This window comes from Gorilla gorilla, chromosome 6, assembly GCF_029281585.2.
Source record: "Gorilla gorilla gorilla isolate KB3781 chromosome 6, NHGRI_mGorGor1-v2.1_pri, whole genome shotgun sequence".
In the NCBI taxonomy this organism is placed as follows: domain Eukaryota; kingdom Metazoa; phylum Chordata; class Mammalia; order Primates; family Hominidae; genus Gorilla; species Gorilla gorilla.
Genome location: NC_073230.2, coordinates 157,646,438 through 157,934,795, shown reverse-complemented (window position 1 = coordinate 157,934,795; position 288,358 = coordinate 157,646,438). Strand labels below are relative to the sequence as shown.

Below are 288,358 nucleotides of genomic sequence, written 5' to 3'. Positions count from 1 at the left end.
CTAGTGCTGTTTTATGAAGAAGGTGCTTGCTGCTTCTTCCGCCGTGATTATAAATTTCCTGAGGCCTCCTCAGCCATGAGAACTGTGAGTCAATTAAACCTCTTTCCTCTATAAATTACCCAGTTTTGGGACAGAGTTTTTTTGCTTTTGTTGCCCAGGCTGGAGTGCAATGGAGCGATCTCGGCTCACTGCAACCTCTGCCTCCCAGGTTCAAGCGATTCTCCTGCCTCAGCTTCCCAAGTAGCTGGGATTACAGGCATGCACCACCACGACCAGCTAATTTTTGTATTTTTAGTAGAGATGGGTTTTCACCACGTTGGTCAGGAAGTCCTGACCTCCAGTGATCTGCTTGCCTCAGCCTCCCAAAGTGCTGGGATTACAGGCATGAGCCACAGTGCCTGGTCTCTTTTTTTTTTTGAGATGGAGTTTTGCTCTTGTTGCCCAAGCTAGAGTGCAATGGCACAGTCTCGGCTCACTGCAACCTCTGCCTCCCAAGTTCAAACGATTCTCCTGCCTCAACCTCCAAAGTAGCTGGGATTACAGGTGCCTGCCGCCACACCCGGCTAATTTTTTGTAATTTTTAGTAGAGATGGGGTTTCACCGTGTTGGCCAGTTTGGTCTTGAACTCCTGACCTCAGGTGATCTGCCCTCCTTGGCCTCCCAAAGAGCTGTGATTACAGGCTTGAGCCACTGCACCTGGTGGGGAAATTCATTATAGCAGTGTGAGAACGGACTAATACAAGTTTATTGTTTAACCCTCAAATATTTGGGGATTTTCCAGATATTGTTCTGTTATTGATTTCTAGTTTAATTCCATGTGGTCTGAGAGCAGATGTTGTATGATTTCTATTTTTTTAGACTTGTTGAGGCATAAACGTACCTTTTATTGCCCAGAATATCATCTGTCTTGGTGAGTGTTCCATGTGAACTTGAGAAGAAAGTATATTCTGCTGTTGTTGGATGAAGTAGTCTACAGATGTCAAATGGTAGTTTATTATTAACCATGTGAGTCCTGGGGAACCTAAAGGAACTCACTCTTCAAACAAATGTTTTAACTGAGTCTGCACGTCGTGTTGGCTTGAGAGTTCTCCAAATTAACTCTCATGTAGTCATATGATGCGTAGTAAAGGGAAGACTTAAAATGTGCTCATTCCAATCCTACATGTATATGACTGAAATCCAGGGGCAACTGCAGCAACATTTTAGAATTTAGACCAATAGAGGCTTTGGGGGAGGAGCCTTTTCTTGTTGGCATTGTTTAAAATTGCCAGGGCATCGCCATGAAAATCATGAAAAGCCAGCCACCTTCTAGTTGGTTTCTGATTGTTTTAGGTCTTCTCTGACAGCTCCCTGCCCTGTGCGGGGTGATAAGCCCGACACCCCAGCAAGTTCCCTCCTGGCATGATTATTATTACTCTCTCCTGGGATTCCCAGGCCCCAGGGAGAGCCGTTTGTTCTGTTGTTTTTCAGTCTGAGCCTGGGGTCTGAATGATGCTGCTCACAGCCACCTGGGCCCTGATGTGGGGACAAGTCCCTCTCCCTTCCTCAGGTGGCTGTTAATGGGACACTTCATCTTATCCCCTTTCTGCTGTCCGATCCCAGTAGATCCCAAGCAGCTGCAAGGCTGCCCTTCCCCGCCTCTCCACATCCTCTAATGTCCGATTTTCCGGCAATTCCCTGAAGTTCCCCTCCCGCGGAAGCGCACGTCTTCATTCCTCAGCTGTGCCGTACCCACCTCCTGTAACTCCATTGGAGGACATATTTCACTCCTCTGTCCTGCCTGTATGGAGTAGGCTCCTGAATTGGCCCAGAATTTGGGGAGGAATGTTGGGTATTTCTTCCCATACTCATCATCAACAACTCATATGTTTTTGTACCCACTACTCAAATGATGATGATGGGTTTGACATGAGCTACTGAGGGTCTTAGCGATACTGGTAAAAGGATCTCCTTTCTGAAGAAAAAAAAATTTTTAGTTAACATATTATGTATAATAATAATAATAGCAACAGGTATAAAATCATTCTATATAAATATAAAATTATTGAACATAAAATGATAGAAATATGAGTTTGAAATCACTATAAATTAAAAACTCAAAATCACCAAAACACGATAATTTTTATTTGTATTATTTATTTTTTTATTTTATTGAGACGGAGTCTCACTCTGTTACCCAGGCTGGAGTGCGGTGGCGCTATCTCGGCTCACTGCTACCTCTGCTGCCCAGGTTCAAGAGATTCTTGTGCCTCAGCCCCCGAGTAGCTGGGACTACAGGCATGCGCCGCCATGCCTGGCTAATTTTTTTGTATTTTTAGTAGAGATGGGGTTTCACCATGTTGGCCAGGCCGGTCTTGAACTCCTGACCTCAGATGATCCGCCCACCTCAGCCTCCCAAGGTGCTGGGATTACAGGCATAAGCCACTGCACCCAGCCTAAGACACAATAATTTTCTATAAAATAGTCTTGCATTCAAAGAAAGGAAATGGCATTACAATGCTTATTTGCATTACATTATAGCACTTAATTTTTTTTTTTTTTGAGATGGAGTCTTGCTCTGTCACCCAGGCTGGAATACAGTGGTATGATCTTGGCTCACTGCAACCTCCGCCTCCCGGGTTCAAGCGATTTTCCTTCCTCAGCCTCCCAAGTAGCTGGGACTACAGGCATGTGCCACCACGCTGGGCTAATTTTTGTATTTTTAGTAGAGACGGGGTTTCACCATGTTGGTCAAGCTGGTCTCGAACTCCTGACTTCGTCATCCACCCACCTTGGCCTCCCAAAGTGCTGGGATTACAAGCGTGAGCCACCGTGCCTGGCCAATTTTTTTTTTTTTTTTAATTTATTGAGACTGAGTCTCGCTCTGTCGCCCAGGCTGGAGTGCAGTGGCATGATCTCGGCTCACTGCAACATCCACCTCCTGGGTTCAAGTGATTCTCCTGCCTCAGCTTTCTGAGTAGCTGGGATTACAGGCATGTGCCACCACACCCGGCTGATTTTTGTATTTTTAGTAGGGATGGTGTTTCACCATGTTGGCCTGGCTGGTCTCGAACTCCTGACCTCAGGTGATCCACCTGTCTTGGCCTCCCAAAGTGCTGGGATTACAGTCGTGAGCCACCACACCCAGCCAGGTTCTCTAGTTTGAATGGCCCCTTCCACAAACAGGGTAGTCTGAGTGAAGGCTTACATTTTGAAAATAAGTCCTCCACTGCCTCTGCTCCAATACACACAGCCCTTCAGTTTGAAATAGACAGATGTCCAGACAACCCAAGAACAACTTTGGCAGAGCCTGAGGAGGTCCATGTTGTAACTAACTGCGTTGTTTGCAGAGTCTTGGAGGCTTTAGATAATTTACTGTATAACTACTGAGCTTCTTGGGGTTTTTTTTTTTTTTTTTTGAGATGGAGTCTCCCTCTGTCACCCAGGCTGGAGTGCAATGGCACGATCTCAGCTCACTGCAAGCTCTGCCTCCTGGGTTCAAGCGACTCTCCTGCTTCAGCTTCCCAAGTAGCTGGGACTACAGGCACGCATCGCCACACCAAGCTAATTTTTGTATTTTTAGTAGAGACAGGGTTTCACCATGTTGGCCAGGATGGTTTCGATCTCTTGACCTTGTGATCAAAGTGCTGGGATTACAGGCCTGAGCCAGCAGGGGTTTCGTTTTTCACCTGGATAAATGCAACTTCCCTTTTTCTGCATCTCAATGCCTGGCCCTCCGCACTGCAGACACTCCTCCTGGAGCCTCTCCACACTGCAGGGCCATGAGAAAGGCAGGGAGGCAGTCCCTCTGCTCAAGTACCAGAGGCTGAACCCGTCCCATGGCAAGGCCCATGCTTCTCCAGGACAATGCGCTCTAGTTAGAGATGAGAGGCGTGACCTCCCAGCCTCTAGACCTGGTCCTTGGAGGGGCTTAGAAGATCCTGGCACTCCTTGTATTTTATAAAAAATCTTCTGTCTCCTCCTCATGTGCATGTGTTTTCCTGGAGAGAAGATCCACAGCTGTCATCAGATTCCCAAAGGAGCCTCTGAGTTGGTCATGAACTTCACTCTAGCTAATATAAGCAGAAGGGATCAACACTGCCCAAAGCCTGGCGCAGGTCTGGGCCTTTGACAGAGCTCATGCCCCTGCCCAGCTTCAGGAGATCCTCGGCTGCCAGGAGGCGGTTATGGCCATGAATCCCTGCTCTCTGCTCCAGTCTGTCCCAGCAAAATGTAAGCCTCATCCTGCCAGCCCCCACCCCATCTGATTAGAAATTCAAGTCTTGCAGTGAGTTAGTGCATCTAAGAGGCTGAACCTACATCACCTTCAGACCCAGCTGCAGGGCCTTCTGGGAAATGTGGTTTTTAGCTTTGTCCACCTCCTTGGTACTGAAAAGAAAGCTGGATGCTGAAAAGCATAACCATGGCATCTGTCACCTGCCATCAGTCATAATTTTACACCACTTAAAAATTAACCCCGGTCAGGCACCATGGCTCACGCCTGTAATCCCAACACTTTGGGAGGCCAAGGCAGGCAGATCACCTGAGGTCAGGAGTTCGAGACCAGCTTGACCAACATGGTGAAATCCCATATCTACTAAAAATACAAAAATTTTCCGGGCTTGATGGCTCATGCCTGTAATTCCAGCTACTTGGGAGGCTGAAGCAGGAGAATCGCTTGAACCCGGGAGGCGGAGGTTGCAGTGAGCTGAGATTGCGCCACTGTGCTCCAGTGTGGAGTGAGACTCTGTCTCAAAAAATAATAATAAATAATAATTTTAAAACCCCACTGTTCCCTGATATCTATTGCAATCCCTTTCTAATGGTAGAGCTGCTACATTACTGACTTTTACAGTGATTGTTTCACTGACACCTCCATTCAGTGATCCTGCAAATCTGGGATGTGGCGTGAAGGATTCCATGGCTGAGCTAGGATCAAACCCAGGTCTGTCCAATTCCAAAAAGCCTGTGCTAAGCCCACTAGAGCTTCCTTGTGTGCTGCAGAGAATGTGCCCAAAATACCTTCTCCACTTCATCCTGACCCCTCAAATCAGCCATGCCCTGCCACCCCCACTTTGGCATGAAATAAACATTCTAGCTTGCTACAAATCCATTACTCGAGCAGTAGTTGGCCAGCAAAGACCAGAGGGAGTGCCCATAGCTTCTGCCAGCCTCTTCTCTAGGCACAGAAATTGCCACCTAAGTTGTCCTTAAACAAACAAGAATGCATTTTAACTAAGCATAAAGAATATGTATGTAGAGTGAGACTCTGTCTAAAAAAAAAAAAAAAAGTTTTTTCCAGCTTGTATTTTGAATTTGAATCCAAAGTAAGACCCATCCACTGTAATTGGTTAATGTGTTTCCTTTTTTTTGTTTGTTTGAGACATAGTCTCACTCTGTCACCCAGGCTGGAGTGCAGTGGTGCAATCTTAGCTCACTGCAACCTCCGCCTCCTAGGTTCAAGTGATTCTTGTGCCTCAGCCTCCCTAATAGCTGGGACTACAGGTGCATGCCACCACACCCGGGTAATTTTTGTGTTTTTAATGGAGACAGAGTTTCACCACGTTGCCCACGCTGGTCTTGAACTCCTGGGCTCAAGTGATCCAACCACCTTGGCCTCCCAGACTTTGGGATTACAGGCGTGAACCACCGCGCCCGGCCCAGTTAATGTATTTCTTAAAACCTTTTTTTAGTTAAGATAAAACTCACATATAAAAGTCACCCTTAAAAGTATACAATTCAGCCAGCCACAGTGGCTCATGCCTGTAATCCCAGCGCTTTGGGAGGCCGAGGCGGGTACATCACCTGAGGTTTGGAGTTTGAGACCAGCCTGGCCAACATGGTGAAACCCCATCTCTACTGAAAATACAAAAATTTTCTGGGCATGGTGGCTCATGCCTGTAATCTCAGCTACTCGGGAGGCTGAGGCAGGAGAATCACTTGAACCCAGGTGGCAGAGGCTGCAGTGAGATCACGCCACTGCACTTATGTTTAGCATATTCAGAAGATTCTGCAACCATCACCCACTATCTAATTCCAGAACGTTTTCATCACCCCAGAATGAAATCTCTGTATTCATTAGCAGTCACTCCCATTTCCCTCTCCTGCCCCCTAGCCCCTGGCAACCACTAATCTACTTCCTGACTCTTAATTCTCTTCTAACGTACAGGTTTCTCCCTCTCTCTCTTGCAATTTGCTTGTTGAGGAAACCTGTGACGTTTTCACAGGTTCGCTTCATGACTGCCCTCAGTGGTGGTGTTTAAAGGGCTCCCTTCCTCGGCGTCTCCTGTAAGTGGGTGTTTGGGTCTGGAGTCTTGATCAGATTCCAGTTGTATCTTTTTTGGCCTTACTTTATAAATGGTATTTTGAACTTCGATGAAGAGGTACATAACGTCAGATTACCTCTTTTTGTGGTACTAACAGCTGTTAATAATTGTTGCCTAACTTTGTTAATTCATCAGGGGTTGCAAAACGGTGATGTTTTAATTCTATTTCTTCTTCATTTCGTAGGTGACATATTCTATAAACAGAAACTTTCCTTCAGCGACTATTAAGTTACTGAGGTGCATGCAGTATGTTTAATAAAGGCAGAAAGGTTTGACTCTTTTGGTTTATTTACACTTATACAAATAATGAGTTGCTTGGGTTCCAAGCATTCCCCAAAACCGATCTGTGAGGGCTTTTGAGGGGGGCGGAGGGGGACAAAAATCAGATTTTTATAAACCACTCATTGTAAAACTCACTGTACAAGCAGGAAAGGTAGAGTGGGTCCAGATTCTGGGGTCCTTTGCCCCTGGCAGGGCATCTGCATTGCAGCAGTAGGGGAGCCTGATTCATTCCTAATTGAGGCGTTGTTTGGTGAAAATGGTATTGAAGGAGGCGTGGAAAAGGCAGGCAAATGGGAGAGCAGACTTGGGTGGGGCAGGGTTAATACTCACAGCTCATGGAGCTCAGCCAGGTCAGTCAGGAACTGTCCTGTGATTTCTTTTTTTTTTTCCCCTTTCATGAGCTATGTGCAGGAATACCTTTTCTTTTTTTTTTTTTCTTTTTTGGAGACGGGTTTCCCTATGTTAGCCAGGCTGGTATCGAACTCCTGACCTCAAGTGATCCGCCCACCTTAGCCTCCCAAAGTGCTGGGATTACAGGCATGAGCCACCGTGCCTGGCCAGGAACACCTTTTTAAAAATTATTTTCATTATTATTTATTTATTTTGAGACGGAGTCTCACTCTGTCTCCCAGGCTGGAGTGCAGTGGCGTGATCTCGGCTCACTGCAACCTCCACTTCCCAGGTTCAAGCGATTCTCCTGCCTCAGCCTCCCAAGTAGCTGGGATCACAGGCGCCCGCTACCACGCCCAGCTAATTTTTGTATTTTTAGTAGAGGCAGGGTTTCGCAATGTTGGCCAGGCTGGTCTTGAACTCCTGACCTCAGGTGATCTGCCTGCCTCGACCTCCCAAAGTGCTAGGATTACAGGCGTAAACCACTGTGTCTGGCCACCTTTTTTTTTTTTTTTAACTTTTTTTTTTTTAAATGTTGCTATAATTTAGAGACAAGCAGCTGGACAAGAATGGAAATGAAAGCAAAGAATACAAGAGAGGAATCATTTTGAAGAACAATTCAGACAAAAGCAAGTGATTGACAGTGGATGGGAAACCTCGGAGAAGCCTCCTAAGGTTTCCGGCGAGGGGCAGAGGCGATGATCATTCCGTGAATCAAAACAGGGAAGTTGGGTGAGGGAGGCAGTTCTGAAAAAGAGAAGGAAAGGATGACAAGCTTGGTATTGAAGAGGTTGCTTGAAGTTCCAGTGAGATACTCATGTGGAACTAGCTGGCTGAAACCGTGGGGTAGAAGATGTGTCAAGGACAGGCACATTTGTGTAGGCCAAGGGCTGGAGAAGGCAGAGAAAGGGAAGCAGAGTCAGGTAGAAGGGAGGAGCTTCATGTTACAGTTGGGTTAAGGAGAAGAAGGACTCAACAGCCACTGGGTTTGTCAAGACAGAACTGGTGACCCGAGAAAGCAGGGGGATTCAAAAAAACATTTTAAAGGGAACATCTACTGGATGTGCCCAGTGGCATTCGGAACCCATTTGTATCCACCTCCCGGATACAGAATAGGAGGCTGGCAGTGAGTGGAAGGCAAAGAGAGGGCCACGGTGTTGGGAGGAATCACAGGTTTTCTTTTCTTTTTTTAAGATGAAATCTTGCTCTGTTGCCCAGGCTGGAGCGCAGTGGCGAGATCTCAGCTCACTGCAGCCTCCGCCTCCCGGGTTCAAGCAATTCTCCTGCCTCAGCCTCCCGAGTAGCTGTGACTACAGGCATGCACCACTATGAGTGGCTAATTTTTGTATTTTTAGCAGAGACGCGGTTTCACTACGTTGGCCAGGCTGGTCTCAAACTCCTGACCTCAAGCAATCCGCCCACCTTAGCCTCCCATAGCGCCGCGATTAAAGGCATGAGCCACCGCGCCAGGCTGGAATCGTCGTTTTTCAAGACGGTTAAGATGGGTGCATGTTTTCAGATGGTGGGGGAAATTGATATAGAATAGGTGAGGGGTTAAGTGTTGGGGGGCCACTGGAGTCAGGGACCACCAAGTTACACAATGCAATCAAAATTAACTTGAGGGCCAGGCGCAGTGGCTCACGCCTATAATCCCAGCACTTTGGGAGGCCTGAGGCAGGAGGATCACTTGAGCCCAGGAGTCTGAGACCAACCCAGGCAACATGGCAAGAACTTATCTCCACAAAAACATAAAAAAAAATTAGCTGATTGTGGAGGCACACGCTTGTTGTCCCAGCTATTTGGAAGGTGAGGTGGGAGAATTGTTTGAGCCCAGGAGGTCGAGGCTGCAGTGAGCCATAATCACACCACTCCACTGCACCCCCAGCCTGGGAGCAAGACACTGTCTCAGAAAACAAAACAAAACAAAACAAAAAAATCAAAAAACACACTGTGGCTCATGCCTGTAATCCTAGCACTTTCAGAGGCCAAGGCTGGAGGATCACATGGGGCCAGGAGCTGGAGACCAGCCTGGCCAACATGGTGAAACCCCATCTCTACTAAAAATACAAAAATTAGCCAGGTGTGGTGGCACGCGCCTGTAATCCCAGCTACTCAGGAAGCTGAAGCAGGAGCATCGCTTGAACCTGGGAGGCGGAGGTTGCAGACAGCGGAGATCGCACCACTGCACTCCAGCCTGGGCCACACAGAGAGATTCAGTCTTGAAAAAATAAAAAATAAAAATACAAAAAAAAATTAAATTAACCGGGCGTGGTGGTGCGCATGTAATCCCAGCTACTTGGGAGGCTGAGGCAGGAGAATTGCTTGAACCGGGGAGGTGGAGGTTGCAGTGAGTCGAGATTGTGCTACTGCACTCCAGCCTGGGCGGCACAGACAGAATCTGGATATATATTACCAACATGAGTTATCCCTGGTAATGTAAACCTTGTTCCCCTGGCTGAGGTGTGTTTGTCAGCTTTCTCTGCTGTAAAGTGGCTCTTTTTACTTACTCTCTCTCCCCATACTGTACTTTTTGGTGGAAGTTTGACCAGGACAGTTTTTCAATGGTATTTATCTTCCACAGGCATGACTTTTCCTTTGTCACGACAACACTCACATCTGTGAATATACCCACATCCTACGTTTGCCGCCACGAATACTTCTTTCCTTTATTATCTTATTTTCCTCTATCATCTTCTTTTTTTTTCCTTGTGTACAGCTTTCTCTTGAGTCTTGCCAGTTGGTCTGCATTAGATGGTGAATAAATATCCATATGAAGCAAAAACTTGGCAAGTGGGTGTTGCTGGAGCATGGGAGACTAACAGTTCCCGTGACCTCAGGTGATGAGGCTGTGAGCTGCAAAGGGAGTTGTTTTAATTGTAATGCTATCAGCAGTGACACATGTAGCAGTTAATCACCACATCAATCCATCTATAGCATAATTATCATCTCAGTTAAAACATCAGAGCCTGCTGGCAAGTATCATTAAGTCTAAATTGGATGCCTGGGCAATGTTCTAATTACAATATTTGAATTTTTAAAGTGAACTTATGGAAAGATTAGCTTCATGCTGTAATTATTGATTTCCTCCTATTGGACAGGAATATGCACAATGTACTCTTGAAGTAAATGATCACTCTCTCCTTATAGCACTAAGGTGGGTTTATTTATATGATTAATTAAAGTAATTACATCTTGCTTCTTATAATAAAATATATATTAGAATATATTCAATTCTAATTACATCGTACATTATATTATAGAAAATATTTTGTTTGAGCTCAGGAGTTCAAGACCAGCCTGATCAACATGGTGAAGCCCCGTCTCTACTAAAAATACAAAACTTAGGCTGGGCACAGTGGCTCACGCCTGTAATCCTAGCTCTTTGGGAGGCCGAGACAGGCGGTCAGGAGATCGAGACCATCCTGGCTAACATGGTGAGACCCCATCTCTATTAAAAATACAAAAAATTAGCTGGGCATTGGTGGTGGGCGCCTGTAGTACCAGCTACTCGGGAGGCTGAGGCAGGAGAATGGCGTGAACCCAGGAGGCGGAGCTTGCAGTGAGCCAAGATCGCACCACTGCACTCCAGCCTGGCGGACAGAGCGAGACTCCGTCTCAAAAAAAAAAAAAAAGAAATACTGGAGACTGGGTAATTTATAAGAAAAGAGGTTTAAGTGGTTCACAGTTCTGCAGGCTGTAGAGTAAGCGTAGCACTGCATCTGCTTCTGGGGAGGCCTCAGGAAGCTTCCAATCATGGCAGCAGGTGAAAGAGAAACAGATGTGTCGCATGACAGGAGCGGGAGGAAGAGTGGGGGGGGGGAGGTGCCATACTGTTAAACAACCAGATTTCGAGTACTCACTCACTATCCTGAGGGCAGCAGCGAGCCATGAGGGATCTGCCTCCATGATCCAATCACCGCCCCACCAGGCCCCACCTCCAACATTGGTGATTACAATTCAACATGAGATTTGGAGCAGACATCCAAACGATATCAGGCCTCTATCCTAAGGGCCACAGTGCCACCGTGGATGACCAAGTGGGCTGTGCCCTGCATGACTCTCGGAGCCACCATTCCTGCAGAGTCTAGAATGTAGACTGGACTGAGACTCATGCCCTGGAGTTGTACTAGGTGGCTGTGGACCGCCCATAAATTATGTAGGTGAGGGCAGGTGCTGTGGCTCATGCCCGTAATCCCAGCACTTTGGGAGGCTGAGGCAGGCGGATCACTTGAGGTCAGAAGTTCTAGCACAGCCTGGCCAACATGACGAAACCCCATCTCTGCTAAAAAAGACAAAAATTAGCTGGGTGTGGTGGCACATGCCTGTAATCACAGCTATCAGGAGGCTGAGGCATGAGAATTGCTTGAACCCAGGAGGTGGAGGCTGCAGTGAGCCAAGGTTGCACCACTACACTCCAGCCAGGGTGACAGAATTGAGACTCTGTCAAAAAAAAAAAAAAAAAAAAAAAAGGCCGGGTGTGGTGGCTCACGCTTGTAATCCCAGCACTTTGGGAGGCCGAGTTGCGCGGGTCATGAGATCAGGAGATCAAGACCATCCTGGCTAACACGGTGAAACCGCATCTCTACTAAAAATACAAAAAATTAGCCGGGCGTGGTGGCGGGCGCCTGTAGTCCCAGCTACTCGGGAGGCTGAGGCGGGAGAATGGCGTGAAAAAAACAAAGCTCATTTTAACGTCTTAGCCATTTTAAGTGTACCGTACATTCAGTGTTAAGTGCATTCACATTGTACATAATCAATCTCCAGAATGTTTTCATCTTGCAAAAACTGAAACTCCATACTCAAAAATAACAACTTCCCATTCTAAGCTCCTCTCCCCCACAATCCAGCTCCATGGTCACCACCATTCTGCTCCCTGTGTGTATGAATTTGAGAACTCCAGTATTCTAATGTGGAAACACGCCACATCTGGTTTATCCATTCATCCTTAGAGGAGCATTTGGGGTTTCCACCCTGTGGCTGTTGTGGATACTGGTGCTAGGAACATCAGTGTAACAAATGTCTGCTCGATTATTCTCCTTGAAAAAACTTTCAAAAAACTAGTTTGAGTCCAATAGGCCTGATTTGCTCTAACGCTGGGTCCTGGATCGCTGGTTGTTGGATCTGAATCATACTGCAGTTTGCTTTCTCCAGACTGGGTAAGGACCCACTCTTGTTCTCCCTGCAGCCCACTTTTCTGTCACAGGTATTGATATTGATCAATATCTTGCATCCCGGCGGGGCGCAGTGGCTCACGCCTGTAATCCCAGCACTTTCGGAGGCCGAGGTGGGCGGATCACCTGAGGTTAGGAGTTCCAGACCAGCCTGGCCAACATGGTGAAACTCCATCTCTACTTAAAATACAAAAATTAGCCGGGCTTGGTGGCGCACGTGCCTGTAATCCCACACACTAGGGAGGCCGAGGCAGAATTGCTTGAACTTGGGAGGCGGAGGTTGCAGTGAGCTGAGACGGCGCCACTGCACTCCAGCCTAGGCAACACAGCAAGACATATATATATATATCTCATTTCAACTGCTTTGGAAATGCCCCAGCCCCTACGTGTCTTTGCCTCTCTGTGCGCCCCCCACACTTACCCTGATGCTCCTTATGTGAGGAGCGGGAACACCGGGCTTTCTTTTGTTCTCCTGCGTGAAGGCTCCCAGGGAACCTCACCTTCTCTGGGACTTGCCTGGAGCCTCTGCGAGAGGCGAGTATCAGGCCTCCACCAGGCCAGCCCCGAGCAGCATCTCCCATGGGCTGTCCAGGTTCGAGCCAGCGCTTGTCACCCTGTCCGCGTCCTGCAGGGGGCGCCAGAGGCCCAGCGGTCGTTCGGCCCTATGTCAGCTGGTTGACACCGAGGGCCAGGATTGCGCTCGTTTTTAAGTGTAATATTTTAGGAACGCCGTGACCCCACCGACCTTGGCTGACTGACTTGTGAGATATGACCAAAAACAATGAATCGACATGGAGAAATTGGAACGCTTGCACTCTGCTGGTGGGAACAGAAAATGGTGCAGCTGCTGTGGAAAACAGTCTGGCAGTTCCTCAAAAAATTAAAAATAGCATTGCCGGCTGGGCGCGGTGGCTCACGCCTGTAATGCCAGCACTTTGGGAGGCCGAGGTGGGCGGATCACGAGGTCAGGAGATTGAGACCATCCTGGCTAACACGGTGAAACCCCGTTTTTACTAAAAATACAAAAATCAGCCAGGCGTGGTGGCGGGCGCCTGTAGTCTCAGCTACTCGGGAGGCTGAGGCAGGAGAATGGCGTGAACCCAGGAGGCGGAGCTTGCAGTGAGCCGAGATCGCGCCACTGCACTCCAGCCTGGGCGACAGAGCAAGACTCCGTCTCAAACAAACAAAAAATTAGCATTACCTTATTTATGATTCACCAATTCCACTTCTGGGTGTGAACCTGAAAGAATCTGGCCGGGCACGGTGGCTCACGCCTGTAGTCTCAGTGCTTTGGGAGACTGAGGTGGGAACATAGCTTGAGCCCAGGAGTTCGAGACCAGCCTGGGCAACATAGTGAGACCCCCGTGTCTGCAAATAATTTTAAAACTTGGCTGGGCACGGTGGCTCATGCCTGTAATCCCAGCACTTTGGGAGGCCGAAGCGGGTGGATCACTTGAGGTCAGGATTTCGAGACCAGCCTGGCCAACATGGTGAAACCTCAAATCTACTAAAAATACAAAAATTAGCTGGGCATGGTGGCACATGCCTGTAGTTCCAGCTACTTCGGAGGCTGAGACAGGAGAATCACTTGAACCCGGGAGGCGGAGGTTGCAGTGAGCCATGATAGCACCGTTGCATTCTAGTCTGGGTGAGAGAGCAAGACCTTATCTCAAAAAAAAAAAAAAAAAAAAGAAAAAAGAAAAAAAGACTTGAAAGCAGGGACTAGAAGGGAAGATATGTGTACACCTGTGTTCATAGCAGCATGGTTCACAATTAGCCATAAGGTAGAAGCAACCAAGTACCCATCGAGGGACATGAATGGGTAAACACAATGTGGTATGTACAGTCATCTACAGTCGTCCCTCGGCACCTGTGGGGAGTGGTTCCAGGACCCCTGCTGGATCCCAAAATCCGTGGTTGCTTAAGCCCCTCATAAGATGGTTTAGAATTGCCGGGCGTGGTGGCTCATGCCTGTAATCCCAGCACTTTGGGAGCCTGAAGTGGGTGGATCACGTAAGGTCGGGAGTTCGAGACCAGCCTGGCCAACATGGTGAAACCGTTTCTACTAAAAATACAAAAATTAGCCGGGTGTGGTGGTGGGTGCCTGTAATCCCAGCTACTCAGGAGGCTGAGGCAGGAGAATCACTTGAATCCAGGAGGTGGAGGTTGCGGTGAGCCGCGATCACACCATTGTACTCCCAGCCTGGGTGACAAGAGCAAAACCTCCGTCTCAAAAAGAAAAAAAGATGTAGAATCCACATATAACCTATGCACATCCTCCCATATACTTATAAATCATCTCTAGATTACAAGTACAGATGTAGATAATACCTAATACGATGTACATGATATAGAAATAGTTATTATGCTGTATTCTTTAATGAATAATGACCCTGAAAAAGTCTATGTTCAGAACAGACAAAACTATCTATTTTTTCCCCCTAATATTTTCGGTCAGCGGTTGGTTGAATCCATGAATGTGGAACCTGCAGATGCGGAGGGCCAACTATCTTTTTTTTTTTTTGAGATGGAGTCTCATTCTGTCACCTAGGCTGGAGTGCAATGGCACAATCTGGGCTCGTCGCAACCTCCGCCTTCCAGGTTCAAGCGAGTCTCCTGCCTCAGCCTCCAGAGCAGCTGGGATTACAGGCACCCACCACCATGCCTGAAAATTTTTTTCTATTTTTAGTAGAGACAGGGTTTCACCATTGGCAGGCTAGTCTCGAACTCCTGACCTCAAGTTATCCACCTGCTTCGACCTCCCGAAGTGCTGGGATTACAGACGTGAGCCACCGCATCTGGCTCTAACTATCATTTTAAAGGCACACTTGTCCCCCTCTCTGTTTCCTCCTAAAACAGCCAGCCGGCATCCCTGCCTCCTCCTAGGCGTTCTTATTTGGTGTAGGATGGTGATAAAGCCACCCCATTCCTTTCCTTACACAGAATCCCTCCCCTTTTGGGGTCGGCATTTTCTTGGACAATCAAATGTTCTTGGAGCTGCTGACTGCCTCAGGATCTTTTTTTACAAGAAATAGTGGTGATCATGATTGGGCTACAACAGCTGCTGGGGTGGTCCTGACCCCTGGGGCCAGGACTGGGAAGATTGAGAAATGTGGCCAAGGCATCAAGGCTCAGGGGTCGCACCCTCAGCCATTCTTGAGACCCTCTCACCAGCAGCACAAGGCGATGCTGCCTCTCAGGCCCAGGGCGGCTGCCCAGGAATCAGCTTTCTGTGGCCGCTTTTCTTCCTTTTCCAGGAGGCCTCTGTTGTTAACCCTTTGGTGCATCAGGAAGTTGATCATTCCATTCCGTAGAGACGGAAGCAAACAAGGAAAGGAAAAAAATAACTCTGATGCTGAAACAATGTTGATGAAAGCTTAATTGAGAAGTTTCTTGGAGAGACTCCACCGAACAGAATCGGTTGAGCAGAAAATTGAAACAGACACAAACACTGTATTTTGGATCGGACTGGTTTTTATTCTGGAGATAAAGTGCAGCAAGGATTGTGAATAAATATGAGGGCTGGGGGACACACGCTGTCAAGTTAACCCTTCTGTGCAAACGCAAAGCTGGCGGACAGGGGCCTCCTTGTTTGAGGACAACGGCCCCGACTGAGGCTCTGGGCTGACAGGAAACGCACCTGTAGTCCCAGCTACTTGGGAGGCTGAAGCAGGAAAATTGCTTAAACCTGGGAAGTGGAGGTTGCAGTGAACCGAGATCGCACCACTGCACTCCAGCCTGGGCAACAGAGTGAGATTCTGGCTCAAAAAAAAAAAAAAAAGTACATTCAGGCTGGGCACAGCGGCTAACGCCTGTAATGCCAGCACTTTGGGAGGCCAAGGCAGCAGGATAACTTGAGCCAAAGGAGTTGGAGACCAGCCTGGGCAATATAGTGAGACCCTGTCTCTACAAAAAAGAAAAAAAAATTAACTGGATATGGTGGCATGTGTCTGTAGTCCCAGCTACTCAAGAGGCTAAGGTAGGAGGATTGCTTGAGCCCAGGAGTTTAGAGCTACAGTGAGCTATGATTGTACTGTACTCCAACCTGGACAACACAGTAAGACCCTAAAAAGAAAAGGAGGGGGACATTCATGTAAGAATGCTTTCCCCCCAACATGAATATTTTGTAAAGTTAGCTTGTTTGATTGAAATACAAAATCAAATGGTAAAAAGCCAGTCAAATTTAGCAGTGGGGGGTTGTATACCAACTTTAGTGACACTAATGTTAATAAGTTCTGATAACCCACTACCATCGGACCAGCCAGAAAAATTGCTTTCACTTTCATTATATAAATCTCTGAAGTGGCTACTCTAAATAAGTTAGGATGAGTTATTTTAAGAATTCTCCAAAAAGTCTGATATTATATGACCCCTACAAAATAATACTGCAAAAAGCCATACATTATCTGATTATCTTCCTTTAATTTTAAATAGCTTAATGCAAACTGATATTCAAAATAAATGTAGTTGCATGATGGGAAATAGACGTAAATTACCAAATGGAAGCCTCTTGTCCTTTGCAAATACCTGAAGACATTCATGAATCAAAGAAAAGTAAATGAACATATTTGTGTCAAATGCCCAGCAATAGAAATGTTAAAGATTTAATGTCAACAAAATGAGCTTTGGTGTTTTTTGTTGTTGTTGTCTCCCTGCCTGTGATCTGCAAAATGCCTTCCTGAATCAAGGCAGCAGCAGATGGCAGCAGTGCCCAGAGCACGTACTTTCCATCCACTTTCCCATGGAGCCTGGACCAGAGAACTCCTCACCCACGAACACACTGTGTTCACATCACCCACAAACACGCTGTGTTCACACTGGTTGTTTCCTGGGACTTTTCCTGATAATCCTTAATAGTTCCTATAAATCATGGGTACGCCAGGTTGAATATGCTCAGATCTCTCACCTGTCAGACAGGTTGCTGCTGGCATTGAGAGGTTGCCATAATCCTGAAAACAGCCTTTTACCAATGGTTTTATCAATGAAAGCCAAATCCCTCTCAATGATTAGATATAAGCACTCTCACCGAGTTCAGTAAGAAATCCCACATTAACCAGAAAAAAAAGGAATGAAAAGGATTAGAAAGTGATCAATAAACCTTAACTATTATTATCTTTGCCTATCAAATCTCAATTTTCCTGTTTTAAGTCATTCATATTTTAACATACCAAATGTTAAAGTATTAGGTTGGTGCAAAGGTAATTGTGGTTTTTGCCATTAGTTTTAATAATAATTGGAAGGTTTCAACTGACAGAAGAAAATGTATGTTCAAGATTATGATTAACTTGAATGCTTAGGAAATGTCACTTTCTTTCTTTCTTTTCTTTTTTTTTTTTTTTGAGATGGAGTCTTGCCCTGTTGCCCAGGCTGGAGTGCAGTGGCCTGATCTTGGCTCACTGCAACCTCCTCCTGGGTTCAAACCATTCTCCTGCCTCAGTCTCTCAAATAGCTGGGACTACAGGCACATGTCACCATGCCCGGCTAATTTTTGTATTTTTAGTAGAGACGGGGTTTCACCATGTTTTCCAGGCAGATCTCGAACTCCTGACCTCAAATGATCCACTCTCCTCGGCCTCCCAAAGTGCTGGGATTACAGGCATGAGCCACCGCGCCTGGCCGGAAATGTTACTTTCTAAGGCATAACATTCCCCACCTTCATATGTATTGAGCTCAGCTAATCCCAGGAATTTTTTTAAAGTAATTGGAATGAGAATTATAATTGTTCTGGGACCTGGGCTTAGAGATGTGAAGGGCTGAGGCTTCCGGAGAGAGAGTGAAGAATACAGAAAAGACACAGTCCCTACCCTCAACTTGGTGATTGCTCCAGCAGTGATTAGGACAACTTTCCAAAGTAGACTAGCTGAAATTTCCTGGAGGGCTGGCCAGCTGCTCTGCCTCCCGGGTTCACGCCATTCTCCTGCCTCAGCCGCTGGAGTAGCTGGGACTACAGGCATCTGCCACCACGCCCGGCTAATTTTTTGTTTTTAGTAGAGATGGGGTTTCACCATGTTAGCCAGGATGGTCTCAATCTCCTGACCTCATGATCTGCCCACCTCAGCCTCCCAAAGTGCTGGGATTACAGGCGTGAGCCACTGCACCCAGCCACATCTCTTGTTAAAACATAAATCATCAACTTCTGTTTAACATGGTAGGCTGCCCACCAGCAATTGCCTCAATTCCTTTTGGAACCATTAAAATTAGACTGAAATAATAAAAAAAGGAGCAGAGAAGAGAAAGAAGACACACTTGCATTCCTTCCTCTGCCCTGGAATGAGGTTTGGGGGTGTGGGGCTGGAGAGCCATCCTGAGACCACGAGAACAAAAGCCCTCACTTACGAAGGCCTAAGAGAAAGAAAAAAAAGTCTTGGTGCATTGATGACAGGTGGGGCACTGCTCCAGTTCTGGACACGGCCCACCTCCATACTTTCTGCAACATGAGGACACTAAATCTGCATGAGTTTAAGCCACTGTTACTGGGTTTCCTATGACACACAGTTCAACACATTCCGAGCCATTAGAGAGAGTATAGAAAGTGTGAGATATGGATGGCTGGATCACTGGTGGGGTATGAGGAATTTTAGCTAGCACTGGATGTAAAGTTAGTAAAGTTCTTCAAGGAAGAACAATCTTAGTTTGACGATAATATGTCTTTAACACCTCCCATTTGTTAAGCTGCTTTTTTTTTTTTTTTTTTTTTTTGAGACGGAGTCTTGCTCTTGCTCTGTCTCCCAGGCTGGAGTACAGTGGCATGATCTTGGCTCACTGCAACCTCCGCCTCCCAGGTTCAAGCAATTCTCATGCCTCAGGCTCCCAAGTAGCTGGGATTACAGGTGGGCACCACCACGCCCATCTAATTTTTGTAATTTTTAGTAGAGACAGGGTTTCACCATATTGTCCAGGCTGGTCTCAAACCCCTGACCTCAGGTGATCTGCCCACCTCAGCCTCCCAAAGTGCTGGGATTACAGGCATGAGCCACCGTGCCTGGCCAAAAAAGTTGATTGTGGTTTCATGTGCATATACATTTGCCAAAAGTCACTGAACTGAATAATTAAAATGGGTACATTTTATTGTATACAAATTAAACTTCAATATGGATAAGAAGAAATAAATCTCTACTCAGGGGTGAAGAAAAAAAAAGAAATGAAAAAGAAGTAACTAATTAAAACAAGTTTATTTAAAGGAAATATTGTGTGAATAACTATTAAAGTCATCCTTGGATTTCACTAAGCGTCTCAAATGGCCGAGGTGGAGAACTGAGTTCAGTGAGGGGTTGAACAGACACTGAGCTCAAGGTCCTAGAGGCGCATCCAGGAGAGGCCTTGGGGCTGGAGCTGGGTGCTGCTGAGAACCTGAGGGCAGACAGAAAGGAAGTGAATGCAAAGACCTCACAGTCTTGCTTTGGTCTACCTGGAAAAATCATCATTTTTTTAAGGAATTTGGGCCATTTGGCCATAGGGGTCATAGGTAAATACTTTCCATAAGTTAACTTGTACTTTTCTTCAAAACATGCTGGAAAACATTTCATGGCTGCCTGCTGCCTTCAAAGGACGTTAAAGTTCCTCGTTTCTCCGGCTCCTGTCTTCCACAGGCTCAGCTGTGCAGCCTGCCTCCACCCAGGCCTCTGTCATGACCCTCTGCCCTCCAGCCGGACCCCAGAACTGTCTGTAGTTCCCCAGTGAGTTACTCTCTTTGGCCCAGAGGCCTCTGTCCATGCTGCTGTCTCTCCCATCCATACCGATTATAACTAGAGCCCCTGTTGGCAAGGAAGGGAAGGGAAATGATTATTTTAGGGGAACCTGTCTGTGGACACAACAGGTCCACAAAATGCACAAAAGCATTTTCAGTCAGCTCTGCTAAGCAGCTCTCTGACATGATATCTCCCTTTACAAACCTCTGTGCATGGGATATAAACATGTTTCCTCTAAAAAGCATAAGGAGGCCAGGCACAGTGGCTCACACTTACAATCCCAGCACTTTGGGAGGCCGAGGTAGGAGGATCACTTGAGCCCAGGAGTTCCAGACCAGCCTGGTACACGCCTGTAGTCCCAGATATTCATGCCCATCATGCCCGGCTAATTTTTGTATTTTTAGTAGAGACGGTATTTCACCATGTTGCCCAGGCTGGTCTTGAACTCCTGACCTCAGGTGATCCACCTGCCTTGGCCTCCCAAAGTGTTGGGATTATAGGCATGAGCCACCATACCCAGCACTCTTGGGTTTTTATGGAAGCCTCCTGATGTCAGCATGCCTTCCCTCAGTCGAATGAGAGAGTCTTATGACCCACAGTCATAAAGCTGAGGGAATGGGAGGGAGCAAAGGAAAAAAAGTACCAGAAAAAAAAACAGGAAAGGTGAGGGAAGATCGGAGTCCTGCCTTGGGGCAGGCGAAAGGAGGGCAGAAGGCCAGAGAAATTCTGTTTTCTGAGGCCTGCCCTTGAGGCCTGACGCTCCAGAAAGTGATAACGAAAGGCGGTCACAGGGCTCTGGGAGGTACTACCAGGTCGCACAGGGGATACAGCTGCACGGGGCTTGGGGATCATGGGCAGGCCCATCCCTGGCCCTCAGATCTCTGACTGAAACCAGGACAACAGGGGAAAAGAGTCACCTGTGTCCACCTGAGTAACCCAGGAGGGGACCGAGGCTCCAGGTGAACCAAGGAAGGCAGCGTTTTTTGTTTGTTTGTTTTTTGAGGTGAAGTCTCACTCTGTCACCCAGGCTGGAGTTCAGTGGTGTAATCTCGGCTCACTGCAGCCTCTGCCTCCCAGGTTTAAGCGGTTCTCCTGCCTCAGCTTCCCAAGTAGCTGGGATTACAGGCGCCCACCACCATGCCTGGCTAATTCTTGCATTTTTAGTAGACTCAGGGTTTCACCATGTTGGCCAGGCTGGTCTTCAACTCCTGACCTCAAGTGCCTGCCCTCTTCAGCCTCCCGAAGTGCTGGGAGTACAGGCGTCAGCCACTGTGCCCGGCTTTTTTTTTTTTTTTTTTTGAGACTGAGTCTTTCTCTATGCCCCAGGCTGGAGTGCAGTGGTGTGATCTTGGCTCACTGCAACCTCCGCCTCCCAGGTTCAAGCGATTCTCCTACCTAAGCCTCCCAAGCAGCTGGGACTACAGGCACCCAGAAGGCAGCGGTTTTGTTCATCAAGGTTGTGGTTCTAAACGATGCATCTTTAAGCCGCCTAGGCCCACGACCTTCCCTCTTGACTTCACACCACATCTTTCTACAGCCTCAGCCAAACCCTATCCGGGTTCCCTAAAGGTCTCTGAGCTTTCATCTCTCCCAAGAAGAGGCCCCAGGGCACACGCCAGCATGAGGTTCCCAAAAGCTGTCTATCGGATGTATCTCGTAGCATAGAGACTATAGGGGCTTCGCCCTTTGACATTTTTCTCTCAAAACCAGTAGTTTAAAAAATATTTTTAAAATCGTTAAACTCACAGCCATAAAAAAAAAAACAAGATCATGTCTTTTGCAGGAACACAGATGGAGCTGGAGTCTATTATCCTTAGCAAACTCACACAGGAACAGAAAACCAAATACCGCATACTCTCACTTATAATTGGGAGCTAAATGATGAGAACTCATGAACACAAAGAAAGGAACAGCAGACACTGGGATCTGCTTGAGGGTGGAGGGGGAGGCAGGAGGAGCAGAAAAGACAACTGTTAGGTACTGGGCTTAATACCTGGGTGATGAAATAATCCATACCACAAGCCCCTGTGACATGAGTTCATCTGTGTAACAAACCTTCACATGTACCCCCGAATCTAAAATAAAAGTTTAAAACAACAACAAAATAAATCATCACAAACTTAAAAACATCATTAAACTCTTTGGGATTCTGACGAAAGTTTTGTGTCTATGTGTACAAAATCATACACATTCACATATGTACAGACATCTTGTGTGTGGTTTTAGGGTGTGGTTCATGGACCACCTCCCCCAAACCTGACCATAAACCCCAGATAAAGAAAATCTGGTGTACCAGCCTGGGCAACATATTAAGACCCCATCTCTATACAAAATTTAAAAATTAGCCTGGCCTGGTGTGTGCCTGGGGTCCCAGCTACTCCAGACGCTGAAGTGGGAGAATCACCTGAGCCCAGGGAGGTCAAGGCTGCAGTGAGCTATGATTGCACCTCTACACTCCAGCCTGGGTGACATAGCAAGATCTGTCTCACACACACACACACACACAAACACACATGATTAAAAAAAAATCTGGTGTGGCTAACTGCAAAATACCATAAGTTTGTTGTCTTCTTTCATCCTTTTCTCTCTCTCTTTTTTTTTTTTTTTTTTTTTTTTTGAGACAGAGCCTCCCTCTTTTGCCCAGGCTGGAATGCAGTGGTGCAATCTCAGCTCACTGCAACCTCCACCACCCAGATTCGAGCAATTCTGCTGTCTCAGCCTCCCGAGTAGCTGGGATTACAGGCACTCGCCACCACACCCTGCTAATTTTTTTGTATTTTTAGTAGATGGGGTTTCACCATGTTGATCAGGCTGGTCTCAAACTCCTGACCTCAAATGATCTGCCTACCTCGGCCTTCCAAAGTGCTGGGATTACAGGCGTGAGCTACTGGGCCCGGCCCTTTCATCCTTTTCTCTACCCTTTGGGAAGCAGTACTCCTGCCTCCAAAATTACCCCTCACCCCAGTCATTGAAATCCATAGTCTCCCAGATTAAATAGCCAACAATAGGAGATGTATGAAGTATATTTTTGCCTAGCTATTTGAGAGATAGAAAGTTATATAGATTTAAAATTAAGGACTAAGAGTAGCACAATGGGGAGGCCAAGGTGGGCGGATCACCTGAGGTCGGGAGTTTGAGACCAGCCTGACCAATATGGTGAAACCTCGTCTCTACTAAAAATACAAAAATTAGCCAGGCGTGGTTGCACACACCTGTAGTCCCAGCTACTCAGGAGGTTGAGACAGGAGAATTGCTTGAACCCGGGTGGCAGAGGTTGCAGTGAGCCAAGATCTCACCATTGCATTCCAGCCTGGATGACAGAGCGAAACTCCATCTCAAAAAAAAGAGTAGCATAACAGAAAATTCATAAAATAGCCTAATGGAAAAAGTTCAGTGAGAAAACAAAAACAAAACAAGACCATACTGTGCTTGAAACTGTGGGAAAACTACACGGGAATAAGAGCAAAGAAAACTGAAAATCGGGCTGGGCACAGTGGCTCACGCCTGTAATCCCAGCACTTTGGGAGGCCAAGGCGCGTGGCTCTGTGCTCCCCGCCTGCCGCCTTCTTCACCTGGGCCCCTGCGGCTGCCTGGAGCTGTTTCCATAGCTGCACCGCAGGTTCCAGGGGGAGCCTCTGGGAAGGGAACCCCACGTGCTCATCTTCCTGGAGAAGGGGGTGGTGTAAGCCCACAGATTCATCTGTGAATGAAACCCCATCTCTACTAAAAATACAAAAATTAGCCTGGCGTGGTGATAGGCGCCTGCAATCCCAGCTACTCGGGAGGCTGAGGCAGGAGAATCGCTTGAACTCAGGAGGTGGAGGTTGCAATGAGCTGAGATCATGCCACTGCACTCCAGCCTGGGTGACAAGAGCGAGACTCCGTCTCAAACAAACAAACAAACAAAAAACAAAGAACCGGGCGCGGTGGCTCATGCCTGTAATCCCAGCACTTTGGGAGGCCGAGGCGGGCGGATCCTGAGGTCAGGAGATCGAGACCGAGGTGAAACACCCTCTCTACTAAAAATACAAAAAAATTAGCTGGGCGTGGTGGCGGGCACCTGTATTCCCAGCTACTCGGGAGGCTGAGGCAGGAGACTGGCATGAACTCGGGAGGCGGAGCTTGCAGTGAGCTGAGGTCGCACCACTGCACTCCAACCTGGGCAACAGAGCAAGACTCCATCTCAAAACAACAACAACAACAACAAAGAAACCCCTGAAAATCAGAAGTTTGATGTTTAAGATAGTGTCTGCTTTCTCTTTGTGTATATATCCTCCAATACCAGATTGTGTTGTGGTGCAATTTGTGTCAGAAAACTCAATTTCCTCATTGCAGCCAACTCAGCCAATTAGAATAAAAGCAGCAGAGTGGACACCTTCCCATAGAGCGTAAATAACGTTGTGTAAACACCTACATCTGATTGGAATAAAATTTCCAAACCGTAAAGGAACCTGAAGAGGGGCTTTGTTTAAGCACCCAGAGCATCTCAGGCCTCTCCTGCAAAGCTGAACCCGGGTGGTTCTTAACATGGCTTTCCAACTGGAAAAGGGGGAAAATTGACTTAAACACTTTCCCAATGTTCCTTCCAAGTTAATGAACCCTCCTCTTGGCACAGCTTGGCTTTTGAAGATGGCACTTGTTATTCACAGACAAGGATGCTAAGGCAGTTGGACACTGGGGCCATCAGCCTGGGACGTGGCACCAGAAGAGCAGCCTTGTGCCCAAGGTGGGTGATGGGACGCGGCCGCGTCCCACAGCTGGGAAGGGCCTGGCAGAATCTGTGGGCTTACACCACCCCCTTCTCCAGGAAGATGAGCACGTGGGGTTCCCTTCCCAGAGGCTCCCCCTGGAACTTGCCATGCAGCTATGGAAACAGCCCCAGGCAGCCACAGGGGCCCAGGTGAAGAAGGCAGCAGGCAGGGAGCACAGAGCCATAAACCACATGGGAACAGGCGGCCTTTCTGTCTGGTCTTTGGATCAGGCCCTGAGGGAGGGGATAGGCTGTGCCCACCGCTCCCCACAGCCCTGTGGCATTCTGCAAGGTGGCCACTCCAAACCCTGCAACAAGAAGGCTTTGTGTGTTTTGGTTTTGGCAGGTTGACCCGGCAGCGACTTCTTTCTTTTTAAAAATCTTATTTCTTTCTCTTCTGTACTTGTCTCTTTCTTTCTGCTCAGACCTGCTGCTTCACGCCTGACACACCAGCTCCTCTGGTCTGGCTCCCAGCTTGCAGGCAGCAGCCGCGGTGAGGGCCACAGGCAGGGAAGGGCCTGGGCCTGGCTTCCAGGGGCTGGTTTTGGTCGCTAAGCTGCCACTGCTCACTGTGCATGAGCCAATTCTCCTCTTTGGGTCTCATTTTCCTCCTCTGTAGAACAGGAATAAGAGTCCCACATAGGCCCAAGTGAGCCTGGAGAGGGAACACACACGGGGCCCAGCAGGTTATAAGTTGATGCCCATTGCAGTGCCCACTATTCCAACTCTTGGCTTGGCTACAACATGTATTTCTCTTTCTCTGTTACTCTTCAAAGCTTGCTGCAAAAGCACCTTGTTTGAAGGCTGTCAGTGAGTTTGTTCTCGGTCTCTGTCTCTCTCTATATATATATACATATTATATATATATATAATTATTATTATTTTGAGATGGAGTCTCACTACGTTCCCCAGGCTGGCCTTGAACTCCTGGGCGCAAATGATCCTCTCGCCTTGGCCTCCAAAACTGTTGGGATTAGAGGCGGGAGCCACGGTGCCCAGCCAGTGAGTACTATATTATTAAGAGTCTTCACTTGAAGTTTTATTGCCTTTTTTTCTTTATGTAAAAACTGAGTTCCAAGAGCAATCCTTTATTGCTCTCTCAGGACATTCACGGGGTAGGTGAAGAGCAAGGCCTCAGGGCTGCAAGTGGAAGCATGAGAGTAGGTCCTAATCTCAGGCAAGAGAGGTAAGGAAGTCAGGTGCGCAGAGCCTGGTGCAGTGGAGCAGAGTTGGTAGATGAGATGCCCCGATTGGCCAGGGCTGGAGAAACTGACTTGAGAATAGATTCAGCAGCAGGCAGAGGTCTAAGGCCACCCTGCCTGGTACCTTGGGCTCTTGAATTGGGTACAAGGTCCTTATCTTTTCCTAAAATCCTCACAAGCAGAGTCAAATGATATTATTTAAAAACATTTTGTTTATACCAGAATAATTTACAATATAGAAAATATCATGCCTATGAAATAAAGAGCAAACAATAATAATAATCATTGTAATAGATAGCATTAATTTTAGCTACCACTGATCTGGGACTGTACCAAGTTCAGCCTCCTAATCATTCTATGAGGTAATACTATTATTACATCTATTTTAATAATGAGAAAACCAAGCCTCAAAAGAGTGACTTGGGCATGATCATGGTGCTAATAAGTGGTAGACATGGAATCTGATGAGCTGTGGCTTGGTCAGTTGCAGCTGCTGTAACAAATAATCATTGACTGGGTGGCTTAGACAACAAACATTTATTTCTCACAGTTCTGAAGGCTGGCAAGTCCAAGTTCAAGGCACTGACTGATGTGGATCCTGGTGAGGACTCTATTCCTGGTTTGCTGACAGCCACCTCCTCACTGTGTCCTCACACGGCAGAGAGATCATCTCTTTGTGCCTGTTCATAAAAGGGCACGATCTTCATTATGTGAGCGTCCACCCTCATGACCTAATCATCTCCCAAGGACCTCATCTCCAAATGCCATCACACTGGGCGTTAGGGTTTCAACATACACATTTGGGGAGGACACAAACATTCGGTCCATAGGAAGGTGGCAGCAGGCTTTTGGTTTCAGCGTGTCAATCTTCCCTTGGCACTTAGGATTTTTCTCCTCTATCTACACATGTGGCATTTGGACCAAGACACCTGCAGTTAAGTCATTGAATCCTGACAGCATCTATGAAATGTATTTCTCATTTAGTCAAGAATATCCATGGGGTCGGGGGAAGTGGGGGATGGTTAATGGGTACAAAAATATAGTTAGATAGAATGAGTAAGATCTAGTATTTGATAGCACAGCAGGGTGACTACAGTCAACAATATAATTTATTGTACATTTAAAATAACTAAAAGTATAATTGGCTCGTTTGTAGCATAAAGGAAAATGCTTGAGGTGGTAGATACCCTGTTTACCCTGATGTAATTTTTATGCAGTGTATGCCTGCATCAAGGTATCTCGGCTGGGCACAGTGGCTCATGCCTGTAATCCCAGCATTTTGGGAGGCCGAGGTGGACGGATCATCTGAGGTCAGGAGTTCGAAACCAGCCTGGTCAACATGGCAAAACCCCGTCTCTACTAAATATGCAAAAAATTAGCCAGGCATGGTGGCGGGTGCCTATAATCCCAGCAACTCGGGAGGCTGAGGCAGGAGAGTCACTTGAACCCAACCAAAAGGCAGAGATTGCAGTAAGCTGAGATCACATCATTGTACTATGTACCCCATAAATATATACACAGAGTATACAGTAATTTGTATCCACAAAATTTTTGTATCCACAAAAATTAAAAATTAAAAAAAGGAATCTCCATTGTATCTTCCTGCTGTGCTCAGGAAGCTGCGACATTGTGGCCTCACCCCTGCCTGGATTGTTCTGTTTCTTACTCTCCTAGAGGAGGGAAATGGCTATGACACATTGCTCCAAGGAAAGAAATGCTAAAGCGGGTAATGTTGCCAGATCAGCTCTCTACCGCTTGATGAAGTGACTATTTGTGGCCTTACAGAGACCATGGCTCCCTGCTATGCGAGTCTCTCTATCCTCCTCACCTCCTCCAGTCTTCTGCTAACCAACCTGCCAGGGATGAGCACATCCTGCAGAGCCTGAGACCAGCATAAGCCAGTGACATGGATTTCCTATCAGCAACTGACACCCCAAAATTGCATATGTTCTTTTCTTAGAAACATTCTTGGCTGGGCATGGTAGCTCATAGCTATAACTCCAGCACTTTGGGAGGCTGAGGAGGGGGTAGTCCCAGCTACTCGGGAGGTTGAGGGAGGAGAATCACTTGAACCCGGGAGGTGGAGGCTGCAATGAGCTGAGATCGTGCCACTGCACTCCAGCCTGGGTGACAGAGCGACTCCATCTCAAAAAAAAAAAAAAGATAATATACGTATTATAGGCCAGGCACAGTGGCTCACATCTGTAATCCCAGCACTTTGGGAGGCTGAGATGGAAGAATCTCTTGAGGCTAGGAGTTCAAGACCAGGCTGGTCAACATAGAGAGACCCCCATCTCTTAAAAAAAAACAAAAAATAAAAAACAAAAAACTGATAATATATAAACAGTGAGCAGTGGCTCACGCCTGTAGTCCCAACACTTTGCGAGGCCGAGGTGGGTGGATCACGAGGTCAGGAGTTTGAGACCAGCCTGGCCAACATAGTGAAACTCCATCTTTACTAAAAAAATACAAAAATTAGCTGGGTGTGGTGGAGGGCGCCTATAATCCCAGCTGCTTGGGAGGCTGAGGCAGGAGAATTGATTGAGCCCAGGAGGTGGAGGTTGCAGTGAGCCAAGATTGCACCATTGCACTCCAGCCTGGGCGAGAGTGCAAGACTCCGTCTCAAAAAAAAAAAAAAAAAGATATTTTAAAATTCCTTAAATCGATTTATTATCTCAATTTTATCCAACCTTCTGTATGTTGTTTTGAAGAAAACAATTTTTTTCAATGTGATTTTACAGCATACTTTGGTGTTACTTTGTGGTTCTTTAGAGAGAAACACAGTGGCAGGAAAATCGCATTATTTACTAGGCTACTTGAGGACAGAGGCTGTTTCTCTTGTGTTTTCCTTGCTAGTGTGCTTTGCCAATAGCGGCGGCCAGTAAATATTTGTTGACAATCTTCTTGTGAAAGTGACTGGTGTTTTGCTTCCATGTAAAGGATAGAAAGGGGATGAGAACCCAAGTGTTAGGACATGGATACCTGGAACCCTTTTTGAATTCAGATTCTTAGGGATTAAAAGATCTGCATTTGAGTCAAACAAGTCCCTGAGTGCAATTATTTATATTGTGAAGTAACACACAAATATATAGATACAAAATCAAATAACCATTTTTTAATCTGTGTTCAGTAAGTAGTTTGAAAACTCATCAAAATGGTCAAGGTCACTACCAATCCTCAATCCTGCTGAGTTTCATCAGTATTCCTAGTAGTTTGGAATCTTTTGGAGGTTGGATACAGCAACTCGGAGATAAAGAGATCGAGCATCTTCTGGTGTTCACTTGATTCCTGAAGTCAACCTAGATCTTGCATATAGTTAACATGGGTCCTTGTTTTTATTTTATTTTAATTTTTTATGGTTTTGTTTTGACTTGAGACAGACTCTTGCTCTGTTGCCCAGAGTGGAGAGCAGTGGCATTGTGTCCGGAATTGGTGGGTTCTTGGTCTCACTGACTCCAAAAATGAAGCCGCGGACCCTCGCGGTGAGTGTTAAGCTCTTAACGTGGCGCGTCTGGAGTCTGTCCCTTCTGATGTTCAGATGTGTTTGGAGTTTCTTCCTTCTGGTGGGTTCGTGGTCTCGCTGGGTCAGGAGTGAAGCTGCAGACCTTCACGGTGAGTGTTACAGCTCTTAAGGCAGCTTGTCTGGAGTTGTTCGTTTCTCCCGGTTGGCTTGTGGTCTCGCTGCGCTCAGAAGTGAAGCTGCAGATCTTCAGGGTGAGTGTTACAGCTCATAAAAACAGCGTGGACCCACAGAGTGAGCAGTAGCAAGATTTATTGCAAACAGCAAAAGAACAAAGCTTCCACAGGGTGGAACGGGACCCAAGCGGGTTGCCAATGCTGGCTCGGGCAGCCTGCTTTTATTCTCTTATCTGGCCCCCCCCACCCACATCCTGCTGATTGGTTGAGCCCAGTGGCCTGTTTTGTCAGGGCACTGATTGGTGCCTTTACAATCCCTGAGCTAGATACAAAGGTTTTCCAAGTCCCCATCAGATTAGTTAGATACAGAATTTCGACACACAGGTTCTCCAAGGCCCCACCAGAGCAGCTAGATACAGAGTGTCAATTGGTGCATTTACAAACCTTGAGCTAAACACAGGGTGCTGATTGCTGTGTTTACAAACCTTGAGCTAGATACAGAGTGCCGATTGGTGTATTTACAATCCCTGAGCTAGACATAAAAGTTCTCCACGTCCTCACCAGAGCAGCTAGATACAGAGTGTCGATTGGTGCACTCACAAACCTTGAGCTAAACACAGGGTACTGATTGGTGTATTTACAATCCCTGAGCTAGATATAAAGACTCTCCACGTCCCCACCAGACTCAGGAGCCCAGCTGGCTTCACCTAGTGGATCCCGCACTGGGGCTGCAGGTGGAGCTGCCTGCCAGTCCTGCGCCCTGCGCTCGCATTCCTCAGCCCTTGGGTGGTCGATGGGACTGGGCACTGTGGAGCAGGGGGTGGTGCTCGTCGGGGAGGCTCGGGCCGCACAGGAGCCCATGCAGTGGGTGGGAGGCTCAGGCATGGCGGGCTGCAGCTCCGGAGCCCTGCCCCGAGGGAAGGCAGCTAAGGCCCATCGAGAAATCGAGCACAGCGCCGGTGGGCCGGCACTGCTGGGGGACTCAGTACACCCTCCGCAGCCACTGGCCCGGGTGCTAAGTCCCCCATTGCCTGGGGCCAGCAGGGCTGGCTGGCTGCTCCGAGTGCGGGGCCCACCAAGCCCACGCTCACTCGGAACTCCAGCTGGCCCACAAGCGCCGCACGCAGCCCCGGTTCCCGCTCGTGCCTCTCCCTCCACACCTCCCTGCAAGCTGAGGGAGTGGGCTCCGGCCTTGGCCAGCCCAGAAAGGGGCTCCCACAGTGCAGTGGGGGACTGAAGGGCTCCACAAATGCCACCAAAGTGGGAGCCCAGGCAGGGGAGGTGCCGAGAGCAAGCGAGGGCTCTGAGGACTGCCAGCATGCTGTCACCTCTCAGCATGATCTCGGCTCACTGCAACCTCCGCCTCCTGATTTCAAGCGATTCTCCTGCCTCAGCCTCCCGAGTAGCTGGGATTACAGATGTGTACCACCACACCCGGCTAATTTTTTGTATTTTTAGTAGAGACGGGGTTTCACCATGTTGGTCAGGCTGGTCTCGAACTCCTGACCTCAAGTGGTCCACCCACCTTGGCCTCCCAAAGTGCTGGCATTACAGGCGTGAGCTACCACACCCAGCTTAATTTTTATGGTTTTTTTTTTTATTGTTGTTGTTGTTGTTGTTGTTTGAGATGGAGTCTAGCTCTGTCACCCAGGCTGGAGTGCAGTGGCGTGAATTTGGCTCACTGCAACTTCTGCCTCCAAGGTTCAAGCAATTCTCCTGCCTCAGCCTTCCGAGTAGCTGGGACTACAGGTGTGTGCCACCACATCCAGCTAATTTCTTAGTAGAGACAGGGTTTCACCATCTTGGCCAGGCTAGTCTCAAACTCCTGATTTCAGGTGATCCATCTGCCTTGGCCTGGGTGTCCTTATTTGTTTGTTTGTTTGTTTTTTGAGATGGAGTCTCACTCTGTCACCCAGGCTGGAGTGCAGTGGTGCAATCTCGGTTCACTGTAACCTCCGTCTCCTGGGTGCAAGCAATTCTCCTGCATTAGCCTCCCTAGTAGCTGGGACTACAGTTGCCCGCCACCATACCCAGCTAATTTTTGTATTTTTAGTAAAGACAGGGTTTCATCATGTTGGCCAGGCTGGTCTTGAACTCCTGACCTCTAGTGATCCTCCCACCTCAGCCTCCCAAAGTGCTAGGATTACAGGCGTGAGCCACCACCCCAGCCTAGGTCCTTGTTTTTAAAACAAGCAACTCCTATGTAGAAGGCATTGAGGCTAATGAAACGAATACAATTGCATACCCACTACTAAAGAAGTTATTATCTATTTGGGGATATAAGACACATTTGCAAATTATTAGGAAACAGCAAAGGATATGCTAAATGGCAACACACAAAAAAGGAATAAACAAGACTCTTTCGTGGTTTCCAGAACAGAGAGCAGACCCAAGGGAGGGGGTCCAGTCCCATGAAACTGTGGAACAGCAAGGATCTGTCTATTGGTTAGAGCCAGAAGGGATAGACTCAGCTGGACACCCTTACAAGCAGCAGAAGAAAGTCAAACGAGGTTTAGCAGTCAAGGAACCCTCTAAAGTAACTCAGTAGTTCTCTTGAGGTCTCTGGCAGGGTAACAAAGGCAGTGGCTTCCATAAGGGCCAGCCTTCAAATCTGGCATGGGCTCTGATCGAATTGCCCTTGGGCATAGCAGCAGCAGGGGTTAGCTGAAGGAGTGGAAAGTTCTAGTCGAAGTCTGATATATTACTAACTAAAAAAAAAAAAAAAAAAAAAAAGTCAGGCTTTACATGAACAGCAAATTCTTAATTTGCTCCTTCGAGCTTGTGCCTTTCCTAGATCTGGCCAAAGATAGTTGCTCTGATTAATTTTTCCTTCTCTTACAGGAGAATGTATGAACAAACAATATCAACTTCATGTTTCACACACTTTCCTAACCCATCTATTTGAAATATTATCTGAGTAGAGGTGAAATTTTATTACAATGAATATTAAGGAACTGTTTGTTATTGTCTTGAACTTATTATTGTATGAGATATATAACTAGAAAACAAAGTGAACAAACACAGAAGCAAGTTAGTTTTGTAGTAAAGTGCAAAGTCCCAGAAGCCAGACTGCCTGGATTAGAATCCTACTGTGCCACGTACTTGCTGTGTGCCCGTGGGCCACTCCTCTACCTCAGTTTCCTCAGCTATAAAACAGGCATAATGGCACCTACCACATAGAGTTATCATCAGTAGGAAGTGTTATACTTTTGTTAGATACTAAATAAATAAACACAGCACAACTCATTCATTGAGGAATTGGTGCATTCAATATCCAAAGTAAATACTCTATTATCCATTTCAAAATAATCACTTGGAAAAATTATTCCAAGGATACAGCCATTGATCAAAATGTATTCAAAATCTTGGGATACAAAGCTAACCAGGCGGCCTGCGCTGTAGTCCCAACTACTCTGAAGGTTGAGGTGGGAGGATCACTTGAACCCAGAAGTTCGAGGCTGCAGTGAGCCGAGATCGCATCACTGCACTCCAGCCTGGGTGACAGAACGAGACCCTGTCTCAAAACAAAGCAAAATAAAAACTTGGAGCCCAAGGCAGGAGGATCAATTGAGGCCAGAATTTTGAGATCCCAATATATATACATATTTTTTTGAGACAGAGTCTCACTCTGTCACCCAGGGTGGAGTGCAATGGTGTGATCTCAGCTCGCTGCCACCTCCACCTCCTCGGTTCAAGCAATTCTCCTGCCTCAGTCTCCTGAGTAGCTGGGATTACAAGTGCGCGCCACCACGTCCAGCTAATTTTTGTATTTTTAGTAGAGGAGGGGTTTCACGTATTGTCCAGGCTGGTCTCGAACTCCTGACCTCATGATCCGCCCACCTTGGCCTCCCAACATGTTGGGATTACAGGCGTAAGCCACTGTGCCCAGCCACAAAAATATTTTTATTTTCTTTTTTTCCCCAGATACTTCAGAGATGGATACGAAAAATTTTTGTTTGTTTTTTGAGACAAGGTCTCGCTCTGTTGCCCAGGCTGGAGTGCAGTGGCACGATCTCGGCTCATGGCAACCTCCGCCTCCCAGGTTCAAGTGATTCTTCTGCCTCAGCCTCTCGAGTAGCTGGGACTACAGATGCGCACCACCACGCCCTGCTAATTTTTGTATTTTTAGTAGAGATGAGGTTTCACCATATTGGCCAGGCTGGTCTCAAACTCCTGACCTCGTGATGCGCCCTCCTCGGCCTCTTTCCAAAGTGCTGGGGTTTACAGGCTTGAGCCACGTGCCTGGCCTTGAAAATATTTTTTAAAAATTAGCCAGGCATGGTGGCACGTGCCTGTAGTCCCAGTGACTTGGAAGGCTGAGGTGGGAGGATCATTTGAGCCCAGGAGTTCAAGGCTGCAGTGAGCCATGAGTGCATGCCACTGCACTCCAGGCTGGGTGACAGAGTGAGATTGCAACTCAAAGGTAAATAAAATAAAATAATACATAAAACCAAATGAGTTTGTCTTCAGAAGCTGTGGAATATTCTTTTTGGTATCTCTGGGGCAGCAAATTTTCCTCTTTTGAAGATAGATTTGCTTTTTAAAACGGTCCAGAGTCCATCAAAGTCAAGGACATTGAATATGATAACGCAATGGGAAGCACTGTCTTGGCAAAAATGAAGTGATGTGAAATAACACGACCCATTTTCTTGCATGGGTCACACTTCAACTTTGAAGGAGACTTTCAAAACAGAAGGGTTCCAAATATGCTTCAGCAATGGCAGCACTTCTTGGTAAAGTGCATGTATTAGTTATTGATGGCTGCATAACAAACAAACCCAACACTTAACAACTAACATTGATTTCCTCACACTAGCTGTGGGTCAGGAATCTGGCCACAGTTAGCTGGGTGCTCAGGCTCAGGGTCTCCCACAGGCTTGAAATGAAGGTGTGGTCCACGGTTGTGGTCATCTCAAGGCTCAGTTGGGGAGAGATTGCCCGCAAGCCCTCTCACAGTGCTCAGGGCCTCCCTGGCTGTTGGCTGCATATATATCTCCTTGCCTCTGTAAGGCTGTTCAGTACGTGACAGCTGGCTTTCCCCGGCAAAGGAGAGAGACACTTTACTTTTGTCTTATTCTATTCCTTAGAAATGAGTCAGTAAGTTCGGATTACACTAAGGAAGAGGGAATTACACAAGGGCACAAAAAAATTAGTGCCAGGAGGCAGGATCCTTGCATAGTTCCCTGAAATGCACTCATTTCAACAAGATATCTTTCTCTCTCTCTCTCTGTCTATGGTTGTTTTTACGTTTTTCATGTTCTGTAAGGATGCTACTATTTTCCTTATATTATATACACAATATATAATATATATCATATCATATACACAATATATAATATATATCATACCATATACACAAAATATAATACATCATATCATATACACAATATATAATACATCATATCATATACACAATATATAATATATCATATCATATACACAATATATAATATATATCACATATATACTATATAATATATATCACATCATATACACAATATATAATATATATCATATCATATACACTATATGTAATGTATCATATCATATACACTATATGTAATATATCATATCATATACACTATATAATATCTATCATATACATTATATATACTATCTAACATATACATTATATATCTATCATATACATTATATAATCTATCATATACATTATATACTCTATCATATACATTATATAATCTATCATATACATTATACATATCTATCATATACATTATACATAATATCTATCATATACATTATACATAATATCTATTATATACATTATACATAATATCTATATTATACTATATACATAATATATGTTATATTATATACATAATATATACATAATATATATTATATATTTTTGAGGTGGAGTCTTATTCTGTTGCCCAGGTTGGAGTGCAGTGGCGCAATCTTGGCTCACTGCAACCTGCGCCTCCCAGGTTGAAGCAATTCTCCTGCCTCAGCCTCCCAAGTAGCTGGGATTGCAGGTGCCTGTCACCACTCCCAGGTAATTTTTGTATTTTTAGTAGAGACGGGGTTTCGCTATGTTGGCCGGGCTGGTCTAGAACTCCTGACCTCGTGATCCGCCCACCTTGGCCTTCCAAAGTGCTGGGATTACAGGCTTGAGCCACCGCACCCGGCCGAATTTTTGTATTTTTAGTAGAGACCAGGGTTTTACCATGTTGGCCAGGCTGGTCTCAAACTTCTGACCTCAAGTGATCCGCCCACCTCAGCATCCCAAAGTGCTGGGATTACAGGTATGAGCCACCGCACTCAGCGATATATATTTTTTCATAAAAAATTATTTCACTCTAAAACCTGATCTTACTCATTGTCACTCTTGGGTTTGAGTCATAGGTTGAAATTATATATGCAAAAGCTAAGTTCTGGTCCATTTCCTTCACGGTGGACCTCATTTCTGATTATTTGTCACCTGAAGTGGATATTGAAGTGCCTATCACATTTAGCACATTGAACAAGATTGTGGTATTCTAACTTTGTAGACTACCAGCCATTCTAGAATTTGGGGGCTTTGTATGTCAAGGCTTTTACATTCAGGACTCAGGTATTAATAGTTTAAGAAGGCTGACAGACACAAAGTGCCCGTTTTCAGCAAGCTCTCAGCAGCTTGTGAATGCTCCTCAGGTCCTTATTAACAAATGATGCCCTTTTCTTCTGTCGAGATTTAGTAATGATAGGGCCCTTTTGCCAATTTTTTCAAGGGCATTTTTTTTTGGAGCAAATTTACAATAGAGGGTGCATATTTTTCAATAGTGCGGCCAAGTTTATTTGCTAATGAAGAAAGCCAGTGTGTTGGACTTTTTTGATTGAATCTGAGTGTCAACTCTAACCAACTGCTGGCTGAGAACTGCAGACAGAAAGGCTGGATGAATGCCAGCGAGGAAGCCTTGCCAGGGAGGTGAAACCGATGAACACCTCCATTCTTACCTGGTTATAAATTGGGTATTGATCCGAATCTGTGAACCTATATATTCTTAAATTTTTTTTCTTATAGCTCTCAGATTGTAAAACCTATATATTTTATATGTGAAACAAACGAACAAGCTTATGCAAAAAATGTACATTATCTGCTCACTCACACCTACACAATTATTGAATTTATAGCAACAAACTGTTTATGTCTTTTTTATTTTTCATTTTTGAGACAGGTGTTTCGCCATGCTGCCCAAGCTGGTCTCAAACTCCTGGACTCAAGCGATCCCCTCCCACTCCCACCTCGCCCTCCCAAAGTACTGGGATTACAGGCGTGAGCCACCAGGAGGTGGAGGTTTCAGTGAGCCGAAATCGCGCCATTGCACTCCAGCCTGGCGACAAAGCAAGACTCTGTCTCGGGGTGGTGGGGGGGAAAGTATACATACATATATGTATGTGTGTGTATATGTGTATGTATGCGTGTATATATATATATACATACACACATATAGAAAATTAACCTTGATTATAAGGTTTATTAAAAACCGAATACAATATTTAATACATTCAAAGGTAATTAAAACAAAATTATTCCTTTCGTGTAAATTTTCTTCTCAGGCATTTTGAAGGTTAATACTTCAACGCTGCTGGGAAGTTAATCTTACTAAAAGAAGCTTATAACCAATAGGCTTCCTTGAAAGTTTTTCAACTCAACTAAAAGCTACTCTTTCGTTCAAACCGTCAACTAAACGTTACTTTTATATGCATTTTTACTGATTTATGTGAACGTTGTCTACTACTATTACTAGTGCAAAACAGCAAGCTAGTCAAGCGCGGTTGTGGGGGGAGACAATGTTAAATCAACTTAACAATAACCCACAACACTCGGACCAACTGCATCAGTTTGTGAGTCTCTTATTATTTAAAGTGCCTACTTGCGGTCTTTTCTAGGTAAGGAGACTTTTCAGAGCCTATGCCATGATCGTAAAAAATAAAATGTGTAAAACTTTTTGATTAAACACAATGAAAACAAAACAAAATGCTCTCTCTTAAGAGAGTTTGTAAGAATTATGTTAATCAACCAAGGTTTTTCTGCATTTCATTTCTACAAATGCATTGTGGGTAGCGCCTAGCTAAATATGAAAGTAAACCCGGCGCGTGGTTCGCAGCCACGCGGGCTCCGGGCAATTGCGCTTTAGTCTGGGTGGACAGCTTCGCCGGAGCTGAGAGCGCACGACCTGCCGGACCGGGGCCGGGCCGCGGGTCAATGATCCAGGAAATCCCGTCACTCGCGTGCCCGTGGCTGAAGCGCGGCAGCTTGTCTTGTCCGTTTCGTGTCAGTTTCAGGGCTGAGTGGCAGCGTCTGGACTTTGCGGACGCCGAGGGTTCAGATGCTGGGCTCTGGGGAGGGAGAGGGCGCCGGCCGGCCTGTCCCTCTCCGGGGATTTGCAGGTACCACCTGTCGGCTTTGTTTCATCATCAGGAGCCCCTTTGCCCAGAAATCCCGATCGTCTACACCCAGGTCTCTACCGATCAGAGATTGAGAGTGAGTCAACAGGAGTCCAACACGTGACCCCCATAAGTCTACCCTCTTTCCCGCCAGTACTTGTAAATACCACCCAGTAACACCCGTGTGTGCTAAAAATCCTATTCTGGGAGTTCTTCGGCAGTTTAAATCACCCATGAATTACTCATATTTTCTCAATCCACCGTGAGCCTGGCACATTTCTTTTCAGTAATTGATTGGGAAAGTGCAAGCCATTGGTGACCTTTAGAAGTTTTAAATGTTTATAATGAAAGGGCTAAGGACAGAGGAGATTACCCACACTTAAGTATTTTGCACCTTAAAAATGCTAGCAAAAATATGAATTTATATTCCTTCAGGGAGAAGATTTCGTCTGAGGACGTAGGCCGAACCTTGTGCTTTATACGTCATATGAATTACGCTCTGAAACTAAAATATGAAATAGATTCCATAATTAAGCCCTTTGGAATATCAGCCTCATCTGAATTATTTCTAACGATATTTTTGCCTTTTTTGGTTTATTAAAAACTTCCTTTTGGGGAAACTTGTATAGATTTTCTGCACTTAGGCAAAATAAAGCATTTTATTTGAAGTATTTCTTAGGGTTTTCCTAGAACTTACTCTTCTTTCTTCCTGTAAAGACAAACCTAGGAAATTGTTCAGAAAAAGGCCCAAGGTGATTTCCTAATAACCTATAGTGATTAGTGAGAAAAACTTTGGATATTGGGGATTTCGGGGTTGATTTGATAATTTCAGGAAAATGAAGAAAACCTCAAATTTAAGATATTAAAATGTTTAAAAATTGTCCTAGAGAAAACGATGGTACTAAAAGCTTAAAAATTTCTAAAGATTAAGAGAGCTGACAGTGATTTTAAAAATACATTTAATCTAGGAAAAGCAGTAGATTAAGAAAGATATTAGGAATGTTGTCAAATGCTGTCTTTTAAAGGTGGATAATTGCTTTAGTGACACTTATACTTTTGGGATTTTTGTCTTATGATTAAAGTGGCAATTGCATAATAGTCATCATTCTAGATTGTATAAATTATACTTTTTACATTATTTCATTATATTATATTACCGGTATCTTTTTCTTTAGAATTGATAGAATGCATCAGCTTTTAATCTCCCTTTGTAATAGTTATTTAACCTAAGGGAGATCAGAATATGCCATGCCAAAATGTGACACTTTGTCATCAGGATTATTTTGAGCCGAAGGCAATTGAGAATGAACATATAGAAAGAAACTTTCTCAGAGCTTCCTTTATCTGACTAAAAGCAGTGACTTCTGAGAAAGGAGGCTGCTATAAATTCCCCCTTTGGGTTAGGTCTACTCATAAATGCATTCATCAGGGAAGTTTTATGGCCCTGAAGGAGACCACCCATACCTGTCTAGACAAACAGTCTTACAAACTTTCTTATCTCCTGTTTCTTCTCCTGAAAACTCCTATTTGTCTTTCCTAAGGAAACCCATTTTTTTTCCCATAATAGCCTTTCTCTCACGTCTTTTTCGTCAACTAAGGTATATAAGCCCCAAATGCGAACCACCTCTTTGAGTTGCTCATCACTGAGCACTCCTGTGTGTATGTGTATTACACACATAAACTGCTTTTTTCCTTTTGTCAAACGTACCTGTCTTTTGCAGCTTAATTTGCAAGCCCCCAGTTATTGAACATGAGAGTGTAGAGGAAAAGCATTTTCCCTTCCCTACAGGCCTAAAGGAAACTACATGAAATATTAAAACAAGTACTGATTAAAGGCCGGGCGCGGTGGCTCAAGTCCGTAATCCCAGCACTTTGGGAGGCCGAGGCGGGCGGATCACGAGGTCAGGAGATCGAGATCATCCTGGCTAACACGGTGAAACCCCGTCTCTACTAAAAATACAAAAAAATTAGCCGGGCGTGGTGGCGGACGCATGTAGTCCCAGCTACTTGGGAGGCTGAGGCAGGAGAATGGCGTGAACCCCGGAGGCGGAGCTTGCAGTGAGCCGAGATGGCGCCACTGAACTCCAGCCTGGGCGACAGAGCGAGACTTTGTCTCAAAGAAAAAAAAAAAAAAAAGAACAAGTACTGATTGAAAAGGCTAAGGGGTTATGTGAGGGGAGGGGAGTTTTGTGGCCCAGGCTGGTCTCGAACTCATGAGTTCAAGGGATCTGTCCGCCTCCGCCTCCCAAAAGTGCCGGGATTACAGGCATGGGCTACCGTGCCCTGCCTCTTTACTGTTTTATTGGGATGTACCTCCATGGATCTTCACTAGTATTATATCATTTCATCCTCAAAACAGCTCTATCAGGTAGTTAAATCAGATAAAGTAAATATCTTCCCAGTTTATGCCTATTATGGGCATGGTGGCTCACACCTATAATTCCAGCACTTTGGGAGACCAAGGTGGGAGAATCACTTGCGGCTAGGAGTTGGAGACCAGCCTGGGCAACATAGGGAGACACCCCCATCTCTAAAAAAATAATAAACAATATTAGCTGAGCGTGTTGGTGCATGTCTGTGTGTGCCTATGGCTTCAGCTACGTGGGAGGCTGAGGTGGGAGGATGCCTGAGCCGGGAGGTCGAGGCTGTGTCAGTCATGATTGCACCACTGCATGCCAGCCTGGGTGACAGAGCGAGAACGCTGTCTCAAAAATAAAAAATAAAAATAAAAGCAAAAGAAATATCTTCCTCTAGGACCACAGCTGTAAAAAGCAGAGCAGTTTCCCTCTCAGCTTAAAAGGCTAAATGCTGATGTGCCTGCACGCTAGTGCTTGGCCCATGCATCTTTCTCTACCTCAGAGGTATTATTGTAGGGGTCAAAGGTACCTAATCTAATGCCTGGGATATAGTACCTATGTTCACTAAGGTTCATTTGAATTTATTTATTTTAATAATTAATTAATTAATTAACTTTTTGAGATGGAGTCTCGCTCTGTCGCCTAGCTTGGAGTGCAGTGGCATAATCTCAGCCCACTGCAACCTCTGCTTCCCAGGTTCAAGCAATTCTCCTACCTCAGCCTCCCAAGTAGCTGGGATTACAGGCATGTGCCAACATGCCTGGCTAATTTTTTTTTTTTTTTTTTCCTGAGACAGTGTCTTGCTCTGTCACCCAGGTTGGAGTGCAGTGGCACAATCTTGGCTCCCTGCAAGTTCCGACTCCCGGGTTCACACCATTCTTTTGCCTCAGCCTCCTGAGTAGCTGGGACTACAGGCGCCCGCCACCACGCCCGGCTAATGTTTTGTATTTTTAGTAGAGACGAGGTTTCACCATGTTGGCCAGGCTGGTCTCAAACTCCTGACCTCAGGTGATCCACCCAGCTCAGCCGCTGAAAGTGCTGGGATCACAGGCGTGAGCCACCGCGCCCAGCCCATTTGAACTTATTAAGTAATGACCACTGAATTTGATTTTTCTGAGTTTTAGTTGTTTTGTTTTGTTTTGTTTTGAGAAGGAGTCTTGCTCTGTTGCCCAGGCTGCAGTGCACTGGCGGGATCTCGGCTCACTGCAACTTCTGCCTCCCAGGTTCAAGTGATTGTCCTGCCTCAGACTCTCGAGTAGCTGGGATTACAGGTGCCCGCCACTACGGCCAGCTAATTTTTTCGTATTTTTAGTAGAGATGGGGTTTCACCATGTTGGCCAGGCTGGTCTCGAACTCCTGACTTCGTGATTTGCCCACCTCGTCCTTCCAAAGTGCTGGGATTACAGTCGTGAGCTGCAGCGCCTGGCCTGAGTTTTAGTTTTAAAACTGACCAACACTACATTTGTGTCCTCTTTCCAACTCCTGTTATCCAAAGCATTTATGCTATAAGTAATACCTTCTTTTTCTTTTGGCTATTTAGTTGAATATAACCAGCTTTGTTCACGCAGGTAGAGAAAGACCTACAGTTAGCCCTCTGTTTCCGTATCCGTGGGTTCTGCATTCATGGATTCTTTTTTATTATTATTTTGAGACAGAGTCTTGCTCTGTCCCCCAGGCTGGAGTGCAGTGGTGTGATCATGGCTTACTGCAGCCTTGACCTCCTGGGCTGCAGCAATCCTCCCACCTCAGCCTCCTGAGAAGCTGGGACTACAGGCACATGCCACCATGCCCAGCTTGCTTATTTATTTATTTAGAGACGCAGTCTTGTTCTGTTGCCCAGGCTGGAGTGCAGTGGCACCATCTTGGCTCACTGCAAGCTCCGCCTCCCAGGTTCATGCCATTCTCCTGCCTCAGCCTCCCAAGTAGTTGGGACTACAGGTGCACGCCACCACACCTGGCTGTTTTTGTATTTTTAGTAGAGACGGGGTTTCACCGTGTTAGCCAGGATGGTCTTGATCTCCTGACCTCGTGATCCGCCCGCCTCGGCCTCCCAAAGTGCTGGGATTACAGGGGTGAGCCACCTCACCTGGCTGGTTTTTTTTTTTTTTTTTTAACTGAGGCTCGCTATATTGCCCAGGCTGGAGTGCGGTAGTGCAGTCTTGGCTTACTGAAATCTCCACCTCCCAGGTTCAAGCAATTCTCATGCCTCAGCCTCCTGAGTAGCTGGGATTATAGGCACTTACCACCACGCCCGGTTAATTTTTGTATTATTAGTAGAGACAGGGTTTCACCATGTTGGTCAGGCTGGTCTCGAACTCCTGACCTCAAGTGGTCTGCCCACCTAGGTCTCCCAAAGTGCTGGGATTACACGAGTGAGCCACTGCTTCCGGCCTAATTTTTGTACCTTTTTTATAGAGACAGGGTTTTGCCAGGTTGCCCAGGCTGGTCTCAAACTCCTGAGCTCAAGCAATTTACTCACTTCGGCCTCCCAAAGTGCTGGGATTACAGGTGTGAGCCACTGTGCCCAGCCTAATTTTTTTTTTTTTTTTAAGAGACATGAGTTTCCCTGTGTTGCCCAGGCTGGTCTCAAATTCCTGGGCTCAAGGGATCCTCCTGCCTCAGCCTCCCGAAGTGCTGAGATTACAGGCATGAGCCGCTGTTCTGGGCCATTCGTGGGTTCTCCATCCGTGGATTCAACCAAATGCCCATCAAAAATATTTGGAAAAAATATTTTCCAAATGTTTACAATATTTACATTGTATTAGGTATTATAAGTAATCTAGAGATGATTTAATGTATACAGGAAGATGTGCATAGGTTATATGCAAATATTACACCAATTTATATAAAGGACTTGAACATCCATGGGTTTTGGTGTCTGAGAGGGTCCTGGAACCAATCCCTTGAAGATACAGAGGAATAACTGTATTGTACTGGCCAGGTGGGTCACATGTAGGAATGAGACAACTCAGGTGTGTACACATAGTGGCGCTGGGAAGAAGGCAGCCTGTTTCGGCCCTGCTGTGGCTGTTCTGCCTCTGGCACCATCTTTCACACCAATGCATGGTGGCTGCAATTTAAATCCGATGTGGAAAATTCAAGTAGGTAATAAGAGCCAAGTGGTGCCTTGTAGGCCTGGAGGGCCTCAGGCTCAGTGTTGGCTCAGTGTTTATTGTCTGCCCTTCTGTTGCTGGGCATCCCAGGGCCCACATGCCAGGGTACACAGGCATTCTGAAAAAGGTGCAATTGCTGTTTCTGATTAGAAGAGCAATATATGATTATCGATAAAATTTGAACATGCAGAAAAATAGCAAGAGGAAAATAAAAATTACTTGATACGCTCATTACTCAGAGTAGTTATTTTCTTCCAGTTCATTGTCTTTGCATTTTTCTTTAGTTGCAGTCACACTTAATAAAATTTTCTTACTTTGTTACATTTGCTTGAAATATATATAAGTTAGCTGGGTGTGGTGGCTCACGCCTATAATCCCAGCACTTTGGGAGGCTGAGGCAGGTGGATCACCTGAGGTCAGGAGTTCGACACCAGCCTGGTCAACATGGTGAAACACCATCTCTACTAAAAATACAAAAATTGGCACGCCTGTAATCCCAGCTACTCGGGAGGCTGAGGCAGGAGAATCGCTTGAACCCAGGAGGTGGAGGTTGCAGTGAGATGAGATCATGCCATTGCACTCCAGCCTGGGCAACAAGAGCGAAACTCCATCTCAAAAACAAAAACAAACGTTAAAGGCCAGGCACAGTGGCTCACGCCTGTAATCCCAGCACTTTGGGAGGCCGAGGTGAGTGGATCACTTGAGGTCAGGAGTTCCAGACCAGCCTGGCCAACATGGTGAAACCCTGTCTCTATTAAAAATACAAAAATTAGCTGGGCATGGTGGCGGGCACCTGTAGTCCCAGCTATTTGGGAGGCTGAGGCAGAAGAATTGCTCGAACCCAGGAGGCAGAGGTCACAGTAAGCCGAGATTGTGCCATTGCACTCCAACCTGGGCGTCAGAGCAAGACTCCATCTCAAAAAAAATAAATACATAAAGTTAAAGCGGGCACGCATGGTGGCTCATGCCTATAATGGTGGCTCACACCTGTAATCCCAGCACTCTGAGATGCTGAGGTGGGAGGGTTGCTTGAGTTTAGGAGGTCAAGGCCAGCCTGTGTGAGACCCTGTCTAAGTTAAAGCACTTCCCCATACGTTTAAAATCTCTTCATGGGCATCATTTTCCTTGCTGTGGCCAGCCTGCCTTTTACTCAGTCATACCCCCACTGGTGAACATGCCAGTGACTTCCAGTTTTCACTGTTTTACATAATGCCAACATGTACATCTGAGTTCATGACTGTCAACTGGGTTATTTCCTTAGTATTTTTGGAAGTGAAATCACCAGGTCTCAGCATACTCTTCAGGTTATCGTAACATCTTGCCAAGGACTTCTCAGAAAGACTATGAGCATGAATAGAGGGTTCTTGACTAGTGCCTCACCTTAGTGAGGTTTTTGGGAATGACCATTTTTCTTTTTTTTTTTTGAGACAGAGTTTCGCTTTTGTTGCACAGGCTGGAGTGCAGTGGCATGACCTTGGTTCACTGCAACCTCTGCCTCTAGGGTTCAAGTGATTCTCCTGCCTCAGCCTCCTGAGTAGCTGGGACTACAGGCATCTGCCACCATGCCCAGCTACGTTTTTGTATTTTTAGTAGAGATTGGGTTTCACTATGTTGGCCAGGCTGGTCTCGAACTCCCAACCTCAGGTGATCCACCCGCCTCGGCCTCCCAAAGTGCTGGGATTACAGGCGTGAGCCACTGTGCCCAGCCATGACGATTTTTCTTTTTCTTAATCTTTGAACATTTGAATGGTGGCAGTGGTTTCTTGTGGCTTTAATTTGCATTTTTAATTTAATGTAATTTAATTTTTTGAGGCAGGGTCTCGCTCTGTCACCCAGGCTGGAGTGCAGTGGCATGATCACAGCTCAATGCAGCCTCAACCTCCCGGGTTCAAGCGATCCTTCCACCACAGTCTCCGGAGTAGCTGGGACTACAGGTGTATGCCAGCATGCCCAGCTCATTTAATTTGCATTTGTTTGATTTGCAGTCAGCATGAACTTTTTCCATGTTTACTAAACATTTACCCTTGAATGCTTTCCTTATTATTTGCATATGCTCTAATATATATATATATATTTTCTTGAGATGGAGTCTCACTCTGTCACCCAGGCTGGAGTGCGGTGGCACGATCTCAGCTCGCTGCAACCTCCACCTCCCAGCTTCAAGCGATTCTCATGCCTCAGCCTCTAGAGTGGGATTACAAGCTCGCACCACCACACCCAGCTATTTTTTGGTATTTTTAGTAGGGGTTTCATCGTGTTTGTGAGGCTGGTCTCAAACTCCTGACTTCAAATGATCCGCCTGCCTCAGCCTCCCAAAGTGCTGAGATTACAAGCATGAGCCACCCGCCCCCGGCCTCTCTAGTATAAATTTTTGAATAATTAGCTGAATCTGTAGCATAGGCTGAAAACCTTTCCCTTGTTTGTTGCTTGCCTTTAATTGTATGATGTTTTAATACACAAACATTTTAGTTTTTAGCAGTCACGTCATTCACTCTATGGTTTCTTCCATTGTTTTTAAGTGTAGAACGTTCTTCCCATTGATAATTCAGTTAAATATTCCCTTACCTTTTTTTTCTAGATTTTGCTCTTATTTCCACTTAACTGTTCAATAATTTAATTTTATTTCAATGTGAGTGATAAGAAACCAGCTTCTTATCTTTGTTGCCTAGCCCTTTCCTCTTATCTTAATTGAGATTTCTAATTTCTACGGTATTTCTTAGCTTCAAAACATCTCCAAGTAGTGTTAAAAATAGTTAAATTTTACTACACTGTACGTTATTTTCTGAGAACAAATTATAGTCTTTCAAGAACTAACGGGCTAAATGACTTCAGTCAGTTCTTTTCACCTCTCTGGGCCTCAGAATCTGTAAAATGAGACTTGGAACAGATCCGCTTTTCTACCAAGTATTCCAAAGAGCACAAGTTTTTTAGGGTTAAATGAGAAAAGAATTTTGTGGTCAACTCTGTTTGGGAAATTCTCAGTTATATTAAGTGTAAGAGGAATTTTCTTTTCATTTTATTTTACATTCAGTATTATCATTTATTCAAAAGCATTTATTGAATGCCTCCTAGGCCAGGCATTGCTGGAGGTAGAGCCCTGAGCGACAACATAGTCCTTGTCCATTGAGCAGGCCATGGATTTCAAGGATATTATGAAAGAGGAAATCTGGGACCGGGTGTGGTGGCTCACACCTGTAATCCTAGCATTTTGGGAGGCCAACGTGGGTGGATCACCTGAGGTCATGAGTTCAAGACCAGCCTGGCCAACATGGTGAAACCTGGACGAAAAATACAAAAATTTTCTGGGCGTGGTGGCGGATGCCTGTAATCCCAGCTACTGGGGAGGCTGAGGCAGGAGAATCACTTGAACCCAGGGGGCAGAGGTTGCAGTGAGGTGAGATCGCACCATTGCACTCCAGCCTGGGCAAAAAGAGCGAAACTCCATCTCAAAAAAAAAAAAAAAGGAAAATGGGAGTGCATGGCAGGGGGCATCCTCAAAGAAGTGCTGAGCCCCGCAGGATGAGGAGGAGTTGCCCAGGTTATGATCGAGAGTGGCAGAGAACAAGAGCAAATGCCCCTATTGAGAGAGCGTGGAACATTGGAGACACTGGGGAAGTCCAGCCTGAAGCCAGATGGATAGGGAGCTCAGAGGCCTTTTTAGGGATTTTGAAGTTTATTCTCAGGGAGACATGAAACTATTGAAGATTTTCATCAGGGGAGTGATATATCTGTTTTTCTGGGAGCTTCTGGCTGCTTTGTAGAGAAGAGGGAGAGGGAGGCAGAACCATTAGGAGGCCCAAGGTGTTTTAGGGGAGAGACGTCATGCTGGCGGTTCTGAGTAATGGAGTGAAAATGGGGCAAAAGTGGACAGATTTCAGAACAGTTTTGGAGATGTAATTGCAAGAAGTAAGAGAAAGCGAAAAATCAGAAACGACTCCCAGATTTCTGGCTTGTGCCATTGGGTGGATACCATTTCCTGGAGTATGGAAAAAGTGATATTGACATGGAGACTATGAGGTGGAGGGCGGGATTTGTGGAGACCGATGAGCTCTCTTTTGGAGCTGATATTGTGAATCCCTAAAACGAATAGTATGTAGCATCTGTCACGTTTATTTGACCCATATGCATTTCTGTTTTTCAGACAATCTCTTGGGGCCAAGGTTCCACGGAACACATGTTGGTAAAGGCTAGTCTAGCTACTCTCAGGGGTCCTTCCCAGCTCAAATATTCTCTTTTCCCATAATGCTAATGAGAACCAGAAAGTGAACTGTATTGGCTGATGTTTTAAATAAACTTTTTAATTGAGTTGTGAAAAAGACGTAGAAGATGCTCACATCCTAAGTGCAGAGCTTGATGAATTTTTACATAGTGTGCATACCCGTGTAACCACTGCCTAGAGCAACACAGCATACATTATTGCAGATGCCTCCCAGAGTGCTTGATTTTTAAGTATGAAAAGCTTTGGAGGAGTGGGCCATTTGGCTGAACCATCACTTCCATTCTGTCTTCCAGGACAAGTTTGAGGATACAGTGGTACAGAGCAGCTCAGACTCTGAGTGCAGCAGGAGTCTGGTGCACTTGGCCTCTTTTTCTTGGAAAGGGCATTAAAAACTAATGGATGAAGTGAAGGATGTTCATCCGGAGTTGGCCTCACCTGCCAAGTGGCCTTTGTGTGAAGATCTCAGGAAGGAAGGGAAGGTCCCTCATCCACTTGTCAAATAAGCCCCAGCAACCCTTGTTGCCTGAGGTTAACAATGACACAGTTTAGGGTCGACAGATATTGATAGGGTTAATGAGTGAATGACTGCCAGAATCTCTGCTTCCTGCCCAGGTTCTAGTCTGCAGATGCCAATGCCTCTGAGAAAGCAGCGTTCACTGGCAGCTCAGTATCAAACTCCAAATGAGAGAGTGAATGAACACATGAATGAATTCATTTCCTGGACGGAAACGTTCCTCCCCTACCTCTTTCTCTGATGACTCTTCTATCTGCCTGGCCCTAATTTAATTGTCTCCCCACTCCAAGAAGCTATCCCTGAGCCCAGATGGTGTCAGGTCCTCTCCTCATATACTCTCCCAGCACCTTATACTTCCTAATGCTTGCACCACTGCTGTTATCAACGGTTCACTGCCCTATGTGCACAGAAGCCAACAGCTAGGTAGGAAAGGCATTTTTTTTCTTTTGTTTTTGTTTTAATTAATTAATTTTTTTTTTTTTTAGATGGAGTTTCACTCTTGTCGCCCAGGCTGAAGTGCAGTAGAGCGATCTCGGCTCACTGCAACCTTTGCCTCCCAGGTTCAAGAGATTCTCCTGCCTCAGCCTCCTGAATAGCTGAGATTACAGGCATGTGCCACCACACCCAGCTGATTTTTGTATTTTTAGTAGAGGAGGAGTTTCTCCATGTTGGCCGGGCTGATCTGGAACTCCTGACCTCAGGTAATCAACTCGCCTTGGCCTTCCAAAGTTCTGGGATTACAGGCATGAGCCACTGCGCCCGGCTGGCTTTTTTTTTTTTTTTTTTTTTTTTTTTTTTGAGATGGGGGTCTTACTATATTGACCAAGCTGGTCTCCAACTTCTTGCCTCAAGCGATCCTCCCATCTAGGCCTCCCAGAGTGCTGGGATTACAGGCGTGAGGCACGGTGCCTGGCTGAGACAGGAAAGGCTTTATTGCAAAACCTGCCAGCAAGGAGATGGGAATTGGGCTTAAATCTGTCTCCCTGACTTGGGGTCTGGGGCAAGTTTATGGGCTCGGAGGGAGAGGGAAAGGATTTGGGAATGTTGGCTGGACAGGGTCCAATTGGAAGGCTTCAAATTTGGCCATTTATGGTAAGGTATGTGCAGGCCAATTTTAGTCCCGGATCTTCCGGCCACTGGACCCCTCGCTTCTGGAAGAGTTCCGGAGTTCGGGTTCCGGTCATGTCTCAGTCTTCTTGGTTCCGAAGCGAGGAATCGTAGGTTCCGGGTGTTGTTAGAGGGTCCAGCGTTTTCTATTGCGCCTGCCTGGGCTCCATGACGTGAGAGCTTTTTGGCTGTGTTGTACCTTCAAGGTAACTGACAATTTTGTTATCAACAGAGTAGGCCCAGTGTGGGCTGGTCTCAAGGTAACACAACCATCAGCAAATAGAAGGCCCCTAGAGGTTGTCCCATGCCTGAGAGGAGGCCTAATGAGGAAGCCGCCCAGAGCAGGGCCACTGACCTTGGACTTCCCGGGCTCAGGTCTTGGCTTCCTCTGTTGCTCACCAGCTTGTGCCTTTAGGCAGGTTACTTACTTTCTCTGTGCCTCGGTTCCTTTGTCAGCTGAATGAGGGCGAGTACAGTACCTACCTGAGTCATGCCATGGATATTAAAGGAGAGGATATTTATGAAAAGTGCTCAGTGCAGTGTCTGGGGCATGGGAGGTGCTCAAAACACACTTGCTGTGTGAGTGAACGTTGAGTTACTGTTAGACTGAGGGGAGGTGGAAGGTCCTATGGGGTCTGAAAAAGGAGAGAGGTGGAAAAAGCAGGGGGTTGGGGGTGGGAAGGAGGGTGACAATGAAGGAGAGCATGGGATAATGCCACAGAAGGAGACTGCGACTTTTTTTTTTTTTTTTTTTTTTTTTTTTTTTTTTGAGACGGAGTCTCGCTCTGTCGCCCTGGCTGGAGTGCAGTGGCGCCATCTCGGCTCACTGCAAGCTCCACCTCCCGGGTTCACGCCATTCTCCTGCCTCAGCCTCCCAAGTAGCTGGGACTACAGCCGCCCACCACCACACCCGGCTAATTTTTTTCTTTTTAGTAGAGACGGGGTTTCACCGTGTTAGCCAGGATGGTCTCCATCTCCTGACCTCGTGATCCACCCGCCTCGGCCTCCCAAAGTGCTGGGATTACAGGCGTGAGCCACCGTGCCTAGCCAGGAGACTGCGACTTCTAATACACACTTTCATTTTAGGATAGGGCCTGACTTGCTTTTACCCATAAAAAAAATGCTTCTTAGCATTTGCCCAAGTTAGAATGAATCTGGCCTTGGAGATAAAGAAGCCATTGTTTTCATGTAGATGTCATGAAGTCTGTCTCTTCTTACTGCTAGTTCCTGCCTTGGGAATTTGGGCAGGGGGATCACCTAGGTTGGACTAGGCTTGGCTGCTGGTGCCTACCCTGTTGGATAACCTGGCGATAAGGAGAGAAGAAAGGGTGGGGCCCATCCCAGAGTGTTTACCTGTGATCCCTGCAGATGTTCCCAGTGGGGGAAGTACTCATGGACCATCACACCTTCTTCTCCAATTCCCTTTATATTTTTATTCATTTATTTATTTTTGAGACGGAGTCTCGCTCTGTCGCCCAGGCTGAAGTGCAGTGGCGCGGTCTCAGCTCACTGCACCCTCTGCCTCCCAGGTTCAAGCGGTTCTCCTGCCTCAGTTTCCCGAGTAGCTGGGATTACAGTTGTGCGCCACCTTGCCCGGCTAGTTTTTTGAATTTTTAGTAGAGATGGGGTTTCACTGTGTTAGCCAGGCTCAGGTGATCTGCCCGCCTTGGCCTCCCAAAGTGCTGGGATTATAGGCATGAGCCACTATGCCCGGCCCAATTCCCTTTTTAAATTTAGATGTTTATGGACTTGATCTCATTGTACCTGAAAATATTTTTAAGGGTGGGAGGTGGAAGCAGAAAGGGATTTACAGAAAAGATACATTTGGTCATTTATTTTCTGGCCTACTTAAGATGTGGTTTTGAAGACAGCAGAGGCCTATGATCTGTTGGCTCTCTAGATGGCTTCCAGCCCTGTGACTCTATGATCTAATAGAATTTATAGCATTAAATATTCCAGTAGTGACTTGCAAAGATTGCTTTGAAGGGATTACAGACGGTTCTGTAAGTATATACTTTTAGAAGAACATAATGCAATTTGCTTTCTAGCTCAAAGCCCTAAAAATAATTAGGTAGGAGTTCAGACAAGTGTTAAAAGACAGTTGTTTCTGGTGAATCCAAGTGGCTTTTAAAAAAATCAATTTCACTTCTCATCAGAGGAGGGCTTGCATTTTAGATTTCTCATGGTTTGTTGAATAGCGACGCCCAACGAGCACACTGGCATTAAAAAAAAGTAAGCAATGAGAAAAATTAGTGTGATATTCCAAGCTCAAATTAAGTATAATAGAGTGAGGAAAAGAATTTCAGAATGCTGGAGTGAGTAATGTAACTGAGACCTAAGCACTCGCCTTTAGGGATTCTTACTTGGTCCAATTGTGACTTTAACATATGTCTTCCATCTGTCTCTGTCTGTTGCCCCTCATACCTTGGAATAGTTCTGGCTCATCTGGTTTCCTTTCATGGGATCCGAGGGAGACTTTCTCAGTGAAGTGCGGGTCAGAGTTCAGTTTTGGCTGCACATAGAGAGGTGGAGATCACTCAAGGAGGAAGAGAAGGAACTAAGGACATGCCAGCAGTGAGGGTCCGGCTGCCAAGGGCTCTCGGGGGTGGGCCCCCGAAGATATTTGGCAGGCTAGAGGGAACCATTCAGGAGCTTTCTTTTCCATAACTTTTTATAATAAAAAGAGCAAAACGTTAACATAGAAAAACTAGAAAAAACAGAATAGTATAAAGAGGGAGACAAACATCCCTTGTAATCTTATCTCTCATTGTGGGGTTTTCTGTTTTTCTTTTTGGTTAGGGAGAGATGTGAAAGTGATACTCTTAGAACAGTAACTTGTTAGATGGTAGTAGGTGTTATGGGGCAGGGGGAAATTCAGTAAGGAGGCAGACTGGGAGTGTAGCAGGGCCCAGGGTGAAGTGGGTGATCAGGGAAAAGCCCACAGACTGGGGATTTTTAACTAAAGAACTGAGGCTGACTGGCCACAGTGGCTCACGCTTGTAATCCCAGCACTTTGGGAGGCTGAGGCGGGCAGATCACTTGAGGCCAGGAGTTCAAGACCAGCCTGGCCAACATGGCAAAACCCTGTCTCTACTAAAATTACAAAAGTTTGCTGGGTGTGGTGGCACACACCTGTAATTCTAGCTACTTGGGAGGCTGAGGCACAAGAATCACTTGAACCCAGGAGGTGGAGGTTGCAGCGAGCCAAGATTGCGCCACTGCACTCCAGCCTGGGCAACAGGAGTGAGACTGTCTCAAAAAGGAACTGAGGCTGTGGCTCACGCCTGTAATTCCAGCACTTGGGGAGGCTGAGGCAGGGGGATCCCTTGAGCCCAGGAGTTAGAGATCAGCCTGGGCAACATAGGGAGACCCTGTCTCTACAAAAAATAATAATAATAAAAAAAATTAGCCAGACATGGTGGTACTTGCCTGTGGTCCTGGCTACTTGAAAAGCTGAGGTGGGAGGATTGCTTGATCTGGGAAGTCAAAGTTGCAGTGAGCTGAGATTGCACTACTGCACCCCAGCCCGAGTAACAGAGTGAGACCCTGTCTCAAAAAAAAAAAAAAAAAAAAAAAAAGAATAAAGCAAGACTAATGGGGTTGAGGAAATGAGCACTGGTTACCTGGAGGTGGGAGTGTGCCCTTCAAAGGAGGAGGGCGTAATGGGGAGGAGGGAAGCCCTCAGCTGGCTGCTGTAAGCTGTCGTCTGACTCGGAGAGGGGTGAGGGTGGAAGTGAGCAGAAAAATGGCACGTCCACAGAAACAGGGAGGTCCGTTCATTTCCTGGCGCACATTAGCACCACCTGAGTGGCTTAAAAAAACAGAAGTTTACTTTGGGAGGCCGAGGTGGGTGGATCACCTGAGGTCGGGAGTTCGAGATCAGCCTGACCAACGTGGAGAAACCCTGTCTCTAATAAAAATACAAAATTAGCCAGGCATGATGGCGCGCGCCTGTAGTCCCAGCTACTCGAGATGCTGAGGCAGGAGAATCGCTTGAACTCAGGAGGTGGAGGTTGCAGTGAGCCGAGATTGCACCATTGCACTCCAGGCTGGGCAACAAGAGCAAAACTCCGTCTCAAAAAAACAAAAAACAAAACAAAACAAAACAAAAAAACAGAAGTTTACTTTCTCACAGTTCTGGAGACTGGAAGTCTGAAATCAAGGTGTCAGTAGGGCGGCTTCCTTCTGGGTTCTTGCAGGCAGGACCTGTCCTGAGCCTCTCTCTCAGCTTCTGGGAGTGGTCAGCAGCCCTTGGCTTGTGGACGCATTGCTCCACTCTCTGCCCCTGTCCTCACATTGCCTCTCCTCTCTTATTAGAATCCTTGTCATTGGATTTTGGGATCATCCTAAACCAGGGTGATCTCATTTTGAGATCCTGAATTGTATCTGTAAAGACCCTTTTTCCAAGTAAGGTCACACCCACAGGCTTTGAGCAAATATATCTTTTTGGGAGCTCCCCATTCAACCCATTTTAGAAGGTCACCAGGAGGAACCAGTTTCTGGAGGAACGTGATATGTGGTGATTCTCTACAGTTTCACAGCGCACGTGCCGTCTCATTCTCCTCAAAATCTATGAGTTAGTTTTGCTTCTCTCAGCAACATCATCCTGAAAATGACCTGGCCATAAAGAGCCAAGTTCATAACCTTGAACCTTTCCAAGACATTTCCTCAAAAAGCCACAGCTCTACTGGTGTGTTCCCATCTTGTGATCTGCCCTGATAAATGACTGATCCTGGAGGACAGTGCGTGGCCCTGTCACTGTTCTAAGATAGCCTTTATTTGAGTGAATGAAGGGATAAATGAATGGCCAATTAAATCTGACCTCTGGCCAGTGTTGAAATTCAGTGATCTTCTGATACATAATGTCAGTGGTTCTTATGCTTTTTTGTGGAGTCAAGGGTGTCCTTGGGAATATGATGGAAAATAATGGATCACTCTTCCCATACAATTGTACTTATTCTCACCCGGGCATGGTGGCTCACAACTGTAATCCCAGCACTTTGGGAGGCCGAGGCGGGTGGATCACCTGAGGTCAGGAGTTTGAGACCAGCGTGGCCAACATGGTGAAACCCTATCTCTACTAAAAGTACAAAAAAATTAGCCAGACGTGATGGTGCACGCCTGTAATCCCAGCTACTCAGGAGACTGGGGTAGGAGAATCACTGGAACCTGGGAGGCGGAGGTTGCAATGAGCTGAGATCGTGCCACTGCACTCCAACCTGGGCAACAGAGTGAGACTCCATCTCAAAAAGAAAAAAAAAAGTACTTATTATATACAATTCCTAGGAATTCCCTGATAGAGAGTCAACCAGCCCATGAGAAGGTGGCCACAGAGCATCTGAAAGTCATGGCCACATTTTTCTTATGAGAACTAGATGGACCTGAAATCTTTACCCAGTAAAACTTCCCACCCTATTTCATCTCATGTGGCGTGGCAAAGAAGATTGGACCTGGAAGTTTTCTAGGGCCCAGTGTGCCAGAGGGCTTAGAGGAGAAAAGAGACTAAACAGAGGGCCTGGTCAGGAGATGGCAGATATAATCCAGAGGAGAGGCCACGAGGGCTCTGCCACTGGCTCTGGGAAGGTCAAAGCCCACACTCCTTTCTGGAGCTCACTGGGTAATAAGCTGCCTGCAGCGAGCAAAGGAAAGAGGACTTAAAAATGACTCCAGGCATGCAAGCCTCAGAGTCAGGCAAGACCCGCACGGTAACCTATAGGAAGAAGGGAACTATTTTTATAAGTTCAATCTGTAGCTTGTTGAATCTTTATGAAGTCCGTATTTAGTTTGCAGTCTTTAAATTCTAATCACGGAGCTTATAGAAATGATAGAAATGAGTAGCATTTGTAAGCATCTTGGACTTCCTTCTCATAGCAAAAATGGACTTTAATTGCTGTCAGCTTCAGGTTACTGCTTACCTTTTTCTCTGACAGCCATTTTTATTTGTCTTAGGATCTGCATTATATTATATATAATTGCAAAATGAAAGTGTCCTAAAGTTAAATAAAATAGCTTTTAAATGGCACTTACAAACAGTTTCTATTGAACCCCCAACCTAAATCATAAAAGCTTACAACTCTTAAGAGCACTGTGTGAAGATAGTATATTGTGAAACATTTCAGATTGTACAGGATGTGTTTAAGAGGAAAAGGAAGCCCTATGGGCTTACAGAGGCTTAGGAATAGAAAGAGAATGATATTTATGTTTTAAAATTCTCTCTGTGTGCTTGTGTACATGTCTATATACAGAAATGCATAGAAGAAGGGAGGAGGCCCCACGGTGGGAGAGGAGGGAACATTCCCTTTTCTCCTGTATGTTCCTGTGTTGTTTGAATCTTTAAAATGGAATATACTCAGGAATTACTTGTGAATCAAAATTAAAGGAAGATGGAGGCAAATCATCAAGGCCAACACAGCTGGCACAAACAGCCTGATCCGGGATGGACAGACACCCACACGTTTTGGAAAACGATATAGGTCAGCTCATCTTCTTAGGAACACCATGGATAGCCTTTGCTTTTTTTGTTATCTTTTTTTTTTTTTTTTGAGATGGAGTTTTGCTATTGTTGTCCAGGCTGGAGTGCAATGGCACGATCTCGGCTCACCGCAACCTCCACCTCCCAGGTTCAAGCGATTCTCCTGCCTCAGCCTCCCTAGTAGCTGGGATTACAGGCATGGGCCACCACGCCCAGCTAATTTTGTATTTTTGGTAGAGATGGGGCTTCTCCATGTTGGTCAGGCTGGTCTCGAACTCCTGACCTCAGGTGATCCACCTTCCTCAGCCTCCCAAAGTGCTGGGATTACAGGTGTGAGCCACCGCGCCTGGCCGCTTTTTTTTTTTTTTTTTTATCTTAAGTAAACTTTGTCTTTCTTCTTCTTTTTTTTTTTTTGAGATGGAGTCTTGCTCTGTCGCCCAGGCTAGAGTGCAGTGGCACAATCTCGGCTCACTGCACCCTCTGCCTCCCAGGTTCAAGCAATTCTCCCTGCCTTAGCCTCCAGTAGCTGGGATTACCAGCACCCACCACCATGCCTGGCTAATTTTTGTATATTTAATAGAGACGGGGTTTCACCATGTTGGCTAGGCTGGTCTTGAACTCCTGACCTCAGGTGATCCACCTGCCTCGGCCTCCCAAAGTGCTGGGATTACAGGCATGAGACACTGTGCCTGGCCTGTCTTTATTTCGTTTGGCATTTTGAGGAGTAAAATCAGTGCTTCCTTCAAAGCTTCTCTGCAAGAACATAGCTGGGTGGTGCCAGGCTGTGCCAGGGTAGTGCTGGGTGAGCCGGCTGGGCTTTCCCACAGGCAGTGCAGTGTGTGGTGGGTGCTTCTGTTTGCTGCTGTCCTCAGAGTGTAAGAACACGTCCAGAGAGCGAGATACTAAACACCCAATGACACGGCGAATGAGCACCCTGCTCTTCCTAAGCTTTTTTGATAACAAAATTGAATAGACCCAAATATAACCTGGGTTTGATGGGTTTTTCCTGCCCCAGTTGTCTCATCAGCCCTCCCCACGGTCCCGTGATGCCTGCCCTGCTGCTCATTTGATGCAGTTGGAAAAGTCTCAGAGAGGTGATGGGGGGACACCTCTTGTGTCACCAGGCTTCCATAGGTACATTCGTCACCTGGCGCTGCATAACAAAGTACCACAAACTGGATGGCTTCAAACGACAGAAATGTGTTGTCTTACAGTTTTGGAGGCCAGAAGTCCGAAATCAAGGTGTCAGCAGAGCCATGTTCCCAGCACTCCTTGATGTTCCTTGGCCAGCAGCCGCAGCGTTTGGATCTCTGCCACCCTTGCCACGTGGCCTGCTCCCTGTATTGGCCTCACACAGCTCCTTTCCTCTTCCAATAAGGACATCTATCACATTAGATTAGGGGCACATTATCCTGTGATATGATCCCATCTTAACTCTTTGCATCTGCCAAGACCCTGTCTCTAAACATGCCACATTCATAGGTCCTGGGCATTAGGACTTCAACTTATCTTTTCTGGGGGACACAATTCAACCCATAACAACAGGCCATGGCTGGAATTTGAGTTTTCATCTTTCCCTCCCAACAAACCAAACTTATGTGATTCACTTTCTCTCCTTACTCCATTTAAAAAATATCATAGGTAGCCCTTGGTAAATAACAGCATTAGGTGTGCCAGAAACTTTCTGAGAAGGGATGATCTAGTGGGAGGACCTGGTACTCTGCTGGGGAGCAATCCTGGATAGTTACAGGAGAGAGAGATGCTCCTGCGGATTTACCACGGGGTGACGTCCCGGCAGGAAGTGGTAGTACCACCCTACTGGCTGCTGTTAAAACAACTTGCTATTCTTCATCTGCAGATTTTGCCAGCCCATGAAATTACAGTAACCATGGCTGATGTCATTCAAAATTCCACAGGCTTGAAACCTCATAAATGTAGTGACTCTGTGTGTGTGTGTATGTTTGTGTGTGTGTACGTGTGTGAGTGTGTGTGCTGTGTGTGGGCAGAGTGTATGCATGTGAGGCTGAGATTTAGGTGTGCTGATGACATGAGTTGACTGTCTTTTTCAGGATTGAAACCAAACCAAAGTTTCTACAGATGTCCCTTGATAAGGGACACCTTGTAACCTAAAGCCTGAACATTTGAAGATTTAGCTAATTCTAGCTAGGGGTTTTATGGAAGTGGTTTAAGTGAGTTTCTTCTTTTAGGGAGTAGTAGAACTAGGACTTGTTGTTTCACAGGCCTCTAATATGCCCACTGGACACAGGCTTTTTGGCTGTAAACTCTGAGTGCAGAAAGAAAGACAGAAAAAGCTAGATAAATGCCAAGCTATCACTGCCATCAGGAGCTTGGAGGGAGGTGGAAAAGGCTTACAGAGAGGAGGGATGGAGAAGAGACAGGAGAGGGACAGATTGAGGGAGAGGCCTACGATGACCTGAACTGGGAAGCACATAGACCAGGGTTCCCCAGGGATCTGACATCAAAAGTAGAGTTTCAGTGAATTAAAAAGATTATCGTTTTAACAAAGGCCCAGGATACGATTAGAGATAGCATAAAAACTGTTTCAGGAAAAGTTCAGAACTAATAGAAAAGATTCAGTTATGTGCTGTAAAGCTAATGTAAATTATTTGCTCAAAAAGTGTATCATCTTAAACGGCACTTCCGGCAGCCTAAAACATATCTGCACACATAAAGATGTGTTTTCCATCAGACTGTACATAGTGGTGGCATCTCTAATCACCTGGCAAGGAAAATGAGTGAAAACCACGGAATCCTTGGAGCTGCCTCCCGGTGACAGCCATGATGCTGTTTGTCGGGTCAGATTCACCAGCTGACTTAGGAGAAAAGTGTATTTTTGTTTATTTATTTTTAACTTTTAATTTTTTCAAAGCACATTCAGACTTTAATTGCTTTTTAATTGCGAGAGGAAAGAAATGTATTTTTAGAGGTGAGACTGCTGCACTCATAGTAAGGCTTGGATATTAGACTCTCTAGTCTCAGGAAACTAATCAACTATTTTCTGTCTCTTTACCTGATAAACTGATAAGACAAAAGTAAGTTCTAGAAGTGGAATTAAAGGAAAACTCATTAAGAAATTGCTTGAGAGTTACAGCTAGACGTGCACAGAGGTCTAAAGCTGAAGTAGAATTTAACGGAATCCCGAAGCTCCAGGAACGACACTCTACAGTGGGACTAGGGTGTGAAACAGCCACAAATGACACTGTCAGGGTTTCAGGATCGATTTAGACAGGTTTCATTTTGCAGTGATGGTCATGAGGGCATTTTCAGAGTCAGCTTTAGTAAGTAGATAAGTCCTTTACAGATGAAGAGAAACTTTTAAAATATGGCCAATATTATTATCATTAATATACTAATTCAATAATGAAAATTTTTTGAGTACTTGCTAAATGCTGTACACTGCTAAGCATGCATTTTCAGTACGTGTGATTTCTAGATGCTTGCTTTTTAAATAATAATTTTCCTTCATTCAAAGATAAAGATTTCTTTCAAAAAGCCTATCTGATTTTATAATAGAAGGATTTATTTAGCGGAAGTTCATATTAAGGAAACTAAAATATTCTAATCCGTCAGGTAAGATATGTCTATACTGAGAAGAAGATATTAATATGCACCAAAGCAGCAAGAATGCTTGCTTCAAATCCAATAATTTTTTGATACCCAGTACATGAGCTTAAGTCACCAAATATTTAAAAAAATTTTTTTAAGTGTAATTATTTCTTAAGGAAACTCCTAAGAAATCTTTGCAAGGCAGAGACTCTATTTTAATCTCCTTTGTGTCACCCGTGGCACCCAGCTCAGAGCTTAGAATGTAAAACATGCTCAAAAAATATTCTTTGAAGGAATGTTTGATTTGGGAATCCAAACCTGACAGTGGCATTTATTTACCTGTAGTCATCAATGCTTGCTTTTTTAAAGCGGCATTTTTTTTCCTGCCCTCAGTGATAATTAATGCTCAGCTCAGACTGCAGGGTTTGAATGAAGAAATCTGAACAATAGCTAGACAAGACAAAGCCTGTGAAATCTTATGCAGGCTTCTCTATTAATGTGGTTTAGAATGATATGTTAGGAGCACTGTATACCAGAAGAATATTGATTGCATTTCAGATAATGCAATTTACAGTTAATAAGATGGTTAGGCTGGTCCAGGGAAATATTTGTTTTCTTCAACAATGTTAGGCAGAAAACATACATTTTAATAAATACTACATGAGAACAATCTTTTGGGTGAATTTCAAGGAAACAAACAGACTACCATATGGCTACACATTGGTGGATTTTCACATTTCTAAAATCTGGATAAATGTATTATCAGTAATACTTTGCTTTACAAATAGATTTGTTTGAATTATTCTTGCTTTAGTACCAGAAACCTTTGCTGACATTTTGTATGTAACGTTTAATATCTAAGGATGATAGTTCTAGGACAGAATATATAATGTGATCACATTTGTTTTTAAAAAAATACACACACACACACACACACACACACAAAACCTCTGGAAGACTAGACCCCAGGTTTCATAGGGGTTATGGTGAAGAACAGGGCAGAGTGAGATTATAGGGTATTTTTACTTTTAGAGTTAAATATTTCTGTGACATTTGAATTTTTATAATAAGTATGTATTGTTTTTGAAATCAGAAAAATATATATTAATTTATGGGGCTGACACTGATGATGTTGACAGTCAAAATAGTATTGCAAAGAGCCTGAAAGTAATCTAGCTGCAGAATCATCTACCAAAACTGATTCCTGCCTGCGTGTACAAGGTGGATGCTGCAGTATTGCTCAGAGTGGCCACAGATCTGCCACCCCTTGAAAGTCCATCATCAGAGGGAGAGAAAGAGGAAGTATGAAGGCGTATCTGTCTGCATAGACTAGGAAAATCTGGCAGAGGATGAGAACCTAGTAACTCTAAAGTCACTGGGGGCTGTGCTTTTTCAATTTGGTACCATGTGCTTGGTCCACATGTTAAAAAAATTGGGCGGCCAGGGGTGGTGGCTCACGCCTGTAATCCTAGCGCTTTGGGAGGCCAAGGCGGGCAGATCACGAGGTCAGGAGTTCGGGACCAGCCTGGCCAACATGGTGAAACCGCATCTCTACTAAAAATACAAAAAGTTAGCTGGGCATGGTGGCAGTCGCCTGTAATCCCAGCGACTCGGCAGGCTGAGGCAGGAGAATCACTTGAACCTGGGAGGTGGAGGTTGCAATGAGCCGAGACTATGTCATTGCACTCCAGCCTGGGCAACAGAGCCAGACTGTCTCAAAAAAAAAAAAAAAAAAAAAAAAAAAAAAAAAGACAAGTGTGGTGGCTCATGCCCGTAATCCCAGCACTTTGGGAGGCCGAGGCGGGCGGAACACAAGGTCAAGATTTCGAGACCAGCCTGGCCATCATGGTGAAACCCTGTCTCTACTAAAAATACAAAAATTAGCCAGGCATGGTGGCACGTGCCTGTAATCCCAGCTACTTGGGAGGCTGGGGCAGGAGAATTGCTTGAACCCAGGAGGTTAAGGTTGCTGTGAGCCGAGATTGCACCACTGCACTCCAGCCTGGGTGACAGGGCGAGACTCCATCTCAAAAAAAAAAAAAAAAAATTGAGACGGAGTCTTGCTCTGTCACCCAGACTAGAGTGCAGTGGCGCAATCTCGGCTCATTGCAACCTCTGCAATGGGCAGAGTTCAAGCAATTCTCTTGCCTCGGCCTCCCAAGGAGCTGGAATTATAGGTGCCTGCCACAACGCCTGGCTAATTTTTGTGTTTTTATTTTTGTATTTTTATTTTTTATTTCTTTTGAGATGGAGTCTCACTCTGTCACCCAGGCTGGAGTGCAGTGGCACGATCTTGGCTCACTGCAATCTCCGCCTCCCCAGTTCAAGTGATTCTCCTGCCTCAGCCTCCTGAGTAGCTGGGACTATAGGCGTGTGCCACCACTCTTGGCTAATTTTTGTATTTTTAGTAGCAACGGGGTTTCACCATGTTGGCCAGGCTGGTCTCGAACTCCTGACCTCAGGTTATCCACCAGCCTTGGCCTCCCAAAGTGCTGGGATTATAGGCATAAAGTACCGTGCCTGGCCGGGCTGTGCTTTTTCGATTTGGTACCATGTGCTTGGTCCACATGTTAAAAAAAAATGTTAAAAGATTATATATTTTTAAAAAGATTATATTTAGGTTCACAAGCTACAAGATAGCAAAAGAATCTGCTGGATATTTTCTGTCTCCTCTCAGCGGCCTTCTTACACATAGATGTTGGTTGTATTCTTCCTCCGTCAGGGCTTCTAAACCCATCAATGGTGAAAGACCAGTTTTGTTTTGCTTTTTATTTCTCCAAAGGCTTATAGACTGATACTTTAATACAATCAATAAAAATGAATTACTGGTAAAATGAAATTAAAAAACAACAGAAACATACAAAATTCAAGGTCCAATTTAAAAATTATTAGATGGAGCAGACATACCATTCCTCTGTCAAATTGCTTTTAAACAGTGGTTAGTGGTTCTCAACCAGGAAGAGGCAGGGAGGGCTCTTGATTTTGCCCCTCCACCTCTGAGGACACTTGACAATAGCAGAGACGTTTTTGCTTGTCCCCCCTGGGGAGGGGGATGCTACTAGCATCTCGTGGGCAGAAGCCAGAGATGCTCAGAAGCATCTGACAGTGCAAAGGACGGCCCCCACAACAAAGAATTATTGGGCCCCAAATCAGTAGTGCCAAGGTTGAAGAATCCTGCCTTAAAAGTTTCTACATTGCTAATCTCAGTTTTTTGTATTTATCTCTTGGCAGAATGGTAACATTTTTGGACTGTGGTCCACAGACCACATTTTGAGACGACTGCCCTTACATACTTGAACTCTGACCCAGTAAGGTTGCCAGACAAAACACAACTGGATTCTCGAATCCTTTAACTTTGTAAGGCTTCTGGATAAACAAAATAAGAATGAGCACAAGGGAATGAAGCTTAGTGATGTAATCAAATGAAACATAAATTATTCTCTGCAGTCTGCAGGACTGGGGCTTAAAGCCTAGCTTTGTTACTTCTTAGCTGTGTGAGCTTGGGAAAGCTATTTTTAAAAAATCTTTTAATTTGATTTTTTTTTTTTTTTGAGACGAAGTCTTGCTCTGTCACCCAGGCTGGAGTGTAGTGGCATGATCTCGGCTCACTGCAATCTCCAACTCCCTGGTTCAAGTGATTCTCCTCCCTCAGCTTCCCAAGTAGCTGGGACTACAGGTGTGTGCCACCATGCCCCGCTAATTTTTGTATTTTTAGTAGAGATGGGATTTCATCATGATGGCCAGACTGGTCTCAAACTCCTGACCTCAGGTGACCCACCCACCTTAGCCTCCCAAAGTAACGGGATTATAAGCATGAGCCACTGCACCTGGCCTGGTTTTTAATTAAAAAAAATTTTTTTTTGGTGGAGATGGTGGGGGGAGGTGTCTCACTATGTTGCCCAGGCAGGTCTTGAACTCCTGACCTTAAATGATCCTCCCACCTCAGCCTCCCAAAGTGCTGGGATTACAGGCGTGAGTCATTGAGCAAGGCTGGGAAAGCTATTTAATATCTTCAGACTGTCATTTTCCCCTCTGTGGAGTGGGGATAATGCCCTCTTCCTATGGCTGTGTGAGGATAAGTGTGATTTTTGGTATGGAGAGCGCCTAACCCACAGAGGCACCTGATAGTTGAACTTCTCCATCAAAGGTCACTGAGAGCCCCAGAGCGTTCTTCTCAGTCTTTTTATTTCTGCAGTGGAGCCTGAGGCAACACCCCTCACATTTCCTCCTCCTTCTCCGAAGAGTGGGGCTCACCAGGAACTTTGAACTGCCAGGTACCTGAGTGAAGGGCAGGTCCTAACTCTTCAGAGAAGATTCCAGGAAGCTGCTTTGTAAAGTGGAAAGTGTGATGCAAATGTTAGGAATCGCTTCGTTGGTTTCACTGATATTGACTGGGCCCCTACTAGATGCCCTTAATATAAAGCAGTGGCAGGCTGGGCATGGTGGCTCACACCTGTAATTCCAGCACTTTGGGAGGCTGAGGTGGGTGGATCACCTGAGGTCAGGAGTTCAAGACCAGCCTGGCCAACATGGTGAAATCCCATCTCTACTAAAAATACAAAAATTAGTGGGGCATGGTGACAGGCGCCTGTAGTCCCTGCTATTTGGGAGGCTGAGGCAGGAGAATTGCTTGAACCCGGGACGTGGAGGTTGTAATGAACCAAGGTTGCACCACTGCACTCCAGACTCCATCTCAAAAAAAAAAAAAAGAAAAAAAAAAAAAAAAGAAAAGCAGAACTAGGCTCCCATTTGTTCACGGGTATTAAATAAAAATGATCAGGGAGGAAGGGAAAAGACGATTCACAAACGAGCTTCTAGTCTGAGTTATAAGGTAGCCACAGTGCAGTCAGCTCAGGCATTGGCAGGAACTACTGGGGGGATGTCACCCAACAATTTCCACCTTCACCTTAAAAAGTAACTGTCCAGCTGGTCCTTGCCCTCCTGTCCAGACCTGGAGCAGTGGGGCCCATGCACCTGGCACCTGACTTGCTGCAGGGAACCACAACAGCGTGTTCCTGTTCTAGGAACTGGGAGAGGGGTGAAGGGTGGCTGTGGGCCCAGCTGGAATGCTGGCCTCGGTGGAGGAGGTGCAGAAATGCCTGGGCAAAGCCAGGGGCAGACCCTCCCATCCGAGGGGAAAGGCCCTTGGCAGGTGGCACCAGAGGGGGCCACGTGGTAGTGTGCCCAAACAGGGGCCCAATAAAGTCTTTACTTCCCTAGCTCTCTTTCTTGAGAATACTTCCCTCTGTGTCATAATTGGAATGTGTGAGTCATGCTCTCAATCTCCGAAAACTCAGTGCTCTCGGTTTGTCTGAGTCCGCAGCAGGTGCTGCGGGGGAGGCTGCGGGAAGCTGAGGACTTGCAGCCACTGAGGCCAGAGCTTCCCTGGACAGCACCGAGGCATGAACGGCATTGCACCGAAGACAGGGCTGGGTGGGGAGAGGTATGGCTACAGAACACACCTGTTAACTACCGGTAGCTTTCTGGGGGCAGAATCTGTCTGTCTCAAGCCCCCCAGGATTGCAGCCACCTCTCCCATCGCAGTCCTGCCACTGATTCTGCTGCCAGGCAGGGCCTGGAGATATGGCTCTTGGCCACCTTTAGTACACAAGGTGCAGGCAGGCCCTGATAATGAAGAGAATTAAGACAGTTTCTCTCCCACAGACACTCACAGCCTAGATGAGGAGATGAACCATCAACAAATAATTTAACAAAGATTTGGGAACAGAGTGGCAGAAGCTATTCTTCTGCCCAGGAACAAAGAATCATTCCTTTCTGTTCCCATGTGGGCTCCTGACACAGATACTCAACAAGCAGAGACAACATGATTGATCTTATGCCCTGATTATGTGGCAAACATGTTTGCATTTTACGATTGTTCATTTTAATTCGTATTATCAGGTTTCGCTACCATGGCAGAACATAACGGTCCGAAACCCTGCATGTTAATCCCAGTTATCCACGACTTCCCATGATACACTATAAAAATGTCTTTTTACCCCGCACGTGCTTATGTCACTATCTTATATCTTATACAATGTGCCTTTCATTTCTAAAAGCAATTCATTCACATAAATGTTCCTGCAGATTGTTAAAGCCTTAGACTCTGGGACCAGGCATAATTGGAGAACGAATCAGATGTATGTTTCAAAGAAACAACCCCAACACATATCCAAACGACATTTAAGATTTCTTCCTATTTCACAGGAGATGACTTACGAGTGAACACTCACCCTTTTTTGGTATGTTAGTCTCATATTACCTTTTGCTATTAAACCAGGCATGGGTACACTTTCCAGGGCTGAGCTTTATTGCACATGAGCCCTGTGACTCAACTTTGCCATAACCAGGTATTTTGGGGGCTTTTAAAAGTATGAAGACATTGCTAAGATTAGTAAAAACAGAACCTTCAAAGTCATGAACACTGAAAGTACAGAAATAAATCATTTTAGCTTTTGATGGTTTGATGAAACTTTCTATTCACTGGCTTCCTAATTCATAAGCATCAAAGTAAAGGAAATTGTGGTGACATGATTTTGCAGTCATAATTTCTGAGCCTCAGAAATGCATTCAGCTGAATCGAATGTAGTATCTTTCTTTTAATTTGAAATGGGTAAAATACAGATCCACAGTTTAAGAATCAAATTCAGTTTAACAATTGGAAAGAACCTTTGAGAAACTGTGTTCCAAACACATTTTACAGATGAATACTATCAGAACACAACCAGTTGATGACCAGGCAGGCCCCTTAACTTCCCCAGGGCTCGGCTTCCTGATCTGTAAAGTTAGGGGCTGGGCTGTATGAACGCCTAAATCCCGTTTCACCTCAAACGTATTTCAGGATTCTAGTAAAAAGGTGCTGAATGAATGAAGCTAATCCCGAGAGAGACTTGGATTTGCCTGAGATCATACAGTTAGTCAGGGACAGACACACATCCTCTGACTCCCGGCCATTGCTCTTTATAGAGAACAGGTTTAGGGTAAAGATCTTGAATTAAAAAAAAAATTACACAGAGATTAATGAACAGAACACCTTATGAAAAAATAACAACACACAACTCTATATGAAAACCAAGTCACGCAAACTTCTGAGCAATATGTTTCAGTAACCTGCACTTTTAAATCATAGACTGGCAGCTATGATTTAAGCACCCTTAGACATCCAGCTTGTGTCCCTGGCATGACCAGGTATGCACTGGAGGAATGTCAGCCAGTGTACTGGCTTCTGCTGTTATATCATGAACTTCTCCAAAATGGAGAGACAACAATTCATTATACCATGATCTCTCATTATAGATTGAATTGTATCCCCCAAAACGACATGTTGAGGCCCTGACCTCCGCTACTGTATCTGTGAATGGGACCTTATTTGGAAATAGGGTCTTTGTGATGTAATCAAGTTAAGATGAAGTCACTGGGGGATGGGGGTGCTAATCCAGTATGACTGATGTCATTATAAGAAGAGGGAAATTCGGACACAGGGAGAAGACGGCCACATGAAGATTGAGGCAGAGATTGGAGTGATGCTGCCACAAACTAGGGAATGCCCGGGGCTACCAGAAGCTGCAACAGACGAAAAAAGGGTCCTCCCCTAGAGCCCTCAGAAAGAGCATGGTCCTGCCAACACCTTGATTTTAGGCTGTTAGCCTTTAGAACTGTAACACAATGAAATTGTGCTGTTTTAAGCCACACAGCGTGATACCTTGTTATAGCAGCTCCAGGAAACAAATACACCTCTCATGTCTCTGTTGGGTTGACTGGGCTCACTGGAGTCCTTCTCACTCAGGGTACTGCAGAGAGTGGCTGGAGCTGGCATCACCTGAAGGCTCAACCGGGCTGCATCCAAGATGATGCACTCACATGGCTGCAGTTGATGCCGTCACTGGCTGGGGGCTCAGCTAGGGTGTGGACCAGCTCATGGCCTCTCTGTGGTGTGGAATTATCAAAGCATGGCAGTGTCACTCCAAAGAGGCAGGAAGTAGAGACTGCTGTGCCAGTAAGGCCCTGGCTGGGAATGGGTGCGGCATCTGTTCTGCTATCTTCTATTAGTCAAACCCATTAAGGAGGTGTAGCAAGGTGAATGCAGAAAAGCATGTGAGTTGGGAGAAAGTGCTGAGCCATGACTGGAACATACAATCCAGCTCAACAATGTTTAATAGGATAAGTGAATGTGAACCTACTAGAAATCATGTAATTCACTGTTAAGCCAAAATATTAGTGGATTTAGAAAGTTATTTGAGATATTTGGAGCCATTGCTTCCCTCTGTTCTTTTTTTTTTTTTTTTTTTTTTGAGATGGAGTCTCACTCTGTCACCCAGGCTGGAGTGCAGTGGCACGATCTAGGCTCACTGCAAGCTCCGCCTCCCAAGCTCAAGCGACTCTCCTGCCTCAGCCTCCTGAGTAGCTGGGACTATAGGTGCACGCCACCATGCCCTGCTAATTTTTGTATTTTTAGCAGAGATGGGATTTCACTATGTTGGTCAGGCTGGTCTTAAACTCCTCACCCGCCTCTGCCTCCCAAAGTGCTGGGATTACAAGCGTGAGCCACCATGACCGGCCCCTCTGTTCATATTGATTAACAAGATTAGGTTGTAGAAAACATGATTCCTCAGGACAGTTACTGATATACTGGGACCCAGAAGAGCTACTGCAGCCCCCAAGGGTTCTATATGACAAGGAGGGCTTCTTCAAATCAGTTTTCCCCCCAGAGTCTTCATCACCCCTGAATCACAGCTCAGGAGACTGGAAGAGATACTTCCTCTCCCTGCTTGGAATCATTTGTTACAACTGTTATACTATGTTCAGTGATCCCCTAGCTGATGGGGAAAGATTCTCCCTGAAGCACCTAGCAATTCCTTAGTCAGCATGCCTTTGTTAAATGCTTTCTGGGGGTCAGCATTGTGTTGGCTGTTGATGCCTGCAGTCTTGAGAGATGGAGCTGTGAAAACTTCTGTATTCCCCCTCTTTCTTTCTCCTTTCTGAACTGTAGGAGGTGTGGGAGCTCTGAGTCTTGGAGCCATCTGTGTCATGTCTCTGTCTTTAGATATTCTTTTTCCCACTGTGTGGGCCTGAGGAGGCCCCTGGAGGCTGCAGCAGTGAGGCTGGACCATTCTTGGTTATCTGGTTCCCTTTCCTCTGACAGGGTAGGTGAGCTTTTTATGAGCTGGAAGGTCTCAGATGGCGCTAGCACCTGCAAGGGCCACCCTCTGGAAGACAGATTCCTGCTACCTGTTTGGGGGAGGATGTTTAGAAGAAAGAAAGGCTGCTTAGAAGGGTGCCAGAAACAGGTGCTTAGAAGAGAGAATGGTGCAGCAACCATTTGGAGAGGGCTGCTTTTGGGTTCTTGGTCTCCTTGTGGGGTGGGGGTGGGGGATTGTGAGGCTGTGGCTTTTTTGTTGTTGTTGTTGTTATTTTTGAGCTGGAGTCTCACTCTGTCACCCAGGCTGGAGTGCAGTGGCATGATTTCGGCTCACTGCAACCTCCACCTTCCAGGTTCATGCAATTCTCCTGCCTTAGCCTCCTGAGTAGCTGGGATTACAGGTGCCTGCCACCCTGCCCAGCTAAATTTTGTATTTTTAGTAGAGACGGGGTTTCACCATGTTGGCCAGGCTGGTCTTGAACTCCTGACCTCAGGTGATCCGCCTGCCTCGGCCTCCCAAAGTGTTGGGATTACAGGCGTGAGCCACAGCACCCAGCCGGGGCAGTGCTTTCATATTGTACATGTTCAAGCCCTTGAAGAACTTTGGTGGCATCAGGGACCACCCAAAGGGAGGAGTGAGTTAAGAAGGGGGGGAAACTTTGGACCCTTTATTTAATTTATTTTTAAACAGACTTTATGTTTTTAGAGCCTTTTTAGGTTCACAGCAAAATTCAGTAGAAAGTGGAAGCTTCCCATATACCCCCTGCCCTTTGCTCCACTCCCCCAGCCTCCTACACCACCACCAACACCCTGCATCAGAGTGGTGCGTTTGTTATGACTGATGAAGATACATCACATGTCATTGTCACCCACAGGCCATAGGTTAATTAGGGAATACTCTTGGTTGGAGTCATAATAGTAGTTTCACTGCCTCAAAAATCCTCTGGGCTCTGTCCCTGCCTCCTCCCAGATCCTGGCACCTGCTGATCTTTTCACCGTCTCCTTAGTTTTGCCTTTTCCTTCACCGCTTTTCGACCAGAGCTGATCTGTTTTCATGTTGGTCTTTTGTTTAAAAATTCATTCGAAGACTAAATTGTACTACTTAAAAAGAAAAAAAGGAATAAGGATACAAGTTATCAGGCAGTCCTATTCCTTGTTAGCTGTGTGATCCTGGGAAAATCACTTCACCTCTCTGAAACTCAATATTTCATCCACAGAATGGGAGGAATGATGGCTGTCTCGCATCAATACTGTTAAATATGGAAAGTATCCGACAAGCACCTGGCGAATAGCAGAGGCTCAACAAGGACAGGTTTCCTCCCTCTGCTCATCCTGCTCCTTCTCCCATTCAGTCACTGAGTTCAGCCCGTTTTGTCTTTAGAGTTTAGAATTTCTCTCTTCTCATCCTCATCACAACTCCTTTCTGGTTCAGGCTTGATCTTATTCAGCGTGTCTACAAACAATGATTATCCCACACATCTGTGCTTAACGCTCACCTTTAATGCAACAAAATGTGTAGATATTGCTTGGCAATTTGGAGATGAGCGTAGGTAGATTCCTAGGGGTTGGCCAGTGAGTTCTGCTGGCTGTTCCCCAGTGCCGCTCTCTGGGGTCTTTTCCTTCACTCTGACAAACTGCCAGGGGACTTGGGTGGTTCCTGTAAGGGGCTTTCATGGTGGTGGCAGGCTATCCATTTAGAATTCCACTTCCCAAATTCCTTACACACCAAGCTATTACACTAGCTAGCACTAATCTCACAAGATACAGTGTAACAGCAAACAATCACACCACACACACATAAGACCTTAGCGGGGCAGCTTCCTGGATGGTGTCTCCTTAAATTCTCACCTTTGGGTGTCTTTTGAATAAGCCCTTCCAAATAAAAGGCCCTCATTGTGTCTCTCACTGGGACTGCTCTGTCATCTCCGGAGTGGTCTCTAGCCCTGCCCCCAATCTGGGATTTGAGAAATAGGTCCTAAGATGAGCAGAATTGGGTAACTGACTGGAAGCTGGAGATGAAAGAAAATGTGAGGGTGAGTCCAGGAAATGGTGGCAGTGTCACCAAGTAGAGCAGGGAACACAGGAGGACCCGCAGCCCACAGGTGTGGACCCCAGGCAGGCTGCCGGTTATGTGCATATAAAGCTGAGTGAGTCCTTTGCGGGAGGCTTGTTTTGATCCACCTGATTTTCCCAGCCTACCTCTTTGGAGACATCTGTTTCCTCTTATTTCCAAGGTCTGGGGAGGGAGCAAATCATTCCCACCCCATGTGCTGTCTACAAGACAATTCTTGCATGGCTTGGCATTTAGTGTGATGCCTTATGCTTTGTGGTGTGATACAGCTAGTGTGTAGAAACGTGAAATACTGGTTTATCCTTTAGCTGAACTGACTAGTTGTGTTTTGATACTGTGTATTCATGCATATTACAAATACACACACATGGCTGGGCGTGGTGGCTCATGCCTGTAATCCCAGCACTTTGGGAGGCCGAGGCAGGTGGATGGCTTGAGGTCAGGAGTTCAAGACCGGCCTGATCAATATGGCAAAATCCCTTCTCTACTAAAAATACAAAACTTAGCCAGGCATGGTGGTGCATGCCTATGGTCCCAGCTACTCAGGAGGCTGAGGCAGGAGACTCATTTGAACCTGGGAGGTTGAGGTTGCAGTGAGCCAAGATGGTGCCATTGTACTCCAGCCTGGGTGACAGAGCGAGACTGTCTCAAAAAAAAAAAAAAAAAAAAAAAAAGAGAGAGAGAGAAACAGAGGGTGAGAGAGAAAAAATGCTAAAGCCAGTGTGGTAAAATGTTAACAATGGGGAATCTGGGTGAAGGATATATGGGAATTCTTTGTACTATTTTGCCAACTTTTTTTCTCAGTCTATAACTTTTTCAAAATTGAAAAGTAAAACAAAAATTAGTTTAATATATGCTATAGAACCCTTTAAGGACTGACACGGGGTGGTGGAGGTGGGGGGTGTGTGTGTTGGTGTTGGAAGTGGGTAGGGAGCACTAAAAACTTGACGGCATCAGCCCTAAGGAAACTGGTGATCACCCAACATAATCGCGGACAGTCACCTCAGCTGCTCAGTTGTTTTGAGAAACAATCTTTTTGCTTTTTCTAGATGCAAAGAGGTAGAATTGAATAAGTCACAGCAGAAAATGAAAAGATGATCTGTTTTCTGTTACAGCGATTGTGAAATGCACATAGATCTCAGCCCAGAAGGAATCAATTTGACTAACGTAGATGTAAAATCAAAATTAATAGAACTATAATCCCTTTGGTGATCTGCATTTGTTCTGAATGATCTTATCAAACGTTCCTGGTGAGACAGGACACAATATGATTGCTAAGACACCAGGAGTGGGGAGGGCAATAAGTCAGATGGAGAGAAGATACTAGATGTCATGTGCTTCCCTTGCTTAGAGAAAATGGATGAAGCGAGACTGAGGTACAAACTGTAGAGCCTGGACTGCCGAACCAGGATCCTGACCTTAGGAGCCCCTTCGTGATGTGAATACACCGGCTCGGACTCAGATGTGTCCAGAGCATGTGGTCCTGATTTGTATCAGGGCACTGGAGGCTTGTGAATGATCCCCAGACTCAAAGGAAACAGAGCACCCTTAATTACTTAAGTCTTGTTAAAGTCCAGTACCATCTGCTCCAACAGGTAGGTTTCACCAGGAAGACAGTCAGGGAGGGTTGCTTATGCAACAAGTATTTATTAAGTGCCTTCTATGTATAAGGCACAGTGCAGAACGATGGAAGTAAAATGGAGAATAGGATCTATGCCATCGGAGGACTCATAGACTGGAGGCTTCTGACCAAGGAATTCCCACACAACCCAGTTTCTTCACGTGTAAAAGGGGAGACCTACCTCCCTCACATGCTAAACATGAGATTAAATGAATTGAGGCCAGGTGCGGTGGCTCAGGCCTGTGATCCCAGCACTTTGGGAGGCTGAGGTGGCCGGATCACCTGAGGTCAGGAGTTTGAGACCAGTATGGCCAACATGGCGAAACCCTGTCTTTACTAAAAATATAAAAAGTAGCCAGGCGTGGTGGCACATGCCTGTAGTCCCAGCTACTCAGGAGGCTGAGGCAGGAGAATTGCTTGAACCTGGGAGGCGGAGGTTGTAGTGAGCAGAGATTGCGCCACTGCACTCCAGCCTTGGCAACAGAGTGAGATGCCATCTCAATAAAAATAAATGAATTAAAAAAAAAAGAATTGATATATGTAAAGCAAGCAGTAAACCCTTGGCATATATCCAGTGCTCAGTAGTTGCTGGCTCCCCCTTTGTCTCTTCTCCAGGGTTCTCTCCTGCCTGAGCCGTCTTTGGTTACTCTGAATCTTGCCCACTCTGGTCTGTCCCGCCAGGATAGTTCTACGGACCTAACTCTTGACCTTCTGCTGTTGTTTTAATCCAGATACCCTAACAACGCCTGAACTTGTCCTTACAGTGCCTCCCACCCTTGTACTAAGACCTCTCACTATAGGACTGACATTTATTTGGTTAGGAAAGCCATCTGGCTTTAAAATGTGCATATATCTGGGCTGCAACAGCGATTTCAATTTGTAGATTTCACCATGGTTGTTCTGTGAAGCAGTGTTCAGGTTTATTAATTTTATATGCATTGGAGTTTTTGAAATTGTTAGTTCGTATGTATGGAAATAAATTTTCATGAAACGAACTACAAGTTCTGTTATATAGGACATCTTTAATACCACAGTAAAATAGCTTTTCGATTACTAGAATGTCAGGTTTCTGCTACAAATTTGTGTCACAAAAGGGAAAAAAGAAAGCATGGATGAAATACAAAAAGAAAAATAGATGTGAAGTTACTGTAGTTTTGATTATGTTTAGAGGGCAATTTCTACTGTTTTCCCAGGGACCCAGACCTTTCTCCATCCTACGAAAAAGGCCTGTAAAGGTTGGGGTTATTTATCTCAATTCCACTGGTGCTCAGGAGCAACCTAGGCCAGCTGGAGTCGAGCTAGAGGCTGAGCCAGAAGGAAATAAGAGGCCAAAGTAAGGGCTGCAATTGCAGGCAGCCTCCAACAAGCACCTGGTTAGGTAACTGGGCTCAGACATGGAGGAAATAGGATCTCACAGCCTCCGGGTTGAAACCTTAGCCCAGACCCGCCCAAGATGGAACCCAGCTGAGGCTCTGCTTGCTAATGAGCCCTGCCTGCTCTGTGGACCAAGGGTGGAGGAATATTGATGTTTCAGCTTGATGGTTTTCACTGAAATCACATCAATGGCTGTCTGCCTGAGAAAAGGCAGTTTAGGGTGCTCTTTTCTCCCTGGAGTTAATTTTCTCATCTGCCCCAGGCCAGAAAGCCACAGGAGATATTTCATAGCTGCTTACAGAATGATTCAGGTCTTCACAAAATCAAAACTATTAATAGTACAAAGTACAGAATTCAGCAGAAAGCAAGAAAAGGAGCCATGGAGAATGTCTGTTGTTAGAGAAGAAATGTGAAGAGTTGAACCAGAAGCTTAGATATTTAAAAAAGCACAAAGTTGCATGTGATACTGCTTTACTGGGACTGACAAGGAAATAAAATGGAAAAGCATTTTTTTTGACTACTCCAGTCAAAAAAAAAATTATTTTTACATATTTCCCACAATTTTTGTTCTACTCCCTTTATATACTTTTTTCTCTGCCTAAGAATGAATTTTGAATCATCATTCTGCTGCCAGAAATTTGTCTCACATTACCAAGTGTGTTTGCAAAGTAAGGATACTGATTTCTGCAAATCATGCCTGAGAATCAATGTCATTATTTCATAATCAAAGTATGTACACTATCTGTTTAGCAGATATAATTTGAGACATTGGCAATCTCTGATTTTACTTGTCAGAATATGGAGTTTGGACTTATTTCAGAACTTTGCATTTTCAAAATAGTTTATACTTCTAAAAGTAATCTTACCTTATTTAATAACTTAATATTATCTGCTGCCCTGCCTCCATTTGATAACCCAAGTGAGATTATCACTAGATTGTCTCAGATTATAAATTCTTTGTCAGCAGGGATTAGACCCCTGCAGTTTCCTGTATATAATATTTTGCAATTAGATGTTTGACATTGATAGTGCTTTGAAATAGGAACTCAGTTTTTAACTTTTGGTCTTTTTATTTTCAACATAATGAACCATGAAAATAGTGAAAATTCCATTTTTCTTGTTATACGATTTTAGGCATTGTCATTTTTTTCAGTTACAAGCTCAGTTACAGAGAGAAGGAATTATACTACCTCATACAGAATCAGCAACCGACAGACTCACAACACAACCAAATGGAAAAAGCAGAACAACCCAGGAGCTGTATACTATGGAAGACCAGGTTGAAAGACTGGGCTGACTTTAGGTCGGCCTTCTTCATGTAGTCACCCACAGATGGGTTTTAGGAGCTCTGGACATCCCCCAAAATTCCTTGTTGGAAAATTTGGGGGTGAATTAGGGTCTGTTGCTTACTCAGATGCTCAAAGAAGCTCAGGTATCCCCACTTCCCTCAAAAAGGTAAAATCACAGTTCTGTGTTTTCTGTTTTCCTGCTTCCATTAGATTGAGAAGGCAAAGTGTTTAAGGGCAGCTAAGGCAACGTGCAGATGATGCTTGGGTACCTTAGAGTCATTTCCTCTCTTCTTTCTGCTAACAGAACCCTGACTTTGCTCAGGACAACAGTGTGCCCAGCCCGAGGAGATCATTCATGATATTTCAAATCATGACAAGCTCATTCTCTTTCCTTGTAAATATCCCAGCTGCCCTTTAAGCTAGGACATGTGTTCCATGGACATGTGTTGCCTTTCTTGCCAATAAGATGCAGAGAAGTCTTCAGGGAGGCTTCTGGAGAGCTTCTGCTTTCTTGATACATGATAAAGTAGGGGCTGACTCAGTCCCTTCCCCTTCTTTCTGCCTTGAATTTGCATGTGATACTTGGAACTACAGCAGCCACCTTGCAACCATGAGCACACGCATGAGGATGATAAGCCAATATGCAAAATGAGAAAACAGAAAGAGCCTGAGTCTAATGAGTTTTTATGAAGCTGGCAGACCAATCCTGATATGGACTTTCTCTGAGTTTCTTGTTAAGTAAAGAGTAAACCATCCTTATGACTTAAGCTATGGTTAGTAGAGGGTTTCTGCTACTTGCAGCCAAATATGGGCCTCAGTGGATACAGTGAATAATCTTTTATGGCTTAAAATACAATAAATTGATTCTGTTAAAAAGTACCACTAGATGATGTTTTTCAATGAATTCTGCGAACTATATTATTTTGCTAGTCTTCTAACTACGCCTGCAGGAAGTGCAAGGGAAAAATCAGGAGTGAATAGAGTGGTCATCTGCGTTTAAATGGTATTCCTCCTGATATAAAAAAGCGTGGATTTTATCTTATTTTTGGTCTGTAATACTCAATGAATGGAAATAGTTATACAGGCAGAGACTACACCTCTACTTCCAGCTGACGTGGACATTGTTTCTATGCTTTTCTGCTCCAAAGATTTCTTTTTCTTTTTTTTTAAACTTTAATTTTAGATTCAGGGGTATAGGTGCAGATTTGTTACACAGGTAAACTCGTGTCATGGGGGTTTCTGGTACAGATTATTTTATCACTCAGGTTAGTAACCAAACAAGCATTTATAACTTGATAAAATTCTTGTACTATTTCATCATATTGCCTGCATACAGGTATAAAAGAGCAACTCATTTATTAAGGTTTAAATTTTTTGGCCGGGCACGGTGGCTCACACCTGTAATCCCAGCACTTTTCGGGGTGAAGGTGGGTGGGTCACTTGAGGTCAGGAGTTCTAGTCCAGCCTGGCCAACATGGTGGAACCCCATCTCTACCAAAAATACGAAAATTAGCCAGGCGTAGTAGTGCACGCCTATAGTCCCAGCTACTTGGGAGGCTAAGTCAGGAGAATCGCTTGAACTTGGGAGGCAGAGGTTGCAGCGAGCCGAGATCGTGCCATTGCACTCCTGCCTGGGCAACAGGGCAAGACTCTGTTTCAAAAAATAAAAATAAAAAAATAAATAAATGTTTTTGTTTGCTCTCTATATATATGTTTTTTGAGACAGAGTCTCGCTCTGTCGCCAGGCTGGAGTGCGGTGGCGCGACCTCGGCTCACTGCAAGCTCCACCTCCAGGGTTCACGCCATTATCCTGCCTCAGCCTCCCGACTAGCTGGGACTACAGGCGCCCACCACCACACCTGGCTAATTTTTTGTATTTTTAGTAGAGACGGGGTTTCATCGTGTTAGCCAGGATGGTCTCAATCTCCTGACCTTGTGATCTGCCCACCTCGGCCTCCCAAAGTGCTGGGATTACAGGTGTGAGCCGCCATGCCCGGCTGTTTGCATTATATTTTTTATGTGTTGTAAAAAAGCTGGCTGGGCATGGAGGCTCACAACTGTAATCCCAGCACTTTGGGAGGCTGAGGTGGGAGGATCATTTTAGGCCAGGAGTTTGAGACCAGCCTGGGCAACATAACGAGACCCTGTCTCTATGAGAAAAACAAAAGAAAAAAAAGAAAAAAAGCCCATTTGGACAAGTAAACCACTTGGAATTTTAAAATCAACTTCCATTGTATTCAAAGATAAACCATTTAAAAATATCAAGGAAGGAAAAAGCCATTGAATTAAGTTAGCATATTCTCCTCCAATAAATTTAATTATATGTATTTCTATAAATTTACATACTACTTCATATGCATTTATGTATATATTTGTGGATTATTACTTTCATTTTTTAGAGACTGCGGTCTTGCTATGTTGCCTAGGCTGGTCTCAAACTCCTGACCTCAAATGATCCTCCTGCCTCAGTCTCCCAACGTGCTGGGATTACAGACATGAGTGACTGTGGCCAGCCAGATTATTACTTTTTTTAAAAACAGCTTTATCTACAGTATACCAAAGGTGACAGGGTTGGATATTTATCAGTTAGTACTGCTGTGTAACAAACCCCTCCAAAACTTAGTTTAAACAGCAAAGGTGTTATCACTCGTGACTGCAGGTCAGTTGGTCTAGCCTGGGCTTGACTGGGCATGACTCCACACTGAAGGTTGGTTCCAGGTCTGTCTCACTCTTCTTGGACCAGCAGGCTGGCTGGGACTTGTTTTTCTTATGGCAATGGCAGGGCTGTGAGAGGGTAAGACGACAGGCCAAATGTGCAGATGCATTTCAAGCCTTTGCTTGTATCACGTCCCCTGACATGCCATTGGCTAAACTGAGTCATAGGGCCAAGCCCAGCATTCATAGTATGAGGAAATAGACCTCACTGCTGGGCGGGAGGGACTGCAAAGTTACATGGCCATGTTCACAGGAAGATCCAAGGGACAACAGGTGAAAACTAGAATGCAGTGTGAGGGAAGAAACACTGGTAACAAAGGCCAGCTTCTGACATTGTTCCAGCTCAGTTTTTAGAAACTGACAGAGCTAAGAGTTAAAGAAACTGTCTTAGGAAAGAGAGATGCCTGGTACTCCTGCCACAGAAGATAAAATTCTTCATACTGAACATGTTTAGGCAATGCTTACAAGAATTACCTTGACAATGCTTTTAGAAAGATCACCATTCACTACTATTGTACTCATGTCCCTTTCTAGAGTGAGCCTAGTATTTCTATGTAATAAAGAAAATTGTTTTGTCATTGTTTTGCCTTTCTGTTATGCCAGAATTGTACAGATATTGTTTTTACAAAATCCATAATATATATATATATTTTTTTTTGGCGGAGTTTTTTGCTCTTGTTGCCCAGGCTGGAGTGCAATGGCGCGATATCGGCTCACCGCAACCTCGGACTCCCAGGTTCAAGCGATTCTCCTGCCTCAACCTCCCGAGTAGCTGGGATTACAGGCATGTACCACTGTGCCTGGCTAATTTTGTATTTTTAGCAGAGATGGGGTTTTTCCATGTTGGTCAGGCTGGTCTCGAACTCCTGACCTAAGGTGATCCACTCGCCTCAGCCTCCCAAAGCGCTGGGATTACAGGCGTGAGCCACTGTGCCCGGCCATAATATGTTAATGACCAAATTTTTTCTTTTTTTTTTTGAGATGGAGTCTCGCTCTGTCACCCAAGCTGGAGTGCAGTGGCGCAGTCTCGGCTCACAACTTCTGCCTCCCGGGTTCAAGTGATTATCCTGCCTCAGGCTCCTGAGCAGCTGGGACTACAGGTGCCTGCCACCACACCTGGCTAATTTTTTGTGTTTTTAGTAGAGACGGGGTTTCACCATGTTAGCCAGGATTGTCTTCATCTCCTGACCTCAGGTGATCCGCCTGCATCGGCCTCCCAAAGTGCTGGGATTACAGGCGTGAGCCACTGTGCTCGGCCATGACCAATATTTTTAACAATTAGGAGCCAAAATAACAGCCATGTTCTTCACATGCAGTATTTCATATTAATCTTCACAGCAACTCTATGAAGTAGGAATTATGTATTATTATGTTTTATATTATTTCTGTTTTACAGATGAATTGAATCTTAGGTTAAGTAACCCGCTAAAGATCACACTTAACAGTCAGGATTTGAACATAGTTCATCTTGGGTGGGTTGGGTGGCTCATGCTTGTAAACCCAGCACTTTGGAGGCCCAGGCAGGAGGATTGCTTGAGCCCAGGAGTTTGAGGCCAGCCTGGGTAACATAGCAAGACCTCACCTTTCTTTGAAAAAAAAAAAAAAGAAGAAGATGAATTTTGATCATTTCATTTAGGATCAGGACCCACAAGCTTAACAGGACACACACTGCTTCTTGTATCCCCTATGCGAAAACAGTGCCCATGCTTTTGTTGTTCTAGTGCAATTTGGCACATGAAACCACAACCAAACTGAGACCATGAAATATACATGCTGTAAAATAAAATAAGTTACGCATCTCTGTTTCAGCATTTTGGGTGTCGTATCACCCCTGTAGTCCCAGCTATTTGGGAGGCTGAGGTGGAAGGATTGCTTGAGCCCAGGAGTTTCAGGCTGCAGTGAGTTATGATCACGTCACTGCACTCCAGCATGGGTGAGAGGGCCAGACCCTGCCTTTTAAAAAAACGAACAAACAAAAAATAAATCATTATTACAACTCTTTTTCAGTGTTGGAATACAGAAAATAGCCCATCTAGTTTGCTTTTGAGCACTCTATCCTGCAGATCTTGGTTGATTGTTGGAAGAATGCATTTTATGGAACACATGTTAATTTTCTAAGGTTCTGAGCTCTCTTATTTACCAGGGCCAGCAATATCACTGCCCTCATTGGCTTCTCAAACCAGTCTGGCCTGGGCTAGCCACGCCCACGGTGGACTAGCGATCTGAACTCTTGTTCCATGTGCCCTGCCACCCTGTTTTGGCAGGTCCCAGCCCCAGGACCCCTTTCCCCGTTGCTCAGGACCACGGAGGAGTGTGTAGGCAAGCTGAGTCCCCACTGCTGCTTTAAAATGTCTATTTTTTCCTCTCTCATTCTTGATCATGTTCTGCCTACTTTTCTGAAACCTGGTGTTAACCCAACACACAGAGAAACATTTGAAGAAACTTCTCACAACTCAAACCCAGAATTAACCCTTTAGCCTTCAGCCCCACCCTTTGTTTGCTCATGGATCTGAACAAAGTAATCACTGGGTTTTTAAATGTTTTCAAGAGTCATGAATTATTGTCTTTCTCAATTGTTTTAAGCTATAAAAATTAATTCTTTTAAAAAGGGTATTCTTAAAAATCCTTTTGGTATGAATGGTAACAGTAGAACAAACACATCCATTTAACCTAAAAGAGTTTTCATGTAACAGCAAGTCAACAATTATTCATTCAACTAGCATGTGATTTTTTCTTCTTTAACAAGAGTGGTACGGTTTTGTGGGTGCTTTGGGGATGGCTAATAAACATGAGAGGACATACCTGGTTGATCCTGACAGTAGCAAAAGAAGAAAATAATAAATTTTAAAAAGAAATAGGAGGATTGTCAAGGCCTCTGCTGGGGTGGGTAGGGGAGGTGGAATTCAAATTTTTGAGTAACTGACAATGGCACAAGCACTGACCACTCAGAATGGACACTGGTCACAAACAGCCTGTGTGGCTGTATTGGTGTCACCTTAACATTAAATGGGTCAACCTTCCTTTGGTGCCAGCACTAACTGGTTTCCAGCTCCAACACCCCAGCTCTGGCTACAAACTTCTGTTAGGCACTTTTTTTTTTTTTTTTGAGATGGAGTCTCGCTCTGTCGCCCAGGCTGGAGTGCAGTGGCATGATCTCGGCTCACTGCAAGCTCCGCCTCCCGGGTTCACACCATTCTCCTGCCTCAGCCTCCCTAGTAGCTGTGACTACAGGTGCCCGCCACCACGCCCGGCTAATTTTAGTGTATTTTTTTTTTTTTTCGTAAAGACGGGGTTTCACAGTGTTAGCCAGGATGGTCTCGATCTCCTGACCTCATGATCCGCCCGCCTTGGCTTCCCAAAGGGCTGGGATTACAGGCGTGAGCCACCGCACCTGGCTGGCACTTTTGTGAACAAACCCTACTGTCGAAAGGAAAGGATTTGTCACCATTTGGGAGATTCAGTTCCTGAAGGCAATTTCAAAATATTTTCAAAGAGATTTTGAGCACTTTCTAGAAAAAGTTACCCCTTCTTAAAGTGTGCTGCTGATTGAGAACAGAAATTCGGCATATTTAATCAAGGATGTCCACTGTTATTTTTATTTTTTGAGACAGTGTCTCACTCTGTCACCCAGGCTGGAGTGCAGTGGTGCAATCTCGGCCCATTGCAACCTCCGCCTCCCAGGCTCAAGCGATTCTTCTGCCTCAGCCTCCTGAGTAACTGGGATTACAGGTGCCTGCCACCACGCCCGGCTAATTTTTGTATTTTTAGTAAAGACGGGGTTTTGCCATGTTGGCCATGCTGGTCTCGAATTCCTGACCTCAGGTGATCCGCCCGCCTTGGCCACCCAAAGTCCTGGGATTACAGGTGTGAGCCACCAAGACCCACCAAGAATGTGCACTGTTATTTTGTCATACTTCCTGGTAATTGGTATATTTAGTGGTGGCTTCCATGAAGTGACTATCATTTTATTGCAATGTCAAGTCAGGTGGCAGTGTCTGACTTAGTTGGAGAACTTTAAACCTAGTGAGAAAAGGTGGTTACTATTAGAGCAGTAGGCGTAGAAGTATCACACTGTAAAGGAGAACGAGTTCGATTTGGAAAGAGCAACCAGATATCCCAGTTTGACAACCAGCAGTAAGGAGCACCTTGCTGTTTGCCTTCTGCATGTTGGTTGCTGGATGGATGGAGTCCATAGGAACAGAAACAGGTTCCCTAAACAGAACTGTCCTGAGCTCACTCTGTCTCAGTGCTGCTTCTGCCCTTCATGCTTGGGATATTTTTTTCATAGTGAATTTGCAAGTTTAGAAGTTCTCTCAAAATGGAGCTGAGTAAAGAGGACTTGGGAAGTAGGCTGGCTCTAGGGCTCGTAAATATGGTAAGAGAATTCCACCAAGGAGAGAGAGGATTTCTCTGATTTTTCTTAATTATACTTTCCTGTATGATCTAAATGGTTTTTTGTTTTTGTTTTGAGACGGAGTTTCACACTGTCGCCCAGGCTGGAGTGCGATGGCACGACCTCCGCTCACTGTGACCTCTGCCTCCCAGGTTCAAGCGATTCTCCTGCCTCAGCCTTCTGAGTAGCTGGGATTACAGGCGCCCGCCACCATGCCCGGCTAATTTTTTTTGTATTTTTAGTAGAGATGGGGTTTTACTGTTGGCCAGGCTGCTCTTGAACTCCTGACCTCGTGATGCACCTGCCTTGGCCTCCCAAAGTGCTGGGATTACAGGCGTGAGCCACCGTGCCTGGCTATAAATGTTTTATAATACATATACGTTTTATAATCTAAAATGTGGTATTTTAAAATGTTATGGTCTGTAACAATTAATGAAGAAGTACATTGTGCAGTTTTACTTTTTAAAATTATAGAAGCAACGCACACATTCTTACTGTAAAAGAGTCAGGGCAAGCCACAATGGCACAGAACTGAATGGGAAGGTTCCCTCCACACAGTTTTGTGCACATCCTTCCAGTCCCTTTCTACGTATTTTTCTTTGTATATATGTGCATGTATCCTTCTTACATTTACATAAATGTGGTAATACTATACATACTGTTTTATAAATTACATTTTTCATTTTATACCACATCTTACAGATCTTTTACTATCAGTATATACAGATTTACCTTACACTTTGTTCGAAAATTTTTATTCATTTGATCTCAATAGCTGCTTAGTATTTATTAAATATATAAGCACACATTTCTAATATAGCTGTACCATAATTTATATACATCCTGAATTATAGAGATCAATTATATCCCGAATGATGGACACAAAGCCCTTTCCTGCTTTTTCTATTATAAACAATGTTTCAGTGACTATCCTTATCCTTATGCGCATGTGGGATACGTTTTGTTGGAAAGGTTATCTAGCAATGGAGTCTCTAGCTCAGAGAGTGCACACAAATTCAGTAACAGCAAACACTGCCCAGCTGGATTCCTAAACACCGTGTCACTTTACACCCTCCACATGGATGAGTTCTGTTTCCTCAGATCCTAGCATTTTGCTGACATCGTATGTTGATTTATCAGGTGTGTTTGTCAGATTTCTTGAATGCACATGTCTTCCTTTTGTAATGAGAAAACATGTTTTAAAATCACACGGAGGCTGGGTGCAGTGGCTCACGCCTGTAATCCCGGCACTTTGAGAGGCTGAGGCAGGCGGATTACCTGAGGTCAGGACTTCGAAACCAGCCTGGCCAACATGGTGAAACCCTGTCTCTACTAGAAAACACAAAAATTAGCCAGGCATGGTGGTGCGTGCTTGTAATCCTAGCTACTCAGGAAGCTGAGGCAGGAGAATCGCTTCAATCCGCAAGGTGGAGGTTGCAGTGAGCAGAGATGGCACCACTGTACTCCGGCCTGGGTGACAGAGTGAGACTCTATCTCAAAAAAAAAAAAAAAAAAAAAAAAAATCTCATGGAAATGTCGCTTTTCAAATCTGAAAGCAAAGACACCAAAATGGTAAAAGTGGTTCTATTTGGGAGATGGGCTGTAAGCAATTTTCATTTCTTTTATAATCTGAAAAAAAGGACAGTTAATGAAAAACAAGAATGTTAACATTCAAACATAGATGTTATAGAAAAAAAAAGTGGTTATAAAAAAAAAAGAGAAAGAGAGAAAGAGAAAGATACCAAATAAGTCCCTGTGCATTTAGCCATCGAACTAGAACTGGAGAACTGGTTTGTTTATACTGCAAAGTAATGCTAACTTGGGCTTTCAGGACACAAAAAACATTTATCCAGGATAGACATTTGAGTAGATCTTTTAATATGTTATGAAAACACATATAATTATTACAATGTGAAAGTAGAAATGATTTAATACTTTAGAAAAAAATTAATAATCTATTTCCTGCTAGGATCCAGCCTACTTTAAAAGAATACTGGTTTGTAAAATAATATAAGGTGCGCCATATAAGAAAACTACATGCAAAAAGAATGCCTTTTTACTGAGAAGTTTCTGCCAGTTCATTAACTGTTACACACTATTTTCTTTTTCAGTCATAAGTGTAAAATATTGAGCAACTGATAATTCTTTAAAGATTATCCTAGGATGATCTTTGTATGAAAGTATTCACAAGTGAGTTTACAAGGTCAATTTCCTGTGCAATATTCTAAGTTCAGTCATTTTTTTTTTCCAAAAATTTCACAGGTCAGATTATGTGTGACAACACTGCAAAGTGAACCAGCTCTATCACTTGATATATTGCCCTTAGTTTACAATGGCTGCTTTTAAAAACATATGGCTCCCAGCTGAAGTTTTATCACTGCTGTTTTTCTTCCCAGAAGATTCTATACCAATCTGATAAATTTCATCAGTGGGAAAATATTTTCTCCTCAACTTAGGAATGATTTTCTGTAATTGGAGATGTTTCTCACATGTAAAATACTGAATCAGAACATGTTCTTTTAATGTCAGGAATGTCTTTAGCCAGCAGTTATTAGTACACCAAGAATTGCAAGGCAACATGTTAATAGACTGTCATAGAACTTGTACAAAACTAGAGTTGCCTTGTCTTTCCAGTGGGTGTCCTGGGCCAACAGGCCAGATATCAGCAGTGAGTGTGTGCGACGGTACTCTGCCTGCCGGCCCACGTGTCTAGGACAAAAGGTGACAGGAGAACTTTGCAGCTCAAACTCACCAAGGACATGCAAGAGTTTGAGGAGGGCATCACCCTGGATTGGGAACAGTGGATAAGATCAAGTTCAGGATCTTGTTGACAGAAAGATCTTTTATTCAGAGAGTTAGATTTCCAAGCTCACTCACTCTATCCAGTAACCCCATTCCCATCAGGAATGCCTCTGTCAGAAATCTGATTTCTATCCTGGTTTCAGGTTCCAGGTCACACATGCTGCCTTGAGGTCCTAGGTAATGATGACTCTAGGGGTAAAGGAGTTAACTGCCCCGCCAACCATGGAAGTGGGCTGCTGAAGGCACCCAGCTCACTCTGGCCTTGGGAGCAGGTCTAGGTTGTCCCATCGCTGACCTGGCCACCTTCTTAACTTGGCATAGCTAACTACTCCTCTGCTCCAAATCCCACATCCCTTCCTTGCTTTCCTCTTGCTTGCTTTCTTGAGGAATCCTTTACGTCTCCATGACCTCCAAACCCCCATCTTTATTCCTGTAGCTGGGACTACAGGGCATAAAACAAAATAAGCACTAAGTAAATGTCTTTTGAATGAATAAATGAAGGGTCGTGTACAGCCCAGACTTTCCAATATTTTTGCAAACATTTTGAACTGTTTTACGTTTGTCTAATTATACTGGTTTTTTTTTTTTTTTGGGTAATGAGTTCTTTAAGCGAGTTACCAAGTCCAGTAATTCTCAACTGTTATCAGTAGACATTGCAGAGAATGCAAGAAGTGCTTTTTCGTTGAAACACGCTGGAAATCAGTGAAAAAGAAACTGTTCATTTTATCCCGATAGTATATATTTTCAGATAGTTTGAACACTTGATTCACTTCTCGACCTTTGCATTTTCAGCCTAAAGATCAATCCCTTGTCTTCATTTAACGGAATCTCTTTTCTTTTCCCTCCCTAACCCCTACCTCACTCTCTCTCTCTTAATTTTTTAGGTGCAGTGATCAAACATGCTTGTAGTATTTACTTTTCTAGATACCTCCAATTTTTTTTTTTTTTTTAAGTTTGATCATGGCTCACTGCAGCCTCAACCTCCTGGGCTCAAGTGATCCTCCCACCTCAGCCTCCCACGCAGCTGGTATTACAGGCACAACCCAGCATGCCCTGCTAATTTTTATATTTTTTGTACAGATGGGGTTTCACCATGTTGCCCATGCTGGTCTCGAACTCCTAAGCTCAGGTGACCTACCCACCTCAGCCTCCCAAAGTGCTGGGATTACAGGTACAAGCTACCACGCCTGGACTGTTAAGAAACTTAGATAAACAAGATCATAAGATAAATATTCTTTGTCTTCTTTCACTTAACACTATATTTATCAGATTCATTCACATTGTTGTATGTAGCTATAGATTCTCTGCATCATTGTAGGATATTCCATTATGTAAATTAACCACAATTTATTCATTCTACTTTTGATGGGCATTTGGATAGTTTCCAGTTTGCATTATGAACTTTTTTGTACATGTCGTTTGGTAAGTGTATATGCATACAAACATATACTTGCTAGAGCTACACCTAGAAGAATGGCTACGGTATGGAGTATTCCATATTTGTTCAAGTTTCACAGATATTATCTCTTCTCAAATTTCCAAAGTGGCTGTACCAACTTGCACTTCTATTAGCAGTGCATAAGAATTTTCACTGCTTCATATCCTTACCTACACTTGGTATCTTCTGTATTTTTTCATTTTAGCCATTGGGTAGGTATATAGTGGTATTCCATTATGGTTTTATTTGCATGTCTCTGATAACTAATGAAACTGGGCACCTTTTTATATGCTTATTGGACATCTGTATATCCACTTTTTTGGGTGCCAGTTTATTAAGGGTATCTCCCTTTTGGCCATTTCCTAACATTTTCTTTTTCAAATCGTCTTGTGGTTTATATGATCTGTATGACAAGTGTTTTGTTAGGTAAGTGTATTGTGAATTTCTTCTACTCTTTGGCCTGCCGTTTGAATATCCTAATGGTGTCTTTTGACAAACAGAAGTCTTAAATTTAATACAGATCAATATATGATCAATTGATCAATATACCACTTATTTCCTTTATGGTGAGCACTTTTTTTTTTTTTTTTTTTGAGACAGAGTCTTGTCCTGTTGCCCATGCTGGAGTGCATGGCACGATCTCAGCTCACTGCAACCTCTGCCTCCCGGGTTCAAGAGATTCTCGTACTTCAACCTCCCGAGTAGCTGGGATTACAGGTGCCCACCACCACGCCCAGCTAATTTCTGTAGTTTTAGTAGAGACAAGGTTTCACCATGTTGGACAGGCTGGTCTCGAACTCACGACTGCAGGTAATCCACCCGCCTTGGCCTCCCAAAGTGCTAAGATTGTAGGCGTGAGCCACCACACCTGGCCGTTTATGGTGAGCACATTTTTGATTCTGTTTAAGAACTTTTTGACTATTCCAAAATCATTCCGTTTTCTTTTACATTTAGACCAGCAACTCATCTGGTTTGAGGCAGGGGTCAAGATTTCCCCTCCCCACCCTGTAAGGATAGCCAGTTGACCCAAAACCAATTATTGAAAAGATGATCCTTTCCCAACTGCACTGAAAAGCCACCTTTGTTATAAACTGTATAGGTATGAGTCTGTTTCTGGACTCTTTGTTTCCCATTGGTCTATTTGTCGATCTTTGGGGCAGTATCACTGTCTTAATTACAACGGCTTTAAAAAGCTAGGTTTTGGCCGGGCATGGTGGCTCACGCCTATAATCCCAGCACTTTGAGAGGCCGAGGTTGGCAGATCACCTGAGGTCAGGAGTTCGAGACCAGCCTGGCCAACATGGTGAAACCCCATCTCTACTAAAAATACAAAAATTAGCCAGGCATGGTGGCAGGCACCTGTAATCCCAGCTATTTGGGAGGCTGAGGCAGGAGAAACGCTTGAATCCAGGAGGCGGAGGCTGCAGTGAGCCAGGACCATGCCATTGCACTCCAGCCTGTCCAACAAGAGTGAAACTCCATTTCAAAAAAAATAAAAAATAGCCAGGTTTTGATATTTGGTAGTAAAGTTGCCCAGTTTCATTCTTCTTTAATTCTCTTGGCTCTTTTCGGCCTTTTGCATTTTGCATGTATTTTAGAATCAACTTGTCAATTTCTACACACAACACAGATGCAAACGCACTCACAAATCCTGCTGGGATTTTAATTGGCATCATGTTGAATCTGTGCATCTTCCAAATCATAAAAATGACATTCCCTCTATTTAGGGCTTTAAAAAAGTTTTCCTCAATATTGTTTGGTAATGTTTTGTGCATAGGTCTTACACATCTTTCATCAGATGACTAGATATTTGATATTTTCCCAAAGGTAAATGGTATATATCACTTTAAAAGTTTAATTTCCTCTTTATTGTTAGTACACAGAAATGGACTTTTTTGTAAACTAGGTTTGTATCCAGTGACCTTGCTAACTTCACTCATTAATTCTAATACTTGACGATTACTTATACAATTGTGCGGTTTTGTTTCCACGTCTTATCCTTTCCTAAAACCATTTTTTTTTTTTTTTTGAGGCAGTCTTGTTCTCTTGCCCAGGCTAGAGTTCACTGGCGTGATCCCAGCTCATTGCAACCTCTGCTGCCCAGGTTCAAGCAATTCTCGTACCTCAGCATCTTGAGTAACTGGGACCATAGGCATGCGCCATCACACCTGGCTAATTTTTGTGTTTCTAGTAGAGATGGTGTCTCACCATGTTGCCCAGGCTGGTCTCGAATTCCTAAGCTCAGGCAATCAGCCCACCTCAGCCTCCCAAAGTGCTGGGATTACGGGCGTGAGCCACCACGCCTGGACTTAAAAAAAAAAAAAAAAAGATAGGGTCATTTTGTTGCCCAAACTGGAGGATAGTGGCTATTCACAGGCATAATCCCACTAGCAGTGATCAGCACAGGAGTTTTAACCTGGTCCATTTCCAACCTGGGTCAATTCACCCCTCCTTAGGCAACCTCGTGGTCTCTAGTTCCTGGAAGTTCACCATACTGATGCTCAACTTGGTACAGACACCTGATCAACACAGCCCACTACAGCCCAGCACTCCTGGGCTCAAGTGATCCTCTATGTCCTCTCTTTGTACAGTATTTTTTAGTCTTTATTGAGCTTCTCCTTTGTTACAGCCCAGAATAGTGGTAAGATTAATAAGTTCTTTGCTTCCCCAAATCCTCAATAGTCTTTTACAAGACAGGTGTCCCATCTGGAAAATGATACTCTGCCCAGGGGTTGTTTGTAACCATATTTTGGCCAAGTACTCCTCAGTTTCACACTTGAATTTGTTTAAAACAGCCAGGTAATTTCTAGATAGTCTAAAGGCTTTTATCTATTTTAGTCTACTTATTTTATTGGATCAAATTTCTTTCTTAAACGTCTTAAAATGGTAACATCTTGATCAGTTTAGCTGAAACTCCGTTTGGGAAAGTGAGTAATACAATATGGCTGGAACTTAGGGTGGTGGAGCTATGAGATAAAGCTGAAATAGCAGCTTGTTACAGCCAGAGGAAGGGATACGGGAGCTGGGAGGTCACGATCTCCTCATTATGTAATTTTGGGGATAACATCCCATTCTTTTTGTGGCCATATCCTATTAGAAGCAAGTCACTAGGTCTAGCCCACAACAAGGGAGAAGATTACACAAGGCAGTGAATACCAGGAGGTGGTATTAATAATACGGGAGCATTGGCCAGGTATGTTGGTTCACGCCTGTAATCCCAGCACTTTGGGAGGCCGAGGCAGGCAGATCACCTGAGGTCAGGAGTTCCAGACCAGCCTGGCCAACATGGTGAAACCCCATCTCTATTAAAAGTACAAAAATTAGCCAGGCATGGTGGCGCGCACCTGTAATCCCCGCTACTCGGGAGGCTGAGGCAGAACCGCTTGAGCCCAGGAGATGGAGATTGCAGTGAGCCGAGATTGTGCCACCGTACTCCAGCCTGGCCAACAGAGCGAGACTCTCTCTCAAAAAAACAAAAAAAAAAAATAAAAACAAAACCAAAAAGGAGCATTTTAGAGGCTGGCTACCACACCTTCCTTGGGTTTTCTAGAGGTGACTCTTTCAAGCTGGTTCCGAAAAGGATCAGGTTAATTTCAATCACAACCAAAAATTATGTTAACTTTATTAAGGTTTCTCGACATGCCACACATCTCCTGACCCCAGCCTGGGGTGTGTTCCAGGCTGCAGTATAATGCCACTCTGGCTCTTCATGAGAGCTCATCCCTTCTCAGGCTTCTTGTATTGAGAACTGATACTTCTTATACGCAATCTTTCTTGTATCCTATATAAAATCTGTCAGGAAATTCTGTTGCTTATACCTTCAAAATATATCCAGACTCCACTTCCCACCAGCTCACTGTTACCACTTTGGTCTGAGCCACAATCATTTCTTGCCTGGCTTATTACAACGGACTCATCACTGTCCTCTCTGATTTGGCCCCGGCTCCGCTTCAGGATCCTTTCAACACAGGAGCTAGAATGATCTTGTTTAAATGATCAAATCGCCTTTCTGCTCAAAATCCTCTCATTTTGTAAAAGATAAAGAACTAACTATGGTCCACAAGGAGCTGAAAAATCTGCTTGTGCCGCCTCCATTCTTCAACATCATTTCCCACTTTTCTTCCCGTTCCTGTGCCAGAGCACATCAGCCACGCTTCTGCCTCAGGCCCAGGCACTGACTGGCCCTTCTCTCTGCCTAGAACAGTCTTCTCTCAGTAAATGCTCCCTCAGCTCAAGTTTTTCTTCATATGTCACCTTCAAAATGAGGGCTTCCCTAACCAAGTGGGTTTTAAAAAGTCATTTTATTCCCAGGCTGGAGTGCTGTGGTCCCATCTCACTGCAACCTCCGCCTCCCAGCCTCAAGCGATCCTCCCACCTCAGTCTCCAGAGTAGCTGGGACTATAGGCACTTGCCACCATGACCAGCTAAGTTTGGTATTTTTGGAAGAGATGAGGTTTCGCTATGTTGCTCAGGCTGATCTAGAACTTGTGAACTCAAGTAATCCTCCCATCTCGGTCCCCAAAGTGCTGGGATTACAGGCGTGAACCACCACATCCAGCCCCAAGCTGTTTTAAAATTACAGCAATTGCACCCAATACTCCCCTCTTCCCATGCCTTATTTTTATCACCACCTCATGTTCGGTATAATTATCATTCACAGAGTAAGCACTCCATAAATGAGTGCTGTATAATATGTGGGAAGTAAATCCCATTTGGGGGTTGAAAGGGAGGTTCTGAGAAGTGAAGGGATGGAAAGGGAAGTTCGCTGGCTGACAGCCTTAACTTTGCACTTCATCTTCTCCAGTTCCCCCAGGACAACCCTGAGAATCAGCTACGTGCCGGGTGCGCTAGGCCCTGGGGTTACAACTTTGGGGCTTAACTGTTTTTCGTTTCGTCTTTTAACTTTAATACTGAGTCTTTGTTGTTCACACAGGACAGAACAATCTTTACACAGAAATGAAAAAGCTTGGTGACCCTCAACCTCCATATCCACCTTTGTGTTTAGCCTGGCTTTCTGCTTCATCTAGGCCCCTTGAGTAACTGGCATTCACACACACTTGCTTATATGTTTACTATTCATTACACACATTAAAAATTTTTTTTCCCATTGAAATAGTCATAGGGGTCTGTTAAATAAGCCTGTATATTTTCTTGCTTTCCTGGGTTAGACATCTTCAGACAGTTTTTTTTTTGGTAGCAAAGGCAAAATACTTCTTCCCCCTCCTAACTTTGCTGTATTTGTCATATACGGAAAGGAGTCGCGAGACATCATGAACCCCACATACAATGAAGTCCTTCTGGAATATTTTCAAATTATCCCCTTTTTCTGCCATTACTGTGGCCTAAACTACCTTGCTTAAATGGATAATGTCATCATTGAATCAAGAAAATACTGTGATCCACTGGCATCCCTTTTCACCCTAGCCTTCATAACATATTTATATTAAATGTCTGTTATATATATTGAATATCATCCCACCTAGCTCTTTAATGGTTAGAGTCCAACCTACACACTCTTCCCAGTGGGAATGGTTGCTCTATAAAGTTCTTTGTACATGTTTCTTTTTTTTCCTAACATTCACTTGGTGCCAATAATTATATTTTGTCCAATCACTTTTTTTTTTTTTTTAAAGAGATAGGGTCTCACTCTGTTGCTCAGGCTGGAGCGCAGTGATGTGATCATAGCTCACGGTAACCTTGGGATCCTGAGCTCAAGCAGTCCCCTCACCTCAGCCTCAGGGGCAGGTGGGACCATAGGTACTTCTGTGCCACCACACTCAGTTATTTTTTAAATTTCTTGTAGAGATAGGGTCTTGCTATGTTGCCCAGGCTGGTCTCGGAGCTTCCCACCTCGACTTCTGAAAGTACTGGGGTTACAGGTGTGAACCACTAAGTCTGGCCTGGAACATCTTGATCCATCCATTCCTTGATTCTAAACGTCTAGCAATTTACATGACATTTCACACCATGTTGCAGAGTTATATACTGCTTTGATTTGCTTTATGGTAGTCTCTAATTTCGTTGATCTTCCTCTTAAAAAATGCCTTATTGTTTTAATATTTAGTATTACAGGACTGATAAGTTCAGTAATTTGATAAGCAACTTAGGGATAAGTAGTTAATTTCTGAGGTTTAAATTGGTTTTAAAAAATTGTAAATTGCTGGCCTAGATAGATGCATTTTATCTTGCAGAATGAATGTATTGGTGACTGGAAGTAATGGCAGCTATAATTCGTTACGTTATTTTACAGTCACATCTCAGCTGCATAACCTATTTACTTTTTGCAGTCTTATCACTGATTCACAAGATAATTTTGCTTTTATCTGGGCACATGATTGCTTGTTTCTCCTTATCTTTTAGCTTCCCTTCATATATACTTTCCAACATTGGAGTGATTCAGAATATATGTGAGGAACGGGATGGTGATTTAAGAAAGGCGGGAAAATTATGGGCTAAATCATCTGATGAAAAATTCTGGCCCAGCGCAGTGGCTCACGCCTGTAATCCCAGCACTTTGGGAGGCCGAGGCGGGCGGATCACAAAGTCAGGAGATTGAGACCATCCTGGCTAACACGGTGAAACCCCGTCTCTACTAAAAACACAAAAAATTAGTTGGGTGTGGTGGCGGGCACCTGTGGTCCCCAGCTACTCGGGAGGCTGAGGCAGGAGAATGGTGTGAACCCGGGAGGCGGGGCTTGCAATGAGCTGAGATGGTGCCACTGCACTCCAGCCTGGGCGACAGTGTGAGACTCCGTTTCTTTAAAAAAAAAAAAAAAAAAAAAAAAAAAAAAAAAAAATTCTGGCTAGTTATTAAATTCATTAAAAATATTTCTTCAGATTTTTACCCCAACAGTTCATAGGTGACCTTTTTTCAGTTTCCAGTATGAACTCTCAATATGGAATCTCAGTTTACATGACAATGGTATTTTACCCCATAGATACATCCTAGTAAAAATAAATTCGGAATACTCTTAACTGCATTGCCACATGAAGCAATAGGAGAGACTGTATCCTAAGCAGAATCCCTCTAATTCCTCTGGGCTGAGGCAGCTTGACCCCCCCATAACTAAGATCAATTTTTTTTTTTTTTTTTTTGAGATGGAGTCTCGCTCTGTCGCCCAGGCTGGAGTGCAGTGGCGTGATCTCGGCTCACTGCAAGCTCCGCCTCCCGGGTTCACGCCATTCTCCTGCCTCAGCCTCCCGAGTAGCTGGGACTACAGGCGCCCGCCACCACGCCCGGCTAATTTTTTGTATTTTTAGTAGAGACGGGGTTTCACCGTTATTAGCCAGGATGGTCTCGATCTCCTGACCTTATGATCCGCCCGCCTCGGCCTCCCAAAGTGCTGGGATTACAGGCGTGAGCCACCGCGCCCGGCCCGAGATCATTTTTTAATCACTAAAAAATATTGCAAATACCCTCACACTTTGCAGAGGCCGCAAGTGAACAGTGCTCATCTTGATAAAAGATTTTTAACACTGACACGTGCTTAGAACTACGAACAGTGGAAGGGTCTGAAATGGCAGCAATGTCGCCCTTTCACAGGTTTCTAGGGCGATAAGCGCTGCAAGCTCGGCCAGCCAAAGTCCAGCGGCGGGGGAAAAAACGGCCAAGGCAGCAGCAGACATAATCAAACAGGGCCCGGGTCGGCGGCGGTGGCCCACGCCTGTAATCCCAGCACTTTGGGAGGCCGAGGCGGGCGGATTACCAGAAGTCGGGAGTTCGAGACCAGCCTGACCAAGACCCGTCTCTACTAAAAATAGAAAATTCGCCGGGCGTGGTGGCGCATGCCTGTAATCCCAGCTACTCGGGAGGCTGAGGCATGAGAATCGCTTGAACCCGGAAGGCGGAGGTTGCCGTGAGTCGAGATCGCGCCATTGCACTCCAGCCTGGACAACCAGAGCGAAACTCCGTCTCAGGAGGAAAAAAAAAAAAAAAAAAGCAACGGGTCCGGCGGCAGCGCGCGGGCCGGGCGAGCGTCTCCCCGCAAACGCGGCGCCACAGCAAAGCCGACCTCCGGGGCCCGCGCCCTCCCCTCCCCGGGCACCACCAGGAGCGGCCAGCCCGGGCCTCGGCTCCGCGCGCGGGGAAACGAGCGCGGCGGTTAAAACCGTTACCACCCCCGAGTTTTGAACTGGTTCAAACTTGGCTTCCAGCCCCCGCCCCGCCCCTCCCCCGCCCGGGAACTCTGCGGCGCCGGTTCCCGCCAAGAGCCGCCGGCGCGTCGTCCCGCCCTTCGGCCGGTTCCCGCCACCTATCCTCCCCGCCTCCCGTCCGCGGCGGGCTCCGGGCCCCCGCGATGTCTCCCGGTCCCCGCGTGCCTGCACACCGCCTTCCTGAGAGGCGCCGTGTGTTCAGCGAAAGAACAAAGAGACGGCGGCGGCGCTTCCACACGGCCAGTGGCGTCCCTTACAGCTAGCCCCGCCGCCGCCCGCGCGCGCACGCGCTGCCAGTGCCCGCCCGCCCACGAGCCCTGAGCGCACTCTGCGTGGGGCTGGCTCGGCGCCTCCGAGCCCGGCGGGCCCTGTGATTGGACGGGCGCCCGCCTCGCGTCCCGCCAATCGGGGCGGCGCTTGATTGGGCTGGGGGGGCCAAATAAAAGCGATGGCGATTGGGCTGCCGCGTTTGGCGCTCGGTCCGGTCGCGTCCGACACCCGGTGGGACTCAGAAGGCAGTGGAGCCCCGGCGGCGGCGGCGGCGCGCGGGGGCGACGCGCGGGAACAACGCGAGTCGGCGCGCGGGACGAAGGTAACGCGCCGCTGCGGGCGGCCCGGCCGGCGGGGCTCCGGGAGTGCGAACCGGGCGGCGGCGGCGGCGCCAGGACCTCCCCGCCACTGCTGTGCCGGTCCCGGGTATCGCCGAGCGGGGCTCACCGGGGCGCCGCGTTTATAGGCGTGCGGGGGGTGGAGGGTGAGGGGAGACCCCCCCTCCCCGGAAGGAGCTGTGAGCTTCGGGCTGGCCCGCGGGACCCTGCGAGTGAGGCAGCTCAGACCCCTGGAGCTGCGGGGCGGGGGGCGTGTGGGGGGCTCCTTTCCCGGTGCTTGTCCTGGCCGGGGCGCCGGGGCCGGGGTCGGGGCGTTCCGGTGCCCGGTCCAGGGTGGCAGCTCGAGCCTCAAGTCTCCTTTGTGTGGCGCGGCCGCGGCGGGAGCGCCCGGGTGGGACGGGACAGACACAAGTTGGTGGGACCCAGCCGCCGAGTCCGCACTCAGACAAAGGACGGACTGTGTCTCCGGAGGGCTCGGCGCGAGGGGAAGGGGCATGACACCCGGGCCCGCCGGCGGGCGGGAGAGGGGCGTGGGGAGGCGCGGGCCGCTGCCGGGGTGGGCAGGGCTCGGCCCTCGCCTCGCGCACGCCCCCGGTCCCGGGCGCGCCGACCCCGGGCTGGGGCCGCGGCGCTCGCGGGACGACGTTCGCGGCGGGGAACTCGGAGTAGCTTCGCCTCTGACGTTTCCCCAGGACGCACCCCGAAATCCCCCTGAGCTCCGGCGGTCGCGGGCTGCTCTCGCCGCCTGGTCTGGCTTTATGCTAAGTTTGAGGGAAGAGTCGAGCTGCTCTGCTCTCTATTGATTGTGTTTCTGGAGGGCGTCCTGTTGAATTCCTACTTCATTGTGTACATCCCCTTCCGTTCCCCCCAAAAATCTGTGCCACAGGGTTACTTTTTGAAAGCGGGAGGAATCGAGAAGCACGATCTTTTGGAAAACTTGGTGAACGCCTAGTGAGTTGCCACTTTCTAAAGAATCGTAATCCTTAAACATTACAAGCTGTTTTAGCCAACTTGTGTGATACATCTGAGAATGGCGACAGGTGCTAACGAAATCAACTGTCATTCAGCCAGATTATTCCCCAAATCCCGACGGGTTGAATGAGGATGAGGTGGTAGAAGTAGGTGATCAAAATAGAATGGCTATGACAAATGTGTGTTTAGATTATATGGTTAGCAGTTTCTTATTAATTGGTCTCGTTTTCTGTGAACAATAGTTTTGGTGATTCAGAAAAGACTGGATGGAGAAATGTTTGTTGCCTAAGAAATTTAACGTGTGCTGTCCACAGTTAAACTTCCTTTATCACACAGGATCTGTAACTTTTAAATTCATTTGGAAATAAAAATGTGTCTTTGCTATTTACTTAAAGGCTTGCTTTTTAGGGTTCAAGCAAGTTATTATTAGTTTAATTTTGTGGCGTTTTGATGTCATAAAACAGCATTTAATAAACCTTTGAAAAACACGAATGTTGTCACAGTTGAATGTAGTCTATACTTTTAGGGGTTTTGGAGTTTATTTTCTATTACTCTTCATAAGCATTAGCAACTAATTCATATTTAGGAATACTGATCAAGTGTGTAATCCTAACTTGTTTATTTGTAATTTTATTTGCAGGAAAACAAGTATTTAAGATATATTTTAATTTTGTATTCATGGTCTCTAAAGTTAGGAATAGGTAGGATTCTAGTCATAGATATAAAGCATCTTGTTCTCTCTTTTCGGAGGTGTGTTGGGTTATGTAATATTTAAGGTTTCCCGGAAACAGGAACATTGCATCTTAAATTCTCGTTTTTGTGGAAAGTGAATATATTCCAAGAAAACAAGTTAGAAAAACATAGGCGTTCTTCTGATTGCACTGTCCTATATGATAAAGATCTAATGTGCATCTGCTAACTTATGGTTTCATAAAAATGGAGACAAATAAATGCAATATAAATGTGTTACATATATTTTGGAGAGTGTTGACACCACTGTAGAGGCATTCCAGGTGCTGGTCTAAGTGTTGAGACATTATAACAAGAAAGTAACGTTTATATTAGTTACTATTAATTCTGTATTTTAAAAATCCTATTAATAATCTTGTCCATTATGAGATAAGCTAGTTATGCAGATTTTTGGCAGAAATTCGGATATTTTAGGATACCTCTGTGTGTGTGTGTGTGTGTATTTTTTTTTTTTTTTTTTTTTTTGAGACAGGCTCTGTCGTCCAGGCTGGAGTGCAGTGGCTGGATCTGGGCTCACTACAATCTCTGCCTCCCGGGTTTAAGGAATTCCCCTGCCTCAGCCTCCCGAGTAGCTGGAACTACAGGCACGCACCACGACACCCGGCTAATTTTTGTATTTTTAGCAGAGACGGGGTTTCACCATGTTGGCCAGGCTGGTCTCGAACTCCTGACCTGAAGTGATCTACCCGCCTCCGCCTCCCAAAGCGCTGATCCAGACGTGAGCCACCACGCCCAGCCTAGGATAAAAATTTCTAACTTTGCCCTTGAGTGTTCTCTGTATTTGATAATTACTATTCTTTGTCCTTGCCATGAGATATTTTGAAAAACATCTCTTTGGGGTATTGGTTTAAAAATTCATATTAAATTATTTTCTGGTACAACTGAGAATGTATTTAGTCAGTTTAAGTAGCAGTGACTTAAAAAAAAAACACACTTGTTGATCTAGTGTAGTTAGAAAAAGTTCTGATACTTTGATACCTAGCTTTGCCTTGCACAAATACATTTAAGTGAACATCTTTATGTTGGCCATTTAAAAATTTTAGACAAATTTCTCTAAGTCATACTGGAATTTTCCCAAGATACCTTCCTTCTTTTGAGGTAGTGTGCTCAAGGATTCTGAATTTATTTCAGTATTACCCTTTATATGAGCAGTGATTGAGAAAGTTGATCTGCTTTTTAAAAACCAACAAGGACAAATCCTCCAATATAATGTATTCTGTGGTTAATTAGCAATGATTTATGGATTAGCCTTGAAGTCTTAAAGACTGATATAATATCAGTATAGATGACAAATTTTCTGTAAATCATGATAGATTCTATATGAGTAGGTGAAATCTTCGGGGGAGAGCATAAGTTAACAGCAGCAATTCATTAAATTCAGAGAAAGGTTCATGGTCAGATGACACATACTTTACCTTCTGGAGGTCTTCCCTGAATTCCCACTTTTGTGTTCCCACAGGGTTTTATCATATTTTATTGTAGCATGACTCAATTGTATTGTAATCACTTGTTTATGCATCCCTCTCTTCCCTACACTCAAAGTGCCTCCTGGTAGAGGCTCTGTCTTATTTTTTTCTTTGTATACCTAGTACCTACGTTGGTATTTGCTAGAGAATAGGGGTTTTACATATAGTTGAATGAATTAAGGAAATATGAAAAATGTAGGGAAATAATTTGACAAAGGAACTTGCAAAGTGAACAGGATATGTTAGTATTCATGTGAGGAACTTTGAAATGTGTTTTTCTCCCTCTTTAATAGGGAATGATTACAAAGAAAAATAGTTGTCAAGGTGAACAAGTTGCAAGTTTTTCCTAGTTATAATCTGTAGTACTAAAAATTAGATATCCTTTAGATGCAACTATTACACTCGGACAGCTGGAGAGAACTTGATGAATCATCTGGATATTTAGTAATAGTATTTGCTTAATTTGATTTAATGTTGATATTGATGATCTCTTTGCAAAAATATAAGGAAGGGAAAGGGCGAGAGAGGGTAGTAGATCTTTTAACTGAAAAGCTGTTTTGTTATAATTCATGAGTTCTTTATTGGAGTAAATTGAGGTAGGTTTTGGAGCTAAAACTGAAGGATGTAGCGACAGTGTAATTGGATCATTTATTGGGATGCTTTTCATCATTCTTTTAAAATGATTTAAATACAGATTAGCAAATTTAGTGATACCTCAAAAGTTACAGCTGGTAAATTTCTAAGATGGTTGCACCATTCCATATCTTGCCACTGTTCCACTACTTGGTATAAAAATATGACAAATTTGTGTTTAGATTATGTGGTTAGCAGTTTCTTAATAATTGGTCTTGTTTTCCATTAACAATAGCAAGACAGAACAAGATCATAGCTCACTGCATCCTTAAACTCCTGGGCTCAAGGGATCCTCCTGTCTCAGCCTCCTGAGTAACTGGTATTACCAGTGCACACCATCGTGCTAATTTAATTTTTTAATTTTTTGTAGAGATGGGATCCTGCTTTGTTGCCCACGTTGATCTCAAACTCCTGGCTCCAGGCAGTCCTCCTGCCTTGGCCTCCTAAAGTACAGGGATGACAGGCTGAGCCATTGTGTTTGACCCAGATACTTTTTTTTTTTTTTGAGATGGAGTCTCGAAAGTGATTCTTGTGCCTCAGCCTCCTGAGTAGCTGGGACTACAAGCGTGCGCCACCACGCTCGGCTAATTTATTTATTATTTTTTATTTTTTTGAGATGCAGTCTCACTCTGTCACCCAGACTGGAGTGCAGTGGCACCATCTTGGCTCACTGCAACCTCCAGCTCCTGGGTTCAAATGATTCTCCTGCCTCAGCCTCTCAAGTAGTTGGGATTACAGGCATGCATCACCACGCCTGGCTAATTTTTGTATTTTTAGTAGTGATGGGATTTCACCATGTTGGCCAGGCTGGTCTCGAACTCCCAACCTCAGGTGATCCACCTGCCCTGGCCTCCCAAAGTACTAGGATTACAGGCGTGAGTCACTGTGCCCAGCCTCAGATAATTTTTATATTTTAGTAGAAACTGGGTTTCACTGTGTTGGCCAGGCTGGTCTGGAACTCCTGACCTCAAGTGATTGACCTGCCTCGTCTTCCCAAAGTGGTGGGATTATAGGTGTGAGCCACCACACCCTGCTGTGTTGTTTTTGTTTTTTGATATGGAGTCTCACACTTGTTGCCCAGGCTGGAGTGCAGTGGCGTGATCTCAGCTCACTGCAACCTCTGCCTCCTGGGTTGCGATTCTCCTACCTCAGCCTCCCAAGTAGCTGGGATTACAGGAACGCACCACCACACCTGGCTAATTTTTGTATTTTTAGTTGAGATGGGGTTTCACCACGTTGGCCAGGCTAGTCTCGAACTCCTGACCTCAGATGATCTGCCTGCCTCGGCCTCCCAAAGTGCTGGGATTACAGGCGTGAGCCACTGCGCACACCTGGCCTGGATACTTTTTAAACATTTTTAAATTAAAAAATCTTTTTTGGAGACAGGGTCTTGTCACCCAGGCTGGAGTGCAGATGCATGATCTCAGTTCACTGCAACCTCTGCCTCCTGGGCTCAAGTGATCCTTCCATCTCAGCCTCCCAAGTAGCTGGGACTACAAGTGCATGCCACCACGCCTGGCTAATTTTTGTATTTTTTGTAGAGATAGGGTTTTGCCGTGTTGCCCAGGCTGGTCTTGAACTCCTGAACTCAAGAGATCCACCTACCTCAGCCTCCCAAAGTGCTGGGATTATAGGTGTGACCCACTGCACCCAGCTTTTGTTTTTAATATTTGTAAGAACCACCTTGTGTCTGTCAACAGGCGAATTAACAAAATGTGGTATATAAACCAATGAAAACATAAAAGGAGTGAAATAAAGACTTAAAAGGAGTGAAATTTCAAAATAAAAATAAAGAGATTTCAAAATAATTCAGACATAAAAGGAGTGAAATTCTGATACATGGATGGACCTGGAGAATATTATGCTGAGTGAAATAAGCCAGATACAACCTTTTGTACAAAAATACAAAATTGTATGATCTCATTTATATGAGGTAGTTAGAAGAGGCAACTCTATGGAGACAGAAAGTAGGATAGAGGTTACCAGGGCTGTGAGGGGAGAGGTGAATGGGGAGTTTAATGAATACAGAGTTTCTGTTTGGAATGGTGAAAAAATTCTGGAGATGGATAATAGTGATGGTTGAACAATATTTTGAATATATTTAATGCCACAGAATTGTACACTTAAAAATGGTTAAAAATGGTAAATTTTACACGATATATATCTGTATCTGTATATGTCTCTCTATATATCTATATATCTTACCAGAATACAAAATTTAATAACACACTCCGAAAACCTTTACAGATGAGGAAACTGAAGGAAACTGTCTACAGGGGAGGAGTTAAGAATTTGCCCAGGATTATTCAGCTGGGAATTTGCATTTGGGATCCAAACTTAGTTCTGTTTCACTCCATATTATCTACTCCATATTATCTGTTCTTTGTTATCTGCTGGCTTTCTGGGTGATTAAAGATACGTCAGCTCCAAGAAGAATGAGTTTATTTGAATCATTCAGAAAGTTACATTTAAAAGTAGGTAATTGTAGTTTGATGGAAGGTACAGTGTGAAACCCTAGACAGACTAAAGGTTAACTTTGAGGATTTCTTTCTCAGCCAGAGTGGTAATAGTATGCATTTGAGAGGGGAGGAGAGTAGAGTTCTAAGGATGTGGTCTTTGGAGACAGTTTCTTGGGTTCCAGTCGCTGAGCTACCAATTTGTGTCTGGGGTGTTATCCTCTTGATGTCTTAGCATCCCTATCTGTAAATTGGTGAGGATAATGATAACATCTGATAAGGTGGTTGTGAGGATTAAAGGAATTGATACATGTGAAATCCTTAGAACTGTACCTGGCAGAAAGTGTTTGATAAATGATTTTCAGTTATTGTGCCAATATTATTTTAGAGTTGATGTACTTTCTCATTAATGGAACCAAACACTTCTCAAGTTAAAATTACGTGCTTAGGACTGGTAAGTTACAAAAATGGTACCACACGTTTTATCTATTTCAATTTAGAAATGTCTATTGATTAAATGTGTTCACTTTAAACTGCTGAAACAATGTAGACATTTATAAAATGAAAGCGTATTGATCCCTGTTATCTCATTCGCTACCTTTAACAGTTTGGTGTATATTCTTCCCCAAATTTTCAAATATATTCATATATGAATATTTTTACATACATTTTATAAAAATGGGACCAAGTTATTTGGTTCTAACATGGCTTTTTTTTAAGGTCAATACAAAGATCTGTTTTATTAAAAAATAATTGATATTCCTTTAGGGCTCACTATATGCTTGGTACTCTTCTAAGTCATTATTTTATATAGATACTATAATATCGAGAGATGGAGAGATTAAGTAACAACTAGTTAGTGGTAGAGGAAGGATTTTAATTTGGGCACGTTAGCTTCAAAGTCCTGATCTCCCAGCCAGGGATCATTTTTTGTAAGGCCCGTGAGCTGGAAACGTTAACACTTTTAAAAGAGTTGTAAAACAATACCACCCCACTTCCCTGAAGAATATATAAGGGAGACTAGATACCGCCTGCCAAGCCTAAAATACTTACCATGTGGCCCTTTACAGAGAAAGTTTGCTGCCCCTTGCTCTAAACCATCTGGCTGTACCTCTTTGGTAAGGGGGGTGCATAGTATTCCAGTTTATGAATGTGCATTACGCAGCAAACCAATCTGTTGTGATTGACATTGTTTTCTCTCCTGAAAAGAAGTGAACATCCTTATGTATCTTTGAACATTTGTGTGACAATTTTCTATAGAGTTGGCTCTTTCAAGATTATGAACATTTCTAGTTTTAATAGGTGTTGTCAAGTTATATTAATTTTTAGTTAAAACAACAACTGTATTGAAGTATAATTTACATACAATAAAAAGCACACATTTGAAGGGTATGATTTGAGGAGTTTTGACAAATGTATGCACCTGCACCGCTGCCTGGATCAAGATCTATAATGGTTGCCATCATCTCAGAGTCCTTTCATCCTCCTTTACAGTCATTCTCTCAACTTTTTTTTTTTTCCTCCAAGATGGAGTCTTGCTCTGTCACCCAGGCTGGAGTGCAATGGCATGATCTCGGCTCACTGCAACCTCTGCCTCCTGGGTTCAAGCAATTCTCCTGCCTCAGTCTCCTGAGTAGCTGGGATTACAGGCGTCTGCCACCACACCCAGCTGATTTTTGTAGTTTTAGGCAAGATCTCAGCTCACTGCAACCTTGACCTCCTGGGCTCAATCGAACCTCTCACCTCAGCCTCCCAAGTAGCTAGGACCACAGGCATGTACCACCATGCCCAGCTAACATTTATTATTAATATTTTTTTGTAGAGATGGGGTTTTCCTGTGTCGCCCAGGATGGTTTCCAACTCCTGGGCTCAAATGATTCTGCCTTGGCCTCCCGAAGTGTTGGGATTACAGGCATGAGTCACGGCACCTGACTTGTAGTAAACTCTCTGAATTAATATTCCATTGTAGGCATATGCTACAGTTTTTAAATTTATTTACCCATGGATGGACACATAGGACTGTTGTCAGCTGTTGATAAAGCTGCTATCACCATTTGTATGTCTTTCCTGGACATGTTTTAGTGGTAAATATTGATTTTACTTTGTAAGAAACCGTTAAACTCTTTTCCATAATAGTTGTACCATTTTAAATTGAAAGTTACAGTTGTAACTGTGCAGGAGTTACAGTTTCTTCACATTTTCATTGACACTTCGTGTTGCCAGTCTTTTAAATTTTGGCCATCAAATGAGTATTAAGTATCTCATTCTGGGTTTGTGTTTCTCAGATGATCGATGATGTTGGAACATCTTTTCATATGCTTATTGGCCATTTGTATACTTTTTTTGGTTCAAGCCTTTTGTCCCTTTAAAAAATTGGATTGTCTGGTTGAGTGGTAAGAGGTCTTTATATGTTCTGGGTACATAGTCACATCTGTCAGATTGTGTTGCAAATATTTTATTGTTCATTTTTGTTTGATTTTGTGTATTTTTAATAATATAAAGATCAAGTTAAAACTTTAATATGGGAAGCATAATCAGATAAATTATGTGAAACAAATTGTCCTTAATTCACGAGTCATTTAATTAGTGTAACAAAATGTTATGCATTTGCAGAAACTTGTAAACTAAAAGGATATTATTCATATACTGTTAGGTGTATGGCATGATAATTTTTTTGAATTAAACTGGTTTTGAAAATGATTGTATTTAGTAATTCTCTTCATTTTGCATAATTCAAACCTTTTCATTTATTAGTGAGTTAAGCCTTAAATTTTTTCTTCAAAGGATAAATGAGAATATTAAAAGTAAAAAGTGACCTTGATCTTAGAATGGGGTATGTAGAAATGATGATTGCCAAACTTAGTTTCCCTACTTTGACAATCAAGTAAATTTTTTTTTTTTTTTTTTTTTTTTGAGATGGAGTCTTGCTCTGTCCCCCAGGCTGGAGTGCGGTGGCGCGATCTTGGCTCACTGCAAGCTCTGCCTCCCGGGTTCACGCTGTTCTCCTGCCTAAGCCTCCCGTAAATTTTTTTATTATAGAAATGGATGGCTTTTCAGATTATATATACTTGGTTTCTGTACACTATTTTATTTTTGTAAAGTACCAGTTCTTTTGCTCAACACCTGAATTGCCCCCACAATAAATTTTTAGTTTTTCTTCAATATTCAAGTAATACATAACTTTTCCTTTTCCTGTTTAACAAAGAAAAAAATATATAAAGCAAGCTGTTGGACCTCCATTGGGTGTTGTTTACCACCACTGTAGGTGATCGTGGCATTGTCCACCTCAATCTTCTCATGGCTGTGGATCCAAGTTAAGAAATTCCTGAAGGTAGCATTCCAGGTAGTCTGTAGAACAGCCCAAACTCTCTGAATTAGTATTATCTCTGATAGTTTTCTTTGCTTTTTTATTTGAGACGGGGTTTTGCTCTGTCACCCAGCCTGGATTTCAGTGGCACAATATTGGCTTACTGCAACCTCCACCTCCTGGGCTGAAACAATCCTCCCACATCAGTCTCCTGAGTAGCTGGGACCACAGGCACATGCCACCATGCCCAGCTAATTTTTTGTATTTTTGTTAGAGACAGAGTTTCACCATGTTGCCCAGGTTGGTCTCAAGACTCCTGAGCTCAAGCGATCTTCCCATCTTGGCCTCCCAAAGTGCTGGGATTACAGGCATGAGCCGCTGTGCCTGGCTCTGGTAGTTTTCTTCTTATATCTTTCTCCTGTTGATCTCACTTTGTTTTCTTACTAGTCTACAGGAAATTTCACGTGGAGATTCTGTGCCTGTCCTCTTTCTGGAATATCTTCCTTATTTTAGCATCTCAACATGCTGTTCAGCTTCTGGCTTGAAACCACCCCTCTCCCATCCCAACCAAATTAAGCAGCTTCTTTCCTGCTTAGAAGTACCATAACATGTGTATTAATCTTTTGTCTTTTTCTCTCTCCTTCCCTTCATTTTAAGCTCCTTTTTATTATTCTGCAGGGCAGAGCTTAGAAAAAGGTTTTTGTATATTGTAAGTACTAATAAAATATTTGTGAAGTTGATTTGGGACTTGGGAGACCTCTCTTCTGTAAGCAACTCAATAAATAATTATTTAAGTACCACCCTCACCTAGTATACTTTTAGCTGCTGTTATGATATTGATTACTATAAAATTTTAAAGTATATCCTTGGTAGACTGTTGATCAAAGTCAGAAAGCTTGAGAAACTCTGAGGCAAAAAAAAAAAAAAAATGAAGAGCATGAAATCATTCTGCAAACTGATCTTACAATGATCTTTCTTTTTTTTTTTTTTTTTGAGACAGAGTCTCACTCTGTCACCCAGGCTGGAGTGCAGTGGCACGATTTTGGCTCACTGCAGTCTCTGCCTCCCACGTTCCAGTGATTCTCCTGCCTCAGCCTCCCAGGTAGCTGGGATTACAGGCACATGCCACTACGCCCGGCTAGTTTTTGTATTTTTAGTAGAGATGGGGTTTCACTATGTTGGCCAGACTGGTCTCGAACTCCTGACCTCAGGTGATCTGCCTGCCTTGGCCTCGCAAAGTGCTAGGAGTACAGGCATGAGCCACCATGCCCGGCCTCTTTTTTTCTTTTTTCTTTTTTTTTTTTGTACACAGTTTCACTCTGTTGCCCAGGCTGGAGTATAGTGGCGTGATCATAGCTCACTGCATCCTCAGACTCCTGGGTTCAAGGGATCTTCCCATCTCAGCCTCCCTAGTAGCTAGGACTATAGACGTGAGACACGATGTCTAGCTAATTTTTTACATTTTTTATTTTTTGTAGCGTTGGGGTCTTATATGTTGCCCAGGGTGGCCTGCCACCTTGTCCTCCCAAAGCTGGGATTATAGGCTTGAATCAGATCCCAGTGATCTTTATCCCTCAGCTGCATTTATATGGGCTAAATTCATACATAGTATATCAAGATGTCTCCAGGAAGTTTAAAAAAAAAAAAGGTATCAAAAAGACAGTATGTCATGACTGCTTTATCTATTTTAGTCCCTTAGTTTTTGATACTAAAGACTAGACCGGAGAAATGCTTTAACAAATCAAAAAATCTAAGAAAATAGACAGTTAATTATTTTTAAACAGTGGAAGAATTTCAATCATAATTAAGCAGCTTTTGTATTTTTTGATGTCATAGCCTATAGTGAAATTTCATATATTCTGTTTGTAGATACATGAGTTCCTACCATATGCTTGCACATAATAGAACTAATTACTATTTGTTGAGAACCTAACCTGTACCTAATATACATGTAGTTTCTAAATCAAACATTTTACTTTTTTTAAAAATTGTAAAAAGCCCATAGTAAATTAATCATGTTTACCATTTAAAAATGTACAGTTCAGTAGTGTTAAATACGTTCACATTGTTGCACAACAGATCTCTAGAACTTTTTTGTCTTGCAGAACTGAAATTCTGTACCCATTGAGCACTAATTCACACTTCCCCCTCCCCGCAAATTCTTGGCAGCCACCTTTCTACTTTCTGTTTCTATGATTTTTGACTGTTTTAGATACTTATATGCATGGGATTAAACAGTATTTGCTCCTTTGTGATTAGCTTATTTTGCTTAGCATAATGTCATTGAGGTTATTCCATGTTGTAGCATGTGACAGAATTTTTTTCTTTTCTGTAAAGGCTATATACTATTTCGTTGTATGTATAGACTGCATTTTAAAATCCATTTACCTATTGGTGGACATTTGGGTTGCTTGGTGATTTGGTGATTCACTATTCATGGTTAGCCAAGAGTAATATATGCAGTAAATGTTGGTATACAAATATCTCTTTGAGATCCTGCTTTGAATTCTTTTGGATATACGGTTGCCCATTGAACAACACAGCTTTGAACTATGTGGATCCATCTATAAGTGGATTTTTTTCAACCAGCCGTAGATAGAAAATATACTATTCGGCTGGGCGTGGTGGCTGATGCCTGTAATTCCAGCACTTGGGAGGCCGGGGTGGGAGGATCATTTGAGGCCAGGAGTTCAAGACCAGCCTGGACAACATAGTGAGACCTCATCTCTACAAAAAATAAAACAGTTAGCTAGGTGTGGTGGCATGCGCCTGTAGTTTCAGCTACTTAGGAGGCTGAGACAGGAGGATTGCTTGAGCCTGGGAGGTCGAGGCTGCAGTGAGCTGTTATTCATGCCATTGCACTCCAGCCAGGGCAACAGAACAAGACCCTGCTCAAAAAAAAAAAAAAAAAAAAAAAAGAAAATACACTATTTGTGGGATGTGAAACTTGTGTATAGGGTGGGTAGGTCAGATTTGGGGGTTTGAGTATGAGCGAATTTGGATGTATACAGGTGGTCCTGGAACCAGTCTTATTCTTCCTCTTCTTTTTTTTTTGTTTTTTTTTAATTATTCGTCTTTTATTTTTTGGAACCAGTCTTCTGCATATGCTGTGGGACGACTGTATATCCAGAATTGTGATTGCTGGATCATATGGTAGTTCTATTTTAATGTTTTGAGTAACCTCAGTACTGTTTTCCATAATGGCTGCATGATTTTTACAGTCCCACCCACAGTGCACAAAGGTTTTGATGTCTCTGCATCCTTGCCAACACTTGTTATTTTCTGTTTCTTTTGGTAGTGGCCAACATAATGGGTGTGAGGTGCTATCTCATTGTGGTTTTGATTTGCATTGACAATGTTGAGTATCATTCATGTTTATTCACCCCAAATATTTTACTTTTGAATTTATTGAAAATCATACATTTTAATTATGTAAAACTCAATACCATGCATCATTTGTTAAATGGGAAAAGGAGAATTTGTCCTTACGACTATTATAAAAGATTCTAATAAGGTGAACCTTTTTTTTTTTTTCTTTTGAGACAAGGTCTCGCTTTGTCATCCAGGCTGGAATGCAGTGGCGCAATCTTGGCTTACTGCAGCCTCTGCCTCCTGGGTTGAAGCGATTCTCCTGCCTCAGCCTCCCGAGTAGTTGGTATTACAGGTATGCACCACCACACCTGGCTAATTTTTGCATTTTTATAGAGTCGGGGTTTCACCATGTTGGCCTGGCTGGTAATAAGATGAACTTTATACTTTTTTTTTTTTTTTTTTTTGAGACAGAGTCCCACTCTATCACCTAGGTGCAGTGGCACGATGATGGCTCACTGCAGCCTTGACCTCCTGGGCTCAAGTGATCCTCCACCTCAGCCTCTCAGGTATCTGGGATTACAGGTATGCACCACCACCCCTAGCTAATTTTTGTATTTTTTGTAGAGATGGGGTTTCGCCATGTTGCCCCGGCTGGTCTAGAACTCCTAGGCTCAAGTGATCTCCCACCTTGGAGTCCCCAGGTGCTGGGATTACAGGCATGAGCCACTGCATTGGGCCAGAACTTTATACTTATTAAACAGTATGCTGATGATAGGAAAAAACTGTGCAATCCTTATTCATAAAATTCTGATCTAAAACGTGTTATATTAAAATGAATAATGCAAGCAAAATTGGCAAATTTATTTGTAAACCCCATTTTGGGCTACTTCGAAAATTATTTATGGATCAGAAAAGGTTGGGAAATACTTTTCTGGAGTAATTGAGCAGGCCCTGTAGATGGCAGAAGTGTTGCTTGAACTGGCATAGAGGAAGAAAGTGTTGAATTGCCCCACTTAATTCCTTAAGTAATTTTGCCTCTTTGGAGAATATTTGCCTGAAATAGAGAACTCAAGTTATGCTATGAAGATTCTTTTTGAAAAATAGAGACAGGGTCTCACATTGCCCAGGCTGGTCTCAAACTCGTGGGCTCAAGTGACCCTTTCACCTTGGCCTCCCAGAGTGCAGGGATTACAGGCATGAGCCATCATGCCAGACCAAGAAGATATTTTGGAGGGCTACATCCCACCAGTAGCTTGATGTTGTACAAAGAGTGGTAGGCTCTGGGCGAGGCTCTGCCATTATACTAGTTGTATTTCCTTGGCACGTAGCTTTTGTGGATCTCTCCTCTTCATGGTAACATGAATGAGATGAACAAATAGTGGAACAACTTGTGTTTACTGAGTATCTACCATGTATGTGCCTGCAGAGAGGATGTCTTCATTTTGCAGATGAAGTAATTAGTAAATAACTTGCCTAGGTTCCCTCAGGTAGTGGGCCCTTGAAGAAATAGGCTTTTATGGCCAAGTGCATTGGCTCACGCCAGTAATCCCAGCACTTTGAGTGGCTGAGGTGGGAGGATTGCTTGAGCCCAGGAGTTCAAGACCAGCCTGGACAACAAAGTGAGGCCCCATTTCTACAAAAAATTAGCCACATGTGGTGGCATTTGCCTGTAGTCCCAGCTGCATGGGAGAGTGAGGTGAGAGGGTCACTTGAGCCCAGAAGGTAGAGACTGCAGTGAGCCGTGTTTGCACCCCTGCACTCCAGCCTGTGTGACAGAGTGAGACTGTGTCTCCAAAAAAAAAAAAAAAAAAAGGCTATTGCTGCCTATAGGGTCCTTTTTAGTGCAAATACTAGGATTCTAAGCACTTGGTTTCTGTTACCCAGGTCAAACTATTTCTTTGGAGAGTTTGATTACCATCACAGGTGATGGTAAGATTCTCCCTAGCTGGCATTTAATCCAGTGGTTATATGCATCTTTCCCAAATTCTTTATCAAGTTAGTCAATTCATAAAACATCTAATGCTGATTATAAGCCTATTATCTTGCTTGTGTCTCTGCATTATGGGCATAATAGCACCTAAAAGCTTTTGCTATAATGGACTATGATGTATCTGAATAAATTACCTTTATAAACAATCAAATCTAAATTGGCAAGTTCAAATTTACCCAATTTTTCTTATAGAATTTACCCTTGCAGTTAAAGAAATAATTGTTTTTTACCATTTGTCTAGTATGACTTGTTATTTACAAATAGCATGTAACTGGCCAGCTGTACTATACACATTTTCTAGAAAAGAAAATTTCTTCAAATTTCTTATTGGGTGCCTTAGACTTTTACCCATTAGGGGGCTATTCAAATAAAGAATGAGCTATTCTCTTATTCTCTAGAAAGAGACATTCTATACTAATGGAAATACCAACTTTTAAATCTAGACTACCAAAAAAAAAGTCATGTTTTTCTACCCTAGAGGCTATAGATTCTTAATGTCAGCCACTCATCCTGGCCCTCTCATTTTCTTCTTTTCCCATATGGAAGTTCTAGGGTGATATAGTTTGGCTCTGTGGCCCCACCCAAATCATGTGTCAAATTGTAATCCCCAAAGTTGGAGGAGGGGTCTGGTGGGAAGTGATTGAATCATGGGGGCAGACTTTTCCCTTGCTGTTCTCCTGACAGTGAGTTCTCGTGAGATCTGGTTGTTTAAAATTATGTAGCACCTCCCACTTTGCTCTTTCTTCCTCCTGCATCAGCCACGTATAATGTGCTGGCTTCCCCTTTGCTTTCCACTGTGATTATAAGTTTCCTGAGGCTTCCCCAGCCATGCTTCCTATATAGCCTGCTGAACTGTAAGCAAATTAAACCTCTTTTCTTTATAAATTACCCACCCTCAGCTCTTTATAGCAATGTGAGAATGGACTAATACAGAAAATACGTACCAGAGAAGTGGGGCATCACAATAAAGATAACCTGAAAATGTGGATGCAGCTTTTGGACTGGGTAATGGGCACAGGTTGGTACAGTTTGGAGGGCTCAGAACAAGACAGGAAGATAAGGGAATGTTTGGAACTTCCTAGAGACTTGTTGAATGGTTTTGACCAAAATGCTGATAGTGATATGGACAGAGATGGCTAGGCTGATGAAGTCTCAGATGAAGATGAGGAACTTATTGGGGAACTGGAGTAAAAGTCACTCTTGCTATGTGTTAGCAAAGAGAGTGGCAGCATTGTGCTCCTGCTCTAGGGATCTGTTGAACTTTAAACTTGAGATGTTTAGGGTATCTGGCGGAAGAAATTTCTAAAAGCAGCAACGTGTTCAAGAAGTGGCCTGGCTGCTTCTAAAAGCCTGTGCTCATTTGCATAAGCAAATAAATGACCTGAAACTGGAACTTAAATTTAAAAGGGAAGCAGAACATAAAAGTTTAGAAAATTTGCAGCCTGCCATGTGGTAGAAAAGAAAATCTCACTTTCTGGGGAGAAATTCAAGCTGGCTGCAGAAATTTACATAAGAGGACGATACATGGGGTAAAATGCTTTTTCCTCCCCTAGAAGCTTTGGTATTAATCTGGAAATAGCAGGAAGGTAACTGTAGGAATTATATAATGGGTTTCCCTGTGCTTGGTCATGTCTTTGTATTATTTCCATAGGTCAGTGGAGACTCAGAAAACCAGTTTCTCTGGGCTTTTGATAAGTAATGTTATAGTAATCAACAGATGGTAACTTTCGGTAAAACAAATTGTCTTCATCTGTTTTGTGCTGGTATAACGGAATACCTGAGACTGGGTAATTTTTAAAATTATTTATTTATTTATTTATTTTTGAGATGGAGTTTTGCTCTTTTTGCCCAGGCTGGACTGCAGTGGTGCGATCTCGGCCCACTGCAACCTCCGCCTCCTGGGTTCAAGTGATTCTCCTGCCTCAGCCTCCCAAGTAGCTGGGATTACAGTTGCCTACCACCATGCCTAGCTAATTTTGTATTTTTAGTAGAGACAGGGTTTCACCATGTTGGCCAGGCTGGTGTTGAACTCCTGCCCTCAGGTTATCTGCCTGCCTCGGCTTCCCAAAGTGCTGGGATTACAGGCGTGAGCCACCATGCCTGGCCAAGACTGGGTAATTTATAAAGAATAGAAGTTGGCCAGGCACAGTGGCTCACGTCTGTAATCCCAGCACTTTGGGAGGCTGAGGCGGGTGGATCGCTTGAGGTTAGGAGTTCGAGACCAGCCTGGCCAACATGGTGAAACCCCATCTCTACCAAAAAATAAAAATTAGCTGGGTGCATTGATGTGCACCTGTAGTCTCAGCTACTTGGAAGGCTGAGGTGGGAGAATCACTTGAACCCAGGAGGTGGAGGTTGCAGTGAGACAGAATTACGCCACTGCCCTCTAGCCCAGGCAACAGAGTGAGACCCTGTCTCACAAAAGGAATAAATATATATATATATATATATGCATATATGTACATATATATGCATATACGTATATACGTATATGTATATATACGTATATACATATATATTATATATAATATATAGTATATGCAATATACGTATATATGTATATGCATTTATATATGTATATACGTATATATATTTCTCACAGTTTTGGGGGCTGCGAAGTTTAAGATCAAGGTGCCTGCATCTCATGAAGGCTTTCTTACTGTGTCCTCATATGGCAGAAGATAGAAGGGGCAAGCTGGAAACAACTCCCTCAGTCAGACTCTTGTATAAGGGCATTCACAAGGCAGGAACCGTCATGGTCTAATCACCTCTGAAAGGCCCCACCTCTTAATACTGTTACATGGACAACACCTGAGTTTTTGAGGGACACCTTCAGACCATAGCACAGATACTGACAAGTCTCACCAATTATTAAGTAAATAGTACTTGAAGGGTTTGAAATTTTATAGTACCCCGGCAGTGTGTTTATATTTGTGATAAATTTTAAGTATAGGAAAATCATGAAAGACTTACTGCTCATAACTGCCGTACCTCGTTTACTTCTATCTTTCCCTAAACTACTACTGTTCTTAGCAAGATCATGAACTGTGGGGCCGACATAAGCCAGAGGAGTTTCTGAAGAGTCTGCTTCAGTGAGGGGTTCTGTTGATAGCCATAGAATAAAGAAATGGCACTTTGCAGACATTGGTACTTCCTTGAAAGAACTGGCTGTGGCATATACAGAACTCAAAAATTGAAATTACTAGATGATGGTTACTTGGTTTAGGTTGCCTGGAAATTATGAGAGGTTCTGTAAATGCTTTGGGATTAGTAGTTTGAACCACCTGGTCCATTTTATGATTCTGTCTTCAGAATATAGAAGGAATTGCATCTTATTTGGGGATTAGGATATAAAGTTAGTTTACAAGGCAAAATAGCATGTAGGCGAAGTTACCCATGCAGAGTTTGTGGGAAGATGCCTTACCACAAACCAGTACCTTCTTTTTAGGTTCAAGACCAGCCCATTTTTCCTCTAGAATGAGAACAGATCATTGCTCTTCTGTTGAGCACAGAGTTGTTGGTTTGTACTTAAGGGCAATCCTATTAGAATCACTCCTGAGTGGCTAAATATCCTCAGTCTGAGAGACTTGGCCAGCAGGTTATGGGAACAGCAGATTCATGTCACCTGTCTCGTGCTCACTTAGGCATACGCTTAGTGTCAGGAATGGTGGGTAGAACCCTTGTATTTACTACCAAAATTGAGCTTTCTCTGACATTTTTGCTCAATGTATGTTAGATTTGTGTAAGTTAAATTAGATGTTGGCTTATGCGTGGTATAAGATTTAAAATAGACTTCTTAGCAAAAAGAACACCTGGTATCAGATTGACTTACCCCTTCATTTTGTTTGCTTTTATTCAGTGGAGTGTTGAAATAACAGGTATCTCATGTCTCATCTTTGAATTATAATGAATTTTATATCATAGCTTTAGTTTCTGGTACTTTTTTTTTTTTTTTTTGAGACAAGTCTCGCTCTGTCACCCAGGCTGAAGAGCAGTGGCGCGATCTCGGCTTACCGCATCCTCTGCCTCCTAGGTTCAAGCGATTCTCCTGCCTCAGACTCCCAAATAGCTGAGATTACAGGCACCTGCCACCATACCCGGCTAATTTTTGTATTTTTAGTAGAGACGGGGTTTTACCGTGTTGGCCAGGCTGATGTCCAACTCCTGACCTCAGGTGATTCGCCTGCCTTCGCCTCCCAAAGTGCTAGGATTACAGGCGTGAGCCACTTGGCCCCAGCCTCTGGTACCTAATTTTTTCCGTTTTCCCTCCAACAGTGTTTCAGTAAACTGAGTATATACTCGATGAAATGAGAAGATTTAACTTATAAAATCGATTTAGTATAGTTTTCAAGAAAAACTTAAACTTTTTTTTTTCTTTTTTTTTTTTTTTTGAGACAGTCTCACTGTGATTGCCCAGGCTGGAGTGCAGTGGCACAATCTTGGCTCACTGCAGCCTTGGCCTCCTGGGCTCAGGTGATTGGTTCTCCCACCTCAGCCTCCAGAGTATCTTGGACTATAGGCGCATGCCATCACGCCTGGCTAATTTGTATTTTTAGTAGAGACAGGGTTTCACCATATTGCCCAGGCTGGTCTCAAACTCCTGGACTCAGGCAATCTGCCTGCCTTAGCCTCCCAAAGTGCTGGGATTACAGGTGTGAGCCATGGCCCCTAGCTGAAAACTTTAACCTTTAGATGTCAATTCAGTTAGTGAGTCTGTTTTATCTGTTGTTCAAGCAAGTTCTTTAAAACACTTAAAATAGTTCAGTTCTTCAGTTGGTTGAAATTTATATGGCCATTTCTTTTCTAAGCAGTACTCTCAGATAAACACCGGAATGCTGGTCTATGGACTTCAGTTTGAAATCAATAGTTTACTCTCTTGCTGGAAGGAGGAAAGTGATCTTATTGTTGTGGAAAATATATCACTGCAGAATCTACTCACTTTTGGTGCAACGGTCAAGTTAATGTTTTCTATCATTCAGCTAAGATTGCTAAATTAGTATAACTTTCCTTTGCCTCTGAACTTTTTAGCACTGCAGAAACCAGGACTACAAATATGTTCTTTACTTTTTTCTGTTATTTTCCCCTATCATGAGACTTCTTGAACGCGAATGCCGTTCATTATGCTTTCTCATCTGTAGTTTCATGTACATGTAATCCACTGTAGTGAAGGCACTAAAACCTGTTGTATTTTCCACATTTCGATAGATCTCTCACAGGATTTAACACTTTTGGAATGCTCAGTAAATTATTATTGACTGCTTGATAATACCTCTTTGTTCCTGCCTTTCCCCAAGTCCTTCAACAGAAGTTTCTTCTAGCACTTTGCAGGTCAGTTGAGTGGACTATTTGGGTCCCCCACAGTAATGAGCTTGTGTGTTTTTGTCATTCTTTTTTCTTTTTTTGAAAAAACAATAGAGTCATTTAAGGAAGCAAAAAGGTCCCTGGATCAAGATTTTTGTTTTATCTTTTATGGTGGTAGGGTGAGGTGTGAGTATTTAGGGAGATGGTTGGTAGGATGGCGTTGTCTTAGGGATGCAGGAGGATCAGAAGGGTGACTGTCAATACTGATGATATCTTACAGTGGTGAAGGAGAAGATAAGTGAAAACAGAGGCAATTTGTTTAAACAAATTTTAGTAGATATTAGTCTCTTAATTTGGCACTGACATATGACAGATTATTTCATTTAAATTCTGTAGTTTGACAGGTATAATAAAGTACCCTTCATTAAATATTCTTCACATATACACTTGTTTGCCTTTTTCTAGTTGCAAGAGTGGTGATTTCTGTGTTTCATTATAAATTCTAGAAATATATAATTTGAATATATTGTCTGTTCTAGGTTCTCTGTGAGTCAAGAAAAGGCAGGGTATTATGACTTCTGATTCGTATGATGTCTGGATATATTTAAGGGGAGCAGTTCTCAAAGTGTGGCCTGGGATTATGGGATCAAAACTATTTTTTCTTTCTTTCTTTTTTTTTTTTTTTTTTGAGACAGGGTCTCACTCTGTCATCCAGGCTGGAGTGCAGTGGCGACATCTTGGCCCACTGCAACCTCTGCCTCCCAGGTTCAAGTGATTCTTGTGTCTCAACCTCCCGGAAACTATTTTCATAATAATACTGAGTTGTTACTTGCTTTTTAAAAAAAAAAAAAAAAAAAAACAAACAAAAAAACTGTGTTGGACATTTGTACCCATGGTGCAAAAGCAATGAATAAACACTGTTGGCAGCTTAGCACTTGCAGTTAAAAAAGCCAGTTTTGTTTGAGAATGTCCTTGATGAAGTACTAAAAATGATTAATTTTATTAAATCTTGATCCTTGCGTGCATGCAGTTGTAACATTCTGTGCAACAAGATGGGAATGTGTGTAAAGTGCTTCTGCTGCATATTGAGGTATGTTGGGTTTTGAGCAACAGCACTTACGTGATTAAGTTGTGAGCTCCACTAGCCACTTTTTTCATGGAAATTTCATTTTTACTTAAAAGAGGGTCTGACAAACCATGATTATTCAGACTTAGGTATTTGGCAGACATTTTTTTAAATCAATGAAGTGAGACTGTCACTTCAAGGAAAACAACTGACCATATTTGTTGGCAGAGAGAACATTTGGGCTTTCAAGCAAAAATTAAAATTTTTGGAAAACTTTTGTCTGTTACTGTGAGCATGACAGCTTCCCAGTACTTAAAGACTTTCTGATGAGATTAATGGGTTTAACAACATGATTTTTTTGAAATATACCAACTTCTGGAAAATCTGCGTAACTCAGTGGACCAGTACTTTTTAGATGAGGAATGATGATTTATAACATTGTGCCTGAGTTAAAGATTCATTTAAAGTGAATAGACTAATGAATGTTAATGTGGCAGAGTAGGAAAAGTTCACTGATACAATTTCGGATTCCATGTTGCATCTAATCTTGTAAGAAAGAAATTACCACTGCTAACTGAAGTATGGTGGTTATTTTGAGGAAAAGCACCTGTGAGATTGAGTTGTGAACTGAACTAGCCACTTTTTAATAGAACTGTTTTGGTGTAATATCAAAGCACGAGATCCACAATGACCTCAGAAGGCTATTCAAACACTCTCCCTTTTCTAAGCTAAGTATGTTTGAGATTGGATTTTCTTCATATACTTGAACCAAAACAACATATTGGAACAGATTGAATGCAGAAACAGTTATGAGAATCTATTTCCTATTAGACAGATATTAAAGAAATTGGCAAAAATGTAAAACACCACTTACTAATTAATTTTTTTTTTTTTTTTTTTTAATAAAAGAAGGCTATGTTGCTCAGGCTGGTCTGAAACTCCTGGGCTCAAGTGGTCCTCCTGCCTCAGCCCCGCAAAGTGCTAGGATTACAGGCATGAGCAACCACGCTTGCCCTCACTCACTAATTTTTTTTAAAGGAAAATAGTTTCTTTTTAAAAATGTGTTATTTATATTAGTAGGTACAGTTGGCCCTCCATATTTTCAGGTTCAGCTTCTGTGCATTCAACAACTGCAGATCAAAAATACTTGTGGAAAAAAGCCAATAAAATAATAGAACAGGGCGGGCGCTGTGGCTCATGCCTGTAATCCCAGCACTTTGGGAGGCCAATGCGGGTGGATCACCTGAGGTCAGGAGTTCGAGACCAGCCTGGCCAACATGGTGAAACCCTGTCTGTACTAAAAATACAAAAATTAGCTGGGCATGGTGGTGTGCGCCTGTAATCCCAGCTACTCAGGAGGCTGAGACAGGAGAATCGCTTGAACCCTGGAGGCGGAGGTTGCAGTGAGCCAAGATTGCACCACTGCACTCCAGCCTGGGTGACAGAGTGAGACTCTGTCTCCAAAAAAAAAAAAAAAAGATACAAATAATACAGTATAACAAGGATTTATATAACATTTTACATTGTATTAGATGATCATAAGTAATCTAGAGCCAGATGATTTAAAGTATAAAGGAGAATGTGCATAGGTTATATGCAAATACGGTGCCATTTTATATAAGAGATGAGCATCTGTGGATTTTGGTATCCATGAAGTTCCTGGAACCAATACCCCCTAGACCCCCATGGATACTGAGGGCTTGCTATAACAGTTTTTAATAAAAATAAAAAACAGGCCAGGTGTAGTGGCTCACACCTGTAATCCCAGCACTTTGGGAGGCCAAGGCGGAGTGATTGTTTGAGCCCAGGAATTCAAGGCCAGCCTGGGCAACATGGCGAAACCCTGTCTCTGCTAAAAATAGAAAACAATAGCCAGACATGGTAGTGTGCACCTGTGGTCCCAGCTACCTGGGAAGTTGAGGTGAGAGGATCACCTAAGCCCAGGAGGGCGAGGCTGTAGTGAGCCGTGATTGCGCCAGTGCACTTAAGCCAGGGCCAGAGTGAGACCTTGTCTCAAAAAAATAAAATAAAATAAAACAAAAGTAAATTGTAAAAAACTCTTTAGTTTTTCATTTCTATTACGTTAAATGTTAATAGCTATAACACATATAAACTAAACAGGTCATGAGACCAAAATGCTGAAGAATGGTGTTAATGGTGTTCTTACTTTGAATTACCGTTTTTATTTTTCTATGCTAGCTAATTACTATGTGAATAATTAACCTCAATGAAGTTCTGTATTCTCTGTTGTAGCAGTGGCTGATTTAGGGCTCAGTTGTCTTTTGACCTGTTCTTCCTTCTCATATGATTGCATCTCGATTTTTAATTTTAGACTTAGTTTTTAATTCTAAAATTAAAAATCTTTTTTTTTCTTCTATGCCCACTGCTGTCAACCCAGTCAGGGCCCTTATCACTTTATTCTTGAATTACTTCAGTTCTCCATTTTTTTTCTCATGTGGTGTTTTTCAAACTTGAGTGTTGATTGGAATCCCAGGGTTAATTCGACTTTAATTTTATGAATATGATTTCATATAAGTTCCTTATGATAAAACCAGAGCAGATTTACTAATTAAATATAGACCATCAAATTAGCTACACATATTTAAGGATGAGATTTTGTTAGAACCAAATAGTCAATGTTAGAGCTTATAGAATGGCATAGCCTCAGGATCAGCTTTATAATCATTTTTTTTTAATTTGGCTTGATAATACTAACAGAGAATGGCTATTTGCATAAATATGTTTTATAAAATGGTGTTAACTTTTAGTCTTTGTTCAGGATAATGAGACCTACTAGTTAACCGTAACGGGGCCAGCAAGCAACTCTTGAATGCTAGTTTTAATGCCTGATCAAAATTCTGTAAAGCTGTGTTGATCACTGAGGCGCTGTGGATATACCGAGCCTGCATTAAGTGGATATTTAATCTAATTATTTCTGGAATCTTTACCAGAAAACATGTTCTTACCTAGTTTGCTCCTGGGTTTGCTGTTGGTGAACTGCCATTGGTTGGTGGGATCTCTGTGTCCCATGGGCTTTGCCACACAGCTGGGGCTCTGAGTACTTCAGCTCACATTCCTTTGTATGCCACCCTTGCCTTAACTCACTTACCTGTATTGTTTTTTCTCCCATAGCACTCAACATCGTCTTACATGTAAACATTTTACTTTGTTGTTGTTGTTGTTGTTGTTTTTGAGACAGAGTCTTGCTCTGTTGCCCAGGCTGGTGCAGTGGCACATTCTTGGCTCACTGAAATCCCTGCTTCCGGGGCTCAAGTGATTCTTATGCCTCAGCCTCCTTAGTAGCCGGGACTACAGGTGTGTGCCACCACTCCTGGCTAATTTTTGTATTTTTAGTAGAGACGGGGTTTCACCGTGTTGGCCAGGCTGGTCTTGAACTCCTGGCCTCAGGTCATCCACCTGCTTCAGCCTCCCAAAGTGCTGGGATCACAGGCATGAGCTACTGCACCTGACACTTTTGTTTTTAACTGTTTCTGTCCAACTAGATTTTAAGCTGTATAAGGTCACAGATTTTTAATTGTTAATTGCTAAGTCTTCAGTTTCTATTGTAGTCTCTGGCTTGTATTAGATGCTCAATAAATATTTGTTGATTTAATGAATGCATATTAACCCTTCTCCTTTTCTTTATTCAACTGCAAACTCAAATGCTCTTTGCTGAGTTGTGTGCTCTCACTGTGGGTACAGACCAGTTTTTCTCTTCATTTTAAACACAACTAAACTGGCCCTGAATTGTATAGAATCCTTTTGATTTGTTGTTTGATCAGTACAAGTTCAGTCAGTGGCACAGTTACTTCCCTTGATTCAGATTCTGTAGAAGCCTAAAAGTGCATTATCTCTTCAAGTAGACATGTCATCATATAGGCTGCTATGGAGATCTTCTTTTTTTTCCTTTTAAATTGTTTGTGTAACAGTTTCTGTTTTAAAACAGTGGAATTACCAGCCTGGGCACTATAGTGAGACACTTTCTCTACAAAAAATAAATTAAAAAAAAATTAGCTGGGTGTGGTGGAGTACACCTGTAGTCCCCAGCTACTTGAGAGGCTGAGGCAGAAAGATTGCCTGAGCCCAGGAATTTGAGGCTTCAGTGAGTTGGGATTGCATCACTGCACTCCAGCCTGGATGACAGAGTGAGACCTTGTCCCTTCCAAAAAAATTGAAAAAGTAGAATTATATTTGGGAGTTTTTTTCCTCAAATTCCTTTGAAGTTAAGATTTATAAAAGTGTGGGAGGCCAAGCTGGGATTATCATTGGGGCCCAGATGTTCCAGGCTGCAGTGAGCTACGGTCGGGCCACTGAACTCCAGCCTGGGGAACAGAGTGAGCCCTGCCTCAAAATAATAATAAAAATAATAATAATAGTACAAGCTCTCTTAATTACTACCTGTTTTTTTTTGAGACAGAGTCTTGCTCTGTCACCCAGGCTGGAGTGCAGTGGTGCTATCTAGGCTCATTGCAAGCTCTGCCTCCCGGGTTCACGCCATTCTCCTGCCTCAGCCTCCCGAGTAGCTGGGACTACAGGTGCCCGCCACCACGCCTGGCTAATTTTTTGTATTTTTAGTAGAGATGGGGTTTCACCATGTTAGCAAGAATGGTCTCGATCTCCTGACCTTGTGATCCGCCCGCCTTGGCCTCCCAAAGTGCTGGGATTATAGGCGTGAGCCACTGCGCCTGGCCACTACCTGTTTTTTTTTTTTTAACCCTATGTTTTTAAATAATTCTAATCATCTATTCATATTTTTTGTTTCTCCTATTTAACATTTTATGTAACATTTTTAGATTTTAAAATTTGTTTCTGTTATCACTTCTAAAAGTGAATGTTATTTTTAAAAATGAATGCCTTTACATTGGGTTGTTATGTAACCTAATTTGCTTTAACAAATAACTTTATTTTGGAATAATTTTATTTTTATTTATTTATTTATTTATTTATTTGGGATGGAGTCTCGCTCTGTCGCCCAGGCTGGAGTGCAGAGGTGCGATCTCTGCTCACTGCAGCCTCCACCTCCTGGGTTCAAGCAATTCTCCTGCCTTAGCCTCCCAAGTAGCTGGGATTACAGGTGCTCGCCATCATGCCCAGCTAATTTTTGTATTTTTAGTAGAGACTGGGTTTCACCATATTGGCCAGGCTGCTCTTGAACTCCTGACTTACGTGATCCGCCTGCCTCAGCCTCCCAAAGTGCTGGGATTAACAAGCATGAGCCACTGCACCTGGCCTATTTTGGAATAATTTTGGATTTATATAGCCATGGTATATTTGTTAAAACTAAGAAATCAGTATCAGTATGTTGTCATTAACTAAACTCAAGACTTTATTTGGATTTTGCCAGTTATTCCACTAATGTCTTTCTTCGGTTGGTTGGTTGGTTGGTTTCAGGATCCAATCCAAGATACCACAGTTCATTTAGTTATCATGTCTCCTGAGTTTTTCTGATCTGTGGTTGTTCTCAGCATTTCCTTATTTTTCATGACCTCTTAATCGTTTTAAAGTGTATTGGTCAGATGTTTTGTAAGAATGTCCTTTGATTACGGCTTATCGGATGTTTTTTTATGATTAGACTGAAGTTATGGGTTGAGGTCTGGGGGAAGGATACCACAGAGGTGAAATCCCCATCTCATTTCATCACATCGGGGAGTACATAATGACAGCAGTACTTACCATTGCTCATGTTAATGGTTATGGGTTTTTTTCACAGAAACATTACTGTTTCCCTTTCCAGACTCTTCTTTGGAAGTGAATCACTGAATCTAGCTCATGCTCAGGGGGAAGGAAATTGAATTCTACCTCCCAGAATGGGGACATACACTCATGTATCAGTTGGAATTCTTGTCAGGAGAGTTGTTCCTTCTCCTCCATTTGTTTATTTAATCACTTATTTATATCATAGACTCATGAATAATTATTTTATTCTGTTATAATACTGTTATGATTTATTCTGCTGCTCAAATTATTCCAGCTTTGGCCACTGAGAGTTTCTTCTGTTTGCTTCCAGTCTCGGACCTATCCCTCTCCTTTCATCTTTGGAGCATTTCCCTTCTTCTGCTGGCTTGCCTTGTAGTTTCCCTGTCCCAACCCTAGAATCAGCTGTTTCTGCAGACCCTGCTTCCTTGTATTTATTGGAGGGTGGTATTTAGAAACAAAAGTCTTGGGTGCAGGGTATGCTTATTTTATTGCTCCTGGGGTGTCACTGCTTCCAGGCCCTCTGTTGGACAGACCCTGGAAATGCACGTATTTCAGCTAACCTGCATGTGCATACATACCTATGTTTCTGTATCTATCCGCATATATTTTAAAATACACGTGAGTTCATATTGATATATCTGACTAATTCATCACCACCTCTTGCTTATTTGTAACTTCTTTATGTGACATTGAGAAACTTGGCACACATTATCTACATTTTATTTACTTACTTGTTTAACCCTAGTGTACATGTAGAGTATTTTCAGAATTACAGACTGGTACCCTTATGAGAAACAAATTTACCAGCTAGAGTACAGTGTAGATTGTCCAAAGTTCTGTAGATTAGCTCCCCCCGACCTCGTGCTCCTTCCATGAGATTATCTCATAAAATTATAATACTGTTAGACTTGCTGTATAGTTTGCATTCTATCCTGAGATCCCCTGACATCCTGTTTTGTTTTTATTTGCATACAGTTTATCATTTAAAAAAAGTCTTTATATTGAGTTGTTAACTTTTTAATATAAATGTTGTAATTCCTGATATTACTCATCTGCCATTTATGTAGTTGATAGTCACTACTTTTTTTTTTTTTGAGATGGAGTCTTGCTCTGTCGCCTAGGCTGGAGTGCAGTGATGTGTTCTCAGCTCACTGCAACCTCCGCCTCCTAGGTTCAAGCGATTCTCCTGCCTCAGCCTCCTGAGTAGCTGGGATTACAGGCGTGCATCACCACGCTCGGATAATTTTTGTATTTTTAGTAGAGACGGGGTTTCACCATGTTGGGCAGGCTAGTCTTGAACTCTTGACCTCATGATCCACCTGCCTCGGTCTCCCAAAGTGCTGGGATTACAGGCGGGAGCCACAGCGCCCAGCTGATAGCCACTACTTTTTTAATGCTGATATAGTGCTTACCATCTGCCAGGCACTGTCTATGCACTGTAAATAAATTTAGTTCTCACAATGACTCTGAGGTGGAGGCTCTTGAATTAGCCTTTTTTCATGAGGAGAGTGAGGCACAAAGATGTGCAGTAACTTGGCCAACTTCACACCCACCTGCTAAGTGGGAGAACTTGGATCTGAACCCAGGGAATGAGCTTTGGAGTCCAAACTCTTGCTTTTTGTTTAATACTGTGTATAGGACTTAGAATTAATACAACTAACTCTTCTCTTATTAGTTTAGTTTATTACTTGAATTTGGTTTGAAATAGAGAGTGCTGCTACCCCAATTCTTTGCCCCATGTGTGTAACAGGCATTATTAATCATGACAGCACTCTCTGCTGAGCTAGAACATGGCCTGGCCTAAGGCCAAGAATCTTTATGGACACAACCTTCAAAGTGGTTGTATGAGATGAACTCTCCTTGCCATCTCTGATCTTGTCTGTTTTGAATCCTGATTCTAGTGCCCAGTGCATGGCACTGTGTGCCTGCTTCTCCTGGATTCCTCTCTCATGGTCTTCCTTTTTACAGGGACAGGTTTTCTATATTCCCCCTCAGGCATAGGATCTGTTTCTCTTAAGTAATTCATTTTTATCACTTACCAATAGTTTAACATCTATATGTCTAAGTTCTCTTTATATTGTTTTTCTTATCCTTACCTACAAAATCTCATTTACCATTGATTTAAATTTCAGTATATTGAAACAATGGATTGTAACATTAAAAATAAATGAAATTGCCAAATGACACTAACAGCTGCCTTCAAAGCATTTAAACATACAAACAGGCACTACTGAAGACTGGAGAGTTATCAAAATGGGCAATTTTTTGGCAGTCTTGCTGTGAAGTAAACATTTTTAAAAGGAAGGACATTGAGAATATTGTAATCATACTACTTACATCTTGTTGGGTTTGGATTTGACCTTACATAGCCTGGTATTCCGTTAAGAGTCAAAGTTGCTGCTATTAATTTAGTTGAGAAGGATAAATAGTACATGTAGTTTATTGTTTTCTTTAGGCAAATAGAAACAGAAACATTTATTTGGCCAGACCAAATAGGTGGTCATTCCCTTGATTTAGCAAATCCTTGAGGTAGAATTTTTTTTTTTTTTTTTTGAAACGGAGTCTCACTGTGTCGCCCAGGCTGGAATGCAGTGGCACGATCTTGGCTCACTGCAAGCTCTGCCTCCCGGGTTCACGCCATTCTCCTGCCTCAGCATCCCGAGTAGCTGGGACTACAGGTGCCCGCCACCACGCCTGGCTAATTTTTTGTATTTTTAGTAGAGACGGGGTTTCACCGTGTTAGTCTCGATCTCCTGACCTCATGATCTGCCCATCTCGGCCTCCCAAAGTGCTGGGATTATTGGTGTGAGCCACCGCGCCTCCCGGTAGAATTTTTAAAGAAGCAGTAAGGGCTCTGACAATACCTATGGGACTTTTTTCAAATTATTCAGTTATTGGCAGCTGGGTAAAGAGGGACAGGAATGTCTGATTTAGGTAAATACCTCTCACAAGTGGAGTAGGGGCGTAGCTGGTAGAGAACAGTGCTGATTCCTTGGACTTGTGTGGCCTGGCCACCTGAGAGGTAGGTAGGAAGGTGTGTCTTGGCCATGTCCTGGGGCCTCTGTAAACCTGAGAGGATGGAGGAAGCTCTACTTTTTCTGACGATGCTGTTGGTGATAATGAAGTAGGCTATGAGAGCCCATCTTCCATTAATTCAGATGTTCCTATACAGTTGGCCCTCTGTAAATGGGATTCCACATTTGTAGATTCAGCCAACTGGGTAAAAATATTTGAAAAGAAACAAAAGTGTGTGTACTGAACATGTACATACTTTTTTCTTGCCATTATTCCCTAAACATAATAGTTTAACAACTATTTATGTAATATTTACATTGTATTAGGTATTTAGTAATCTAGAGATGGTTTTAAAGCAGGGGTCCCCAGTCCCCAGGCCGTGGACTGGTACCCGTCTGTGGCCCGTTAGGAACTGGGCTGTACAGCAGGAGGTGAGCTCCGCCTCCTGTCAGGTTGGCAGCAGCATTAGATTCTCACGGGAGCGTGAACCCTATTGTAAGCTGCACACGTGAGGGATCTAGGTTGCACACTCCTTAAAAGAATCTTTTTTTTTGGAGACGGAGTCTCGTCTCACTGTGTTGCCTAGGCTGGAGTGCAGTGGCATGATCCTGGCTCACCTCAACCTCTGCCTCCCGGGTTCAAGTGATTCTCCTGCCTCAGCTTCCTGAGTAGCTGGGAATACAGGCACCTGCCTCCACACCCAGCTAATTTTTGTATTTTTAGTAGAAACAGGCTTTTACCATGTTGGCCAGACTGGTCTCGAATTCCTGACCTCAAGTGATCTGCCTGCCTTGGCCTCCTAAAGTGCTGGGATTACAGGTATGAGCCACCATGCCCGGCCATCCTTATGAGAATCTAACTAATGCCTGATGATCTGAGGTGGAACAATTTCATCCTGAAACCATGTACCCTCTCCCCTCTTTGTGGAAAAACTGTCTTCCGCAAAACCAGTCCCTGGTGCAAAAAAGTTGGAGACTGCTGGTTTAAAGTATATGGGAGAATGTGTATACCTTATGTAATAGTGTACCATTTTATATCAGGGACTTGAGTCTTTGTGGATTTTGGTATCTGTTGGGGGTCCTGGAACTAACCCTCCGTGGATATGGAGGAACAACTGTATATATGGTCTCAGTAATAAATATGTATCTCAGATACCCTCTGTATTAAGAAAAAAAAAGATGGGAATTTCTTGGCTCATATAACTGAATAGTTCCGAAATTTGGGAAGGTCTGCCTGACTTAGGGCTTAGGTCATGAGACTACAGTTCTTTCTTGGCTTTGAGTTTTGTTTTTTGTCATTGTTGACTCTGTTCTTTGTAGGCTCCTCTCTCATTGGTTGCAAGATGGCTTCCAACAAGTCCTTGGGCAAACATTTTTCAGGTTTAGACCTAAGGGGAGAAGAGTGAGCATTCTTGTCCTAGCATTGCAGGGAACCTGAGATTTTCACTGTGACTGCACTGATTGTGGCCGTGTATCTAACCCTGTACTGGTCACTATGTCTAGGGAGATGTACCTTGGTCAGGCCAGGGTCACAAGCAGCTTGAGTCAGCTTCCTCCAGTGTACTTGGTAGTTCTCAGAGAAGAGTTGGTGTGAAGTTCCCAAGAGAAGGGTGAATTGACCCTGGGTGGCAAAAACAACATAGCATCTACTCTAGTGGGATAAAGTAAGATGGTAAGGCGTGGTGTTCAGGGTATTTCTGAGTTTGGTTTGATTCACAAAATAGATTGTGAACACTGTAATTGCCCTTAATTTTAGTTAACCTATGTAAATGTAAATCTGTGAGGTGTCACTACATTCTGCTAAAGCTTTGATGGGCTCCTGCCATATTCTGGTTTGGCTTTTGTATTAAAGAGCCATTGTTGTTTTGGTTTCACTGTATACAGGTAGACTTTTGTTTTAATGAATAGAGGTATAATCTGTTTTGAACAGGAAAAGCTGCTTTTGTATTCTGGATAAAGTTCATACTAGTGGGATTTCACCTATGAAACTAAACAAATCTTTGAAAAATTTAAAAACCATATGTATTTACACAGTGTCCATTCAGTAGAACTCGTTTAAATAAAGGCTTCTGCCAATATATGAATATTTAGAGCTGTATTTTATTATTTTACTTTTTTTGAGACAGGGTCTCGCTCTGTCACCTAGGCTGGAGTGCAGTGGTGTGAAGACAGTTCACTGCAGTCTCCACCTCACAGGCTCAAGAGATCCTCCCACCTCAGCTTCCTGAGTAGTTGGGACCACAGGTGTGCGCCACTACACCTGGCTTGCTTGCTTGCTTATTTATTGATTTGAGATGGGAGTCTCACTATGTTGCCTAGGCTGGTCTTGAACTCCTGGGCTTAATCCTTCAACCTTGGCCTCCCAAAATGCTGGGTTTACAGGCTTGAACCACTGTACGTGGCCTTGAATCTGTGTTTTAATACTATGCTTACTTGGCTGTGGTGTTGTGAAAAGATCACTGAAAATGGAGTCAGAGGCCTGATTTGAGCCTGTCGTTTGTTGTGGGGGAAGGAGGTCAGGGGAGCTAACATCTAAAGGCTCACTATATGCCAGGCACAGAACCAAGTGTGTTTGCATGTATATTTCATTTTTGTTGCCAGACTTTGAGGTAGGTTTTATGGATAAGGTCTTTAAGGCAATATCAGCTTCCTTTTAAAAAAGAAATTCCGGAAACTGAGCTTTAGGCTCAAGATCTCTAACTGGTAGTAGGGACAACTGAACCACAGGGTCCTAACTGACCCTGCGATTTATCTCCTTTTGCGGGGGGTTTCTTGATAATAGGGTGCACTTTACCTCATTTTTTGGCTCAAGCATGGATAGGCCACCCTTCCTTTTCATACCTATAGCTAAGCTTTACAAATGATATGCTGATAAGATACAAGCGACTCGTTATTCGTGTGGGTTAATAGAACTGTTTGTTTGCTTGTTTTTAAGTCTATAGCCGTCCCACCCCCAATCTACAATTTCACCTTCTAAGGTTTTAGTTACTCAGTCAAACTGCAGTCTGAAAATGTTACGATATTTTGAGAGAGAAGACTCTAGCTACGTAACTTTTGTAACAATATATTGTTATAATTGTTCATTTTACCATTAGTTATTGCTGTCAGTCTCTTACTGTGCCTTATTTATAAATTAAACTTCATGGGTGTGTACGTATAGGAAAAAACATGGTATATTTAGAGTTTAGTACTATCTGCAGCTTTAGGCATCCGCTGTGGGGTTGGCGGGGGGCGGTCTTGGGAGATGAGTGGGGACTACTGTACAATTATCAGGCACACACAGGCTCTGGGATTTTACAAATGAGTAAAAGTGGTTCTTGCTATTGAAGCACTTACAGTGGGAATAGAGTGAAATACATGAAAATGTGATTTTAATGTTATAAATGCTATGATGGTGGGACTTTTTTGTGTAAAACATCCTTTTAATTGGTACTTTAAATTTTAATATTCTTTCACAGGTCTACCTATTTAGTCTTACACTTTCAAAGAACTACCTGGACGCTGTAGATTTGTCATGATATACTTTATTAGGTATGTTATTAATGGTAGAAACAGCATGGAAAGTCTTCCAGAATATTAGACAAGGACAGTTCTAGTACTAAAACATAAAATGCTAACTAATGTCTTCATCAAGACATAAAATATGTATCTTAAAAAATAAATTGTAGGCCAGGCTCAGTGGCTCACACCTGTAATCCCAGCACTTTGGGAGGCTGAGGCGGGTGGATCACAAGGTCAGGAGATTGAGACCATCCTGGCTAACACGGTGAAACCCTGTCTCTACTAAAAATACAAAAAATTAGCCTGGCGTGGTGGCGGGCACCGGTAGTCCCACCTACTTGGGAGGCTGAGGCAGGAGAATGGCATGAACCCGGGAGGCAGAGCTTGCAGTGAGCGGAGATTGCACCACTGCACTCCAGCTTGGGGGACAGAGTGAGACTCCATCTCAAAAAAAAAAAATTGTAATAACACCCACATTATACATCAGTGAAAACTAAACACGTTACTACCCTAGGCCTTATTGCACAGGGGTGCTACCTCCAAGGAGAAATTTGTCTAGGCAGCAGATGGACTAGAGGTGATTAGCCTATGAGCGAATGAGGCTGCAGATCATTCCTTTTTATCTGATTCCTTTTCTTTCTAGTTCCTAGGCCTTGGAAGCGCTAAGTGGTCTTAAGTAATTTGCAAAGAATTAGTTGAGTTCATCTGTTAACTAACTAGCAGATAGGAAGAAAACTATTGTCATGAAATTATTTAAAAAATAATAATGCTCCAGTTTCTTCTCATCTTTGATGTCCTTTGGTCCTACCTCACTGCCTTCCTAACACCATTTTCTGCTTTACCTCAAAGCTAGGGTCATCTTGAGTTTAGCGTTCTTAATCCGAGTGACTGTCAGCTTTATTCCACTTTAGCAACTCGCAGGCAAGGCCACACTTGGAAACTTTTCACTTGGAATAGTTCTGTCTTGGTGATTTCATCAGCCTTCTGTATGTCAAATATACTCAAATTCCTGCCCATTCTTATCTCTTCGTTCCCTTCAGGTCCTTAGTCCTTTTAATTTGTGACTTTCACTCTACAGGTCTATTCTTGTTAAATGTCTGCCAGCCAGACTTTAGTTGCTCCCTGTCCAGCTTTCTCTTGCTCAGACCTAAGATTTCTTTAGGTTCTTTCTTTGCCTTTTGAAATCCAGCTCAGCTTTTAAGATTGAGTTCGTTGTTACCTTTCCTGCCATCCTTCTGCAGTTCCTAATATTCTTTTCTTTCTCCCAAAGTGCTTTTGTATAAACAGTCAGCCTTCCATATCCGTGAGTTCCAAATCCATGGATCCTGAATTCGTGGATTTAACCAGCTGCAGATAAAAAATATTCAGAAAAAAAAAAGATGGTTGCATCTGTACTGAACATGTCTGTACTGTTTTGCTTGTCATTATTTTCTAAACAATACAGTATAACAACTATTTACATGGCATTTACATTGTATTAGGGATTATAAGTAATCTAGAGGTGATTTAAAGTATATGGGAGTCTCTTATATCCCAGGAAGCCAAGTAAAAAAAAAAAGTATATGGGAGGCTATGCATAGGTGATATGCAAATATTACACCACTTTATATCACGGACTTTTGAGCATCTGTGGATTTTGGTATCCGAGGGGTGTCCTGGAACCAATTCCCCAGGGATACTGAAGTATGTCTGTCTATCTCATACTATATTTTTCCCTTTGTCTTAGGCAGACTATCAGCTCCGTAGGGGCAAGGATTTAATAATATTTGTATATTCATTTTATTCAAGTTCGTATACACTGCTTGGGTCATAATATTTATTACATGCTTGAGAAAATGAATTTCTTCGCCCCTTTGTTACAGCTCTGAGTAAACAGCCATCTGCCTTCTCTGTCATCTGCTGGTGGTTGAGTATTTCTGTAGAAAGTTACCCATTGGCCTCAGGACTCTTACTCTAAATCTTCTTCTTAGGCAGTTTTCTCTGTGCATGAAGTTTTTATGTAAACAAATAGATGAAGCCTGCCCTACTCATTTATTTGTTCAAGCCAGAAGGTCACCTTCTTCTTCACTTTCCATATTTAAATCATCATTTGGTGGAATTTTGGCCTAAGCAACTCTTGAATTCACATACTTTTCCCTGTCATCGCCAGTGTGGTGTGGAAGCCTCTGTCACCCCTTGTCGGGATGCTGTGCTGCAGCATCATCTAACCTGGTTGCAGTTATTCTTTCACTCCCTCACCGCACACTCTTTTACTTAAAACACTAAAAGTGGCTTCTCATTGTTCTTAAGATAAAGCACAAATTGTTACTGTGGCCTGTAAAGCTTTGCATAGCCTGACAGAGAATGTCCTGCTAATAATTTGAAGGTACAGGATGATTTTAATACTTTAGGAGAAAATGTTCTAGGAAAAGACGCTTGTTTAGACTTAAGGTGAGGACTCTGCAGTATGAATTAGACATCTGGTGAACTATAAGCTGTCCCCGCATTTAAACATAATTGGTTCTGAGAGCCTGCAACTAAAGATAAGGCAGAAGAATTTACTTTGCATTTCCTGCATTCCTCTTTTCGCTTGATAGCAGAAACCCCTCATGTTAATAAAGGTGGCACAAGAGGCAAAAATACAGACTTTATCACAGTGTTTAAGGAGAGGTGCATGGTTAAGTGTGTGGGGAGAGTACCTTTGTACATTTTATTATATGGTGTTTTCTACTTTTAGTACTGTTTGTAAATTTTACTTCTTCTTGGATTTACCTTTTTCAGTTATATTATTCCATTATGCCTTGCTACTGTAACAGCTAATTTAATGATGAAAAACTTAGGATATGTCTTTATATTTTCTTCCCTCCACAAATGTGGATCTCATAGAGTTAAAAACTAGGTTGTGATATAGTATAGTATACCTAATTCCTGTAATGGGATCATGTTCCTATAATATGGCTGCAATTTAGTGTAGAATTTTTGTAAATAAAAGTATATTTTAAGTTTAACTTAAACTTTCAATGAAATGTTTTAAGGATTTAACCATGCAGCACAAATGAGCACCTTTCTGCAAATGCCAACAGTGTAATATGTGTCATTTCTTCACTGATTGTTAGTTTGCTGCGGATTAAAACACAGGTGATCATATTCAGGCTGGTTAGATTAGTGATTTTAATATGAAACCATTGCTTTTAGAATAATCATGGGCCAGACTGGGAAGAAATCTGAGAAGGGACCAGTTTGTTGGCGGAAGCGTGTAAAATCAGAGTACATGCGACTGAGACAGCTCAAGAGGTTCAGACGAGCTGATGAAGTAAAGGTATAATTTTATCTTTTGTGAAAATGAATATACAATTAAGGATAGGTTTTTTTTCCCCTCCTAAGTTCAATAAGTTTTTATTTAAAATAATTCTAGCCAAGTTTGTATTTACAATAAGATGAGTGAATACTTGGAAGCTTAGGTTCTTGATCTGTCTTAACATTATACCATGCACATTAATCAGTCTTTGTTTAGTATACTTTTATTTGCATATGCAGCTGCAGGACCTAAATATAAAGGGATGCATTTCATGATTTTATGTTTCTAAAGTCATTGTGATTAAAAAAAAAAAATACACACACACACACAAAGTCAACAAAGAAAGGATGGCAATCGTTTCCTGTTCTCTAACCACTTGCAATAAAATAACAGATGTGGTGTTTTTGTATTATTTGAATGTGGGAAACTATAGTGTAAAATCTATATGCACCTAAGAAAATGTTCTTGATATTTTTGAGGATACACTAGATTTTTAACCTGCTTTACAGGTGTTATACATTTTCTAACAATGAACAATTTCTCCTTTCCTCTCCTTCATTTTTTTTTTAAGAGTATGTTTAGTTCCAATCGTCAGAAAATTTTGGAAAGAACGGAAATCTTAAACCAAGAATGGAAACAGCGAAGGATACAGCCTGTGCACATCCTGACTTCTGTGAGCTCATTGCGCGGGACTAGGGAGGTTGGTTAACATAACATGTTGTAGTAATTATCATCACCTTTTGGTTTATGCTATTGGAACATTTGTTTGGTTATTGGGAGGAAATCATTGACCTCAGGGTGTCCATCTTTTTATTGCTATTTCTTTTTAATGTGCAACTGTTAATGGCTGCTGTAGATCACACTATTAGCTATTCCTATAACAGAGTTCTAAGTGTTTGGAATATACTTTGAACTAGGTAGATGCCTGGATTTTATAAGAATGTTGATTTAAAAAGAAAAGCTTTTAAATCAAATACTCTTTAATGTCCTCATCAGATCACTATTTAGAGCAAGGTTTTCTGACTCACTGTTGTAACCCCAATTTGAATTAGCCATGTGGTAAGAAATGTTTTCATATTCATGGACAAGAAAGCTTTTTATTATATATTTTGTTCAAAGGCTAAGCCTCTCTATAAGAATTTCTAAATTTCGTGTTGAGAGATTGGAATTTCTTTTTCTATAGTACTTTCTGAATGAGCTAGCTCTTAATTACTCCAAGAGTTTCCTATTTTCAAAGAAAGGCAGTAAATCTATGGTAGAATCTATAATTAAATATCCCGTTAAAACATGATTGCAGCAAGATGAGAAGAAAATGGCAAAAGCCTAAATAGCTTAGGCATTTCTGTTTTTAAGTGCCTGTGTTGTATAGAAAGACATAGCATAGGATATTTAAAGGGGAGTTGAAGCAAAAGGGGAAAGAGTGAGTTGGAATTAAAATTACACTATGTAGTAGATTGTTTATCTGAATGTCTAAATATGAGAAGCACCTAAACAATGGAATTTGTTTTAAGATAATTTTTCAACGAGTAGCCATTTTTAATATAACATTATTGTAACAAGCAACAATTTGCTATTGTATGAGGCCTTCTGGAGATTGTGTGACATATGAGCTTCAAAGACTTGTCAGTGATATCCCAGTAGCAACAGACATAATCCTAATGCAGATTTCAGTGATATTCTGGTGGTCTTGATGGTGACACTTGGAATGATTCTTAGTCATTTATGCGTTTTGTTAGGTGACACCTCTGTAAAGCTCTGACTTATAATTGTATAAATATTGATTATACACTGACACTTTCCTCCTCATCTGGTACAGGCCAGAGCCTAGATGTTAGAGGTCACTGGCATGGGGGAAAGGGATTCTTTTTGATGCCCATCAGAACGTTCTTAAAGGGAATAAGGATGGGGCTTTTAAGTAATTGCTTTGAAAGTTTTTATCTGGTGACCTTTTAGAAATGTTGAATTGAAAGAAAAACATCATTTTCTCTCTGGAGGAATAAATCTTAGAAATTTGGAGAAATTAGATAGATTCACGTGGAAAACTTATTTTTGCCACCCATTATGAATCTCAGAATGCTACCAAAAGCCTAACTTTGGTTTATAATAATAGTCAACAGCAATAATGAATTGTGTCACTGTGCTAGGTACTTTGTACACATTACCTCTTTTAATCTTCATGATAAGGAAGGAATATTACACTTTTTTTTTTTTTAATCCAGGCAAGGAAACTGAGCCTTAGAAGCATTTAGTCAGTTTGCCTGCTCTAATGATCTGATGTGGGCCCAGAAGAGCACACTTTGCTCAGACACATGAAGTATTAGTGAAGTACATTATTGACATACAACTTGAATTGCTCATAGTATATTTGGCATTAAATTTAAGAGTATTGTTTGTTCAAGTGGATATTTACTAATTGAAATTTTCTTTTAATTTTGTCAAATGGAGACAAGTCGTTGAATATAAAGATACCTAATGTTCGTGAGTTTATGTGAAAAATTGAGAAGAAATCAGCATTTTAATAAAACAAAATTGTTTTCTAAAGTTAGTACTTCCACAGTACCACACACACACGCAGATTGAGAATAAACATTTTCACAGAATATGGGGGAAAAGGAGGAAAATAATCCCCAGCCTTAGGAATTCAGTTTTTGTTGCATAGAACTCTGACCTGATTAAGGTCAGTCGTTTTTTTTTTGTTGCTAGTGTTGGTAGCTGATCCTGCTTCAGATGATCCATCTATTATTTCCCCTTTCCCCCTTTTTAAACCATCACCACTGACTTTTAGAAGCCAAAGTTTATATCGTTTGTGATAAGCTTCTTGGTGTTATCACAATAAATCGTAAAGCTTTAGGGCTAAAAAGGACTGTAGTGGTCTCATGGTCCAACCTCCTGAATTTTCAGATGAGACTATATCCCTGTTTATTTTTTCTTTCGTTTAAGCATTTCCATCTACATATTATTTCTTTTATATATTTGAAAGATTCTAGTCTGAAGTAGGTCAGGCAGGGAGGAGAAAATAAAAGTGATTCTTGTTTGGCAAAGACTTTCCTAGTGGTAGGCTTGGCAGAATTTCAGACTGCAGTATTGATTCAAACATGTAAAGTCTATAGCATTCAACATTTGAAGTGCCATTATAGCATTGTTTTAATTAACTGCTTGCTTTTATAAGCTAATTATATGTAAGTGCTGGTGTCTTCAATTTAAATCCTCTGCAGCATGACAAATCAATGACAATTTTTAGTTCTTTTGTCAGGTCTTAAACTTAGTACTCCCATTTGTAGTTGTAGAAGTGGATATACTCAGTTTGAAAATGACTGATTTCCTCCAAGTCATTTTGGTAAAGAATGTCTGACAAAAGTTTACTGAAGTGAGTGCTTTAGATGCTGACTTCAGGTCAGGGAGCTCTGCATTTGAACCCAAAGACCACATCTCTAGTATGTGGTTTTCTTACTGTGTGTGGTTTTGTTTTGTTTTTGTGACAGGGTCTTGCTGTTGCCTAGGCTGGAGTGCAGTGGTACAATCACAGCAGCCTTGACCTCCCGGGCTCAGGCGATCATCTCACCTCAGCCTCCTGAGTAGCTAGGACTACAGTCACACGCCACCACATCGGGCTAATTTTTTTTTTTTTTTTTTTTTTTGAGACGGAGTTTCGTTCTTGTTGCCCAGACTGGAGTGCAATGGTGCAATCTCGGCTCACTGCAACCTCTGCCTCCCAGGTTCAAGCGATTATCCTGCCTCAGCCTCCAGAGTAGCTGGGATTACAGGCATATGCCACCATGCCCGGCTAGTTTTTGTATTTTTAGTAGAGATGGGGTTTCATCATTTTGATCAGGCTGGTCTCGAACTCCTGACCTCAGGTGATCCACCCACCTTGGCCTCCCAAAGTGCTGGGATTACAAGTGTGAGCCACCGAGCACATCGGGCTAATTTTTTTGTATTATTTTGTAGAGACAGGGTCACACCATGTTTTCCAGGCTGGTCTCGAACTCCTGGGCTCAAGCAATCCATCTGCCTTGGCCTCCCAAAGTACTGGGATTACTGGTGTGAGTCACCATACCCGTCCTTTAATGTGTTTTTAAGATACTTTAGGGTAACTCTTTTTTTGTTGTTTTTGAGATTATAGAACCTAAGCATTATTGTTCATAGAATTTTAATACAGAATGTGTTTACTTTTAAAAAACACTTCTGACTTTTTGAAGACAGTGACTATATCTGTTTTACGTTTATTTCTTTTATTCTTAAGTTAATCTTTTAAAGAAGCATCCAGCTTCACACTGTCATTAATCAATACATATAGGTCAAGGGATGTACATTTTATTCCCATAATATGTCACTGTTAGTCAAGAAATTGTTACTAGGTGAGTTTCATAACTTTGTCTTGTCAACCAGTAATAACTATGTTCTGTAGGTCTTCATATGGGTAGTTGTATTCTTCATTGTGTCTCTTTTTCCATTTTTAATGAAGAAACTGGTTTAAGAGTTACTCTTGAGGTTCTCATTAGTGTATTTCTTTTTCGTACATCTGCCCATTTCTTGCTGATAATCACAAGACACTTCTCCTTCACTGACTTCATATCAAAATGTTTTCTACTGTATGTGTTATGACTGAAAGAGAGGTTTGCTTAGATAATGCCTGTCTTCTGGGCAAATGGTATGATTAGTTTAGTAATTTAATCCATCTTGCCAATATACATTTCTAGATTCCCAGGAGAATAAAGAGTTTTGTATCTTGTTTACTAATGAAAAGAGAGAATATGGTGTATATTCTTGGGGCTTCAGAATGTCTAATAGAAGCAGCATCAGAAGGGGATCACGGTCCTCATATGAAGAATTTAAAAACTTTTGGACTTTTAAATATTTACAGATTTGCTCTTCGTAGTAATATTTGAAATGATTTTAAGTTCATTGCTTAGCATTTGATATTAGCAGATTTTTTTTTGGGAGAAGCTTCTATCAAAATAATGTGTAAATTATTTTGTATGTTGGCAGTTTGGACTTAACATTTTTGTTGAAGGAGAAGAAAAATACCTGTTACATGTAAACACTCGATTGCATTTTTTATTGATTTAGTAATGAAGTTCCTTCAGTTAATTGTAAATGAAAATTTAGTTACTGTTTACAAAGAAAAAATAATATCCTAGTGTATTTCATGTATAATTTAGTGTACTTTACTCAGATACATTGAATGTAGTAACATGGTTTCTTTATACATTGCAGGATTATAGGCCCTATAGGTTTAGATTCTCATGAACCTTTTGAGCAAATATGGCAGAAAGCTGGTCACTTTTCTCATGTCTTTGAATTAAGTGGATGGCTCTTCAAGTGTCTGTCTTACTCTTAGTCTGAACATATACACTCATTCTTATTGCCTCAAGGAAGTGGTCTCTGAGTTGCTTTCTGTAGCTCCTTGCCTCTTTTAACTATTATTGGTATTTACTTGGAGAGTTGAGTCTTGTTAGGTTAACTGTCAGTCGTTCCCACCTGTATAACTTGTAAATCCATGCAGCCTTTGCTTTCTTTCTGGCTTTATTTAGGCTGAAATAGATGTAACATTTCTTAAATGATCATATAAGGATTTCTTTTTTCCTTCTGAGCAGAAACTAATATAAGCATTTTGTGCTTTTCCAAAGGGTTAGCTTAAAAAAAAAAGGTCATTTGTGATATTTGAGTTCATATAGCATCATATATTAAATACATGTCATTTATTATGTTTATATTTTAAATTTGATTATATATCTTCAGTTTAAAAGGTGAATTTTAAAAAGTCAAATTTAGGCAACTAATAAAACTAGCAGAAGTTGCTTTTCATTTGTAGTTTTTCTCCTAGAATATTGTGTATATATAGTTTGTGTTTTATAAATTATTGTTATAAAGATCATGTATCTTCCCCAAATGCAAAACCGAGTTCTGACAACTATTTAAAAATAAAACAACAAATCCAAACAAACAAAAGTGCTTGGTTAATCTGGAATGTTAGAAATTGTTTTATTCTCTGAAGAAACAAGAAAATTGCATTAGACCAAGGACTTTTGCCATAATTTAGCTTTATAAGAGGGATTGACTTAAATTTACTCCTTAGGATTCTGTCTTACCTTCTCTTAGCAGATTTTATAAAAGAATATCACTTGAGTAACATTTTGGAAAGGCTGGGCAGATTTCATAAGCTACCAAACAAGGCAGTTTTATACTAGCCTTATACCTGTTGGGCTAATGAAACTAGTTTAAAAGTTTTATCTTTTTCTCTCCACTGAACAGATCATTGTAAAATGATTATTGTAAAAATTTAGATAACACAGAAATAGGTAAAACAGAAAGCAAAAGTCCCTGTAGTCCAACTGCTCTGGCTTTTATTCTTTCAGATTTCATTTTCTATATATACTAGGAGGTTAATAATATTTTATTTTTAAAAATTATTGGCCAGATATACATCCTTTCCATTTTGGGCCATCACTTTACAACCTCTGTCCAAATTTTCATTCTTTTAAAAAATATGTAGTGTTTGACATTATGGATATACCATAACTTATTGCCCCATTCTTGATGGACATTTAGATTTTTAATTTTTACTTTTGCAATCAGTGCTGTACTGAACTTTATATACATCCTTGCATCTTTTGAGTAATTCTGTAGAAGTTCCTAGAAATAGAATTATTAGATCAAGATGATATGCATGTTTAAAAATTTAGCAGATATTACCAAATGCACCCTAGAAGTTTTACATTACACCCCCACCAGCTGTTTATGGAATGTCTGTTTACCTATATTCTCAACACAATATTATCAATCTTAATCTTCAGTCCAATAGGTAAAACATTGTTAGAATTGGTTATACCGTGTCTTAATTATTCAGTGAAGTTAAATGTCAGTTACTGTTTGTTTATATTTGTGAATTGGCTGTTACAGTGTTGGATCTTGTGCAATTAGGTTGGGCTTTTCTTATGATTCATAAGGACTTTTTGTATATTACAAATACTAGTTTTGGCTGGGTGCAGTGGCTCACGCCTGTAATCCCAGCACTTTGGGAGGCCAAGGTGGGCAGACCATTTGAGATCAGGAATTCTAGACCACCCTGGCCAACATGGTGAAAGCCCATCTTTACTAAAAATACAAAAAAATTAGCTGGGCATGGTGGTGTGCGCCTGTAGTCCCAGCTACTTGGGAGGCTGAGGCAGGAGAATGCCTTGAACCCAGGAGGCAGAGGTTTCAGTGAGCCGAGATCACAAGACTCAATCTCAAAAAACAAAAAACAAAAAAAAATAGTTTTTTTGTCATATGTTTTGCAGATTCCCCCCCCCCCCATTTTGATGTTATTTCGGTATATCTTGGTTATACAGTTCTTTTTCTTTTAATTTTTGTCTTTCTTAAAGGTTCCAAAAGTCTTTCTTCACTTCAAGATTATAAATTATCTACCTATCTTTCCTTTAGTTCTCTGTTTTCATTTTTATATTCTAATATCATTTAACCCATCAGGAATTTCCTTTGGTGTAAAGAATGGGTAGGGGATTTGGTTTTTAATTTTGTTCTTTTTAGTTTCCTGGTTGTTTCAACACTATTTACTGAGTAATTAATGAATAGTGAGGGGCAGTTGTAAACTTGTTTTCGAAGATCAGCAGAATCAGCCTTCTTGGTTGGTGGTTCCCTGGGCAGTTCTACCACTCGAGCAAGACCTGAAGTGTTTCCCTTCAGAAACCACAGCCTGTGCCATCTTGCTCACTCACCTTCCTTCCTTCCTTCCTTCCTTCCTTCCTTCCTTCCTTCCTTATTGACAGAGTTTTGCTCTATTACCCATGCTGGAGTGCAGTGGCGTCATCTTGTCTCACCTCAACCTCTGCCTCCTGGGTTCAAGCTATTCTTGTGCCTCGGCCTCCAGAGCAGCTGGGACTACAGGCGTGCACCACCACACCTGGCTAATTTTTGTATTTTAGTAAAGACAGGGTTTCACCATGTTGGCCAGGCTGATCTTGAACTCCTGACCTCAAGTGATCCGCCCACCTTGGCCTCCCAAAGTGCTGGGATTACAGGCCTGAGCCACTGCGCCTGGTCTTGCCCACTCACTTGAACTCGAACCTCTACTACTTTGTAGTATTAAACCCAGATCCACTGATTTAAGCAAGGCTTCAAAACAATTTTACTGCCACAGCCTATGTAAACTATAGATTTATATAATACTCTCTGTTCCATTTTAGTTGTTTTTCCCCCCAATGACAGAAATTGTTCTTTTTTCTACTCACAGGACTGTTATTGAATTAGAAATTTGAGTTTACATGTGATGGATGAACATCACTCTTGTTACCTGCTTCATGTACTTTTTTGAGTGCTTACTACCTGTGATGATTATTCTGTTTCTGATCTCCGGTACTTAGCAAAACTGGAGTTTTTCCGCAAAGCTGCAGATGAGGGAATGGTTTACCTTAATAGCCCTTCAGGATTTTAACCTAGGATTAAGTAGGTTTGCATGTTTGTGATTCCTTTAATTCAGGCCCGGCTTCTGAAGGTAGGATGCGAGGAAGAGCTTTAAGGATCTAAATTTCCTCCCAGCCTGAGCAACATAGTGAGATCCCATCTCAATAAAAAATAAAAAAATTAGCCAGATGTAGTGACACGTACTTGTAGTCCCAGCTACTCGGGAGGCTGAGGTGAGATAATCATTTGAGCCCAGGAGTTTGAGGCTGCAGTGAGCCATGATTGCACCACTGCACTCTAACCTTGGCAACAAGAGCTAGACCCTGTCTCAAAAAAAAAAAAAAAAAGGAGTCTAAACTTCCTGATATTGTATTCCAAATGTCGTATGTTAAATGCTGTGTTATCATTCCCCGCCCCTTGGAATGTAGAAACCGTTACTTACAGGATAAAAGTGAACTGAGAAGCAAATACCCTTGTGTTGTAGGGTAGAGGTTCTTCACCCAATGTGGAATTGGTCTGTAACAAATACTGAACAACACAAACTGAAATAATTTACAATCTGATATGAATTACTCTTTTTCATTTCTTAACTCCAACACTTGATTAGTTGCTTTCATTAAATACATCTGTGTCAATATCTTAACAGGGTTTTTTCTTCCGTTTTTATTTCTGCCTCTCTCCTGTTGGAGCGACTCATTTCTTTTCAAGTGTCGTCTTCAATCTCCCTTCTCCTATTTTGCCTTCTCAGCCCGATTATGAATTCACTTCCATTATTGGGCTTCTCTTTACTTTATCCAAATTTGCTATTTATCTCATTGCAGTTTTTCTTCAGTACTTACTTTGCATAAAAGTAGCCTGAACTTAAATTATATACACGGTCATTTTCACCAGAAGGGCTAGCTAATTTAAAACTTGGGCGTGTTATCTTTTCTTTCCTCAAGTCCTGCAGAATATAGGGTAGTTTCAGAAATCACCCCCAGCTTTTCTCTAGACTTGGTGACAGCTGATGCTTTCTTCTGACTCTTCCTTTCCTGGAGTGCCGACCTTCCTGCACCTTCCTCGCTGTTGTCACATGGAAAGGCTACAGGATGTTAGACAATGTCAACAGTTTACTGTGTCTCTGGCATGAAATAAATGGACCAACCAGTATCTGAGAATATTTTTTACTTGGCTAATTGATTGTATATTTTCCCCTACTATATGGAAGTTGGACTTAGCCTTTCTCATGTTAAAGATTATTCAGAGGCAGGACGGCCATGGCTGTTGTCTTTGGGATGTCCGCTGTAAAATGGGGAGTCATACCTACCTCACAGGGTAGTTGTGAAATTTAAAGAAGCTAACTTTGGTAAAGTCTCTAGCACAGTGCTTGGCACATAGTAGGGTGTGTTAATTTCTTTCCCTTCCCTGCAGGCCATTCACCTGCTCTTCCCTCTACGATTTTCCATAACACAGTTTTTACTTGGAACCAGCCTTCTGCCAAGAGTCTCAGTTTGGTTGTGTACTCCTACAACTACTATTTTTGGCTTGACTTCCCTCTCCAGCTCCCAGTGGTCCAGCCACACAGTCGCCTATTGTACCAGCTGGTTGATGTAAGTCTATCCATCCTCAGAGGAACCTGGTTACTTACCAGTAAGCTGTGTTTCTCTGAAAATGTAGCATCCTTGGTAATGAATCTAGTCCCCCCCATCCCCCTTTTTTTTAAACCATTGATGATGAATCATCTCTAACTTCCTTGTGTGATCCTCAAGTTGGAACTGGAATTAGAGAATCTGATTTGTTGATAAAGGTCTCCTAGTAAGTTCCTGAGTCCAGGACACATGGCTCTGACCAGGTGAAATGTGGAGACCCATGAGGTAAAAATTCTTTTCACTACTCTGAGTGACATGAGACTTAATTACGTAAACTGTCAAGGATGATACATTTTCAAAGAAAAATAAGTTGCTGGTAAGTAACTGGGATTTTTGAGTAATTTTTCTGTAAGTCAATAAATAAGAATCCCACGTTTGTTTTCACCAACAAATGCTTTTGCATTTGAATATTTCATAAATGAAAGGAATATGGTTGTTAGTTACGGTTAATAGTAAAGAATGGGATAGGTTTCTAGATACTAGCAATACAATGAGGTGGGGGTAGACCATCAGTTTTCTAAATAGGTGCTCTCTTAGCTTGAAACAGAAATTGAAGTCTCCATTAGAGAAAATCATCAAGTGTAGTCTGTTCATTCCAGAAACATTTTTTGAGTGCCTACTGTTTTTTTGAGACACTGTGCTGAGTATCGTTTCAAGACAGAGATGAAGCCACACTTGGCTCAACTGCTTTTGCCCTCAGAGAGCTTATTTCTTGTCTCTTAGTGACTCTCGCATGACTCAGAACTGAGGCGATGGGATACTGGGGTATGACAGAGGTATGGGACTGGAAGTAGTACGTAGTGCTGCAGCCTGTGCCTTAATATTTTCTGTGCTTCCATAAGTTCTTTCTGTTAATGGGAAAAATCAGCTGACTTCATTCAGAATTTGCAGAGTATTTGCTGTATCACTAGAGCAACCATAGATGAAGCAAAGCCAATGCTCCTTCTTTGTCATAGTTGAAAACTCATTCTCTAACCCTTATGTGCGACTTTGGAGTTAGGTGTTAAAGCAGGTGAATAAGTCAGAGTCGGAGAGGCAGCCCACTCCCCCTTAAGCTTTAAAAGCACTTCTTCCTTCAGAAGCCACAGAATTAATTTATTCCTGCCAAATGTAAAAAAACATCGGAATTTTTTTTTTTTTTTAAGAAATGAAAATTGTTTTGTACTTTAAGTCACTGGATAGTATTTGATACTATCAGTATCAGTAATCATATTCAGTATATTCAGTAATTATAAGCACCTCCACCCCCAAATTTACCCAGTTAAGTAGAAAGAAGGAAAGAAGACTTGGTAGTATTAATAAGTTGTTGTTGGAGGAGATGCTCCTATTACATTATGTCTCTATTTTCTTTTTTTTTTTTTTTTTTTGAGGTGGGGTCTCCCATCGTCACCCAGGCTGGAGTGCAGTGGTGCTGATCACGGCTTACTGCAACCTTTGCCTCCCAGGCTCAAGTGATCCTCCCACCTCAGCCCCTCAAGTAGCTGGGACTACAGGCACGTGCTACCTTGCTGGGCTAATTTTTTGTGTGTTTTTAGCAGAGACAGGGTTTCCCCATGTTGCCCAGGCTGGTCTTGAACTTCTGGGCTCAAGCAATCTGCCCGTCTTGGCCTGCCAAAGTGCTGAGATTATACGCTTGAGCCACTGTTCCCAGCCATGTCTCTGTTTTATATAGTAAATACTGCATGGCTGTAATTGGTATTTTACCCCATGAGCATTGCAAGGGCGAGAACTACAGTGCAGTAATTAATTAAGCTCACGGGTGTTGCAGTCAGACTTTAAATCCAGGTTTTAATCCTGGTTTTGTAATTTGCTACCTTTCTGACTAGACAAATTGTATAACTTCTCTGAACCTCAGTGTCCTCATTTGTGAAGTTTTGATGCTAAAACTACACCATAAGGTTGTAATGAGGAATAATTAAGATAATATATATAAGCACTTAGCACAGTGCCTGCAACATAGTACGTGCTCAATAAATGTTAACTGCTGTTTTTATTGGATTATTGGATGGATGGACGAAGGATTGTATCAGAGGCCAAATAGCAGGAAGGGGAAAGATTGTGGGCTCTGGAGTGTTAGTAAACTGTTCACACCTTCTTGTTTACTCGAGTTAAGAGCCTTATTAGTATTATTACCTTTATCTTTGCCTTTTTGGAAAGCAAATTAATAGATGAATCACTGTCACAGTTCTTCCTAACTACTCCATCCTTAAACCTTTACTTCCACTAAGGAAGGAATTATTTTTGTGCTGCAGTGACTGTGATGATTGAGAGATTATCCCACTGGCCTGATACAACACAATGCTGAGGGTCAGGTGTGGCCCATATGCCAGATTTCTACTCTGAATTTCACCACACTTAGTTCTGCTATTTTTAAGACATTTTAAATAAAAAATTTAAACATTTAATAGGTATGTGTGTGTGTATATATATAGATATATATATATATATATATATATGATTTTTCGGTTTCATTTTACTACACTTCTTTTTTGCTCTATTTTCATTGATTGTGGATTATGAATGTATGTCTAGGATATTTTTGAGAAGGCTCTGGAGGACTTACACCTGGGCAGTAGTACTCTTTAAGGAATCTCGGATTTGTAGACAGGGTGGAAAGTGCTGTGGTTATTTGGGCACAGAGTTATACCATATTTCAGAGAATCAAAGATGCAAAATTTTTCACATTTTAACATTGGAAACCAACATGCATCTTAGAATCACTGTGATAAGAATGGATTATACCTTTGTTTAGTTGGCAGCATTTTTTCTTAGTGATACAGAAGATAATGATGTACCTTGAAATCGCTGTCATCATAGATTGTATGAAATATGGTGTTTCAAGGGACTATGTGCACTGACACATTTTAGCAATATGGTATCATGGCAATATAAGGAGCGGGAAGAGCAGGGGCTCCAGAGTCAGGCTTTTGGAGTTTACATTCTAGCCCGAGAACCATGCGCAACTTTGGGCAAGCTACTTATCCTTTCTTTTCTATAGTTTTCTCACCTGTAAAATGGGGGCTAAGAGTAGTACCCATCTTACAGTGTTGTAATGAGGATTAAATGGAAGACATGTAATGTGTTTAAAATAGCCTAGCACATAGAAAGTACTTAGTAATTAGCTAATATTATTAATTCAGAGATTACAGTTTTGCAGAATAGATTTGAATTTACTTTGTTGTGATTGAAACACAAACCCATTACCCTTAATATTTATGTATCATCTGATAATATCAGCAATTGACACTTAGATTTTAAAAAAGGAAGATAAAGATAAGGAAGATTAACCTAACAAGTTTTCTTATTCTTATTAAGTAAGATTTAAGTGGCTTATTTGGTATACATATTACTATTCTGTGTGGTTGGAATGTAAGAGAAATGAAGGATGAGCTAGGAAATAAATGTATAGCAAAAGCATGGAGCAGTTAATCAGATCACTGAATCTCATATAAGTACAGTTTTTGATTCTTACTGATATTGGTAAGTACGGGAAGGGTTGGAGGTTTTGAAAATTTGGAAAATTTGAAGCATTTTTGCACCCTAAGTAAAAGAAAAGAGAGAATCCTATTTGGTTTATATGACCACTTTACTGTCCTAGGTAAGGACTTTTTTTTCAAAATTAAATATTTAGGTAGGCAGCATCTCTTTACAATATGATGGCTACAGCTTAAGGTTGTCCTTTTATTCTTAAGAGTCAATTTTATTTTTTCTGTTTTAGTGTTCGGTGACCAGTGACTTGGATTTTCCAACACAAGTCATCCCATTAAAGACTCTGAATGCAGTTGCTTCAGTACCCATAATGTATTCTTGGTCTCCCCTACAGCAGAATTTTATGGTATGTAAATAAGATATCTTCTGCTTATTTGATAATAACTTATTTGAAATAAAAAAGCATAGATAATTTTATTGTCAAGGTGAATCAAGACAGTATAAATTCTAAAAAGCTATCAAAATAACACTTGAAGTAATTTTAAAAAATTGATTAATGTAGTTTTTTTAAGGCCTGTGCAGTATTACTCTTTTCCTATACTCTCCAAAGGAAAAGTGTTAAGCAGTAACCATACCTAGGATTAAAAATATTTAAAAGATGGGCTGGGCATTGTGGCTCATGCCTGTAATCCCAGCACTTTGGGAGGCTGAGGCAGATGGATTACTTGAGTCTGGGAATTGGAGATCCACCTGGGCAATATGGCAAAACGCTGTGTCCTCAAAACAAAAATTAGCTGGGTGTGGCGCATGTCTGTAGTCCCAAGCTACTCAGGAGGCTGAGGTGGAAGGATGGCTTGAGGGAGGCGGAGGTTGTAGTGAGCTGAGATTGTGCCATTGCACTCTAGCTTGGGTGACAGCCAGACCCTGTCTCAAAAAAACAAAAGGAATGAAGCTTATAGTTCTTATCCTTAAAAAAGTCAGTGTCCTATAATCTAAGTCTGACTTTGAGTTTTTGTTAATTGAGAACTTATTATTTAAAACAATTTTAGGTAGCATTTTATTGTGATAATGTACATTATGGTGTAAAATTCATAGGGCTTGTAAAACATGAGCTGAAACATATTTCCATTGCTAACTCTGACGCAGCAGCTTTTGTAATAAAATGCTAAAGAGAAACTGAAGCATGTGTTCTTGACTTGTATTGCTAAATAAAAAATATATAGTTGTATTACTTAATTGATATATAAAGTGGGAAGGCTAATAAAATGTTGACAGAAGTCCTTGGTGAACCTGCTTTAGGGAAGTTTTTAGTAACTTTTATACTTTGTACAGTAGAGTCTCAACTTCAGTTACTCTTCTGTAGTTGTATAAATTTGAGTGTAGTTTGAGAATTACATTGCATGACCTTGAGGGAAGTTTCATGTTTTCACAGACTGAAATTCTGGAAGAATATATTATTTAAATTTGTCATTAAATATAATTTATGAATCATCCATGGATTTTGCTGGTCTAGCCTGGGTGACAGAGCCAGACCCTGTCTGATTTTGCTGACCAAAGCAGAGTAGGCACACAATCTTTATTGTAACTAAGGTATGTTTTGGAGAGCAGGATGATGTGGATATGATTGAAAAGACAAAATATCTAAGTGTCACTTAATTTTGGCCTAGATATAAAGAAATCAACCCCTAGTTTAAATGAGATTAGTGCAAGTGAAATGAGATGAAAACAGGCCTCTAGTGTGTACATAAGCTTGAATTTGAATATATGAATACATTAAAACCTGCATTTTAATTATATGCTCCTTTTATCCCACTTTTTCTTTTCCTTGTCTGTCTGTGGTACTGTTATCTTTATGAACTCTCCAGTTGTCCTAAATTTGTTACCTAGGGATTATTTGAGATTTTTTCCACATTCCCTGGCTGCTACTAGTCCTGTGTGTGGCCTTTCCCAGCGTGTTCTTCCCTGTGGGCCATGATCATAGTGCCGGGCCGAGCCTACGCCATCTCACCCTTTAAAGAGCTTCTGTGTCCTCCCAGTCAGGCATAGCCAGTCCATTCTGCTTATTAGAATTATCTTTCTAAAATTCTGTTTTCAACCAATACTCTTTTCAAAGGCCTCTTAAGACTTAGACTTGTCTTCACTTGGAATTAGTCTCTTTAAACATGTACTTCAGAACTGTCCAGTCTTTATCTATAACTGCTGTCATTTTTATTCTTCATTGAAAATGCTCTTCCTCCTATGAATGTCAACTTTCTTTACCTTGTATGCTTAAGTATTCTATTCTGTCTTAACTTTTGTTTGATTGGCTATTCTTCTTTCTTCTCTGTTGTCTTCCAAAGCTTGATAAAAACTCATCTATCATCTTTACTAGCACTGTCAACTTTGATATTCATCTCATTCATCTAAATATTGAAATATTTTATGTTTTTGTAGAATGTTCTTATTTTACATATAAGTACATATCCTTTTGGCATGAACTTTAATGGACTATCAATACTCTGTATCCCTAGAATTTTATTATATTGGATGTCTTACATTTTTTTTTCATTTTACCTTAAACTATTACAAGTTAATGGCTGTTTTAATAACTGGATCATCAAGTGGAGTTTGGGAGTCTTAGGGTAGTTTTTTGGTATGGGTCTTTATAGTTGATCTTGATATACCATATTTCATCATCCTCTATTAACATCTAAAGTGCGCGTTAAAACTGATGATGGCTGGGCATGGTGGCTCATGGTGCCAGACACCTGTTATCCCAGCACTTTGGGAGCCAAGGCGGGGGATCACTTGAACTCAGGAGTTCGAGACCAGCCTGGGCAGCATAGTGAGACACTCGTCTCAATCAAAAAACAAAAAAACAGAAAAACAAACAGATGATGTCTTCTCATAATCTAGAGCATCTTTTTCTTTCTTAGAGGTATGTACAATAATGGTGGTAAGTTTTAATGATTGATGACAGACTAAGTACATTATTTTTTCTAGAATTAAATTTTTTTTCTGTCAACAGTTTTCTCAGATATGCTTATTGGTGAGAGGGGTCTTTTATTTTTTGATAAATTTTAGAGTTTGCTCCCTGACTAGTATTTTAAATCTGGAGAACTGGGTAAAGACATGTACACATGAAAAAAAGGTTGTATTTTAGTTATTTCACATTTGATACTTAGAGTAAACCTGCTTTTTAAATATATTTTTTTCTTTTAGGTGGAAGATGAAACTGTTTTACATAACATTCCTTATATGGGAGATGAAGTTTTAGACCAGGATGGTACTTTCATTGAAGAACTAATAAAAAATTATGATGGGAAAGTACACGGGGATAGAGGTGAGCCATATGCTCCTTCTCTTGGAAAAAGGGGCTAAAGAATTGAGAGACACTTTTGTTTATGAAGCATATAGGGCATGAGAAAAATTTTAATATTAAAATTAAGTTTTGCACTGAACTATAAGGGACTGAACCTGGGCCCAGGCCTAAGATTTTCAGTATTTTCCCTAACTATTTTTGGGAAAATTAGTTAGGAGGATCATGTTTGCCACCTGATAATTATGCATAGTTGGTTATAACATAATGGCAATAACATGTAAATTAAATAGAACTTGAGTGTATGTAGATTTTAAGATTCTTTAGTAGTAAAATTAATTAGGATTGGGGCTCTGCTTCTGTGGCATATGGGGGCTCCAACAGCCCCTACTGCTAAAAAATACCGCTCCTCTAGGGACTACAGTACCTGAAATTCAGTCCTTAGAGTCATGGTTTCAGTTTTTTGTGTCCAGGAGGCCCTGTTAAAGTGTCTGAAAGGATAATATTTGTAATGTCATCATCCATTGTCATTATCAGCAGAAAGCAGGGTCTGAAATGATCAGTTAAAGGACAGATCCATTGTTTGGGAGGAGGCTAAAGCCACAATCAGTTCCTAGAAGATTCAGTTTTCTACTAGAAAGTTTTGGGGAGGGGCTATTCTACAGAAAGTAGCAGGTATTAAAGATAAGTTTGCTTCCTTTGCCTAACGCCAGTCTTGAAAATGATCTTATCTTTTCCTCCCCTCATTTCAATACTAATGTTTTAGTGCCAGTTACTAGGCTATGCCTGTTTTGTCCAAGTAGAAAAAGGATACATAAACTTTTGACATTACTGCTTCTCCTGTGTGTTTCTGACATTTGATGCGTTTCAGAATGTGGGTTTATAAATGATGAAATTTTTGTGGAGTTGGTGAATGCCCTTGGTCAATATAATGATGATGACGATGATGATGATGGAGACGATCCTGAAGAAAGAGAAGAAAAGCAGAAAGATCTGGAGGATCACCGAGATGGTATGCCTGATTATTAGGATTCTGTGTAGCCATTACAGCTTTCTTTCAAAAACAGTAGAAAGAGTAGAAATAGGGCTTAGTTTCTTCTTTCTCTTTTTCTTTCTTTGTTAAATATCACATTGATAGCAGTATAATCAAAATTAACATATTATGGCCAGGCAGGGTGGCTAACCCTGTAATCCTAGCACTTGGGAGGCTAAGGTGGGCAGATTGCTTGAGCCCAGGAGTTCAAGACCAACCTGGGCAACATAGTGAGACCACATCTCTACTAAAAAGTAAAAAAATGAGGCAGGGTGATTGCTTGAGCCCAGGAGGTGTAGGCTGCATTGAGCTGTGATTGTGCCACTGCACAGTCTGGCTGGGTGACAGAGTGAGACCCTGCCTTAAAAAAGAAAAAAAAAAAAGCATAATACTTGCAACATTATCTTCACTTGAGTATCTTTGTTTCCTTTGGCTAGCAAAGAACGTAATTTTTTGTGTGCTTCACTGGGCATCATTATAATATATAACATTGATATTCACCATGTACAAGTTATGTACTAATCACTTCTTATGCACCAGCTCACTTAATCCTCATAATAGCTTCATGAGATGGATGTTATTATCAGATCCATTTTGTTTTTTGAGACGGAGTCTCGCTCTGTCGCCCAGGCTAGAGTACAGTGGCGCCATCTCGGCTTACTGCAAGCTTCGCCTCCCGGGTTCACGCCATTCTCCTGCCTCAGCCTCCCGAGTAGCTGGGACTATAGGCGCCTGCCACCACACCCAGCTAATTTTTTGTATTTTTTAGTAGAGACGGGGTTTCACCGTGTTAGCCAGGATGGTCTCTATCTCCTGACCTCGTGATCCACCTGCCTCGGCCTCCGAAAGTGCTAGGATTACAGGCGTGAGCCACTGCGCCCCACCTGTCAGATCCATTTTCTATTTGAGGGGATAGATTCAGAGAGGTTAAGTAACTTATAAGATTACACTATTGGGAAGAAACAGAGTCAATAGTTGGTGTTCTTTACTTGGCAAAGCTCATGCTAAGGCAGCATAGAATAGAATAATTTGGCGGGTGAAATAGCAATTTCTAAGAAGCATATTTCAAAAAAGAGAAAATAACAAAAAGGTACCTTATTGACCTTATTGATCATCTAGTTCAGCTCCTTCATTTTACAGATGAGTAAACAGACCCAAGAGGTAAAGTGATCACTCTCAGTCACAAAATCAGTTAGTAGCAGAGCTGGGAGTAGAACCTAGGTTTTCTGCTTCCCAGTGCTCTTAAAGCTTTTCATATTTGAATTTGAATTTTGTTTTTGACTGACTGGCATTCCACAGACATGTAAAGTATGTGAGAAGTAAGTAAAACACAAAATTGAGATGATTTCTTAGAAAATCAGCTTTGTTATAGAGACATAGTTGGGTGGAGAAAATGAAAGATCAAAAACTTGTTTACTTCCATTCTTTTTTTCCTTTCATATTCTCCTGTTTAGATAAAGAAAGCCTCCCACCTCGGAAATTTCCTTCTGATAAAATTTTTGAAGCCATTTCCTCAATGTTTCCAGATAAGGGCACAGCAGAAGAACTAAAGGAAAAGTAAGATTTGTTCCTTTGAGGCAATCTTGCCCTGTATGGTATGTAACTCACCATTTTGGTTTATTACAAATGGAATCAATGTAGCGGATGAGCCACTACACTTTGTTTACAGTGTTTGCAAGATACTTAAGCAACATGTATACTTGTGGTACTCTGCATTACAAAATATTTCCTGTAGATAGAATAAATACATATGTATAATTTATATATACACATAAACACACACATATACATAAAATTTACAGTAGTACATTTACAGGAAAATTATCTGGATACTGGTAGAAATTTGGTGTTTAGTTAAAACTAATATAATATCCTTTTCCATGATATATTTGAATCATATCGATGAATTTGATTCTTGATAACACCATGCACAATATTTAGTTGGCTCTTTGTCTAAATAGAGCCATTCCTTTATGTTTTAGGTAAGATAAACATCAAAAGTAACACATGGAAACCTTTTAGAAACTGTTTTCAAAAAAGTGATTTTTGTTTCATGTTTACTTAAATTTTTCTTGGTTAATGTCAGATATAAAGAACTCACCGAACAGCAGCTCCCAGGCGCACTTCCTCCTGAATGTACCCCCAACATAGATGGACCAAACGCTAAATCTGTTCAGAGAGAGCAAAGCTTACACTCCTTTCATACGCTTTTCTGTAGGCGATGTTTTAAATATGACTGCTTCCTACATCGTAAGTGCAATTATTGTACGTTTTCATTTTCTATCTTTGTTGTGGAATTATGTTTTAAAGCAGCTTGGAGAGTGCTGTCATTTATTACAGCTAGAATTTATCATTTAATCTTGTAGTTACTTTGAAAAATATCTTTAGATCTCAGTGTTATTTTTACTTTGTTGCTTGAGGATTACTCTGAAATCTTTTGCATGTATTTCATTTGGACTACTATTTTCCACTAATATGGAATTCAGGTCAGTGATTTTTTTTTTTTTTTTTTCCCCGTAAGTGCTAACTAAGCAGTTGTTTTACAATAAAACTATTATTATGAACTGGTAGCCCAGAGCAACATTGCTGATATTGATGAATAAATTGTGTTAAATAAGAAATTGGCCAAAAAAATGTTCAGGTAAGTGCTTGTCGATTTAATGTAATTTTATTTTATTTTATTTTATTTTTTTGCCCTCTGGGTAAGTTGTTTTTTTAAAATACCTGCATTTGAATACAAGTAAAACGTAAAATGTTCTTAGTGAAAATTTAAGTATGGTATATACAAAAATACTTTTTTCCTCTGGCATTTCTAGGGAATGTGGTTTCTTAGTAAATTTTCCTGGTAATTGAAACTTTTAAGCACAGTTTAAAAGCATCAACTACTTTTGAGGCACATATTTTGAAAATGTATTTAATACTTCCTAATTTTCCTAGAGTAGTTTGCTTATTATAGTTTGGTTTTTCCTATATTGTATTTTAGTACGTCTGTCTATGGCGTGGTAATTTCTTTAGGGGCTTTGACCCATTGTAAAATCGTTTTCCCCTGTACTCAACGGCCCCACATTGCTTTGTTGTTTTGAGTTCCTGTGCGTACCATTGACAGATTTACTCCTCCTCATTCACCAATGATAACGTCTTTTTAAGCTTGCCCAAGCAGCTGTACCTCACCTCCTCCTAAGTGTTTGCTCTACTTGTTTTTGCTGCAGCTAATAATGTGTTGAATGATGTATACATTGGTCTGGAAATGTTAAGTTTTGTTCTTGTGTGTGACATATTAGTGGTTTAGTTATCTTAAAATAGAAACACTTGAAGTAGATTTTTAGAATTATCATTATATTGTTACCTCCTTGCTCTTGTTCTAACTCCTCATCTAGTTTAAATTGATTTGGTAGTTTTAAAAATTCGTAGTAAGTCATCCATTTGTTGCTTCAGCCATTGGACAGTTAAGCCCTTGAAATAGTTGTCTTGAATTTCATTTTAATTTCCCTTTACACACCATCAATTTATGAATTACATCCAGTTTTTATTAAGACTATTGTACATTGTATGTAGATATCACTATAGCAAAAGAATTGAGTGGAAGCACTATTTTGGAGTCGCTGAAAGGTCCTTCCAATTTGTTGTTTATAGATGTAGCATTTAATAAAGTTTTTTGCTGTAAAACTGAACCATAGAAGTAGGACACTACTTTTAAACATTACGAGTTTTTTATTGTGCTATTCAGAGATGAGTAATTTTTTTTTTTTTTAACTTGAATCTTGAACCTGTTACTTATCTCATTCTAGCTGGGGAGAACAGTGGAATATTTTACTTTAATAAAGTTGGCTTTCATGGGGCTAACTGGCTGCCTGCTTGTAGCATTTGGTGGCCATGGGTCCAGCTGTGCTAGGCCCACTTTCACTTCTTTTTACAGTAGAGCCAGTGTCTTCATCATTCAGTCCTGTTGAGTTCTGTAGGAACTTCATTGCTTTACATTAACTTCAACAAAATACCACACATGGTATATTTTTCTTAGGTAAAATAAGTTGCGAAATAAATCATTAAATATATACAATCATGCATTACTTATGGACGGAGATGCATTCTGAGAAATGTGTTGTTAGGTGATTTTGGCATTATGTAAACACAGAGTGTACTTACACAAACCTGGATGGTACAGCCCATGACACACCTAGGCCACACACCCCTGCAGCATGCCACTGTACTGGATACTGGAGGCAGTTGTGACACATTGGCAAGTATTTGTATATTTAAATCATAATAAACATAGAAAATATATGGTAAAAATACAATATTATCTTATGGTACCACTGTTGCGGTCCATCATTGACTCAGATGGTATGCAGCACACGACTGGTTTTTTTTTGTCGTTTTTTTTTTTTTTTTTTTTTTTTTTTTTTGAGATGAAGTCTCGTTCTGTTGCTCAGTCTGAAGTGCAGTGGTATGATTTCAGCTCGCTGCAACCTCCGCCTGCTGGATTCAAAGGATTCTCCTGTCTCAGCCTCCTGAGTAGCTGGGATTACAGGCGCCCGCCACCATGTCCAGCTAATTTTTGTATTTTTAGTAGAGATGGGGTTTCACCATGCTGGCCAGGCTGGTCTTGAACTCCTGACCTCAAGTGATCCACCTGCCCTGGCCTCCCAAAGTGTTGGGACTACAGGTGTGAGCTACCACGCCTGGTCGATTGTATGTTGAATATAGCATTTTGTGCTTTAGGTTTCTGGTCTCTATCTTGGGGATACGGTAGTACTTCCTTTACAGAGCTGTTGTGAGGATTAGATGAATTAATGTGGGGAAGATACTTAAAATGGTACCTGGCTCTTGTTAGCTGTTCTTATTTTTAAAATAGGTCATCATTCACATGGTTTACGTTTCCAAAAAGTATTAATATGAAGATGTGCTGGGCGCGGTGGCTCATTCTTTTAATCCCAGTGCTTTGGGAGGCAGAGGTGGGAGGACTGCTTGAGCCCAAAAGTTTGAGGCTGCAGTGAGCTATGATCATGCCACTGTACTCCAGCTGGGTGACAGAGTGAGACCCCATCTCTTAAAAAAAAAAAAAAAAAAAAAAAACAGTATGAAAATGTGTACAATAAAGTCTCCCAATGACTTCCTGTTCCCCATCCTTCGAATTTTTAACCTCACTCCTTCCACTTTTATTAGTAGTTAACCACTTTTATTGGTTCTCGTATTTTTTTTTAGTTTCTTTGACAAGTATAAGATACTCTGACCGTCTTATTTAAATGGTGGCATAGCATTCAGGCTTTTCCCTTTTTTTGGAATAAAGATAGGATTTAATATTGTAGCTATTAGCTTTATCTGTATAGCTGCATAGCCTGTGCTGTAGGAGGTTCCAGAACTTACTGGACTGGTCTCTAATGGTGACCATTTGGATTATTTTGAGCCTTATGCTGTAACGGTGCCACAGCAAATATCTGTACCCATTTCATCCAAGTTTAAGTTTACTGGATAAACTCTATTTAGGTATTGCCAAATGACCTGCCATATGGGGATGCAGCACTTTAAAGCCCTACCAGCAAAGTCAGAGAGCCCTGCCCATAGAAGGTGTTACCAAACTAATTTTTAAAATTGATTTTATAAGTGAAAAATGGCTTTTAGCATTATTTTTAAATTCTTGTTTTTCTTTGTTTTTTAATCTCTGCTTCCCACAGGTGATAAGCATTGTTTTAATATCTGGATTTAATTCCTTTGAATGAGGGTAGGATCTTCCTATATGTTGAAGAGTGAACTATTTTTATTCTTTGTTTTTTTGATTTTGTGAGACGGGTCTCGCTCTCTCGCCCAGGCTGGAGTGCAGTGGTGCAGTCTTGGCTCACGGCGACCTCTGCCTCCTGGGTTCAAGTGATTGTCCTGCCTTAGCCTTCTGAGTAGCTGGGATTACAGGCACGCACCACCTCACCTGGCTCATATTTTTATTTTTAGTAGAAACAGGGTTTCACCATGTTGGCCAGGCTGGTCTCAAACTCCTGATCTTAGGTAATCCACCCACCTCAGTCTCTCACAGTGCTAGGATTACTGGTGTGAGCCACCGCGCCTGGCCTATTTTTATTCTTGGTCTCATAGATCTTTTTGATGTCTTAGGAGCTTTTTATATAATCAGGAAATTAGGTTTTTTGAAATATGAGTTGCAATTTTTTTCAAGTTTATTTGGTAAAAGTCCCATAAGCAAAGTTTAAACTTTTTCTTTTTTTGAGACAGTCTTGCTCTGTCGCTCAGGCTGGAGTGCAATGGTGTGATCTTGGCTCATTGCAGCCTTTGCCTCCTGGGTTCAAGAGATTCTTGTGCCTCAGCCTCTGGAGTAGCTGGGACTACAGGCATGTGCTACCACATCCAGCTAATTTTTGTATTTTTAGTAGAGATGTGGTTTTGCCATGTTGGCCAGGCTGGTCTCAAACTCCTGACCTCAAGTGATCTGCCCACCTCAGCCTCTGAAAGTGCTGAGATTACAGGTGTGAGCCACTGTGCCTGGTCAGTTTAAACATTTTTTAAAAAGTAGTTGAATTTATCAGTTAGCTTTCCCATTCCAAGATTATAAAGCGTTTCTCACTTTTTCTAGTATGTTTTAGGCTTCATTTTTAAAAACATATAAATCTTTGATCCATTTGGAATTTAATATGATGTGGATTATAAATCTGATCCTCCTTCTCACTTCCAAAGTTGCCTAGTTGTTTCATTTACTGAAAAGTTCATCTTTCACTACCTTGAGATACTTCCTTCATTGCCTGTTGCCATATGTATTTGGGTTTCTCAACATTGTGTTCCTTTAGTCTATTCATGAGGCGGTATTCAGAGATCTCCTGGCAATTCTTGTTTTTCTATATAAATTTATTTATTTAGAGAGAGAGAGATATATATATACATACACACATACATACATACACAGGGTCTTCCTCTGTCACTCAGGCCAGAGTGGTGCAGTGGCACAATCATGGCTCACTGCAGCCTTGACTTCCTGAGCTCAAGCTCTTCTCCTATCTCAGCTTCCTGTGTAGCTGGGACTACAAGCATGCACCACCATTGCTGGTTAGTTTTCTTTTTCTTTTTTTTCTTTTCTTTTTTAGAGATAGGGTCTCACTATGTTGCCCAGGCTGGTCTTAAACTCCTGGCCTCAAGTGATGCTCCTACTTTGGGCTCCCAAAGTGCTGGAATTACAGGCGTGAGCCACTGCACCCAGCCTATATACATTTCAAAATCTGTTTGTCTAGTTCTTTTTTAAAAAAAATTAGTGGTATGTTTATTGGAATCCCATTAAATTTATAAATTACCTAACTTCTTTTTAAAATATAAGGGTTAAGTCTTAACTAACCATACCATCACCTCTCTTTTTGTGTCCTTTAATTACCTCCCAAGTTTTCTTTATGTGACTCTTGTACATTTTTTGTTGAGTATTTCTAGGTATTAAACTTGCTGCTGCTGTTGGGCTTTTCCCACATTTTGTCTTCTGTTTTGTACCCTGCTACCTTACTGCATTGTCTTCATGTTTTATCAGTTTCTCAGTACATTCTTAGGAGTTTTCCAGCTGTGTAATTATACTGTCTGTAGTTATTAATGGTTTTGCCTTCTATCCAGTCTTTATAACTGAAGCTTCTTTCTCTTTTCTACCTACTTTATTTATTTAGTTTTTGGTTGGGCGGGGGAGGGGAGTGGGGAGGCTTTCTGATAAAAACCAGAAAGCCTGCTAGACAAATTCTAAAAGAGCTGTAACTGTCTTTTCTACCTACTTTAGCTTGTATTTTCAGTACAGTTTAAAAATTAGTAGTGCTGGTAGATAGAGATAAATGTTCTGTCTCTTCTGGATGAGTTTTAGAAAATTATTTTTTACATCCAGGTTTTGAGATTTATTTGTATGAAGTTTACGTGTTCTCTAATGTTCATTTTATTTTTGTTAATATTCTTGTTCTCTATATATTTCATGGGCACTTTTTTGTTAAGAAGTGGTTTTTGTATTTTAAATTATGTATTTTTTTCTTCAGAGAACCAGCTACAATGTTAGTTTAACTCATAAACAGAAAAATAGTTGTATTAGGGTTCCTTAGCAAATGTAATCCAGCACCAGATTAGTATTGGTGTTAGGCTGTCTGGAGCCTAACTGCTCACACACTTCCAACAGAATCTGAGCCTTGAATTTTTCTTCTTTAAAAACACAACTTTGTCCTTTTTTTTTTTTCCTTCCTTTTCTCAGTCTTTAAGTATGGCTTTTTACAAATACTTAAAAGATGATTTGTTTTGTGGAAATGTCACTTGTTTTTCTCCAAATTAATTTTCATCTTGTATAATTCTGAATAGTCCATTTCCAGCATTTCCCTTTTGTATATGAGGAAGTAAGTTTTTGCAAGAAATTCTGTGAAGTTTGCACTGCTGTCAGTGTTCACACTCTTTTCATGTAGCAGTGAATCCGCATTTGAATCTTTCTGTTACATTATTTTGGAATTTTAGGTTTCAAACGGTGTATCTTTCTAAAATCCGTTTTTTTGACATTGTAATTTTATGTGGCAAGACACTATAAGCTCTCACCAGGTTCTTGGATTGGGTATGATTCACAGGAATTGAATGTTAGTAATCTGGGGCTGTCCTCTTTATCATTAAAAATGAGTTTTTACAACTGGTGACAAGCTGATTGCTGACCTTTCTTTAGAAATCAAGAAATTGTATGTCAATTAAAAATAGGAAATCTGATTTAATTGTAGAGGGACTATCAACTGCTTAGACAGAGATAGTAAGATTCAATTTAAGTAAATGTTTATAACCATAGTTATGTGCATCAGTTTTACTTGCAAGGAGAAAAATGAGAAATCACGACTCATTCCAGAATTTACTGTTTTTCCTTCCTGCTTAATGGTTGGAGGAGGAGGAATGGAGAATACATTGTGATCATTCAGTAAGAGCCTGAAGGAAAGTTGTATGAAGTAACGTAAACCACATATTAGCAAGATTATAATCCATTAATTGACTTTTCCAGTGGAACTGGAAGAGTGAAAAAGTAAGTATTTTATAGTTATATTAGATTCTTTCTTTCATTTATTTTGCAGCTTTTCATGCAACACCCAACACTTATAAGCGGAAGAACACAGAAACAGCTCTAGACAACAAACCTTGTGGACCACAGTGTTACCAGCATTTGGTAAGACTTAGTGCCATATTATTGCAGAGGGTACTTGAGAGGACTTAATTTTGCACTTTGGTGGAGGTGATCAAGTCAGCGTTAATGTTGTCTGCACCCGTGCTGTTATGGGCCATATGATAGACAGAGCTTTCTCACCCATGCTGTTTCTTCCATAGCTCATGTACTGCACATTTTAGTCCTTCATTAATGTGGTATTATTCTTTTTAAAATCTGTGTTATCTCTTCAGCAACATTTCAAGGTCTTTAGGATCAAGGACTTTGATGCCTTCCACAAAGTCTATGAGAGTTGCAAGGCACAGATAGTCCGCTTAGAAAGCAGGCATGCAGTAATCATACGCAGTAGATCCCAAGCCCCTCTCATAGCCATATCCCTCTACTTGAGTTTTAGATGCACTGTCATTTCAGCTATATGATAGGTTCCACAGATTTTTTTTTTTTAAATGATGGAGAAAAGGTAAGGGGTTAGGAAAATATGAGGTAGAAAAGTTGTTTTTTACGGGTACTCTCTTATTTTTACCATTTCCCCTCTTTGAACCAAGCCACTCCTACCTAGGAACTAAATGGGTATATATTGCCTGTTGGATTTTGGACAGAAGATTCATTGAATGGCACCTGCAGAAGGTATCCTATTTTTAAGCAATTTGGTTTTTGTAGAATGAAGTATAAAACTGTTGGCTGCTGTCAAACTTCTCCCTTCTATTTCCACTAAAAAAATGGAATTCTTGAGCACTTGTTTTATAATATTCTTTACAAGGCAGAATTTTGTTTGGCTCATCTAAAATGTTTCTGTGGTCTCTATAAACCATGCTCTTACCATTGTTTTATACTTTGAGACTGGATTATTGTACTTCATAATGCAAGATGTAACCCTCACAGTCTTATTCCTGAAGTTCCTTTCATGTCTTCCTGTGGCTGTGTATCCTTCACAGGAAAAAAAAAATGTTGGATGTTTTAATAGTAAGACAGGAAGTGACAAAGTCAAGCATGTTTGTGTTTTATGTTCTTGTATAGTTTAAATATTAACACGAAGAGGTATGCATTATCTTAAACTCTGCATAGGTAGTCTGACTCCGTGCACATTAGGTATATGATTCTTTTGTAAAGATTCACTTTTAAATAGACTGTATGTCCATAGAGATAATTACCTTTATTACATGAAGTATATTTCATACTTTATCTTCTTATATTTTAACTTAATTATAACTAGCTAATATATTTTACAAATTCACAATATAGAACTATCTTGCCTGATTTTTGTACCATTCTAGGAATATATAGAACCCATATTTCTCTTTCTGAAATTTTCAGACTATCAAAAGCATATCAAAACAAGTATATTAGACATGCAAATGATTATTTGTGATAAATGGATAATGTGATACATTTTTTGACTAACCTGGCTTATATAGTATTTTTTTTCTCTTCCATCAGAATGAGTTTTAGAACTTTGCCCTGATGTTGACATTTTTCATTTCGTAGGAGGGAGCAAAGGAGTTCGCTGCTGCTCTCACCGCTGAGCGGATAAAGACCCCACCAAAACGTCCAGGAGGCCGCAGAAGAGGACGGCTTCCCAATAACAGTAGCAGGCCCAGCACCCCCACCATTAATGTGCTGGAATCAAAGGATACAGACAGTGATAGGGAAGCAGGGACTGAAACGGGGGGAGAGAACAATGATAAAGAAGAAGAAGAGAAGAAAGATGAAACTTCGAGCTCCTCTGGTAAGACACGTCTAATAACTGGGTTTTACTGTTCCGTGAAAGTTCATATTGTGAGGATTAAGGATGTATATAATGCATTGAATAATTGTCTTAGTTGGTTAGTTTCAGTATAAAGACCAGAGTTAAAGACCAGAGTCTAAGACCAGTTATCTCAAGAATGTGTAGCTGCGTTGTTTCTGTTTCCTGCCTGCACCCCTACCCTAGCTTGTGGTGTTTGCCCTGCTTGGTTGTTTGAAAGTTGATGATGCACTTTATTCTCATTCTTTGTGCCATTTTCCTTTTTTGATCTTTCTCAGGTAGGGAATAATGAAATTTGGATCATTTGGTTTAATATTCTTGATGTTCTATGAGTAGTTTTGTTGGAAAATGTGAACTACCGATGAGTTAGTATTTTACCGATTGGATTTTAGTTGTCCTTATCTTTTTGCTTTTTTCTTAAGCACACCCTGAATTTTACTTCTTAATATTATTTCCAATCATTTCTTGACCAGTGCTTACATTTGGTTTTGTAGAAGCAAATTCTCGGTGTCAAACACCAATAAAGATGAAGCCAAATATTGAACCTCCTGAGAATGTGGAGTGGAGTGGTGCTGAAGCCTCAATGTTTAGAGTCCTCATTGGCACTTACTATGACAATTTCTGTGCCATTGCTAGGTTAATTGGGACCAAAACATGTAGACAGGTAAGATATCCGATAAAAATGTTGTTAAAAGAGCTTCAAACATAGAGACAAAACTGTACTCGTTGTCCAAACAAAGAAAATTCTTGGTTATTACTAAGCTCCTATTCATCTCCTAAAAATAATTTTCTTTTCTTCCCAAGAGGGAATTGAATGAAAATTATTCTCCAGGTATGTTACAGAATTTCCCGAATGTAGACTTTTAAGGTTAGATAGCAGTAGCTTTTAAAAGCTAGTAAGAATTTAAATTTAGCATCACAGTTCTTGATCAGAATATAATTATAGCTACCCCTAATGTGAGGGTAGGGACAGCGATGTGTGTTATATCCCCAGCATCTAGCAGTGTCACAGAAGAGACAAAGACATTTTTCTGGTATGCATGAGTATAAGAATGGTTTGCCTAAATAAGACTGTCCTCATGGCTCTGTGACTGTGCCTCTTGTCAGGTGTATGAGTTTAGAGTCAAAGAATCTAGCATCATAGCTCCAGCTCCCGCTGAGGATGTGGATACTCCTCCAAGGAAAAAGAAGAGGAAACACCGGTGAGTCTGTCATGAAGCTGCTTAGAGAAGTCAACATAGATAGACACTGCAGGCAAGGCCCTTCCTAAGGGCTGTTGTTGGTTTCTACTTAGTCTATTTTTAAAAAACCTTAAACTGCCATCAAAAACAGAACTATGGAATCTTATTTCCACTGGGAATTGCTAGTATTTTTCTATAAGAATACAGCAGCCTTCAGTATATTTGGTATGTTAAGAGTCATAAAAATTACGGTTACCAGACTGCATTTGGGTTAAGGAAAACATATTTAGTAGCTTTTGCAGTAAAGGTTACGTAAACAATTACTTTAACATCATGAAATGTTCTGTGTTTCTGATGTGAGCTCTGGGCCAGTTTTTAGAAGTATCTTTTATTCCAGGAGCTTGAATTTCTAAGTTGTGTGGCATTGCATTCCGATACTCCTAATGGGTACCCTACTTTAAGCTTGTGTGAATGTTATTTTCACCTTAGCGAATGTTTTCAGGCTGATTTGATTTGTAAATGTAGAGCCAGAAAAATTGATGAATGGACTATCTGCTTTAATCTCCCCATACCTCTACCTCACATTTTTAAAAATGAGAAACGTAATTGGGGTAGGTAAGGGTGCAGTTAGATTATGCTTCTTAAATTGTGTACAGGCTCATGTTACATTTTGTTACTGTAACATTTTGTTACTTTAACAAAAATAAGTGTAGGGCCAACCCAATTTAGAATTTTTTTAAAGTCAAGTTTTTATTTTTATTTAGGCTTTAGGAGATGCTTCTGAAATTTTGGTTGAATTATTTCTGACCACGTAGTTCACTTGCTTGGTTTATGATGCCTGAAATAAGAGGAACTGATCAGTGTCATCCACATCAGAATAAATCAACAGGCAGACACACCTGCTGCTTTGTGCAGCATTGGGAGCTCAGGAGTTCTGACCAGGAGTCATGGATGAACACAGGAAATGACGTCTTGCCACACCTGGGGCAGCCTGAGCCATCAAGCTGTTTGAGTTGCTTCAAACTGATGGCAAATATAAACTGGGCAGGGCATGACTCTTGGCTTTAACGCATTCCTGTATTCATGGCACAGATAGAGCCAGTTAAGCAGCTCTCTGTTGGATTTGTAGCTTCCCACAGAAGTTTGGTTTAATTTTCTTTGTGTTTTTGCAGGTTGTGGGCTGCACACTGCAGAAAGATACAGCTGAAAAAGGGTTAGCATCTTTCCATTCCTCTCATTATTAGCTTAACAATGTCTGCTTTGTTTTCATTTGTTTTAGAATAGTAACTGGATTGGAGCTTGGGTTATTCTAATGTAATTGCCTTCTGTATGTTAAACCAATTTGAATGGAGGATGTCTACTGATGAATCCCCAGTCAATTCTCTTCTGTAAAGTGGAGGCTGACTGGAAGGTGTGAGTCCGAGTCAGTTGAAGGAGAAGTGCTTTGGGTTGGGACTGAGATGTAGCCGTGCTTTAGATGGAACTCATAAGCACTTGGGGGTGGGAGAGTATTTTTGCCATCGTTGTGGAAACCGGAATATGTGTAATGTTATGCATTCAGTAAAGGCAGGCCAGCTACACTCCACAGGTAGTAGGGCAGAATGTACTCGTGTTAATTGTGTATGATCGTTTCCATCTCCCTGGATTCATTGGCCTGCATGATGTTATCTTTACTCAGACGGCTCCTCTAACCATGTTTACAACTATCAACCCTGTGATCATCCACGGCAGCCTTGTGACAGTTCGTGCCCTTGTGTGATAGCACAAAATTTTTGTGAAAAGTTTTGTCAATGTAGTTCAGAGTGTAAGTATTTGTTGCTTTGATGCAATTGCATGAGAACTAAATAGGTCTTTGGTTAGCAATTTAAAAAATCAAAAATAAGAACACGGGAGCACTCTCTTGTTTACTTGACGAAACTCATCAATTTGACAAGTATTTATTGAGCCCCATACCTGGCCCTGTGCCAGTGGCCAGTCAGTCGCCTGGGTGTTGTGTGTCAATGTGTGTGAGGCAGGCAAAGTTGTATTAAAGGAACCTGAATTTTATTTTTTTCTTCTTTGATCATTTAAATTAAGTTGTATTAAAGTTGGCACAGATTGTAAGAGGAATCTAGAAGGAGCTACCCAAATAATTTTTGGGCACCAGAAATTGTCAGAGTTAGGAGGGTTTTAGTCTTCAGATGAAAGGAATGTAGCATAAACATAGTAGATTTTTATAATTGTTTAATGAGACTGCACATGAAGCTTGGGTATTAAGGGAGTGTTTAGAACTAGGGGCTATTGGAATGGTCAAGGACCATGGATATTGTTCCATCCAGACCCTTTATTCACACCGACTTTAAATATATACACTATTTAACAAATGAAAAATGGAAAAACAACTCAGTGGTGGTCTTTTTCAGTGCAAACAGCTATAACTTCGCTGTTAATACTTCCATTTCCTTGTCTATATAGTAGGGTAATAAGGTGGTTGTGAGGGTTGAGAGTCAGTGAGATGCCCAGTACAGCCCTTGCCACGTATCTTTCTGCAAGTTTTTGCATACGGTGATGATGGTGATGAGTGAAGAACCTCCAAACCTCTCTCTGAAGGTCAAAACCGCTTTCCGGGATGCCGCTGCAAAGCACAGTGCAACACCAAGCAGTGCCCGTGCTACCTGGCTGTCCGAGAGTGTGACCCTGACCTCTGTCTTACTTGTGGAGCCGCTGACCATTGGGACAGTAAAAATGTGTCCTGCAAGAACTGCAGTATTCAGCGGGGCTCCAAAAAGGTGAGCAACAAGTCGCTTCTGGAAGATTGTTTGTAGTTAGCTATTTAGTGATGCAAATGTCAGGATTGTCTTAGATGATTTAGCTGGGGCAAAAAGTAAAAGTGATCCTTGAAAGGTGCAACTGATGAGAAAGTGTTCATAATTTTCTCTGGGTAATGCACCCTTGGGCAGTCTCTTCAGTTTTATATAGAGCACCGTACTCTGATAGTAGGAGAAACCAGCAAATTCTGAGAAGTAGCCATTCATGGTATCAGATTTAGGAATAAGAGGTATTTTTTCTACCTGTTTAATAGATTATTTGAATTTCTCTTTTAGTTAATAGTAGTTTATCTAGTATCCTTAATGCAAATAAATGGTGATTTCTATCAAAATATAGACTCATTCTCATCAAAGAGTATTTATAGATTCCTTGCTATGTAGAGTAAAAGATGAAATTTCCCATGGCAGGTTTTTATAGACTTACTTCCTGTTTGTTTAATAACCTTGAAAAAAACCCAGCTAGGAACTATATATTTTTAGTCTGGGGAATTGTATGTAGGTGATTTAACTCTATCAGCCAGGAAGTAATGATTGAGCAAAAGACACTTCAGCAGCATGTATTTGGGAAATTTCGTATCTTTTTTTTTTTTAGGGCAGATGGTAAGTTCTTTCTTCAGTCAGTTCTTTTTATAACAATAGCTGACATTTATTAAGCATGTAAAAATAGCAGGCACTGTTCTGAGTGCTTTAGTGGATTTGTTCATTGATTCTCCTAACCCTGTGAGTGAGGAGTAAGTGTTAACCCCCATTTTACGGGTAAGGAAACCCAGAGTCACAAGACTTGTAAAGGAGCAGGAGATCAAATCCTCCAGGCTCCCATTAACCTGCTCTTATGCTCTGTGTGTGTGTGTGCGTGTGTGTATGTGGGGTGTAGAGTAGACATATCTTTGTTGTTGGACCATTTATTTATAATTGAGAACACACTTCTTACCAGCAAGTCCCCTTCTACCAGAAATTCTGCTCCAGGCAAAACATTGACGTTCTCTTGGTTTTGTTTGTGTCTTTGAACCAAAGTCTGTGTTTATGGCAGAGAGTTGTGCAGGGTGGTGGGCTTTTTGTTTTTGTTTTTAGCTTTGACTTTTTTCTTTTCTGTTAGACACTTAGATGATTTTACTCTAGGCAGTTATATGTCCATTTAGGTCATTGGATCACAGTGACTCTGGTTCAGTTTCCAATGGCATACCTGCTCAGACCTAAAAATCTCAATTTCCCTCTCAAACAACTTACCATTGTACTCCTTCCTCACTTTGTTCAGAAAGTGGGCAATTCTATTCATACTGACATGTCCTCTTTGTAAGACATTTTTTAACTCTTAAAAATGTTAAACTATGTAGATACTTTTTACCAGTTGGGTTTCATTTGCATAGCAGTATTTAGCTAATTTAGTTTCTGATCAGAAGGCTATTTGGGAAGTTCACCTGACAGGTGAGTGGTAAGATGGTCCAGAATAGGAATAGATAGGAAGCCTTTGTAAAGGTCACAAGAAAATTTTGGATGAAAGCATAATACTGAGCCGTGATGAAAAATTGGCATATGTTTGGGAACACATCCCTAAATACATAATTTATAGCAATGATCATCTTGGCATTTCTGCTGAAAATAGACTACTGGACTGACAAGATCATGATAACACCTCCCGGTAGTTTCTTGTGTTATCCTGAGGAGGTGGGGTGGAAGAACAAATCCAAAGCCAAGCTGCTATGGGCTTCAGAGGGAACCAATGCCAGTGAAGAATCAGGGGGTGTCCTGGGGCTGAAAATGGAATAACTATTAATAGAATCACTTGGGGAAAGTAGAGGGAAGGGTATGGAGAGGAAGAGTGATTTGGTGGTGTCCTTATATTAAATTCAGGTTGAAAGTGAATTACTCAAGGAAATCAAGGGCTGAAGAAACAGGGAAGCCAAAAGTGCAGCAGGCCTAGAGCACCTTGCTGAACGATGGTCATTGCAGAGGACCAACACCACCAAAAGGTTTTCTGTAAGACATTCTTATCTGCTGTATAAGGAAAACATAATGTTCATAGCCATTCTCAGCAGCTTTCACGTTGACTGAAGCTGTGTGCTCAATTACTGCCTTATAACAAACAGGTCTGAGGATTTACAGTGATAGCTTTTGTTTTCATTCTGTAGTCTACTTTGTCCCCAGTCCATTTTCACCCTCCTTTTTTGGTGATGTGATTGTGTTTTATTCTCTAGCATCTATTGCTGGCACCATCTGATGTGGCAGGCTGGGGGATTTTTATCAAAGATCCTGTGCAGAAAAATGAATTCATCTCAGAATACTGTGGAGAGGTAAGGCACTGATAACCTGTATTCAGGTGGCATTGTATATAGTAACTTTTCTTTATTTTAGATTGATTTTATTAGGTAAGTCTGTGGGTTTGATTGGAAATGAATTGTCATAAACTGCCTTCTCAGCCTGGACTTCTGCATGTTTGTGGATTTGCATGCTTAGTAACTGGATTGTGCTGGGCGCGGTGGCCGACTCCTGCAATCCCAGCACTTTGGGAGGCCGAGGCAGGTGGATCGCTTGAGCTCAGGAGTTGGAGACCAGCATGGGCAACATGGCAAGACCCCATTGCTACAAAAAATGCAAAAATTAGCCGGGCATGGTGGTGCATACTTGTAGTCCCAGCTACTTGGGAGCTGAGGCAGGAAGATCGCTTGAGCCTGAGAGAGCCTGGGAGGTTGAGGCTGCAGTGAGCCATGTTTGTGCCACTGCACTCTAGCCTGGGCGACAAAGTGAGACCCTGTCTCAGAGGGGGAAAAAAAAAAACAGGATTGCTTGGTTCTAGCCACATTTAGCTTTTCTCGTCTAGGGACAACAGGGAGAACAAGAGCTTTACCATAGAGTGTCCTGCTTAATCCACAACCTAGTTGATAAGGACCTAGAAACAACAATGTCATTAGTTATTCACCTTTTAAATTGTCGAGTTACCGAAAAATCATAGGCCTAGCTTCAGTTTGGAACCAGCTCACCCAAATTTTTTTTTTTTTTTTTGAGACAGAGTTTTGCTCTTGTTGCCCAGGCCGGAGTGCAATGGCGTGATTTTGGCTCACCGCAACCTCAGCCTCCCGGGTTCAAGCGATTCTCCTGCCTCAGTGTCCCGAGTAGCTGGGATTACAGGCATGCACCACCGCGCCCAGGTGATCTGCCCGCCTCGGCCTCCCAAAGTGCTGGGATTATAGGCGTGAGCCACTGCAGCCGGCTTTTTTTAAAAACTCAGCAAAAAGACTTTGGTTCCTCACTTTCTCCAAGGATAATTACTTCAGGATGTGGAAATATTTCTGAGTTGGGGTCCTTAGTATACAGTTATTCTTTATTACTGTTCAGACCAAATGGGAAAGAGAACTTGGCTGTAGTGACCCTTCTTGTTGCGTTTTCTCCAGAAGGTCCAGTATTCACTCTGTGCGCTTTTGTGTGTTCTGTCAGGCTTGATAACCTTTATCCAAAAGAATTTTCTCCTGTGTCTTTCTTTTTAGATTATTTCTCAAGATGAAGCTGACAGAAGAGGGAAAGTGTATGATAAATACATGTGCAGCTTTCTGTTCAACTTGAACAATGGTATGTTTCAGAGCTGGGAGGCAGTGAGTTCCTCTGAGTTGCATGTGGCAGCCTTCTGCCGGCCGAGTGTTCAGAAACGAGGGTAGAGGTCAGTGAGGTGACCAGAAGGAGGATCTCCTTAGAGGCATGGGGGGCTGCTTGCTTGAAAGGAACTGGAGCAAGGAATTCCTCAGGGAGCAGATAGACTAGATGTGCAGGAAACCGCCTCTCTGGAGTCCCGGCTGTCTGTGGGTGGCGCTATCCCACCATCTGGCTGTGAAGGGGACGTTGTGCTCTTGCTGCTCACCTCACCTCTTGTGTTCAGGCAGCTCAGCACACCTCCTCCGGTCGGTGCCTCTGAGCGGGGAAGGAGGGGAGGAGCATTGCATGTGCAACCATCTTCCAGACTCCCCTGGATATTCGCAAAGGACTGAGAGGAAAGGCAGCTGCTTTCATAGCTGATGTTCTGGGGTAGAATGTAAGGCTGTGTAGGGATGTTTCTGGTGGGATTATGTGAAAATGGAGGTAGGCTTAACATGGAAGATATTCAGAGAAACTCTTAGTTGGAACAAGTAGAATAGGTTTTTTTCTATGAACGCTTTATAGACATTATAATGAAAAAAACTAATTTTAAATGTGAAAATGCCTATTCTTGATGTTTGGAAGAATTTTGTCAGTTTTTTTTTTTTTTTGCTATGTTTTGCTCAGTAATGTATGTTTATAGTTGATAATTAATAGCTTTTGAGTCAGATAACCATCTTGAATTATAGGTGATTAATTTTAACCTGGAACAATAGTGTGTTCTTCCAAATGTCATTTCTTACTGAATGAAGTTGCTTGATTTATTTGCTTTTGCAGGCAAACCCTGAAGAACTGTAACCAGTTGCATTTACAAAATCATAATAACTTTGTTTACTTATAACTGAAATTATTCACTGGGCTGTGCTTACTTTTTTCTTTTTAGATTTTGTGGTGGATGCAACCCGCAAGGGTAACAAAATTCGTTTTGCAAATCATTCGGTAAATCCAAACTGCTATGCAAAAGGTAGGTACCTTTGACGTGAGAATTGGAATTCCCTTTTCAGTCCTGTGATGATGGACTTGAATACTTCTGGGATAGTTGTTTGTTATGTGAACAAGTCAGTTAACCCCCCGTGGCCCGTCTTCATGCTCACTGACACCAGTGTGTCTCTTTGCAGTTATGATGGTTAACGGTGATCACAGGATAGGTATTTTTGCCAAGAGAGCCATCCAGACTGGTGAAGAGCTGTTTTTTGATTACAGGTTGGTAAAGTACATTTCTAGCATGATCTCTAAGGGCTTTTTCTACTGGATTGTGAACTCTGGACAAAGGAGGCTTTTTAGTTCTTTGCTTCTTTTGATGGGTCACTTTGCCATGAGCATTAGTGGGGAATTAGGTTACACTTTCCTGTTATGTACTTATTATCCATTTATTTATTATACAAGTCATGCTTATTTTAAAAACAGAGTAAAATCCATGCAGAAAGCCCCATTTCTCACCCTGCTGTTGACAGCTGGTGAGTCCTAGACCTTCTCATATCATGCCGCATGCTGCATGCTTGCTCGTGGAGCGTTTTCCAGGTAAGTGTGATCACACTGTCCTATAGATTTTTCTGCAACATGGTTTTACTTGACAATATACTATGCATATCTTTATGGATTAGATCTACTTAATTTATTGTTTGCTATAATACTTATTACACGTATCATTACCATTTTAAAAGGTGCTGTTGGCAAATCGCTGTCTGATCACCCTGTGGGGATGCCTGGGACACGTGGGCCACCGATGGTATCTGTGTGGTTAGGCATTAGGCTGCCAGTTGACACTGTCAAGCTCTGTGGGATACATTTAAGTTAGCCATTGAATACAGATTTAAGTGCAGTCAGATGACTGTCTAGTTAATGAACTCCTGTAGCCCCGTGTACATCCCATCCAGAAGCTGTCTTTTGAGTACTGTGTTCTTGCATATTCAGGCTGGCCTTTAATGGCTGTTGCACAGCAGAGAGCTCTCAGTGAGGCAGACAGGGTCTGAGTGGAGGGCCCACTTTAGCAAAGGCCGCTGCCTTCACTCCAGGCTGGCTCTGAATGAAGAGTGTGGGGTGGAGCTTCCTTGGGATGATCCGGTGGCCTCACCCCCCATGGTGGGCTTCTTGTGCTCCTCTCTGGGTGTCCGCTGCACTCCAGTTCTCGCTTCACCTGGGGGAGCAACTGGCGGGCTGCTCTTTGGCCCTCTTTGCTATGGTCATCATTTTTTCCAGACCATGGTTCTATTTTGCCTTTCCAGCGTCAGGCCTAAACATCCTGATGTGGACCAGCCTTCCTGGGGCCACTTGCTTCAGAGGCATAGGGGAGGCTGGTCAAGCTCTGGGAACGCTTGTAGACAGGTTTGTTCAGTTCAGAACTTGGCAGCGTCTCAATTAGATGGCCAGCAACACAGACCTATGCATTGCCTTCTATGAATGTGCCCTTATGCAGGCAGCTGTGTAATTAGATGGGGTTTTTTTTTTTTTTTTTTTTAAAGACATTTTAATGCACTCACTATCTTCAGCAGGCTTTGTTGTGTTAAGTCAAGTCTCAGCACATGTTGGATGGGTGGCCATCCAGCGGACATCTCCTTCCTGTTGTTTCAGATACAGCCAGGCTGATGCCCTGAAGTATGTCGGCATCGAAAGAGAAATGGAAATCCCTTGACATCTGCTACCTCCTCCCCCTCCTCTGAAACAGCTGCCTTAGCTTCAGGAACCTCGAGTACTGTGGGCAATTTAGAAAAAGAACATGCAGTTTGAAATTCTGAATTTGCAAAGTACTGTAAGAATAATTTATAGTAATGAGTTTAAAAATCAACTTTTTATTGCCTTCTCACCAGCTGCAAAGTGTTTTGTACCAGTGAATTTTTGCAATAATGCAGTATGGTACATTTTTCAACTTTGAATAAAGAATACTTGAACTTGTCCTTGTTGAATCATCTCTCATAGCGTGTCAATAACTGCTTTCAGGACTGCTCAACAAAAAACTTTTAAATTTAACTCCTTGGGTTTTTTAGTTGTCTTTGTATGAATCTTGATTTAACTAATACTGCCTGTTAATATGTGGAAGACATATATGAAGAACACTGCTGTGCATCCTGAGGGCTTACCCAGTAAAGGGCTTGATCTTATAGACAAGACCAGGGTGGGTACCTTCCAGTCAGCTGTGCAACCTGGAGAAAGAGATTTAACCTCCAAGTCTGTTCCCCATATATAAACTGACAGAGTAGACTCAGGTTATTTTTAAGAACTTACCTAGTTCTAAACTCCATTAGTCTAGATAGAGTTCTTTAGAAACACAATATAAGTTGGGATTCCTTACCTACCTTATCACAAAAGGTGATAGGTATAACCAAACTGTAGTTTTATATCTTCTCAAAGAGGTAAAAATCACAAACTCTGAAAGCGTCAAGGAAACGACATGTACCTTGCATGCCTTATGATAATGTGGTTGGTCCCAGAATTTGAGGTAACTTCCCTGCACCCTCCCCCAGGTACATTCACCAGCAGCATCATGGGAACCCTGACAACCGCTGCAAACCAGTCCATACTGTCAGTTACTTAGCAGTTGCCTTTTCTACAGTTAGTTAGAGTTTTATTTACAATGTGATAGTATCAATGTGAAACCTAATTAAATGGACTTATCTTGCTTTCCAGTTCCACAGCATTTGCGGGATCAGGTCTCTGACACATCAGTGCACAGGCGCAGCAACTTGAGTCCTAAAGTTAATTTGCCACTTGATTTGGGATTGAGGAGATCCCTCCCTCAGCCTCGTCCCATGGTTTCTTAATGACAGTGCTGATCTATTTTACGTCTAAATAACTATCTCCACTCTCACCCAGAAAATGGTACCATTTACTTCAGAGCTTGTTGCCCTCGGTGCCCTCGTGTTCCACTCGGCACTCAGCAGGACGCTGGGCAAACTGGGCAGCCATCAATCTCCTGAGGCAGTTACTTCATTATTTGGGTTAGGTCATTCTCTAGATGGCTCACTGGCCTTGCCTAGGCACAGGCGCATGGAGCCCATCTGTTCATCATCGCCTGTTCATGAGACCCCAGTGATTACTTGGGCTCAAAAGTACCTGTTGACATGGCTCATTCCAGCTACAGCCCTCAACCCATCCTCAGAGGAACAGCTGGGAAGCAGATCCTTGAGGCCTCCAGTGAGCTCAATGTACCAGAGCCCCAAATGCGTAGGAAAGACAAAGTGGCGTTGATGGAAAGCAGTAGTTTTTGAGCCCTGTCTGGTGTATTCTCATTGCACAGCAAACTTTTTATACCATGATCTGAAATGCGCTTCTCTAAAAGCCTCTGCAGTGACGTCCATGAACACAGATTTTCTGAACAGAAATCCTTGACATTAATAACCCATTTGATACAACCTTCTATCAAGCTTGTCTGGCCTGTGGACAGCCGGTTGCATACAGCCCAACACAAATTCGTAAACTTTCTTAAAACATTGAGGTTTTTTGTGATTTTTTTTTTTTTTTTAAAGACAGACAGGGTCTTGCTCTGTCACTACTCAGCCTGGAGTACAGTGGTGTGATCTTGGCTCACTGCAACCTCCGCCTCTCGGGTTCAAGCGATTCTCCTGCCTCAGCCTTCCGAGTAGCTGGGATTATAGGCATGGGCTACCACCCCTAGTTTTTGTGTTTTTAGTAGAGATGGGGTTTTGCCATGTTGGCCAGGCCAGTCTTGAACTCCTGACCTCAAGTGATCCACCTGCCTCGGCCTCCCAAAGTGCTGGGATTACAGGCGTGAGCTGCTCTGCCCAGCGTTTTTTTTTTTTTTTTTTTTTTTTTTTTAAGCTTATCAGCTACTTAATATAAGGCTTGACATATACAATAAGCAGGACCTCACCCACAGACTAACTTCTGTGGGTAAAGTTAGAGGCACCTAGAAGCTGTGCTAGGTTTTCATTATTGTCTGGTTCATCCCATCTCCAGTCTTCACTGTATCCATGCCAGGTCCTCACTTCCACTTCTGCCCAAGATGTCCAGTAACTCCACCAAAAGTCAAATCAAATGTAAACCCACACATTTAAGCTTGTAGATAGCTCATCAAGACTGGATCCGAAATGTAAACATTTTGAAAACAGTATTCTGTTAAATAATTCTTAATGGAACTAGTTGAAATAATTGCGTATCCGCTCAATCCCTTGATATAAATAAACAATTCCAGTGGGGGCTACACATGGATACCTGGCATTAGAAGTGGTCTACACTCACCTGTTACGGCAAGGGCATTGTTGGGGTTGCCCCTGGACAGGGTCATGAACTGGACAGATGAATGATGATCGTATAAAAAATGAACCTGGGCAGCCAAGTGACTGATTCCTACGAACAAGAAGGTGTCTTCATTAGAAGGGGGATTCAGTTCAAATAGCTGAAGGCCAGCAAGCATGTTTTCCAACTCGGGGTGGTCATGCTAAACTTCACAGGAAAATTAGGTACCAATATTCATCAAGGAGCAGCATCTTAAAATGCTGTCAGTAAAAATACGTACATTACATTACAGGCACCTGTTGGTCCTGTAACCACTTTCTTACCCTTCAGATTCCTGTCATGTGGCGTGCCTGGCCAGCATCCCGAGTCTATACCCCACGCTTAACAGAGCCCAACCAGGAGACTTACCCTCCCAGGCGCTGAGATCAAGGTCCTCCCTTCCCTTGTTCCCTTAGGCCACAGCGATACATACTTAGCCTGTGCATCTGGTCTTAGTGCACAGCCCAGCTCTGATTAAACCACAATGAATTTTTCTACAACCCAGGGGGCAAAATATTGATTTTATAAAATATGAGTTCAAGTTGTCAATAGATTAAACCTTTGTTGCTGTGATACTGTTTCCAACCTCTTTGGCCATGATTCCAAGATAATAAGCCTTGGTCTCAGTGGTAACAACCACACTGTGTAGACCCCCACCAGGATTTGGCAGCAAATAGCCCCAGATGTTTGGTGTTCTACAGACAGGCTCCCCTATACTTCAAAAAAGGGTAAAAGCAAGAGTGACAATGTGAGCACTCTGGGGCTGCATTAGTTCAGTGATACTGCGCCTGGTGGTTCTTTGTAAACTATCTTTTTTTTTTTTTTTGACACGGAGTCTTGCTCTGTCGCCCAGGCTGGAGTGCAGTGGCACGATCTCAGCTCACTGCAACCTCTGCCTCCCAGGTTCAAGCGATCCGCCTGCCTCAGCCTCCCAAGTGGCTGGGACTACAGGCGTGTGCTACCACAACTGGCTAATTTTTGTATTTTTAGTAGAGATGAGGTTTCACCATGTTGGCCAGGCTGGTCTTTAACTCCTGACCTCAAGTGATCCGCCACCCAGCCTCCCAAAGTGCTGGGATTACAGGCGTGAGCCAACGCGCCTGGCCACAATTTTCACAATTACAGCTAGTAACAAAAAGCCAATTGTGCACATACAAGTATTTTGTCCAAGGAGAATAGGGCTTGAGAACTGGGAAGAATGTGACCTTCCTCCTGGGTTCTAACCATGCTGCCCACATATAGGGACTGAACACCCGGGGTTTCCAGAATTCTGGGACTCTGCCTCTAAGCGACTTACTAAGTTGTCCTGAAAAAGAAATGCCTCAGGGAATGTCTCCCTTTCCATGTCTTACCAAGAGAAATGCAGTCAACCTATACACATAAGGGACATTTGGACCTAAACATAGGTCTTGAATTGCCTTTTCTTTCACACCAGTCAAGACGGTACACTTCACTTACCCAGTGCGAAGGGGAGCAGGTAAAGGCCAGGAATCTGAAGGTGTAGGGCGAACTCCCGACTCGTCCATCACTCAGCTCACCTTTGCTTACCATGAGGAATTTCCATGGGACCAAGGTACTTACCCAAGTGCCTGCTTGATCCCGGAGGAACTGGAGACCAGCAAACTCATGACAATATTTCCTATCATTCGCAGGACTGAAATACACAAGCTCTTAAGGCAGGTCTGTGGTGTTCCTTTGCAGCATGCTTTTCTCACAGGCAGAAAAATGGACTGGTTTGAGGAAAAGCAGGAGGTGAGCTTTACTCCCAGTCCGGCGCCACAGGGCAGGGTGGAGTTCGGAACACCAGCTGTCTCCTGCCTGGCTTCTATACTGGGACTCTTCACTAGATTGTCTGAAAAAGGGGATATACTAAAAAAAAGTGTGAGAACCATTAAGTGCTGGGTTTATTACCATTTTACTTTTTAACCTGTGTAACTTTTTTGTGACAGGGTTGCTTTGTTGCCCAGGCTGGAGTGCAGTGGTCTTAGCTCTCTGCAGCCTCAACCTCCTGGCCTCAAGCGATCCTCCTGCCTCAGCCTCATGAGTGATTAGGACCGCAAATGTGCGCCACCAAGCCCGGCTAATTTTTGCAGAGACGGAGGCTCCCTATGTTGCACAAGGCTGAGCTCTCTCCAAGTGCTGGGCTTACAGCCGTGAGCTATCTTGTGCCTAGCCCCCCGGTTTGTTTGTTTTTGAGACAGAGTCTCGCCCTGTCACCCAGGCTGGAGTGCAATGGCGCGATGTCAGCTCACTGCAACCTCTGCCTCCGGGGTTCAAGTGATTCTCCTGCCTCAGCCTCCCAAGCGGCTAGGATTACAGGTACGCACCACCATGCCCGGTTAATTTTTTGTATTTTTAGTAGAGACGGGGTTTCACCATGTTGGCAAGGCTGGTCTTGAACACCTGACATTGTGATCCACCCGCCTCAGCCTCCCAGATTGCTGGGATTACAGGCGTGAGCCATCGCGCCTGGCCCTTATCCTTTTAAACTAACCCGTCAGGTGTCCGAGTTTCCTGAGAAACCCCAGGAACTTGTACTTATTTTGTTAGCTATGCCTTCCCTCCACCTGGCTAACTTGCACTTGGGCACAGGTATGGTGTGCTAAGGATGTTCAAGATTTATCACTTGCAAAACCTGTGAGGTACCTGAAGCTTCTATGAGGAAAACAAAGTTACTGGGAGCAAAGCAGCATCCCTGACCGTGGCTGGGGAGTGAGTGACACGGCAAAGGAGACAGAAGGAAGAAGCTACACTGCGGCGCAGGCAGGCGACATGTAGGGTTCCTGGGGGGACTGCTCCCAGGGCTCCCACGATGTGGTTACATCCGTGCCAGGAGGAGAGGGTCGGGTGTGCATCCCCATGGCCCAGGACCTCCTCTCCTGGGGACACACTGGGGAAACATTCCATTCTCAGGGAGGAGTAACTTTTTTTTTTTTTCTAGACGGAGTTTCGCTCTTGTTGCCCAGGCTGGAGTGCAATGGCACGATCCTGGCTCACCACCACCTCCGCCTCCCGGGTTCAAGCGATTCTCCTGCCTCAGCCTCCCAAGTAGCTGGGATTACAGGCACGTGCCACCATGCCTGGCTAATTTTGTGTTTTTAGTAGAGACAGGGTTTCTCCATGTTGGTCAGGCTGGTCTCGAACTTCCAACCTCAGGTGATCCGCCCACCTCAGCCTCCCAAAGTGGAATAACTCTTCTAACAGTCAAGAACATGGTCCAATTTTCCAGCAGGTGCCTGAAAAGCAAGAGAACCTTGGCTCCCTGACGTAGTGCTGGTGCGAGGGTGAGTCCAGGAAGCTTCACCAGTCAAAGCTGACGTTTTGATCTGTCAGCTCCTCATAACCACCTGCTGCGACTGGAACAGAAGCGTGGACAAGCAGGCTGTGCTGTGTCCCGAGCCCACAATCGGAGGAGCGTGGACGAGCAGGCTGTGCCATGTCCCATGCCCACGGCTGGAACAGAAGCATGGACGAGCAGGCTCTGCCGTGTCCCATGCCCAGGACCGGAACAGAAGTGTGGACGAGCAGGCTCTGCCGTGTCCCATGCCCACGGCCGGAACAGAAGCGTGGATGAGCAGGCTCTGACGTGTCCCGTGCCTACGACCGGAACAGAAGCGTGGATGAGCAGGCTCTGCCGTGTCCCGGGCCCATGCTCTCCATGCCGACTCAGACTCAGGCAGCAGAGGCTGGTGACGACCAGGGATCCTGGAGCCCGGCCACTCACCTTCAGTCCTACCTCCTCTACTCACTAGAGGCAGCTTCCCTCATCTGGCCTCAGCTTCCCCACCTGCAGAAAGGAGGATACTATTTCACACGTAGGTTGTCAGGGTAAGTCATTTAGTCCTTACACGTGTCAAAGAGGATGTGTGTGGCCACCGACTCTCACTGAATACAGTGACACAGTCCATTCAAGTCACCACAGAAGTCACAAAAATAAGCATGATTTCTTTTTTTAAAAAAAGGATTACACAGGGGCTTAAAATTCTAAGATCTTAAAAACTTTTCAATCCAAAGAATACAGCCCTTTGAAACTACAGGAAGACACTAGGAATATAAATTTGCACAATCATTATATCTTTTATTTACATATAGAAATTAGTAAAACTTAAAACAAAACCAAATGCGACTTGTACAGAAATCCTTTAATTTTCTTTATTTTCACACATTAAAAAATGAAACACACTATACAAATGGTTTTCATAGCAGGTTACATGTGGGTCCACTCAGACTTGCTCTCAAAGTGCTGCCAACGTGACAAGTGCTGCCAAGACGACAGCTGCGAATCGGGGAGCCCATGTATTGACGTAGATGCGGTAGCATGCAGCCCTCGGCATGGAGGGTCAGTCCCCGCTGTTCTTAAATTAGGGTAAATGGCGTTGGTGTCCGTATTTACAGACTTGAAATGTATCAATCCTGAGCAGTTCCGATGTAAATCCGAGACCAGCTGATGGGAGTCTTGGTCTCAGTTTTAAAAAGGGAGGTCCAATGGCGGCAGGCTGGCTGCTATGAACTTGAGTTGTTTTCATTCTTTCCAACATGAACTATTTGCTGCGGGTCACACAGTCAGACCCTTCCAGAAGGGTTAAGCCAAGTAACTGTAGGTGTCCTTTTCACCATCCACTCGCTCCAAATATTCTTTCTCAATTAGAATGTCAATGCATTTCTGGGTGTTATTTTTAAAAAGGAAGAGGTAGTGAAAGAGAAGAAAAACACAAATTATCATCAGAACAGAGAGAGGCTGCCCCCACCACAAATCTCCCGATTCGGAGCTCAGTGGGGAGCAGTGTCCCCCGCCCCAGATCTGTTAGCATAGAGTTTTACTTCCTGGCAGCTAAGCCTTCCTGCATGGAGCTCCCTGACACTTGCTGAGGGTGACTCCTTGCTGAGGTGACACTTGCTGAGGGTGAGTCCCTCCTGCACCCGCCCTAGGAACTGGAGTCAGGTGCTTCGGCAGCCCCGTGGGCCAGTCTCCCTTTCTACCACCAAAGTCTGCCTGCCTCTGCGGCAGGACTCAGTCTCACAAGAAGAGGCCATGAACAGGGAACAGGGGACTGTGGGGAACTCCCTGAACAGCCATGAACAAACTGGTACCTGTGCCAAATGTAACCCAGGAGGGACACTGGGCCTCCTGCCTGTTGGGGTAGTCACCTGTCAATGCCACCCCTGAGGCTCTCCACTGGCTGTGACTTACCCAAGTGGTTTAGGAAAAGGAAAGTCCTGCTTAGTTGCCATTTTAAACAAACCCAATCAGAAATAAGCAAAATGTCAATTATCAGTAGGCTACATAAAGGAAGGTGTGTTCCCATAACAGAACACCCATAAGAGCAACAAAAACGACCCAGTGCTTCTCGATACTGCAATGCGATGAACCTCCCGAAGATACTGCTGAGGAAATTCTTACCAGGCACGGGAGTGTGTGCTCTAGAATCTGTTTATGTATCACGCAAAAGCAGGCAAAACTGTTTTATGGTGTCAGAAGACATGACAGTGATTTTCTATGGGACACAGGTGCTGGCTGGGGTGGGTGGGCTTCCGGGATGCGGGGCATGTTTCAATTCTTACCTGGGTGCTGATCACACAGTGTATTGACTGTGAAAGTCATCAAGCTGGTGCTTCACCGTCTGTGCACTTCTTTGTATGTGTGTTTTAACAGAGTTAAACTGAAGCCGACTTTCTTTTATAGAAATCTACTACATACAAAGAAGCCAGCTCCCTCCTTCTTCATGCTACAGCAATCAATCCACTTTTTGCTACATCTTTTATCTTCTAAATTAAGAAAGGAATGTGACTGCTATGTAAGTCCGGTACCTTGATCACAGGGACTCGAGGTTTGAACCTGGAGGACAGCTGAGTGAGGACCTCGCCAAGTAACTGCTGGTGTTTCAGAACCTTCCTCATCTTCATGATTCTCACGATGGCCGCCTATGCAACAAGATAAGGAAAAAGAAGTGCACTTAGAGCTGTAACAACGTTGTATTGATAGTTAAGGACAAGCTGCACAGAGGCTGCCGACGCCTATGCACAGGATCACAATTTCCTAACAGGCAACAAACATCCTGCAGGTGAGACGGGAGAGGGAACCAATTCTACCTGCCTATGTTTCAACTCTAACGTGGCAAACATTACAATGTTTGGGTCTTTTGAGCCATTTTACCTCAATAATTTAACTCAACCATAAAGCATTAAAAAAAGGAGACAAAATTAAATCTTCAAGGCCACGGAAGCTGCCCATCCTCCCCACTGAAGAACTCTCCTTCCCCCTCATTTCAGCCGAACCTGCCACAATGTTTGCTTTCCAACATTTAGAGCAAGAGGACTGCCCTGTTTTGCCTGGTGACATAAAGGACTAATTCAGATAACAAGGCCCTGGCTCTCGGCCTTGCCACCTTCTGCCATCACAGACCCATTCATCTGGCAATCACTCCTTCGTCACCCCCGCCTACCCCCCACGGCCCATCCTTGCGAGCCATCCCTGCGTGAGGGACAGCACACCCGGCACAGGCATACAGATAAGTCACCTGGATCAGTAGTTTGCGGTCTTCCTCAATATTTTTGTGTGTGGTTTCTTGTTCCTGCTTCTGTTCGGTTTTCATTGGCACATTGATGTTAACCCTTAATTTCTTACTATCAAGAAAAATGAGGAAACCGATCACTATTATATTAAAAGGTAGGCAATGAAGGCTGCTTTCTATTTTTCAACCTTTAAGAAGTGCCCTGCTTCCCTAGACAGAGAGGAGAATGTTGATTTCCATGAGCTCTCCGTGAAAATGTCCTCTACCCAGCACTGGGTAGAGTCCGATCATAGCCTAGTTTCCTACTCGGCCATTAACAGGGACATCCACATTACAGAAAATCCAGGTCCCTAATCTGCTCTCCCAAATTTTGTCAAGTGAGATAAAATCAAGCCACTTGGACATAAAGGTCCAAACTTTCTTGGTGAGCCATTTAAGGAGACTTATTTGCCAAAATAATAAAAAACCCAGAAGCTCAGAATTGGAGAAACATCAGGCTCGCTGAATGGAATCAAAGGCCTACCTCACACTCCCAGCCTAGTGCCTGTCGCTTCACACTGAGTCCCCGGTCTCCCTTGGTTTGTAACAATACTGAGATCCACGCTAGGGCTCCCGGGGGACGTGTCTATGGTCAAGGGCCATCTACTTATTAGATTTTTCTTACTTTTTATAACCAAGATATAATTTTATTAAGGTATCTGGCTTCAATTCCACCTCATCAACATTTGCATTTTCATCTTCCAAGACCTGTAAGAAAACAATTGTTACTCTACAATCTCAGGAAAAGGATTCTTCTAGCGTAAGATAAAAAGGGCGCAAACCTACCAATAGCTTCGACTTTAATAAAATCTGTAAAACTTGCGCCAAAATGTCCTGCAATTAAAGAGAAAAAGAGGAAGTTAAAGGGAAAATGCATTTTTCTTTGCAATAACCACCACAGGCAACCTCACAGTCCATTTTCCATTAAAAAAAAAAAAAAAATCACCCAAAAAGAAGAATATGCTGGAAGGAAAAAAAAGTTGGTACTTCTTAGAAGTTCACTAAATTTACTGCTTCCTTCCACCCTGACTTCTAGAAGTGAAATCAACCCCTTTCTGCCCTTGACCACACAATAATAGAAATGAACAATTCTGTTATACTTAAATCAGGCTGAGTAACCCTTATCTGAAATGCCTGGGACTAGAAGTATTTGGATTTCGGAACACTGCACTGGATTTACGGATTCAGCAGCCCTGATTGGAAAATCCGAAATTTCAACTGCGCCATGAGCATTTTTTTTTTTTTGAGCATCATGTTGGTGCTCAAAAATGTTTGGATTGTGGAGCATTCTGGAATCTGGATTTTTGGATTAGGGATGTTGAACCCGTATTGGAAACCATGCACAATGAAATCTTCAGGAACTCTTCACTTCCTAAGTGCCTGACAGCTCATCTTGGACACTGATCATCACAAAAGAAATATTAAAGAGCTGCCCAGCAAGACTGAAAATAATGTCCTGCTCATGAGAACGGTGGGGCTCAGTGGCAGGCGACCTTGTCAACTTGCCTTTGATGCACTCAAGCACGTTGTGTGGCCTCTCATCTGTGAATGGTGGGTGTGGTCAACGCTTCCCAGCCCTCCTTCAGCCTCACAGCTTTATGATCCCATGAAATCCAAGGGACCAGCCTGAGGGCACTCACAGAGTCACACGGACTCTTACAACCCACGGGCAGTGGAGTCCTGTCGTCATAATGGGTACCCATTCTGGTTTGAGGATACGTGGTGAAAGCTGTCAAAGCGAGAGGCCTCTCTCTAGTCTAGTAACTGACCCAGAACTGCCAGCAGCCATTCGAATACTGCCCGCTGCATCTAGAGCAGGGTGCGGGGGTGCCCACTTCCTGAGCCAGGTCTGATTGGACAGCATCTACTGTGGGCAGAAAGGAGAGAGCAGCGGCAGCCCCCTGAGGGAGTTCTAACACTGAGAACCACTCAGGAGACTGGCCTAAAATCCTGATCAGAAGCAGCCAAGCAAAGACCTGACAGTCATACCTGTCAGCCCTGTCCTCGGGGACCCATCTGCACAGCCCTCCCCACAGTCTAGGGGGCAACCAGGCCTCCAACCTACAAAGGCACAAACTCATTTTGTTATTAGAATCTGAAGATATATTTAGGAGTAATTCGAAGAATGACTACAAAATAGTCATTCAAAATGACTTTCCTAACTCAGTCCATAAGGCCAGGATTAGCCAGACACGAAAACCAAACGAACATCTTGAGAAAACAATGGAGCAATATCCCTTATGAATATAAATGCAAAACTCGAGAAAATACCGGCAAGCTAAACCCAACAACATAGAAAAAGGATTATATACCATGACCAAGTGGGACTCACCCTAAGAACACCAGGGTAGTTCAACATCAGTGCAATACACCATATTAACAGACAAAAAAGCAGTTATTTTGACAGAGTAGAAAAAGCATTTTGACAAAATACAACACTCTTGCATGATACAAAATTCAATAAACTAAGAATAAAAGGGAACCTCTTTAGTCTGATAAAGGACATCTAGTAAAAACTCACAGCTAACACCATCACTCTTTAACATCACAGTTAAACAATAAAAGACTGGAAGCTTTCCCAATAAGGACAGTAACAAGACAAGGATGCTTGTTCTTACCACATCCATTCAACAGTGTACCACAAATTCTAGCCAGAAGAATCAGGCAAAAACAAAGACAAACAAAAAAGAAATAAAAGGCAGCCAAATAAGAAAAGGAAGAAGCAAAACTGCCTGTATTTATAGATGATATGTATGACAGTATATCAAAAAACTCTAAAGAATCCCCCCAAAAACTATTTGAGCTAATAAATTAGAGCTAATAAACATTTAGCAATGTTATAGGAAACACAATCAAAATACAATAATTAGTTGTACCTTTTTTTTTTTTTTTTTTGAGACAGAGTCTTGCTCTGTCACCCAGGCTGGAGTGCAGTGGCGCAATCAGGGCTCACTGCAAGCTGTGCCTCCCGGGTTCACACCATTCTCTCGCCTCAGCCTCCCGAGTAGCTGGGACTACAGGCACCTGCCACCACGCCCGGCTAATTTTGTTTTTGTATTTTCAGTACAGACTGGGTTTCACCGTGTTAGCCAGGATGGTCTCGATCTCCTGACCTCGTGATCCGCCCGCCTCGGGCTCCCAAAGTGCTGGGATTACAGACGTGAGCCACCGCACCCTGGGGTACTTAGTTGTACTTCTATACATTAGCAACGGGCAATCAGAAAGTGGAACAGGCTGGCATGGTGGCTCATGCCTGTGTAATCCCAGCACTTTGGGAGGCCAAGGTGAAAGTGTCACTTGAGCCCAGGAGTTCAAGACCAATCTGGGCAACACAGTGAAACATCATCTCTACAAAAAATACAAAAATTAGCTGAGCATGGTGGCAAGCACCTGTAGTGCCAGCTACTCAGGAGGCTGAGGAGAGAGGATCATTTGATACCGCAGTGAGCTATGACTGCACCATTGCACTCCAGCCTGAGCAAGAGACCCTGTCTCAAAAAAACAGAAAAAAGTGAAATTAAGAAAACAACTCTGCCAGGCACGGTGGCTCACGCCTATAATCCCAGCATTTTGGGAGGCCGAGGCAGGCAGATCACTTGAGGTCAGGAGTTCAAGACCAGCCTGGCCAACATGGTGAAACCCTATCTGTACTAAAAATACAAAAAATTAGCCAGGCATGGTGGCGCACACCTGTAATCCCAGCTACTTGGGAGGCTGAGGTGGGAGAATTGCGGGAACCCAGGAGGCGGAGGTTGCAGTGAGCCAAGATTGCACCACTGCACTCCAGCCTAGGAGACAGAGCAAGACTCCGTCTCAATTAAAAAACTAAAAACCAATTCCATTTATAATAGCATCAAAAAGAATAAACTAGGAATAAGTTGAAAGTAGTAGAAGATGCATACACTGAAAACCATGAGACACAGTTGAAAGAAAAGACAACCTAAATAGATGAAAAGACATCCCATGTTCATGGAGTGGGAGACTGAAAACACTGCTGAGATGGCAATACTCCCCAAAGCAATCTATAGATCCAGCGCAATCCTTATCAAAATCTCAACTGCACTTTTTGTAGAAATGGACAAGCTGATCTTGAAATTCATAAGGTAACATAAGGGATCCAGAATAGCCAATATAATCTTGGGGGAAAATAAAACAAAGTTAGGGGTCTCGATTTCAAGATTTACTGCAAAACAACAGTAATCCAGACAGTGTGATACTGGCATAGTAAAGATATACAGATCACTGGAAAAGAATTGAGAATCCAGAAATAAACCCATATATACCTATGGCCAACTGACTTTTGACAAGTTTGCCAGCACCAAACAATATGGAGAGAATAGTCCTTGGCCTCAGACTAGGCAATGATTCCTTAAAAATGACACCAAAACCACAAACAACATAAAGAAAAAATAGATAAAATAGGCTTCATCAAAATTAAAAATGTGTGTATAAAAGAAAGTCAGAAGACAACCCACAGAATGGGAAAAAACATTTGTAAATTACATATTTGATAAGGATCTAGTATACAGAATATGAAAAGAATTCTTACAACTCAACAACAAAGACAAATAACCCAACTGAAAAATGGGCAAAGAATTTGATCAAACATTTCTCCAAAGAAGATATACAAATGGCAATAAACACAAAAAAGTTTCTACACATCATTAGTTGTTAGAGAAATGCAAGTCAAAAACTGTAAGATACTACTTCACATCCACTGCGATGGCTGTAATTTTTTTTAAAAACGAAAATAACAGATGTTGGTGACGATATGGAGAAACTGAAAGTTTCATACACTGTTGGTGAGAATATGAAATGGCACAGCCACTATGGAACAGTCTGGCAGTGCCTCAAAAAATTCAGCTATTACATGACTCAGCAATTCTATACCTAGGTATATACCCAAGAAAATTGAAAACATGTATTCACAGCAGCATTGTTCATAATTGGAAACAACTTAAATGTACATCAACTGATGAACAAATAAAATGTGGTCCATCTATACATTGGATTATTCGACCACAAAAAGAAATGAAGTACCAACACATGCTAGAACATGGGCAAACCTTGCAAACAGTATACACTGAGGGAAAGAAGGCAGGCACAGAAAGTCATGTGTTATATGATTCCATTTATATGAAATGTCTGGAGTAGGCAAATTGTAGGCAAATTGATAGCAAATTAATGGTTGTCAGGGGCTGGGAGCTAGCGGGCAGTTACTGCTAATGGGTGCAGGTTTCTTTATGGGGTGATAAAACACTCTGGAATTGGATAATGGTGGTAGTTCTATAAGCTTGTGAATATACTAAAAACCACTTTGTACACTTTAAAATGACTTTTATGTTATGTCAAATTTTATTATCTGAAATATATCTCAATAAAAAATATGGCTAGCAGGAAAAATAATACTAAAGTGGAAATTTAAGCTTAGTAAGAAAAGCCTAACTGGTTAAATGAATGAGAGAAAAGCACGGATGAGGAGTATGTGTGCGTGTTACACCGAGTTTTATTTTTAAGAGACAGGGTCTCTGTCACCCACGCTGGAGTAGAGTGGCACGATCATAGCTCACTGCAGCCTCGACCTCCCAGGCTCAAGTGATCCTCCCGCCCCAGCCTCCCAAGAAGCTGGGACTACAGGCATGTGCCACCATGCCTGGCTCAACAATGAGTTTTAACATGAAGCTTTTTGTAGTGCGTATTAAAATCCTGGAATAAGGCCATATTCATATTCATGAGGCAAACATCTATTTCAAATTAAAGATGCCCATATCCTCTTCCTTATCTTTCCTAACAATATCCACGAGAACAAGGAAACGGCAAGCTGATAGAACAACGAGCCTGAGATGAGAATACCATTTTAATTTGAGTGCTGTCGGTCAGCTGCTGCACAGTGTAGGCATCTTCCGTGTTGTACTGAAGCAGGATAGCCATCTGGAATGTCGATGCCTTTGCGGCCCCCCACATAAAAGAAAAAGAAGGAAAATTTACATGCATGGGAACACCTCCCAAAATATACAGCCCAAGTTTGAAGAACTTATTTATGAAACAAATTCTTTAAACAAGTACAAAAAAAGCACAGATCTATTTAAAAGGGAATATAAAACGTGGCAATGCCACTACAATGCAACATTTTCCCAAAGTCATTCATTTTCCATGTTTACAAACATTAAAATAATTTGAGGGTTTTTTTTTAAAAAACGTATTGTCTATGTGGAAATATACTATAGATACGTCCCCACGCATTTATAGAGAAAATCACATATACACACACCTGGTATATATGGACATGTTAAGCATCAATCTCCAAATCTGTTTTTGGCACATGAGCTAAGGAATATTATCTTTTGGCACATTATTGATGTAAAACAACACAAATATCAAATTATATTTGGTTTTCTAATCCTAAGTACTTTACTATGAAAGTATGAAAAAAGTAAGTAAAATATGAAATGGCAAGTGTACTAAATTTCTATTTTTTTTTTTGAGACAAAGTCTTGCTCTGTCACCCAGGCTGGAGTGCAGTGGCACAATCTCGGCTCACTGCAACCTCCGCCTCCCAGGTTCAAGGGATTCTCCTGCCTTGGCCTCCAGAGTAGCTGGGGCTATAGGCGTGCGCCACCACACCCAGCTAATTTTTGTATTTTAGTGGAGATGGGGTTTCACCATGCTGGCCAGGCTGGTCTCGAACTCCTGACCTTGTGATCTGCCTGCCTTGGCCTCCCAAAGTGCTAGGATTACAGGCTGAGCCACTGCACCCGGCCCTAAAGTATCTTCTAAAAGACAGGCAGCACGTGTTGGTTCCTGATTGCTGAGTGTGTGCAAGCAAATGAACACCCCGAGGACTCCTTCCTTCTCTTCTCCCTCTTTTCTTGCATAATCGACAGCAACAAGTAACGACCCATGACTGTCAGTCACTGCTTGCCTCGGCAAGACCTTGGTCAATGGAAAGAGAAACAAAAAATGCCACATGCCTGTTTCAGGGCAGCCCACAGACAACAGTGCTTCCAGGGCCTTGAACAAAGATACAAGGGAACGAGTGTGTTGCTAATGTTTTCTATTGGGCCAGCTCTGGGCTGCCTTAACACGGCAGACACACCCTAGGCAAAGCCTCCGCCCTGTCAAAAACTGGACACTGAAATTCCAGGTACTGTAGTGGAACACATGGATTCTTCTATGTATATTTGGGGATAAATGAAACAAAATTTCAACTGTATAGTAAGAAACATTCAAGCTGATAAAGACCTCTGGAGCCAGCATAATACTATGCATTTTAACAATTTTAAGTCACAGTAGATTTACGAAAAGTTTAAATTAATGAGCAGCTTGAGTCTGCAGAACAACCCATTCTGGAGTTTCTTAATACTTAAACACAGACTTGGAATTCTTCTTAGAAACTCACTGGTGAAACCTTCTCAGAGACTAAAATATGCCATTACTTGTGAAGCCCACTCAGTACAAAAGTGGAAGTAGAAAGAGCTTGGACTTTTTTTTCTTTTTACTTTAAAACATATCTAGAGATGGGGTCTTGCTATGTTGTCCAGGCTTGTCTCAAACTCCTAGCCTCAAGTGATTCTCTGGTCTCAGCCTCCCAAAGCGTTAGGATTACAAGCGTGAGCCACCACACCAGCCAAGCCTAGACTTTAAGAGAAAAGACTTTAACTGAAATTTTGGCTCAGCTACATATAAGCTAGGATTCAGAGAAATTCACTTAAATTAACCCAAGCCTCAGTTTTCTCCTCTACAAAATGGAAATATTCTTAGTTACATAGTTATAAATTAGGTTGTACTCAATATTGTTGCCAGCACTGAGTGTTATTAATGTGAAAGTGCTCTGTGTAAGGTGGAGAGCTGATATAATGAAATGCATGCAACTCCAGCTTTTGAAGTCACTACCTGAACAGCTGATGTGTGTCAGGCAGGAGCGGTGCCAAACACTTACTAAATACATTATTTAATTTTCACATCAATTCCCAACTATAAGTACTAACACTCCCATTAATGGAGGAGAAAACTGAGGCTCACAATCATTAAATAACTTGCTCCCCAGCCAGAAAGAATTGGAATTTGGTTCATCTGATTCTTACAACTCCATGCTTTAAACCTGCCACTATTTCACCAGAAGCTGAATTCTAGATTCTGCTGCTGAGTCAGCTGATAATGATTTCCATAATTTGCCTTATGTTCATTTAGAATAGAAAAATTTTAAGATAAAAATGTGATCTTACCTGCAAAGTATATCTGTTTTTGAAGCAGTTAGTTACCAATTCTCCTTTAGACAACTGATATAACCACGTCAATTTTCGGCCACTGTGGCGGCTGGCGTAGAAAGCTGTGAATCGCTGATAACTACGTTCCAACTAGATAAAAGGACAGCATTATATGGAATACAGATCTCACCACATCCTACAGGCAGCGTTTCTAAGTAAAGCACACTGTTCCAAGCTTACAGTACAAAGTCAGTGCTTACATAAAAGTAAAATACAAACGCCAGGTGTCTGCCTCTCTTGTAAAGCACTTTAAGCACTGGAAGGTGCAATCTTAAAAAAGGTTTGTACTTCAAGACCAGCAGGTCCATCGAGGTGTTCACTACACAACTAATTAGGTTCTGCTTTACAAGATAAGGAAACATGTCTGTAGAGCTGGGACAGACAGCCCACCTTTAGACATCCAGACCTGCCCCACTGCACAGGGCTCTTCCCTGAGTGTTGCCCCCACGGCTCACCGTGATGCAGCCAGCCAGCAGGAAGGCCATCTGCAGGCCTGTCCCCTTCCACAGTGAAGGCTGCCCTGCCCCACCCTCCACTTAGCACTAATGGGACGGCAGACAAACCCATCCTTACCTCTGACGGCAAGGCAAACGTACAAGACTGCTGGAAGGGCCAGGACCCGGAGCTCAGCACTTGAATGCTGAAATCCACTGTGGGACGGAAGAGAGGGGAGAGTGAACATTCTGGAATACATTAATTAGTTTATAAATTGAAAAATTCAGTCATTTCAGATGAATGTGGATTGCTCTTTATTAAAAAGCACATTAAATAAAAATCCTGCTTGAATATAAAATTAAGAATTGAACATTTTATTCAATTAAAATTAGCAAAAAGTGCAAGAGCCAGATACTCTTGTCTTCCAAAGAGTGAGAGTCTTCATTTTGCTTCCACCTCGGAATTCTGCTGTCACACGCCTGCCCTGCTTCCCTTGCTTTCCTTTTCTGTCCTGAATCACTCAGTCCACCCAAGCCACGCCTGTGCTTGCCAGGCCCGGCATCATGACAGCCCCAGACTCATGCAAACTCACAAGCAGGAGAAAACCGCTAACTTCATTAGAGTGTACGTTTCACTTATTACTGGGAAACGACACACATGGTCTATGAATTATAACAGTAATTTCATCTTCACAGATAGTTAAAAAGCCCACTGGCAAAACTGTCCAGTTTTACAATAGAATTGTCATTCTGATTTGGGAAAAATAAAATTCTCCATTTTTCATTTAAAAAGACAAAGATGATCAAAAGATGATGTAAGCATAAATCTGCCATCCTACTACTATGCAAGGCCCTAAAATACCAGCCCAGCTGCCTCTCCTGGAGAACTGAATCACCTGCACCTGCCTGTACTGACCCCTAATCCCAGTCTGAAGCCACAGGTCTTTAGCTTGACTGTTACCTATGCAGGCCAAGTGAACATTAAAATGAATGCTAGAATGGATCCAAGCTAAGGTTTACAAGACAAAACCACGCCTGTGAGTCCCTCCCCAGATCCCAACAGGTGGTGACCTTGCCCCAGTAGAGCTGACACCACTTCAAGGGTTGTCATCTCCTAATGTCACACGGGAGTCAGGGGAGGAGGGCTGGGTATTTGGGAGGAATCTCCCGCTTCTTAGTTCTTGAATTTCTGACAAAGCCCCTCCCATCTTCACCTAATATTTTGTCATTTCTTCATTTGCTACAGAGAACTCTGCCTGTAAACACAACATAGAGACACACGGATACTCACAGTCTAGGGGTTCTGAGTTTGTCAAGTGCTTTTTGAATTGCTCGTTCAGATCTTTGCTCACGCCAATGTCTTGAAACATGCGCTGAAGTTTAGATGTGTACTCGAACCCACAAGCTTGCTGAGAAGAACCCAGATGACTGTCTTATTAATTTGTACAAAAATATAAAGGTATACAAGGGAATCTCAGAGAAATCAGAGTATACAATATATACTTAATTATATTGAACTACTAGCAAAGCTAGTAACATTTTGCTATATTTTACAGTACAAATATGCATGGATTAATATTAATACACTGTCAAAAAACCCCACAACTCTATGTTGCACAGTGAAGTGTTCACACACACAATTCATACACAGTTCGTGAGCATCTAAGAGCAAGGTGTCCTGACACTGGTAGAATACAATGATGAAATAATCTGTCTCTATCTCTTACCAGAAGCTGAACTGTGTGCCCCCAAAATCCCTATGTTGAAGCCCAAATCTCCAATGTGATGCTGTGTGGAGGTATGCGGTCTTGAGCATGGGGCCTCACAATGGGATTGGTGTGCTTGTAAGAGATGCACAAGAGCTCTGCACTCTCTCTGACACGTGAGGCACTGCAAGAAGGTGGCTGCCTACAAAGCAGGAAGAGGGCCCGCACCAGGAACCGAATCAGCTGGCACCCTGATCTCGGACTTGCAGCCTCCAGAATTGTGAGAAACTATTTCTGTTGTTTAAGCTACCTGGTCTATGGTATTCTGTCATGGCAGCCCACGCTGACAAAGATACCTGCATAATTTCGGGTCAAAGTAAAATATGCTCCAAGTCAGATAAGAGCACTCGACAGTGCCGACACACAGGCACGCAAAGGAGGTGGCAGAGGAAGAGCTGCGTGACAGCAAAGTAACCAAGCCCACAGCAAACAAAACCTCCACTCAGCTCCAGGCCAGCACAGTGTGAAAGTGTGAATGTACTGCAAGGCTAAAGGTGTGGGAGGCAGGAGAGGCCCCACAGATGGTGAGCTGAGCCCAGCCAGGCCTGGGTAGGATGGAAGCCCCACAGTGGGGTGGGGAAGGGGTTGGGAAGGCACCGGGGCCCAACGAGAGTAGAGTGATAGTTGTGGGAGACTTTCAGAAGAGCAGTGGCGGAGCTTCTTGTACAAACCACTGCACAAACTCCTCTGCCTGCCTCATAACCTGGAGAGACTAAGAGCTTTTTTATTTTTTTCTGAGACAGAGTCTCGCTCTGTTGCCCAGGCTGGAGTGCAGTGGCGCGATCTCGGCTCACCGCAACCTCTGCCTCCCGGGTTCATGCCATTCTCCTGCCTCAGCCTCCCAAGTAGCTGGGACTACAGATGCCCACCACTATGCCCGGCTAACGTTTTGTATTTTTAGCAGAGATGGGGTTTCTCCGTATTAGCCAGGATGGTCTCGATCTCCTGACCTCATGATCTGCCCGCCTCGGCCTCCCAAAGTGCTGGGATTACAGGCGTGAGCCACCGCGCTCGGCCATAGAGCTGTTTTAATAATGACTCAGAAGCTGGGATTTTTCAGGAAAAGATGAAACTCACCTTTAACTTGGAGATCATGCTGGCTTCGGCATCGTCACTTGCACTGTTCTGGTGGACGAGCCTCTTGGCGAGCATCTTCGCATAGAACTTCTGAAATACGTCTTTGTCTTCTATGTACTTGAAGACAACCATCTGGCAAAGCCACCGAGACAACACACTTAACCAGCACACACACAAGCCGACAGTGCAGAGCCGACTGTCACCGGCCACAAGCCAGGAGCCAAGATGTGCCTTTGGCTTTGGGCAGGTCTGTACGCCAACGTTTATGATGGCAAAATCTCCACTCCAGAGTCTTGAAAGTTTTGTGAATCCCTTAATTCAGTGAGTTGGACTGACTGAGTATTAATGAGAAAAGTATGAATGCTAAAAGTAGTAACTCAATTTAGGAAGTAAAACCAGAGATTCAAAATAAAATCAATGATTATTACTTTTCACATTTCAGAGGCCCTCTATAAATAACATTACAAACAGCTTGTGAAATACACAGCTACTGGAAATGGGTATGCTCATGAAGCACTTACCACTTGATTGAGTGTGTCTTCTAGTTCTGCCTCCTCTGGGTTCTTGGAACTGAAAATTTTAAAAAGATACCATGTTTTAAAACATCAGTACGTTTAAACAAGCACCACTTAGCCAGAATGCAGCTTCAAGCATTCAAAAGATCAATTCTCATCAGATTAGTGCAGAGGAAGAGGGAAGGTTGACTTTCCTTACCTACAGCAAATTGGCAATCTCATACTGTAACCTCAACACTGAAGAACACATTATGAAGTAGTCACTTAGAACATCCAAGGTGAAAACCAACAGGAGATATTTATAAAACATTTCCAAAAACATTCTGAAGAAGTTTGCCTTTAAGATAATCCACTTAAACTTCAGTAAAGGAAATTCGCTTCACCAATTGCTTTCTAGTCTGCTGTAATTTAACTTTGGAGAAATAAAAAGGCACATAGATTCCCTTTCATGGCCCAGTCATTAAAGATGATGAAGGGGTTTCAATTCCTACTAAACTGCTGCCCTCTGTAGTTGTATGTACAAGAGATGATTGTCCTTTAACAACTGATTCATTCTATGAACAAACAATAATTCAAAGGTGAATTAAAGGTGGATGAATTTTTGTACAGGTCTTTTCTACAAGACTGCTTTATAAACAAGACCCCCTAATTCATATAAAATGAATCAGCCACCACAGAAATCTCTGAAGAGGTGTCTCCAACTTTAGAACAGTTGGTTCAGAAAACCCAACCCTATTCTTGGCACTCTTGGGTCAGGGGTGTTCCTCTTCCCTTGGAGCAGTTTAACTTAGTGCCTCCCTGACTCCACTCGCCCAACACACGCTCATTAAAGAGGTGCTGTGGAAATGTCTCTGCCATTCTGTCTGCATCAGTGGCCTTAACTAGTATCAGTAGACTTGACGAGGGACATTTATGAAAAGACAAAGGATAGAAAGGACACTAAGGCCAGGTGTGGTGGCTCACACCTGTAATCCCAGCACTTTGGGAGGCTGAGGCGGGTGGATCACTTGAGGTCAGGAGTTCGAGACGAGCCTGGCCAACATGGTGAAACCCTGTCTCTACTAAAAAAAAAAAAAAAAAAAATTAGCCGGGTGTGGTGGCACGCCTGTAGTCCCAGCTGCTCAGGAGGCTAAGGCATGAGAATCGCTTCAACTCAGGAGGCAGAGGTTGCAGTGAGCTGAGATTGTGCCACTGCACTCCAGCATGGGCAACAGAGTAAGACTAAGTCTCAAAAAAAAAGGACGCTAAGTGTTCTGTCAAACAAACTGAATGAAGACCCAGTGGAGTATCTCCATAGTCATAATACGCAGCCCCCTAAAATGAAACCAAGTCATCAGAGGCCTTCCAATTTAAAGTCCCCTCTCATTTCTGGAGAGGATCTGATCACAATTGTTAAATTACACATTAAACCAGGAATAAATACTCCTGTTTACTGCAATAAACAGGAAAAAAAAATCAAACACTCAGAGTTTCTCACTGGCCTTGGGTGAACTGCATTAAGAGAAAGCTATTGACCTTCATCAAATGTTTTCCCATCATTTACCAAAAAGGTCACATAGTTGGTACATGGTTCTCTGTTAATGTAGTAAATTACATCAGACTTGGTACTGCTGGGTTATCCTTAGGTTCCTAGAAAGCTATACTATGTTTTGAAGAATTATTATTTAGTTCACTGGGAAATCTGGCTTGTTAATATTTTACTTAAGATTTCTACAACTCTATTCTCAAGTGACACTTGTTTGTAGTCTTTTCATTCTGGTATGTGGGTATTTCTCGGTCTTTTTTGTATCGGGGTTATGCTAGCCTTCAAGAGCTGTTTAAAATATAATTTATTAATATCAAAACCAGTATAATTTTGGTGTGTGGAAAACTATTACAACAGAAAGCCAGAAGGAGATGAGCTTCCTTCATTAAAATCTTTAAAACTTATTGTTGTGATTTCTGAAATAGAGCATTTCTAAACTGAAGGAAACTTAAAGTGAAAGAGAAGCTGAGAAAAACCACAACACACAAACAAAAAACTCAATGAGAACTTCAAAAAACACACGCAGAGGAGAAAGCTATATATTATATTGCTTCCAGATCTTAATACACATAAATTGATTAGAAAACATATCAATTGAGAAATAAGACTCAAAAGTAAAGAATATGAAACAGCAACAAAAACTCATCTAACAAAAATAAATTTAAAACTACACAGAATAACAAAGGTAATCTACGGCCATACCACTCTGAACTGGACGTGCCCGATCTTGTCTGATCTCAGAAGCGAACAGGGTGGGGCCTGGTTAGTGCTTGGATGGAGAATAACCAAAGTCCCACAATACATTGAGACATTTCTGTTTGAAAAACAGCCAGTGGGAGGGAATGCAGATTTTCAACGGGAAAGACGATTATGTTTAAGCATTTTCTCATAAGGTACAAAAATTCCAATTTAATGTATGTAAAATGTAATGTAGGTTTTAATTCCTCATATAAAAGCTGAGATTTTAAACAGGCATACTAAGAAAACATAGGGTCATTTAATACCTTTTCTTCAACAAGGAGTCACAGTATCGAGCCAGCAACTCAGGGGATTTACTGGATGATTGGGCCATCTTGGTAACCGCGTTGTTGTTTATGAAGCGACCACAAGCCTGCGTTACACGGAATATAGTTAGAGACAAACGCCCCATCCATATACACTACAGGCAAGTCACAACCCTCACACACCTACCTTATCAAGAGCAGCCACAAAGCCAGCGTCGTTGTTGAATGCAGACATTACCAGGGCATTGTATTTTTTATGAACATCAAGCACTGTCTGTACATACATTTTGGGGTCCTTAAATGGGGGCAGAAATAGAAACAAAAGTTGGTTATTGGGGATTAAATTGTGTATTAAGGTATACAATGCATGTACTAGCATACAAAATATTCTAAAAGCTATTGATACCTTTTCAAAGTTAAGAGATAAGATCAAGAAATACTTTTGGTACCATCATTGAAACATAGGACATTTTGTTTATATATATAAAAGAAAAAACAATCTATTCTCCACACTCAAAACTAAATATTGATTCCGAGCTTGCATTAAAAACAGTGAAAACTCAAAGAGATCATGAAAACAGCATTTTCCAAGTGACAGTTCTGCTTTGCCAATTCCTCCTTGTTAAACAGTGGAACTCTGGACTCTGTTTCAGCAGGAGAAGGCGTTTAGCCGCCGAGGTCGGTCATCAGCCCGGCTGGGCAGGCAACGCGAGGGAAAGCGGGGCTCAGGGCGGGAGTCTGACTACGGCCCCCACCCACTGCAAACCAGAGGCGCGGATCCGCGTGGCGCTGCTGGGGGCCAGGGCCTCATCGCAGGACAGGAAGAGGGGCAGAGCGCGGCGCAGGGCAGCAAAGGGGCCTCCTCGGAACAAGGAACAACATGGAAATGCAACGGGAAGGCTGGCCGCAGAGGCTCCTGTGGCCAAAGGAAGGCGGCGACAATGGAAGGCAAAGGAGACGGAGCTAAGTGCTAATGAGAAAAACAGCGCTGCTGCTAGGCATGCAGTGCACGCCACCACCACCCTTCATGAGACCGCGAAAGCCCACACTGGGAAGCAGGTGCTGTTTTCATCCCCATTCTACAGATGTAGAAACTGCCACAGCTAAGCACACTGCCAGGAAATGGCGGCAGGCACAGGCTTGGCTCCGGGCTGCGAGGGAGCCCGGCTGGGAGCGAGCTCCGGGTCACCCCCAGCCAAGCACAAATCCAGGCGCCGCGGCACGCCCATGTTTCCACATCACGATACATTAATCTGCAGGGCTCAGGTGCCAGAAATCAGCATTCCCAATTCTACCTATTCTGCATTTTTTATAACATTTGATTTACTTGTTTTTAAATAACAATGAGTAACAGTAAGGATGAATGATTTTTCTGAAACAGGGTTACACTTAAGAGTGTCAGAAGTTTCCTGTTAAAAAAAGCTCTATATAATAAATGCAAGGTTTATTAATATTATGAAGATATTGTGCTAAGTTCAGTAAGATATAAATATGGTCTCCACCTGACATAAACATTTGATAAGAGAAAACATTAAAAGGGAACTTAATGCAAAATAATTGCCAAATAAAAATCACTTAATATTGAAAGGCAGTATTGCAGATATTTAATATTTTAAAATTACCATCTTAAAAATGTTAAAACACACAGAGCGTGAACTGCACTACCAGATAGCCTTGCTCTTTGTTTCATGGCTATCCCAGACGTAGGGAAACTTCTTCCACTTTGCCTGGATGGTCTTAATCTTCAGAGTGAACCAAAAGCACCTCCAAGTTGGGCCATATCTTACTTCATATAAGCTTGCTTCTTTTAAACAATGAAAATATTTTCTGCTTGACCTAATTGTGGTTTTGTCACTGAAATAGATATTGCTTCTGCCAATTCAGATTTTAGATCACTTTCAGATTTCGTGTCAAATTATTCCAGAACATTCACATATTCTTCTCTCTGCCTTCCTTCTGTTACAGTATTTACAAAGTGCTCCAGCCTACAGCGAGGATTCAAACACTGGAAAATGCTAGAAACGTTATTGGGTAGTTTTTGAATACGGTAACATGCAGGATCTCTCAACAAGTTAACGGCCCTACAAAGAACTGCGTGTCACAACTGCCAATTTAAGGACTCAATTTGCTTCCAAAACTTGCTATTTTTTTGGAAGACCCCTCACAGGATTTATATATAGTATGTTATGTATATAAATATTAATACTTATTTTATTTGCAAGAATGACTTCACCCTTAGCAGCAGAGAGGCTACAGATCCACACTTACAAGGCCTTGCCCACCTGGCAGCCTGACCACTCGGCCTGCACGGCTTCCCTGCCACACGCCTTCACCCTCATTCCCGAAAACGCCAGCCTCGACTTACTCACGCTCTTGCTTGCGACTTGTCATTGGTGGACTCCTCTGAACCAGTGATGTCTCTATGTTGACTATAACGTTTCCGAATTATAATACTTTTCCGTATTTTCTCAAAATGTTTTGGCCATTTTTCCTCAGATTTGTAATTTGGAAAAATACCAATTTCCCAAGGAATGCCAGGAACAACTTCTCACATGGAAAGCCAAATCTCCAGGAGTAAAGAAGTCTTCAGACTCCAATTCCAAAATTCTTTCAACTATAGCAGTCTGGCTGGTGAGATGGGAGGACTTGCATGGAACCTACTAAAGGAAAAGTGTCAAAACACTGGCCTTGGCCGGGCGCGGTGGCTCATGCCTGTAATCCCAGAACTTTGGGAGGCCTAGGCGGGCAGATCATGACATCAGGAGTTCTAGACCAGCCTGGCCAACACGGTGAAACCCCATCTCTACTAAAAATACAAAAAAATCAGCTGAGGGTGGTGGCAGGTGCCTATAATCCCAGCTACTCGAGAGGCTGAGGCAGGAGAATCGCTTGAACCGGGAGATGGAGGATGCAGTGAGCCGAGATCGCGCCACTGCACTCCAGCCCAGGTGACGGTGCGAGACTCTGTCAAAAAAAAAAAAATCTGGCCTTGAAAATGTGAATTTAGCATTTGAGGTTCAGAGAAAAGCCATTTAGGAACTGGTCAAGAGGCAGACAACACACTAGAATAATATATGGGAGAGAATTTTAAGGAACTAGTCAGCAAATAGAGAAAAGATGTTCAAAAGGGGAGTAGATTTAGCATTCAGGAGGTAAACGAGGAAGACAGGTTATAAAACAGAGAGGAGAGAGATCAGCTGGATCAAATGGATGTTTTTGCAAGAAAACAAAGAACAAAGGTTTGAGGTTTAAAAAAATAAAGTAGTAATGGGTTTGATTCAGGACCCTCCGTGTATTCACGAGAGCTTTTCACATGTGAGAAACAGGACATCTCCCAGGGCTTGTCCCTAAAGGCTCATTCAACTCCTACATGATTTCAGTTGTTGTTATACCGAGGACGGACACATTCACATCCACACCAAACTTCCCCCAGGTGAGCCTGTGTGGCCTGCCCTGGGCTATCATGGGATTTCCAAAGCCTATGTCACGAATGGCCTGATCTGCTCCCCAGTCCTGTGTTCTCTGGAGCTCTTCTCAGCAAGTGCCACCACTCACCCAGCGGCTCGAGCCAGGCACCCAGGACTCAGTTCCTGCTTTCCGACTCATGAATCCTGTGAATCCACTCAATCCATACAACCTGTCCATTTCTCTTCAATGTTTTATTGTGGAAAAAAATTCAAATATATTCACAATTAGAAAGAGTAGTAAAACTTACCCCATGTACTCATCATCCAGTTTTAACAAATGTCGAAACACAAAACCTGTCCGTTACAAAGCCAGTGTCTCTGCATCATTCTTCTCTCCATTCCCCGCAAGACCAGCCCAGTCTCCAGTGGGCCACTATCACTATCTGAACCACGACAACAAACCTAACTAACCTAACTGGTATACTTGTGTGTTAGTCAAGGTTCCCTAGAAGGACAGAACTAACAGGAGATATATATATACGGGAGTTTATTAAGTATTAACTTACACAATCACAAGGTCCCACAATAGGCTATCTGCAAGCTCAAGGAGCAAGAAGAGCCAGTCTAAGTCCCAAAACTGAAGAACCTGGAGTCTGATGTTCGAGGGCAGGAAGCATCCAGCATAGGAGAAAGATGTAGGCTGGGAGGCCAGGCTAGTCTCGCCTTTTCACGTTTTTCTGCCTGCCTTATATTCGCTGGCAGCTGATTAGATTGTGCCCACCAGATTGAGGGTGGGTCTGCCTTTCCCAGCCCACTGACTCAAATGCTAATCTCCTTTGGCAACACCCTCACAGACACACCCAGGATCAATACTTTGCATCCTTCAATCCAATCAAGTTGACACTCAATATTAACCATCACAACTTGTAACAACTCTTCTTCCTTTTCACCCACTTTCTACATGGCAGCAAGCACATATATCCCGTCGATTCCATGACTGTATCACTCTCCGTTGGTTTCCTCTTGCACCCTTAGGATTAAGCCAATATCATCAACACAGCTTTCAAGGTTTTCCCTGGTCTGGCCAGCCCATGGTGCCTTCTTCGTTCTTAGAATGGGCTGTGCGTATACCCACTGAGGGGCTTTGTTGTGTCTGGGATCCCCCTTTGCTTAGCTAGCTCTAACTCTTTTCTCCATCTCAAACACTTTTTTCAGGGATGCTTTCTCTGAATTTCCAAGATAGGCCGAGGCTGCCCTGTTAAGACTACCCAAACCCCATCCCAACACTTATCACACCTGCCAATTCCTTGCTGGGTACATCTCGGTGTTGCCCACTGGGACCATGTCTGCCTGCTACCACTGCCGTACTTCTAAGTACCTAGTGAAGTGGCATTCATCAAATAATCTCCTAAATGGCTAAACCAGGAACATAATGATAATCCTAACTGAATTACGACCTTTTATTCCATACATTTCCACTAAAAGGATAATTCTAAAGGCCAATTTCATGAAGAGAAAATACACGTTAAGAGTCTCACATAACTTTTTATCTTACTCTTTCTTAAAAAGGTAAACCGAATATGGCATACAAAGAGGTGTGAGGGCATCATCTCATGGAGAGCTGGTATATATTTACACACAATTTCTGGGGATCAGTTGTGGTGCTAAGTGATACTTTAACACTCGAACACTTCCTAGTAACCCAGCACCATTCAAGAATATTGCTAAAGAGGAATAATGGGGTGCTACAGCCTCGAGGGGAGCATCCTTCACCATTTCATCTACATAAACTGGTGCTCTCCGGGCTGAGGGGACAGATCTGACAGTCTGTGGAAAGCTGCTCTTGCCTACACTACGTCTGAGGGTACATTCAGCCTCCACATCTTTCATCCAGCCAGGGGCTACAGAGAGCAGATCAATTACAAGAGCTTTAGGAGAGTTCCCTGAGGACAGGCAGTCAACAACAACAGATCAACCTCAGGACACCAGGACCTGGCTTGACACTGTCCACAGTCTTACCTCTAGATAATTTTTCCTTAAAAAGAGGAGAGAAATGAGGCCCCACTAAGTAACAAAAACATATCGTGCAGTTGTTTGGGGGCAGTGTCATTCTTCCCATTAGCATCAGCACTTGGTCTTCAAGTAACATTATCTCCACACAAAACATAGAGAAGCAAAGGCTTCAGAAAAAAAACCATAGAGAGTATGTGTGCAGACCATGCACTTGGACCATTATCTGGGAAGGTGCTCAATGGTATCCCCACCACCCAGCACGGTTCTGAGGTTCCCACCACTGCCAGTCTGTGCGTGCTCAGGGGAAAACATTAATTTTGATATTAATAGGCAAAAAAAGGGGGACATAAATGTTAGACCTCAAAAATCATTTAGAAATAATCTTGCATTTTCTTAATAGGCCTTTTCTACTGTATCATCTCACCTCTTTCAATAAGCAGAAACCAACAGTTCTTCAGATGGAGCGTGGTTTAAAGTTTAAAATACTGAGACAAAAACACTAACAATTCAGTAAGTGCTCTCTTTTCTCATTCTTCTTTTTTTTTTTTTTTTGAGACAGGGTCTTCTTCTGTCACCCTGGCAGGAGTGCAGTGGCATGATCTCGGCTCACTGCAACCTCTGCCTCCCTGGTTCGAGCGACTCTTCTGCCTCAGCCTCCCAAGTAGCTGAGATTACAAGTGCATGCCATGACACCCAGCTAATTTTATCTTTAGTAGAGACGGAATTTCACCATGTTGGCCAGACTGGTCTCAAACTCCTGACCTCAGGTGATCCACCCGACTCAGCCTCCCAAAATGCTGGGATTACAGGCGTCACCCACCGTGCCTGACCTTCATTATTTTCATGGTGATGTCCTGGCAATGTTAAACAATGCCAGCAAGAAAATGCTCCTCCCCCAAAGCCTCTATTGGCCTAAATTCAAAAATGTTGCTGCAGTTGCCCCTGGATTTCAGTCATATACACGTAGGATTGGAATGAGCACATTTTAAGTCTTCCCTTTACTACGCATCATATGACTACATGAGAGTTAATTTGGAGAACTCTCCAACACGTGCAGACTCAGCTAAAACATTTGTTTGAAGAGGGAGTTCCTCTGGGTTCCCCAGGACTCACATGACTAATAATAAACCACTGGTTGACATCTATGGACTACTTCATCCAACAACAGCAGAATATACTTTCTTTTCAAATCCACCTGCCTCAACCTCCCAAAGTGCTGGGATTACAGGTGTGAGCCACCATGTCCAACCTTTTCCCATTATTTTAAACAGCCTACCTGCTGCTACTTTTTGCTTCAATCATCAATATCTATCTTGGAATCATGGCTCTGCACCTCAGACCACAATTTTTAAATCTTTAATCTCACTGTCACCTTTGGATTCTGATCTACTATCTACACATTCCTGATCCCAGCGCCATAACTGTGTGGGTTTCATTTTGATTCTGGCCTTTGTTACGCCCCCTGGTTGTTCCCCTAGTCCTGGCTGACACCTACATTTCCTTTAGTTCAAGGTGAGGCTGAAGTCCTTGTTTTCAGCCTTTCAGAATGTACTCTGTAAATGTGGAGGCTGTAGGTGGACTAGATTTAGGGGCTGAGCGTTTACAGACGAAAATGTTAAACTTTGAAAGCAGAACTAAGACCTGCCAGGAAAGACTGACTTCTCTGAAGAGAATGAAGATTCCCCAGGTAGAATGTTTCAGAAAGGAATAATTAAGTTAGTTCAGAAATAGAAGTAGTGTATAGGAAGATGAGTATAGGGCTGCCTGACTCAGTGAGGATGGACAGGAAAGAGAAGTTCATGGGCAGGGTCTCTAATTGGCCTTGAGCCAATCAAGGGTTACTTCAGTACTTATTTAAACTACAATTTAGTTGATGTGGGTATAAAGTCAAATTTGGGTAGGGACGTGCATCCATAGTGGATTTGCTTGTGAAATGATTAAAGTCTTCCCTACAATTAAGAGAAAGAAGGGTGTATGTTGGATATAAAAATGACAGCCTCGGCCGGACGTGGTGGATCACACCTGTAATCCCAGCACTTTGGGAGGCTGAGGAGGGTGGATCACCTGAGGTCAGGAGTTTGAGACCTGCCTGGCCAACACAGTGAAACCCCATCTCTACTAAAAATACAAAAATTAGCCAGGTGTGGTGGCACCTGCCTATAATCCTAGCTACTCAGGAGGCTGAGGCAGGAGAAACGCTTGAACCTGGGAGGCGGAGGTTGCAGTGAGCCGAGATCATGCCACTGCACTCCAGCCTGGGTGAAAGAGTGAGACTCCATCTCAAAAAAAAAAAAAAAAAAAAAAAAAGCCTGGTTATGTTAGACTCCAAAATGACAACTGTGTACATTTTCGTTTAGGGAAAATGATTATTCTCTTCGTCTCATGGCAAGACAAAATAAATCCAAACGACCCTTGTTTCTCTGAAGTTATGTACCTGTAATTCACAAATTTAGCTACATGCTATCTGAATCAATGTATATTATCAGCATATATCAGCTTTTTGTGTAATTAAATGTCTGACTTACTGTACAAAACCGTGATTCCTTTTGTCCTAAAGACACTCTTTCTCCTTTCCAACATCCACTTAATCAAAACCTGCACATTTGTTTCTTAAAAAAATGTTTTAATATAGAAAATTTTCAATATGTTCAAAATGAGAAAAGAATAGTAAAATTAACCCCCATAAACCCATTAGCCAGCTTTAAGGAATAGCTATGGCTCTAAGAGTCTATGAGTTTCTCATCTGACCCTCTTCCTGTGTGTGTAAGCTGATTTTATCCATGTGTATCCTATCTCCTTTGAACAAACCAAGCCGGGTTACACTCCAAATGTAAGGTTCTGTAGCTAATTTTATCAATGACTGGACAGTGTTCTTTTCTTACCATCCAGAGAATGTGTGCATCAAGACTCAGTTATTTAATCACACACTTCACTACAGAAGAGAAAGGGGATCTTGGATGTCTAAACTAAATCCAAACTCAAATCTACCAGAAGTAGCTGGTAGTACATTCATCTGTTCACTGGTCTAAGTTCACACATGACTGGGCTTTTATAATTATTTCTAACTCAACTTCCCAATCTAAATCACAGAACTTTTTCTGCTAATGTACTAGGATCTACCCCTTAGTCTTCCACTGAAAAATAACTTGCCGGAGCTACCTAATTGCTGCCTATCAAATTCTCTATCTGATGTGCTGCCTTTTGTAAGTATTATACCATCACCCCAATCCTGGAGCCAGCTACTGAGAGCAGCTTCTGAAAACTTCTCCTGTTTCAACACAGCATTTCTCTCAGAACTGCAAATAAAGTTCACAACATTTCTCCCCAGTCAGTGTCTGCAGCCCAACACTCCAATGTTAGAGCCAGCAGCCCTGCCGGCTGTTGAAGTATCTAACAGACCCATCTCTGTTGGGCCACACTGCAATACCTGTTAGGCTGAGGACACTAAATCAAGATATGGTTTCAAAGAGGACTTGTGCTTTTTTGTTGCTACTTCTGCCCTGAAGACCAAGTGTAAGGAGATATTCTCTTATAGCCTGATTTATGTTCATTTACAGAACTGTCTTTGTGGGGGAATACAGTAACATCCAGACTGCTGAGCAACTGTGTGTTAAACATTCAAAATGGAATCAATTGTATAGTCAAGCATTAATTAACAAGAACTTACAAGTCTGCATTATTTGACCCTTCTCCTGAACTTTATTTTGGCATTGTGCTATAAGCTGGTGTCATGGAAAACTATCAAACTACCCAAGGACTTGACATCCTATTTCCTTGTAAGTGTACTGCTGATGATGCTGTCCACGGCACTACCATGCTTTTTAGGATGAGCCACTGGAGAAAGTATCCTCAGCTCTGACCACCAAGAAAAATCATTCTTCTGAGTTACTAGCCCATTGTACCCCACGGCGCTGGCTGTCTTTAATGGCAAGCTCTCTGTACTGACTACAATGATTTCGAGGCAAATCATGACCTACCTCTAACAAGAGTAATGGACTGCATTGCACACACTTTGAGAATTATATTAAGCTCTATTTTGTGTCTCATATCCTTATTTTGCTATTCTCCGATTTACTTAATTTATCCTATTTTATTTCACGTATTGTGTAAGCAGCCCCAAGTCCTTTTCGGAGCAATGGGAAGTGTAACTAAGATGTAAGTATACTGAAACCTATTCTGGATAAGGTGTCATAATAAGCTCTGAGGACACAAAACTGGATAGAGCCATCTCTGCTACAATAGAGGGACATTCACACGGACATCTAAAGCATAGAGCAGTGCATGTGTCACATAAACAGTCCAATGTGCCATTATTTCCAGGGGGAGATGCTACCATTCCAAGGTGACTGAGAAAACTTTTGAGCTGGGTTTTGAGAGATAAACAGGTATTTCACAGGTAGAAAAAAGAAGGACTGTGTCTAAGAAGAGAAGACAGAAGAACTAGGAAAGCAGAGTGAGACAAATTTACACAATGGTGAGTTCCAGCTGAGAAGACACATGCAGCGGGGTCAAGAGTCGTGCAGCCGAGACGGCAGCCCTGCAGCAGACGGCCTTCACCATTATCATCCACAGATCCTCGCTGGGTAAGAGGCTAGGCCCGAAACCACAGAGCATAAAACTATAATGAGGCGTGAGCTTCGCTCTCAAGGGCTGTACCACCCATGGTGCAGTGACAGGAAGCACAGGAAGTTATAAACACATGTACACTTGTAATGAGAGTTTTACAAATAGGGCTTAGGATAGAAGAGTTAAGGTCAGCTCTTTCTAGAAGGGAGGATTTGAGCTGGCCTTAAAAGCAGGTCTAAGACAAGCAGAAGGTAAGGATGACTGTGTTATAAGTAGAGACATTAGCCAGAGTTCTGGGGTAGGGGAAGGATATTATAATAGTTCCACTGGAAGACGGGGTTCATGAAAATGTGGGCTAATTAGAGGATTTTGATTTAGTGTAATATTATGATTTATATTATCACAAGGAAGGGCTTTATTCTGCTTTGTTTAAAACAAAGGATGAAAAGAACACAGAGTAAAATTATAAATGTATTAAGTGGTATTTCTGAAAGATGAAACTGCTAATTATCATGAGGGATGAATGGGAATGGAAGGGATGTGGGGCCATTTGGGAGGTGCAGTGATAAACGAAGCCCAGATTAAGATGGTAGCCTTGGGACTGGAGAGAAAATGCATAGAAAACAGTAAGAGCCAAGGGAGGAGGAATTCCCATGCTCCACTGACTCATCCCAGAAGACAGAGGAGGAGACAGCTTGCTACCGAGACAGGCAGGCTGCTTACTGCTTGGAGGATTCTGAGGCTACGTCCAGACCCTGCAGGAAATTATACCCTATTAGATTACTAATGCTTATGATGAACAAAGCATGAGGGCAGGGTGACTCATGCTACACAGCTGCCACCTCTGTGCTAAGGAATGGAGAAGAGGTGAGTTTCAAATGAACCTGCAATGTAGGCACTAAACTAGGCAGATGAGGTCACGGAGATGTGACAAGGACAAAGGCAAGGCATTCTAATTCAGAATTCTTGACATCATGTCTACTACAGGAATGCCCTAAATGCTTGCTGAAGAAATGAAACAACGATTTCAGTTTGATCTGCAAAATTTGTTTGCCCTTTGAGTTCAAACACCGACCACATCATGCAGCTAAAAATACTCCTCAATTTCGGATAATGTTTCAATAAACCCATCATAAACTGAATGTGTGGGTTTTTTTTTTTTTTTTTTGAGACGGAGTCTCTCTCTGTCACCCAGGCTGGAGTGCAGCAGTGCAATCTTGGCTCACTGCAACCTCCGACTTCCAGGTTCAAGTGATTCTCCTGCCTCAGCCTCTGGAGTAGCTGGGATTACAGATGCCTGCCAACACGCCCGGCTAATTTTTGTATTTTTAGTAGAGACGGGGTTTCGCCATGTTGGCCAGGCTGGTCTTGAACTCTTGGCCTCAGGTGATCTGCCTGCCTTGGCCTCCCAAAGTTCTGGGATTACAGGTGTGAGCCACTGCGCCCGGACCTGAATGTGTGACAATATTTTCAATGTACGATGAGTTTATTGAAAGTATCATAAATGCCTATTGTTTTCATGCCATTTTAAAGTCAAAAAAATCATTAAGGTGAGCCATTCTAAGCAGGAGACTGTTTGCAGTTGCTTTGGTCAAATAAGAAAAATTAAGAGCCTAGCACAGGGCCAGGCACGCACAGTGGGCATTCAATTCTTTTTAAAATGACCATGTGAAGGAATGGTCTCTGCTTTGAAGATGCTCCCCTTCAAGCCTCACTAAGTGAATGGGGGCCATCACCTTCTATATTTTAATATAGATTATTTTTTGATACATTCCCAACCTGTTCCTGGGCCAGCAATCATGCATGGGGTTACTTGCCTGTTAAACAAGCCATTTCTCCTATCCCTTGCTCAGCTCGAAACCAGTTTGAAATCCCATCCTTGAATATTTGTGTGCAAGGTTCCCAAAGTCCTCCTGGCGCCCCAGTGCAATAGGCTAATTGATCGCCTCACATATCAATTGAGCACAAATGCCCTTGATCATGAGGCTCTCTGAAGGCTGGAGAGAACGCTTCCAAACAGAGTGGAATCCTGACGGACAGTCCCCTCCCCACTCCCAGGTTCGGAGGGCTCTCTCTTCAGTTTCATGTCACTGAGGGCTGCCAGCTTTTAAGTGGCGAGAGGGAGATGCCATGAGGGAAATTCCCCTTGAGCCAGTTTTCCAGAAATAGCCTTTAATGTTTAAATTGGTTTTAACTAGGGAAAAGATATGCCTTAAGAAAAATTCATAAGTAGGTTCTAAAACTTCGAACACAAAAAATATTTGACTTACATGATAAACTGGAAACCTCTACGAATTTCAGTCTAGGCCAGATATTAGCAGTAAAGCTGGTTTTCTAACCAAATTAGTGGTATAAAAGGATTAGCCAGATAAAAAACTTTTTTTGGCCTCTCAAAGGAGTTTATTTCATCAAGAACAGCTTCAGTGTAACATATATAGTGTTCTAGTCCAGAGAAAGACACAGGACTGATATTACACATTTTTGCACTTAAAAAAAATCACTTAGGTAGTGCCTTCTATGGCATTTAATATGCTAATTATAAATGATTCTCATACACTATGATTCAACTTAATTAGGCAAAAATTTTTAAACTTTAAAAATTGTGTTCTCAAGGTAATTAAATCCCACTTAAAATCATGTACAATAATTCTAACTTTTACTAACCTTTTTTTCTCCTGATTTTTCATAATCAGTGGGTTTTTGAAAATAATTATGGTTGGGTTACAATGTGTCTTTTACATTTACCACATAAATGATAAAAACTAAAACCTATTTAAAAGTATTTGTTTTTTAGCAGCTGTGTTTCTTTCTTACAATAAGTAATCAAGCACCTACTGTGTGCCAGGCTATGGCCCGGGCACCCATGCTCCCCCTGAGCTTCAATTCTGTGGGCTTTCCCAGAGATGGCGAATGGAGGCGGCAAGTGTGAGCCCAGAGCAGGGAAGGGCACGAGGAACCCACGCACCAGTCAGACAGCATTCCAACAGAAGGAGCCAACGGCAAGTTTACAAGTAAGAATAAAACTGGATTTTAGGAAACACTCCTTTTGCAGAAAATTGGAAAAGTATTTGCTTTCCCGAACATTTTACTTCATAAGCACAACAATTAAAAAACTCAGAGTTTCATGAGTTCAATGTAGAAACAGTTCTTATGTAAATAATAAATAGAATCAGTAACTTACTAAAAAAAAACTAATATTTGACTTTTGCGAGTGAAGGCAGATGCAACATGGATTTACTGAGCTATAACTCTTCTTCACGGGAGAAAATCTTGTTTTGGTTCTTAAATTCAGGTTAATCAGTGGCTTAGATTTAAGTAACGCAAGCATTGTTTAAAAGCTTGATTTCTCGTAAAATGTAACTGCTGTTAAAGGCAGTTTATTTGTGCTGTCATTGCTGACGGATGAAGCTTCCTCAAATAGAGAAATGATTTACATAGAAGGTATACTTTTGCTTTAACTGATCGAGTTAGGTAAATGTCAGATTCAAGACTCATTGACAAAGTCAATCGGCAGCATTTATTCAGTGCCTAAAATATCAGGCAGCTGATTGTATCCAAGAAAGGAAACAATGGAACATGAGAATCATAGTTGATTATTTCTCCAATTTAGCACCTTACTTTGGTTTGGAAAAGATGAACATTAGAATTAACGTCCCATCTTTCCTATAAAACTGAAAAAGTAATTTATAATGCTTTTTTTTTTCTTCCTTTTAAAGGAGACAGGGTCTCACTACATTGCCCTAGCTGGTCCCAAACTCCTGGGCTCAAGTGACCCTCCTGCCTCAGGATTCTGAGTAGCTGGGACTATAGGTACACACCACTACACCCAGCTATCATGTTTATTTTAAATCTAACTATATTCACATAGAACACGAGTTCCCTAAGGCCAATCTCATACCTAGTATATAGCAATTTAAATGAAAAAAGCAAAAACTGCTTCATTAATCTATCTGATGAAATAACAGACTTCCCACTTAACTCCTTTCAAGGAAAGTCAAGTCATTTACTTGGCTCTGCTGCCCATATAGGTAAATTGAGTTCTGAATCAACAACTGGGAAGGCACCTTATATTACTGAAAAAAAATGTCTTCACCGAATTGACCCCTTCTGAATCACAGGAGGGTGAGCGTTTTGTGTGTGTGTGTGTGTGTGTGTGTGTGTGAATCAGGCCCTTTAAAGGAACATTTAGCTTGGAAATAAAGTCATAAAAACTGAAGGGTAATTTTGAAATGAGTTTTTAAATTAAAAAAATTGCGTGTACTCATAAGAACGTGAAGCAGTCATCACTGCTGAGCAATTATGTGCCCTGATTTAAGCACTTTACATGTATTGTTTATTCACAAATATCCTATGGAATAGGCATTATCATTCTATTTAAAAAAATAAAAATAAAATAAAATGACAGAGACAGAAGTAACTCGCCAAGGGTGAGATAGCTGTCAATGGTGGAGCTGAGATCCGAGTGCAGGCAGCCTGGCCAGGCTCTGTAATCACCACACGGTAAAGACACTGTATGTGCCGACACTGAGGACTCTATACTTAAGTTTTTACTAAAACCTAGAGATCTTTTTCATAAAATCCACGGCTGAGCCAGTTCCCTCCCATCTTGTGAGCATAAAATTGTTTTAAAAACCTAAAGGAAAGCTTTATACTCCCCTTTAATAATTCACAGAGGCGGCTGAGTGTCAACAGCAACTCCCAAAATTAAACATGGAAAAGAAGCCTTCAAAAGATAACAGAAAAATAAGGATTAAAAAAATACTATTTTTGATAATGCTATCAAAAATAATTAATCATTAAGCACAATAAAGTCAAAACAAGAGAAGCTTTCTGCATTCGGATGTAAGAACCAATGTGTTTTAGAAACTTTTCTTCTCGGCCGGGCGTGACGACTCACGCCTGTAATCTCAGCACTTTGGGAGGCCAAGGCGGGCGAATCACTTGAGGTCCGGAGTTTGAGACCAGCCTGGCCAACACGGCGAAACCCTGTCTCTACTAAAAATACAAAAATTAGCCGGGAATGGTGGCGAGCGGCTGTAATCCCAGCTACTTGGGAGGCTGAGGCAGGAGAATCACTTGAACCCAGGAAGCGGAGGTTGCAGTGAGCCGAGATGGTACCACTGCACTCCAGCCTGGGCAAGAGAGCAAGACGCCTTCTCAAAAAAAAAAAAAAAAAAAAAAAGCTTTTCTTCTCTATTGTTCTCCCAGTTACAACTGAAGTTCACAACAGGAGCAAAACTGAAGGCAACTCATTTGTGTCTTAAAAACGCAATTATTTCCAATGTGAAATTATCACCTGAATTACAGATGACCTAGCAGGAATATTCTACGTAGCCCTGGGGAAGCGGAGGGGTGGAGAGAAATGCTATAAACTGCAGGGCCTCTCCAGAGTACAGCCCTGTGGTCTTCAGCCAGAGGCTACTATCCAGATCAAAGTTCCTGTAAGGCACAACCTGTGGACTGTGGGTGGTACAGTAACAGCTTCCAGGAGCCTTTTGTTTCTAGGGAAGCAGCTTCTCCTAGTGAGTGCAAGGAATTTAACAGTGAGAAGGCATAAAAGGAAAAAAAAATAACATTATTAACGCCTAAAAAGTGCGAGGGAAAAACTTACGGAGGTATTTACTAAACAAAGATGTCTGTGAACTATCTACTTCAAAAAGACAAAACATGGTTCTCAGAGTTCTAATGAAAATGGTACCATTTAGATTTGGAAGTAGAGACGCGTAACACATGCTTGCAGTTCACATGTGGAAATAATCAGCCTGACTGATTTTCAATGAAATCTTACTTACATTTAAAGCAGCTTCTCCACACTTTTCAATGGCTGCAAGACCCTGATTATGAATGTGTGTCTCCAACAGTTTTTTCAATTCTCCTAGGCCATCCTGGATTCTAGATACAAGATTATACATGCGTCCCAAATCTGAAAGAGGAAGAAACCCCTTTTATGCACTGAAACAAATTTTGCATATCCATTCTACTAATTATGTATTTATACTGAGATGAAAAATACTCTGCAAAAGATAACCATGTTTTTAGACTTTAATAATCAATAGCATTTAATTATAACCAAATATTCTCTATTTGGTATATGTACATTTTGCTAAAAGTAACAATGAAATTGTTACTATTTACTATAAATTTACTATTGTAAATTTATTTTCCCCCTTACTATGAGAAACCACTAACATAAGACTAAGCAAAAAAAAAAATTTATCAAAAACAACTCTAATGCTTCCTAAAATTCTCAAGATTGAAATAGTATTTATGCCTGACACATAATAGGCACTCAAATATTTGTTTAAAAATAATGAATATATTTAAGGAGAATATGGATTTCTATCTCAATTATAAAAACAAATGAGTTGAGAAAAGGTCTCCCAAATTGATTTAAGACATGTATATAGCATATGGTTACTTTATGAGGACCACAGAAGAAAAATCCAAACTTCAATCTTTTATTGAGCTCCTAACATGCCCCAGTAAAACATGGGAGTGGTTAAGGGAAATATAAGATGACAGTCTCCTCATCTCAGAGAATTTTCAAAGGAAGAACAGTCAAGAAAAAACTTGGGGTAGCATCATTTAATGCTAAAGTGTATGGAGCAAGTCATATTCTAAATACACTCTTCCCCCTAAGTCAAACCAAAATGCTCTGCAGAAGTCTGAAATCGGCACATAACGATGTACAAACACATGCATCTTTTTAAAACTGACATGGGCAAGTAATGCCGTTGACTCGAGAGTCTAGAATCAAAAGCAATATCAAAACTGCAGATAATTATAAATACCTACATTTTATGAGTCTTGTGGCTCACCTTCATTTTTGTCAGCATCCAATAAATTCTGAAATTCTGTGTGGAAAATTTCCAAGTGTTTTTCAATGAGGACTTGTTCACATTTCCTTGCTAATTCATCTTGTGTGCTTTCATGAAGGTAAACCTGAACTCTTCGTTGTTCCTCAAGCAGACGAGCCTCTGCCTGGAGAAAATTAATTCAAGTGAATGGTTTTGATTCATTGGTAAAGAACTGTTACAATTCTTTAATATGTAAATTAAAGGAAACTGAAAAATGGCAAGTTAAATTCACATGCCAGCTCTAATAAAATATGATTGGGAAAATAAGGGAGGGCTGGGCATGATGGCTCAGCCACTTTGGGTGGCTGAGGCAGGAGGATTGCTCGAGGCCAGGATTTTGAGACCAGCCTGGGCAACACAGTGCGACCCTGTCTCTAAAAAAAAAATTAGCCAGGTGTGGCACGCGCCTGTAGTCCTTCCTAGCTACTCAGGAGGCTGAGGCGGCAGGATGGCTTGAGCCTAGGAGTTAAAGGATATAGTAAGCTATGATCGTGCCACTGCATTTCAGCCTGGGCAACAGAGCAAGACTCCGTTTCTCAAAAAACAGAAAGAAAAAGTTCTTTGATTTTACGGTAAACAACAACCATATTTAAACAGCCACTGATGTCTGCCATTTTCTCTGTAATACGTATTTCCATTTCACACTTCCTTTTTAAGTGCCCTAACAACATCATCATTATTAACAGTTAACATGTCTTTACATCATTTTGATCCCTCAGAGAATGGTATTTTATCTTTTTGAGGTAATGTCTCTGCCACTCTAAGAAATGAATGCATCTTCTGTGCAGATACTAAGATGTGGTACTTTAGATTAAAAACTACTTGAAGCCAAGAGTCACACAAATATAAGCCCTGAAGTGATTACATGGAAATCATCATCAGAAATCAGACTTTTCAAAAATTTAGAGAGAAACTATTAAATTATCAAAGCAAGGAAGAAATTTCAATAAATTATTCAGGTGATCTGAATAAAGAGAATTACATTTTGCATTATAAAAATGCCAATACTCTCCAAAATGATTTTTGTTTTAAATATATTTTTTTCAGAGACAGGATCTTAGCTCTGTCTCCCAGGCTGAAGTGCAGTGGCACAATCATAGCTCACTGCAGCCTCAAACTCCTGGGCTCAAGTGATCCTCCTGCCTCAGCCTCCTGTGTAGCTGGGACTACAGGTGCACGCCGCCATACCCGGCTAACTTTTTAATTTTTTCTAGAGACAAGGTCTCACTATGTTGCTCAGGCTGGTCTCCAAACTTCTGGCTTCAAGCAATTCTCCCGCCTCGGCTTCCCAAAGTTCTGGGATTATAGGCTGTCCAGCTACCATGCCTTGCCCAGATTTTCAAATTTGGTATAATTTTGGAGAAATCTGGAAAAATTCAACTGGTAATGAATCAATACTCAAGAGCCAAGAAAAAATAAAATGAAAAAATGATTAGGCGGGACTTGTACTATCAAGAACTAATAATAATGGGACAATTGTTTAAACCATGTAAGTCAGAACCTTATTACACATTCTAAATAGCTAAATGTGAAAAATAAACTTGGAAAATATCTGCAGTATGTATCAAAAGGTCAATATTCTTAATACATAATGATCTCCAGCAAAGCAGTGAGTACAACCAAATAAAAACACAAGGAAGAAAAGACAACTCATAAATGAAGAAATAGAAAAAAGCTTGAAGTTAATACATTTCCAATAAGAGGTAGTTATTATATGTTCAGTTAATGAACTATCATTACCCACTAAAATAAACACCAACTACTAATAACAAATCATTAGTGAACAAGTTACAAAAAACCTATACCATGATTCCAATGTGGTTTATATAATCAGCAACAGTGCCCCAGGCTTGTAGGTTTATGTTATTTGTATTTTCCAAAAAGTCTACAGCTAATGTGTAATTTTGTTTTTCTGATTATAAAGCTATTTTAAAACAATAAATGCTGCTTTATATCTAATGTTCCACTAAGACTGATAACTCAAGAACCTAAAGCTGGTGGAATATAGAACATGCAAACCAAACAGCACCACTTTTTCTGTTTTAAGTTATAACTCTTTCTTGGAAGAACATAATCATCTCAGGCAGCAAAACATAGTTTTACCCCTTCCGAGATGAAAGATTAGGCTTTGATACCATTCCTGATTCATCCTCTGAGAGGCGCGGCTCTCCACCTCTTAGTCTACAGACCCTTCCTGCAGGGGCTGAGGGGGCAGGAAGAGTCAACAGGTGCCTAGGTGATCACAGAAACATTCATGGCCGAGGGGCCTCAACACTAGCTTATTTTATATATTGGCAAGGAAACCAAGGTCGTAGGTATTGTCATCACGTTTCAGAAAGGACAGCCATTTAGGTTCTCTAATGATGCCAAGTCAAATAGGCTCCTGATCATCACTGTACTTGGCAGACTGTTGTATTAGAACACCAAGGTCAAATTCAAATGACTAAATAAAAGTATGCAATTAAAGATGGTCTTTATTAATTCACTAGGATTGGTTCTCAGTAAAAACAAAAGGAAAATAAAAACCAAAAAAGACAAGCAAATTAATGAAGTATGGTATATTTTTAAAGTTTTTTAAAAATGACATTAGAAACCTAGAGTAGTCATACAGAGTTTCTGTAGCTCAGATCAGTCTCAATCGCATGAGACAGTCAAATCTTTTAGAAACACTAACATGGTTCACTCTTCAAAGCCATCCTTGGAAAGACAAGCCAAATATTCTTAGATGTTTCCTGTAAAACACTCCTAATAGAGAAAAGTGAACACAGACCCAGGGAATTTGAACTGCTCTCAACTGGCTAGAATTTGCAGAGTATTTCTTGAAGGGTCATGTTTTATCTCATTGTTGTTCTATTTCCTGATAGAATGTTTGTTGTAATGTAAACATAATTGCTCCCTAAGTTATTGAGTAAGATTTGCCACCCTTTATCCTGTGGTTTTGCATCCTCCCAGGCATACACTGGAGGTTTTGTGGGATGTATATTTGTAATACCAAATACACTAGCTTTGCTCTTTGCCACATACCATTCTAAGCACCTTTTAACAAATAAATACCTCATGTTAAAATTTGTAAATACTAAAGCTCACTTAATCCTCACTATTACCTATTATTATTATTCACATTTTAGAGATAAGGAATTTGAGGAACAGAAGCATTAAGGTCATCCCCCTAATAAATGGTGGGGTGGGGATTTAAAAACAGACTCATAGCTCAGTTTGAGATGCAAGGCTATAGGATGAGAGCAGAATTACATGGTCGAATTCCAGTTTTATGCTTATAGACTCTCTGCATTATCATCTTTCAGAATATGATGGAAGTCATGTTTGGTGTGATCCAAGTGGATCTGGGCCAAACCTTTAACTCTTCTAGAAATGAATCCCCTCTATGGGAACCAGGATGTAGGAAGCACACTGCTTCCTTGAAGGCAGGGCTCATGCTGGATTGAAAACATCGAGGCCATTGGAAATTCTTGCTCCTCAACCGTCTTTGGTGTCAGGCCTGGTTTTATTTTTATTTTTATTTTTTTTCTGAGACAGAGTCTCACTCTGTTGCCCAGGCTGGAGTGCAATGGCGCGATCTCGGCTCACTGCAACCTCCGCCTCCCAGGTTCAAGTGATTCTCCTGCCTCAGCTTCCCAAGTAGCTGGGATAACAGGCATCCGCCACCACACTTGGCTAATTTTTGTATTTTTATTAGAGAGAGGGTGTCACCATGCTGGCCAGGCTGGTCTCGAACTCCCGACCTCAGGCAATCTGCCCGCCTCGGCCTCCCAAAGTGCTAGGATTACAGGCGTGAGCCACCGCGCCCGGCCTAGGCCTGGTTTTAAAAACAGATTTACCTGTTCTGGGAGTGCTTCAGTAGCTCTGCCCTAGAACACTGGTTTCCTTGCCCTAGAGCACTACTACTTCATCAGTGTGGACAAAGGAGATGCCCACAATCCGCTAATAAATCCATAAAAAGAACAGGCTCGCGCCACTGTCGTGGATGTGCATCTGGATAAGAGGTCTTTGGGATATATAGTTTTAAAAGAATCACCATATACAGCAGAGTTTAATAAGAGAGGTGTTTAGGAATACAACACTGTCGTATTAAACAATGAAATAACAGGCAATGTTAACATTTAAAACAGACTGTTTCAAAAGTTCATTTGTTAGGCAGTTGTTTGAAACTCTGGGTGAGCTGGTTAGGTTCCAGATTGGCATACGAAAGTCAATTTAGCCCACCATTATACACAAGGAACCATTAATATTCCAAGTATAATACCCTGAATAGTTCCATTTTTGTTAGATTTTGAGATAGCAGAGATTTGTCAAGGACTTTCAACTTCAAACTTCTAAGCCCATTTATAACCACTATCTCCTATAGGAAAATGCATTCAGGTCACCACAAACAAACTGGATAGGACTTTCTCTATGAGGTTAGAGCAGAGCTGTTGCTTTTAATTGACTTTCTATCTCAGCATATGGAAAAGAGATTCCGCAGTCCATTCATACTCCAAGTGAACAGGGAATACAGGGCAAGCAGGTGTCAGGCTTGGAAAGATCCAGACTCCTGGAGATCCCTAGTACAAGGATCCTCAATCGCTGGCTGTGGGCCAGTATGGGTCTGTGGCCTGTTAGGAACTGGGCCGCACAACAGGAGGTGACCAGCAGATGAGGGAGCATTACTACCTGAGCTCCGCCTCCTGTCAGATCAGGGGCGGCATTAGATTCTCATAGGAGCTCGAACCCTACTGTGAACTACACATGTGAGGGATCTACGTTGCACGCTCCTTTGATCTGAGGTGGAACAGTTTCGTCCCAAAACCATCCCCCTTCTTCCCCCAGCCACCGTCTGTGATGCCAAAAGGGTTGGGGACCACTGTCCTAGTACAGCTAGGTCAAGGGTCAGCAAACTGTAGCCTGTAGGCCAAATTCTGCCTGCCTGCCTTTTTCTGTAAAGAAAGTTTTATTGGAAACCAGCCACACTCAGTTGTGTACATGTCCCACTGGCTGCTTTGTGCTGCAATGGCAGAGTTGAACAGCTGCAAAAGAGATCACATAGCTCACAAAGCCTAAAGTATTTCCTTTCCAGCCCTTTACGAGATAAGTTTGCTGACTCCAGACCTAGGTCATTCCTTAGAGTCTAAATCCAGGATATCTATATTTCTTTTTCTTTTGAGACAGAGTCTCACTCTGTCACCCAGGCTGGAGGGCAGTGGCACAATCTCGGCTCACTGCAACCTCCGCCTCCCAGGTTCAAGTGATTCTCCTGCTTCAGCCTCCTGAATAGCTGGGATTACAGGCACGTGCCACCACGCCCAGATAAATTTTTTTGTATTTTTAGTAGAAACGGGGTGTCACCATGTTGGTCAGGCTGGTCTCAAACTCCTGACCTCAGGTGATTCACCCACCTTGGCCTCCCAAAGTGCTGGGATTACAGGCATGAGCCACCATGCCCAGCCAGGATATCTATATTTCTAAGAAAGAGAACAAAGAGTAATTCTACTAGATCTTTATTATCAGCGGGCCACGGTTACTCACATCTGCAATCCCAGCACTTTGGGAGGCCCAGGTGGCAGGATCACTTGAGCCCAAGAGTTTGAGACCAACCTGGGCAACCTATCTCTACAAAAATAGCGAGACCCTATCTCTACAAAAATAAAACAATTAGCTGAGTGTGGTGGCTCACGCCTCTAATCCCATTACTTCTGGAGGCTGAAGCGGGAGGACAGCTGTCCTCTCATATTAGAATTTAAAGCCTAGTTTCAGAACTTTTCCTCTAATATAATCATGAAAGCTATGTAATAGATTCTTAGGGATATTTTAGAAGCAAAAAATTAAAGTTTGCAAATCTGAAAATATTTGTTTCTTAAAATTTTCTCATTGACATGACTGTGATGCCCATTATATATAAATCCACATTCTACAATAAACAGTTAAAAAAAATTCATGTAGCTATTGTGGTTATATCCTTAGAACAGCAAGGAGAACTCTCAGTCACGATTACCAAATTAATTTATAGAAGCTCCTTGGAGAATTAGGAGAAGCACTTGCACCTGATAAAGACACTCTAGAAAAACAATGCCCAACAAATGACTTGTAAAGAAAGCTGTATATGCTAAAAAGAACTCACTTGAGTAGCAATGACTTTAACTTAAGTCTACTTAAAGTACTATATTTAAGCTTACCTTTTTCATATATTCAGTAACTGGGTTCTGCTGCAAGAATTCAGTACTCTCTCTGGTATAAAATCTCTCTGTGTCAGCCAAAAATTGAGATTCAAAGGATTCTTTATACACTGTTAACGTAGGGCCCTTTGCAAATGCATCATCTTCATTCAGCCCCAATTCCACTAGAAATGAATATGAGCTATATTTCAATTACCCTATTTTTTTTGGTTATATTTCACAGAATATACTTAGGTGTAGCATTCAGTTTAAGTTATGTTTAAAAGGTAAATGTGAAATGGCAGGACATAAGTAACTCTTACTCACTAGTATTAAAGTACACTCTTTCAATAAAATAAAAAAGGAAAAAAATCCAAGACGTATAAAAAGCAAGTAATTCTGACCCATGGCCAGGTATGCTTCAAAATTATGAAGTTCCTTTAGAGAACTTTTGTATTTCCAAAAGCAATAAAAATAACTAATTTTAAATTTGCAAAGAAATACAATGCTACCCAAGTTTTTAAGACATTGTATTACTTTATCAGTTTCTCAATCTCAATTTTTCAAGCTGATATAGATTTCTGGTTATCATTGAGCTCACACTCTAACATATCCAGTAATTCACTATGAGACCAGAAAAGAAAATAATCAAAATGTCTATTTCATCAAAATTTCCTTAAGGCACACGGATCAAACAGCTTTTATGATAGATAAAAACAAATAAAGTCACACTGACTTAAAAAGAAATGTAAGTACCTTCGTAAATACTAACAATATCCTTTATAATATTCAAATATTTTAAAAATGAAATCTGTTAGAGCATTGTTGTAATTGCCATTTGATGTGAAAACTTTGAATAAACTAAAGGGAAATTATTTACCGTAAGACTGTACAACTCCACTAATCAATCTTGTATTGATGGTTTCACCATTCCTTTCCTTTTCAATCAGCTTTAAAACAGCATTTGTTACCTTTAGAAAGGATGTAGAAAAATATTACACAGGTTATAGAATATGATATCTATTACTACATATCCCTTAAACACTCACAGCCACTAAACAATGTAAGATGGGATAATCCGAAGGAGTGACGAGACAAAAGCTAAGCAACGAAACTGCGAAGGGATTTTAAAAGGAACACGTACACGCTCACACCAGTAGGTACCTGTTTATTCAGTGGCCTGAACAGACAGTCTCTCCAAGTCACCAATGCAAGCTGGAGAAAAAAAAGTACAAAATGTCTATACTTTTACTATGTTTTTCCAAGATTGAAGTCACAGGAAATAATCTAAATCTCAAATTACTTTATCAAAATTTCTAGATTACAAGTTGGTCAAAATCTGCTATCAGGACAAAAGCAGAAAGCCACTCTCTAGAGTCAACAACTTCAAGAGGTATCCAAGCACAGACATTTGTCAGCTCAACTTCTTTATTTACATTTTCTTTAACTGTTGTTGAAAACAGTATAGGAAAAGTTTAAAAACCGTAATGATTTTTAGGAGTCTGTGATGTTACTGTAAGGTACACATTTAGGTCAAGCAGGTTTCCAAAAGGAAATGAACCAAGATCATCCTGATTCCTACACTAACAACTTTTGAGTCTCAAGAAAGCATTTATATGTGAAAAAGAAAAAATCCCATTAGCCATTCCACAATATACACATATTTCAAAAAGGCATGGTGTACACATTTTTGTCAGTTAAAAAAATAAATAAAATGTTAAAGGGGAAGCACAAAAACCCCAAATCAAACAACTAAACCTAGAAAGTTTTGTTAGAACTGGATTAACTACATAGCAAAGTATCATTATGAAGCAATAACAATTTTGGTATAGAAACTGGAGCTATACAGACAATAAAAACTAGTCATGCATCCGGGATACATTATGCTTTTTCTTTTTTTCTTGAGACATGATCTCACTCTGTCACTCAAGGTAGAGTCCAGTGGTACCACCATGGCTCACTGCACCCTCCACCTCCTGGGCTCAAGTGATCCTTCCACCTCAGCCTCATGTGTGGCTGGGACTGTAGGTGCGTCACCATGCCTGGATATTTTTTTTGTAGGTCTCATTATGCTGCCCAGGCTGGTCTCCTGCCTTGGTCTCCCAAAGTGCAAGGATTACAAGCATGAGCCACTGCAACCAGCATTGTTTTTCTTTTAATTTGTCAAAAGTGAAGCTACAAAGTATTATAGCAACATTCTTGGATATGGTGATTAACTCCTTTATGTAGAATCTGACATTTTAACAAAACTAGTTTTAAAGGGCATTGTCTGTGTGGATCCGACAGCCTATGAACAGACTGTTCTGAGTCCTCCCTTAACTGCTCTAGAACACTGGTTCTCAAACTGGAGCATGCATCAGAATTGTCTAGAGAGCTTGGTAAAACATTGCTGGGCCCCATCTCCAGAGTTTCTCTTTAAGTCTAGGATGAGGCCTGAGAATGTGCATTTCTGACAAGTCCCCAGGTGATGCTGACAGAGCAGGTTTGGGGACCTGATATGGTTTGGCTATGTCCCCACCCAAATCTCATCTTGAACTACAGCTCCCGTAATTCCCACATGTTGCGGGAGGCACCCAGTGGGAGACAACTGAATCATGGGGGTGGTTCCCCCATACTGTTCTCATAGTAGTGAATAGTCTCACGAGATCTGACGGTTTTATAAGGGGTTTCCGCTTTTGCTTGGCTCTCATTCTGTCTTGCCTGCCGCCATCTAAGATGTGCCTTCTGCCATGGTTGTGAGGCCTTCCCAGCCACGTGGAACTGTTGAGCCCATTACACTTCCTTTTCTTTATAAATTACCCAGTCTCAGGTAGGTCTTTATCAGCAGTATGAAAACGGACTAATACAGGACCATACTTTGAAAACCAATGGACAAAAAAAACCCCTTTCGTTGACTGAAGAAACGTGTATTAATGAGGGTGATTTAGTAATTAATTAATTCAGGGTCCTCTCCATGAAGCAGCGTTTCCCAGACTCTAAAGCATGGGAGGGCTAATCCTCAGGGCTTGCCCTCAGGTATGGCACCTGATTTGCCTGGGACTACCAGGACTCAGGACTTTCAGTGCGAAAACTCAGGCAGTTCCAGGCAAACTGTGATGGTAGGGTCAGGTAATTAAAGAAGAAATTTTTAAAAAGCAAATGCAGAAATGGGCAAATTGTATTTTAGAACTCCAATTTGCCCATTCTTCTACTTTCTTGCTAAAAAATATTTAAGTGACATTTATTGATAAAACAATGAAAATTAGTTTACTATTCTGAAAAAAGCTTAATATTTGCCTAGATTCTCTTGCTGAAAGACAATTTGCCATTAAAAAAAACAAAAACAAAAACAAATTTAAAACGTTTTAAAACAAAACTCTTACTGAATAGATTTCATATATTCCTTTTCGTCCTTCGTCACATTCACGGCGAACCCAATGTCTATTGAGGTAGGCACAAATTCCATTCAGCACTTTGCTTGAAAATCGATAATCTTCCCATTGTTGAGTGTAGAATTTCAGTACACTCTCATCCATCAAATCTTCTCCATCCTAAAAACAAGTTAACTAAAGCTTTAAGATGACTAATTTGTCACATTATAAATTAAAAATAAGGGTGAATAACATCTACTCTATTAAAATACATTGATACATGTGATTTTAGATGGCTTCTTTAAATTATTCTGTATACAAAAACATGCTAATAAATATAAACTCACAAGAATACAGTAAAATAATCCTTTCATCTCAAATTAAACTGGAACATTTTTCATGGTATTAAATATGCAAACACACTCAAAGAAAGTACCCTGAACATTTGATATGCGGGTAATTCCTTTTTATTAAGAAATATACCACAAAATCATCTGTATTTTTGATATTTGTTTAAAAAAAAATTGGCTGGGTACAGTGGCTCACACCTCTAATCTCAGCACTTTGGGAGGCTGAGGTGGGCAGATCACTTGAGGTCAGGAGTTCAAGACCAGCCTGGCCAACATGGTGAAACCCTGTCTCTACTAAAAATACAAAAATTAGCCGGGGCATGGTGGCACATGCCTGTAGTCCCAGCTACTTGGGAGGCTGAGGCAGGGGACTCGCTTGAACCCAGGAGGCGGAGGTTGCAGTGAGCCAAGATCGCACCACTGCACTCTAGCCTGGGCGACAGAGCAAGACTCCGCCGCCCCCCTTCCCAAAAAAAAAGAAATCAACATGTCCTACTTAGCAATTCAGACAATGAGACTAATACTATTCAATTTTTAAATGCATCTTCTTCCTTCTTTAAATTTACTTAAAAACCATAAAAACACTTTTTTGTGGTAATCTGTAAAAATAAGGTAAGTACAATAGTATAACAATATTTCAAGAAAATGTGCATTTACGAAAATTATTTTTATCCAGATTTCCACAACTTGAGTCACAAATTTTTATTTGAAGGAGACTAACTTGAAATTTTTTCTTAGGGATTAATGGCATCTACAAAGTAAACCTTACCCTTTAAAAACGTTAATGGTACTGTATGGCAGCACTGCCATTTAGGTGTGTGCAGCAGAGAAGCACGAAAGAGGAAGGTGGGGGCAGAAGGGCTGCAGGAAGGGCTGGGGCGAGCCCACTGGCTTCTCTGAGCCTCAGTGTCTTCAATGAAAACTAAATGGCTACAACAGACTGGAAGCTCCACATGTATAAGGTAGACGAGCAACCAAACAAGCCATGTAAAAACCGGATCATCTCTTGAGACAAATAATTTTTTGTTCATTTAAATTTAAATAATATGAAATGAACTTTAAAATGTAAAGCTAAGCTATTTTGGATGATGGTACTTGACCTTTTTAAAATGCAAAAATATCACTGATGGCATGGTCATCAACCTTTTTACTTAGCACAATATACTGTTCCTTACTTTAGTACTAAAGAATAATTAATTAATTACAACATTCACTTTATGATGTGTTGTGAATAAAAAGAACAGTGGCTTCAGCAAGACCTTAGAAACACCATTTGGGGAAGATGAAAATAATACACTAGTCACAACTTGTGGCCAGCCAACTACATACAGTCTGTTAGTAAGATGTTTTAAAGTTTTCAATTGGCTTGCAAAAATAAATTAGGTAAAACAATTTTGCAGCATGCAGAATTTCTGCACATTGTGTAAATAAAAAATATTTAAAATATATACACAGAAGAGTTCCTGCACATTTCCCTGGGTTCACAGTATAGACGTCTTCACTCTTTGACAGTGTAGAACCAGATGAAGGACCCACTTGCTCATCTTGTGGCTAGATACAAGGAGTCACACTGCCTTTGCTACAAAGGATGAAGACCAAGGAAGAAAAGGCGGGAGATGAAGGGGAAAAGACTCCACCACTGCCCAACCGAAGGCTTGGAGTGGGAGGGACCTATGCTAGAAGGAAATGGATATTCACAGTGAAACTCATCCTAGTCACGAGCACAATTTCACAGCAGTTTTGAAATACACGTCATGGCCAGGCACTGTGGCTCACACCTGTAATCCCAACACTTCGGGAGGTGGAGGTGGCGGACTGCTTGAGCCCAGGAGTTGGAGACCAGCCTGGGCAACATAAAGAGACCCTGATTCTACAAAAGATTTAAAAATTAGCTGGGAGCTGGGTATGGTGGTACATACCAGTAGTCCTAGCTATTCAGAAGGCTAAGGCGGGAGGATTGTTTGATCCCAGGAGTTGGAGGCTGCAATGACCTATGATTGCACTACTGCACTCCAGCCTGGGTGACAGAACAAGACCGTGTCTTAAAAAAAAAAAAGGAAAAGAAAAGAAAAAAAGTACTTCACAACCATGTGTAAAGAGCAAGATCACATTTGAAAAACATGGTTTCCAAGACTGAATAACCTTACAATTATTTCTACACCTTGATAGGGAACACCACATTGGGTTCACAGTAAAATGCAGATAATTTGAATACATATTTGCTTTAAATGAAAAAGCTCATCATTTCTAACAACCAAATCCAAAATGGTTGGTAATTTAACGAAAGCACTATTATGCTAAAAGGTTATCAAAGCTTTCTAATTTTAAAAAACAGAATGAGCTGGGCACGGTGGTGAGCATTTGCAGAGTCTCAGCTACTCAGGAGGCCGAAGTGGAAGGATCACTTGAGCCCAGGAGATCAAAAATCCAGCCTGGGCAACATAGTGAGATCTCCATCTCGAAAAAACAAAACCCTAGAATATAGTTTATGGTGATTTCATATTCACAGTAGGTAAAAGACTATGCAATAGCAAAACACTGTCACCTACGTTAGTGTCTAAAACAGTAACAGATGACAGTGAAAGATTTAACAAGTTAGAACCATTATTTCACTCCTTTTTTTATATCCTGTTATGAATACTCAGTATATATATAAAACATCTTACCTTAAGAAGATTTGTCAAGTAATTCTTCAAAAATTCCTTAAGTCGTTTATATAATTCCAGGCCAACAAACTGAGCTCCTCCAGGTGTCTGCCCCTTTTTCGACTTAGAAGGAGGAACTCCAGCTCCTCGTGCTTGGTTTGACTGGTGAACACTAGTACAGTAGTTATAAACATGACTTGGAGAAAAGTTAAGGAAACCAACATATATCACAGACGTTAACGGTCATTAACATAAACATATTTTCTTATATTTCATTACCAATGCATTCCCAAAATATCAACCAAAACCTGTTAAAAACTAGAATGGAACAAAGATCCCATTCACACTATCCATAAAGCTAAAAGTCAACAAGCCCCATTCACAAGGTTGTTGGTAGGCCTTGAGAGCAACACCGCCAAGGTGGAGAAGAGAACATTCCAGGAGGGAGGTAGCCAGTAAAAAAATCTGGACCTTTTAGATTATCTGATGTGACTGACCTTGCGGAAAACTGTCCGAAAAGAAAAATGCAATTACTGACTCCAGGAAAAACAAAAAGCTAACAATAAGCACTGTCTATTATGATGCTCAGCTGTAACTTTTTCAGAGGCACAGATTCTAAATATTGAAATAACACAAACTTTATTTTAAAATGACTCAGAGAGCCAAGTCCTTATATTACAATAGTCATAGACATCTAAAACTTATCAGTGAACGGCAGCAGTGTCCACACACTCCTGAGAAACACAGAGATGTATAAACCACAGCAGAGACAGCTGATTGCAAAACAGCTGCATCTGCAGGGGGAGCGCAGAGAATGAGAAGATGGGGCCGGGCAGGGCAGAAAACCACCGTGTTCTGTTGTATCCTTTAAATATGATGAGCTTATCTGCATGTATTATTAATTGAATAAAATGAACGGAAAGATACTTATACTCAGAAAGATCAACAAAACAGAACAAAACAATATTCTGGTATAATTAAGAATTTACTATATAAAGATACTTCAAGACAGCGGGTAAAAGATAGATTATCTAATAAATGGCATGAGGGCAAGATATTTCTAAATATTCCATGTTACATTCCAAAATATATTACAAATGGATTAAGATTTAAAATATACAAGCTAAAACAGTAAAACCAAGAATATATATGTGAACGCTTATCTGTTCTCAGGTTGGAGCGGCCCTTTCTAAGTAAGATCATACAAAAAAATGAATTCAGGCCGGGCGCGGTGGCTCGCGCCTGTAATCCCAGCACTCTGGGAGGCCGAGACAGGTGGATCACGAGGTCAGGAGATTGAGACCATCCTGGCTAACACGGTGAAACCCCATCTCTACTAAAAACACACACAAAAAATTAGCCGGGCGTGGTGGCAGGCGCCTGTAGTCCCAGCTACTCGGGAGGCTGAGGCAGGAGAATGGCATGAACCTGGGAGGCGGAGGTTGCAGCGAGCTGAGATCATGCCACTGCACTCCAGCCTGGGCGACAGAGCAAGACTCTGTCTCAAAAAATAAATAAATAAATTCAAAATTGTAGATTAAGATGAAATACCTTAAACTATCTTTAATAAATTAAGGTAATTTAAAGCAATTAAAAAAATGAATCTCTATGGAAACATGAACAAAATATACCACAGAAAATCTAAAAGGTAAAATAAATATATACTAATGCCCCCAAACCTAATAAAATACTCAACCAATCTAGGTAATAATCAAAGAACTATACTTTAAAACAATGAAAAATTATTAACTATTTCAATTGTACAGAGAATCACAGATTACAATAAACAACTACTGTATACTCATGACCCAGTTTTGATAGATCTTACTGCATTCCCACACTTGTCTCATATTCCACCTACAGCCGCCCTCAACTTTTGAGAAAATAAAATATTACAGGTTATAAGTGAAGCACTATATTCTCCCTCTTTCATCCCACTCCTTCCTCTTACCCTAGCAAATAGCACCATGATTTTGTATATATCATTCCTATGTTTTTATATTTTGCTGGATAAATGTGTATCAAATATATTTCACATGTTCTACATTTTGTTTTGTTTTTTTGAGATGGAGTTTCACTCTTGTTGCCCAGACTGGAGTGCAATGGCGTGATCTCAGCTCACTACAACCTCTTCCTCCTGGGTTCAAGCGATTCTCCTGCCTCAGCCTCCCGAGTAGCTGTGGTTACAGGCAGGCGCCACCACGCCTGGCTAATTTTGTATGTTTAGTAGACATGAGGTTTCTCCATGTAGGTCAGGCTGGTCTCAAACTCCCAACCTCAGGTTATCCGCCCTCCTCGGCCTCCCAAACTGCTGGGATCACAGGCGTGAGCCACCACGCCTGGCCATGTTCTACATTTTTAAATTATACAAACTGTAATATGTACATTTGCTCTGCCATTTGTTTTTGATGGTATCTGACATAGCCGCAGCTGTAATATACTGTGTAACGCACATTTACAATACTTTATCAACTCTCTTGGTGGTGGACCTTGCTAACAGTCCTTTTGGCAGGTACCTATTTTTTGTGTATTTACAAAGCTGCAAAGAATAAAACTAGCAGGTCTCCTTGAGTACATGTACAAGTTTCTTGGAGCACAGAAATACTAAGTGACAAAGTGATGAGAGGCTTTTTTTTTTTTTTTTTTTTTTGAGACAGAGTCTCACTCTGTCTCCCAGGCTGTAGTGCAGTGATGTAATCTCGGCTCACTGCAACCTCTGCCTCCCGGGATCAAGCGATTCTCCTGAGTAGATGCGATTACGGGCGCCTGCCACCATTCCTGGCTAATTTTTGTATTTTTAGTAGAGACAGGGTTTCACCATATTGGTCAGGTTGGTCTTGAACTCCTGACCTCAGGCAATCCACCTGCCTCGACCTCCCAAAGTTGCTAGGATTACAGATGTGAGCCACCTTGCCAGGCCCTTTTAAACAATTTTTTGTAGAGATGGGGTCTTGCTATGTTGCCCTGGCTGGTCCAAAATTCTTGGGCTCAAGCAATCCTCCTGTTTGGCCTCCCAAAGTGGTGGGTTTAACTTTATTAAGAGTTGCCAACTTAGTGCTACAAAGCGGCTATCCAGCACTCTGTAGTGCATGAGTTTTCATCGACCACAACCTTGGCCTTGCATTCATACTGTGGTTTATTATGGTTTTAATATTCATTTCTAGGGCATAGACAGAGTTTTTTTTTTTTTTGTAAAGAGACAGGATCTCACTATGTTGCCCAGGCTGGAGAGCAGTGGCTATTCACAGACATGATCATAGCAGGCTACTGCCTCAAACTCTTGGTCTGAAGTGATCCTCCCACCTTAGCCTCCTGTGAAGCTGAAAATACAGGCACGGGTCACCACATTGGCTTGACTTAGCATAATTCTTAAGGGCCTTAGGATTTTCAGAATGGTAAGTGATCACTAGTTTCAACAAAGTCACCAGCTACATTCACATACAAGAGAGTCAGCCTGTCCTTTGAAGCTTTGACACAAGCATTAACTTCTCTCTAGCTATGAAAGTCCTAGGTGGCATGGAATACTATGCAGCCATAAAAAAGGATGAGTTCATGTTCTTTACCAGGGACATGGATGAAGCTGGAAACCATCATTCTGAGCAAACTATCACAAGGACAGAAAACCAAACACTGCATGTTCTCACTCATAGGTGGGAACTGAACAATGAAGACACTTGGACACAGGAAGGGGAACATCACACACCAGGGCCTGTTGTGGGGCGGGGGGCTAGGGAAGGGATAGCATCAGGAGAAATACCTAATGTAAATGACGAGTTAATGGGTGCAGCAAACCAACATGACACATGTATACCTATGTAACAAACTTGCACATTGTGCATATGTACCCTAGAACTTAAAGTATAATTAAAAAAAAAAAAGTCCTAGGTGGCATCTCCTTCCAATAGAAGGATGTTTTGACTAAATTGAGTATCTGTTGTTTACGCAGCCACCTTCATCAATGATCCTAGATTTTCTGGCTAACTTGCTATTCTCCAACAGCACTTGCTGCTTCACCTTGCACTACTGTTATAAAAGATGGCTTCTTTTCTTTAATCGCATGAACCAACCTCTGCTAGCTTCTAGCTTTTCTTCTGTAGCTTCCTCACTTCTCCCAGCCTTTACAGAATTGCAGAGAGTTAGGGCCTTGCTCCGGATTAGGCACTGGCTTAAGGGAATGCCTTGACTGGTTTGATCTTCTATCCAGACCACTCCAACTTTCTCCTTACCAGCAATATGGCTGTTTCGCTTTCTTATCATTTGTGCATTCACTGGAGCAGCGCTTTTAATTTCCTCCAAGAACTTTTCCTTAGCATTCACAACTTGGCTAACTGTTTAGCACAAGAGGCCTCGCTTTGGCCTATCTCAGCTTTCAACGTGCCTTCCTCATTTGGCTTAATCGTTGCTAGCTTTTGATCTAAAGTGAGAGACATGCAACTCTTCATTTTACTTGAACACTCTGAAGCCATTGTGGGGGTTATCAATTGGCCTCAACTCAAGATTGTTGTGTCTCAGGGAGTAGGAAGGCCAAAGAGAGACGGGGGAATGGCCAGTCGGTGGAGCAGACACAATGCATTTATGGATTAAGTTTGCTGTTTTAGATGGGTGCAGTGTGTGGCGCCTCAAAGCCATTCTTTTTATCATTAATTTTGCCAGAGGCTTGTCGGTTTTCTAAAGAACTATTTTGGGGTTTAATAATTTTCATTACTGTATCTTTATTTCATTTCTGTACCTTTTTACTTTTTTTTTTTTTGAGATGGAGTCTCTGTTGCCCAGGCTGGAGAGCAGTGGCGCGATCTTGGCTCACTGAACCTCCGCCTCCCGGGTTCAAGTGATTCTCCTGCCTCAGCCTCCTGAGTAACTGAGATTACAGGTGTGCATCACCATGCCCGGCTAATTTTCGTATTTTTAGTAGAGACGGCGTTTCTCCATGTTGGTCAGGCTGATCTCGAACTCCTGACCTCAGGTGATCTGCCCACCTCTGCCTCCCAAGGTGCTGGGATTACAGGCGCGAGCCACCATGCCCAGACTACTTCTTTCCTTACATATGCCTTTTCTCTACAAATCCTTGTTTTGGTTAACTTTGTAATTTCTTTTTTTAAATAAGCATTTAAAATACTTATATAAAATGTTCATACTACATGGAAAGTATAGGAAAAACTTATCCTAATACTAGAGTTTCTTCTACATGCCACTTGGCTGCATCACATCAATCTGATGTGTATGTATTTTCCTTATCATTCAGTTATATTTTCTCTTTTCCACTGTTCGTTCTAAGAGTTAAACAGTTTAGATTTCCAAAATGTATTTTACCTTCAAAAAAATTTAATTTCATTTTAAAATTAAATTGCGGAAACATGAGAATGTTATCTTTTTGACATTTATTTAAAATGTGATGAGACTTGTTGCCAAGTATGTAATTTCTGCTGGGCCAGAACAGGGGGGGCCATTATTTCACATGTGCCTAAAAACAATGCCCATCTCTAACTGTTGGATACAGGGACCCATTAGAGCTGGTCAACTCTATTTTTCAGATCTTCTATATTGTTTCTGATTTGTCTGCTTATTAATTACCAAGAAATTTTTAGTGAAATCTCCCAATGGTTTTATCAATTTATCTTATAATTCTCTAAAATACCTGCCATATTTTGAGGCAGTGTTAACTAATATACATATTTGAAATTATATTCCTGGTAACCTGTACCTTTTATCATTAGGAAGTAACCACGTTTATTCCTAACAATATTGCCTTAGAAACTTATTGTATCTGACATTGTTATACCTATCTTTCGGTTAGAATTTTCCTTAAATGTCTTTGTTCCAGACCTTTATTTTCAACCTTTGTTTCTGTGTCTTGGTGTGTCTACTGTAAATCATCACAGCATAATTGACTTTTTAAAAAAACTGAGTCTAATATTATCTGATAGACGAGTTTGGTTTTAGGTAAACTGTTTCATACTGTTATTTGGATTAATTTCTACGATCCTATTTTGTATTTTCTATTTTAACTCTGTTTCTATGTTTCTGGTTTTCCTCCCTTTCCCCTTCTACTGGAATGGTAGTTTACTTGTTCCCTTATAGCTCGTTTTATTTTGGAGTTATACATTCTTGAAATGGTTAATTACCTTAAAATATGACATGCCCACTTTACCTTGCAACAATTCTGGAAGATTCTATTACCTCTTCAAATATTTCTGGTCCCCTTTCTACTTTCTCCTAGCTCTTCTATTATATGTATGTGAGATATTTTCATGTTACCTTCTATACCTCGGTTGAAAGTCTTCAATGATCTTCTATCACTTTATCTTTGTTCAAACTTTCTAATTTTTCCTGATCTGCCATCTGGTTAAGTGATTCTCTTTTGGTTGTGTCAAATTTACTGTTTAATTTTAATGACTTCATTTTACATTTATAGAATTTCTCTTTTAAAAACCTGTCTTGTTTTCCATAGTGTTTTTTGCTCCTTGATTCTAAAGACAACTTTCCCCACTCTCCTTATATCCAGAGCTCAGCTTAAATCCTTTAGCAGTTGCTTTCCTGGGAGAGTAGGTCGATGATTATTATTTTTTTCAGTTCACCTATACACTTAAGGGTATTTAGGCTTCTGTCTTCCAGGTTTCCATGGAAACGTCAGCTCTCAGCCCCTCCCAGCCAGGTGTAAGGCTTTGTTTCCTTTTCTGTGTGACCCCTACCGGCCAGCCTACCTTGCTCAAGTCCTTATGCTGCTACACAGAGGCTCACAATGGTTAGCGCCTTCATTTTCAGCTCTCTTCTCTTCTTCAGATGCCTGGGAATTCCCTCTTACTTTTGTGCAGAGCATTACACTTTGCTGTACTTCACACGGCACCCAGTTTTAGGTGCTTGGTTCCAGGATGTTTCAGGTTATTTAGTTCAGCCTGACTTCTGTTCCTTGGCAATCTATGGCTTCCCAGCTACTAAATTAACAAAGGTTTTTTAAAAAACAAACCCAATGATAGCTAAAGTGCAGGAAAATGGGAGCTTCCATATGCTTAAGAGTGTACACAATTACACCGTTTCTGAAGTAAAATCTGGAATATTCAAAAGCCTTCAACAAGTGCATTCCTTTTGATACAGCAATTATATTCATAAGCATTTATCACAGGGAAATCATCATGGAAGTGTACAAATACTTAGCTAGCAAACTATCACAGCATTGCTCCTAATGGCAAAAAACTTGTAACAAGCTATTTGTCAAACTTAGTTAAACCCACTCTCGGGTCCACCTGAAGATAGAGTATGCAGCTTTTAACAATGTCATGGAATAGATGGTGGTTAAAAAGACTGCAATATATTTATCAAATTTCAGCTAAGACATCAATCGTAACATGTATCATTAAGTATATCTAAGAAAAGAAAATGCTGCCAACTAGAATGCATTTTCATCAGATGGAATTTTTACTTTTACTTACTAAAGAATCACCTGATTTGACTTAAACAGATTTATCCTAACATTCTTGTAAGTGGATAAAGAAAAGCTAAATACATTGGCTAGGATATTGCCAAAATGGTTTTACATAGAGTCCATTCTGAATCATTTTGACTCTTACTAAGGATGTCTGTGTTTTTCCACATAACGTTGTCCTCTGAGCCACTAAGTATGTTAGCACTCCTTAGTAGTAGTCCAAGGCTAATTCTAGGATTTTCTCCTAATCTGCGCCCATCCATTTTCTAAGTCTGATCCTGAGCTTTCTTGATATCCAAAGGTTTGTTCTATCAGGGCAGATTCTTGCAATGGTCCTTAAATAGTTTGCTGACAGAAAGAACAAGGCTGCACTCAAGTGTGCACTGATGCAACGATGATGACTAGGTCATCACTGATACCTGGCCAGCTACTGTACTATGTGCACTGACTTTGCAATGCACTCGAATCAATGAATCAATGTAGCAGTTGCTTCCAGAGAGCAGGGCTAGGGGTTTTAAACTTTTGGCCACAGAATCCTTTCATTCTCACCAAGTGTTCTTTGTGGAGGAAAGCTCAGTGCCCAGAACACTGCCCCTCCCCACCATTACTTCCTCCTCCAAGCCCACCCCTCAGAGAGGACCTCACACACACACAGGCAAGCGGCCTCACAAAACAGACTGAAAGGCACAATTGAAACAAAACGAACACTTCTTAAAAGCTGTTTTAAAGTTTCTACTCAGTTTAACATCACATTCATTCCCAAATTAGCATCACTCCTCACCATTATCTAGTCAGGAATGGAAAGCATTAGATGATAGTGGTTAGGAGACTTCCTGCTTATGACAATTTAGGTTCAACGTATATCTAAATTGAAGAGATGAAACAAGCAAAACAACTGAAGAACAAGCCAGAATGTTATGATCCCACCCTCCCCACCCATAGTGGGAACCATCTTTAACTGTTTCTAGAGTTAGTTCTTCATTTTTAGCTGGATATGTACATGTCTTTAAGTCATATCCTTGTTTTGTTCTTTGACCAATCAACGTTTGCGTAAATTATTGATTTCCTGCGAATAGAGAACACATCTCCTTTCTACCCCCTACCTCCAGTCCATCTTCATCCTAACAGTCACTATGGAGCCTCTGAAACTTTCAGTTACTTAAACCATGATTCCAATTTTAAATGTACCGAAGTACCTAACCACATTTCTGGCAAATAACGATAAACTCTAGAAAGAATATTAAAACAATGATCTTGAAGGCACCAGAGAACCACCAAAAGGAGGTGTATACTGAAAAGTGGCCTAGTGTTGGAAGAAGGGAATGGCACAGCCCAACATTGTTGATGTAAAAGAAACAGGAAAATGAGATCCACTCTCAAGACAAAAGACAATCAACAGAGACCAGCTGTAGTTGACCCAAATGTTGGAATTAGGAGACAAAGACTCTAAAGCAACTATTATAGTTATAATAAAAGATATAGAAAAATATGTTCATAATCAATGAAAATTGCAGCACAAAAACAGAAACCATGAAAAAGAACAAAATAAAAATTCTAGAACTGAAATACCAGGAAATCTAGAATAAATTACTCATTGGATGGTCTTGACAGCAAAATAAAGACAAGAGTCATGGGTTTGCAGAGAGACCAACAGAAACGATCAACTCTTGAGAGAAAAAAAAAGATTAAAACTTCTAGAAAACCAAAGGGGGAACAATCTTGAAAGCGGACAGGGAAAAAGAACGTAACACAGAAAAACAATTCCCATGACCAGTAACTTCTCATCAAAAACTACAAAGGCCAGAAGACAGTGCAATAACATGTTTAAGTGGTGAAAGAAAAAAAAAAATGCTGAAAGAAGAAAAGTAATTGTAATTCTATAGCCAGTGAAAATATCCTTCAAAGATGAAGGCAAAATAATGCTATTTTCAGGTAAAATAAAACTAAGGGAATTCATAGTACAGACCTGCATTTTGGGTGGAAGCAAACTGACACTACAATAGAATCCTGCATCTTTAGGAAGGAATGAAGAGCAGTAGAAACAGTAAGTATCTGGGTAAATATACTTTTCTTAATTCTTTAAAATACAAAGGATGGTTTAAAACAAAAATTTATAATATCGTCTTGTGGGTTTAAAAACATATGTAGAGGTAACATAAAGGAGAGCGACAGGAGCAGTAAATGGAACTATATAACCACAATTCCTCTACATTTTCTATGATGTCATACAATCTTAACTCTAAGTGGAATGTTAAGAAAAATGTGTATTATATCCTTAGAGCAATCTCTTTATTCCTTCTTCTCTCTTTCACACACACACACACACACACACTCTGTAGAAACAACCAACAAATATATTAAAAAGGAACTATAAAAAAATTTCAAATAATCCTAAAGAAGGGTGGAAAGCAATAACAAAGAAAATGTTTAAGGGGAGAAAAAAACAAAATGGTAGGCCTAAAATTAATCTATTAATAATTATAACAAATGTTAATGGGCTAAAACTACAATTAAAAGACAGAGATGGTCAGAAGGGGCAAAGCAGCAAGACCGCTCTATATGTTGATATGAGGGACACAATTTAAATATAAAAATACAGATAAGTTGAAAGCAAATGGATGGAAAAAGATTATCATGCAAACATTAAGCACAGAAAGAGGCTAAAGAAGCTAATAACTATCAGGCAACAAATTACTACCAGGGATAAAAAGGGACACATTTCATAATAAATGTACTTAAAAGACATATTCGCAAATGTATTTTTGTCTAACAACAGAGTTTCAAAATATACGAAAAAAAATTTGTTTTTTGAGATGGAGTCTTGCTCTGTCACCTAGGCTGGAGTGCAGTGGTGCGATCTCGGCTCACTGAAACCTCCACCTCCCAGGTTCAAGCGATTCTCCTGCCTCAGCCTCCAGAGTAACTACGGGCGCCCACCACCACGACCGGCTAATTTTTGTATTTTTAGTAGAGACAGGGTTTCATCATGTTGGCCAGGCTGGTCTTGAACTCCTGGCATCAGGCGATCTGCCCGCCTTGGCCTCCCAATGTGCTGGGATTACAGATGTGAGCCACCACACCTGGCTTAAAATATATGAAAATTTGACAGAATTAAAGGGTAAAGGAGACAATTTCACAATCATAGGATAAGATTCAACATTCCTCTCAGCAACTAGACCACAGGAAAAATATCAATCACAACTTGGATGATCTGTATGGGCAGTTGTAACATTCTACACCCAGTGGTATACTGGTAAATTGGCTCTCTGAGCAGGGAGAAAAGAAAAAAAGAAAAGCTCTGATTTGTTGCCTCCATAGATGTCTATTGTATAAGGTTCCCACCATGGCAGATGCAAGCTACCAACAGGACAATATCACACAGGGAGATGGGGAGAGATGGGCACAATCATCTCCCGCAAGCTGATCTGATCCAGCTCCAGCACATTACCATCTACAGCCAACAGCTGCAGAACCCACATTCTTTTCAAGAGTACATGGCACATTCACCAAGATAGGCTATTTTCTGGGCCACTGAACATGTTTCAATACATTTAAAAGGACTGAAATTATACAGTGTGTTCTCTGATCAAAATGGAATTATAACTAGGAATTAGTAACAATAGGCTACCCGGGAAAATCCAATATTTCTAAACAATATCTTTCTATATAATTCAAAGGTCAAATAAAGTGTTTTGAATTAAATGATAATGAAGATACAACATATCAAAATTTGCGGAATAAGGCTAAAAATCCTTACAAGGAAATTTATAGTTTCAAATACTTATATCAGAAAAGGTAGAAAGAGTTGGGCATGATGGCTGATGCCTGTAATCCCAGCACTTTGGGAGGCTGAGGGAGGTGGATCACTTGAGGTCAGGAGTTTGAGACTAGCCTGGCCAACATGGTCAAACACCCAGTCTCTACTAAAAATACAAAAATTAGCTGGGCATGGTGGTGCATGTCTGTAATCCCAGCTACTCAGGAGGCTGAGGCAGGAGAATCGCTTGAACCCGGGAGGCAGTGACTGCAGTGAGCCAAGAACATGCACTGCACTCCAGCCTGGGCGACAGAGTGAGTGAGACTCCAACTCAAAAAAAAAAAAAAAAAACCCAGAAAAGGTAGAAAGATTTAAGAATTATTAATTAAAATGGCAATACTCCCTGACATGGTTTGGCTGTGTCCCTGCCCAAATAGCACCTTGAACTGTAATAATCCCCATGTGTCAAGGGCAAGGTCAGGTGGAGATAACCGAATCATGAAAGCAGTTTCCCCGATAGTGTTCTCGTGGTAGTGAATAAGTCTCATAGAATCTGATGGTTTTATAAATGGGAGTTTCCCTGCATAAGCTCTCTTGCCTACTGCCATGTAAGACATGACTTTGCTTCTCCTTTGCCTTCTACCACGATTGTGAGGCCTCCCCAGCCACGTGGAACTGTGAGTCCGTTAAACCTCTTTCCTTTATAAATTACCCAGTCTCGGGTATATCTTTATTAGCTGTATGAGAACACACTAATATACTCCCCAGATTGATCCAAAGATTCAATGTAATCCCTATCAGAATCCCAGTTGGCTTCATTGTAGGAAGTTAACAAGCTGATTCCAAAATACATATAGAATTTCAAGAGACTCAAAAGAGCCAAAATAATCTACAAAAAGAACAACATTGGAGGACTCAAACATCACAATTTCAAAACTCACTACAAAATGACAGTAATAAACTCATGAATCTGTGGACCTGATTTTCAATAAGGGTGAACATCAAAACCACAATGAGATACTACTTCATTCCCACTAGGATGGCTAGAATCAAAAAGTCAGAAAATAACAAGTGTTGAGCCGGATGTGGTGGCTCATGCCCGCAATCCCAGCACTTTGGGGGGCTGAGGCAGGAGAATCACTTGAGGCCAGGAGTTCGAGACCAGCCTCGCCAACGTGATGAAACCCTGTCTCTACTACAAACACCAAAATTAGCTGGGCATGGTGGTGCGCACCTGCGGTTCCAGCTACTCAGGAGGCTGAGGCAGGAGAATCGCTTGAACCTAAGAGGAGGAGGTTGCAGTGAGCTGAGATCTCGCCATGCACTCCATCCTGAATGACAGCAAGACTCTGTCTCAAAATAAGTAAATAACTAAATAAATAAATACAACACAACACAACAAGTGTTGGCCAGAATGTGGAGAAACTGGAACCCTCATACACTGCTGGTGGGAAAGTAATATAATGCAGCCACTTTGGAAAATAATTTGGCAGTTCTGCAAATGGTTAAACACACAGTTACCATCTGACCCAGAAATAACACTTGTAGGCATCTAAGAAAAATGAAAACGTATGTCTACATAGAAACCTGTACACAAATATTTACAGCAGCAGTATTCGTAATAGTAAAAGTTGGAAATAACCCAATTGTCCATCACCTGATGAATGGATAAACAAAATGTGGTATATCCACAGAATGGAATCCTATTTTACCATAAAAATGAAGTACTGACATATGCTACAACATGGATGAAGTTAGAAAACATACTAAATGGAAGAAAGCCAGTCACAAAAGACCACATGTATTAGTTGGCTTAGGCTGCCATAACAAAATACCAGACAAGATGGCTTAAACAACAGGAATTTATTTTCTCACAGTTCTGGAGACTAGAGGTCCGAGCTCAAGGTACTGTCAGGGTTGGTTTCTGGTGAGGGCTCTCTTCCAGGGTTGCAGACGGCCACCTTCTCGCTGTGTCCTCACATGGCCTTTCCTCTGTGTATGTGGAGAGAGAGCTCTCTGGTGTCTCTTCCTCTTCTTATAAGGACACCAATCCTATCAGGGTAAGGCCCCACCCTCACGATTTTATTTAACCTTAATTATTCCCCCAAACAGCCTTACCTCCAAATACCATCCAAATATACTGGGGGTTAGGGCTTCAAGATATGAATGGAGGAGGGGCACAATTAAGTCCATAACACCACATATCATATAGTTACATGTATACAAAATGTTCAGAATAGGTGAATTTATAGAGACAAAGTACATTAGTAGAAGGTAGGGGTAAGAAGGAAGTGACAACTAAAGGGCACAGGGTTTCTTTTTGAGATGATGAAAATCTTCTAAAATTAAATGTGACAGTTGAACATTATCTGTGAATATACCAGAAACTATTGAAATGTACACTTTAAATGAGCGCATTGTATGCTATGTGAATTAGATCTCAAAGCCATTAAGGCCGGGCACAATGGCGAAATCCTGTCTCTGTTAAAAATACAAAAAAATTAGCTAGGCGTGGTGGTGTGCGTCTGTAATCCCTGCTACTCAGGAGGCTGAGGCAGGAGAATCACTTGAACCTGCGAGGTGGAGGTTGCAGTAAGCCAAGGTTGCGCCACTGCACTCCGGCCTGGGCAAAAACAGCAAAACTGTCTAAAAAAAAAAAAGCCATTAAAAAAATTCAATACCATTCCAATCAATCAACTTTTGGGGTAGAAATTGACAAGAAGTTGACAGCCCATTGAGGAAAAGTTTTTTTCAACAAATGACACTGGAATAATTGGATCCACACAGGGGAAATTTAACCTTAAGCCTTACTGTACACCATATACAAAAGTTAACTCCAGGTGGATCACAGGTCTAAAAGTAAATGCCCAAACCATAAAGTCTTATGAGGAAAACACAAAATATAGTTGAGATCTAGGCAAAGGTTTCTTGTGTCACAGAGGCAATAACTGCAAAAATAAAATAAAACCAATAAGTTAGGTTTCCCCAAAGTAAACATTTGCTCACCCAAAGACACCATTAAGAAAATGATTAGCAAGCCCCAGACTTGAAGAAAATATTAGCAAAATATATCTGACAAAACACTGGTATCCTTGACATACATATAAAGAACTAAAACTAACAAAAAGCAAAATACCCCAAAAATGGAAAAAACAGGAGGCGAAAGACTTGGACACTTTACAAAAGATGACATACGAATGGTCAACGAGCATATAAACAGGTGCTCAATGGACACGAAGTTTACATGGCAGCCCGAGAGGTGCCCCCGGTTTAGGGCACCTTCGCCTAAAGAACAGGATCAACTGTGCTTTGAATCCAGGCTGAGTCAGCAGAGGCAGGAGTGAAAGCAGATCTTATATAGCTCTGATGACACACAGTCTTAGCTTCACAGTATTTTTATCTCAGCTTTAAATCAACTGAACTATATGGAGAAATGTTATCAGAAACGGAATGAGCAGGCTCTTCATGTGATCAGAAGCTGCCTGAGGGAGATCTGTCCAGGCCACCAGCCCCTCCTCACACCTCACTGGTATGAGACTTGAGGAAAAAGCGCTATTGGGATAATTCAAGTGTATTATCTGGAAGGGGAGAATTCCCCATGTTTAAGGAAGGACTGTGAAACGGATGTATTCCTGAATTATGAGGTGTGCCATTTTCCTGAAGAATGAGCCCTGAAGGGCGCCTGTGTGAAAGGACAGGGCCGGAGCCTCCCCGCTGCTCTCTATGCCTGGGCTCCTGCTGCTCCCTGAACCCGCTGCCCCCCACAACGCCACACTCACCACCTGTTGCCCCAACATGCACACAAATTAAGTGTTCATAAATCATTTACTTTAGAAGAGTAGAAAAACGAACTATGACTAATCTTCAGGAGAAAAATGGTCACATCTAAAGTTATTCTTAAAGAGAAAAAAAATTAAAACAGTATGAGGACAAGTTAAATATAGGAATTAAGATGAAATAAGAAAAAGCAAAAACATCAGAGATAAAAAATTAAAAATCTACAAGGCAATAAAATAGAAGTTTCATTCAGCAGACAATAGATTAGGTATTTTATACTAAGGCAGCCATAGACTCTAACAAACTCATACATTTGACTTTTAAAACTCTGAGGTTCTTTGCTGAAGGTCCTCTGAAAGCTTCTTTGGCCAGAAAGCAGGTGAGAATGTAAGCAGGTATCTGGGGCCTCCTCCGCAGGCAGGTGGGGAAATGGTGTAAGGTGGTACAGGGGTTTATGTTCAAGAGCCAAGCCTGGTTCAGCCTCCAAAATAGGTCCTACAACTCTTCTGTCATCCTAGAAACGTTGTCTGCCAAGGCATGCTTCTGTACTGATGGGCAGGGGCAAGTCACTGTGAAAGGGTCCTATCAGATGCAAAGCTTCATATCACCTTTCAGCAAGCAGACACCCTCTGGGCACCTGCCCAGTGCCAGGTACCGTGTGTGTGACTTAGGCCTCACCAACAACAGACTGCCTTCCCGGAGTTCAGCATCTACTACTAACGTAATATAAAGTGAGCAGCAGGGTGACGGAGCCAGTATTCTCATATGTCTCTGTTACCCACAGCACCATGCCTTATTTCTGAAGTGAACACACCTGGGGAATCAATTCTTGACTTTTAGTTATTGCCAAACTCCAACCATTCTCATTAGCTAAAAGAAAAGCCAATTCAATCAAAGAAGCAAAACTAAACAGAACAGAATCACTTCCTACTACCACTTGTTTCCCAAATGCGACTTAAGAAGTGGAAATTTAAACAAGTAACTTCTATTAAAATCACATGGAAAGACTCTGCACTAAAAGTTTTATTAAAAATACAGTACTTCCTAGGCTGGGTGTGGTGGCTCACCCCTGTAATCCCAGCACTTTGGGAGGCCGAGGTGAACAGATTGCTTGAGGTCAGGAGCTCAAGACCAGCCTGGCTAACACGAAACCCCGTCTCTACTAAAAATACAAAAATTAGCTGGGCATGGTGGTGCGCACCTGTAATACCAGCCCCTCAGGAGGCTGAGGTATGAGAATCGCTTGAACCCAGGAGGCGGAGGTTGCAATGAGCCAAGATTGCACCGCTGCACTCCAGCCTGGGCAACAGAGCGAGGCGCCCTCTGAAAATAAATAAATAAATAAATATATATATACACACACATATATAGTACTTCCTATCTTCACACATTAACAAGTTAACCTGTACCAAATGGCAGGACAGCAGGCTCACATACTATCCTGTATAATCCGTCTGTAGTTATAAAAGAATAAAGTCCTGTCCAGTCTGTGGGTACGTGCATTTCTGAAAAGAAATATCCCATACAAAGCAAATAAATTCACATCTAATAGCATACTTCAAAAGCAAAAACTAATTGCAATTGATTATAATGAACTAAAAAATGTGTTACATAATGTTCAAAGTACTCTGAGTATATATACCGTGAATCAAACTTTGAAAAATAGCTGAAGAACATGCCATATTTATACTAACCGCCTACCCCACCAAAAAAAAAAAATCACTTGTGACAAGTACACGATCTCATAATTTCTACAGGGTCTTACTTTAAGACAGATATACAATTTCTCAATCCTAAGAATGATTTTAATAGTACCAGGTCAGTAGTAAAAGATAGCAAGAACTTTGCAAACTAGGCTTAACATTTGCAAAAGGCAAACTAATAAACTGCACTTTTAAATGCATGCTCTATATGAAAATCTAGAAGGCAAAGAAGAGCAATTTTTAAAAACTCATATAGAAGTCCACCACCTTATAAGGGACAGTTCCTTTCCATATGGTGTACACAAACTTTTTCAAAAGCAGGAGCACGTGCTGATGGTTCACAATTCACATACCACTTCATATCCTGCTTTCCCACAGCAATATATTATGAACATTATTCCATGTCAATAGTCTTCATTGTGTTTTTAATAGCAGTTTATAGTTATCCTTAATATTGAAGACTGAGGTTGTTTTCCATTGTTTCCTATTATTAAAATATGCTGAAGAGCCTTGCACATGCAATTTTGAATACAACTATTTCCTTAGGATAAAGTTTAAAAAATAAATTGCTGGGCCACAGTACATTTTTATGTCTCTAGAAAGGCCAGGCTTGTGTGGTTCATGCCTATAACCCCACAACTTTAGGAGGCCAAGGTGGGAGGATTGCTTGAAGCCAGGAGTTCAAGACCAGCCTGGGCAACACAGCAAGACTCCATGTCTGCAAAAAATAAAAAATTAGGTGTGGTGGTATGCGCCTGCAGTCCCAGCTACTCAGGAGGTTGAGGTGGGGTGGGGGATGGAATCACTTGAGTCCAGGAGTTGGAGGCTGCACTGAGCTATGATTGTGCCATTGCACTCCAGCCTAGGTGAAAGGGCAAGACTCTATCTCAAAACAAAAAAATATATCTCTAAATTTGCCTCCAGAAAGATCACAGCAAACTAACATTTCTGCCTGCACTGTACAGCTTGGTCTCCTTGCCAACACTGGCTGTAATAGTCATTTCTTAACAATGTTTGTCAACCTGATAGGTAAAAACAGCATCTCACTGTGTTGCCCAGGCTGGAGTGCAGTGGTGCGATCATGACTCACTGCAGCCTCGACCTCTCAGGCGCAAGTGTTTCTCCTGCCTCAGCCTCCTGAGTAGTTGGGACTACAGGCATGCACTACCACACCTGGCTTTTTTTTTTTTTTTTTTTTTAAAGACAAGGTTTTGCTATGTTGCCCAGACTGGTCTCAAACTCCTGAGCTCAAGTGATCCACCTGCCCTGGCCTCCCAAATTCCGGGAGTTAAAGGCGTGAGCATGGCTGGCCTAATTCTTCATTTAACAGTTATAAGGTTGAACATTTTTCCATATGCTTACTATTTGCATTTCTTCTGTGAACCAGTACGTCCTTTTACAGACTTATGCTAAAAGTATGGATAAGCATATATATACACACACACACATAAGGATAGATTACATCTGAAAAATATGAAAACTTTTTATGTTTAGGTTCATTTGATGTAAGCCATGCTCATTAGGTGAGCAGAATCAGATTAATGTAAGACTCCTAAATTAAGAGTGCAAGATGAAAAGTGTCCAAACACATCTGTTGGGATGGATGGTTATTCTAAAACAGACATGGATCATCATTAATCTACTTTGAAGACAATTTGTTATTCCTTCTGTGTGATCTGCTGTTCTTTGAAATTTTGGTTTTCTATAAAGGAGAGAATTTTGCAGTGAGCAGGCGAAGCAGGAAGGCTGCCACCTGAGCACTCCCCTGCAGTGCAGCTCCTATGGAAGGGAAGGCGATGGTCAGAGTGTGGACCTGAAAAGAGTGGTGGCGGCAGCCAAGACGGGACTGCTCAACTGGCAGGTGCAGAGCTGCAGCAGGGACCAGCGTGTCCTGGCACGGTGTCCCTGCAAAGCACAGCCGCAGGCTCCAAGGGCTCAGCAGATTGACTCAGGTGAAAAAGTGCCCCGACCCCCAGCAATCACGAACCTTATCACTAAACGTCAAAATAGACAATTAAATGTGAATTCTGAATGTGCTTATGTTATGACTTACTGAGAGCAACCAAGACCAATCTCATTCTCATTCTCAAATATGAATGAATGATTCTCAAATCAACCAATCTCATTGTCAAATATGAATGAGATTCTTACGGTGCTAGTGGGGGAAAAGAAGACTGGAAAAAACAGGCTAAGGAACAGAACAAACTGATTCAGGCCACAGCAATGTACAGGAAGACAAATAGAAACGTCAAAGTTCATGAACATTTATTCAGGTAGAGAGAAAAAAAAGACATCAACATGAAAGTTTAAACTGATTCCAAGGGAAGATAAAATTATGAATCTGAGGTACCTGACCTGGAAACAAGACACAGGTAGGTCTGGAGCCCAGAACAATGAACAGAAACCTCCAACAGGTGACCTGACACCTGCACGAGCTAGGCCGGACTCTCATACTTCACTGCATCCCCTTAAATACCTCTCCTCTAGCCAGGACCCATGTTTGTGTTCCAACCTAAGCACAACACCTGAAATATAGCGGTGTCAATAAATTGAATAAGAAATGCCAATACCTATTTCAAATTCAAAAGGAAAGAAACCTGGTATTATTTACCCACATGCACAGAATTTTACTCTATGTATTTTATTGCACAAGAAAAACAGGCCAGGTGCGGTGGTTCATACCTGTCACCCCAGCATTTTGGGAGGCCCAGGTGGGCGGATAACTTGAGTTGAGGAGTTTGAGACCAGCCTGGGCAACATGGTGAAACCCTGTATCTACAAAAAATACAAAAATTAGACAGATGCAGTGGTGTGCACCTGTGGTCCCAGCTACTTGGAGGCTGAGGCGGGGTGATCACCTGACCCCAGCTCAAGGCTGTAGTGAGCCATGAACCCACGACTGCACTGCAGCCTGGGTTGACAGAGTGAGACTCTGTCTCACACACACAAACACACACACACACACACACACACACACACACACACACAGTTGCTGCATGGTAACTATACACATGTAAGACATCATAGAAAACTAGAAGTGAATAGTTGGAAGCGCTTAACAGACAGACTCACAGTGAAGAGTGATGGCTCAAGGCTAAAACTTTAGGAGAAAAACCAAGTCTGAGAAACGGCTGAAAACCAAGTTAACTAAAGTGGATCTTTCTGTCTGCAGATGCTCTGGTCATTTTCTTTTCTTTTCTTTTTTTTTTTGGCTTTTCCAAAATTCCCTTCTTTCACCATTTTGAGTTGAAAAGTCAAGATAAATATTTATGCTGTATAATAACCCACCTCTCTGCTACAGCAACCACAAATGTCACAGGTTCCTAAAGCCTCCAAGAATATTTGTTTTACAGCAAGAAGTAGTTGCTTTTTCTAAAAAAAACACTCAATTTTCTCCTCCAGGATACACAATGGGTAAAAATCTAGCTGTTAACTACTAGCCAGAGTTATGGGAAGGAAAAGAATCCCTCCTTTTTCTCTCAACCAGTTTTCCTTTCTAACCCACTTCCTTTGCCAACTGCTGACGAGGCATGTCTAATTTTGCAGAGTGATACTAGAACAGTGAGAGGCACTGCCAGCTCCTTCTTCCCCAGTCCAAAGCACCTCCTTCCCTGAAACACAACCTTACAACTGCAAGTATTAGATGTCACAGCGAGCAAACCTTTAGGAGATTATTTTAAAATGACCAAATATACACCAGTAAGAGAAAACTTCTGAAAAACTGCTCTGTTATGCAACCTGGGCTGGAATAAAACAGCAATAATGGCAACATATACGCAATTTCAAAGAGTACTATGCGTAAATGGCTTTAAGTGAAGATGGCTCTACAAAAACATGACAAGATGACTCAAAATTCTTTCAGTTCTCACAATGATGCTGAAAAGATATGTGAAGAGTTAGGGGGTAAAATTATATTTTATGATTTTCAACAATTAATAAACATAAGTATACACTCTGTTTGACTTCTATCCTAATATACTGAAGAGTTAATCAAAATACTTCTTCACAACTTCTCAAAGAAAATATAGAAATGTAATACTCTGAGAAATGTGATCCATTCAAATACAGTAGCTGAAGACTACATAGAGTGTCTAAAGGCAATTCTACATTCAGACTGCTGAGAACCTTAAGACCCGCCTCACCACCACCACTGGCTGCTATACAACCAGGTTCCTGGAGCTTATCCACAGAGGAAGGTGACTACCACCAGCCCGCGGTGAGATAGGCTTAATGAGGTGTGGATGGTTCCAAGCACAAAGCCTGACATGCAGGACTCAAACTGTAGCCATTATTTCATTATAATGTCTAAAGAATTAAAGAAAGATATTTTAGACTTGGTTTAGATTCTCCAATTTTTTGTAAATATATGGAGCTATTATTTCTCAGACAAAACTGGAAAAAAAAACTACCCAATTTGAGAGGCAGTCCTAAAAAAAATTAAAGTTGCAGGTACCAAAACAACTACAAATTATACGAATTTAATTATTTGTAGAATACAAGAATTTGGTAACTTCTGCTAGCATACAAAGTCTCACCGCCTTATGAGCAAAAATAACCCATCAGAAAAAGGACCAACCTGATTTAAAAAAGAAAGAACACATTAAGAAATTCGCAAGGCTGGGCGTGGTGGCTCACACCTGTAATCCCAGCCTTTGGAAGGCCAAGCCAGGCGGAATGCTTGAGCCCAGAAGTTTGAGACTAGCCTGGGTAACTTGGTGAAAGTCTCTAGGAAAAAAAAAAAAAAATAGCCGGGCATGGTGGTGCGTGCCTGTGGTCCCATCCACTTGAAGGCTGAGATGGGAGGATCGTTTAAGCCTGGGAGACAGAGGTTGCAGTGAGCCGAGATCATGACACTGCACTTAGCCTGGGTGGCAGAGCGAGACTCTGTCAAAAAAAAAAAAAAAAAAAAAAAAAAAAAAAAAAAAAAAAAAAAAAAAAAAATGCATGACTTACAAGGCATATTAATTATATCTCAATAAGGTGGATTTTAAAAAGAAATTCTCCAGACACAGATCAACAATGACACCTCCTTGGGCTCTAGAGCAGTGCTCTCCTGCTTCCCGTACATCAGAAATCCCACCAGTGTTTTCCCTCACCAGTGGAACTACCACCTTCAGCTTTCTTACAAGAATTAAGAAAATGCCATACCTAGCAAGCCAGAACCCTGTTGGGGGCATAATATCTTCTCACTTGGCAAAGACTCTATCTTCTTTAAAAGTAACCTACCCATCATAGCACCCTGCAATCCCACTCCTACATACACACCCTGGAGACCAGAAGTCACAGAGCCACTCAAAAACTCGCACACAATGTTTACAGTGGTATTAGTAACAGTCAAAAGGTGGAAATAACCCAAATGTCCATCATTGATCAATGGGCAAACAAAATGTAGACTAGCTATACAACTGAGTCATAGAAAGGAATGACGTACACAGTGATACGCGCTACAAGGATGAAGCCTCCAAGCATGCTCAGTCAAAGAAGCCACATAGGCAGCCCACAGATCATATGACTCCATGTATGCAAAATGTACAGAATGGGCAAATTCCTAGAGACAAAGTAAATGAGTAGTTGCCAGGGCCTCGGGGGAAGAGGGCATGAGGAGTGACTGCTAATGGGTACAAGGTGTCGTTTTGGGGTGATTAAAATGTTCTAAAATTAGATGGTGGTGATAGGTGCAAAACTCTGTAAATATACTAAAAACCACTGCATTGTATACTTTTTAAAAGGTTGAATTTTATGGTACGTAATTACATCTCAATAAAGCTATTATTTTAAAAGTATTCTATATGTAAGTGTATATACATGTATAAATATGCAAACACATTTTATGCTAATTCAGAGATCGACATAGTTTTATATCTACTTAAATTTTTTTTAGGATTCTAAAATATTAACATGCAAGAACATACTGGAATATCACAAAAACTAGTTTGATAGTAACTGATATAGTCTAAAAATTTAAACCTGAAGCTCTGTTGAATCAGCAACTTTAAAGTCCTAGAAACAGTGGCAATCTCCTCTCTCCTGAGTGAGCTTAACTCTAATTTCAATGTCATATTTGTATGGAATCAAGAAAGCCTCCAAATTAGCTGGTGCATCTCCAACCACGCAAATAGCGGGAGCCGCATCTTTTCCACCCTCATCACCTTTGTGGCACACAGCACAGCCCCCCATGCACATCGTGGACCAAAAACTAAAGGAATAAAATTCTTTTTAAATACTGTACTTTAAAAAATAGGGCCACAGCCTGGGCAACATACCAAGACTCTGTCTCTATAAACAATAAAAAAAAATTGGCCAGGTGTGGTGGCACGTGTCTGTGGTCCCAGCTACTTGGGAGGCTGAGATGGGAGGATTGCTTGAGCCCAGGCAGTTGAGGCTGCGGTGAGCTGTGATCATACCACTGCACTCCAGCCTGGGTGACAGAGCGAGACCTTGTCTCAAAAACACAAAAAAATAGGCCATAACAGGAAAACTTTTGCTCGATGTTCTATCCCTTTTGATCAGGTAAACGAACTTTTCCTGTAAAAGGGCAGGTAGTAAATATTTTAGGCTTCATGGACAAAACTGTTTCTGACACAACTACTTAACTCTGTTCCCATAACACAAGGCAGTCATAGACAATATATAAACAAATGGACGTAAAACAAATGATCTGCTGAGAACCTCAGGACCTTGCTTTAGACCAGCATTGCCCAACGGAACCTTCTACATGACAGAAATGTTTTATTTATTAATCACACAGCTAGTGTGCCTAAGGAACTTTAAAATATTTCAAATGTAAACAGCCACATGTGCCCAGTGGTAACTGTACTGCCCAACGCTGCATTTGACTAAAATTGAACCAGTTCTACTCTGTTCAAAAACTTAAGGCTAAAAATGAACCCTGTGATTATTTTACATGATGAACTGGGAGGAGAAAACAATATAAAATTCTAATAATTCATAAGTCATACTAGTAAATAATCAAAACTCTAAGCAAATCAACCTGCGCTAGGCAGGAGGATACGTGTAGAGCTCCATATATCTGGACTTGGCCATGCTCTGCCGTGTGTACACCTGCTGGATGCCGGCTCTGAGGTCGTCCCAGATCTGGTCCAGGCCAATCTGCTTCAGGCCGTGGGGGTTCTGGCTCCGGGTTGACGACATTGTGAGGGATGTTCTAAAGTCGTCCAGTGCAGCAATCCTTATTCAAAGTACAGCTAGTTCTCCATTAGATGAAAATATACAGTACCATTCCAAATTTATTCACAGCAGCTCAGAAAGGATGTCCTTTAAATGTAGAGAATGAAATCTCATTGCAGGCAAACCTGAGGAAGAAATAAAGAGAATCAGTGGATTGTCTCTGGGGTACTGTAATAAGGTGAGACACACTGACAGAAACACTCAGTCTGCAGGGCCCACTCTAGAGACCATTTCTCTTTCTACGTGCAAACACACTCATGTTAACCATATGGTCTGTGTACAAAAATACGCTTAGAATTTTAGTTCAAAATCATTATGATATTAGCACTAAGAGAAAACCTGGGTAAAAGTTTGCACAAGCACAACTATGTTGGCTTCCTTTGCCTTCTGAAGTTATCAAAAATATCTATCCCTTGACCTAGATGACAATTAGAAAGACAAACTCAAAGAAAAAAGGGCAAAGGATATGCTCAGGAAATTCCCAGGAACACAAACAGCTAATAAATAGGAAAAATCATTCAATCTCATGGGTTACCTATGACTTTTAGTAGCTCTTCACTTAGAACTCCGCAAGAATGCAAATGTTGGTGAGGCTGAAAATAAAAGGAAATAGGCACTCCCTTTTTAAGGAGGGAATCTGGCAAGAATTATCAAGATTCAAAATGTACTCTGAATTCAGAGAGACCTGAGTTTGAAGCTCAGTGCCACATCTACTAGATAGGTACATGTGCTACTGGGTGAGTTTCTTAACCTCTCTAAGCTCTAATTTCCTAGTCTGCAAAATGGAGGCCAATTACTTTCCTCAAATGGATATGTAGAGTTTAAATAAGATAATGTATTAGAAAATACTTAACACAGAGTAAATGCTTAACAATGGTAGTGGCTATTATTTCCAAGTATATGAAGCTAATGACAAATACAATATATAATGCTTCAGCATCTTGGACACATAAATAAAGTAACTTAGGTATTCAATATTGTATCAAACCAATACTTCTCAAGGCACAGTATCACAGACATAATTTAAGGACTACCTATGTACGTCACATCAAAACGTAAAGGTTTTAAATAGTTATTTCTAGTGCAAATCAAGAAACACTGAATTATTTGAATGGTTTCATAAAGCAAATGTTATTGGGAAGTAAATGACATCTGGAACAATGAGGCTAGGTTATCAAAGCCTGCAAACTTATGTCCCAGTTACCTTGTCAAGTAATTCAGCTCATCCTATATCCTCAATGGCATTACAGAGCTCTGTGTAATCTAAGGCACATTTAGGGACCCTGTGAGGTCATGCTTAAGGAGTAAGTCTGAACCACTGAAACCTATTCTCTAATATTTATTTATATTCTGGGCTATGGGTCTTAATATTTTATGAATCTACAACATCATTCCTGATCCTGAAAGTATTTTATGTCTTACATTCAAATTGGTATGTTCAAATGTGGAATATAAAAATATTTAACACAAGGACTCCCTCAAGTTTTAAGAATCTAACAACTCAGCAACCACTCTGGAAATGTTTCCTATGTGTAGTTTCCATGTGCTTTCCTTTCATCATCTACTTGGGGAGGGTTAACAGCACACTTATAATAATAACCATGTTTTGGACTGGTGGTGCATCTGACAGCATCAACTGTTTGGACCTACTCTACTTTCCCCATCACTTAATTTTTCCCTAAGGGGAAATAATCACTTAAATTCCCCAAACTCACAGTCCAGTTAATTCTGTCTTGGATGAGCTTTCTCATACCTCTCTAGATGCTCTTTTACTCCTTTTCCTTTTCCTTCTCTTATAATTTCTATCAGCAACTGAAAAAAATGTTCTACTCTGGCCCCCAAATGCCTTTCTCCATCAGTGTTGTCCGTGTCAGCGAGTGGCAATGCCACATGTATCCACAAGTCAGAAACCTGGGAATGAGTCTGATGCCACAACCCTCATCTTTCACATTCAACTGCTACGGACTTCATTTCAAATGCATTAGCTCATCTCCACTTCCTCCTCTAGTAATCATCCTCGCCATCTCTTACCTGGGCCACTATTTTAGTTGTCTAAACTAGATTCCAATACCTTGTGTCTGCTTGTATCATTCTTGACATGGCAGTCAGCTGTCTAAAATCGCTGTCATCCTAAGACGGTGTCATCCTAATTCTGAATAGGCTGTCACCCTAAGAGCAACAGGGAGCCAAGGCAGAGTCTGAAGAAGGGAAATCCTTAATATGGCACTATCAGATCCTTTTCTCTCTTCATTTGCCTCTTACAAAACCTCAACTCTCCCCCTCCCTCCCCTCAGGTTCAGCCACACAGATGTCCCCCCTGGCCACCCCAGTCTCCTTTCCCCACCACAGGATCTCTGCATCTGCTACTGCTTCTGCTTCTGCCTAGAGAGTTCTAGAGCGTTCCTCCCCTTCTTCAAGTTGCCTTCCAGTCATACTTTCAAAAGAGGCTTACTAGGAAGTCCCAGAAGACGTACAGGTTTGCTTTAAATGGGATTTTCCCTTCTTAACACTTACTCCAGGCCATAAACCTGCACTTGTTTCTTTACTGTAACTCCCCGACTTCACCGGGGTGCAAGCCCCACAGGCTCGTGAGAACCTCATACAGAGCCTGGCATGCCACTCAATACATATTTTACATAAATAAATGAAGGAATAAATCAAGGAATTGAAAAGCTTTATGTCTTAAAAAGATTTAGGAATAAAATACCAGTATCATCAAGCATCTGAACTTGCTCAAAATCCCTCTTTAGAATCTCTACAAAATTCTATCTCGTTTCTTCTAAACTTTTTCCTTAAAATATTGGATTTTGGGCTAAAATTTATGTCTTGCTGTTTCATTTAGTCATGTTTTGTATTATTTTGGTCACTGCAAATGTATACATACCCCAATGCAGTGTTTAAACAGGCTTACGAAAATCACAGAATTTTAGTGACTACTTAGTTTTAACGACTATTTAGTAGGATGCTACCATATGCCAGGCACTGTCCTAGGCATTATTTACTCTTAATGGTAAACAGACATCGTCTACGCTCATAATGCTACAGTGACGGAATAAAGCATGCTTATTTATTTATTTATTTTTAAATAGGGTATCACTCTGTTGCCCAGGCTGGAGTGCAGTGGCGTGATCACGGCTCACTGCAGCCTCAACCCCCTGGGCTCAGGTGATCCTCCCACCTCAGCCTCTCAAGTAACTGGGACTACAGGTTAGGACAACCATGCCTGGCTAATTTAAAAAAAATTTTTTTTTTTTTTTTTTTTTTTGTAGAGATGGGGTTTCGTCATGTTACTTTATGTGCTATGCATTTGTGTACCAAAAGCATTTGTTCTTAAGAGCCAAATATAATCACTGGCAATTAGAGGTTAACCTTAATGATAGTTCTGACCCTTCCTCTTCAGATGAAGAAACTAATTCAAAGAAGCAATCAAACTTGGTAAGCTTCTAATGCTACAAAGTAGCAGGACCACAAACTAGTACACTCTAGTCTGAATTTTAGGTTCTTCCGTTTTTAAAGTGTCAAAACAGTGAAACCACTGTAAGTCCTAGGAAAAAACAACCACCAATTGCCTATTTGTTAAATGAGGAAACCTCAACATCTCCAATTAAAAGAGCCGATAGCTTTAAAGAGTTAATAAGTCAGTCCTAACTGTATCAGTATTAAATCTACTCAGATATTTTGAAATTTAAGAAAGCCCTTTTTTTTTTTTAAAGCTTGACTTTTGAAAAACCAAGATAAACTGTGCAACGATCAGGACAATTTAAAAGATAAAGTCAAGATACCAGCTATCCTCTAGCAAAGTTAAAATATACCAAATAAAATGGTCAATGTGGATTTTTCTCCATAACACCTCCATTCTCCTATCTCAGCATAAGCACATCAAATATGTTCTTTACATATTCTCTATTCTTTTTATTACATTTCTGATTCCAATTATGAATCTTACTCTATTAAAACGTACTGTTAATCTATGAGATCAAATACAACTTTTCATGTCACACTCGTCAAGTTTACTTGCTGTACACTTTTTGTGTCCAGATCTACGCATGGTAACTTTATGCCACATCACACCTCAGTTTATATTCCAAATATGCTGAAAAATTAGCAAAATCTTCTATTCCTGCTGCTATGTGATTTATTCTTCTCTATCCATTCCCTTTTTCTAGTTGTTCCCACTGAGTATCTAAAATTCATGCATAGATGATCTGAGGTTTTCAAAAATTCATACTTAAGCGGGCGGGTTTAAAGAGGATGACCTAATCTTACATTTTTAATATCCCCTAAAGGGCCTCACCTATGTACTTAAAACATTAATAACTAATACAGCAAAGAAACCTAAAACAACGTCTACAAGGAAATGTTAGAAGTAGGCACATCACGAAAATGTCTAAAAGGACAGATAGGTCACACACACGCTGGGCAGCAACAAAGACCTGTGAGGAGGTCCCAGGCAGGGCTCTCAGAGCAGATGCTGAGACCTGGCTTGGGTGGAAGACGCTTCTTAGAGATGGGCACCCACGAGATGACAAGGAGGAAGCAGACGGGGCAGAGAAAAGATGAACTGTGATGTAGGCCCTATAAAGCCAGCATCACCCTGGCAGGGAACTCTGTAACAAGCGTTCCCAGAGGGTCTCACATGGGCTGCAGGCCAGGCCTTTAACTCCCGCTGGGCTGAGAAGGGTGCAGCCCGGTCCAGGCAGCTCTGCAGCTGAGGCCCAATGGCGCTAACACTGGGAGTCAAGTCCTTCCTTGAAGGGGCATCTGGGTGTGTCACCTGTGTATCTACCAGCCTGCTCCAATGGATACAAGAGGCTCAGGCAATGAAGTTTTCCAGTTTAGAGGGGTATGGGTGTGTGTGTGTGTGTGTGTGTGCGCGCGCGCGTGTGTGTGTACATGCGCGCACATGCGCTGCATGCCCATGCTTAATCTATTGATGCGTCACTCAAGTGTCTGGTGAACTGAACTGATTGTAAAACTGCCTGGGACAATAAAATAGAATACAGGTGCCCACAAAACACTTGCTTCTCTGTTAATGTTGAATTTTACTTTACAAACTATATATCCATATCTTATAATCAAGCCATCAAAAAATGTCACTCTTAAGCAGATTTCATAAAAGTCAGAGAGGTTCAAATGGTTTTTAGGTAAGGGGTAAAAATATTTTCCTCATAAATCACGTCTCATAGCTAGAAAACCTAGGAGGTCCCCAAACCTGAAGATATTAAAAACAAACAAAAAACAAAATATACTTAGGAAATCAGGTAGTTTTCAAAAGTACTCAGGTATAGGAGATCCTTGGCATCGCAGGAGTTGCTAATTGTGGTTATGAACATCCACGCGTTTCGGGCATGTACCCTGCAGATGTGCCACCTCCTGACTTGGACACACAGGTGGCCGGTGAGTGAAGCAGGCCGACAGCAGGGGCAGCCACAGGGCCCCTCACAACTTCAGTGTTCTCTAGACGGCCAATCCCCGGAGAGGGATTATCATTTTCTTGACAGGAAACCAAGGCACAAGATGCAATTAGTCAAGGACAAGAAGCAATGGCAGAGCCAGCTGTGCTTCCACACACACTAGCTGCTGGCTCCCGGAGCCCGCATGAGCTTTTACAACAGACACACACGCGTGCAGACACACACACGCACCACAGTTATACTTCACTTTCATCTAACCCTTGGAAAATAATGGAACACAACAGTCAAAATAAACAGGTCTAACAGAAGAAAAGCAGTCATATATTTAAGAACTTGTCTCACAGAAAAGACTGTTATTCCAAAGGAAGATGAAAGCCAACAGAATCAATATGAAACAAGCTCCCTAACAATTCAAACTGTGAACTAATCAAACAGGCTGCTTCTCAAGATTAACGGTGCATAAGATTCCTTCACTGAGTAGAAGTGTGAACTAAATGACCTGCAAAACTCCTGAAAAATATATCTTCTTTGATATTAGTAATTCAGTTTCATCCATACATACTGGAAGGGCTTTTGAAAAAGAGCACTTACAACAGTCTTCCACTAAACACTAATTGGAACATCAACTGAACTGAACATCAAGGGATGACTAGCTTTAGTGAAGTTAAATACTTTGTTTGCTAGAAGACTTCAGAGGTCTTGATAAGCGAACGTGTCTTATGAATTTCCATCAGAAAAACACAGTATAAAACATCTTCCCTCAAACTTACTTGGCCATGAAATATTTTTTCCTGAACATATCTTGAGACCAGTAGTAATTCAAGAAAACTCCAGTATTTCAAGGAACATGGCTTTAAAAAGAAAAAAAAAAAAAAAAAGATCTGTGCTGACCCCTACTGACTTCTAGCTCTTTGGGGATCAATCACACACTGGTTTGGCAACTTTTTTCATTTAAAAATGATATACCTCACTTCACTTAATGAAATATACCTCCTTTTTTTTTTTTTTTTGGTGAGTCATATATTCTATTATTTATCAATAACAGTACCTAACAAAAAGCTTTCAAGTATTTACTTTTTAACAATTATAATACTGCAACAAGCAGCCTTATAAGTATTTACTTTTTGCTTACTTGAGTGATTGATAAACGCCTGTATGTACCTATCTGATAAATATGATATTGACTATGATGCCATCTACCAAGACAGCAAACATCAGAGAGGAACAGGTCTACAGGAGGGCAGTTGTCCTTGGACGTGTGAACCTGAGGTCCTTGTGAATCATCCCAAGCAGCTGGACACACAGGGCCTCAGCACAGAAGAGAAGGTGGCCCTACACAGCTGATCTCTGGGGTTCACCACCTGATCCTGGGAACCACAGTTCCTCAGGGGAATACGGCAGACAGACGGTCCAAACTGAGTCCTGAGTAACATTTAAAAACTGACAAGATGATGGAGAACCCATAGAGTTTGTAACTGCAAAGGTACAGCCAGAAACAAAGAGAAGGAACCCAAGCCTGGAAGCCAAGAGAAGAAAAGGCAGCGGTTGTGTAAACCTGTGTGACCTTGTAAGTTCTTTCATCTCTCTTAACCCACCTCATGGGTTTGTGGTGAGGATTAAATAAGCCAACACTGTTTCAAAAATGCTAACTATTACTTTAGTAGAAATCTAACTGGAACAGGTGGGGAGGGACAGAAAAGACAGATGACCTTGAGCATGTGGGCTGCGAAGGAGTAAGAAGGCTGCAAAGGGCATGATGCCAACCAGGCTCATGTGCCTCGTCCTCTTCCTGCCTCTGGCTGGGAAGAGGTTCTCAATCAAGGGGCACTGTGGGAGTGCCACAGTCCAGCTGGGAAGGCTCAGCAGGGCCCCACCTGCAAATGACTAGAACAAAACACAGCTCAAGGAAACAAGGCTGAAGCCTGGGGTGGCCTGCAACCATCTCCGATAATAGGTTTCAGGAGTGGAGAGGAAGGTTCTGGGCTGTGCCAAAGTGTCCAATTAATTTCTGAACTCTGGTGGTTAGCAGATGACCACTGTAGGGATCGAAATGGCTAGTGCAGAGAGGAACTCCAGAGTCTTTCTCTGGGTCTACGGCTGTCAACCCGCATGAGGAGGAGGTGGACCCCTGCCTGCAGCCTCGAGGCCTGCAGGATGGCAGGGGACAGGAACAGCCACATCTGGAGAGGGCTTTAAGGGGTCTTGGTCTTTATGGAAGAGCAATGAGGTTGAAGCAGCGTGAGAAGCGGCTATGGAGGAGTTTCGCATTCATGGATGAGGACTCTAGAGAGGTCCAAGAAGAACTGAGGTGGGTAAAGAAGTGAGGGGAGTGGAGTGGGGAGTCCCAATCTGAGGATGTAGCAGGCAGCTGAGGGCATTCGTTAGTGCAGATGACAGAAAGATGACCTGATGGCCTGTGTTAGTCGGTGACCACAGGGAGAGCCACTATGGATTCAAACCTCCAGCTTCAGGAGGGAAGAGCTTCTGCTTTGCAAGGTTCAGCCATGGCCCCAAGACTGGACAGGGCCAAGCATTTCTTCATCACCTATCTAACCAATTACGCCTTATGTATTTTCCTAATCTATTACTCCTTTGATAATTCCTAAACATACAGTAGAGCAGAATGTAACTTCTTAAAACTTTAAGAATTTTAAGCTTTTACTTGCAGTGTGGCACATAAGATATGAAACCGACAGTAAAACAATTTAGACTTAGAGAAACTCTTGTATATGAACGCCAGAAAATATGCAAACACATGCATTTGCTGCACTGTTTATAATAGCAAAACACAAACAAACCTGGAAACAACCCACATGTCCACCAACAGGAGAATTCACAACTAAGCAGTAGGACAGTCACACAACAGACCACACAAAATGAGCCAACTTCAGCTACATGCTTCAACACAAGTGAATTCCTGGAGTCTTGAGTGAAAAAAAAAAGGTGACAAAGGAATATATACAGTATATCATTTTTATATCTAAGATTAATTTTAAAAGAGTACTTCTACGAAGGGAGAGGTTAGCTCTCCCCGACATGAATGGAAGGCACCACAGTGAACCACACACACTTATCTGCTTAAAACACTGGCTACTGTGGTTTCATTGTACTTACGTTAAAAAATATATATACTAGCTAGGGATACATATTTTTGTGATTGAAATGATATGATGCCTGGGATTTACTTTAAAATTCTGCAGAGAAAAAAAATGCTGAGAGACAGGTACACTGCAGTTTCTACTTTCCATAATAAAAAGCTAACAAAAACCTCAGCAAACCTATATAGCATAAGTAAAAATAGAAAAGCAAAAGCATTTAGGGTGAGGGGCAGGCAATTAAAATATTGTGGGGTAACGATGGGTTTGGGAAGAAGTGCTCAGGGAGCTTCCACAGTACTGGAAATATTCTATTTCTTAGTGGGGAGTGGGTTGGCGGGTGTTCACTGCAGTAGTAAGCTTGCTTCTTAACATGGAACATGCTATGTTCTCTTGTGATCTATTTGCTACATACATAAGAAAACAATTTAGCACGTTAAAGGATACTCTAAGCCACTCAGAACTGAGACTGGAAAGTACAAGCTCAGAAATTCTTGAATTCCACAAGAAATTATTAAATTCTCTTTAAGTTTTAAATGAATGGAATGCCTGAAAAGAAAAGAGGCTAATACAGCCAACCTGAGTTTTAAGTGTACAGCCAATATTAGGTTAAACTGCCTAGGCAAGAAAACTGAAGCTTTAGGCTATATATTCATGTAACAAAAACCTCTGTTGAGGATTTTAATAATACATTTCTACAGTTTCAAGTTAATAATTTCAGGAGTAAGAAACCAGCAACAAGCCACCAGATCTGTTGTGGCACCTTCTACTTTGCTCAACCCTCGACGACAACTCCAAGCTGCTCCTCACTCTAGCTCTTCCTCCTTCTTCCGCTGGATCTTCCAAAAGCCACAGACTCACAAGTTCAACACAGAACTCCTCTCTCCCTGCCTTTCTTCCTGACTTAGTTGTCAGAAGCCTCAGCTGCCCAGCTTGGAATCCTAGGAGTTACGAAAGCACCACCCTCTCTTCTAACTGCCCAAACATCTAATCCTATCTATTTTCCTCATGTTGCGTGCAATCTCACTTTTCCTCCCCATTCCCTCTACCAAGACTTTCAACTGAGGGTCATGCTTAGCCTCTTGACTGGTCTCTCTCCCTTCAAACTCACTCCCCGTTCTGCATTTCCCATCAGCTTTGATTCCTCTCTATTCTTACCCCTGATGAAAAATCAGTTCCATGAATTCTACCTCCTTCTTATCCTACTTCTCTTTACACTCCCAACTGCCAGAGTCTAGGCATTATTACCTCCCATCTGGCTCACTAACTAAAGGGTCTTCACTGGCCTCGTCCCCTCCAATCCATCCTCCATATTGTTGCCCCACAATTTCTAAAACACAAACAGGCACTCACTCTGTTAACTGAATGAACTGCAGGGACCTTCTTCTATACGCTGCGTTTTATTTAACCACACCCATGGCACCTCCAGAATGTCCACTGTGTACAACTGTTCCATGTCAGCTTATTAACTGTATAAAGAAAGGAGCTAATATTTACTGTAGCTGCTACACTAGACTCTGTACAACAGCTTTAATGCTTTCACTGATTTACTCCTCACAGTAAGTATATTCTCTGCATGTACAAGCTACATTTCACAAATGAGGAAGCCCAGGCTCAGAGGTGTTACCCATGCTGTTTCCTTAGAAGGTAGGAGTTTCTCATTCCACCTCCTTAAGAAGTGGCTACCAAGAGTTACTCCTGCATTTGACATTACAACCTGGCTTCAAAAGGAAGCATGCAAAAAGACAGGTGAAAGCTTCATGATATGAATACGTAACGACACGTCCAAACTGCTGCCAACGAATAGTTCAGGGAAGAACTAGCGAATTCATGAGCTTGCCTTTTATTTATATTTACACACCCAAAGCTAGTTAAAGCTCTACTTTGTTGGATCTTCGCTGGTTACTATTTGAATGTTATATTATTCTACAGTTTTTAATCAAGAAAATTTTTTAGCTAAAGATGCCAGGACAGGGACCAGCATCTTATAAATATAGACCAAGAACTTGTGCATTCAGTATTTGGACATCTACCAAGAAGGATTATCTAATTAGATAAGACTTCATGAGTTCATTACTGAAATTCAAGGCTTGAAAAATTTGCACTTATTTATAAGATTTATGCTATCCCTTTCTATATAAAACTATGGAAACTCTCATTCAAACAATTAAAATTGACAAGCAGCATAAAAAAATTTCAACTAACAAACACCCTAATAGATGGCTTCCTAGAGACAGTAGCTAAGTTGTTGTTGTTTTTTTTTTTTTTTTTTTTTTTTTGAGACGGAGTCTCGCTCTGTTGCCCAGGCTGGAGTGCAATGGCGCAATCTTGGCTCACTGCAAGCTCCGCCTCCCAGGTTCACGCCATTCTCCTGTCTCAGCCTCCTGAGTAGCTGGGACTATAGGTGCCTGCCACCGCCCCCGGCTAATTTTTTGTATTTTTAGTAGAGACGGGGTTTCACCAGGATGGTCTCGATCTCCTGACCTCGTGATCCGCCTGCCTCGGCCTCCCAAAGTGCTGGGATTACAGGTGTGAGCCACTGCGCCCGGCCAACAGTAGCTAAGTTTTATCTCTACTTACTTAAAGCCATTCTAAACCTTTAAGTCCACTGGCTCTAAAGTCAGAGAAATAAAATAAACACATACCCAAATTAAGAAATGGTTTCTGCTTCTCAAACAACGAATTCCAAGTCAAATTCTCAAGACTTGAATTTGTCACATATGCTTGCATTGCCTGGTTCCTGTTGTTACCCAAAGCTAATAATTAAACATCTGCGGCATTAAAAGACCATGTTCACTCAACATAAATCTGTCACATGCTCCATTATTCTACCAGATATCTACCCCCCAAAAACAAAAAAATCATACATCCACCCAAAGACTTGTACATGAATGTTCACAGCACTTTATAATAGCCGCAAAGTGGAATAACACAAATGTCCACCAACAGGTGAATGGATAAGCAAAATGTGAGGCACTCACACAATAATGCCAAGTAGTCAGACTATTTGGCAATAAAAAAAAAAATCAAGTACTGATGCAGCGTGGATGAACCTCAAAAATATTAACACTAAATGAATGCCATATGCAAAACACCACATATCATATGACTCCATTTATTACATGAAATGTCCAGAATAGGCAAATCTATAGAGACAAAGTAGGTTAGTAGTTGCCTGGGGTTGGGGGGATGGTGGGAATGGGGAGTGACGGCAAAGAGACACAAAGGATCTTTTCAGGGTGATGGAAATGTTCTAAAATTGCATTGTAGTGATGGCCACACAACTCTAACTTTACTAAACATCACTGAATTATACATTTTAAATGAGTGAATTTTATAGCATGTGCATTAAATCTCAATAAAGTTGTTAAGAAAAAACAAAGAACAGACTTAAAGCATGCTAGCTGTAAATCTTATGGTTCAAATTCAGTTCATTCACAGAAAGGAATGCATCTCTCCAAGACGACCGGGTTCTGTGTACATATGGGTCTTGGTATCAGCACTAAAAGCAGTATTACTGAGTATTCTACCAGAAAGTTAGCTTTAAGAAATGCTATGTAAGACATTACCAATAGAAGGGTTTATACTCTCCTGCAACAGTATATAAACAGGTGAAAACAAAAATGTCAAAGTTTTGCCTGCAGGTATTGGAAGAGATGTCATATGGCATGGATGATTTGCTGCCATATTAAACATACAGACAAAAATGGCAATACAAGTTAATAGGGGAAAGAAGTCGTTTCAGGCTACAAGATCAGGAAGCCTTTACAGAATGCGTGCTTTGAGCTTTTCTCAGAGGATGAGCAGGATTTGAACAGCAGTAGAGGTACAGGGAGGCTGATGTCCAAGGGAAGACAAGCATGAGGCAGAAAACGGATCACAGGAGACTGGTGAAGGATTTGGGCAAGTCATGAGAGGTGGCGGCTGGGTCGGTGGGAAGAGGATGCAAGGCCTTTATTCTGTGAGGGTGACAGAGTTATGGAAGGTTTCGGAGAAGACAAGTGACACCGAGATAACAGCTCAACTTAGACCAACAGCAATGGAAAGGGAGAGGCCCAAGACACAGGCGACACAAAGCAGTTATCGTGGTAACTGGTCAGACCGGATGGGGTGACACAGGTGAGAAAGAATTCAGGATGACAAAGGCTCAAATTTATACTTTTGAACTTCCAACAATTTATTTCTGGATTCCAGAACTTGACAGACACTACTTTCAAAATTCAAAACAAGGCCGGGCATGGTAGCCTGTAATCCTAGCACTTTGGAAGGCTCAGGCAGGCAGATCACCTTAGGTCAGGAGTTCGCGACCAGCCTGGCCAACATGGTGAAACCCCATCTCTACTAAAAATATAAAAATTAGCCGGGGGTGGTGGCGGGTGCCTGTAATCCCAGCTACCCAGGAGCTGAGGCAGAATTGCTAGAACCCTGGAGATGGAGGCTGCAGTGAGCAGAGATCACCCCACTGCACTCCAGCCTGGGTGACAGACCGAGATTCCATCTCAAAACAAAACAAAACAAACAAAAATGAAAAACAAAATTCAAAACAACACAGCTATTGCTGAAGAAATGTTCCATGGTAAGAACAGGAATTTGCCAGATCTAATAACATTACAGATGCAGTTACCCTTTGACCTAGCAATCCACTTCTAGGAATCTATTCCCAAAATGTGCAGCCAAAGCCACGAGAAGTGGTAAATTCAAGTTTTGTCACTGCAAAAGACTTGAAATCAGCCCCAAATCCATCAGTAGGGGACAGGAAGACTAAGTTAGGACAATAGAGCACTGTGCAATGATAAAAACTGTTAAGAAAAAAAGAAAGGACCTCCACATCCTGATAAGAAAGTAAATTCTTAGCGGATACTTAACTGAAAACAGGCACCTTTTGTGTGTGATGGGAGTAAGTACTAACACGTAAGTGTAGATATATTTTTCTTTTCAAGAAGAAAAATTGGGAGGTTAAACTGAACACTAATAAAATTGGTTACCCATGGCGGAAGGAGAAAACAGTGTGGGAGAAGGGTGGAAGTGAGACTACAGTGGGGTCCATGGGCGGATTTCAGGGGGCTTCTCAATGTAGGTGGGACAAAAAATTACATCTTTATTTTCACTAACCTCTGATGGAAATTTGACAATTCCTTTGATTATGAATGCAGGCAACAGATGCAGTACTTTTAGCAAAGTGTCTAACTTCGTCAGCAAGAAATCACAAAGATTTTCATTATTCCATGCTAGACATGCCAGTATCATTTATGCTCATCAACACCTTGAAATTATAGTAGTTACATATAAAGTCTATAACTACTAGATCTTAAATAGGAAGATGTCTGCATGTGTTAGCATGTGGAATTCTCAGGAATGGACATGTTTGCTACACTTTTGACATTTTTTATGATTAAAAAAAGCAAAAAGTTGTACTGTAAAATCTAGAAGAACATCTTGGAGCCATACGTGGCCTGCAGGATCTCAAGCAATTATAGCCTCTGTCTTAGGTAATTATCCGGCAACAATATAATTGTAAATAAATATGAACTCACAAGTACGAAATATCATGGCAGTTCTAGATTACAGGATGATCATCCAGACATATAAGTGTATTTATATGAAATTCTTTGTATCACTAAATTGAACACTCAGTTTAAAAATTCTCATACTAGCAAAACCCCAGGAGTAAAGGGAGTTAGAGAGGAACAACTCTATATAAGAAAGTGAGGATTAACAGAAATAGATAAGTTACGAGAAGAAGCCTGAAACTAGAAAGAAGATGAAGAGCTTAATTTTAGATAAGTTGAATGTGTTTTTTTTTAAAGGTTGGCAGTTTAAAAATTGTAGCCCAAAGGAAATCACACCTGTAGAAATAAATTTAGTAACTGACAAAAAAGTAAAATCGTTGGCAACAGCGCAAACAAAAATCTTCAAAGTGTGAAGAAAGAACTTAATAGAGATGAGGACCAAAATTTTGTGCTTAAAGGACGTGGGCAAAGTAGTCCCTTGCCTCCCACCCCTCCCAAAAAGGAGAGAGAATGCTTGCAAGAGACAGAATATATAAGTAAGAGAACCAGGAGGCCAGAAGGCAAGCCGAAGGAGGCTTATCCATGAAACTTCTAGTTCGACAGTGTTAAGGCTGAAGGTAAATCAAGGAAAAGGTCTATTACGAAAAGTCACTGACTGTGGTAAGTGCCAGGAGCCACGGCCTTCAAGAACATAGCTCTGAACGAGTAGAAAGCAATGAAACCTGGCTGCAGCCAAGTAGAAATGGAAACGACTCGCTCAAAACGATGGTGAGAAGACAATGGTGGACTCTGTTGCTAGCAGAAATCACCAGATACCTGCCTCTCCCAACATCGCTGTCACAAGAGGATCCTCAGGACTGACTCAGAGAATGTGATGACTTATTACCCCATTCACCATGATACAATGATGGGTAGGAATGAGACATGAATTTTCCTTTTAAATTCTAAAGCCAGTATACAAGCATAATTACAACAAACTTGCAAATGAACAGACATGACAAACATCATGTCTTCCAAAACCACATACCTTATTCAAAAATAAGATACAACTCGGGAGGCTGAGGCAGGAGGAGGACTTGGGCCCATGAGTTCCAGGCTGCTGTGGACTGTGATCATGTGACCACATTCCATCCTGAGGGACAGGGCAAGACCCTGTCTCTCACACACAAAACAAACAAACAAACAAAAAACAAAGTACAACCAATGATACTTACTTACAGCAGAAGTCTCACAACAGAACTTCTGTGCATGTCTCTCAGCTGGAGGTATGCAACCCTGGATTCAAAGTCTGGTATAAAGACGACCATGTTCTGCCCAGGTGTGTTCATGCTTTCCACTGCCCTCTAAAATGAGTCCCTTTGGCAACCTCAACAAGATGACACCCACTCAGATCACCACCAGATGGAAATGAGAAAATACCCCACCAATCACTACAGAGAAGACAGACAGACTCCAAACCAGCCAGCACTGCTATTCAGATTCTCTTAGAAGGGACATTGGTTCCTTCTATAAGGCCAATTCTAATTCTGTTCATTCATTTTTAAGTTTTCCTTAAAAAATTAAGCACCAAGGAGGGGGATGGGGAGATACTGGTCAAAGGTGCGAAGTCTCAGTTAGATAGGAGGAATAAGCTCAGGAGATCCAGCACCCAGCATGGTGACTCCAGTTAATAATAATGTACTGTATTTTGAAAACTGAAAATTGCTTAAAAGCAAAACAAAAGAGAAAAAACTGCTTATAGTACATCTTAAAAGTTCTTACCACAAAAAAAATGTTAAGTATGTGAGGTGATGGATATAATTAACTTGATTTAATCATTTCATGATGTGCAGCGTACATATATCAAAACATCAGGTTGCATGCTATTATGTTTTGTCAATTATACCTTAATAAAGCTGGGAGTGGGAATTAAACACCAAAATACCGACTTCTCAGAATTGCTATAAAGAATAAATTAGTAGAGCCTCAAAGTTTTACTAAATAGATATAGCAGCCTTCTCGTTGTGATCAATCTTTGTCCTTCTAATTATATAAATATACACACATGCAGCCAGGCGTGGTGGCTCACGCCTGTAATCCCAGAACTTTGGGAGGCCGAGGCGGGTGGATCACCTGAGGTCAGGAGTTCAAGACCTGGCCAACATGGTGAAACCCCCTCTCTACTAAAAATACAAAAATTTGCCTGGTGTGGTGGCACACACCTGTAGTCACAGCTACTTGGGAGGCTGAAGCAGGAGAATCACTTGAACCCAGGAGGTGGAGGTTGCAGTGAGCCGAGATTGCCCCACTGCACTCTAGCCTAGGCGACAGAATGAGACTCCATCTCAAAAAATATATATATAAAATAAAATGCACACACATGCTAATTTAATTCATTCCTTCAAATACACACATTTTGTAATTACAAGAATGCTCAGATATCATTACGCAGAAGTACAGAATTTTCTCCTATAAACATCTTAGGAATTAGAAAACAATTTTTTTTCTCTTAGAGTTGATACTTGAATAAGTAATAGAGGAAGGTCCTTTTAAATCCTAAAAAATCCACACACAAGCACTAAATGCCTTAAATATTGCTCAATTCAGAAATGAATATTAATTAAGTCAACATCTATATTCTTCCTATTTTACTACATGACTTCCAAGTAAGATGCCACAAGCATCACTGGTATAAATTGCTCCGGAAAACCTGAAAACTTACAGAAAATCACAATCACATTATATTTAACAGGTGTTATAAAGACTGCCCACTTTGTCCAAATAAACTAGTTTTAACTGCTGAGGACTGAATTTCAGTTCTCAGTTTCAGCACAATGCTTTTATTCAATTACCTAGATTAAATCATGCTTACTCAATGGTCTAGATTGGTACTTGCGTGTATTTTGTTTCCAAGTATTTGCATTCACTTTAGGACAAGAAAAAACGGTATTACATTTGATCATGATCATCTACACCACACATGCTTTTCAAACTGAGGGCTGCAATTCATTATTGTGTAGATCATGAAACCAACTTAGTAAAAGGGAACTGGAACTTTTTAAAAAATCAAATAAAAAAAAGAGCTCATAGAATGTAACAAGGTAAGTATTACTCAGTGCATTTTTTTTTTCCCAGTTATGTCTGTGTGGGTGCTGGGTTATCCCACAAAAAATATTTTACTAAAGAAATAATTCAAGAGGCACTGATTGACAGTACACAGTGACAAATTTCAAACAGCTAATATAGAAATGCGTGGGATGTCTGTGGAACTTCACAGTTCCGGCTCCACAAGTCACTGGCAGTGTGAGCTTGGTCAGATTCCTTAACTTCTGCGCCTGTATTTCATCATCTGTACTAGAGATAATACTGTAGTACCTGTTGTATAAGGTGGCTATGAGGAATAAGTGAGTTATGAAAATAAAATGCTTAGCAGAGTCCTTGACACACGGTAAGCATTTGCTACTATTCATGTTAACACTACTATAAAGGGTTTCTAATATCTATGCAATTCCTAAGATAGTATTTAAATGTTCAACCACCCATGCTTATTTTTGAAGTCAAAATGAACTAAATTAACGTTACCTGAAAACTCCACAATACCTTTGATAACTGATGACACCAGAGGTGGCACTTCTCTAAAATTCCCACCAAAATGTAACTTTCAGCACAGGGTGGAGGAATCCTTTGTATCGGGACAGACCTGGGGATCCAGCCTAAGCTGTGACACAGTTAAATTTTCCTTGAAATATCACTCTATCTTAAAATTCACACGAATCTTTCATTCCACCATGAAACACATGTTTAACAGAATACTTTAAAACACCAGCTTCACAGGACTTCCTAGCTCTCTTGCTAGTGAATGAATGGGATGCTGTTGTATGAAACCCACTGACTTTGGAAAAGCCGCTACTGAAGAGTTTTCACTGCACATCAGCATCCAAAAAGTTTCTCTTCTGTCTTGGCACCACTGTATTTTCAGAACCCAGCTTAACACAAATACAAAGATACAAACAGCAAGCCATTCTGCCCTCCTTTCAGAGGGCCTGTGGAAGTGGTGCTCCAGGGAAACATCCTCAGGCCACTAAGCGCGGAAGGCCAGATGTGCAGCTCCTGGCAGGTCTCTCCCTCTCCCAGTGAGGCGTGCACGTGAGGTCCACTTCCGTAAAGGATGCCCTTAGTCAACCACAAACGCTATTAACTCCCATTTAGATGAACAATCTCAACTCACAGTTCCCACGATCCTCTTCAACTAATTTCCAAATTTCCCTCATGTGTGGTGAACCGTTTGCCCTGCAGTTGAGTGTGGGGCCTTGAGTAAGTATCTGCTCAATAAGCAGATTTTGGAAGCTAGTATATCACTAAGTGAACATGAATCTATTCATCAATAAGACACCCCTTTCCATTATTTTTCTTTCGACTAAGATAATTTAACCCTGAGTCGAAAATTCTGATCAGTAATTTTCCCTAGCTGAGCAAACTTTCAAATACACTTCCCGTTTCACTACAAACTGGTTCAAAAGGAGAAACGGCGCTACCGTGCTCTTTATTTAGGGCTTTTATGCTTTTTGTTTTAAAGACAATTTACCACTTTAACCGCTCTCCTGAAGGAACTGGGCACAGTGAAGCGACACCTCTTTCCGGTAAGATGCTCCTGACACATGTCCCCCGTGGTCCCTGAACCACTCAAGGCTCACAGTGAGTGATGTCACCCACCGCACCTGTGGTTCCACCCGTCAGATTTGCACCCCCATTCTCTGCACATATGTTCAATGCTGCATTTACTAAAAAGCATCTTGCTGAAAATTTCCTTACTAGCTATTACAACATCAAGTACTAAGAACTTTTTAGTATTTTCCGAAATTATGGACACTGGGGAGAGAGTATGAGAAGAAACATATATGCACAGCAGTGTACATTTAAATCAGTCAAGAATAAATAATTTGGAAAAACAGTTTCTCAATGATTTGAGTATGTCTTCTGAGCTCACAAAAATCTGCAACTCGATGACAACCTTCAATAAGAGGCAGGGTTCTTTTGGGAAGGGGACTTTTTAAATTTTGCTTCCCACTCTGTCTCAAAACAATCTGGCCATACCTATAATAAAGGAGAAAATGTGGGCTGGGCACGGTGGCTCCTGCCTGTAATCTCGGTACTTTGGGAGGCCGAGGCGGGCAGATCACCTGAGGTCAGGAGTTAGAGACCAGCCTGACCAACATGGTGAAACCCGTCCCTACTAAAAACACACAAAAAAAATTAGCCGGGCATGGTGGTGGGTGCCTTTAATCCTAGCTACTCGGGAGGCTGACGCAGGAGAATTGCTTGAAAACCAACCAGAAGGCGGGGGTTGCAGTGAACTGAGATCGTGCCATTGCACTCCAGCCTAGGAGACAACAACGAAACCCCAACCAAAAAAAAAAGAGGAGAAAATGTGGTAAAACCTGTAGCATCAGCTTCGCTTATGATTCCGAAACAGCAGTAAGCCTCTAGACATTTACATTTGCTCGTACTTTTTCTGAGACGGAGTCTCGCTCTGTCCGCCCAGGCTGGAATGTAGTGGCGTGATCTCGGCTCGCCACAACCTCCGCCTCCTGGGTTCAAGCGATTCTCCTGCCTCAGCCTCCTGAGTAGCTGGGATTACAGGCATGCACCACCATGCCTGGCTAATTTTGTATTTTTAGTAGAGACGGAGTTTCTACATGTTGGTCAGGCTGGTCTCGAACTCCTGACCTCAGGTGATCCGCTCGCCTTGGCCTCCCAAAGTGCTGGGATTACAGGCGTGAGCCACCGCGCCTGGCCCACTGGTATTTTTTATAGTAATGCCCCTAGTCAAGATGCACCTTTCTTTGTAGTTGAAAATTTTCTAGTCAATTTCCCTCATGGTCTGTACAATTTGTATTTATTTGTCACCCTAAGAGTCGTGGGTTTTGGAGGTTATTGCTAAGGGGCAGAGACACAAAAGCATCAACAATAACTTAAACCCATATTTTACTTATTTATTTTTGACACAGGGTTTCACTCTGTCACTCAGGCTGGAGTGAAATGGTGCCACCTCGGCTCACTGCAACATCTCCCTCCCTCTAGGGCTCAAGCGATCCCCCCACCTCAGCCCCCAAGTAGCTGGGACCACAGGTGTGGGCCACCACACCCGGCTAATCTTTTCATTTTTTGTACAGATGGGGTTTCACTACGTTGCCCAGGCTGGTCTCGAACTCGTAAGCTCCGGCAATCCGGCCACCTCGGCCTTCTAAGTATTCAAATTACAGACGTCAGCCACCACGCCTGGCAGAACCCATACCTTAAGCAGGCATAAAGAATATCCTGCATGTTAAGATTGCTGCTGATTTCTGTCACCACCCTAGCTGTGGCTGGGACAATACCATAGTCTTCACTGCCCAGCCTAAGTTTCATGAGGAAAGTCTCAACAATAGTCGGTCCATATTTTTTATTTCATACAATTTACATTAACTTGTGTATTTTCTCAAGCAAGCTTTTAAAGCTTATACTTCAAGTAGCTTATTTTGAAAAACATAAATGCATGTTCCCAGTTGAAAACATAGTTAATATTTTTAAAAAGGTAAAGAACTAATGCTAACATCACAAAATCCAGATTTTTCCCCATAGTTTTGTTATCGTCAAGAACTCATATATAATAAACTTACTTTAGAGGACTTGAATCTCACAAACTTCATTCAATTTTCTAAAATAAAATGTACACATCAAAACTGCAAATAAATAAACTTCTGAAAAATATAAATACAATGGAATAAAGAGATGCACACTTTAGGACTATTTTTCTTTTTGCCAAATCACACACACAAAGCCCAGAGTATGTATGCGCATATACGCAGTTTGGCCTGTACTCAATTGTCAGTAAAACAAATCCTCCTCTGCATTTTTGGTGGGGAAAGTACTCTTTTTAATGTGAAACTGTAGTTTCATTCACTGCCGCCAAGAGAGGCATCAGAATGCTTTTTAGAATCACTTTTCCTATAACTATTAAGGGAATCACTATCCTAGTTACACATACACGCTCACCTATATGTTTACTATAAAAAGCTCTGTGGACACTCATCTTCCACAATATCCATATTTTTGAAACAAAACTTTAGTGTAATATATGGTTTGCTGGTTATAATCAGTGAATAATCAGTTTTCCACAAGTTAGCCTTATCAATAGAAAAATTCCAACATTTATACTTTATTATGGCAAAACCTCAAAGTTAACACAACTTCCACAACTTGGTTGCTTTGTTGAAATTTTGCTAAATGTTGTTACTAGAAATCACATTCCCAGTTTGAAGAGCTGAGATAGAGACAGATACCCAGAACCAACATCCAGCTACTTTCAAGTGAAAATTGCAGCAGAGCCAGTTTTTTTAAAAAGCATGTTAGCATGATACACATAGCTAGATTTTCAGGATTTTTTTTAAGCTTATGAAGATGAGATAGGATGGTTGTGGCAAAGGGCTGCAAAGACAAAGAGCAGAGCCCACTCTATCAAATGCTAGCAGCCCAATACCTGCCCTGGAGAGCCTCTGTAATCAAGGAAGCCAGGCAAGTCCTGAATGAAGCAGGAATCAGCAGCGCACTGCATCGCCAGGCGTGAGGGCAGAATGAAGCTGGTGACAGCAGGGCCAAAGAGGAAGGTATAAACACATAGTGTTATGGGGGAGGAACTAGTAAGATTTGGTAGATCGCTGAATATGGACAAACAGAAGAAGTCAAGTCTGAAATCTGTGTCTCTGACATAACGCTAGAAATAGAGATGTCGGATATGGTCTAGGGAGCAAAAAAGAGATCAGTTTGGGGCAAGCCAAGTTGGAAGAAAGGGCAGGTTAGTCAAATGGAAAAGCCCTGAAGGCTATTAGCAGGACTGCAAGGCTCTCAGCTGAAGTTGCTGAGAATTGCTTAACCTGAAAAAACTGAGAAACCACAAAGCAAAAAAGACTAGAAGAGAGGATCAAGTTAAAGCTATCTCCTGAATGCTCATGAAGAGTTACAAAAGATAAGATGAACTGGAACAGCAAGTATTCTGCACAGAACCCTAACCTCAGGAGGTCACCCAGGAAAAAAGAAAGGTAACCTGGTCCACAAGTCTGGGAAATGAGCGATGTGGCCCCTACTCAGAAGGGGACACTGGAGAACAGACCTAGTGATGCTTCCTAAACTCCTCTAACGCAAGACATTCTGAGAACAGCGTTCACCCTCTGGAAACCATGAATTAGAAATGCAAGAGAACCAATCTAATGAATCAAGTACAAATCTAAGAGTGCCTTCAAGAGAAGTATTGAGATGCTTTTAAAACCCAGGAAGTTTTAGATTTTTAAAGAAAAAATGTGAAACAACTTTGTCGTTAAACCATTATTTTACAGGTTTAAAAAGTGTTCTCCATGGACACCGGGAAGGGCACAACACTCACTGGGGCCTGTCGGGGAAGGTGTGGGGACCAGCACCAGGGAAAACAGCTAATGTATGCTGGGCTTAATACCTAGGTGATGGGTTGATCGGTGCAGCAAACCACCATGGCACACGTTTACCTATGTAACGAACCTGTGATACCCTGAAACTTAAAAAAAAAAAAAATTATTATTTAAAAAAATAAAAAGTGTTCTCAACATGACACCACCAATAACATGTAAATGACACAGGCTTTGATTGTGTTGTCTCCCATATGCTTTAAAATTTTTTTAATATAATTCCTCTGATAGTATTTAGGATTTAAACAAGGACTAGGGTGAAGCAAAAATTATTTCTAGACACTAAACGTACAACCATACTCATTAGGATCCTGGCCTCTATGGCACTTCCCACACTGTGCTACAAAGAACCACGAATATTTCCAGGTGCTCGTTCCAAGAGAAAAAAATGAACACATCAATTCACTCCATATCAAATCTCTACTGTAAAGACCTAATTTTCCACATTCGATGATTTTAAAATCAGTATGTGTTCTACAAAACATGTTAATATGGTAGGGGAGTTTTCTTCCTTCAAAGGTAATTTCTTATTAAATTAGGAGTGGACCTTTTAATATATATGAATGTATGTATGTATACATATATACGTACCCTATAAGATATATCTCCCTGTAACAGCAGCAAAACAAATTAAGATTTTAAAGGCCCTTCAATATGCCACCTGGCATTTCCTACGTTTATTCACAGATCTTCCCTCCTATTCCCATACCTTACATATCACAGAACACAGACAGCCAAATATTGGCCTAAATAAAAATCCTGAAAATGCAGTAAAACAAGTAGAGTGGTAAGGCAGAGCTCCATTATAAAAATATCAGTGACCAAAACACAAAACCTTCATAATGTCAAGAGAGAACACATACAGTACGTTTCACCTGTAAAGCCCCAGCTAAACTACAGACATTAAACACCCACCCCGCCCCCCGCCGCCCCCACCCCCAACACACATACCCTGTGTAGGGCAAAGTCCCTTATACACAGAACATGTAACAAAGGCACTACTGAAGAGCCAATTTCAGTATGTGTCTTCAGCATTCCTAACCCTTCTTCCCTTTGTGTGTTTTGGGTCCCTTGTTGGTAGGACCTACTCTACACAGATGCCCAAGTAGCCTTTCATCAACACATCAAATAGGAGACCCTCTCATTTCAGTAGTCTCTACTTTATGATTGATGTAATATATTCCCATGCTGTGTGTCAAAGTCCATCCTCAACCAGGACTGCATTAGACAGCCTTCTGTCCCATTTGAGGTATCTGCAAGCAGCAGAAAGCTGAGGGCAAGCAGCTTGGGAGTCACAAAGCAAGCTCGGCACAATCTTTGGCTCATACCAAGCACTGAACACAAATTGAGTATCCTTTATCTGAAATGCTTGGGTCCAGAAGTCTTTTGAATTTCAGACTGTTTCATATTTTGGAATATTTGAGGTATCTTGGGGATGGGATCCAAATCTAAACGGGGAATTCACATGTTTCGTATACACCTTATACACACAGCCTGAAGGTAATTTTATTTTCCCCTTGGGGACACTGAATAAACTGTTGTGCACCTGCATGTTGACCGTGGCCCATCACATGAGGTCGGGGTGAAATGGTCCACTTGTCACATCGTGTTGGTAACTAAGGAAGTTTTAGATTCTGGAGGATTTAGGATTTTCAAATTAGGGATGCTCAACCTAGACTAAGGGTTATTATTGCATGTAAGATAAAATGGCAAGCAAACCTTTTAAAGATTTTACGTATTTAAGATGAGAGAAGTCAGAAGAATCAGTCTGGAATTTTCCTTCTCCACCATCCCCCACACCAAAGTCTCCAAGTTCCTATAGATAAGCTTGAAGTTTGGGGAGGGGGAAATGGCCTAGTCTCCATGTCTATTCCCTGAATTCCACTTGGGATCAAAGAGTCTGGTTTATTGACATCATCTAGGATTCCAAACCTTTCCTTCCAGTCTCACCAAAGCCTCCTTCCTGCCTTGAGAAAAGGAGGTCTGAGCTGTTTGCCTCTTTCCCCCGTTCTGACTTTCGGATGCCTGTTAGGCACACGTAACTATTTTAGTTAGCATTTAATTAATTTCGACATAGCAAAGGTGCCCCCTCCCAGCATTAGGTGACATGTTTCTGTGCAACGGTTTTCTCATAATTACAACAGTATTCCTCATTTGTACTATTTAGCATACACTTCTTAAATAATTGATGATAGCCTCTGAATTTTCCAAGCTACTGCAGAAACTGGACCAAAATACTTTTTCTAATTTTTAGCAAATTCTTATCTTAAGCATAATGACATTAATTTTAAACATTAATTTAAAACACATCTACTATCACTAGGAGTTGTGAACTAAGCAAAAAAAGTTCACACTATTACTAAAAAAAAGAAACTTCCACACTGAAGACAATTCATTAGTACCTAATCTAGTGTTATAATAAACCATCAAAACATCAATCAGTTTCATGAGATTAGGACAGTTTCATGGAGGGCATTAAATGAGGGGACTAAAGTATTTGAAGGATTAAGATATGGGGAAATAAATGAGAAGAAGATTAGTCCAGCAAAGGAGAACCTGACCGCTGGAAATACAGCCCAACGGAAGTCAGATATTTAACCCTGTGCGTCAACACACCTGGAAAGGGGCTGCCAGTACGGCAAACACTAAGTGATTTCAGCATTAAACTAAGCAGAAATGTCTTCCTTGCAAGTAGCTCCTCTGCTTCTCCTGTTTTGGGATTTCTTGATTTTATAAATTAATCCACTATATTATAAATGTATGTGCACTGTAGAAAGTTGGAGGAAAAAAATTAAAAAAAAAACAAAAAATAACCTACTGCTAAGAGAAACTAAAAATAACTCCACTGCTCAGAGACAATCAATGCTAACATTTTGGTTTTCATCTTTTTAAAAAATGCATATACTCACACACCAAAATAAAGTTTAGATATTGCTTACATGTTGTTTTATGTTGCATTTTATCATTAATACTAACTAAATGTTCATTAAATACAGTATTATGAAGTTAAAGATTGATCTAAATGCTGAAATAATCATCCTTAACAACAGCAAAAAAACGAAAACAAATGCTTAAGAGGGTATTAGTTAAATAACAGCATACCCTGGACAGAATATTAATCTATTAGTCATTTTTTTGGTATTTTCTTAGACTAAATTCTTAGAAATGGAATAGCTATTTCAAAGCACATACATATTTTACAAGCTTTTGTTACGTACTTTGCTCTCAAAAAATCATATTAAATTACACTCTTTCTAGCAAGGTATGAGTGAGCTCATTTCTCCATACCTTCACCATAAGTAGTTTATTTTTTAATCTATGCCAATTAAAAAAAAAACAACAGTATCTCACTGATCTGCATTTCTGGGAGTACTGCTAGTAAAGCTGAAAGTTTTTTCATGTTTCCTGCTCCTCTTTTTATAAATTACCAGTTTGCCCATTTTTTTCCACGGGGGTGGGGGGGGGGCCGCTTTTGTTGGTGGTGTTCACATGCCCTCTTTTTACAGTAAGGAAAGTAAATTTGCTTGTAAGTTACAATATTTTTCTGTTTGCCAGTCACCTTTTAATTCTGTTTATGGAATTTTAACACAGAGAAGTTTTATTATTCTGAAGTACTCAAATCTTTTCCTTTACAGTTCCCGTGCTTGGTGTTATATCTAGGTCTTCTCCATCTTGAGATCGCCATGCTGTTATTTTTTGGTTCTTAAATTTTTTCTTGAAAAAATATTTTAAAAGCACCCAAGTTTACCTCCCTAAAATGACAGCCATTTTTACTACTTTAAATATCCTCACGGCCGGGCGCAGTGGCTCACGCCTGTAATCCCAGCACTTTGGGAGGCTAAGGCAGGTGAATCACAAGGTCAGGAGTTTGAGACCAGCCTGGCCAACATGGTGAAACCCCGTCCCTACTAAAAATACAAAAAATCAGCTGGGTGTAGTGGCAGGCACCGTAATCCCAGCTACTCGGGAGGCTGGGGCAGGAGAAGCGCTTGAACCCAGGAGGCGGAGGTTGCAGTGAGCCGAGATCACGCCACTGCACTCCAGTGGGGGCGACAGAGTGAGACTCTGTCTCAAAAAAAAACAAAAAAACAAAAAACAAAAAAACCTTCACTAGTACATACACACTTTATACATATTTTAAATGGCTGCACCCATTTCATACAATCTATTTTCCGAAGTATTTTCTAACACAGACCTTTAAAAAAATTGCAGCTTGTTATATTTGAACAGTCTTGAATGGTTTTATAAATTTTTGCAAGGCCAATGAGTCATAACATCACACCCAATTTAACAATAGCCCCAAAGTTCCAGAACTGTTCATGTCTATGCTATCAGTGCCCAATTACTCTCCCACAATGTTACTAAAAGACCAGGAAGAATAAGCTCATTCTTGGTAGTGGATCACAGTTCTGCATAATGAATTCTGCCATAATGATCAGATATCAGTCCTTAAAGCATTTTCATTTTAATCTCTTCTAGTCTTCTTCCATCTTCACATAAACTAGTCAAACACTCAGGGAACATCTGGTTAAAAGCCTGAGCTCTGGAGTTATCCTGTCCCGTTTAACTCGGGCTTGACTACCTTCCTAGCCCTTACCTGCACCACTCAAAGTCTCAGCTCCTTCACCTATATTCTGTAAAGTGGGTTAAACCATAGTACCCACACTTCAGAGGGCACTGTAAAGATTTCCAGTGGAAGGATGTATGTGAATGTTGATGCATGCAGTATGCTAGGCACTGGGGACAGATGCATATCACAGTGTCCCTGTCCCAAAGGAGGTGAGTTTGGTGGGAGAAACCACCAACTACAATCAAAAGGTTAAATACTGTGATAGTGACATAGGCAGGACAACATGGGAACCCAGAGAAGGCTCCTAACCCAGACCAGGACATCAGGTTCAGCTTTCCAGAGATGGTGATGTGTGAGCCGTCAGGTGATAGAAAAGGCAAAGAGTCAGATCCAGAATGGAACTGCAATAGCGCTGAAGCATGGAGTCAACACTAGGAAAGGCAGACCAGTGCTTACTTGGTCCAAGTTTCCCAAGGGAAAAAATTTAACTATCAAACTTAGGCTTCACAACCCTGCTTTTTAAACATGAATACAATACTTAACGTTCTTTAAGACCGTTTTTCCAAAATCCTGTTAACGTTAAAAGCTGTGGCATTCCCATGGAATCCACATACTTTCGGGGCCTAAGGAAGTCAACAGTGTCAATTAAAAACCATCTCATTCTAAAAACGAGGAAATATATGCCCTGCAAAGGTAAGCTTGAACTAGACTCCATGTCTTCTCTCCCAAGCAAGATGTTCTATACCTAAGCAAAAATAAATGACTTCAATCTCTCTCCCTCACAGAATTTTTAGAAATGAAACACCTCCATGAGTGAATAAAAAACTTAAGTCATTAAATGTTATAATAATTCTGTTTATAGTGTGTTTACTAAATCTTCATATTATAAACAGGAAACCTCCTATAAACAGGAAATTATGTCCTCAGTAGTAAACATAAGGCTTTTATCCAAATTGGATCTATTTTTCATTTAATGCTCATTTCTTCATTTGGAAGCAAAACAAACACACTGATAAACTACCAAATGTTTTTAAAAAGCAAGGCAACCTTAGAATTGGCCCTTAAAATGGTTAACACTCTTTTCTCCAGACATACCTAAAAGACAAGTTCAAAATGAAGCTGACAGTCCCCCAAAGACATTTTATTCCAGAATGACTCAAGGTCACTGGCTTTAGGACCTACGGAAGGCTGAAACAGCAAAACAAACAAAAAACCAAGTTCCTAAGTTTTTAAGGCCCTAATTTTTTAATTTGAAGAATGGCAAGTAACAACTCCTCAATTTAAAGTACATTCATTTTAATTTTCCATGCTGAAAGACAGACACCACGCCTCTGGGTATACTGGGAATGACATTCTGATGAATGGCCCTCAGAGACCAAGGGATGGTTCCTCCTACAGCAACTTCCTATCCCACTCCAGCAGAACCAGGGGGCTTGCCTCATCTACAAGGAGGAGCCTTAACTACCAAACTGCTTCATTTCAAAGGCAAGGCTGGATACTCAACCTGGGGGGAAAAACCTGATCGTGTTTCCAAAAAAACACCAAACACAAAAAGTAAAAACATCCACATCTTAAAACTAGTTTTAAGGGGGAAAAAAGTTAAAGTTTCACAACCTGTTTTCTTGGCACTTTCCCAGACTTCCACAGGTATAGAAAACCTGGGCATTTTTCTGTTAGGGCCCTGTACTACATACTGGGGTGTTTCGGGGAGAAGGGAAGTGAAGAGGGAAGGGGGAACAGAAAAGGAGGGATGAGAGAGATGATCAATTTCACTCGAGAAGTGTATAATAAAGCTTGAACTCTTAACCGCTTAAGCACAACGACTGTGTTTTCTGTAGCCAAAAATCAGGGCATGTTTTCAAACGTTAAGTTTAAGTTAGAATTATTCCAGAAAACTCATTCATTAAAAAAAAGCAACTGAGGCACCACCACAACCAAGTTCTGTTACTCTGGGGACGCAAAAACAAATAAGGAATATCCCCTGCGCTGGAGGAATTCACAATCGGAAATGTATGGGAAATCAGGCTGTCATGTAGTTAATTACAGCTAGAAGATAATATTCAGTAAGTGGCAAGAGTCTAATGAACTGTAATATCTAAGGAAACCATGCAGAATCAGCTCAGGCATGCGTGTCTGTCTTCTGATGTGGTACACACATTAGGAGTGGGGGGTGGGGCTGCCTATAAGGACCTGAGCATGTGGCTCTCAGGGAGGGAGGCTTTTATAAATTGGTGAAAAACCCTAGCATATCTAAATTTGGTTTGTTTTTTGACAAAATCGTTTTTAAAAGATGAAGCCAATGAGAAAAAAAGTTTAACATATTTAGAAAGCAATTCAGCCATCCCTCTCAAGCTTAAGGAACACTCTCCTGAAACCTCCAAAAATGGGCATTAATAGAGTTAAAGCGAGCCAGTCTTGTGTTTGCATGCTTTGGAGTTTGAAATGTAACGCAACTATTTCGTCTCACCATGGAAAACAACAAATAGAACCTTCAAGTAAAACATTTTTCAATATCCAAAAACAAACCTTCTTTAAACAAAGAAAAATCTCATCTCCAAATATCTTTTTCAAACAGAATGACTGGTTTTACATTTTAAACATCATTACATATTTTACTACATAATACACTCTCCAGGATTTCAGAAAATCGGGTACATTTTCGGGTGCACCATGAAATGAAGTGTTAAACTTAAAACTGCACACACTTCTGCGAGGCGTTAAGCTATGCTTAGGTCCTAGAAGCTCATGGCTTGAAGTAAAAAAGGAATCTAGTTCCTCTTCTGCAGCTTCGTTAAGTGCATTCCAAAAAGTGTGATCGTTTACTCCACTCAGAACTTTTGACGATTTTAATGCTACTACAGGAAAGAGCAATTACACAGAGCAAACAAATATTTAAGTAGACTGCAATTCAGTATTTGCGCACTTACCACTAACCCCTACTACGAACCAGAAGCAACCAAGAGTGACCCAATCGGAAAAGAGAATCCTCTTTTTGGCAAAGCCAGCCAGGGAGAAAACCCTAACTTTGGGGATTCATTTCAAGGAATGTCTACCAGCATTCCTCTCTTTCTTATCTTATGTCTGCGCTACACAATACTGCACGGGTGGCAGAAACAGGGGTCTTTCAGATCTTAGGGGAAAAAAAAGCGACGACCCCCGAGTCTGGGGACCCCAAGCCCCAGCAGCCTGGCGGGCGCACGGCTACCCTCAGGGTCAGGGCGCGCGCTCCCGGTGGGACCGGGGGCGCGCCGAGGCCGCAGCGCAGGGCCCGGCCCGACTAGCGAGCGATAGGCGGGCGCCGGGGGGCTCTGTCCGGTTCGGCCGCCGGGCTAGCATCCCTGCGCGCATGCCCCGGCCCGCTCTCCCAGGAGAACGGGGCAAAAGGGCGACTGTTACCCAATAATAGCGCCCTGCACGTTCGCAACAATGCAGGCGGGGAACCCGAGAGCCGCGGGCAGGGAACCGGAAAGCGAGAGAGCCCGGCTCCGCGGCTGCTCCTGCGCGTGAGCCCAGGGCTCACAGGGGAGCACGCGTCGGCCGGAAAGCAGCGCCGGGAAGACGCGTGGGCGCGAGGGGGCAAGGGCACGGGTCCCGGCGTCCCGCGGAGGTCGCCTCACCAGGCGAGGCGCGGACGCCCGAGCCGCCCCGGGCCACACGTCGGCCCACCCTCCGAGAACCCAGCCCGGTCGCGGCGGGGAAAGGGGCCGGCGCCACCAGGCCGCCGCCTCCAGGCGCGATGAATCGTGCTTTTTCCCAGTGCGTAGTCCAGGCCTGGCCGCCCCGGCCCGTCCGGGGTGACTCAGGGCCCGGCCCCGCTCGCTCCTCTGCCACCTTCTGCGTCCTCCGCCCACGAGTCCCCCGGCCTGGCCGCCATTCTGCCCGGCCGCGTTTCGGCGGCTCAGGCCTCGCCAGGCGCCTGGTTTCGGCCGTCGCGGCCCGAGTCACTGCGACACCGCGGCTCGGGGCCGGGCCTGCGCCGCCGCCGCCGCCACCTCCTCTCGGCCCCGGCGGCTGCCGACACTCACCCGCATCTCTGTGGTGCCCCAAAGGCTCCCGCGATGCCTCCGCCTGGTCCCTGGGCCTGGGCCCCGGCGAAAGCCCCGTCCCGCCAAGGTCTAGCTGCGTCCCTCAGCTACCGGGGCTGCCCCGCCTGGAGCTGCGTGCGACACGGCGCCCGCCTCCTCCTCCTCCCCTGCCCGCCCGGCCCTCCTCCTCCCGCCGCCGCCGCCTGCACCACGCAACCTCCGCCCTCTCGCCTTCCCTGCGCGGCTCCCCGCCCTCTCGGCCTCACCGGCTCCGGCGACCGCGGGGGAGAAGCTGTTGGGGGAGGGCCGGAACGCACCGCCATAGGCGTCCGGGGCGGGGGAGCCGGGAAACCGTCGTCGCCATCGCCCCGCCAGCCCGAGGCGCGGGAGGGGCCCGGAAAGCTCCTGCCCGCCCGCCGCTGCCGGCGGCCCCGGGGGCGCCCCTTCCGCGGCTGAGGCCCCCGCTCGCGTGGGGAGCTTCTACCTGCGAGCCTGCGGCCCCTGCCCCCGACACCCGAGACATCCCCGACCCGGCGCGCCGGATTCTCTGCCAGGTTTTACAGCCTCCCTCGCCTTGGGACCGCCGCGGAGGACCCGTTCCCGCCACTTCGGACCTCGCGAGCGGGGCTGAGCTGCTTGGGTCGGGGACACCACCAGCCTCTGGAGAAACGGCCCGAAGCACCCCGAAGAAGAGGGGGTCCCAGTCCCCTGCCCCTCCCCTGTGCGCACCCCCACCCCCAGCTTGCCTGGAACCTGACTCCCCACCTTTGTCGACCGGGACAGGGACTGGGGGATGCACCCCAGATCAGAAAGTCAGAGGTGGCCCTCCGAATCGGCGCAGACTTCCGAGGAACCTCAGCCAATTCTCGACCCCCTTAACACCTGCAAGGCCTTAGGAATCGGCTCCAGAAAGCTCGAGCTTATCTGCGTGTTTCTTTTTAAAAATCACTTCTAAGATGAAACCTAACTAGGCTTTCCCCTTCAGACTTTCACTAACTCCTGTTTGGCAAATTTTGACATTCACTCTATCCTTCGTCTTTGTAAGGACAAATCAAGACTTAGAAGGCTTTGATTACACATACGGATGGCATGAGTCGTGATATAAAATAGTATTGTTTTCACGTGTACTTCGAAGTCATCTCATTTGAAATTAACTGTCATAATTGACTCTTTGGAATATTCAACCTAAATACTACCCGCTGCTGTGGTGACGGGGGGTGGAGGAAGCGTGGTGGAACCCCCACACCTAGTGAGGGGTGGCTGATTAATACCACGGCTCACAACATAACAGAGCGGCTCATTCCATGAACAACCCCGGGGGGATTTCGAATTCTATCATCTGGGCAAAAGATGTGATGAGTGTAACTTCCCGTTTTCTCCAAACTAAAACACTACGCAGATTCCTGTACCGCTCTGGGACAGAAATCCTCAGCCAGAGCAGAGGCCGTCCCCAGAGTCCACACTGTTTCCTGCATAAAGTGGGTTATCTCAGAAGAAACATCCCACTGCTCTATGTGATCCCTCTATTGAAATGTGGTCTTTTATCTACATCTAAGTATCTCTAGAAGTAATGCGTTTGTATGTACTTGTCACTCAGATATGTAATCCCTTAATTTGTGCGGGGTTTTGGGGTGTGAAAAATTCTTGGTTTATATCCTACACTTTTAAATAACCTCGTCAAAACTGACATGTATTTAACACCTTTTTGTGTGAGCACATGGTAAGGTTGGAAGTAAAAATGGAAGGTTTATCCCTGTGGCCCATGTTTTCCAGTGTACCTATGTGGGGTTTTAAAAAAAGTCCCAATTTCTTCCTTTTACTGGAGACTGCGTTTTTTAGACAACAACTTATCTTCCTATTCCCTAACCAGTCTTCTCCAGTCTTACCATTCAATATAGCCTCCTTTTCTGTGACTTCCTCCAGCTGAATAGAAGGGCTGAGTGGGTCAACCTTCCCTGTATTGTTTGTTTCCTCCACCCTCTCTTTTTCCTTAATAGCAGTATTTGCTCCATCCACACCACCCTCCCTCTTCTCACTGCCTCCATTCCTGGTTCTTAACTCCTTTCTATTCTTTACTCTCCACCTGCCTACACGATCATTCTTAGCAGCAAATTTATTCCATCGACTTTTACGTCCACTTAACATCCAGATTGCATTTACTCTGCGCAGATAACCTTGCCTCCTACCTCACAGGTCAAGGCCACCTGCTGCTCTCTTTCTACTTTAAAACATCCTTCCTGCATCTTTACCCCCCAACTCAGCAAAATTGGTGTCTCTCTCGGATGACCCAAAGTTTGGAGGGATAATTAATCTGATAGATGTCAGAATCAAAGTTCAAAACAGTCTCAACCGACTACAACATTAGGCCAAAAGCAATGAAATAAAATATAACTTTCAAATCTAAATATGATGTACTAGCTGGAAAAGCCCAAGTTTTAGATTTTAGCAGACCTTGGTTTATATCTAGTTACTCAAATTTGAGTCATATCCAGTAAGTCAAATTACTATCTTTTGCTCTAGTAAGGTCAACTGTTAATTTGAGATAAAAATACCTACTTCATAAGAGTGTGAAGAGTAATTTCTTTATAATTCCCACATAATTCGTGGAACATTCACCAACCATTAGTTCCCCTCCCTTCCTCATCTTCCGCAAAGTGGATGTCTCTGTTGCCATTCATAACACATTCTTTAATTCATACAGACCTGGAAACAGACTCAAAATCCTGGCCCATTCACCTTGTATCCCAGAGCTGTCACCATCCTAGAGAAATCCTTTGCCTATTTTGGGTCAGTCATTATCATCATCATACCCATTTTTTCAATGAAAAAACCTAAGGCTCAGAGATGTTAGGCAATTTGCTCCAAATCACTCAGCCTGATCAGTGGCATAACCTGACCCGGTGACTCCCGATTCTGTGTATATCCACTCCTTTACTAAGATATTCTCCCACACTTACGTTGGTCCTTTAGCCTTCTAAATGCTTTTCCTGGTTCTTATCGCTTTATCCTTCCAGTTGTGTCGTGACTGATGGCAGATTATTCCTTCTAAACTGATACCTTCATCATTATAATTTTGTCCTTTCAAGCTTCAGTGGTTCCATATTGTTTATAGTGTTCAATCCAGATTTGGACCTGGCACTTAAGGTTTACCAGATCTTGTCCAAACTTGCATTTCCAAATTTATTTCCTGCCACTTCCCAGAAGGAACTCTCAATGCCATCCGGTCCTGTTGGTTGTACTCACTGGCCCACAGATGAGCTGTGAATCGCCATTTATGAGGGCCTCCTTCAGTTGTTCCCTTAACAGATACCGTTCCCCACTTCTTTCCTCCATCTCCAAATCATGCTCACTTTTCAAGATCCAGCTCACACCCCCTCCCAGGAAGCCCACCTTACACCTTCTACCCAAGCTTTGTGATCTCTCCCTGATTGCCTGTTCACATGTGCCTTTAAACTAGGTGGTCTGTGCTGTGGGGTGAGAGACAATTTCCTAACGTTCACCTGCCCCCTCAGCACCACAGTGCCCAAAGAACACTGAAGCAGATTCCAAGCAAATTTGCTTACTACTGAAATGAAAGGGTACAGGTGTTACTTGATTAACCATATGAACTGTTATTTCTAAGACACAGGTAAGTAACTAGCCATCCAGTGCAAAGTGAATTAACAGGATGGTTCTCAAACCTGGCTTTGCTTCAGAATCAGCTGGGGACTTTACTAATTCCGAGGGCCCTGTTCCAGATCTACTGAATCAAAAGTAGGTGGGAAGCAGCCGGGAGGGAACATGAAACTGCCAGAGTTTATATCCTGGCATCATTGCTTATTATCTGGGGAACTTTGAGCAAGTTACTTAACCTCTCTGTGCCTCAGTTTCTTCGTCTATGACATAGGGATGATAATAATAGTAGCTTGGCCGGGCATGGTGGCTCATGCCTGTAATCCCAGCACTTTGGGAGGCCAAGGCAGGTGGATCACTTGAGGTGACCAGCCTGGCCAACAAGGTGAAACCCTGTCTCTACTAAGAATACAAAAATTAGCCGGCTGTGGTGGCATGCACCTGTAATCCCAGCTACTCAGGAGGCTGAGGCAAGAGAATCGTTCGGACCCAGGAGACAGAGGTTGCAGTAAGTGGAGATTGCGCCACTGCACTCCAGCCTAGGGTGACAGAGTGAGACTCTGCCTCAAAAAATTAATAATAATAGTATCTCATATAAGGTTGTTGTAAGTTAAATCCTTAATAAATATTACCTATGACAATGATAATTTTTCAATTAAACTTGTTTATTTAATCCAAATCATGAAATATACATTACTTGTGATTTTTTAAAAAAAATAGTTCTGCTTATAAAAGTAGTTACATATATGCTATGACTAACTATACAGAGTAATTCAACTAGATTAGTATCCAAAGGAAGCTGGAAAGAGATGAAATAATCGAATGATTTCTTATACCTAGATTTTTAAATTCTTTTTGAAGAAGCAGGTGTTTAAGTCCCCTACTTTAATTTCTTTCTTACCTTCTGTCCTTTTTTTTTTGAGACAGGGTCTCACTTTGTTGCTCAGGCTGGAGTGCAGTGGCATGATCATGGCTCACTGCAGCCTCAACTTTTTGGACTCAGGTGATCCTCCCACCTCAGCCTCCCAAAGTGCTGGGATTACAAGCATTACTGTAACCCGGCCTAATCCCCTACTTTGGTTTCATTAAAAAGGATTTTGTAGCTAATTTTGGTCCATCAAATGCCAAATAAACAAGATTATAATAATAGAGGTAACTAGATGTAAAGTATGATGCAGAAATATACTTACCAAAGTCACAAACTGTCTGAAGGGGAAACATAGTATTGGTAGACCTCATCCTCTCGACTCTTGACTTATAAGCTGCGTATCTAAACAAATACACAAAGGTCTTGTTTTTATTGCCTGGAATTCCACCAAAGATTCTTAAGTATCATTTCTTAAAGATGCAAATGGCTCTAGGAGGTAGGAGTGCTTGATAGTTTTTCACACATTGGCATTAACTAGTTCAATCAGGTTGCTTTTTTTTTTGAGACGGGTTTCACTCTGTTGCCCAGGCTGGAATGCAGTGACATGATCACAGCTCACTGCGGCCTTGACCTCCTGGATGCAAACAATCTTCCCATCTCAGCCTCCCGAGTAGCACCTGTCACCATCCCCAGCTAATTTTTTTACTTTTTTATAGCAATGGGATCTTGCTATGTTGCCCAGGCTGATCTTGAACTCCTGGGCTCAAGCAATCCTCCTGCCTCGACCTCCCAACGTGCTGGGATTACCATACTTCATGTGGCCAGGTCGCCTTCCTTTTAACACAGATCAGTAGCACCTAAACCCAGAAAGTTTGGGGCAAATCAAGTTTTGGAAAAACACTGAGTGCCTCAGGGAAGGCTGAAGGCCTTAGGCCAGAGGTTCTGGGAGGAGGAGCCTTAAGCAAAAGAAGAAAATGAAGAAAAGGAGAAGGAAGGATTTAAAAATTTAACCTGTCCAATTTCAGATCTTGCATATTGCCAGTTCTAGGCCTCTTATTTTGGAATCCAGAAAATACTGCTGTAAGATAGTCATGAATTAACCTTTTGAGTCTGACCTGGGAGGCCTAAACACCATCGTAACATTGTATGAGATGAAATAGCAATGTATTTTCCAATTATTCAACCTAGTTTCTATGAGATATTATTCAGAGAAAGAAAAGTGTCCTAAAATATTGTTTTCTTTTTCCTCTTTTTCTTTCTTTTTTTTTTTTGAAGACAGGGTCTGTCTCTGTCACCCAGGCTGGAAGTGTGGTGGTCTGATCACAGCTCACTGTGGCCTTGACATCCCGGGCTCAAGTAATCCTCCCAACTCAGCCTCCTGTGTAGCTGGGACCACAGGCATGTGCCACCATGCCCAGCTTTTTTTTTTTTTCCCTGCAATGTTGCCCAGGCTACTTTTTTCCCTTTGTCGTTGTGTATTTCTGTGTTTTTTTTTGTTTTTGTTTTTTTTTGAGACCGAGACTTGATATGTTGCCCAGGCTGGTCTCGAACTCCTGGGCTCAAGTGACCCTACTGCTTTAGCCTCCTGAGCAGCGGGGACTACAGTGCACCCCTGAGCCTAGCCTAGAATTGCTTTTTACAGGAAGTTTTCTATGACCCTCCATATCTCAACCCACCCCATGTCTGCACCTGGATTAGTTGTCCGTCTTGTGTAATTCTTTTGTACCATGTGGTTATTATATCGCATTATAATTTTTCCCTTCTCTATCTCCTACTTCCTCACAGATTGTTAGCTTCTTGAATTCAGACGCTGTGTCTTTTGTCATTATATCTACAACATTTAGCACAGTGCGTGGCACATATTATACTGAAAGTGGTTAGAACCCAACTCATGCACTAATGGGATTGTTTGTACTATGAAATTCAGTCATTCCACTTTCCTGCTCAAAGACCTTTTGTAATTCTCTGCTTCCTAAAAGAATCTCAAACACCTCATTCCTAATATTGAAGCATTCTCTACACTTTGACTCCAATGGATCAGTCCCTCTGGTTTCTTATACTTATCATACCAGATCCAAACTAGATTCCTATGAATGCCTGATTAGGCTCCATGTATTTCCTCATCCAACTGTAACTTCCACAGAAATTGCTCTTCTCCAGTCACTGCTTACCCAAATATAACCCGTCCTTCTGGGCCTACCTGAAATGCAATCTCTTTAGTGAAACCTTCCCTGCTCTTCTACCTGATGTGAATTCCACTTCTCCCCTTGCACTGGGTAAGCTTCTTAAAGACATTCTTGAACAAGTTTGTACAGGACTGTATTAAATTATGGAGGCTGGCAAGTCCAAAATCTGCAGGGTAGGTTGGCAAGCTGGACACTCACAGAAGAACCAATGTTGAAGTTCAAGTGTGAAGGCCATCAGGATGGCAGAATTTCTTCTTGCTCAAGAAATGTCAGTCTTTTGCTCTATTAAGGCCTTCAACCAATTTGATGAGGCCCACCCACATATGGATGGCAAGTTGCTTTATTCAAAGTCCACCAATGAGGCCAGGCACGGTGGCTCATGCCTGTAATTAATCCCAGCACTTCGGGAGGCCGAGGTGGGTGGATCACTTGAGGTCAGGAGTTCGAGAACAGATTGGCCAACATGGTGAAACCCTGTCTCTACAAAAATACAAAAATAGCGAGGCATGGAGGCGCACCCCTGCAATCCCAGCTACTTGGGAAGCTGAGACAAGAGAATCGTTTGAACTCGGGAGGCAGAGGTTGCAGTGAGTTGAGATGGTGACATTGCACTGTAGCCTGGATGACAGAGTGAGACTCTGTCTTGAAAAGAAAAAACAAACAAAAATAAATAAAACAAAGTCCACCAATGACTGTTAATCTCATCCAAAAAACACCTTCACAGAAACATCCAGAATAATGTTTGACCAAATATCCAGGCACCACGGTCCAACCAAGCTGACGCATAACATTAAACCACAAGAACTATGTGGGATACCCCAGATGTAGCAAATGGGATTTTCTTTCTTTAAAAAGTAATTTATACTTGGCCGGGCGCAGTGGCTCACACCTGTAATCTCAGCACTTTGGGAGGCTGAGGTGGGCAGATCACTTGAGTCAGGAGTTCGAGACCAACCTGGGCAACATGGTGAAACCTTATCTCTACTAAAAATACAAAAATTAGGCGGGCGCAGTGGCAGGCACCTGTAATCTCAGCTACTCGGGAGGCTGAGGCAGGAGAATCGCTTCAACCTGGGAGGCGGAAGTTACAGTGAGCCAAGATCACACCACTGCACTCCAGCCTGGGTGATGAAGTGAGACTCTGTCTCAAAAAAAAAAAAAAAAAGGAATTTATACTCATTGCCTCAAGTTTCCTACCTCCTAGTGACTCAGCCCATCCCTACACACCTACTAAGTTCAACAGTTCCTCTCCTGCATTTGATGTTCGTTCTACCTGCCCCTCCATCATGAAACCACTCATCCTTTGACTCCCAAACTCTTATGCCCTCATGGCTTTTCTAGCTGATAAATCTTTCTGCATCTGGCTCTCTTCCACCCTCCTCTTAAATGTGGGTTCCTGAAGGTTCCATTCTTGGCCATCTTTTCTTGCTACATCTTCTTCTTGTGTGATCTTGTCAGTTTCACTTGTCATCTATGTCAAGTTATCATCTCCGACTTTATTCAGGGACACTTCTAGGTTTCATGGTGCTTGAAGTTTATATAATTTAACAAAGGAGTACTCTTTAAGAAAATGTCTATGCTAGGATGGCTAGCAATAACTTAGTTACACATGGAACTCCCCTAAATGTATCCCATGAAGCCCAACCTATATTGTATCTCAAACTTATCTTGCCCCTAAACAGGTCCCCCCAAATGCCTAGAGGACTCCAGTGCCACCTGACCTGGGGGAAGTGTGAAGAAGATGTTAGGGTGGAAAGAGGTAACAGTCTTAGTCTTAATCACAGCAAAAACAACCTACTTTTGAAATTTTTACAAAAAAGAAACATGACAACATGAACATATTGCTAAGGCCCTTGCCAGGTGCTTGGAAGACCCCATGCAGGTGAGGAGAGCTGAAGCTAACATTTGCTACCTTCAAAAGTACCGGTCCATCTCTGTCTTCAGCTTGACCTCTCCCACACTTTAGGTCTAGCTGCTTGCCAGACCCCTCTACTTGAACGTCCTTCATATTTCAAACCATTTGGCCTCAAATAAAGACCATTATTCCTTATTCTACCCCAACCCATCTCATATCTTTTCCTTTGTTTTTCTGTCTCTGATATTGGCATCACCATCTGCCCAGTTATTCAAGTTAGCAGCCTCAGTTATTTCCTGTTCTGCCCTTTCCCCGCTCCGTTTGTTTATTAGATCCCATCGAGTTTATTCCTGTATTTGCTTTCATTTGGACTGCTGAAAGGGCCTCCTCACTGTCTGTCTGCCTCTGGTCTCCTCCAATTCATCCTCCACACAGCTGTGGAGCTATTTTTCTAAAATATGGTCATGACTTCCTCAAGAAGCAAGACAGCATGGGCTCTGGAGCTAGCACCCAGGTTTAAATTTTGGCTCTACTGCTTACTTCCTGTTTGACTTTGGACAAGTTATTTAATCTGTCTATGACTCAGTTTCCTACTTATAAAATGGGAATACTGGCCAGGCACGGTGGCTCACACAGTAATCCCAGCACTTTGGGAGGCTGAGGCAGGCAGATTGCCTGAGCTCAGAAGTTCGAGACCAGCCTGAGCAACATGGTGAAAACTTGTCTCTACTAAAAATACAAAAAAAAACTAGCTGGGCGTGGTGGCAGGCGCCTGTAATGGGAGGCTGAGGCACGAGAATTGTTTGAACCCTGGAGGCAGAGGTTGCAGTAAGCCGAGATCGTGCCACTGCGCTCTAGTTTGGATGACAGAGTGAGACTCTTCTTAAAAAAACAAAACAAGACAAAAAAACAGGGAATAGTTGACACTTCACAGGAGATTTTAACAAATAAATTATAGCATTTCTTGGTGTTGGATATTTGATACATAGAAAATATTAGTATGTTATTATCACTGTTAATATAGCTATCAAAAACTTTTGATGGGACCGGGCACAGTGTCTCTCGTGTGTAATCCCAGCACTTTGGGAGGCCAACGCGGGAGGATCGCCTGAGGTCAGGCGTTCAAGACCAGCCTGGCTAACATGGTGAAACCCTGTTTCTTCTAAAAATACAACAGTTAGCCGGGTGTGGTGGCACACGCCTGTAATCCCAGCTACTCTGGAGGCTAAGGCAGAAGAATTGCTTGAATCTGGGAGGGAGATGAAGGTTGCAGTGAGCCAAGATCGTGCCACTGCACTCCAGCCTGGGTGACAGAGTGAGACTCTGCCTCAAAAAAGCAAAACAAAACAAAACAAACTTTTGATGGTTTCACGTACTGGAACAAGACATTCAATAATCATCTTCACGTTGAGACCTCA

At 42.2% G+C, this 288,358-nt stretch overlaps 2 protein-coding genes and 1 non-coding gene across 21 annotated transcripts; 1 reads left to right on the top strand and 2 right to left on the bottom strand.

Annotated features, from left to right (window-relative positions):
* The first annotated feature begins 94,519 nt into the window (after positions 1-94,519).
* Positions 94,520-170,690, top strand: EZH2 (enhancer of zeste 2 polycomb repressive complex 2 subunit). Of its 15 annotated transcripts, none has more exons than XM_055392312.2 (21): positions 94,839-94,856; positions 128,191-128,263; positions 131,408-131,531; positions 132,082-132,183; positions 145,260-145,376; positions 148,172-148,292; positions 149,140-149,280; positions 150,756-150,858; positions 151,388-151,566; positions 158,352-158,443; positions 159,926-160,166; positions 160,679-160,848; positions 161,292-161,386; positions 162,538-162,578; positions 163,044-163,169; positions 163,955-164,133; positions 166,368-166,463; positions 167,655-167,736; positions 168,680-168,760; positions 168,915-168,999; positions 170,368-170,690. In XM_055392312.2, the coding sequence occupies exons 2-21, from the start codon at positions 128,247-128,249 to the stop codon at positions 170,426-170,428; spliced, it is 2,253 nt and encodes a 750-aa protein (XP_055248287.1). In that variant the 5' UTR covers positions 94,839-94,856; positions 128,191-128,246; the 3' UTR covers positions 170,429-170,690. The 15 variants fall into 15 exon arrangements, with proteins under 15 accessions (XP_055248290.1, XP_063564900.1, XP_004046480.1 ...); XM_063708826.1 differs by having other exon boundaries at positions 94,840-94,856; positions 132,082-132,210; XM_055392310.2 differs by lacking the exon at positions 94,839-94,856 and adding an exon at positions 95,388-95,719 and having other exon boundaries at positions 132,082-132,210; positions 151,388-151,551.
* LOC115935457 (U7 small nuclear RNA) lies at positions 156,970-157,031 on the bottom strand. The gene has a single exon (XR_004071085.1). It is a non-coding gene; the product is annotated as a U7 small nuclear RNA (small nuclear RNA).
* A 6,465-nt stretch (positions 170,691-177,155) lies between the features above and the next one.
* On the bottom strand, positions 177,156-279,760 carry CUL1 (cullin 1). Of its 5 annotated transcripts, none has more exons than XM_055392319.1 (22): positions 279,185-279,760; positions 247,174-247,474; positions 223,526-223,700; positions 220,522-220,689; positions 218,324-218,374; positions 218,040-218,130; positions 217,181-217,344; positions 210,972-211,134; positions 209,946-210,076; positions 194,355-194,462; positions 194,168-194,274; positions 191,645-191,693; positions 191,124-191,255; positions 189,572-189,689; positions 188,420-188,496; positions 187,805-187,936; positions 185,433-185,525; positions 180,366-180,413; positions 180,205-180,287; positions 179,547-179,652; positions 178,837-178,950; positions 177,156-177,691 (listed from the first exon to the last, which is right to left on the bottom strand). In XM_055392319.1, exons 2-22 carry the CDS (start codon positions 247,311-247,313, stop codon positions 177,611-177,613), a joined length of 2,331 nt encoding a protein of 776 aa, XP_055248294.1. In that variant the 5' UTR covers positions 247,314-247,474; positions 279,185-279,760; the 3' UTR covers positions 177,156-177,610. The 5 variants fall into 5 exon arrangements, with proteins under 5 accessions (XP_055248294.1, XP_030868720.1, XP_030868722.1 ...); XM_031012860.3 differs by lacking the exon at positions 279,185-279,760 and adding an exon at positions 278,686-278,873; XM_031012862.2 differs by lacking the exon at positions 279,185-279,760 and adding an exon at positions 278,737-278,854.
* Between the last annotated feature and the right edge of the window lie 8,598 nt (positions 279,761-288,358).

What these genes read in the sequence shown, in the direction of transcription:
- EZH2 (XM_063708826.1), top strand. An exon ending in CATTGCGCGGGACTAGGGAG is followed by an intron (nt 132,211 to 145,259) that starts GTTGGTTAACAT and finishes TTTCTGTTTTAG; the next exon opens with TGTTCGGTGACCAGTGACTT. An exon ending in AAAGATACAGCTGAAAAAGG is followed by an intron (nt 162,579 to 163,043) that starts GTTAGCATCTTT and finishes ATCTTTACTCAG; the next exon opens with ACGGCTCCTCTAACCATGTT.
- CUL1 (XM_055392319.1), bottom strand. Translation starts at nt 247,313, where the DNA reads ATGTCGTCAACCCGGAGCCAGAACCCCCACGGCCTGAAGCAGATTGGC. An exon ending in ACTTGACAAATCTTCTTAAG is followed by an intron (nt 220,690 to 223,525) that starts GTAAGATGTTTT and finishes ACTTGTTTTTAG; the next exon opens with GATGGAGAAGATTTGATGGA. An exon ending in TATTAAAGTCGAAGCTATTG is followed by an intron (nt 180,288 to 180,365) that starts GTAGGTTTGCGC and finishes GTTTTCTTACAG; the next exon opens with GTCTTGGAAGATGAAAATGC.